This window comes from Patagioenas fasciata, chromosome 2 (genome assembly GCF_037038585.1).
Source record: "Patagioenas fasciata isolate bPatFas1 chromosome 2, bPatFas1.hap1, whole genome shotgun sequence".
In the NCBI taxonomy this organism is placed as follows: domain Eukaryota; kingdom Metazoa; phylum Chordata; class Aves; order Columbiformes; family Columbidae; genus Patagioenas; species Patagioenas fasciata.
In genome coordinates, this window is record NC_092521.1 from 23,542,267 (window position 1) to 23,788,114 (window position 245,848).

The window sequence follows — 245,848 nt, forward strand, 5'->3', positions numbered from 1 at the left end:
GCTGTTCTTCTCTGGCAGAGGCTGGGAGCACAGTGCCTCTGGCAGTAGGGCCTTGCCTTGCTCTCACTTGTCTGCTTTGCACAGCCTTCCTTTCACATACCATCTGATCAGCCCTGGCATTCACCCTTCTACACTTCCCGTGCTTGCCAGCGCAGGCAGGGAAGAGGGCTAACATCCCTCTGTCAAGTTGGCTTGACAGGGGGTTGCATGGATGGTTTTGGTATTTTTCATGTGGATTGAGGGACTGGCAGTGCCATGAAGGGTGTTGGTCTGAATCCCACACACCAGAAGTGTCCCAGCACCCCTGTGTTTTGACTGTAGCTGTCATCTAGTTCATAGTAAACGGCTGCCTCATAAATACAGCCACCACCAAGCCTTTGCATGAAATCTCAGAAGGAAACTAGCTGCCCCGTCCTCTACACATCCCGTGGCTGTTTCCAGAAGGGCATGTGGTACCCTGCCATTTTCAAACCAAATGATCATTCCTGCAGCTCATTTCTGGTGGAGGCTGTTATTCCTTCAACGTGCTGAGCTGCTGGTGAGACCACTCCCAAATGCCCTTCTGTTGAAATGAACTGGGTGAGACCAGGCAGTTTAAATAATCTGTCATCTTGAGAACTTGACTCCTTTTGACCCCAGAAGGTGAGGGCTAGCCCAGACAAATACCTGCCCTAGCAGTCTGCCAGTACGTGGGGGCTGAGCAGCTGGGTGCTCACTCACACTCTGAGCACCAGGCAGCGTGTCTGAGGGACTCTGCCTTCACAGTGACTCCAAAAGCTTCTTCTGGCCAGGTTCCTGCTGAATTTTCCATTCAGGTGACTGTTATTTGCAAGGTGTCATACTTCCACAGCATGGTCCAAGCAAGGACCTCAAAGGTCTTTATAGATGGATGTCATAGTCTAACCCTGGCCAGCATCTAAGTACCACACAGCCACTCATTCACTCCCCCCATCCTCCTTTCCCCGGTAGGGTGGGGGAGAGAATTGGAAGAGAAAAAGCAAGAAAACTTGTGGGTTGAGATAAAGACAGTTTAATAGGTAAAGCAAAAGCCATGCACACAACCAAAGCAAAACAAGGGATTCATTCACCACTTCCCAGAGGCAGCCAGGTGTTCAGCGATCTCCAGGAAAGCCAGGCTCCATCATACCTGACGGTTACTTGGGAAGACAAACACCATCACTCTGAATGTCCCAGCCTTCTTCTTCTTCCCCCAGCTTTATATACTGAGCAGATGTCATGTGGTGTGGAACATGCCTTTGGTCAGTCAGGGTCAGCTGTCCCAGCTGTGCCCCTCCCAACTTGCTGTGCACCCCCAGCCTCCTCGTTGGCAGACCAGCATGGGAAGCTGAAAGGCCCTTGACTGCTCAGCAGCAACTAAAACACAAGTGTGTTATTAATGTTATTCTCATCTTAAATCCAAAAAACAGCACTATAACAGCTTCTAGGAAGAAAATTAATTCTATCCCAGACAAAAACAGGACAGTGGAAATGAGTGCCATCTCAGCGGTGACCTGCCAAGCGGGGAAGCATCAAAAGCCTCAGCCTGGAGCCATAGTAATGGAGCAGTTTATCTTAGTCCAAGGATGCACCACTGTACCTCACATCAATGGCAGGACAACAGCCTCAGCTATGGCCAGTGACAGAAAGAGCTGAGGGTACTCAGCACACTGGCAGATTGGGTTCCCGGCCTGTCAGGGACAAAACAAATGGCACAAAACAGCCAACCTTTCAAAAGCGTCCCACAGGTTACGTTCCCACAAAGGTGTCCACAGGCAAACCTCAGGGCCTGCAGATACCTGTCCCTTCTCTGAAAGGGCATCTAGCAGGGCCTCAGGTGAGCAACAGAGCCTGTCTTCTGTCCCACTCCCCAGCTACTCCCGTACTCACCTCGCTGCCTGGCTTCATCATACTGAGTTTGTTGCTTTTGCTGCTCTTGCTGTTTGTCACAGGAAAAGTGCCAGAGTGACCATAAACTGTGCATTCCCCTGTGGGGCTCCTCCATGTTCAAAGGAACCAAGTCAGGCTAATGTTTACAAAAAATATTCTAATTCCAGTGTGTGAAACCATTGTCTTGACAACTTCTTTCTGTGGCTAAGCATTAAAGTGTTTATTCTGACTGTGCCGAGGTCTATTTCAAGTCAAAATCCCACAGTCAGACATTCCTGCATCCTCCACCAGCGTTCCCTCAAGGCAACTGTGACAGAGCAAAGCTGGCTGTAGCTTCCCCGAGGGACAAGAAGGTCCTCTCCTGCTCATGTGTCATCCCCTTGTTTCTGAGAAGTGATGCACAATGACAGTCAGGGGTGGCTCAGTACCGAAGAAGCATTGCTGCTCCACAAAAGATGTACATGGTAAAATATATACACCAACTGCCTCCCTCCAAACATTGGGTTTAGCTGTGTGTTCCCACCAATCTCCAACAGCAGAAAATATCTCCTGGAAGCTTTCTTCATTTCTAGTTTCTCTGTACCTTGATGTGAAAATCTAGTGTCTGATGAGATATGAGAGCTGTTTTCTTCAGTTCTTTTCGGCTTTTTTAAACCGCATTATTAGATGTCTCCCAGAAAGTTTTTCCTCATGATCTTATGGTATGAATACTCCTTGGGGTATTGTGGGGTGCATCTTCTCAGACTAGTCCAGGAAATGTAACCAAGTGAACAAACAGAAGTATAATTACATATTCCTTCACCTTCTCTATATATAAGGGTCCAATACCTATGTAAAAATACAAGGCTTGCATGTATAAACATGATAAACACAAAACCAAATTATATTCTCTGCAGAGAGACACTGCAGCAACAAATGAAGTGACATGTATGTATGCATGTGTATGTGTGTATATTATGCCTTCCTGTTCCGCAGTGTGGTATTACTAACTTAGAAAACTAAAAAATAAGGAGAAATTATCACGATTCCTTAAAAAAGGTGACATTTTGAAAAACAATATATAGTGAATTTCCTGTCTTCCACTTTTTCAGCCTTCAGGTTCTGCTCTGGGATATATTTTCAAGCTTAAAAAAATTTTAAAAAGCATTGTTGAGATTCCTATATAATCAAAAGAGAGCTTGAAAAGACACCATTTGTCATGAGCCACACACTGAAGCTGTGAGAGCTGGCAGCAATGACAGTATTACAATTAACATTTTTTCCAGATAGGATAAACACCATTTGTCACTTCATATGATTCAGGATTTGAAAATGGAACTACAACTATTTTTTTGTAGACGATGTTGCTTCATGCAAGTGTTAGTAGACATCATTAAATGAAACTAAAAGCCGCCTCTCTCTCAGCTCCCCTCCCTTATTCCCCACTTCTGACACTGTTTTCTTGAGCATTGATGTAGAAGCCATCCAAGTGCTTTACTACTGATTGGCTCTATTGCTTCGGACTCACAACACGCTATCATAGAAAAGAAAGATCCAGATAGGATGACAGAGAAGTGTATGGGAATACTTGAAGTTCTCAGGATCCATACTGTGAAAATCTGGTATTTATTATGGCAGTATGTTTCATAATTGCAGGTTTAAGGTCTGTATCTCAGAGGCAAATTTGCAGCCAAATTGGATGCCTGGGTATCTCTTTGTTATGACAGTTGCGCCCTGTATAGAAATGTCAACAAAGCTGTTAGCTATTCATTCCATATGTCCGCAAATGGGAGAGGGGATGTGGCCGTGTCCCGGGTGTGGCTGGGAACGCTTACTGCAGCACCGCGGCACAGGGGAGACCTAGAAACGATCCCAGCCAGCGCTCCTGGATATTCACAGTGCACATCAGGAAAGCTGTGGGAATGCTGGATGTATAATGGTTTTGAACCTTTGAAAATCCCTCAGCTAAAAGAAGCGTGCCACTAAATGAAACAGAACTGCAGGGTGCTGGATAAACCATTGTTTCTCTTAGCAAAGTTAACAAGGGATTTTTTTAATGACCACAGATAAACATGATCCAGGTAATGCCTTTTGCTGCTGAGATGGCACAACAGGGTGTTCCCTAAGGGACATGGAGGAGAATCAGCCAAATGAATGGCCAGAAGCACACCCTGTAGTTCTCGTGTCTTTCTGAAATCCCTCTCGTGCTCTCATGTGCCCACCTCCATGCCAGGGGACATCTCCAGGCTCCCCAGGCTGCAGGGCTTCTCATTTCACTGCCCTGAGTGACTGTCAGAGCTCTGCTTGCTGGCACGCTCTGCTCCTGCCTGGGCTTTGGGCACTGACAAGTCATAATCTTTCCAGCTCTTTTTCTTTTATTGATCTTGATATTACTTTCCCTGCAAAGAGATGAAAGGCAGGCTGGGTGCAGATGACCAGGCCAGAAGCCTCTCCCCCTTGCAAAGCTAAAGAAAACACACATTCCTTTGCAGAGTCATCACAAGAGACACACGAGTCCCTTCTGCCCACCCTCATGCTGGCAGAAGGTGGTGTCTGTGTTTGGTGAGAGAGAGCTGCTGGGCTGCTGCCCCTCTGCCCTCCACTGGGGACACAGTCCTGCCTGGGTCCTCAGCTGGTGCCTGTGTTAGCCTGCACTTCATACTCCAGCGAATAACAGAATAATGTGAGTACCAGTGACTCGTTACACCTAGAAAATGCTGCATTTAGTTATGACTCCTGAAAGAACAACATCCTGGAGCTACCACCGGGGACAAAAAGCAATGACTTAGTAGGAGACAGAAATCATACGTCATGTTCAAGACGATGAGAGGAAACTTTGTTAGAAACTGCAAAGTGACATAATCCAAAAAGCTAAAGTAAATGCTGAACCTCTTCATCTATATTTTGTGCATAGGAATAGTCTTTGCGCACATCACCACACGTGATGCCTTCACCAAGACACCAGCACACTGTGATGGGCCATGAGTGAGACAAGTGCTGTGCCCATGCTTTGCCCCACAGATCATGACCTCGCTCCCTGCCCCATGGGCAGCCCCAGCCTCGCTCTCTGCTCCCACCCCAGACGCAGCATCCCGAGGCAAGGACTCCTGCTTTGTTCCACATATGCCATCATAATCCTGCAGAGAACAGGTACTGTTCAGAAGGACGGGCCTTTCAGCCTCAACTGTTCCCCAAATACCTCATTTATAACCTTAAAACATTCTTTATAATCTTAAAATAGCCTGGGAACTCAGCATCCCCACTGTCTTTGGTCCTCTGACATTCACTCTGCCTGCCTGCAGTTTGCAGCCTGGCAAGGACGGCAGTTTCACACCAGTGCCCCCCTCCATTTAAGCACATGCCTGCCTTGGGATTGAGTCATCCCTGGCCAGATGATTTGCAAAGCAAAGCCTTCCTGACCCGAGCTCATTGTTTTTTGGCCTTGCTGCCTTACCACACTGCCTGCCCCCCAGGCTGTGAAAAGAACACTCAAATGCGTAAGTTGGTTCATGATGCACAAGCTCCCAAGCAGCAGAAAAAGCACTTGACATGCGTATGTCGAGTGTGCTAGAAACAGATCAGCATGCGGCAGCCAGAGGCACAGGTGCCTTTTGCGCAGGAGAAGAAAGGAGCACCACAAACCTTTTGATGTGTCTCAGCAAGCAAGCAGCGACATCAACAAAGACAGGAAAAGAGTTAGAAAAGCGTACTTGTAATAGCTGAACACAAAAGTGTCCAAAAGCGACAATTTTGATAGCTTCAGAGACAATTTGCTTTGTGTTGTGCTTGATTTGCCCATCATTTCACCTAATATGAAAACCTGAAATAAGGCACAGTCAAAGTGAAGAGGTAAACGTCTGCTTTGTTTCCCCAGTGCTAACATCCTGCCTCAGATGAACTTTCTTCTTTCTGCGGTCAAAGGAGGGAGGTATCCATAGGCCTCAAGATGGGGGTGGATTAGGTTGTATTATTCAGGGCACTTCTGAGTCATGGGAGAGATAAAGAGATGAGAACAATCCTCCCCTTTTACCTGAAACCTTTCTGCTTGTCCTCCTGCAGAGAAAAATCCCAACAGCCGTTATCACCCACCTCCCACTGGCTTTGCTATGACCCTGCCCAGGAAGCCCTCAGCTGTTTAACCAACAAAGTAGAGCAAAGCAGAAATTGCAGTGAAGGACTGTGACTAATTAAGATGTTATCTTGTGAGCACATTCAGATGAAAGTTTCTGGGAAGAGAATACAAAAATCCAAAGTAGCTCTAAAGTGGCTCTTTTCACCAACCTTAAAGAACAGCACCACATAATAACTCACAGCTGTGCATATTTGATCATCATCTAGCATCAGCTCATGCATTATTTACATCCTTATTACTGGCAGTGGAGTTGGGCAGAAATGACAGTAATATCTGTTACACCTGATGGGAGACAAGCATTTTGCATTGCTCACACTTGTTGCAGAGCGCAGCTCCTTTGCTGGGAGAGAAAGGCAGGGGAGAGGGAGGCGGGAAAGTAACTGAACCTGCAGAAACTGGAACCCTTTAGAAATCAGAAAAATGGGGAAGGGGAGCATGTTTTGGAGTATGAACAGGCACTCAATGGATGGGACAAAAGTATTTTTTCTCTTTGCCTCTACGCAGTGCTGCAGCAAAGAGCAGGTGAAGAGTGGAGAGAGGCACAGGTGGCAAGTCCTGCAGGATTAGCAACACATGGAGAAACTGTGTGCTCTCAAAGAGTGAGCTGAAGTCCTTTAAGTAGTGTCCTTTGATTGACAATTGATGGCCTGTGAGAAAGGTAAGGGATCAGGCAGTTTTCCAGGCAGGGAGCTGCTCCTTGGCTTGGAGACCTCTAACAAGCACAGAGGGCCCAGATATGCCCCTGAAAGGGGTGGTCAGTCCCACCCCACCTTGTGGTGCTTAGGCAGCCACCAGGAGTCCCAGAACTGCTGTCACATAGCCTGGTTCTGTAAGGGGCTTGTGGCGGCTTTTGCATGGATGAGGGTCCGTGAGGCAATGGATGGACACTGCCAGCTACACTCCTGCAGAGCACCAGGCTGGTGGCAGCTGAAAGCTCCCTCCTTCCTAGAGAGGTCAAGAACAAAACCATGAAAAGCTGCGTTTTCTATTCCTGGAACCCATTTTGGCTCCTGCAATGCTGTCCCACGGGCAGTCTGGAACAGATTATTTCTGCTGTATTTAAATAGCCACTCCAAAGTCCTTGCTGAACGGCAGGGACAACCTTCCCAGAGAGGCTGCCAGGCAGAATGGTTTGGTCTCTGCTGGTGCTGCCTCATGGTTATCACCAAAAGGATATTCCAGGACCACAGGGAGCTGCAGGCAGAAACAGCCAGGAAGCTGCACAACCTCCTATATACCATCTGCTCAAAAAACTGGAATCAAAACCCAAAGCAGCAGCCCTTCAGTCAGCAGTGTGATTAAACCTAGGTCAGCCGAAGCCAAATTCTCCCTTTAAATAAGCAGACCTCCTGCTTCTCTGACATATGCAGTAGCACCATGCTGGATTATTGCATGCAAGATGAAACCAGCCTTTCTCCTGCCCTGAATCCTAAGTCAGAGGCAACTTTTCAGTGAATCATGGGTCAGTCTGTCCAATTGTGTCTGATCCATGTGGGTCATGAAACAGGAGCGCCACGTTGCAAAAGCTCTGTGTGCTGGCCTGGCTGCAGAGGAGGAACATGAGGAAGGAGTCAGCAGTACAAGGCTCACATCAGGTCAAGTTCCTGTGTACATGGAAGGCTTAGACTCAAGTATGTCACCAGCTGCAGCCACCCAAGGTGACCAAGACTCCAGGAGAGCCTCTGTGGATGAAGGTCATGGGAAGAAAAAGGGTCCAGAGCTGTTTGGAGGACCTCTGACCAGTGGCCTCCAGGGGGGGCATAGCTGCCATAATTGCCAAGAGTTTAAGGGGAAAACCAACAGCACAGCATGACTCTTGATGTTACCCAGATCAAAGCAGCTTTGTGGTTTAGAAAATGTGTCATCACAACAAAGGAAAAAAAATTAATGGGAACTGCTTCCAGGACAGTCTAGCAGTAGGTAAGGGATAACCTGCTTGGCACAGACACCCCATGTGAGATTTGTATAACCCTCACTGACTGCCTGGCACATTGCCAATGGGCTTGAGAAAAGAGGGTACAGTGTGCCCCAAACCAAAACCAAGCTCGTGTGCATGGGCTGGGTTTGTAGGCCACAGCACATAGCAGCTAGTTCAGATGGCTTACCATTTCCAGGGCACCTGGACAATTTTGCTAGGTCTTCCATCTTCTCTCATGTCTTTTGGTGATTTGGGCAAACCTAAGGAGACATAACCTCAGCTTCCCAGGCACTTCCCTTACAAGGCTGACTTGCACAAGATGGCTTTAGAAAACCTCCTTATATTGCATCCTTCCCTATCCAAATTCTTCTGTGCAAGTGTGAAGTACAGATACACCTCAGCATTCACTGCTTGGAGATAATTCCACACGTGAGAACTTTATCTGACTCACCTTATTTGCCCTGGCTCCAGCATGTGACTGCTGTAAGTGGTACAACAAGCCTGGTGCGGGGGAGTATGTTAGCACATTCTATCTACCCAATTGTTTGCAGATGCTTAATGAGACCCATGACAGGGCAGCTCAGCCTCATCCGTAATTGTGTCCAGCTGCAATCATATGAGAGCCACAGACATTAAGACTATTGCTCTACCAGGAACACAAGCAGGAGGAAAGACCTCTCTGCCCCAATGTTAGTTCAAAGTGTCTCAAGATCCACATGTGCTATGACAATCACAGCTCATGGGCTATATTGTGAAGGCCTGGCTCAGTACTTTTTCTGAAATTGAAAAGCATTTGTGGAAGCCCTGCAGAAGCCTTACCTGGCTAAATGCTTTGAGACCAGGTATCCTGCCTTCCCTCAACAGGTATCTAGCACCACAAAAGCCTGCCATGCTTTACGAAGCACAGAAGAGAGAGGGATTCTCTGCCATGATGAATTCACAGTCTAGGAGGTGTCAATATGAGTATGGGCAGTTTCTTAGTCTTGCAGTGGACTTGTCTCTGTTAATCTTTAGGTCTGTCACATTTTGCCATTTTTTGAGACAAAAAACATTTCCAATGTAGTTGTGAATCCCTTTAGAAACCCAAGTTAGCAGACCACTCTTGCATGTTTACTGGTGAGACCTGACAGAAGCAACAGCAGGGCAGCTTCAGAGCAGCTCCTTCTCTGGAGTTCATAAAGTGATGGCAGGTGCTGACTGGGGGTACATTTCTTGACCCTACCAGCAGGATGGAGAGAGAGCTGGGAAAGAACAGGCATGTGATTCCTCGCATTAAAACAGATGATTAAATACTACGTGGTGCAGTAATGTGTGTGTTCTCGCAGTGCTGGCTGAACCCAGTGAAGGCAAGGGGTCCTGTGGCATTTGGTGCAGGCACTCAGCCTAATAATAGGCTCCCCCATCATTTCTTCCAGAAAATGGCAAGAGGTCACAAAGAAAGATGTCTCTCCTGATCAGTATTTATCACCAGGGCTGAGGCTTGTTCAAGGACTCCCCTGTCCTGCCCTCCCCGACAGGCTAAGGTCAAATGAGAACACAAATCTCACAGATAAGCTTGTCAAAACATGCCAATTGAATGTTAGATATGATTAATGAGGAAAATAATCATGATGTGATAGGTCATGGGGAGGGCACAGCTAAACCAGTTGTAAAAATGGAGAATACATTAAAGGAGGCAGCAGAGCCAAGCCAGAGTGAAGAGGTTTACATTGCAGAGCAAAAGTCAAATCTGGGTGCTGGTGCAGGAAACTTTGCCATGAGCTCACCAGTTACTACAGGAGGGCTTGGAACATCTTCAAGGAAAGTCACCCTCTTACAACATCTGAATGGTTTCAGAGTAACTTCCAGAGACACCTGTGATTTCCTTGCATTAATGTGTTGCATGGCATTCCCTGGTATACTGATTTTCAGACTGGACATCTGTCTAGCTAACTGTATCTGAGTAGTGGTGGAATGTGTCCTTAAAGAGTTTAGTTAACACTGTAGTTGTGCAGCAGACCAGGGATATAGCAGGGAGAGGTAATCCCCACACATACACCATTTGCAGGATTACAAGGACAACTACAAGGGCCACAGCTTCCCTGGTCCTTATTAGCACCAGCTACTGTGGCATACGTGCTCCAGGTCACCTGGGAATGGCCATACTGCTCCTGTCACTCAGATTACAGCTGTTTCCAACCCTACACATGTTTGCACAGGAAAAGGCTGGAGGCTGAGGTGGAGGAGGAAGGGAAAGGCTGGGCACAGGGTACTGCACTGCTTGATCAAAGAGAGCACACAAAGGGTAGGACAGGTTTTACAGTGCCCTTTCAACCATCCCAAAGCATCTCTCAGTAGAACCGAGAGGTGATGGAGGAGGGGTGAAGAGCACATTGCTAGTACCTCAGAAGAAAGCAAGGCACAGGGAAGAACTCTTGCTTTCCTGGCTCACAATGTCTTGCTTCCTCTGCTTCTGAGACAGTGGCCTGACACGATGCTTCAGGCACAGAACAGGCCCCTTTACCCTAGTTACAGCCTCAGTTATGGCCTTGGGTTCCAGTTCGTTATTGTGAAAGAGCTGGAGAGGTCAGATCCTGGCAGCTCAGTCTGGAACACCCTCGGGCCCTTTGGGTACATCCACAGGTACGCCCTGCCCCGGCTCGGAGTGCTCTGCCTTTCCCAGCCGCACCAGCACCCTCCTCTTCCCCGGCACGCCTGCGCCCACGACCTTGGGTTTCCACTGAGCCAGTACCACTGCTTTGGCTGTGCCGAGGAATAAGCTCTGGAGAAAGCAAGTGCTTTGCACACATGGCAGGGTGTTCTTGTGTAAACTGTGAGTATAGTGAGTTGTACTGGCACACAGCCCTGGCACAAATGCACACAGCTGTAACCTACACACAGCGTAACTCAACAAAAACATGAGGTGATGGTGGGAGCCAGGGTCATGGCAAGGAAGCAGGTTTCTGGCCACCAACAGCAGAATTTTGGGTTGATCATCAATTTTTAATGTAAAGCTCTCTCTCATATTTCTGCCTTCCTACTGTAAATCAAATGTGTTTTACCTACTGGAGACTTACTGCCAGTGAACCAGGTGAAAAAAAAACATTTTTCTTTTACTGACACAAAGATCTGTTCTGGGGCCACTGCATGTATGGAATTTTCCAGACAGTTGTGATAAGCAGCCGGTGTGTGCAGAAAAATAAACAGTACGGCTTTTAGATGGTACCAGAATTGCCCTGGATTATTTCCGCAACACCTGTACAGGCCCTTAACCAAAGCCTGTGGCTGCCTCCAAATGAAACAGGGCATTCAATGGTATCAAGACAACCAAATGCTGAGTAAAGTATTTAGAAAGTGTCAGCAAATAATACTGGAGTTGTTGGGATATTTAAATGTGTCTTGAACAGCTGTAGCCAGCTAAAATACACAAAAGGCAATAGTAATTAATTCACAGTGGTCCACACCACTGATACAATGCACACTGGAGAAGCAGGGGCCTGAATGTCATGCTCCTGCCTTGTTTCTGAAGCACAACTAACAGATTTCCTGTTCCTTAACAGACATAGTAGAAAAAAAAAGGTCAATGATTTACTGCGGTGGCTGTGGGGTCAGATAACTCCAGTATGAAGAGTTATTTTCTCTGATCCATACAAAAATGAAACAAAGTGCCCAGCTGCTATGCAACTATAGAAAAAAGTCAGTTGCTTCCCTTCCATTGTTTTCTTGAGTATATTTTAATTTTCAGGTTTAGTTGAATTATTTCTAATTGGTGGTAAATTACTTAAGTTCCTCTTACTGGAAATTAAAATTTCACAGATTCCTCAGTCCACTGCTGCTCTTCTTAAAAGAGCATTGATCACTAGCAGGAGAACTAGCCCTAGTGCAAACCCTGGTAATGAAATCCAGTGGACAGGCGTCAGGAAGGTGAAGATCAGCTGTATTCAGCATTAGTGCAGCCTCACCCTGAACACTGTGTGCAGTTCGGGGCCCCCCAATTTAAGAAGGATGCGAAGGTCCTCGAATGTGTCCAGAGGAGGGCAACAAAACTGGTGAAAGGGCTGGAAGGAATGTCCTGTGAGGGGCAGCTGAGGACTCTGTGTTGGTCTGTTCTGGAGAACAGGAGGCTGAGGAGCGACCTCATTGCTCTCTGCAGCTTCCTGAGGAGGGGACGTGGAGAGGGAGGTGCTGAGCTCTGACCCCTGGCATCCAGTGACAAGGACACGTGGGAATGGTTCAAAACTGCACCAGAGGAGGTTCAGACTGGGCATGAGGAATCATTTAGTTACCAAGAGGGTGACTGAACACTGGAACAGGCTTCCTGGAGAGATGGTTGATGCCCCAAGCCAGTCAGTGTTTAAGAGGCATTTGGACAATGCCCTTAACAACATGCTTTACCTTTCGGTCAGCCCTGAGGCGGTCAGGCAGTTGGACTAGATGATTGTCGTAGGTCCCTTCCAACAAAACTATTCTGTTCAGTTCACACAAGAAACTGTGTACCTCTCTCCAACACACCTCTGCTTTAGTAAAAGACGTAGAAAGGGCATATGTAGAGGTTAGTCCCGCTTCTGGACTCATCAGGGCTGCTGTTTGGTATATGAACCTAATGCATCCAGATGGGGCATCAGGCAGTGATACACATGCCTGAGCTAAAGAGAAAGGGCTAGAAGGTGCTCCTGGTATCACCAAGCTGCGCCCCTGACTGCCACAAGCACTGCAGGTTAACTCTAGCTACGAGTTTTCAGACGGGTCAAGGGGGCACATCACATGGTGGCCGAGCTGCTCAGCCCCTCCATGTCCATGGCGGCTGGACTCTCGCCATGCGTCCACTTGTCAGAGCACCTCTGAAATGTGCATGTGGTTTTTGTGTGTCCCTGAAGAGCCTTTTAATGTCCTGGTAGTCCTGTTCTCCAGCCCTAAGCATTAAGCTATGTAAGGGAAGAAGGTTGTATACATTGTTGCTCCTGCAGCCGGGCATGTCATACTGGTTTCCCCACTGACCCCTCCTGAAATCCTGTTGCCACTTTCCCACAGCAGAACCCTGATCACATCCTTCACAGCCTGCCCCACATTGAGGACTCTATCCTCCCCCACCTCCTCTCTGCCACACACCTGAGCCTCTCTGTCCCTACATCTCCAGCCACGCACACTCTCACCCTGCATGCTCATTTCCCAGCAATCTTCTGTGCTTTTGGACTTCTGCCTTCCCCATCACCTGGTGGGCATTTGGCTGTGGTGCCAGTTCCATGGCCCACATGGAGCCAAAAGAGAGCAAGGCCTGGAATGCTGGCACCTAGATCTCCCCCTATTTGCACGTACTGTCATAGGGGACTGCAGGGTAGCAGAAAGGTGCAGGCATGGGACACCATCCAGACGCAGCTCATGTCTCTTCTATGAAATACAAGGAAGAAAAACTTATTGTGTAATTGTAGGTAGTTTCCAAAAATCAGCCTCAGCGATCTTCTTCAGCTGGTGCTGCACCTCAGGTAGCCCTTCAAGGCTGGAGCCGAGGCAGCGCGCAGCAGCTTGGGGAGGGCTCTGTGCGTGGGCATGAATTCAAAGGTCACAAGAAACGCAGAGGCTCGTGCAGTCACGCACAAAGGCTGGCTGTGCCAGCGGAGCCGGGAACAGCTCGCAGAGAGCAGAGCCAAAGAGCTCGTGAAGAAAAACATTAGCCCAAAGGCTTGAAAGGAGGCAAATTCTTACTAACTACACTTCTTCTGCAATGCTAACAAATTGTGCTCCAGAAATTCACCTCTTCTTTTAGAAAAATTCACCTGACTTGCCCCTTCTCTTGAGAAATGTTTCTGAGCCCAAAGCAAGTGCAAGCAGATGTGTGTCAGAGGCTGTGAGAAGCTGGAGAACCTTTACAGGAAATGGCAGCCCCACGGAAATACACCCAAGATTGACTTTGAAACTTGATGATGATAAGTCTGACCTGAAAACCAGGAATGGTATCGGTGTCAAGGGGGATGACTTTCATGAAATATCCAGACAGCTCGCCCATTCCACAGTGCACAGTGCCCCTGCTACCTTCCCAAGGGCTGGCAGCTCCGATTCTCCCTGCCTGACTGCAAAAACCTCCGCCACCGCTCCAAGGATGTAGCCCGTCATTTTTGCTTTAGTATTCTATAGTGCAACGACAATTTAATATTTAAGAGGAGCATGAAATTAAATGTGATCTCAACTAGGTCTCCCCAGAAGTGCTACACAAGGTGCATTATTCATTTTCATATTTAATTCATTCCAAAATTTCATTTGCAGATCCTGTGACGTGTGCTGACCTGGAGCAGCACTGAATCAAAGTTTCTCACCATGGGATGTATGGGGACTCACACCACAGGAGGAAGAGAGCTCGGAGAGCCCTGTTCTACTTCTTGGGTGTCTTGAACATAACATAACCCACACCTGGGTTCCTATGGCTCAGTGGCTTGGGCCTGTGATCTGGGGTTTAAGGTCTGCCTTGGTGCTCCCTGAGCTCATTTATCAGAAGAGCTGAGCGCCAAACCAAAGTCTTCAGGAGCTGAGCTTCGAAATGATACGTATAATTTGGAGATGGATACTGTGAAAAATTAGATGTATCTCAAAGTGTGTCCCCCAAGCTTTTTAATTTTTCACCTTAATCTATCTCAGTTTTACCAAATCTACCTGACCATAATCTAGCTCAGTTTGCCATCTGCGATGGACATTGCTGCCACTGAAGAGAGGATGTTGTGTACAGAAACTCATGAGGCACTCCAAGGCAAGAGAGAAGAGCACCAATGATAAGAAACGAGGAAACTAATTTCTTCTTAGTAGCAGGGTTTAAACAGCATGCAGTAACTAGGATGTAAATTCACATGTGGAACAGGCAGGGGAAAAACAATCTTGCCTCGTTGCTCAGTAAGTTAGTACTGCACATTTCATACAGTGAATGAGGCAACGAAAAAGAGGAAAAGCAGAATATAGATTCAGGTAATTAGCAGTATGCAAATGAGACGGAACTGAAGTGGCACAGGACTCCATAATCTTGGTCTTTCCTATCTTTGGCTGTATGACTTTGCAGCCTTAGTGTTCTTTGAGCACAGATTTTGAGCTACAAATTAATATTTATATTACAGGAATACCCCCATTTTCCCCTTCAAGACAAGATGCACCAGTACAGGCACAGCATCTGATCCAGCAATCTTACGATCTAAGGAGTCTAGTGTAGAAAGAAGAGGATGATGGAGAAACAAAATAAGCTTATATATATATATGGTTGTGTGGGTACATATATATATGCACACAAACATACACAAAAAAGCATTTGTATATACATATATGTTACATATATACTGATTTAAATACCCAGCATTTTAAATATGTATGTATATGCATAGAATATCTCCAGAATTATATATGTATATGTCTAGAGTATTTAATGAAGCACTGCCTTTCCCCAGCTGCCTTGTAGCCTAGCTAACACACAGTGGCTGTTTTTCCTGCTGGTGTTGTAGCATCAGCGAGCTGAAACAGGCGTATCAAAGGCATGACCTTCCAGATTTATTCAGGGAGATGCTCCACACGTAAGGTGAAGTGCAGTGATGTTGCAAAAGTGTATGTGAAAGAAATGGGTAAATTTTCTGAAAGCTGCTAGGATATCACCCTTCTAATTAAGTTTGGCTGAAAATGCTTGGAAGAAGGACTTCATGGAAATTATTTTAAAATTTCTTCTATTTACTTGTCTTTTGTAGGAATTGTCTATTCTGCTTGCTTGGGTTTTAGTGAAGGAGAATAAAACCTGATTTCTTACTTTCCAAAACGGTTTGTGTGTGCATTTCATGAAAACTGAGACTTAGTGTATGAGTTTTAATATCAGGAAACACTTTTTCACTGTGAGGGTGACTGAGCACTGGAGCAGGTTGCCCAGAGAGGTTGTGGAATTTGCCTCCTTGGAGATATCCAAAAGCTGCTGGACACAGTCCTGGGCAACCGGCTCTGGGTGGCCCTGCTCCAGCTTGCACCAGATGACCTCCAGGGGTCCCTTCCAACATCAGCCATGCTGTGATTCTGTTTGCTTGGGCTAAATATCTAACTCTGATGATTTAGATTTCTCATTTATATAATGTCATTTATTCCCACCTGCAAATGGCAAAAGCAGTAGTTGGTAGTTTTCAGTTCTTTTTGAGTCATTAAATCCTAAATGTTTTCCAGTAGCAATACAGATTCACCTACAGTGAAACGAATCCTTATCTCGGGAAGTTTAATTTTCTTACCTGTGGTTTACTGAATCTGCTGGCCCTGGCTCAGAAGATACCAGCAGGGCTCCAAAGACCCCAGTAATGTAATTGTTATCATTAATAACTATTTATTTTCTTAGAAGGACTTTGAGCTCTATCAGGTGCATTCAAATGGTTGCCAGTGAGTAATATTTATCATATATTGAGACATATGGCATTACTCCCATCCTCCAGGTCCTAATAGAGATGCCCTGTAAACAGCTGTGGGCTATTCTTGGGATACATGCATTTCCTTGTCAGTCTTGTACACAGCAACCCTTGCTTCTAAACTCCCGTGTGGTTTGTTTCTGGAATCTCATTGATTCATTCTCAAAGTGGCCAATTACTTATTTTAACGAACCTTACCCAAACTAATATAAGGGTTTACAGAAGTGCTGGACGCCCCAGAAAACCCATACAAACGCTCTTTTGCTTTCTCAAAAGCCTGGTTGTGCTGTGTACGGACTAACAAATCAAAGTGCCTGCAGTGGTGACTAATGCCTCCCTTGAAGAAAAAGACTGGTTTCGTGTGACTTGCCGTACTTAGCAAACCTGCCTTTCTTCATACTCACCACAGTAAATAAAGACTAATTTAACTGAAATCAATGGTTATACCAGTGACAAACTGGGGTGTAGTAAGATCTGATTCAAGCCCACAGGGATGAATATACAGTTGTTGACAAATGTACATATCACAAGCCAGTGCCTCGGCTTTCAAAAAGACTGGGAAGCCTTGAAAATTGTGTATTGCATCTGTATCGGCTGAGTTTTGCTCTTCGAAATATCCCTTCTGATCCTGACCTGAAAGAAAAAGGGAGAGAAAAATTCCTGTTCTCTTTGTTGTTATTAGTGGGGACTTCTCTAGTTATTAATAACACTAAAAGTGCCCACCCTTCCTTCAGGAACTGCTGTGAAGGGGTGAGTGAAAGAGGAATGACTTTTCAGTGGAGGAGACTGATGGGCTCATGAATCCAGGAGCTGCCTCCTTCCAAAAGGTGTGGGGAACACAGGGAGGAGATGGCTGGGGGGTGGGCAATCGCTCAAATGCCACCTGCTTCCAAGATGCTTCACAAGTCACTTTTCTTCATTCAAACTTATCTCACAGCTGTGTTCAGTTGCTCCAGCCTTCACACAGAATTACATGAGCACAGCTGTCAATCAGCATTACAAATGGTCGGCTCTCAGTCTGCAGTTGTCGACTGTCACACAGATTTTGTATTAATCCTGGTGCCTGGAACATATGGCTCAGAGTCCCATCTTGAAGCACTTTGCATTAAGTTAGATGCAGGATTTTTTTTCCTCTTTCTGATGTAATCTACTTGAAATGTATGTATTTGACTCAGGAAAATTCTACTAATTTATATTCCTTGATAAAGGAACTTCCAAAAAAAGCACCTGTGTGTGTTGCAGTGTTTGCTAGCGGCACACTGGTAAATGGGTACACTGTGTCCTTTCAGCTGGCGTTAAGATTGTAATGAATCATTGATAAAGCTAATAATGTACTCAGTTTAATCTAATATTACAGCACAGTAGCTGCACCCAGTGCTTACAGCACAGGAATATACAAAACTAATTAATTTTACACTGCTGAAGCTAACTGCAGTTGAACCTCTCCAGGTTACGAAAGTTTGCCAAAGCAAGTGTTGAAAGTGATCAGCACAGACTATGCAGAGGCTGAGTTTTAAACAGCTGGGACAGACTCAGTGGCACTTTAACAAAAGAGGATATAATTTATGTCTGATGCATCCCAAGTAGCCCATAAAAGAGCTGTCGACACCTACATATGAAACTGAGCTACATGGGAGCACATTTCAGACAGGTGGTGTTGCTTCCCGAGTCTTCCATGGAGACTGCTGGATGTTTACTTTACGGGCAGACTCACTTCATTTGAAAAGTCAGGGTACATAATATGGGCCAAAAGTAATTATAGCCTTGAAGCCAGCCCCTTTGTTGGTGTGTACTATAACAGCTCTTTGATGGAGTCACACAGTCATGGGCCAGCTGAAGCTCTGATCCACTCACTCCCTGAAACATCAAACTGAGCATTGTCTTTTAAATTAACATGTTTTCCTTAAATCAGAATATTATACCCCATCTTACTACAGATCTAAGTAGTATCCATAGACAGATAATGCTAATCAGGTATCATGTCCTACCCAGGTGGAAAAATTTAGTTGAATTCATTTTTCTGATAGCAGAAACCAGAACCAAATTCAGCCCACATTCATGCTGATCTGTGAATCCTTACAGCCCAAGACATTCACAAGGGCATTTACTACTCCCTCACTAGCAACAATGCCGCATTTTCTGCCTCTTCAGAAACTAGTGTCAACTGCAACATAAGAGGTTGGGTAGGACAGGCAAGGAGAGGACAGGACAGGGATGCAGCACTGGCTTGAGATCGTGAGGCCAGCAAGCTCAGTGTCCTACCACGTATAATTCTTTCCATAAATGTTTCCAGCTTGGAGACTGGCATCACATTACCCATCTGGCAGGCTCTCTCAGGAGTGATCAGGGAAACATCAGCTTAAGCCCCCAGCTGGCCTCTGAGGAAAACCACCCATGGCCAGCATGTCATATCTCCAAAGGAAAATCAAACGGATGGACTTGACCAAACAGGAATTTATTGGGCGAGAGAGCTGAAGAGCAGAAAAAGCTCTCAGCCTGCAGCCCCAGATGAACACCAGCTTTCCTCCAGGTGGAGCCTGTTAGGCCAGGTGGCCATTAGTGCCCACTGAGCAGAGATGTCCCTGCAAACTGCTCTGCTTTGACTGCAGCCGTTCTGCAACAGTTCAGTGGTGTGCAGGGAGAGCAGTGAGTCCCCTGCCTGGGAGGAAGGCTTGCTAAATAGTTACTCCCTCTCACTCCTTATCCATAATTTCTTTACCTCAAGACGAGAAGCTACAACATCAGGTAGTGTTACTACTCACCTTACTCATGTGAGGTTGGTTTGCCCTTTGCTATTGTAACAAAAGGATGTATTTCACACTAGTTTATGACATGGCTACTCCTCTTCCTCAGGACTACGTCAAGCCAGACACGGTGGGACAGAGATGGGCATAAAGTCCTAGCAAAGTCAACAGCCCCCAACACCATCTACCAGGCTCCTGTGTCATGTTTAGTAGCAACACTAAAGGAAGCAGGAGAGCTCAGTGGAAAAAAAAACAGCCAAAAGACAGATATAAAACATTAACAGAGGTGGAATAACACCAGGAAACAAGAGTACTGTAGCCAACTGAAATAACATTGAACTTCGGAAAATTCATATTAATCTAGGAGATAGCCTGTCAGAGCTGAACCACAGGACTTCGGCACAGTCCCCTGGTTTTGCCACCTTGGTTAGAGCTTTAAAGCTAATCCGCTTTGTCGTATTTATTTTACGAACCTTGTCCAGCTGGGCCATAGATGAGTGTCACAGAGGAAGTTCACTGTGTTGATCAACAACAAGGGTGAGTTTTGCCAGAAACACAACTCTGCTGGCAGCATGTTGAGTTTTATAGTGATAATCACTTTGGACTGTAATTTTGAGTGTTCTGCTGGGAAGCCTTTATCACCAGGACCACTTGTTTAAACAGAGAAGGTTCTTACAACCACCCATTGTGGCTTTTTAACAGACAAAGTTTCTACAGAGTCACCATTCTGTCTCTAAAGTTGCCATGAATTCCCATCAGCTACTTTCCTCTCTCTTTAGAGATCTATAATGATAACAGCAATAATAATTATCATAGACAATTATGAGAGGTCCTAGCCAACTCATTTCTATGCAGAAAGACAGGAGCTGCATTGACTATTGTCCCTGCTGTCCACAGTTCCCTTCATCAGCTGACTGTTCTCGAAGTCGCTTCTGTTCCTGTGCTCATTTTCTTGCCATTTGGCCTGGCTTTCTTCAGCTTCTCTTTAGCTTCATATAGAGGAGATTAAAAGAGAAAAAAGAATAATGAAGAAAAAAGACCCAATTGCTTAAGATGACTTTTCTTGATGAGAACGTCTGTCTCTTCAGAGAGACCAATTAACATTCTCATCATCTCTCCGGACCTAATCTAAATATGAATAAAATATCAAACCCTTCCGAAAATTGTTCTTCTTTCTTCTTACTGCACTGAAATTAATTTTTTGACATGATGCCAGGCAGAACCTCAATACAAAATTCACAATTCATCCCTCTCTATATTTGCATACTGAAATGCCACTCCATATGTCACTGGGTGCTACTGTAACAACGGCCATCCAGTCTTCCCCAAAAAATCCCAGTGGTCATGTGTAACAGTTCAGAACTCTCCGCACAGTTTGAGGCTTTTTAGGTATCTGGATTATGATGTATCATTTTTGAATATACAACAGACTCTTTCTTTGATCTAAGCACACCTTTTATTGACTGTAGTAAGCACTGAACATCTCACAGGAAGATGAAGAAAATCTTGTCTATGGGAATATTTGAAAGGTTCTTGTTCATTTCTGGCTAATTATGGTCATTTCCGCATGTAATTACCCAAATTGCTCTCGCAATCACTGTAATTGTGCTAAGTTGTTTAAAAATCAGCCTCATTAGATTTTGCCTGGTAAAAAAGTACTGTTTTTCAAAACCTAAATTTTGATCTTATGTTAGCTGCCAATAGGCCTTTAAAAGTAAATAGGTTTTCTTTTGTCTTCCTCCTCTCTTTCTTGTATGCCGGTGTGTGTTCTTTTACATTCATTACAGCTTAACTGTAGTCAGAAAACGGTCTATATGCTCCTGAAAAAAGCTATTATGTGTGTCTGCAAGTTATTGTACAGTTCTCTTTCATTTTCAAAAGTGTAAAACCTCTAGTCTTTATGGTTGTGGAATTAAAAGAATATTTCAGAATGTGAATATTGAATGTTTAGGTAACTCTACCCTGCGTCTGCAGCGGGCGGAAATAACGAGCAGTCACACAGTAAGCAGAGCTGTTCACTGACTCCTGCTACAGCCACACAACCACGTTTTGGAGAACGAGAGCAATGCGCCAGAAGCGTGCTCCCTCCCAGCAGTTTCCATTGTGTTCTTTTGTTATAGAATATAATATGCTGCCTCCCCTATCTGACCCTAGCATCTCTGCCTGGCCATCCACCTTACTGCTTTAATTTCCTTTCCAAAAAGTTCTATCACTCTCTATGTAGTCATTTACAAGGAGAAGATATAACCGCAGTAGGGTGTCCTTGACTGCAGCTACCACCATTTCATGGGACCTGCCCACAGTGTTAGCAAGCATTTGGGCTGGGAATCCTAAGCACCTGGTGCCTGGAACTAGGGAGAAGTGAGGTTCATGCTCTGGGGACAGAACAGCACCGGGCTGAGAGGGAGGAGCGGTGCTGGGGAGCCCCCAGAGATGAGGTTCAGACTGGTCGTGGCTCTGCTCCGGCAGCGCATCAGAGTCATTGCCCCTTCAGCAGTACTTAACCTCACTGGCACCCTCCGCGGTGGGACAGCCAGCTCTGCATCAGCTCAGCAGCCCGGGGTTCGCTGGGAGGTGATAATTGTCGAAAGGGTAGCAGTAAGTGCCATGCTGAGTGTGAACATCCACTGGTATGTCTCCACAATCCTGTCTGGAGGATACTTTTTTGCATCATGTTCTCTTTTGGAATAAAAGCTATTTACTAATCAGTAGTAGGTACTTGGATCTCTCTTTTCTGTTTTATTTTAGCTAAAGTAAATCTCTTGTAGCCCTAAGGACACGCTGGGATCAGGATTTGTTCTAGAGGGGAAAGCACGAAACAGGAGAAAAAGACAGATATAGAGAGGATTTAATTAAATCAGACCCTGAATTTTCTGCAGGGCACTGGCTGAACCGCGTGAAAGGGGCTGCAGTGTCAAAGGGATCTCCCCAACTTCAGTGCTTGGAGGTGAGGGGGTGTCAAGAGGCTGAGCCCGGGCAGCCCCTCGTGGGTTGTGCGGGGAGCCAGGTTGAGCCCCTCGACTCTGCAGCCCACAGTGCAGCCCCATGGGTGCAAGGGCAGGATTTGACTCATGTTGCCTTCTGAAAAAAGCAAGTGACAAGCCTAAGCACAGCTACAACTGATTTTCCTCTTATCCGAAGATCTGTTAGTTTCCATGCCTCCCTTTGGTTGCAAAGGAGGTTATATTGGAGTCATTCGTAACAGCTGTGTTGTAAAATACCTCAGTCACGCGGTTTTAACCAACACAGACAAAAAACTGCAGTTCTTTAAATAAAGATACATGTATTCTTGTGACATTTCCATACAATTGCAATTTTCAAGGGAACCAAACACTCATTACTACACAGGCTGTTCGTTAGAGGCCAGACTTGACCTTTAGTCAGAGAAAATTCCCATTTGGCTAGGTTTATTCATACAGCCTGCAGTTTTGTTTGAATTCTGGGTTGACTGAGAAAAGTATAAACTAGACTGGAGAATTAATTAGATTAAGAGTAGGACCATTAAAAAGTCCTGTGTTGGCAGAGAAATGGCCCTGCCTCAGGAGCTAAGGATCTTATCCTACATGTAGTTTCCAGTGATCTAGATTTAGAGGAAAATTGCTTTATAACAGTGTCTTACAAGTGAAGGGAGGAAAATGGGGGTAAAGAATGGCCCTGAACTGGTCAATCAAACTGGGACTTGAAAGGCCACTCAAACATCCAGCTTCTTCATACAGTAGATCAACAGACAGTCTGTCTTGCAAACTCTGCCTCCCCTGCTTTCAGGGTTGTGGAGATTGTATTTTCTCCAGTACACATTCACATAATACCCCTGGGGCAACTGTAGTCATTATTTGTGTGGAACACCATTTTCCCCTTGCTTTTATTAGAAGCTAGCAGCTGGAAAAGATGAAGAGCCAGCAACATGTGATCAGATGAGTCTATGGGGACCACCAGGCAGCTCTCCACAGATCACAGTTGGAAATTTCGAGACAGATTGAAAAGAATTGATCTTGCATTTGCTCTGTGCACTATGTGCTCTGAGACACTATGGAAAGATATTTAGTAGAGTATCATACAGGTTAAGATATGGTTTGTTTTAATTTTTCTATTAATGGTCTAAAGTAAGGCACAAACAACAGGTAAATGAAAACTCACAGCACGTAGTATTTCCAAAGCTGTACTGAAGCCTTGGCCTTTTGGACAAGATGTTATTAAGCATGATTATTCATTTGAAAAACAAGAAGGGACAGGAAAAACCTGCAAAACAGCAAGGGAAGATAATCTCATTATGTTGGAAGGGACATAAGGATTGGCAAAGTCAGCAAGCTGCAGAGAACTGGGGGTGCATGGCAAGGCTGTGCTCTGGCGAACTCCAGCCAAGCCCATTGGAATAGCTCCTCGTATTTCCCAAAGGAAAGTAAATGCCACCACCACTCTCCTCCAAGCCTGTCTGTGCATATGGAAGAAGGAAAGGAGTCTTCTTTCCATACAGCTATTTTTAAACTGTCTTTCATTCACCTGCCTCTAGAGAATGGCACTAGGATTACATATATACCAAATGATCAGTTATGTTTACTGATGAAAAAATTGCCCATTCTAATGTGAAAAGATCCTTGGGCAATAGGGAAGAAGGAACTTTGAAATGGAAAATGCCCCTAAGGTACATCTTGCTGCTTTTCTTTAGCAACAGGAACACTAGTCAGTTTTGCCTAACACCTGTTAAAATGTTATATATGGTTTTGTTGTTGCCCTGCTACTTAATTCCATACATTAATTATTGTGAATATTTATTTGGCAGTTGGCGTAGAAGTACCTTATATTCCGTCAGTGTCCATTTCCATTTCAGGAAACATAATTATTAGATATTATGGATTATTCTTCTTGCAATTAAAGTAGCTCAACAAGTTTAATTGCTCAAATGGTTTAAGCTCAACTCCATTTGTGGCTTAGAACTTCCCTGTTTTCTCCAAAACAGGGCATACTTTAGTGAAGTTCTACTTGCCCTTAATTTCCCCTTTGCTATAGATAACAATCTATTTTCTCTAAGAATTTTGCTTAAATTGATTTCTCAACTGAATGCAGTGTTTTGTAACCTCCTTCAGAATTCTACAACACTACTGGGACAGTCAGAACTGACAGCCTCATTGCTCTTGTTCTGTATGTTATGATGAGAACACTAGATCTTGCAACAAAAATATATATTCAAATTACAGGTTTACTGGCATCATGTCTTCATACTGTGCTAAAATAATCTCCTGCAGTCCATATTCAGTGTTTCTATTTATGCATGCTGTGTTTTGCTTAGCAGTAAGACAAAAAGAAAGCAGGCCATCATGGGCATAGTGTTCTGAGGATGTTAACACCCTCCTCTCCTGGCTCTTCCTAACATATCAGTATTGAGGGTAATTCTTGGTTTTAGCAATATGTTTAGAGTTATTCTTTTCTGGTTTCTGCGCAGGGAACATGGGCTTGGACTCAGAGATGCAATGAAGCTCAAGAGCAGATGCTCCAGAATAGCGTTCCATCTCCTGTTTTTGTATAATTCACTCTCTCAATGCCTCAGCTTAACCGAAGGGGATAATGGAAAACCTCTTACTGTTGGTGTATTTGCTGCTGAATGGACCTAGCACTTTCTTGTAAGGTTGGCTTCAAGCCCCTCAACAGCTACACAGGCAGCTCCAAAGCCTATGAGCTGTTGGGTCTGGCTGCCTGTGCCAGCTCCATCCCACACACACTGGCCCTTCCCTCTCCCCAAGCAGGGGACAAAAATGATCTTTTAGGGAGCCCTACCTCCCTTGATAACCTTTATAGCTCAGCCTGGCTCCTTCAGGAAAAAGGGACTCTGAAAAGGGTAAAAATGACAGTTTCGTGTGGTGCGAAGACCTGCGACCTGTGCTTTCTTCCTCTACTTGTTCTAACTCTCCATTAGTCCTGACACACTTTAATCCCTCGTGGGGCACTCTTGATGCCTTTTACTTGGCTCTAGTGTCCCTTACACATCTCTGGTGCTGCACAAGCACCAAATCAAGTATTCATGTGCAATAAAGAGGAATAAAAGCTACCAAGCAGCTAGCTCACATCTTTGCACAGCAAAAAAATCCTTGCAAAGAGCACACAATGCTTCTTTCCAGTTGCCTGTTGTGTCTGGCTGACAAAATTGGTTTAAGGGTCTTAGAAATGGGGTAAGAGTTTATTTGCAAATTAAACTATGTAAGCTATCATCACTGACTAATTATAGCACTGTGTTTTTGAGCATTTACTAGACCAAATAATTCTGCAAGAATCACTATCTAGATTTTTAGTAATGCTGTGGAGGAAGGAAGAAAGGAATGTTTAATAAGTTTTCTGATACTTGACTAATCCGAGGGCAGAATTCATCTTACCCAACCTTAACTTGCTCAAATGGTAAGCACGAATCCAAGATCATAATCTGTGCTTTTTCTACACTGAGAGACGACAGACACAGCCAGAAGGTGATTCACGCAGCTTCTTCATAGCCAACAAGTGACATGAGGCTACAGTATGTCATGGGAAAATTGAATGCCTTGGATATATGATAAAATGTTTACATTAACCTATGGCTTCAGTGTCAGAATACAAACTGTTTAAGTATCTCCAGTCTTCAGAGTAGTATGGTACATCCTTAATATCCTAATTGTGAGTGCTCAGGGTCCAAGTGTTCTGTCTCACAACGGTAAGTAAAAAAAATAAAATAGAATCAGTTTTCTTGCATTCCTATATACCAGGAACTCAATAGGAACTCAAGCTGGGGATTTTTTCCTTTTTTGTCAACAAAACTAAAATAAACATCCATCCCTCCACACCTTTTACAACCTTTCACCTTAAACTCACTTTTTGGGTGGGCAGGCTTTTCACTGGTGTAAATTGCAACTCAGTAAAAGGCTAATGGTGACACTGGATCCTAACTTATACCATATAGAAAGAAATTGCAAACTGGAAAATGGTCACATCAGAGCAGCGGGAAGATGCAAGCAATGAAAAGATTCAGTCCCAATAAATGTAAAATCCTGCAAAAAGGAAAAAAAAAATGCAGGAAGAAAATAGGAGATGACAAAGAAGCCACTGAAATCATAAAAATAAGTTTATCATCATTTTGTTTTCCTTTTAGGCAGTGATGTTTTTTTCATGTAACCAAGCAATACAGTTGTCACGAGACAGGTGGAGAATCAGATGCAGGAGTGTGTCATGAGATCTTTGCTGTCAAGCTGTAATTCAGCACTGTGAAAAGGATTTAAATTGATGGCATTGGAGTATCTGTCATCACGACTAAGATAATTACTCTTCTGAGCCCTGTCTGTAGCAATGGGCACTACCAGAGGCTTCAGAAGAACCATTCTACTATGAAGATGGAATGCATGTGTGGAGGTGCAAAATCTTTCCTGGTCTGGGGTTAGTAGATTGCATAATTTGCTTATTGTCTTCTTCAGCTCTGTAGTTACATTAATTTCTTATTGATCATAAACTCATCCCGCCTTTTGTAAATGTCAGCTAAGGATCTGGGTGTAACAAAAGATTCCAGTCATTGGTAACATCAGATCCTATATTGCAGGGCCCAGACCTGACAGTTAAATAGGTGGTGAACTGGGGTGTCTAGAAGCTTAAAACACACACTTCTGGCATTGCAGGAATGTCTCCACATGAGAACAGCTACATGTTGCCAGTTACTGTTCCAGGGAATAATTTTGTACCCAATCTCATCATATTTGCTTTGTTCTAACACAGTATTCCCTACAGAAGTGAAGTACAGATAGAACAGCAAAGGCAAGACGAGGATCTCAAGATCACAACTGACTTGGTTCCTGTCAGCATTAACGCTGCAGCAGCATAGAGCACTTCTCAGCCTGGAAGGCTGGTGAGCTGCTGTTCTTCACTGTCTCTGTGCTCTGTGGTTGCACGGCCCGCTGAACCCATGTAGTGTCAGCCCAGGTGCATCTGCATCCCCTGCGTTATGGATAAACCCCATGACAACGACAGAGAGAGCCTGGCTGCTGAGTAGTATGATTGCCCTGTTGTTGCCTCAAATAGAAACCTGGGCTATCTCAGTGGTTAAACTTTACTGAAACTTGAAACAAAAAAACCCCACATCGAACAAGTGCAGAAACACCCTTCAGGAAGTGATGAGTAGCACTGCAATCTCCAATGGGGACTCCTGCAGGTCTTGTGGTAGACTGCATCTACAGTGAGTATAGGATTAGGAATGGCATCTGAAGGAGAAAACGATCTCCCAAAGGCAAGTGAAACCCTAACTCTTCCTTCTAATTGTCCAGACTTTGTGACTCATTACCCTTGGGTGAGAGGAAATCTCTGTCCATGATACCTTGCCGGATCTGAGTGCGGGGGGGGGCGGGGCAGGGTGGTCAGAGCAAGTGAAGTCTTAGGTGTCATGTGTTTAGTTGATCTAATGCAAAAATAGAAAGGAATCAAGGGGAAAGAAACCCTGTGAAGATAAGCCAAGGGAAAAAGAAAAAAAAAAAAGGAAGCAACACCAACACACAGTAACTTCTGCAGAACGTGAGGCAGACACAGTCCTCAGAGGAGCCAAATCCACCAATTCCTGCCTTGATTACTTTGGGACAGTAGGGAAATTCTAGTATGAAAGAAAGTAAGAGGTTAACTAAAGACACCTGATTCTAGGAATTCACAACTGTGGCCTAAAACATGTGTTAAACATATTTAAAATCAATACCATTTTCTTTTTGAGAAGGACAGGCAAAGTCAGCACACCACCCCAGGGCTGTATCCGCCCCTTTGCAGAATGACAGAGGTCAAGCTGGATGGAGGGCCACCTCCTGGGGATCTTGTTGGACAGTAGGGAGAAGAAAAGACATCACAGCATTTTACTCACTTTATTGTCAATGCCAGTGCACATAAAGTCTCCTGTGTACAAACTACATAGCATGTTTTGTAGTCCTGTGGTTTCAAGCATGACAAAGAGACTGAACTGGACAAGCCTCTGCAAGATGTGGTTCAGAGGATTATCCCACTGCTGATCCAGAAGGTTATTACCATGGAAGCTGTTATGGATAAAGACTCACTGTCCATTCTCTACCACACACAGCTGATGCTTTCCCAGATAGTGTGGTCTGTAGCCAATTCCCAGGAATGTTCTGCCAACTATGTAGTTAAATGGCTGATCGGTAGCAAAAACCCTAGACCTTCTCAGTTAACTTGGTGGGATTCACTTCTTGCCTTTCATGGATCCAGAACATGTGTGTTCTTTCACTGAGCAAAGGTAGCTGGTTCATCCCTGAGCAGACAAGAAACTGAGCAGTCACAGGCTTCAAGAATGCAGAGAGGAACTAGAAAGTAGACAGAAGTACTTCAAATTCCAAACAAAATATTAATAGGTTGAAAAAAGCTGCTTAAAATGCTCTTTTGCCCATGAAGTAACTTGGTCTTTAAGCAAATAAAAAGAAGAAAGGACTCCCACAATGCTCCTGTGGCCTTCTCACTCCTCACAAGTCTTCTCAGTATGCAGACTGATTGCTACGGACATAGAAGAAAGAAGCTTGTGGGACATGCTCCCTTCCTCTCTTCTCCTGTCCTGGAGCTCACAGGAGCTGCCCTTGAAGTCTCAGTCCAAACATTTCATGGGTCATCTGCCAATTCAGTTTCCTTCCTCACACATGTAGGAGAAAAGATTGCCATCGGGGTTAGATCTGCAGCTGATGGTAACACAGCTGGAGACAGCTCTGTTGCCACTTCTCTGCTGTGATTTCCTTCAGGTCCCCACGGGACCATGTCTCTTGCAGACACCTGTACTCTCAGGGCCAACACTGCAACCTTGTGTATGAGTACAGGAGCTTGGTTGAACTGTTTGCAGATTGCATCCTGGGAGCATCACTTGAAGCAGTTCTCCAAAGCTAACTGCCCGGCTATCTGGGAGAGGCATCAGGAACCAGGACTCAGCCCTAAGACAATGCACATTTCTGTGAGAACCATCTTAGACTGCAGGTGAAGAAGCTGGGTAGACAGAAGCTAATCTCTATCAAAAGTTTGGGTGTTACATCAATGCTCTTCATTGATATTTCTCCTTCTCTGTAGCCTGGTCTGTGTGGTGACTAGACTGAAAACCTTCAGCTGCTTCAGATACTTGCCTTGCATGTGGAAGGGACATTTGAGACAAGCAGTTATCTTCCAGTCATTTTGCATCATGGCCAAACTAGGCATATTCTGGTATGCTGTTTACCATGAATCAAAACTATTTAGAGCTCTCTGTCAAAGATTTAACTATGTGTGGTTCCTGAGCAGTCTTATGACACTGTAGTCACTGCCCTCTCTCTAAGCAATGATTGCCCCAAAAGGAGCTTGAAGTATTGGGAACTGTTGGAGAAATTATTGGAGTTGGATACTCCTGATCGCAGGAAATTGCTACTGCTAACTTGTGTCTGGATTCAGCTTCATGCAAAGAAACAAGAGGCTCCCACCTCACTCCAGAGGCCTGCTCCTGGCTAGCCTGAGGAAGAAGAGACAACAGAGGAGTCATCTGGGCAAGAGGTGAAGGCCACAATTGCTGTTTCATTAGGGTGACACTGAGAGCAATCACAGTAAACAGCAAACTTGCAAGAGTTGTTGGCAGGAAGGCGGGCACACTCACAAGCACAATGCTTGTGAAGAAACTGCAACCCTGGCATTGGCCTCAGCGTGGAGAAGACAGTGGCTGCACATGGCATCCAGAATTCACCCAGAGGAGGACCAGGGTTCCTTGGAGTTCCCTGCTCATGTCTCCCACGCTTGGGCAGCAGCTGAGGCTGCAGGATGTTTTATTGCAAGTGGGAATCACCACACAACCTGCTAGATCTGTGTTTGCAGGTCCCCAAGCACAGCTCTCACAGCTGAGTGATTTACAGTCTTGCTTGCCACAGAGCAACTCTCCCCCACTGATGGCCCATCTACACTGATGAGGCCAGGAAGGATGATGCAGTTCTGGAAAGCTCTCCCTGTACAGAGATCCTGTGTCCTACCACTGCTTGTCTGTTGGCTCTCACAGCCTTAGCCATCATATCAGAAACCATATGCCCTCTAAGTGGGGATTAAAGGCAACCAGTCCTCACAGCCCCCCGCCTCTGTCCTTTTCCACCAACAATGTGATTGCACTCACCAGTGCTCCCACCAGAGCTCTGCTTGTGTGAGCTCCTCTTGAAGTCAGGGATGGTCAAAGACCCTGACTATCCTTGCCCAGAGATGTTATAGCAGCCCCTGAGGCCATCAAGCTCTGCTTCAGCAATGCTGCAGCAGGGCCGGTCTCTAGCACCCACAGCCCTGCCCTCCTCGGCCATGGGTAGCCCCTGGCCTGTGCCGCTCACTGTCAAGATGTTTCTGTGGCCACAAGAGAGTCAGAGGTTGCATAGCACATTTCGGGCCAAGGAGGACACCTCCCTCACTGCTTTTTTTCCAACATGTGCTCATGCTGGACATGCAACACCTGGCATGACCACAGGTGGCAGCGTGTGGCAATGGATGTGTGGTGTCATGCCTGCCTAGAATCTACTCCACATGCTGTCCAGGCTGGCAGTTGTCATCTTGGGTGCAAAATATGCTGCCTCCAAGTCCACTGACCTCTTTGCAGTTGACCTGAGGCATCTCAACAGACATTGTGAGCTGCTCCTGTGGAGAAACACTCTGCTTCTGCATACCCCATGGACACAGTGACAAAGACACCATTTGGCCTCTTGCTGTCACACAGATGGCACATTTTTTTAAATGCCTGGGAGTGACTGATGATACTTAACTGTGGCATGAGGACATGCAGAAAGACAAGGCCACAGGGCCTGCTGTGACACTTATGGAGGTCCCATACCTTCAGCAGAAGGCTGTGGCCATAGCGCACACTGAACTGGGACCCCATGGGCACTGAATACTTCCTCCATCAGCCTTCCCCATGCAAGTTTATTCATAAGGGAACCTGTAGACACACTGCAGATGAGCCACCCCAGGAAGGATTACACAGGAATGGGCCAACCAGTGCACTAGGACTTTGGAGTGCACTCAGTGTGTCAGCATGAAAATACGGAGGCACTGTTTGTGACTCAAAGGACAGCTAAATCTGAGCAGATAGTAGTTTATCAGGGAAGGGCAAGTCTAAATGTTCTCTGGCTCTGCTGTTTCAAGGACTCTCTGACTGATTTGAGACCAGCTTTAGGAAAAATACAGGCCTTTCCTGAGAAGGGTTATTTCCACCATGACTTTTAACCTTTTCACATCTAGTGATATTGATTAAAAAGTTATTTAGAAAACCCTCAAGCACTTTAACATTTATGCAATTTTACCCCTACCCCACTGTTCTCACACTTAGAACAGCAAAAACATTCTTGCTCAGGCTTTTCAGAAACAATTTCACCTTTGGGCAGAGACTAAGCACATAACTTCTCAAAGCAGAAAAACAGAAGTTTCAGGCTGTTCTGGGTAACAGAGGAGGAAAGCCCAGGGGAGTAAGATGGCAACAGTGTTGTGCAACCAAAGATAGTCTGCTGTTTTTCACGGTATAGCTAAATCTTACTTGATTTTAATTATTTTTTTCTAACACATTGATGCTACCTAAGGATACAGATAGTGATAGCAACTGATCTTTAAAAAAAAGCTAGCTCCAAGAAAATACACAGGTATCGCATGTGCATCTTGCAACTCCTCACCTTTAGGAACCTGACTTCCAGAATAGTCTCCAGAGCTTAAATATTACATCCAGGAGTGGAGGTTTGTGTGTTCAATAAATTTTAAGCTCATGAAGAAGTCTTTTGCAGACTTTTGGGGACTTAAAAGTTGAGTGATGTTTAGGAGCAACATTTTAGGTTCAGGCACACGGATTTATTTAACTATTTCTACTCTCTCTTTTTGGGGCTGGAAATAAACCTACTTAATTCATTTAAATAGATATTCTTTCTTGCAGTAGACATGTTTTGGTGCATGTTAAAGATATTTTAAATTTTCTACTCTTTTTTCTCTGTTGACTACTACAGAAACTGATTAGATCAGATGATGTCACTAACATATCTGAGATGTTTGAAATGGCTATGGGAGCCTTCATCTTTAATGTTTCATGATATGCCAATAATTTGGGAAGTTCTCAGCCTGCACATTGTTTACTGGTATCTTGCCACTTTGTAACTTGGATCAGTGAGGTTGCATTTACATCAGATAGCTCTACTTGACACTAATCCATTATCCCAGGCTTGTCATCATGGTATTCTGTATTTAAATATTCTTTCACTTTATCTTCAGGTTAATGATGCCTTTTGAGAAAATCATAGTCTGGATTTCTTCCAGAGCACATATTTTTTTATCTACTGCGCTCAATACATTAACCGATGACAATCAGTGTATGGCAAATTATCTGTCACGAAGGGTAAGCAGAAGCCTGACAGAATTCAACACCTATTTCTGTCCCATGCAATTTGTCTTAGCTATACTAGTATATCATAAGGCATTTACCAGTTATATCCCGATATTCATTAGTATTGCCCATTTTTGCATGCCCAGTCTAAAGATATGATATGTTTCGTTATCAATGGATGTTGCAGATATTTTACTTCATCAAATGCTTTTATCCTTTCTTCTTTAGTTGCAAGTCAGAACACATTTCCATATTACATTTTCTCCAGTGGCAAAATTGATTTAGACAGCTCTCTTCCTTCTCTATGCCACTTGTTCCTCCTGCCACATCAATCTTTTGCTATGCTTTTTGTGCAAATACAGCCATCTGTGGGGCAACACTGTATGAGAGCTCAGTAAAATCAGGGGTGCTAAAAATAAACTCTCCAGGAAACAAGCAAACAACAACAACCACAACAAGGCCAAGCAGTGAAGCTGGAAAATGTAGGAGAACGGTGAAACCCCAAACAAAGGGTGTTCTTCAGAACAAGATGAAGGAAAAGTCTGAGGCACAAATGTGCATGCCAAAAGGGGAAAATTTGAGGATCTCTCTTTTCCCCCTAAAAATCGTGGACTGTAGACCAGATGATGACAGGGGCTGCAGAAAATATAAAATTATCTATAGAAAAAAATAGTTTGACTCTGCCGATTTTATGTTGAAGATGATGGTTTAATATTGAGATAAAAGTTTCTAAGAAGTACTCAGATGTGGGATCAGAGAGATGGAAACATTTACCCGTCATACTTGATATTCTTCCAATGTAAGTTTAAAGAAAAGACCACAAACACGTGCAATTCTGGCCCAAGACACTGGATTTTACAGTACCCTTTCATATGAGATAGCAGTGTTTTGTATATAAATACTGAAAATATACTGAGACCAGTAGTCCATGCAAGTATAGATTATGAGAAGAATATACAAAATTGAGAAAAGGTTGTCCATGTCATACCATTTCTTCATTCCTTGCCACTGAGAGAAAAAACATTTTTCTTTCTCAGTCCTGTCTGCTCACCTCTCTTCATGCCAATATAATTTTTGGCCTTCCACGTTTGACAGCGTGTTGTGTGTGCTTATTTCTCCATAGAACATATCAGCTGCTTTGCTTTGATGGCAGTATTTTTTTAATTCTAAAATAATACTTTGTACTTTTCTGCCAGCAGCTGAATGAAATATCCAGAATGTTTCAAATCTTAGAAATTCTCCAGAAGGTGTTTTGGAAAGACAGGCTTGTTTGTTTTGAGAAATCTTGTATGCTTCACAAAATGCAGTGTGCGTGAGGTATTTCCTCTTTGTTAAAGGCTTTGGGCAGCCCCTACTTTTCCTTAATGCCTCTTTGTCATCCTGTTCTGTAATAATAAGCAAGCGAACAAACAAACATATCTTCCCTACATATCATATAAACCACTGGGAGTTTTTGTGTGCAGCTTGTGAAGAAAAGATTCCCTTCTGTATTTTGTTAATTGACTATTTTGAGTGTTTCTGACGAAAAGCACCTAGTTGGCTGCAGGCTCTCTGCTGCAGAGCTCTCAGGGGGATGCTGGCTGGAGGTTTGCTTTCTCCCTCATCAGCTTCAAGGGGAAACTCTCTGACCATCACAGCAACCACTCGATCTCCCAGCACAGACTTTCAAAGCAACCGGACTCCCTTCTCCTCCTGTTCTCCAGCATTAGCTGAGAGACTTCAGAATATTTGTACTGATTTGCTGAATCCCTCTGGATTTAGAAAGTAATACATTATTGCATTGCTCTGCATTTCTGGTTGCTGTTTTATTGGTGCTTGCACATTTGAGTTGGTAAAATTGTTTGCTGTTCCTGTTCCAGTCAACATTTGTTCACCTAACCTGTCATGATATTCTATATGCTCATCTGTCCCCATCTTTGTTTTCTTTCTCTCATTCATTTCCACTCTTGCCTTTCCTATTTCTCCCCTCATTTTATGAACTTTAGTTCTCCAATACCATATTTCTGTACCAAATCTCATATATAAGAAAGTGGCCAAAACTTCACCCTGCAAACAGTTAGATGTAACATTTTTCTACATATCTTATCCAGCTGAATAAAATGGCACCACTTACATGCCTGAAGTGACATGTACGTGTTTGCAATTCTGGAGCCTAAGGAACTCACCTGGCTACCGGCTTTTAGAAGGAAAGAAGGAACTTCTGTGGTTTGTACACAACATATCAAAATTCCAGTGTAACCTCATTGCTGTTACCCTCATTTCCTCATGTTTGTTGTAATTGCCTAATCTGTCATTTCAGATCAAGTATCTCCCCATAGACTGACTTGTACTCACTCTTAATTTGATGTACTGGAAGTAGACCTTACTGGCTTAAATGGAACTATGCACATAAATAAAGGTAAATGTATGTGCAAGCCTTGAACAGACCGTACATTGCAAATCCTGCAGGAAAAGCATGGTACATTTAACTCATTTTACAATATTTGCACGCTAAATACAGGTTGGGTAATTAGTAACTTCTTCCAGAGTAAGCTTTTAGGCTTCGTATCAGCTTAACAGAAGCACCACTAGTCATCTGTAAGCACAGGATAAACTCCATTTCCAGAGAATTCAGAGATGACCCAGGACAGTATGAATTATTAACTAGAGAAAGAAAAACAAACAAAAACACACACACACACGATTTAAACCCGATGAAATATTAACGTCCACAAATAATTCTTAAAATATGGCAGCGGGATTCGGAGCTGGCCCAGAAGCAGAGGTCAGGGGCAGGCTGTGGGAGCGCGCAGGAGCTCAGGCAGGATTGCAGAGGGAATCCCATGAAGGTCGGCGGTACAAGCGGCCGGAGAGCCGGGGCAGCGGGGCCGGGTGCGCGGCACAGCCCGGCCGAGGCAGCCCGGGGGGGCTCAGCTGCCGAGCGCCCGCGCCCCAGGGGTGGCTGCAGTGACCCGCGGGGAGCAGGGTCATGCCGCAGAAGAAAGGCTGGCGACTTCTGGGCAAATTCTGCCTCCGGTTCTTTTTCAAACGGCAAGAAGAGGGGCGAGAAGAGTGCCTGTATTTTACAGCATGCAATCAGTGCTCTGCCATTTGGACGAGTGAATCAGCATGCAGCGATGTGACCCTACTGAAACGCCTCAACAGTTCATTACTCGCCCTGCACTTTTTGTATTTTAATGGGTGTGAAGTCCACTGAATGGTAAATAATTGCTCTGTGCTGCTGTCGCGGCTCTTGGCAGCGCTGCGGAGTCTCCGCACACCGGCCCACCCTGCTGACCGCCACCGGGGAGAGGACACCATCCTCGCCCGGCCGGCGCCGAGCTCCCCCGGGGCCGGACGGGGCCACCCCCCTACCCCGGCAGAGCCCCCAGCTCCCAGCGCCCCGCGGCCGGGGCAGCGCCTGGGGGCAGTGCCTGAGGGCAGCTCGAGCCCCGCCCCGCCCCAACGGCCGCGGGCGAGGAGGCGGCACCGCCGTGCGCGTGAGCTCAGCGCGTCGCGGAAACCAACGGCCCGGGCGCCGCCCTCTCTCCCTCCCTCCGCGGGCAGAGCCGGGCTGGGCCCCGCGCCGCCGGGCTCAGCCCGCCCCGCCCCGGCAGCGCCGCCCCCTCCGTTCCTCACACACACACACACACACAGACGCTTCCTGCGTGGGGCCGGGCCCGGGCCGGCGGAACGGTGGCGCTTTCTCTCGCCGACTCGCAGGTATCGGGGCTGGGCCCGCGGCGGGGCAGGGGGACGCGGAAGGGCCCGTCGGCGGTGGCGTCTCCGTCTCCCACCTGGGGTCTCGGCCGGCAGCCGCCGCCCTGAGAGTAGCGAAGGGTGGGGGGGTGGAGCGGTGCCTTCGAGCCGGAGCCGCCTCTGGGCGGGGGCCCGAGCCCGGGTGGGAGAGGGCCCGGGTGGGTTCCCGCTGCGGCCGGGGGAGCCGGGGCCCTGGGGGAAGTCGGCGGCGTCCGCCGGTGCTCCTCACATTGCTGGAGGGTGAAGTCATCGTGCCCATTGTCTCCCCTCGACTCCCCCCGGGCTGAGCGAGGGGCCCGTCCCGCCCCGAACCGTGGCGGAGGAGGGGAGCCCGGGCCCCCTCCCGCCCTGGGAGCTGGATGACGGGGGAGCTGCCGGGTGGGTTTCGCTTGGCCTCGGCGGGTGGGGCTGTGCGGGGAGGTGCTGCCGCCCTCCGCCCGCCCGGGTGGGCCGCGGCGCTGCGGGGGGCCCCTCGGCGGGCGCCTCACTCTCGCCGCCCAGGAGGGGCATAGGGCCGCCGGCTGGGCCCTGGAAACTTCTTGTGCTTGAACTTACGGGGCACGGGAGAAGCAGTGCACGCAACTCCCGGGCCTTCGGCGCAGTCCGGGGGGAAGGGTTCCCACGTCTGCCCATGGAGAGTTTCGCTTTTGCCTTTCTGTGCTCTGTTGCCCACCCTGGATCCGGTGAATCGTAGGAGCGAGAGTACTGGGGTGACCGACGATGTTACCGCTCGGCTGGAAAGGCGGTGAGGGAAACCAGCAGTGGTGATTGCCAGCATCCTTGCACAGGTCCTTCTGCAGAGCTGGGAGTTTTCCATCTGGCAGTGTACTCTACACACTGCAACTATTGCAGGCGCGTCTTGCAAAGACGGAAAAACAATTAACAATCTGAACGTCAATGTGCATCTAAGAGAGCTAAAGAGGTGCTGGTTGGCAAATGGGAGGTGTCCCTCTACCTCTTCCTCTCCTACTCCAGTGCTCTCTGAAAGAAATGCGGCTTTGCTAAAGGGGTAGTAGTGCAGTAGAGTTAGGGGTTATGCAAAAGGGACAGTAGTGGAATGCAGTTATTGCTGAGCAGAGAAACCAAAGTTTAAAGCCTTTATGCCCTTGTGGTCGCTTACTGGAAATGTGCTAGCATTTCCCCGTGAGCAGCACAACAAATCTTGTTTCTGTTAAAATACTGTCATTGGCATTGCTGCTGATCAGTGCTTTATCTCAAATTGGCATCAAGGACAACGTTATTTTTAAAAAGCAAGGGGCAGTTTGGGAAATGAGTCTTGCAGGATTTAATTCTATAGACAAAACTAATAATAAAATAATTTTTTAAATTCAATTTTTTTCTTCAAAGTTTTTTTGGTAGCCAAAAAACCCTAGTTCAGTATCTGAAGGAATGTTTTTCACTAAGTTCATTGGAAAATAAGGTTTTCAGTTTAATGTCTAGGTCAAACTCAAGTATAAATTCTCTTTTGCCCAGCTAACGTAATTGATTTGCATGCTTAGAAATGATGGCTGTGTAACATTACTTAACAGTTTCCAAAATCTTACCGTTGTTTAAGTGCAAACATAGTTTAAATGTTTGTACTTAAAGCTTTCAGAAAGCCAAGAAGGCACTTTTTTATTGCATGTGAACTAGGCCTGTTTGGTCCAGTAAATGGAAATGAAAGTTCCACTTTTGCATAATGGCAATAATGCAGCTCTTAGAAATTAGTTCAGTAAAAGGCTTACATATGCGTAACTCCTCTATGCATATTTTTTGAAGTATTGCAGAGTTTGTGCTTTACACAATTCAGCATTTCTGGAATGCTGAATTCTAGCTGTTATGTTTATGTTGTCAGCTGTTTTTGAGTTTGAGGACATCGGATCATTCATCATTTATAGAAGAGAGGGTTGAAATGTGTATGTGTGGTTTTCTTTTTATATCTACCAGACAAATGACACATTTCTTATAAAGAGCAATCATCAGATTTTGATTAATTATGCTAGCTGAGGCTCAGGAGCAAGTAAGATACTTGACAAATGTATTTGTTTACCTTTGTAGTGTTTACAAATCCTGGCCTCTCCATTAGTAAATGAGTCATTAAAACTCATTTAGCTATGGGATTCCCAGTTAGCATTAATATTAGGAAAACTTGTTTTATGTGAATATTTCCAACCTGTGAAAGAACACAAACCTTTGAATTCTTTTGGCAGTTGTGTAGAGCCTTTTGTGATGGAAAATGTGCATACTTTATTTTTCTATTAATAATTAACAACATTTAGCTACTGTTCCCTATGACAGAAAGTTCAGACTGCATTTGTTCAGTGGGTAGATGGTTCTTCCTAACCAGTCTTTTTTTTTTTTTCCTGTTTGCTTGGGCCTTTTTGATCCTTATGCTTATTAAAGTATTCTTCACAAAGATTCCTCCCCTGCCACTTGCCAGGCAAACGAAGTAGGATGCCTAAATCTTTCCGTAAGACTTCTGAATCCTGGTTTGGAAGTGCTAAGGAAGGTGTTTGAACTCTAAAGTACAAGACACTGTTCTGCACCACTGTCCTCTGAGGGCCTTTAGCCAAGCTTGTGGTCTCCATTATGGCCCATGGTCGGATATCCATAATTAGCTTTGATTTGTTCTCAGAATTGGATGTAAATGCCACATACCAGCCTAGTATAATAAATTTTAATACCTGACTAGAACGAGTTGATGAGTACATGTTTTAGGCTTTACTCTTAGTGTGATTTCTGTTTTGTAGCTGAGTTGTGAGTCAGTCTGATTCTTTCTTAGGGTCAGCGAATACTCTTTCAGGGACTACAAAATGCTAATTTTAATACTGGCTTATTCATAGAGAAGTTGATTTCAGATTTTTCTCTTTTTGCGTTTGCCTTAGCTCTAAGTTTCCATTCTCCCTTCTGTGTGAACTGATGGAAGATGCGTAGCTGGATAAATCGGTGTACGTAATGCAGCTTCAACATGCTGAGAATGGTGTTGGATCTTATATTGCTAAAAGCATCTGCATTGCACCTGGAGGTAGACTTCCACCAAGAAGGTAAAAAGTAGTATTGAGTCTTAGAGGACTGGTTGTTGATAGTGTTGCAGTATATTATTTTTGGTGCAGTGTGTTGTGTTGTTGGTTTTTTGGTTTGTTTTTTGTGTGTGGTGGTTTTTTTTTTTTTGTTGTTGTTGTTGTTTTTGTTTTCACATAGGAAGACTATGGAGGAGACTGTATCAGTACCTAGAAAACAGTTGGGTTTTTTTTATGTTCCTAGTTTCTCACAAGAGGATGCGTCCTTTTTTATTTTTTTCCCCGATTCTCTGAAATTGAAGTTTTAATTGTGATTTAGTCTAATGTTAGTTCATTTCTAGTAGTTTGTCTTATATGGTCAGTGAAATAACCTTTAAGGAAAAGTGAAACCTTTTCATGTTGTGTATATAGATTAGATTTCAGATAGTGTGTGTTCTGCTTTAGCTCAGAAAGAAGTAGAAGTCCAAATAAACAAATGAGTTTGAACTAATGAGTAGAATTCAGAGTGGAATTTCAGTCTTCCCTCTTGAGTATTTACTTGAAGGTTACTTCAGAAGGATATCTTCAAGCACTCTCTTTTACCAATTTTATTTCTTAGTGCTTTGTGATAAGTTTTATAAGTAGGTATTTGGCCTATTGTTGACATTTATGAATTGGCAAATTTCTACCAAACTTCTGTAAACTAATGTTCCCCCCATTATCCCAGATTTTCTAGCTGATGAGAAGGGACTTTGTATAAGAAACTTTGATCATCTGAGTCATAAGGCAGTTTAGTCTTCTTTCTTCATTTCTGTCAATTCTCAGCCACTGCATAAAAGTGCTTTACCTCGTGTTTGATTGCTGGCCTTTCTCTGGCATGGGTTACTTCTTGTTGTTAGTGTGTGTGTGTTTTTTGTTTGGTTTTTTTTTTTTTTTTTTTCTTCTCATAGTGCAGATACTGACTCAGGGTTCCAAAACAAAGCACTGTTCTTCAAAGGCAGTAAAATTCAGAGAAGAGAGAAAAGCCCCATAAAAGCTGAGTTGTCATTTGTGATACCACAACTTAGGTCTTTCCTCATTGAGGGCAGTGAGGAAGGCCTCTACTGTCGGTTTTGCTTCACTTCCATGGAAGTAGTGGCACACTTCTAACAGAATAAACCCTACCTTGAGCTGTGTCCATGTCCATGGAATGAGAAAAGGTGGGAATGCTTCTATTACTTTTTTGCAATGGGACGATTACTATAGACTTTAAAAACTGTGGATTGAAGTCAGTCATCTGCTCTGTGACTATTAGTATATTGTTGGACTGATAGCCAGAACACTGCAACTGTAGTTGCCGTTTACAGGATGAGAATAGCTGTAGATTTTTTTTTTTTTTTTTTAATTTTCTGAAGGGCAAGTTTCCAGCAGGTTCACTTCACATCTAGATATATTGCACCAATCTGGAAAGCTGATATAAGAGTTGATTTAACCTAAAGCAACTTAGCAAAGAGACCTAATGAAATGAGCTTAAATAAAAGTTATGTGTACACAGGTGTTTCCTCAGGCATTAAAACTTCCTCTCTGCAGAGGCCAGCATATCCCCTAATGATGTCTTCAGCAAGATGTTTGAAGGGCATCTTGCAGAAATAAGCGTTTGTACCAATTCAATTTGGTATAGTCACTTGCTTTTGCTTCTTAAGTAGAGCACAACTCTGTTAATGCAAGTATCCTGTGATTGTTCAGCACAAACTGTCATTGTGGGACTATGTCAGTTCTGTTCTGCTTCCATTTATAGTTGAGATAAATTACTGTTAAACAAACATTTTTCCATAGGTCCTTTAGCTGCTCCCATAAGGCAGATTAGAGCTTTTATTCTAAATTGGAGCCTCTAGCTGTCCCTTTCAGTTGTTGCATTTAGTGAATGAAGAATTGCTTCAGCGAGAGGGCTAACTCCAGAAAATCTGTCTGCAGTAAGAATCATGTTGCTTAGTTCTCATTGTGTTTCACTGATGCTGCGTATTCTCGATAAATAAAAGTATCAGGTTTAGTTTTCTCAGTTAATGATTAGATTTTTCACGTAAAACCAAATTCTGCCAGCTACATCAAGTTAATCAAGTTCTGTTTTTATTTGAAAATATTTAGTCTGTAAGACAATTCCAGCTGTAACGTTTGGTGTGCTGTGTATGACTTCTGTTGAGACAAGTTTACCGTGTGCATGTTTTCAAGAAATGGTTTGTAGGGAGTGTGAAGTGGTCCTGGACTTCAGCGCATGTACTGAACCATGGAGGTATAGGTGGGGCTAAAGATTTTAGTCGAGGCGTGGGGATTTTCCAGTGCTGTCTGGCTAGCATTTTGGATATGACCTCACAGCACTGATTGTTGCTGCACCTTTGTTTTTAAATAGCCTTGTTAACTGTCTGCTCTTAGTCAAGTGAGAGTCTCTCTTAGCACCATAATGGTTGCATTCCAGAGGAAAAGATTATTGATGGTGCCATGCCTAAATGCGTCATTCATCCATTTCTTTTGCTGAAAGTACGTGCTGCACAGAACTTACAGGATATTTCAGTGAAACGGGGCGAGGGGAGGGATGTTTTGGCAGATCTTCTGCAGTATCCTCATTTGGAACTCTATCTCTTGGGAAGAAACATTTATACCTTTTATAGGAAATAAAAGGCTGTTGTTCTGTCTAAATGAGATAGTTGATGAGTGCTTGGGTCTTTTTATGACCTGGAAATTGAGGGCCATGTGCTCAGCCCATATTCAGTGCTGCAGCTCTTCTTGTATCAAGATCTAATTGTATCTTGACACTAAATGTTTTAGTAAGTATTAATGTCTTTGTGGGGAGTGTATATAGTAAGTGAAGATACTGTCAGAGTGGTTGTTGCAGTATACTGTTTGGCTTTTCTCCTTCATATCAAAATGTTTTACGTAGGGAGCATCCAGTTGTCCTTCAGACATCTTATGGTAGAATAACATTTGTGTAGGAATAAAATAGTGGTTGTAGTGAAATCATCCAGCTGGCAAAGGTGAAGCCTGCTGAGAAACGTTTTCTTCTGGTCAGCCATTGGGTAGTGTCTTACGTTAGGTCTGTCTTTTGTGTTTCCATAATAAGCAATCTAATATGGTGATTAATAAAAAGAAATGTGACTGTAAGATGAAGTCTGTTCAAGGCTAAAGACTTTTAGAATGTGTATAGAAAAATATTTTTTACCAAAGACTTCTTCACTATGTGTCCTGATGGTGGTGCCTCTAACTTTGTGTTCGTCTCAAGTCAAATATAAACAGAATAAAGCCTTAGAATTTTTTTTTTTTTCTGAATTGGAGACCTTCAGTTTCCTGAGAAGAGCAGTTATCTTTCCAGTTTCATTTTACCTGTGAAGCTGTATCTGATACTTACTTTTTGTTTGACTTTGCATTTTCAAAAAAAGGAATCAAGCTTTCCTTTATATGGCACTGCTAAAAATACATCTTGGGAGACCAGGAGCCCTTTTACTCAGGGTCAGAGATGGAGGTATCAAACTTCTAGGTCCTTTTTAAGCAAAGGGATCTTTAGCACTTACAGCTTGTGAAGCCAGGCTGTTGCTTTCCTGCAGTCAGTGCAAGTTTCTTTGTGGTACGATGCAGAGAAGAAATCTGCAAAGGTGTTATGCTCACTGTTTCTTCTAATTTCACACCACTGTGGTTTTAAGCTGTCTCCATTTGGGCTGAGGGTTGGTGTTTTTTTGTATCTGGTGACCAGAAGTATTTTCCTTCTCAAGTTGCTACCTGACTAGTTACTTTTTTCCCCCCTTTCTTCCTCTTCCTGTTCCTATTTGCTGTTGCCTTCTTTTTCTCTTTTATGTGGCAGTATGCTTTTGTTTGAACTTTGTGGTAGTGGTGCCAAGCTGCAGAAAAGTAGACTTTGCCTTCGTGTGACCTGACACCAGGCAGAAATTCAGCCAGGGTAAGAATAGAACACTGTAAGCTCAGCACAGGAGTCCTGAGTCTTTCCATTATTAACAATTAAAGATGATTCCAAGATGAATTAGGTAGTAAATTAACTAACTCATGAAAAGAGAACAAAGATAAACAAAGAGAAAGACCATGCCTTGCAAGAATTAAGATTATTAGTATTACATGCTGCCTGCCTGCCTGTTTGGGAAAGGAAGAACAAGCTCCCCTGTTTTCAGTGTTAATTTAGTTAGTAGATAAGGTATGTGATGTGCCAGATGAACTTATCTTTTGCTGTTGAATTGAAGCTTTGAAAGGAGGTGTTGTTTGCTGGGGAGTGGGTTAAGAAGTAGAAGCATCCTGTTTAGTCCTGCCCGGCAGTGTTTCAGCTTTTTATCTAGAGCGTTAAGCAGTGAAAACGGTTTCTTCCCACCTCCTACACCCTGCACTACTCAACATAATATCGTGGCTGGATCTAGACCAAGAAATGTTGTTTGAGTAAAATATGAGACAGTGACACGGTTTTGTTTTCATTATTGCTTTTTTCTGTTTTGTTTCTGAGGTGTGAGGTACTGCTGTATTTTTTTTTTTTTTAGGGGGATATCCTTTTTCTTATCTCAGAGGTCATGCAATATTACCCTTTTGTTTTAAGCATAACAAATAATTTCGAAGTCACAGTTTCAACCTAAATTATATCCCACAGGCTGTGAGGATCTTTGCACTGTATGCCTTTTAAAGCCATTATACAGAAAGCGGCATATGCACAGTTAATGTGAAGCCACAGTATGCTGCATTTGTGGGACAGATTGTCTTAAACCTTCTGTAATTTGCCTTTGTTCATCTATGATGATTAAAAGTAAAAGTAATAATGAATAGATATTTTGATATGGTTGGTGTTCCTCCTGAGATGCGTACCAACACACCACTACGTAGGCAGAATAGTTCTGTTGTGCTAGAAGTCATTCAGAGAACAAATCAGAACTCTGAAAGGAGGGAGCTTCCAGTTGGCAGTATAGCGAACAAAAATACAATGCTATGGGAAGCCTCAGTAGGCTGATGCTTCTATCTGTAAAAAAAGCAGTGTAGGTACTGAAACTCTCTAAAATGTAGTCCTTCTGAAGTTAGAACTAATCACATTTAAAGTTCAGCTCTCTGAAATGTGTGCTTTGTTTGTACAGTATTATTGTAAACTAGTAACTGAATATGGGTGGGTTTGGAATATTTGGTGATGAAGATTAAATCCTTGCTTTCGTGATTTGATTTCCTTCAAAAAGGGGAGGTTATTAGATTTAACTTCATTATCACATGACTGTCAAGTCATCAGAGCAGTTGACTGAAGTATGGCTTTGGGTGCGTATGGTCTAACTCAATATGGAATTGCATTAACTTTAACTTCTCTAATGGGCGTTCTGCAAAACAGTGCATCTTGAAGAATGGCTCAGGTTTTAATAGTGTGTATAATGGAAAACTCTGTTGTAAAGTCAAGGGAAATGCCTTTAGGGTGCTGGAAGTTTAAATTTGTTTCTCAGAAACCATGATAATGCGTGCACTAGAAATACTACAGACAGGTAGGTGTGGCTTCTGCAGTAATTAGTTGACTTATTTGCCCTTGTTTTGTAATGTGAGGGGTTGCACATGTCAATAAAGTGAAATTGATTCTGCCATTGCATGCAGTTTATTGTCATTTTAAGGTTTCAGGTCAAATTCTCAATTGTTAAGAAATACCAGAATTAAGTTTGAAGAAGTAACTGTAGTTTGATCACCTTTTGTGCCTAGCTTTATTAAGTTATAGTTCTTAGTTATATTACACAGCTGTGGTTTTTTGTTTCTTCCCCAGAGAAGCATTCCTCAGAATGCATTTGCCCTGCCCACTAGGGACTCCATCTATGTTGGGTAGCAACAAACCTGGTCTCAAGGGTGATTGTTTCATTTGAATATAATGCAAATAAAACAGAAAACTGAAAATATTTTCTTCTTGCCTGTCGAAGGCATCAGAATCCTGGCTATGTAGTATCAGTGGTATTTCTTGGTTTAGGGTGGAGGAGTGTTGGTGTGTATGTACACAATACTGCAGGTATCTTTGAATATATAATTTTCTGTATAACATACCCCAAAATTTATTTTATTTCAGGCTATCTCAGATCAGGCACCTGAGTTTGGTGAATAAATTCATCCTTGATCATATGCCTTAATATTGAATCTGTTAAAAGGGACAGTAACATGCTACTTCAGTGGCATGAATATGGTATTTGACTATAACGTAGCATTATATACAGGGTTGGGGGTGTGCATTTGTCTGTTTTGTTGTTGTGGTGGTGTTTTTGTTTGGTTGGTTTTTAATGAGTGCACAGTGAGTAAGAACAAACAAAATACTTAGTGAACTGATAAAGTGTGAACCTGTCAAAGATTGTACAGGAGGGAAAGGGATAAAAGCCATGCAATTAAACCATCGTAGTGTACTTCAGCACTTATTTCCAAACTCCAGGGCTTAACTCTGTTTACTTAGTGACGTTATTTCTGATGTAGCTTGTGTGCTGTTTCCTAGCTGTTAAAAATAATAATTGCAATCATATCAGCAGATTTGGAAGCTACTCACTAGGCAGGCCGCTGCTATTTGAGCTAGTGGTATCTAATAATACTCTGCCATGCTTTATAGGGATCAACCCTAGACAGTATGATCTGTGTGCTTATGCAGAGTTTTATGGATGTCTTTGGACTTGGAGGATGAGCGCTAGAGTAAGGCATGCTTCGACAGTATAAGCTGCTTTTGCTGCCTTTTTTTTTTTCCTTATTTGTCACCACCGATGTACCTTTTACTTTCTGCATACCTAACACTGTTTTTTCTAAATCCTATTCATATTGAGTTATGATTTTTGTTAGGAAGATATCTTAACAAATCTAGATTCATATCCTTTTCCATACCTAATCTGATGTCTGTGTCTTTCTCTCCTGTCATTTGGAGATGCTTCCTCTCTTCTTCCCAGTTCAGCTACTCTTTGTAGGGTCTCTGGTATCTTCACCCTGTGCTTGTTAGCATGTTTTCTTTTCCTGTTTCTGATCAGCCAGTTCTCCTGTCTCTCTGGGTTTTTCATGAGATACATTGTCTCTATTACTTGTGCTAGAATTCCCAGATTATTTCCCTGAACAACTGTTGGTCTCCTCGCTCTGCAGTCCCTGTTTTTTCTTTTATTTTTCTTTCTTATGCTCTGTGAAGGAGTCTGTTTTGCCATCTTGTTCCTGTTTTGGTGCAGACTTCAGTTGCTCTTCTGGCAGGCACCACCTCAACTGTTGTTTGAATTCCAGCATGATTGGGATTGAAAGAGACTTTTGAAGGGCATGGAGTCCAGGTCCTGCTCAAAGCAGGACTGCTTTTAGGTCAGGTTGCTCAGAACCATGTCTCAGCAAGATTGGGCTATATGCATTCTTGTTTTCATCTGCTTGTCTCCTCCTAGCCCCCTTCTCTCCTGCTGCTTCCACATTTGGTTAGATTATCTTCTACATTACTGTTACATAGTAGTGAGATCCTGGAAAGGATAAGTCAGCTTCTTAGCTTTATTTTCACAGAATCACAGAATGTTAGGGATTGGAAGAGACCTCAAAAGATCATCCAGTCCAATCCTCCTGCCAGAGCAGGAACACTTAGATGAGGTTACACAGGAATGTGTCCAGGCAGGTTTTGAATGTCTCCAGAGAAGGAGACTCCACAATCCCCCTGGGCAGCCTGTTCCAGTGCTCTGTTACCCTCACTGAGAAGTTTCTTCTCAAATATAAGTGGAACCTCCTGTGTTCCAGTTTGTACCCATTACCCGTTGTCTTACCATTGGTTGTCACCGAGAAGAGCCTGGCTTCATCCTTGTGGCACTCACTCTTTATATATTTATTAATGAGGTCACCCCTCAGTCTCCTCCAAGCTGAAGAGACCCAGCTCCCTCAGCCTTTCCTCATAAGGGAGATGCTCCACTCCCTTAATCATATTTGTTGTCCTGTGCTGGACTCTCTCCAGCAGTTCCCTGTCCTTCTGGAACTGAGGGGCCCAGAACTGGACACAATATTCCAGATGTGGTCTCACCAGGGCAGAGTAGAGGGGAAGGAGAACCTCTCTCGACCTACTAACCACCCCCCTTCTAATACACCCCAGGATGCCATTGACCTTCCTGGCCATGAGGGCACAGTGCTGGCTCATGGTCCTCCTGCTGTCCACCAGGATCCCCAGGTCCCTTTCCCCTACGCTGCTCTCTAACAGGTCATTCTCCAACTTACACTGGAACCTGGGGTTGTTCCTGCCCAGGTGCAAGACTCTACACCTGCCCTTGTTATATTTCATTAAATTTTTCCCTGCCCAACTCTCCAGCCTGTCCAGGTCTCGCTGGACGGCAGCACAGCCTCCTGGTGTGTCAGCCACTCCTCCCAGCTTGGTGTCATCAGCAAACTTGCTGACAGTGCACTCTATTCCCTCATCCAAGTCATTGATGAATATATTGAATAATACTGGTCTGGTACTTTGATACAGCATATTGTGCACCTGGAAGTGCAAAGAAGATTATGTTTGGTTTGAGGCTGAATCAAGTTCAGGAGAGATTTTTGCAGATAAAATTTCTGCTTTTTGCTGAAAAGCATGTATCTTTCTTCTCCTGTTCCCCAGAACTTGCAAGCATGGCTATATTCACGTTGCTGGAAGGCTGATAAAATGTACATCCCAGATACATAGGCCAGAATTCAAATTCTGAGAAAATATTAAGTTTTTGATTTATTTTATTTTCTAAGATAATTTTCTTCATTGAAGTGTTATAATTTTTTGAGGTGTGGGTTTTTGTTGTTGGCTTAAGTAGTTTGATTAAAATAAGAGCACCGAAGATCTTTGTATATAACTTTAAGCCTAGTTTGCTTCAGAAGATTCTAAGCAGCTTTGGAAATAGGATGTTACAGTGGGAAGTGTCAGGCAGTCTTAATAATAGTGTTACCAGGCTTGCTTTTAACAAGAAATCCTTGTCTTTTGAAATAAGTTACTTACTAAGCTGTAAAAATCAAGTGAGTCACAATGCGTTTATTTTCTTATTACTTTAGTTTCTGTTTTCAATAGCATGTTATATTTTTCCAATTTGACTTAATCTGACTGTCTGCTTACATCCTCCTCCCCCATAACATCTGCTGTTTAACCATGAGGTGCTATATCCATCCTCACTTTAAGCCTGCTGCTGCCTTTTGTAGGAGTGCTGTGCTCTTTTATGTGCTAATGGTATCTGGTCTGTAGAGTAAGTTCTGGTAAATGTTTGCCTTTTGGGAGTTAGTCCCACAGAATAGTGTAGCAAGCTACTTTGGAAGCTCAGCTGCTGTTGTAAGGACATTGTTAATTTAGCAAATAGCCACAGTGGTTTAAAATGTTAAACCTGGTACGACCTCCTATTTAGTAAATTCCAAGAAAAGGACATTATTAACCTATAGACATCAGTATAATGACGTGAAAGCCCTTGCTTCCCTTCAGATCTGGTGATTTAGCTTAAACTTGTCTTATAGGCAGTTTAAATTGAACATCTGACCTTGCTCTGAAGCGTGCAAGATGCCCCTGTTCTGAATTTCTGCTGCAGGATAGGTTAACACATGACAGAGACAGCATGGATGACTACTCGTATTTATTGAAACTTTTTTCTAGTTCTGTAGGGACTTCATCTGTAGGACTCTCAAACTATGTAGTAAACTTTACTGAGCTTAGAGCCCCTCTATACCAGAGCTTCTTGCACTGGACATTGGAAAAGATGCATTCCCTTTAGTATCCATAATTTTAAAATACAGGCAAATAACTTCACATCTGTCTACATTCCTGTAGAACTTGTCTGCCATGTTTCTGTCCACTTCAAGTTGCTTTTTGTATTGTTCGAGGAAATTATATTAAAATACAAAAACCTGCAAGCTACCTAACTGCACATCAATAGAATTTTGTGAATGTATTTTTCCCTGCAGAAATACATTTCTTAAAGTTATATGTAGCTTAATTAGTCTTAAACAACTGCAGGTCTTACTGTAACTTAAGTGATAACTGGTTTATAAAATGAGAAGTAAATTTGAACTAAAACTGAAAGCACTTTGAAAACAAATGGCAAAGTATCTTGGAATGCTGCAGTCTAGCTTAAATTTTGTTTATTTATTTTTTTTTTAACATGTCATGTCCCTGGGTATTTTACCATTTCATTGTAGTGATGTTGAGAATTTTCTTCATATATTTACAACTTGAAGTGAATTGGTGTTTTCCTGGCACTGTGGTAATTTAATTTTGTGCTTAGGGACATAGAGCAATGCTTACTAGTACTGTGGAATAATACACTGTAGTTGCTTTCCTTTTGTAAAGTAGTAAGGTACCTACTAAAGTGTATGTTCTAGCAAGTAACTTAAGGAAACGTTTGAAAGATCTCCTGGCATAAAGTTCCTTTTAAAGAAACTTAAATAGCTTTTCAATGAAATTATAAACCTGCTTCCTCTAATGTATTTGTGTAACTATTTTCTTTGGAACTGTAGGAGGAAATAAACGGTTTCAAATAAACAGTGAAGCTCCTGACTTCAAAGAACTTCCCTCAAAAGTGAAATAGCTTCACTTTCCTTTCTCAAATGAATAAAACCCAAACATAACTTACCTTGTTACATTTTCTTATTCGTACGGATAAATCTACAGGGATTTTCCTCTTGGGTCTTCCATAGGAAAACAGTTATTAGTCTAGGGCACCTCAAATTGGGTTGCATTAGGAACATGGTTTAGTGTTGGACTTGGTAGTCTTAGGTTAATGGCTGGACTCGATGATCTTAAGGGTCTTTTCCAACCTCAGTGATTTTATGGTTCTGTAAATTAGTGTTGGAAAAGATTTACTAGATTTGTTATTATCTGTTGCATATCTTTATTATGGTGATGTAAAAAGAAAAGTTCTCCTTGGAGATGAGCTCCTTAGATGAGAAGAGGCAATACAGCTAAACTTTTCTGCAGTGATGCTGCAGGGCAATGTCTTTTCTTCTTCAATGGCTCCTTATCTAGAGTATCCCAAAAACTAGATAGCATCTGCTCTCATACTCTGCTTAACCAGGACATTACTTAAGTAATATAATTAAAACACAATAGTTTTTACTGGCAAAGACTGCTTAATTAGGATGCCTGCAAATATTTGATCTTCAAATAAGCTTATATATGCACACAGATCAAATACTCAGAAGTGTCGAGACACCCATTTGTTTTCGTTGTTCTTATTATAAATAAGAATGCTCCTGACACTGTCTTGTTTAGATTTCATTGGCAGTGAATTTCTTCTGCAAATCTGACCTGTAAGGACTGCTTTCCTCCAACCCCTTAGGATGTTGGGTGTGTGCACACTTCTGTTTGTAAGTGTATGTTGAGCATTTTTAAAAGCTTGATACTTTTTTTTTTTCCTTTGGTCTGTTATCAAAACTTTTTATTAAAGTGTGCTCCTTTAGTATTATGCTCTGTAGTATAGTGGTTTCAGCAATCTTCAAGAAATAACATCATTTATAAGTTTTTTATGATTTCAGCTCTGTGTAACACCAGTTTTTTGGTACATTCAGAGAAACATTTTCCAAGTATATGATTAGTGAAATATTTTGTACTTATTGACAAGCCAGACCAGGTGTGAATTACATATCAATACAAGGACTGTGTTTTATATACCAAATGTTCTTCCTAACTCAGTAATTGGTCTGACTTCCTCTTGCTTTTAATCAGGGCATGTTATTAAATGTTAATAGCATCAGAATTATTAAATTATTTTTAAAAAATCCCTGTCACAGCCAGATAAGAATGTACTTTGTCTCATTAGAATAAAATTACTTTCATTTTTTTTTAAGGAATCTTTTCTTCACAAGCTGCTTTTTTTTTTTTTTAATAGGTTAAATTAGGTTAGTATACTTATAATAATGAAGTACATTGCTTTCCATCTTGTTTTTGGTATTTTAGGAAAGATTTTTTTTTTTTCTTCTAAGAAAATATTTGTTAGAAAACTGAAATACTAATGTATATTTATATATAAAATCAAGATTTTATGTTTCGTTTAACACTGTTAATGAGCTTGTTTTAGATTTGAGTGACCTTGCATTCCTCACCAAAAATTGTGTACTAATACTCTTCTTAAAAGGCAGAACTTCTTGAATTACCAGAGCATCTGACATCCATGGTATCAGTTTTAAAATCTTGCCTCTTACCAGTTGTGATTGCAAACTAGTTTATAGTTAATTAGTGTATTTCTGAGGCATTCAAAATAATGGGGAAAAATACAATTAAGAGTAAAAATAATTATTTTTAATAATTTGGTTGCTATTAGAATATTAGATATTTTTCTTTAGTTCAGTGTTTTTGATAAAAAGTGTGGGCTATTTTATATGTTATATGTAATCAGAGAGAAATATGGAAACAGCAGGGAGTTATTTCAACCTATACTGTAAAAGAAAACAGAGAAAGGGAATTCACATTTGAGCCAAAGTGTGATACTTGGTTTAATTGTGTATACCTGGTCAGGTATGTAAGAGATGTTAGTAATATGCAGAGTATCAGAATCCAGGTCCCTTCCCCAGCCCAGACTGGGAAGGACAGGAGTTGTGCACTGGGCTGGGGAGCCACATTCCTTTCTGACCCCTGCAGGTGCTGATGAGAACCCTGCAGCCTGGGATTAAATCACTGAAACTGACCCCAGTGTCAGCTGCCACAACTTTGATAATGCTTTACATATGAGGAAAAAAGTGTGCTGTCAGTTTGCTGTAAAATTTATTATTAAGACAAAAACCATATAATACCCACACAGGATAAAGTTCTGTTTGTTTGTTGTTTTGTTGATTCCCCCCTCCCCATGTAGACTGTTTTGATTATGGGGGGGGAAATATTTTAGTCCAGACATGAAATTCAAGTGATTAGTGTGGTGTCTAGTAGGCGTTACAGCCTGGTTCTGTTCTTCTGTATATGCAAGTATACAGCTGTCTTTAAATGTCCTGTGGCATCCTGGGTTAAAATAGGCATTTGCCTGCCATTTAAATTTTTTTTGTGGAAATGCATTTTCTTCAATAGTTGGCTTCTCTAACTTTTTAAACTTTTTTTTTTTTAACTGCTTAAATAAGAGATGAGACAGTCCAAAAGAAATAGTGCTCAAGGATGACAGAATTTTGTACTTGCACGGGAAAGTGATTTCAGAACTTGAGGTTAATTTTTGTTGTTGTCATTGTATCTTATTTCTTAAAGTTCATTGAAGGAAGCTTTAGTGGAATTTAAATGCAGTATCACAGCATATCTGTAACACAGAGACCCAGACTTGTTCGAAATGCAGCCTGTCGTGTGGCAAAGCTGGAAAGAAAATGAGGGGTTCACTATAATTTGGCACTGATGTTTATTTGGCAGCCTTCCTGTCTTATCTTGGCTGGTGTTTCATCAGTCAGTGCACTTACATGCAGATTGCCTAAGTTCCATTTATTTAAGAGCCAACTGAAAATGTGATGCATCAGAAAGACTGTGGAAGAGACTTGCGATATGCCGTAATAAAGAAAAAGATCCAGATTTATTTTCTTTTTCTGAACAATCCATATTTACTCTACTATCTATTGAAGCTGTGGTTTTTAGATCAAATTGTGTACTGAAGTTCCTGTCACTTTAAAAAAGAATGAATCTTTTGTAAGACCAAAAAATTTCGTCGTGTTTCTTCTCAAGGTTTATTATTTCAGTCTGATTCATTTCCTGTTTTTCTGCTAATGCACTGACAAAAGCAGAAACATGTATCCTTCAACTGTTTGTTTGTAAATCTAGAAAATATGTAATTTACTGTATCACAAGTGGCTGTGTGTAGCTGTAAATGGTGCAAACATTTATACAGTACTTCCTTCTGTCTGTCTCTGGTCATGCACTTGATTCTCCAGCTAACCCCGTTCCTCAAAGGCTTTGCATCTCTCTAGTTGGCAATTATGTTCATATATGAGTAAGATGAGGATAAGTTAGAACTTCTTTTCTCCTATCATAATGTGGGGATGAGATGATATTCAGTAAGATTAGTAGCAGATTAAACACTGATTTTTTAAAGCAGTAATTGGTTTTGAGCTGTTTTCCATTAGGCTGTTGAGCTCATTAACATAGGACTGACTTCAGGATTCATAGCATTGAGAAGGGAGATTTGATACTTATGGACGGTGATTTAGAAAGTGCTAGAAGATATGGAAAGGGAGATAAACTTACTATCTGGATTTGAAAGCAGTCTGGCAAATGAAGAGTTCGTATTTAGGATATGGGCCCGGTGGAATATTTCTTTCACCCTTAATCTGCACCATGGAGTCTTACATGCTCTGGAGGCAGGATTCTGTACTCGTGAAATCCAGTGCAACCATTCTTATGTTCCAGTGAACTTTGGCAGTCAGGAATGTTAATGATTATTGAAATAACAGGGTGTTTTTTCCCATGTTTACTAATATCTTGACACGTATTAAAATGGTAACAACTTAATAGGTTCTTGTAAGATTTATCAGGTTTGAGTAAAATATAGATTGGCCTTTATATGTCATTTATTTGAGCTGTATCAAAAGAGTATGTCTTGCATAGCAGTTAAAGCCCCTCCCTTTCAAATAAATGCCTGGAAAAAGATAAGCACTTCTAATAGGGTATTTTTTCATGATGTTGTGGTTCATGCTGTAATTGACAAATTTATGAATTAGGACATGTTGGAAGTTTGCAGTTTCTTCTACAAAACATAATCAAATGAAGTAATTGCTTAAATGGCTTTTAAAAATTAAATTTGGAATTACAGTAGTATAGTATTTTAAATCCTTTTCAAACTTGTATTTCAGGATTAGTTTGATAGTGTAGCAGGCTTGGTCTTGTACGTATTTATTTCTCCATTAGGGAAGACTGCTTCACTTTGGAGAAATAAAAGCAAGGTCTTTAATTTTTTAAGTTCTTTTTATAGTGAGCTTTTGTATATGTAGATTAAGTTTTATTAGGTGCTTCGCTATAGAAAATTTTGTCTGAAAATATCAACCTTTTTCTGTTGCAGCTTATGAAGTTAGTACTGGAAATGTCATTAAGTTATTTAGGATTGTTTCTGTACTTCTTTTATCAAGTATTTGTCTTTCCTTCTAGATATGTGGGTCCTTCAAGGATGAGAAAGGCATACTTTTGAATGACATTAAATACCTCCAGGCTACTATTACAGACCATGTATCTTGCTGAGCAAAGAAAAATGTAAGGGCTCTTTCTTTGCTGATGTCAGTCATATGGAGGATATTGTACTGTAAAATGAGCTATGGATAAAAGGGCGAAACATAATCCTTTTGTGCTGCTATAGTCTATGGATATTTGAGAGACTGCGGAGATACGTATGAGGGAGGAAAAAGCATGCTTTATTTCTGCTCCAAATGGTGGTGGGATTTATAAATGTTTTTAAGGATAGCTGTGGTGATGAGAGACTGGACTGATGTGCTACATATATTAGAGTACAGGCAAGTGAGTGCAAGTTGTGAAGTTATCGTGGCTTAATGCTCAGCCATAGGAGGCTGTGACAATTCATGCGATCCCAGGACAACGACGAGATAAGACAGGTTCTCCTCTGTTCGTTGTCAGGCTGTTCTGTTCATTGTCTGTGTGAGAGTGTGGCAAGTCACATTATCACAGAATGATAGGTATTGGAAGGGACCTCGAAAGATCATCCTGTCCAGTCCCCCCATTGGAGCAGGAACACCTGAGGTTACACAGGAATGTGTCCAGGCAGGATTTGAATGTCTCCAGAGTAGGAGACTCCACAACCTCCCTGGGCAGCCTGTTCCAGTGCTCTATCACCCTCACTGTGACAAAGTTTCTTCTCAAATTTAAGTGAAACCTCCTGTGTTCCAGTTTATATCCATTGTCCTGTCATTGGTTGTCACCAAGAAGAGCCTGGCTCCATCCTCCTGACACTTACCGTTTATATATTTGTAAATATTAATGAGGTCACCCCTCACTCTCTTCTTCTCCAAGCTAAAGGGACCCAGTTCCCTCAGCCTTTCCTCATAATGGAGATGCTCCACTCCCTTCATCATCTTTGTTACCCTGTGCTGGACTCTCTCCAGCAGTTCCCTGTCCTTCTGGAACTGAGGGGCCCAGAACTGGACGCAATATTCCAGATGTGGTCTCACCAGGGCTGGAGTAGAGGGGAAGGAGAACCTCTCTCAACCTACTAAGCACCCCCCTTCTTATACACCCCAGGATGCCATTGGCTTTCCTGGCCATGAGGGCACAGTGCTGGCTCATGGTCATCCTGCTGTCCACCAGGACCCCCAGGTCGCTTTCCCCTACGCTGCTCTCTGACAGGCTGTTACCAGGCTTATACTGGAACTTGGGATTGTTCCTGCCCAGATGCAAGACTCTACACTTACCCTGGTTCTGTTTCATTAAATTTTCCCCCACCCAACTCTCCAGCCTGTCCAGGTCTCGCTGGATGGCAGCACAGCCTTCTGGCATGTCAGCCACTCCTCCCAGCTTGGTGTCATCAGCAAACTTGCTGACAGTGCACTCTATTCCCTCATCCAAGTCATTGATGAATGTATTGAATAGTACCAGGCCCAGTACGAACGTTGAGGCACTCCACTAGTTACAGGCCCCCAACTGGGCTCTGCCCCACTGACAGCAGCTCTCTGGTTTCTTTCCTTCAGCCAGTTCCCAGTCCACCTCACTACCTGATCATCCAGTCCACACTTCCTCAGTTAAGCAGCGAGGATGCTGTGGGAGACTGCATCAGATGTTTTACTGAAATCAAAATAGACCACATCCCCTGCTTTACCATCATCTATCCACCTGGTTATGTCCTCATAAAAGGCAATGAGGTTGGGTCAAGCATGACTTCCCCTTGGTGAAGCCATGTTGACTACCTTCTTATCCCTGATATGCCTTGAGATGTCATCAAGGATAAGCTGTTCATTCCTGGAAAAGGTGATGGGAGGTGAGGCTGACCAGGGACCCGTTACCCGGGTCCTCCTTCTTGCCCTTTTTGAAGGCTGGAGTGACATTTGCTTTCCTCCAGTCCTCAGGCACCTCTGCTGTTTCCCAAGATTTAGCAAAAATGAAGAAGAGTGGCCTAGCAATGACTTCAGCCAGCTCCCTCAGCACCCATGTGTGCATCCCATCTGGATCTATGGATTTATGGATATCCGGATTGCTTAATTGGTCCCTAACTCAGTTCTCGTCAACCAAGGCAAACTGCTCCATTGTCCTGTCCTTCGTCATCTGTCTGCCTCAACCTCCTATCTGTAAAATAAGAGTGATGCATCCTTTCTCTTCATGCTTTGTTTTTAGAATTTACACTATATTTGGAAAGACACTTCCACATATGGTAAGTGTATGATGTAGTGGAAATGGTCTTAGTAGATATTAATTTTGACTGGGCTGCTATCATCACATAAGCAACAAAGAATTCATCTTTCTAGGAGTGTATGACTATATGTCTATACAATACTTGAACTGACAGTGTCTGTTATAAATAAGATTAATATAATACTTTGCATTATGAAACCAGGCATTTAGGTTTTTTATTAGATTTCATTCCAAATGTAGTTGGTCTGGAACACATTTTGTGGCTCAACTTGGATATAAAAACAAACAAAAAAATCCCACTGAATATTGTTTCTGAGAATCCAGGGAAAAGGTTTCTTACTGTTTAAAAATATAGTCCTTCGCATCTGCTCTGAGAAAGTTATAAAGTCTGGTTTAGAGCAAACGTGGTTGGTTGTTGGGTTAGTGTGGTGTGGGGTTTTTTTGTTTCTTTTTGTTGTTGTTGCTGTTTGGGTGGTGGTTTGTTTTTTGGTTTTTGTTGTGTGGTTTTTTTTTTTTTTCCTTAGAGAAGCCTTAATCTGTTTTTATTCTTTCCCTGTGAAAACTTGCAAGGAACTGCAAATTTTTTCGAAAATGGCTTTGGGCATTTTCTTTAAAGACTGGTTGGTGTGGTGCCTAAATTCCTGAATATTTCACATACAACCAGACTTTTTCAGCCATTGTAGCAATTAGTGAGATACTTAAATTTTGTCTGCCAGCTGCCAGACATCAAGTCAATAATGAGAGACTCCAGTGAGGAGGAGGAATACTTCCTCTGCTCCTGGTTGTTTGCCAGATTGAGAGGTTTGAGACAAAGTGGGAGATGCCTACCTCTGGTTCAGAGGGGGTACAGGAAAAGGTGGTGGGTAGAGGCAACAGAGGAGGGAGAAAGGCATAAGTGAATGCCTGGCGGAAGAGTAGGAAGAAAAGATTGCATGCTGGGATAGAGGAAATTGAGGGTGATGAAAGCTGAAACTACTGAAACAACTTCTTTTAAACTTTTTTAGATCAAATCTGTTTTCTTTTTATTATAGCTTTCCTCATTTTCCATGTTGTTCCCTTCCTGCCCTACTTGTAGTTTTGTGGCTCTCAAGCTTCAGCATCAGCAAAAGAAAATGGCAGAGGAATGAAGGGACTGTTCACAGGTGTTATCCTTAACCTCTGCTGAGTATTGGCCAACATCTCGGCCACGACAGTGTCGAGTGGGTTTGGTTAGTGAGGAGTGAGGGATGGAAAGGTTAAATGAAGCTTAGCCGTGGACAGCCCTGTAGGCTACCACCCTGTGTCTACTGTTACAGGAGCATGGACTTATATCAGTTCCTTGTGTTCCTCCACAGAGATGCATTCCACAACCCCTAGTTTGAAAAGCACTGCAGCAGACCATAGTCTCCTTGAGGGAAGGCATTCTTTTAGGTTTGTTTTCATCTTTTGAAACCCATTGGCCAATATTAATACAATCTGTTACAGGGATAGTAGTTTCAAAGAGAAAAAACATCTAGCTAATGCTACCTAGGTCTCATTTGCTATCTGCACAGTACTAAATTTTATTCAAATTTGTGTAAGAGAACATTCTCATGCCCTAACAACAGACAAAATATTGTTAACATTTAAATCATTACAGAAAGTAGTGACATTTTTTTGAGCATGCTGGGGTTTAAACTTAGGATAGGAAGTGCTAGAATGAGGAGTCTCTGGTAGCTCCTTTTGTAGAGTGTTTATGTGGTGTTGAACAAGGCCCGTATAGAGTAGTTAGGTGTTTGTTTTCCTGTATGCCAATCTTTAGACACTGAGTTGTTGATCTGCAGGTAGCTACTGCTGTCAGTGCTCAGCATAAGTTTTGAACCTATACTAACATGAAACAGCTTTACAGCTTGGGCAGCCTACAGTATTTCAGGTGGCCTTGGTGTCTGTTTCCCACAAATTTGGAAAAATAGTATTCCATTTCAAAATTACTGTGAACATTTCACAGGAATACTCTGAAGACTGATTTGTTAATGTTTTTGAAGCCATTAGTCTGATAAAAATGTTTTATGGACTTCTGTGGTGTTTGTGAATTCAGGGTTGTAGAATGTTGTTATAAAGCAAAAAATGTACATTACGTAAGTCACAGGGCCTCATTTAATAGGGAAATAAGAAATAGCCATCCATGCAATGAGGCCAACTCCAGAAAAATCAGTATGTCTGTGAGATTCTACAGGGAGTTCAGAAGCCAGACCAAGCCTTTGGGATCACAGAATCATAGAATGGTTTGGGTTGGAATGGATCTTAAAGATCATCTAGTTCCAACTCCCCTGCCATGGGCAGGAGCACCATTTCACTAGACCAGGTTGTTCAGAGCCCTGTCCAACCTGACCTTGAGCACTTCGAGGGATGGAGCATCCACAGCTTCTCTGGGCAGCCTGTTCCAGTGTCTCACCACCCTCATGGTGAAGAATTTCTTCCTTATAGCTAATCTAGCCTTTTTCAGATCCGAAGAGTAGCAGTCTTCCATCTTCTCTCACTAGAGTTCACCTGCCTGGTGCTATATGTGCTATATGTGCAACTTGTACCTGGAGTAAGTAGCCAGCTGTTTGGGTGGGAAGCAACCAGCCCCACTTAGTCTACACATCTGCCTGTAGCACCCTGGTAGTTGGGTCTCTGTTGTGGACAGGGGAAGACATGTCTCGGTGTCCCTGAAAGTGGCAGTGAGGGTCAAGTACTCATACTCAGCCATCATGCGTGCTGGGACTGGACCAGCATTTGCTTTGCCTTCCAGTGCATCAACTACATAATCAAGTGTATGGACAGGGAATGCTGAATTTAGGTTTTATGGACAGCTTGCATTCTGGTATCCCTAACTTCCGAGCACTCATATGCACACTGTTAAATGACCAAGCAGTTCTTTATGTAGCATTGTATGTGTGCCTCTGTTATCCATGGAGTATTTGATAATGTCATACGTCAGAAGCAGATAATGTATTTATTGTGGCAAGGACTTTGGCAGGGGGGAAAGTTGCAGAACAAGGACGAGATTGTGTCTCCTATAACCACGTTAGCACTTGTGATTACGGCTTTGCTATGCAATTCCTGCCATGTATGACATGGCTGTGGTGGACTTTTACGTAGTATAGTTAAATATGCTATGGGAAATACATGATTCTACACTAAACATCTTCTAACTTAGTAGAAAAGTTATTGTTTTGATTCTTAGAAAAAGACTTGCTAGGTTTGCTTTCTTGGTGAAGTGAAATCAGTGAATAAACAATATTGCATCAATGTGTCAGTTGTAGAGACTTGTGACTTCTCTGGTAGCTTATCTTTCACTCCACCCATTTAATATTTCTTGTCTTTCTCCTTTTCCTCTCTTCCACCCTGTCTCAGCAGCACAGTCCTCTCTAGGATTGTGGTTCAAGAGCTTGCTCTCTGACTACATTTAGAGGACATTAAATAGAAAGGAGCGGGATTGTACTCAGGGAAAGCTGTTAAGTTTTAATAACTTGCTAGTTGTTCCTGAGAAACTCTTTCCTGTTGTGTTGAAAAGCAGCAAGTGTAGCTGAAGCTGCTGTAACTTCTCTCATGGGAAAGTGTGGGCTCTGGTTATATCAAAATTTAAAGTTGAACAAAATGGTATCTTTTTGAATGTAGTTGTTATCTCCCCAGTATGGAGGAATGTCAGCCTGACCAGCAGTTATTTAAGAAGGCTGCACTCAGCATAAATTTCAGTTTGAGTGAGGACTTGCTAGTGTAAGTAAATAACAAGTCTTTCAATGTGAGACAGAACAATTCCTTTTTAGACAGAGTGTTGCGACATGTGAGTTGACTTGGCAGATTGTTGTTCTAGTTTATTTGCATTTATTTTTCCTATTTTCTACCTGTTTTGATGTTAGAATCCTTTTGGATTTTCCTTGGCCTTTCTGCTTCCTTAAATTCTGTTGCACAACTCTCACAGTTATACAGCTGTGATAGCTACAAGGTCATGATTTTCTTTTGCTGGGTAACAACAGTTTTCTCTTTTAAGGAGGATCCTTTAATAATACTGGCTAGAAGTTTGCAGCAGAGTGCTTCTGTTGTTGCATGCAAATTTAAAAGAGTGAGGAATCATTTATGTTCCTTCAATCCAGTATTTGATAGATTTCAATTGGTAGAATGATTTGAGGATGCATGTTGAACAGTGGGATGCAAATCAAAAAGGTCAAAAATAAGTACAGAAGGGGAATTGCCATGAATACCTTTATTGATAATGATGATCTTAAAAATTAGGAGCAGGAAAAAGAGAGAAAAAAAAAAGGAAGGAAAGAGCAGTTTAAAGAACTGCAGAATTAATTTTGGAATGACTTCTCAGTTACAGTTTTTTGTTTTTAGCGCAGAGTTGAATAATTGTTTAGGGAATAGTCTAAACCCTCCTTACTGAAAACAGGCAATATACCAGAAATGTAACAACAGTTTACAAAGTAAATAAAATTTGTGGAAGTATCTACTGTTTTGAATCAAACTTGAAGCTTCTGAATAACTTATTAAATCATAAAAATTCCTATTTTCACAACTTAACAATATTAAAGTTATTTGATTAAAATGTCTCACTTCTAGACTACTGTAACTTTTTTTACATTTTATATGCCTTATTATTTCAGCTAAAGCTGTTAAATTTCAAGATCACTGAAAAAGCAAATCCTTTGTATGACAAACAGATGTGCAACAGAGGTTTTTATAGGGCACTTTCTTTCTTCAATAACAGCGATTGAACCTGCTTTTTTTCTCTGTTTTGGCACTGTTACAGCATATGATTCATTTTTGTCTCAGCTGTAGCAAGGAAACCACACGCATATTCCAGTGTAACAAGGTTAGAAAAGTACTTTTCAAGTCAGATGCAGAACAGTCGTCAAGAGTACTTTTTCTGTGGAAGTTTTTTCCTGCATTATAAGGTATATTTGAGGGAAAAAAATGAATCTCTTGCACAGATGGTTCACCTTCACTGTAGGTGGTACTGTGCTGCCTAAAGAATGGAGCTGGTGCTAACACTCCATTCTTGAATCTTGAAATAGTTCTGGAGTTTGTTTACCATGTTCCTTCCTCCCCACCCCGTCATGAAAACATACTGCATTATCTGAATTTGTGTTAATAGCCAGAGGAAAGGTCTGGGCTAAGACCAGAGCCTGGGACATATACCTGGGTAGTAAGCCTTACAGCTGAGGGGAAGCCAGCTGTGATAGTTGGACTTTCCAAAGAGCAGCTGGCACCATGTGCATTGGTCCAGTCTTGCTGGGAGATGGCAAAAACAAATACAGGTTTGTCCAGATCACAGTCCACTGAATTGGAACGGTATCTCTTAGTAAACTGCAGTTAACTCCAGGTAATGTTTGATAGTATCACCAGGTTATTTAGAGGCAAACGTTGTCTTTTGTGAATGTGAAACCTGGAGCTCTTTATGGTTAGTTTTTGTTCAAATGTCAGCATCTCTGGTTTGTCTGATTTCTGTGTCAGATGCTCATTTTTCTCCCAGGAGCTGAATTTCATTCAAGAACCAAGTCACGTCAGTGGCTGTGGAAGCTAAATGTCATTATCCTTGAATGTTCATGTGCATGTTTTTAAAATCCACATTTTAACTCTGTTTTCAGCTGCTGCTGTCTTCTGTGAGGGTTCTGCTGTTTCATGTAACACTCACTGTTTGTAGGTAGAAGATCTGATAGAAGTGAGGAGCCTTTTGCTGTAAATATGTGTGGGTAGCTGAGAAGAAAGAGTGAAGATGGTTCACAAGGTCCTTGTGCAGTGAGGTGACTGCCAATGTCCCTTTGTGTACAGACTCAAGTTTGAGGATCTGTGACTTGAGCCGTCACATTTGTGAACATGCCTTTATGTCTGTGTGTGGCTTACTGAGTGAATTCTACCTTTCTGAGTAAAAATTCAGAATGTTGTTGGTGTTGGGTTGGAGCAGAGCTGACCCCTGGTAGCTGTAAAAAGCTGAGTGAATAGAGGAGGCTTTTGAGTTAAGTTCTGAGATCTTTTCAGTATGATTGACTGTTCTCTAGAGAACCAACGTGAGGTATTCTGCCACCACTGTGGACACTGTGTCTGCAGGCAGTCTCAGGAATCCTTTAGTCTTAAGTGATCTGGAGAGTACACAAACTGTTAGCTTTGGTTACAGTTTCTGCTTTTAGAATAATTGAAATGACTGTTTCTTACTTGAGGCATCTGTGTTGTTTTTGAAGATGGAAAAGAAGACAAGTGCACTGCTGTCTGCCATTATGGTATCTGGGTCAGGCCGTGTGGTGCGCAGGGACAAGGTGTGCTGGCTGAGGGCTTCTGCTGTGCCCGGCCTGAAGGATGCGAGCAGGGCAGCTTAGCTGGCTGCTTTAACTGACCTCTTCAGCTCTTACCACCACTGTTGTGTTGTTTTTTCCCCTTCTGACTCTGGTTGGTACAGAGAATTTACCTGAAACCTGGAAAACGACCCAGTCATGTGGAGAGATTGTGCCCAATACAGCCATGGTCTCAGACTGAAAAACTGAATTTGTCCTCGCGCTCTTCTGCGTTTGTTTTGTGATTCAGGAATCCAACCTCTGAGTTACATTAGATCTCCATTGTGCTATGTAAGTACTTCCAAAGCATGTGTTGGCAAGAAGACTTTGACGTCAGCAAAGCTTGGGTGAGGTTTAGCATTGCGCAGATTCAGTTGCTCCAGTCGGTGTGGATAATGGCATGTGGGAATTGAAGCAGAGTTTGGAGCAGGGCGGGGAATCATTGTGAATGGTGTTTGTAGCCTGCTGCTCAGTGTATATCTTCTGTGGGTAGAAAATGTACTTGACGAACTATGTGTTGTCCCTGTTGTTTATTACAGACATTTCAGATGATTTTGTAAATATTTGTGTCTGACACTCCTGGTTTACAGAATATTGCTTTTAGTTCTTTAAACTGGGATTACAATAACAGTTATTTGCTGGTGTTGCAAGTGAAGATATTTTTCAGAGGCAAACTACATGTATTGCTCAAGGATTTTTTTGTTCCAGTGTTAACACTAAGTTTAGTTAAGCGAAAATAATTTGGTAATCATCTACTGCGATTTGAAATTCATAATGATTAACTTGAAAGTAGAAAGAAAGCAGGGATTTAAAGACACTGTGTGAATTCATGATCTGCCAGAGAAAGTGGTATTTTATTTTAAGATGAACAGAGGACTGACTTTTGTTATTGCTGATTAAACAAATCTTTGACTTGGAAATAAATACGAAATCCTGTTTGTTAGATTCAATTTAAGATATTTGTTTCAGCTAAGGTTTGCCTGGATGCAGACAGCTCAGGAGAGCTATATTTAAGGCCGTTAAGAGCAGAACTGTGGGTGTCACTGTGACAGGATTCAAAATCAAGCTGGAGGCTTGCAGTTGATTTTATAAGCAAACAAGAAGCTTTTGTTGTGCTTAGAAATTATTTACTCTGCTTTTTAAGGGAAAAAGTCATCTGGACATTTGATGACTGTATCTCAGGTTTAGGCTAACAAGTACTCTTGGCCTGAGGCAGCATCTTCTGTACTAATTCACTGTTTCTGTGGTCTAGGAAGCTTTTAAATCTGTGTTGGGGTTTCTTTAAAAGTTTTACTAGAAAGGATGTCGTTCGAGGCATATACCAGTGTTATGATGTAAAAACCACAAAGTATGGTTTTACCTCAGAACCCCAAATAACACAGGTGTATTTGTAGACTATAATTAGTATTTAGCCGTTCTAAACAACGGAGAAAATAAACACAGTAGCTTTTCTAGGAATTGCATTATGCTTGCTTCATTTTTTTCTTTTGTGCCTGTAATTATTTGAAATGAATGATGTGTCACAGCCTGTCGCACAAAGGGGCCTAACTAATGATGTTTCCGTAATTGTGTAGAAAGAGCTGATTAAGATGATGCTGTGTGGAAGAAAAAAAATTAACATTCAACAAAGTGTATTTAAAGATGTATTAGAAAGAACATGTGAGTTTGCATCTGTAAATGTGGAGGGGGAAGTGTCAGGGGAGAAAGGCTTTGTAATCCCTCCTCAAAACCAAGAGAGCAAGGGATTTGTATTTTAGAAATACTCTACGTGTTGTGGGGCCTGGCAGTGAAGGTGTAACTTGCTAATTTAAAGGTCGTGGAGTAAATGGAATAGTGCAAATACATCTTGACCCACGCTTATTTTTCTCCTTTCTGGAGTGTGCCACGAAGCACTGCTGCAGCACTCGTCAGCTGGCACAGAAATCGATCTAGGTTCCATGCTTTTTTTCCTGTTTGTATTCTGCTGTTAAATGTATGCAGCACAGTAGGAGTAGGGAACCTTTGACTATTTTTGTTGTGAACCATTCTGACAATCCATGATGTCACAGCTCTGCCAAGGTTCCATCAGCACTGTGTGACGTGGGGTGTCACCTGGCAGGCAGGACTGTAGGGCTTCTTGCTAATGCGCAGTGACTTGCAGGAGATTCACAAACTCCTCTGTGTTTGTTGCTTGGATGCCATCAATGAGACAATGAGGACTAAGAAAGTTTTGCAAGATTAAGTCTTTAAAGCCACAATTGGGAGTCTGTGCTGACTTTTCTAGCTATTTGAAATAGCTTTTTTTTTTTTTTTTTCTCATGGAAGAACTCTGCTTTATCCCCCATCTATGTTGCAGTTACGCTGTGGTGCTGTCAGTGAAAAAATGTTTGGAAAATCTCACATCAACCTGGCTAAATTCTGCTGTGTGCTGACACAGCATATTTTTGGTGTGATATATGATGTTGTTGTAAGAGGAGTAACTGTGCTGGCAGAATAACTCCTCCTGTTGGCCTATATTGTATTTCAAGTATCAGTTTTACTTTTAGTGATGAGTGTTCATCTTTTTCTTGTTTTGTGCTTTTAAACTGGTTTTTACACTATTTATAATGCTGGTGGAGTCTGTCTGTAAAGGCTGGTAGATCATTGTCCTTGTCTTGCTCTGTCTATGCTGGATGAGTTCTGTCTTTTCAGCCCGGTCTTTATTTATTTTTAGTGGGACTAGAAGAATCCTTTCCACTAATTCTTTCCCCCAAAGAAGCATCAGTGAGATTGAACTTTTCACTTCATGTATTCATAAGGGAAGATCTGTGTGTTTGATGGGTAGTTGGTCTGTCTTTACCTTCCTCTTCTAATGTTCTCCTTTCATTCTACATAAGGTTCAGATGTGAGATAAGCTTCATGGTACTTGTGCCATTTCCTGACGCCCATGGTTTTTCTGGAGGCAGTGAGTGTTTCCTGTCTGGAAGCCAGAGGCTGCGTTCCTGGCAGGATGGAGTATTTTTGTTTGCCTGGCTAGACCTTCCCCTGTCTTTGTTTCTCTCTCTCTCTCTTAGTTGTTCATTCTCTTTTTTTTTTTTTTTTTTTTTAATTATTATTATTTTTTAAACTTGGTCTGTGTTTGAAATTGCCCCAGTTTAGCTAGAGCTGTCATTAAACAAAAAATGGACTTGGTGATTTCACATGCATCCCTGCAGGATTTTTCAGTTAACATACTGGCAGAATAAATTAATAAGCCTGACAGCAGTAGAATTGGGTGTGTTACACTAGGTTTTGCACTAATCTTGCTTTTTGACTGAACGGGAGTGGTTAGTTATGCTGGTGTAACTTTGTACCTGACCTGTGGGCAGTTTCAGCAGTTCTGGCATTAGCTGTAACAGGTCAGAAAACCCTGCTGTAGTTCTTGTCTCTATCCTGCACTAGCTGCTGCTAAAATAGACTGGCTTGGATTATTCACTTAGGCACCCAAGGTTTTGTGAAAGTTTTATATTTAATTACATTTACCAAAATTATTAGTTCCTTTACAAAGAGACTTGTAAACAAGACCCATGCACAGTAGCTATTCTGTTCTCAAGGACTGAGATACTGTGAGGTTACAGCAGCTTAGGAAGTTTCTGTGGGTTGCCACAGTGGCATTTAGAAACTGTGACCAAGTTCTTAGCCTGTGCCATCTTGTGATAAAGTAGTACAGCCCACCAGGTGCTGGGAGGTGAGCCAGCCTGTGAGGCAGGAGAGTACTACCCATGCTCTGCCGCAGCAACAACGGTGGTAGCTCGTGCAGTGGGGTGCAGAGGTTCTGTTCCTCCTTGCTATTAGACCTCTCACCTGTTGCTGGTGACACAGACTGGGGTGTGGCAGTGCAGGTAGGCTGGACACAACCAGCTCTTTTAGGTGAGTTTGTTGGGGGTTTCGTTTCGTTTGGGTGGTCTTTTTTTTTTTTTTAACTAAAGGCAGTAATGGTTTCTAGAAAAAGGAAAGCTGTTGCTGCTGCTAATACAAAGAGTGTGTCTACACAGGAGGTGTCTACACAGACACTACCCTCCGAGAAGGATGCAGCCACCCAGGTTTCTGGCTGTGCAGAGTGTCTGTGCCTGGCATTGGTACCAGAGGATGGTGTGGGAGACACCTGTGTACAATGCAAGCAGGTCAATGACTTACTGTGCCTAGTGGCAGAGCTCAAGGAAGAGGTGGAGAGACTAAGCAGCATTAGGGAAAGTGAAGCGGAAATTGACTGGTGGAGTCAAACCCTCTTGGCTCCTAAGGGTGTGCAACCGGAGATGGTGAAGCCCCATCCTTCCTGCCATAAGCGGGAGGTTTTGAGGGCACAGGATCAGGCTATACCAGTGCGCCGAAAGGCTAGCCGGCAGGGAAGCAACCGGCTTGGCTAAACAGGGAGATTTTGAAGGAAATCAGAAATAAAAAGAGAGTTTACAGACTGTGGAAAAAAGGGCTGGCTACCTATGAAGAATTTAGGAAAATAGCTAGATCATGCAGGAAAAAAATCAGGGAAACAAAAGTGCAGTTTGAAGTTAATTTGGCCAATTCTGTTAGGGATAATAAAAAGTCCTTCTTTAAATACATTAATAACAAAAGGAGGGGCAAGGAAAACCTCCATTCTCTACTGGACTTTGAGGGAAATATTGTTAACAAAGATGAGGAGAAAGCTGAGGTACTTAATACCTACTTTGCCTCAGTATTTACCAGTCAAACAGATGGCCCTCAGGATAACTGGCCTCTGGAGATGGTTGACAGGGATAGGAAGCCAAATAGTCCCCTTGTATTCCAAGAGGAAATAGTTGGTGGCTTACTGAGCCATCTGGATCCTCATAAGTCTATGGGACCAGACGGGATCCATCCTAGGGTGATGAGTGAGCTAGCAGAAGAGCTCACCAAGCCGCTCTCCATCATCTTCCAACAGTCTTGGCTCACTGGGGAGGTCCCAAATGATTGGAAACTGGCAAATGTTACCCCAATCCACAAAAAGGGCTGCAAAGCTGACCCTGACAACTACAGGCCTGTCAGCCTGACCTCGGTGCCTGGCAGGGTGATGGAGCAGATCATCCTGAATGCAGTCACACAGCACCTCCAGGATGGACCAGGGATCAGACCCAGCCAGCATGGGTTTAGGAGGGGCAGGTCCTGTCTGACCAACCTGATCTCCTTTTATGATCAGGTGACCCACCTAGTGGATGAGGGGAAAGCTGTAGACGTGGTCTATCTAGACTTCAGCAAAGCCTTTGACACGGTCTCCCATAATATACTCCTTCAAAAGCTGATAGCCCGTGGCTTGGACAAGTGTACTCTCTGCTGGGTTAAGAACTGGCTGGAGGGCCGGGCCCAGAGAGTGCTGGTGAATGGGGCTGTATCTAGCTGGCGGCCAGTCACTAGTGGTGTCCCCCAGGGGTCAGTGTTGGGTCCACTCCTGTTTAACATCTTTATTGATGATTTAGATGAGGGGATTGAGACCATCATCAGCAAATTTGCTGATGACACCAAGTTGGGGGGCAGCGTCGACTTGCTGGAAGGCAGGAGGGCTCTGCAAAGAGATCTGGATAGACTGGAAAAATGGGCTGATTCCAATGGGATGAAGTTCAACAATGCCAAGTGCCGGGTCCTGCACTTTGGCCACAACAACCCCCTGCAGCGCTACAGGCTGGGCACAGAGTGGCTGGAGAGCAGCCAGGCAGAAAGGGACCTGGGGGTACTGATTGACAGGAAGCTCAACATGAGCCAACAGTGTGCCCAGGTGGCCAAGAAGGCCAATGGTGTGGTCAGCAGGACAAGGGAAGTGATCCTTCCCCTGTACTCTGCATTGGTGAGGCCACACCTGGAGTATTGTGTTCAGTTCTGGGCCCCTCAGTTCAGGAAAGATATTGAGGTGCTGGAGCGGGTCCAGAGAAGACCAACAAGACTGGTGAAGGGACTTGAGCACATGACCTATGGGGAGAGGCTGAGGGAGCTGGGGTTGTTCAGTCTGGAGAAGAGGAGGCTTAGAGGTGACCTCATCGCTCTCTATAACTACCTGAAGGGAAGTTATAGCCAGGTGGGAACTGGTCTCTTCTCCCAGGCAGTTAGCAATAGGACAAGGGGGCATGGGCTTAAACTCTGCCAGGGGAAGTTTAGGCTGGATATTAGGAAGAAGTTCTTTACAGAGAGAGTGATCAGGCATTGGAATGGCCTGCCCAGGGAGGTGGTGGACTCACCGTCCCTGGAGGTTTTTAAACTGAGATTGGACATGGCTCTTAGTGCCATGATCTAGTAAATGGGCTGAAGTTGGACCAAGGGTTGGACTTGATGATCTCTGAGGTCTTTTCCAACCTAACCAATTCTGTGATTCTGTGACTTGGTCTCATAGGAAGAATTCAAAACTCTTATTAACTTGTTCCCTTTTAGTTACTTCAGCTAGTTTACTTTAAGTTTTATTCAAGGTATATATGTATCTCCATTTTGTTAATAAAACTGGTGAATAGCACCAGAGGATTAAAAAGTAATTCCTTAATAGTTTCCAGCACTTATTTTGAAGCAAAGCTATTTCAAAATGTGTTGGGGTGTGGTGTTTGTGGTTTGGGTTTTTGTTTGTTTTGGTGTTTTTTTTACTTTTTTTTTTTCTGCCACCCTGAAAAAATAGAGGTTAGTTATACCACAGAAAAAACAGAGCTGGAAAATGCTGCCAGTCAGCTGGTCAGTAATCTCTGCAGTGCAAGACAAAAACCCCTGGCTCTTGCTGAATTTAAAAATCAATAGAAGCTGGTAACCGAGATCTGTTACCTCTTATGTATCCCCCCCCAGCTGCTGTCTCTATGATACGCCGTTCAAATTCTGTCTGTGTGCTCTCTCTGGAACTCCTGCTCTTGGTTTCAGATCCCTCTACTACAATATTTGTCCCACCTTATGTCTTGGTACATTTTATTTGGTTTATCTTTATAGTAGGGCAAACTTTAAAGCCTGCTTGAAAACCAAAGCTTGTTAGAATTCAGTATGTAGCCATTACTCTTTGATCATGCAAAATTACAGAGCTGAAGTTATGTCTGTTTATTCTGGAAATTTGTAAGTCTTGGTTATTTTCATTTTGAAGCAGTTGTTCTGTAGAAATGATCTCAGCATCCAGCAGTGTTGCAATGTTTTCCAGTTGCAGGATTGGTGACACTGCAGGAAACAAGACTTTCTGATACTGTTTCACTTGTGTATGTATTTACTCAGATTATTTTGCAATGTTTAGTTTAGAATTAAAAGCAGCTGCAGGAAAGTCCAGGGTATCAGTATTGATTTTAAAGAGTAAAACTGAAAGCAGGCAATACTTGATTTCAACTAAAATAAATACAGAGCAAAAAAACCTCTGAAAAATTGCTTTGGGGTAATTTTGCTATTGCCAGATAATTTACTTTGCTTTTCTTAAGACTGCATTGGTAAAGTATCTGGATCTGTTCATACCATATAAGCATTCTCTGAAGACAGAATTCAGAATTAAGTTTGTTTTTCTGTATTGACTGCTGTTACAGATGATTAGCATTTTAAAAGTTTACAGTTTATTTTTACTGTTGGGATGGGAAAGATTTTGGGCTTATGAAAATTTTTGTCTCAGGCAGGTCAAACAGTCACCTGTCAATCTCTTGAGTGATTCATTCATATGGTCTGATTTTCTTTTCAGCTGGTGGTCAGAAAGACTGCTTAGTTTAAATGAAGCTATTAATATGGTTAGGTTAAAACTTTTTTTGATGCATAGGCAGTTTGTGCAGTTTTTAATCTCTTCATGTTGTTTCTTCTTTCCAGACCACTAGCTAGTCCGATGGTTTGGAACATAACTTCAACATATATACGCAAATAAGTATCACCACTATATTCAGGAGTGAAAATACATGCCCATCATTGCACAAAGAGAACACATTCGCATCACTTATGCTAGAAAAAAATGTGCTGGTGTGAGAGGTTTAATGATTAAAGGATTAAAATAGTTAAAAGTTCTGGTGATGTTTTGTTTTCTTTCCTTTTTTTATTTTTCCCCCTCAGTATTTGGTTTCTATTGGCAGAGTTTGGTGTCCATTTGCTTACAGTAATGCACTGCAGTGCATAGGATAAGCTTTTGATGTGGCTGAGGCCGCTCTGCTCAATTAGATAAGGGAAAATTGATCCTGTTAGTCTTATTTCCAACAGATGTAGGCCTGGAGACTGACACATAAGAAAGCATCTCTCCATTGAGTTCTTAGCTTTGGTCAGCCGTTGCACTCAATATATCCAGATTTAATGCTGCTGGTTTGGAAAATTACATTTTTAGAATTTAAGGAATCCTTGCCTGTTTGTACTTTTGCTAACAAATGGCAATGTGGGCCCTTAAGAGGGGCTGCATCTTATGGCTGACCTTGCTTATGAAAGTGCTGGTGAAGTCTTTTACTGAACATTTGAAACAGAGGAAAAGATGCTGCTTTTCTAAGCAGTTTTGTTTGATTGTGGTGTCTTCCTTTGAGGTTTGAAAGGATGGTGATGGAAAAAAAACAAATAACAAACCCTCCCCACACACACAAAAAAGCCACCAGACTGAGGGGAGGCTCTTTAAGTTTGCTCTCTCCTTTACAAGCATTATCTGCAAGAGGAACAGTTTTGCTGGAGTTGGCAATCAGTCGTTCAGAGACTTTCAGAGTGAGTGGAGCAGCTTGCAAGATTTCCTTTCCTAATAGCAGCTGTCATGGACACATGATACAGGATGTATTGCACATAAATTTCAAAGGAAGAAGCACAGCTCCCTTTTTTTTTTTTTTTTTTTTTAAATAAACTGTTGAAGATTTTTCTATCTGTCAGGATTGGTTTGTCATGTCCTACGCAGCATTGTGAATTTTAAAATAGAACATTGTGTATCAGTTAACTTTTGGCAATTCTGCAGTGTGTACTCTGCAGGCTTCTGTGTATTTTAAATACTGTCAGTCTTTTGATTTTAGTGCTCGGTCAGTCTGACTGTCTCAGGCTTTGAGCCCAAGTGGGTTCATAGTGTCTGTTTGGTGTATTGTTTTGCAAACAATATTGCTTTGTTCTGTAAATGAAAATAGAATTTCCAGATAAGTGACATAGGCCTTCAAGGAAAAATGAAGTGCAATCAGAATAAACTGGGACATGGTAACAGGGCAGTATGTAGATTTTTAAGAGATTAGAATATTTCTGCCTCACAAGTGATTTTCTCTTAAATTCTTATGTAATAGTATATGTGAATATTAGGGTATTTTTAATAACATCATTTAGAATATGGAGTAATAATCTGGACATAAAGTTGATGGGAGAAACCATAATGTTTTACTTTAATATTTGTTGAAAGATGCTTTACAAATGAAGGATGCTTTACAAATGCTGAAAGGACTACTCAGCCAGCCATCCACAGTCCATTAGGTTCTTCCAGTGCACTGATAACTTGCAAATGCAAATGGTGGAGGAGCTGACTAAGAGAGGAGCACTGCTGGATCTCATCCTCACAAACAAGGAGGGGCCGGTTGAAGCAGTAAAGATTGAGGGCTGCCTTGGCTGCTGCAACCATGAGATGGTGGAGTTCAGGATTTCACGTGGCAGGAACAGAATACCTGGCAGAATTGCAACCCTGGACTTCAGTAGGGCCAACTTTGGCCTTTTCAAGCAATTGCTAGGGGAAATACCTTGGGAAAGGGTACTTGAAGGTAAAGGGGCTCAAGATAGTTGGTTAGTGTTCAGGGACTGCTTCTACCAAGCTCAAGATCGGAGCATCTTGACACATAGAAAGTCAAGGAAGAGGGGCAGGAGACCTGTGTGGTTAAACAGGGAACTGCTGGGTAAGCTCAAGTGGAAGAAAGAGTCTACAGATCATGGAAGGAGGGGCTGGCCACTTGGGGAGAATATAGGGCTGTTGTCAGAGGATGTAGGGAGGCAACTAGGAAAGCTAAGGCGTCCTTAGAAGTAAACCTGGTGAGAGAGGTCAAGGACAACAGAAAGAGTTTTTTCAAATACGTGGCAGATAGAACTAAAACTAGAGGGAATGTAAGCCCACTAATGAATGGGGTGGGTGCCCTGGTGACAAAAGATATAGAGAAGGCAGAGTTACTGAATGCCTTCTTTGTCTCTCTCTACTCTGCCGGAGGCTGTTCTGAGGAGCCTCCTCTGGGAGGCCCCAGGAAGAGGCCAGGACAATGGAAGAGTTTGCCTCAGTTTATGAGGACTGGGTTAGGAAGCAATTAAGCAATCTGGACATCTATAAATCCATGAATCCAGATGGGATGCACCCATGGGTACTGAGGGAGCTGGCTGAAGTTATTGCTAGACCACTCTCCATCATTTTTGCGAAGTCTTGGGAAACGGCAGAGGTGCCTGAGGACTGGAGGAAAGCAAATGTCACTCGAGTCTTCAAAAAGGGCAAGAAGGAGGACCTGGGTAACTGATCCTGGGTCAACCTCACCTCCATACCTGGAAAAGATGATGGAACAGCTTATCCTTGGTGCCATCTCAAGGCATATCAAAGATTAGAGGGTCATTAGAGGCAGTCAGCATGGCTTCACCAAGGGGAAGTCATGCTTGACCCAACCTCATAGCCTTTTATGAGGGATAACCAAGTGGATAGATGGCGATAAAGCAGTGGATGTGGTCTGTCTTTATTTCAGCAAAACATTTGATGCAGTCTCCCACAGCATCCTCGCTCCTTAAATGAAGAAGTGTGAACTGGATGATCAGGTAGTGAGGTGGACTGGGAACTGGCTGAAGGAAAGAAGCCAGAGAGTTGCAGTTAATGGGGCAGAGTCCATTTGGAGGCCTGTATCTAGTAGAGTGCCTCAACGTTCAGTACTGGGACCAGTACTATTCAATACATTCATCAATGACTTGGATGAGGGAATAGAGTGCACTGTCAGCAAGTTTGCTGATGACACCAAGCTGGGAGGAGTGGCTGACATGCCAGAAGGCTGTGCTGCCATCCAGTGACACCTGGACGGGCTGGAGAATTGGGCATGGAAAAATTTAATGAAATATAACAAGAGCAAGTGTAGAGTCTTGCATCTGGGCAGGAACAACCCCAGGTTCCAGTGTAAGCTGGAGAATGACCTGTTAGAGAGCAGCGTAGGGGAGAGCAACCTGGGGATCCTGGTGGACAGCAGGATGACCATGAGCCAGCACTGTGCCCTCGTGGCCAGGAAGGCCAATGGCATCCTGGGGTGTATTAGAAGGGGGTGGTTAGTAGGTTGAGAGAGGTTCTCCTTCCCCTCTACTCTGCCCTGGTGAGACCACATCTGGAATATTGTGTCCAGTTCTGGGCCCCTCAGTTCCAGAAGGACAGGGAACTGCTGGAGAGAGTCTAGCGCAGAGCCATGAAGATGATGGAGTGGAGCATCTCCCTTATGAGGAAAGGCTGAGGGAGCTGGATCTCTTTAGCTTGAGGGAGACTGAGGGGTTACCTCATTAATGTTTACAGATATATCAAGGGCTAATGTCATGAGGATGAAGCCAGGCTCTTCTTGGTGACAACCAATAATAGGACAAGGTGTAATTGGTACAAACTGGAACACAGGAGGCTTCACTTAAATTTGAAAAGAAATTTCTTCTCAGTGAGGGTAACAGAGCACTGGAACAGGCTGCCCAGGGTGTTGTGGAGTCTCCTACTCTGGAGACATTCAAAACCTGCCTGGACGCATTCCTGTGTAACCTCATCTAAGTGTTCCTGCTCTGGTGAGGGGATTGATAGACGATCTTTTGAGGTCCCTTCCAATCCCTAACATTCTGTGATTCCAGTGAATGGCAGTCTTGTTCTTGCTTTAATGAACATCCCAGTTCAAGTGCAGATTAACAGCTGAAAAGAAAGGCTTACATGTGCTGAGGGAATTGCTCTAACCTTTTGTCCGCCTTTGATATCTAATAATAGGCTTTTGTTTAATTTTAACAAGGCATTATGTAGTGCCTCTAAACTGATCCTAATTATTAGAAGACTTTCCTAAAGTAAATTGACTCTGCAATGTAGGAACTCCCTTATGTTAAAGCAAGTCCTTTTGCTCCTGGAAGATGCTTTGTTTCTGGTGACTTCCTGTGTCAAGCTGGCTCATCCCAGAGGGTTTAACTTCCTTTCAGTTTCAGGATAAGAGCCCTATTCTGTTCTGCTTATCAATTCTGTGCTGATGCCAGCACGTCCCAGATTTTGTCAGCACCTTCACTGAACCTGCTGCTAGCTCCAACATGGAATTAGCGAGTGGATGCTTGGTACAATACTTGCAGGCTACTCAACTCCCAGTCTTTTGAGTTTGCATAAATTTAAGAAGTGAAATTATTTCAGCAAAGGTGTTCTTCTGTTGTTCAAAGATGTGTCATGTTTGAGACTTGACGTGGCAGGTTTCTAAAGGTTTTGAAAAACTTGTATTTGACAGTTGTGGATTTGGAAGTCCTGTTTTTGAAATAATGGCCTCTGTGCAGCTATCAATAGTCCATCGTAAGCATAAAGCAATGAGAGCCTAATTAACTACACAATCAAGTAATTTTCGGTCTGAAATAGGGGAAGCAGCTCTGCTAACTTTTATAATTAATGGTCTTTGTGTTTCAAGAGAAACATTCATCTCTGTGGCTCCTGGAACAAAGCAGGACAGAGCAATAAAGATGTTTTCCTGCAACAGTGTCTGAAAGATAAGAATTAGTTTTAGCTTGGATAGATTTCATAAAATGTAACTACCATACCAGTGCCCTCTTTTTCAAAAGAGAAAAGTCATAATGACGTAAAATTTACATTAATATATTTTTAAAGTAGTTTTACATGGCTTAGTTTGAATTAAATAAATTATTTAACTCACTTCATATTTTTGCATCCTGGCATAGTTTAACAAATCACTGTAAATATTTTATAAGTTCATTCTGAAAGCTTGATATATCTTTTGATACATATTTAACTTCTATAGAACTCCTTTTTGGTTTAATCCAAAATGTATCAACTCTTTGGTTTCTAATAAAATGTGGAATTAAGGTTAGACATCTTAAAAACCCCACACAAATGAAATTTAAACATCTTTATTGTCTTCTAAGCATTAAATAGAGAATGTCACTGTTCTTAATTTTAGTTTTTGTGGGGAAATATATTGAAGGAGTAGTCATAAGTGCATTCTGCTAATTGTTGTAATTAAGCATTTCACCTATGCTGCATTATATTACCATTAAAGGATTTTATTTTTCAACTTAGTGCATATAAAGGTTCTGCCAGAACCTGTGTTGTTTTGACATAATTTCCATTCGTTTACTTCCAAGTTGCAAAGTGTTGGTTCTGTTTGTACTACATCATCTGTGATTAAACTAAATAAGAGTCCTGGCATGCTCTGACACCATGTGCATTGACGTGAGTATGGTGGGGTTTATTAATGGGACATAGTGCTACAAAAGCACATAGCTGTTGAAATTGTTAAGCTCTTTCAGACAGTTCCTCACTCTGTTTTAGCTCTTAGTGATGTCAGAGTTTTAGTTGAACCTGAGGAGGCATGTGTAAAGCGGGTAGGGTTATATTCTTTTTGGAAATACTCGGACAAAAGTGTAGGGATTTTTTTCCCCAATTTTAAAACTAGTGTGGAATAAATTGACATTGAAAGAAGAATGCCCATTGAAACAAGAAGCTTGATTGCTGTTTGAAAATCCTGTGCATTGGTATTTAATTTAGTAGCTTAAGCTTTTGCATATATTTGTTTTACATTTTATTCCACTATTTTACAATTCTTACACCATGGAGTAAACAAAAAGGAAAATCTGTTTTTGATGCCTCTTCTGGATGTTTAGAGATATCTCTGTTAAAATCATCATCGCTTAAGAATTCCAGGATACTATGGGATCAAAATAGGAGATGCTTATTGGATGCTTATTGGGAGCGTGAGGGAGTTAGTCTGTCCCAGCAGCTGGTTTACAGAAGTAGGGCTTTATCGCTCTTCTGCTTGCAAAATCTGTAGGGTTATGCTTAGCTGCCTTAGTGCATTTTGTAAAAGTTTTCAAACCAGTAAGATGAGGAAAGCAACAGTTCCGTTGTGGGGAGCCATACTAGGAGTTATTTTTCGCCCTAGTCATCTTGAGTTGAAAATTTTTCCCTTTGCAAGATTATTTGAATTTCCTTTCCCTCCCCCTCCTTCATATGGTCAGCAATAGTATTTCCTTAAAGCAGTGTGGTCAAAAAGAATGCAGAAGGAAATCGACTGGATGCTAGTTAGTTTTCCCCAGCAAACCGTTTAGGAGGGATTACCGAAGGAATAGCAGTTAAGAACTGAGCTTTATGTGAGTTACGTCTGGAAATGTCGCTTACTTTTGGAAATCCTCAAATGACAAGGTGTGTTTGTGCTGTGGTAACTGGTGGTTTGTGGTAGTCTGTGGCACGAGCAAAATGCGAAGTACGGCTGGAATTTGGATTTGTGGTAGAGCTTTGGGCATGGCAGGAAGCCAGAAACTTGCTTTTCTGTAGTCGGTAAGTGCTTTTGAGGAAGTGTTGAGGACAGTGGTGAAGTTACATTTTTAGGAGTTATACTCTCTGTGTGGATTTTCTATCCCTTTGCTGTTGCCCATATTAGTTTCTTCTATATGTTGATAGAGTTTATACTGGTCAGTGGGTCGTGCAGAACTTGCAGTGAATGTTGCCTCTCAAAATCAGATTGTTCATTATTATTACCATAATTGTGTGTCTCAGCTCGTTTCAAGTATCTTGATTTCAAAGCTTCATTTTTCACACAGTGTATCTCCTTCATGTGGATTCATTGTTACTGGAACAATAGAGGCATTGTGTTCTCTGGCTATACGAAATCAAATATTTTTTTCTTTTGCAGCAAAAACACGCAGTTGCTGTGTTGGGTTGGGCAATGTGAGAACTGGCCAGTGCTCCAGATTGTGCTAGTAAGGCGCTTATGATTTTATACAGCTCTGATCATTATTAGCGTAGTAACACTTGTCTTCATTTTTTCCTGTAATAAATCATCTGCTGAATCTTTTCACTTCAGCAAAGTCATCTTTGAACGTCACTAAAATGGCAATCCAAAATTACTGTATAAGGAAGAGTGTGGCTTTTAAAACTGGCTTTATGCATTTAAATCCAGAGAGCATAATTGATGATTGTCTGAAATAACTGACAACTTTTCTATTCAAAACTCTTGACAAAGTTTAACCATTTTCTTCAGAAAAGCAATCTGCTGCTTCTGAGAGACTGCTTATCATATGCAGTTACACAAAGAGAACTATAGGACATACTGGTCTCTTTCTTCAGGGCATGGGAGAATCTTTGTTTATTTAAAACAAAAAAGTAGAACTGGTTCATTACCAGAGCTGCTATTTCTTGATTTTGTACATCTGTTGTAACTGGCAGATATGTTGTAATGCGCATTCTTTCCTCTCCAGAGACAGGGAGGAGAGGAAGGCTTGTAGTCATAGACTTGGCTGGGTTACTGTATTTATTTCCTCTTAAAATAAAAATATATTTTCAAACAAACTAAACAACAACAACAAAATACCACCTCATTGCCTGAAATAAGTGTGTTAATTATTGTTCATGTTGTTCATTAGCTCTCCTGACTTAGGGGTCTGGCACTTTGCACTGTTCTGGTAGTATCTATTTGAACATACAAATGTCAGTAAGTATGTAGTTATAATAATGCTTTCAAGGTTATTCTTGCACTTCTAGACATGTAAAATTAATTTGTCAGCCATAGGCTGTACCATTCGTATACCTGTAGTATATTTCAGAGACTGTCTACCAACTGTGTGTATCTATGATACAACATCATGCCAGGATCCTAGAGAAAAGCATATTTCCTTCTGTCTTCATTGTCAAGTACTTTTTCAGTTTCACCTTTTTTTATTTAGAAAAGGGAATGGTTTAGTTCATCTAATGAGAAACAACTGCTCTGAAGCTATTAAATTTGTTTGGGGAACAGAAGCAGGTAAAGCATCCAAGATTCCTTTTGACTAGATTTTAGGCTGAACATGTTCCTTTAGGAGGGAAGGAAGAGTATGTTATGTTCTTGAAATAATGCTTTGTTTTAGACAGACCCTGGGAATAAAATACAAATTGTTTGATAGTGTTCCACAGAGTTAATAGCTTTTTCCTTTGGCGGGGGTGGGGGGTGTAGAGGGTGTGGAATTCAGCATTGGAACAAAAACCTTAATATAGTGGTGCTTTTTTTTTTTTTGAGGAAAATCTTAAAAATCTATTGGCCCAGAACTGTGACCTCTTTAGCAAAATTAGAAGATGTGAGGGATTTTTTGAGGTTTTCTTTGTTTCATTTGCTTGTTTAATTCTTGCACTTGAAGACAGTAGTATTCTTGTGAGGTACTACTGTACTGGACGATTGTATAAATTGGGTAGTGGTGACATGGGTACCTGCTAGTCCATGTATCACATCCAGCTCCAGCAGTGTGGAGAGGGCCCAGCAGTGGGTTTGCTGCTCGCATTGCTCCGGGGAGCGGCACAGCCCGGCGGCTATTTCTGTGTTTCCTCTTCAGAGAGGGATTCCTGTTTCCGCTGCTGGTTGGTCATCTCTGAAACTTCCCAGTCCTGACCCAGTCGTGGCAGTGATCCCATCCTGGGGACGTGCGGCACACGGCTGTGGTTTGGCTGGTCTCCAGCTGTGTGCAGGCTGCCTGGGATCTGGTAAAGAGGCTTTCACCTCAGTCAGTGTTGGGTTTTTGGCCCTCTTCATCTTCTCTGTACCAAGATCTGAAAGTTAGAAATTATATATATTTTTTAATCATTGTCAGTGGCCCTTCATGTTCTTTTTGTTTCTACCATTTGGCTTACTTTTTTAGTAACCAGATACCAAACACATCTCACGAGAAATACCTTTTCATTTTCTTATTACAGAAGCAGTTCACAGAGAGTTAGAAAAATTTTTGTTGCACAGGCAAGCTTCCAAGTGGGAATATTTGTGTGTTTGGGGGAAGTGAGCATTTTTGGTTGGAGGTGATCTGCCACTTCTTCCAGCTCTGTCAGAGGAAAATACCTTTATTTCTTTCTGCTTTTGGAGCCAGTCAGTTAAGAAACAGGGAACAGAAGGAAATCTTTGCCGTCATCTTGTACATAGGGAATGATTGAAGCTTGATATGTGATGAGAATCTGATTTGGGGGCTTATGTTTTTATAAAGAAAAATCAGTGTGGTGAAAAATTCAAATGTCTTCACCCTAACTCTAGTCTTCACTTGAATTGCAATATGGAGGTTGAAGGGCAGGACAGTGTTAGCTGTCACTGACTCTGCAGCTCTGCCTCCTGAAATATTCAGGTGCCTTACATTATAAATATGCATCTGCATACTTTTCTGAGAACCCTCAGGTTTTGAGAATATCTTGAGTTGTTTAGCCATAGTAATTTGATTTCTGCTGATAGTCTAAATGGGTTTAAAACATACATTTTCCACACATGCAATAAGTTCATGTACAAATCCAATAAGTTAATTTTAAAAAATTGACTATTTTTGTGTAAGGTAGAGAAAAGAGGAAGGTTTCCAATGCTGTAAGCCTGTTACTGTGCTTTATAGAATAACTTGTTATACATTTACTTAATTGTCACCTTGGGTTATGGTAAATTCTACATGTGTGCGTGCACACCCACACACACCACCCCAGTTGGGGAGCAGGAGACAGAAGATGCCGTTTGTAAAGGCTAGAAAAAGCTGACAGAAGGAAGTATTGGGTCAGATGGTGAGGAGAAAATGGGAGTAATATAAATGGCAGCTCATTAGAGTACTGTCATCTTTGAGAACCGAAAGTGATAAATGTGTTTCTAATCTATCTTTTCTTCATCTTTCCTCCTGATATAGGGAATTCCTGTGAAGAATTTGCTGGAACTGGATATGTATGAATATTCTGCATGACGACTCTCAAACTGGATTACATAATAATATACCTGTATCCTCTGAATCTACTATTTTGATCCTTAAAAATGACTAGGATTGTGTATGAAAGTTAACCCATTTCTGATGAGTGAGCTAGACATGAGTTTACATCGGCAAATGGGCTCTGATCGGGACCTCCAGTCATCTGCTTCCTCTGTGAGCTTGCCATCAGTTAAAAAGGCACCAAAGAAACGAAGAATATCACTGGGCTCTCTTTTTCGGAGAAAAAAGGACACGAAACGCAAGTCTAGGGATTTAAATGGAGGGGTTGATGGAATTGCAAGTATTGAAAGTATTCATTCAGAAATGTGTACAGACAAGAACTCTATTTTCTCCACATGTACCTCTTCCGATAATGGAACAACCTCTAGCAGCAAACCAAGTGGAGACTTCATGGAATGCCCCTTATGCCTTTTGCGGCACTCCAAGGACAGGTTCCCAGAGATAATGACTTGTCACCATAGATCTTGTGTGGATTGCTTGCGTCAGTACCTCCGGATAGAAATCTCCGAGAGCAGAGTTAATATTAGCTGTCCAGAATGCTCAGAACGGTTTAATCCTCATGATATTCGTTTGATACTAAATGACGACATCTTGATGGAAAAATACGAAGAGTTTATGCTTAGGCGATGGCTGGTTGCAGATCCTGATTGTAGGTGGTGCCCAGCTCCAGATTGTGGGTATGTGTGTTTTCCCAATATCTGCAAAACAGTGACAGCATAAATAGATAATGTTCATAGCGTTATGCTTTTTGAAAAGTTAATTGCTTTACTTTAGCATTCTGTTGTGTGTTGTGTACTAGTAGGTAGCAGGCAGAATTCTTAAAAAAAATAAAGAAAATTAAACGAACAAAAATCCAACCACCAAGCCCCAACGTGCCTTCCAAAATAAACCCCCAACTCAAGTAGTCTGTTTTTCTGCACAGAGAGAATTTCAGCAATGTCATGAAACTTATTTGTAGGTGGTTGCTATGTATCTACAGCAGGCAAAAAAAATTAGTTCTTGAACTGTCAAGGCAACAGTGCAAAGCTCAGACTAAAGAGAACTGAAAATTCAATGACTACTTTTAACTTAGTCCATTTGTTAGAGTGCAGTGGGTATTTTATTTTTTTAACTATGGAAAATGATTGAAAGTTTTCTTTCAATAAAAAGGCCTCTCCAGTTTCAGATATCTTCCATCTTGTGGCTGGTTGAGACACCACTTGTTGCCTGTCAACAGGATTCTGATGCAAGATAATAATCAGCTTGTTCCTGCTTATTATCTGAGGAACTTAATGTTTTAACATTGCTATAATACTCAAGCGGTTCTGAAACCATTCTGAATTCTGACATGAGTAGGCTGAATACTGCTGAGCAGCTCACAGGCTTTTCTGCTGTTAGCGTCTCATAATGCCATTTTTCAGCAAGTTGGTTTTTTAGAGATTCTTTTGTTTGCGTTATCATAATGTCTAAAGGTTATACCCTGTGATCTGGATGTGCAGCACACACTAAAAACTCACAGAAGATGACATCTCTCTCTCAAAGCCTCACGTATGAGCAATAATTAGAAAGAAGAAAAGGAAGAATGTTGGAAGAGAACAAGCTGAATTGGACTGACTATTAGGTGGATTAAATATGCCAATATTAATGTTTAGGAGGCTTTCAAATTTAAATTATATGTTAAGAAACATATTTGAAATACTGTTTTGCTTTCACACTTCAAATGAAATAGAATTTGCTAATGTGGGTCAAAAGCAGTGACTGGGAAAGTGATAGTTTCTTAGGTGCTCTGATCCAAAATGGGTGGCAGTGCGGTGCTGTCGTTTGAGCAGAGGAGAAATGACTTGAGAGGTAGGCTGGTTGCATGAGCTTGTAACAAGTTATGTGGACAAAACCACTGTAGCTTGCTCTTACAGTTTCGATAACTGCAAAAGAAAACAACCACTAGAAGGCCTTATTTGCTAGGCAGAAGTATGCCTGTCTCAGGTTTCTCTGAGTTCCTTTTTTCTGGACAAACTCTAGTTACTGAAGGTAAGGGGAAGCATATAAGAACTGTTAAACCATTTTCTGTTAAACCATATTTCAATTATTCAGATAATCTGCTTACTGCAATACTAAAAAAACTAAGGTGGATTTGTTTAATGGAGACTTTTTACCTTCTTAGTTGTGCCTCAGTTTTCTCATCTGTTTGAAAAAAAAATCCTAAGCATCTTTAAATGGTCAAACTGTAACAATAATTGCTGTAGTTAATACCATTATAAAATTAAAAATTGTGTCTTCAGATCAAAGATAAAGTTCTGTGCAATCATGTGGGACCACAGCAATGTATTAGTTAGTACATAGCAAATACTAAAATACTCTGAGGATGGAATCCTGAGGAAAACACAGAATATTGCCAGGCAGCTACACTCTGCCAGTGGTTTTGTGTGAAGGGAATGGAACAAACTACTTCTATAGGGTGACCTCAAATCTACTTTGATAACATGACTTTTTCCTAGTATGTTTCATGTGGTAGGGAACTACTTCACAGTGATAGATGGATTCTGTTTTTGATGCAGGGATAGTACGTCTGCACTGAATTCTCGTTACTAATTTAAAATAGGATGAAGTTGGTTACTTGGATACTTCTCAGCAGGATCATTCTTTATCACCATTTATTATGTCATCCTAAAGAAACAAGAGGTTGTGCCATCATGTTTTGTCAGCTCAGCAGACATTTGCCTTAACAATTACATGGTAGAACGGTTATCAGTATCCAATTACTTTGGCAACTGTAATCAATTTGTGCAATATCAACTAAAACTGATGCTGCCTTTTTTATTTTTTCTGATCAGGTGTTGATAGGTCATACCGGCTGAATGCAATAGGGGTGTGATGGGAGCTGACCCGATTTTAGCATGGGTCAAATACTTACTTAAGGAACTTGATGGCATGCATTTACTAAATTTGCCATTGATCCCAAAGTAGGAGAGGTACAGTAACTTCAGAAGGTAGCATTATTTCCTAAAGTTGTCTTTAACATTAGAAGTACTGTAATAAATAGGAAATAGGTGCAAAGTATACTGTAAAAGTCTTTGGAGCAGCTGCAGCCTACCTGCAGTGGCTTGGTAGGGGACACTGGCAAATAGGTGATCTTTCCCTGGGGCAAAGAGCACAGGTAAGGGAACCTCATGGACTTTATTCCAGACTAAATTTCTGAGATTTTTCCTATCAGTTTTCCGATGTCATTTTAATAAGCCTTAGTGAATCAGCATTACAGACGTGTTCTGTCTTTTCTTCTATCTGAATTATTTAATGGTTTTGCTCTGAGATTGTATTGCTGACATTATTAGAAGAGAGCAGCAATTCCTAGATTTTGTCTTTTTCAAGGAAAAAGCAGATCGGGCAAAAGAGTAAAAATTCTTCATTCCTATTTCTTCTGTACATTCTTCAAGTAATTTCTCTTTGCCTCTGTTTTTTTTATTTACTCATTACTTTTTAAATTTGGTTGTTTGTCCCTTCTCTCAGCGTGATAAGAATTTCTGGCTTTCGCATCACCTCTAAAATGAATGCAAAATGTAGAAATTAAACCTGTAGTCTTGTACAGTTTGAACTGGGATCTACTCTCGTCTAAAAAGCTACTTTCTAAAGGTGTGCCCATACATCTGTCCCAAATGGGGAGTCCTTTCCTGGATGCACCCATTCTTTATTAGCAATGGGAGGCAGGATATAAATTGATACTTCGTTCTGTGGCCTATATTTGAGATTCTTTGCTATAACATTTGTGAGTCTTGGATGTATCCCTATATGTTGAAGAAACATTTGGATCAAAGTTTCTTTGTGTACATACAAAGCAATTATGTCTTTAGTCGCAGTAAGTGGGAAGAGAGCTGATTGAGTTGGCAACAATACAGAAGAGTCTCACAATTATTGAAACAATTTTTTATTTGGAAAGTAAGAAATATTTGAGAACAGATGAGTATTATATCTCATTTTTATTTGAAACTGCATCATCTGTAAATTTAAGATTGAAAACTCCAATTTGTTTGCAAAACTTTTTGAGAAAGTGTTGTAGTTTAACCCAAACTGGCAATATAACCATGGTATCTTCTCAGTGACTCCTTCCTCCCCAGCCCCAAGTAGGGGAGAGAATTGAAAGGAAAGGCAGAAGCTCGTGCTTTGAGATAAACACAGTTTAATAAAATAACAAAATAACACTAATATATTATACTACTACTAATATATATTACATTGAAATAGAATATAAAATTAAAGATACTCAGTGCAATTCCTCACGAACTCCACCCACACCAAGCAGCTGGTCCCAGGTAGCAGCACCTGGTCCCAACAGCTGATCCGAGAGAGAGAAGAGAGAAAAAGGCAGAAAGGCCCAGCGGACACTGCAAAACAGCAGGATGGCAAAAAGCCAAAATAAAGAAACTCCCAAACAGAACTCCATCAAAACAGAGCAGAACCAGAACAGATCTCCATCCCTGTCTGTCCTGACTCTGTCCCTAGCCAGAAGATCCTGACTCATATATGGAGCATGATGCTAATGGCATGGAATACTCTCATTGCTCAGTCTGGCTGTCAGTCAAGCTCTGCCCCATCCATGCCCTCTTCCTTGCTGCCTCATGCCTGTGGGCAGAGCGCTCAGAATGTCCTTGGCCTTCAGACCAGAGCAATTCGTCTTGTTCTCAAACTAAATCCAAGCAATGACCGTGCTGGCTATGAAAAGGAAAGGAAAAAACTGCATGGAAAAATCTCATTTTCTGTCAAACCAGCACAGGAGGAAACTTCAAACATACTGTTTTAAAACGCTAATGAAAGGGATAGGATTAACTTTCAGTGCCTCAGATCTAGCTCTTCTAAAATGTAAACAGCTAAATTTTCAGATAAATATGTGAGTGGGAATTATTTTTTTAGTATTATTAGCAATAAATAATATTTTGAGTTAATTTATGCAACTACTATAAATTGGGCAGGGGGTAAAAATAAACAATTTAGTCTTTTAAAATAAAATTACCTTGATTTGAACAGCCACAAATTAAAGCCTTCCTGCATTTAGAAATCTGTTGAAGTCTATTCAGGGGGACTGTTCATGTGACTTGGAACTATAAATCTGTTTTGAGTGTTCATGCCCATGGACATAGCATCGTTTTCTATTTAAAAGAAAGCTATTGAAAAGCTTACAATGGATAGGAATTGAGGCACATGTGTGTATATGTGTATACATATTTAGTATTAATATGAACTGTAATATACATTTTTTGTATTTTTATCATGTGATCTTTAAAATGTAAACCTGATGGAGGACTGGATTTGTGGCAAAAACTGTCATTGTATAGAGTTGTTCATGTAGTGTCTGATAACAAAATAGTGTAACACAGTTTTGCAAGTCTTAAGGTTTTTGGAGCTTTTTTACCCTATAGTATTGTCAGAGTAAAGGTGACAGTAAAGCCCTGAACTCTCACCGATTTCTGTTTTTACAGTTTCAAATGTATTTTTTTAGAAATGTCCAAAAAAAGTCTTAATAATTGAGAAACACAAATATTTATAAAATACTTGCTTTGTTGTTTTGACATTTTAAAATACAAAGAGTAAACAATCATCTATTTAAAGTAGAAGTGGTTATTCATGACACAAGGCAACCAGTAAAACACTGAAATGTCATGCAGTACCACATCAGATGCCTTTACAGTAGCAGATTACACTACAGCTCACTTAGCAAGGATCCTCCCAGATTACAGAAGGGGTCAAGCCTAGACATGCCCATAGTAACTGGGACACTTTTAAAACTGTAACCTTTTTTTTTTTTAAATACCTTTTTTGGTTTTATTGTTTCGCTCTTCTAAACTGTGGTTGCTTTGTGACCATAAACCTAGAGTACTGCATTTAGCCTTAAATGCAGTATACAGTATACTTTAGTACTGCACAAAGTTACCAAGGTGGGGTAGAGCAAAGTGTTACACTGGCTGTAGTATTTCTGTACAGTCTTAGTCCAGTGCAATAGTGATGGAGTTGAAGGAGGAGGTGGTGAGGAACCTGTTCTGGCCACCTAATGTCACCTCTCGATGCCCACTGCCTTTGTGCCTCTTTCAGCTGCTCTGGCAGCTGTCTTGTCTGCTCCAGTCTATAGATAGGACTGTTTTTGTTAACAAAATTCTCTCTTGCCCCTCTTGATCATTCAAGATATGCTGTGATCGCTTTTGGATGTGCCAGCTGTCCCAAACTGACGTGTGGACGAGAAGGCTGTGGAACTGAGTTTTGCTACCACTGTAAGCAGATTTGGCATCCAAACCAGACCTGTGATGCTGCTCGCCAGGAGAGAGCTCAAAGTCTGCGCCTGAGAACAATTCGTTCTTCATCTATTAGCTACAGCCAGGAGTCTGGAGCAGCAGGTATTTATGATTATGATACTGTGTCTGTAAAACCTTCTTAGTATTTTCCTGTAAAACATTAGCACAACTAACTCTAAAAAGGAAAGAACTGAAGAGTAGTATGGTAGATACTAGCTGCTTTGTCTTTCAGAAATATAAAATATACAGTTTTAAGTTTGAATTCAAATTGTAAATGTTATAATTTGAAGTATTCTGTGACCATAGCACTTTACTTCAATCTTACAGGCTTGTCAGCATTTTAAATTCTTCCTTTGTAGCTGAAAAAATGTCAAGTCAAAGAAACTTGCTGCAAAGCGGTCTTTGTGTTTGGCAGACTGACTTCATTACTTGTATCACTTACACACTGGGAAAACTTTTTCTTCATTGTAGGTGAAATTTCACAGCGCTGCTGATAATAAAACTTTAAAACACTGATTTTCTGCTTTCAGAAGAGACTATTAGTCTGCCAGCTCTGACATGTGACATTTTTGTTAGTGCTAATTAATGTTTTTTCAATAAAATACTTAATAATATCTGTCTTGGCTACCAGAAAGCAAACAATTCTGTCTTCTTTAAAATGAACTTGTTTGTAAGCCTTCCAAAAAAGATAATAACTCTTTGGAGTAGTACTTTGCAAAGCAAGAGTCTGGTTTGCTATTGATAAGAATTGGCTCAAGAGTTTCACCGAACTCTGATCTATTTGACCGGTTTTGTGTCTACCTGACCGAACAAGGTAGATATTTGGGGAAATGACTCTTGCACTTCGTATGTAGTTAGAGCTGTTGTTCTCCAATCCAGCCTAGACTTGGGAGTCTCTAATATGTTGTTCATTCTGGCTCATTTTAACAAGGCACCTCATCTTGTCTTAAAAATTGGCGTACTTCTTTAGCTTTGAAATATATATATATTTTTAAAACCTTTAAATAAAATGGCACACCAGTTCCTTTCCTTGCCCTTTCAGTCAGTCCCAGCAGGAATAGCAGTAGCTCTGCCATATCTGTGCTGTAAGAGCTTGCTCAGTTTAGTTACTGCCCTGTAGGTTGTGCATCTGTTGCCATCTGGGAACAGCTGGTGCCTCCTTTCAGCTGCTCGCTGTCCTTTTGCACTGGGGTTGGTAGAGGTACTCTTCCTGCTCGTTCTGCACCTCTGGATATTCATCATTCCAAGTATAACCCCTCTTTTCTGTTTGTCCTGGCATGTAGTGTAGAGGCAATAAACTTGGGCTTCTGCACTAGGAGCTGCAAGTTATTCCTGCTGCTGTGAGCAAATAGCTTGTCCCAAAGTGCAGATGCTAACCAGTAATGTGAAAGAGTGAAGACCACAACTGTGGCTGTCAGTGTACAAGTATTTCGCTGTTGCTCAATGACACCTTGTTTGTTAATGACAGAGCTGGTCACTTAACTGCATTTTTCAGTATTAGACTTGAAATCGAGGAGACCCTCCAGAATGTTAATTTTGCCAGGGAGTAAGAAAGTATTAAGTAGGGCTGTGAAAAGGACTCAAGGGGAGGTTGGTGATACCAAAGAAATGCACTTCATGTAGAAAGGGAGATAGATTTAAGAAGTAGTAACAGAGTGGAGACTGAATATTCAAGTAAAAGATTCATAACAGCATGAAATGTAAGAGAGGGTTATATTTAAAGAGACCATATTATCAGACCTGTGGTAACATACATATTTAATGTTTGACTAATATATATTGCATTAAGCTTAGAAAATCCTTGAACAGAGTGTATGCATTAATTATTAAATTACTTGAATGTGATCTAATACGCCTTGTTTTCATTAGTTTTACTTGGTTCAAGGTTTACAAATACCAATAACTATCAAGTTATTGCCAAATCAAGGTTTGTAAAGCAAGCTTACAATAAACTTCTTTTCCCAAATGTATGTCTATATTTTGATTAAATCTGCTTGTCTAGAGAACTGATGTTATCTTTATATTCATTTTTAACAGCTGATGACATAAAGCCATGCCCACGCTGTGCTGCTTATATCATAAAAATGAATGATGGAAGCTGCAATCATATGACTTGTGCTGTGTGTGGCTGTGAATTCTGTTGGCTATGTATGAAAGAGATCTCAGATTTACATTATTTAAGGTACATTTAAAAAAAAATAATCTATGTTGTTGGCAATTTGTTTTCTAAAGTGTATAGAAGTAGATTCCTGGATGCTGTGCTGCAGGTTTGGCTTGCTTCCTGTTGGAGTAGAGAATCACACTGGAAGTATTTATATCTGAGAACTGAGTTAGTTTTCAATGCATGTATTTAAATTAGTGTTTTGTTATTTTTTTTATTTTAAAATACTTTTCTAAGCTTCATGTGTGCAATGTGTACTTATTACAACAAATGAAGTGTTTTAGATGAACATACCCCTGTTTTTACTGAAACCTTGATACTGCTATGTTGTCTTTGTAGTAAGGAACTCTGATTATGTAAGTTACCTGTGAACCACAGATTGGCATGTGGTAATATGCAATATGATTCTCATTATGTTACAAAACATGTTGTAAAGGTGGGAAAAAAAAATTATAACTGATTGCTTGATATCCATAACATTTGTAATTTGAACCTAAGAACAATAATTTTTAAACTAGAGAACAGTTTAGTACTGTATAGTTATGTTGATTTATTTACAATTTCTTTACAATTTTATTCTTTATATTAGCCCATCAGGTTGCACATTCTGGGGAAAGAAACCATGGAGCCGTAAAAAGAAAATACTGTGGCAACTAGGGACGCTTGTTGGAGCTCCTGTAGGAATTGCTTTAATAGCTGGCATTGCTATTCCTGCTATGATTATTGGAATCCCTGTGTATGTGGGACGAAAGGTAAAATGTGCTGCAACTCCTAACATGCTTCAGGTGTTATCTTCTGAATTGTATGAATTGGGTAATACTATGTTCAGTTGGCTATCTTCACCAGCCTTGAAAATAAAATAAATAAACCCAAACAAAAAACAAACAAGAAAAAAAACCACACAAATATTGTTTAAGGATATTTGTTTCAGTTGTACAGGAAGGAAAAGCAGTGTTTGTAAGAATGTAGTTCCTTTTAAAACAGGTAGAGCGAAATACTGATTACGTGTCTTGAATGACAGAATCAAAAGATTTGCTTTTCTGCTTTTATCAGCATGGATTCTGATAGTGACTGGCACAGACATGCAATTCTACATTTGCTGGGGGGAAGCGTTTCTCACTTGAGATGTTGCTGCTAGACAAAAGTCCAGGGATGCAGCTTTTCTACCATGTTCTTTTTCATATTTTTCTTTCAAGCAAGTAGTCCTACCTTCTACTGCAGTTGTTTTTTGATGCTTCTGTTCTGTTTTGTCTTAGTCTCATGAAGTAATTGGAACCTTATAAATGATAAGAGGAAGAAGGCAGCAGTTACCTGTTTCAAATTAGTAGTGCATGTTCTGCTTTTCCATTAGATTTTTGGGATAGATTCCCATCACTGAGCACCCTTCATGTATTAATGGCAAAGTCTCAAAGTTAGTCTGAGGGCAGCCTCATGAGAATTTCTGTTGTACCCCACTGCTTAATGGTCATCTTTCTGTGACTCCTGTCACATGTTGGCACTTTTCTTTCAAACATCTGATGATGGAAATTCCACAGGCTCTCTGAGCCTGATTTTCTTAGTAAAACTGATTTTTCTAACATTAATGTAAATTGTCTTCCTGCATTGAGTTCTTACTGCCCTATCTTCAGCTGACATAAGGAATCCTTTTGTTTTGCCATGTCCCATTACATATTTGATTTGTAAGTTTACTTCCATTCTTATATCTCAACAAACCTAGGACTTCCAGTTTTTCTTGACAGATTGTCAAGAAAGTGCACTGTTATAGACCTCTGATTCTTCTCTTCCCTTCTGAATCTCCTTCAAGTTGTTCAAACCACCTTTGGTTTTGTCCGTTTTGAATACAGCAGTCAAAATGAAGCATTACTACTGCTGAGCTAAATGAAAGGGTGATCCTGTGCATATAACTGCATATGTCTTTCTCAATAACATGCTATTTTCATTTTGTGTACTCTAAAACACATACCCATCCCCACCATACTGGTAATTTAGGCAACTGATCTCTTCCTAAGGCTAGTCTTGACCTCATTGCTGTGCTGCATTTTAGTAATTTCAGGGCATTGTTTGAACTTAAGACTAGTATGAGTTCTGGCATTCTTGCAACCTTGCTAATCATATTGACCTGAAATTCAACACACATGTTCCTCTCCTTCCATCTTCTATGTTACTGAAAATCTTGACTACTCTTGGATCCAGGGCATATCTCTTGAAAAAGTATTGGGTGAAGAGTTCCAATTTGGGGAGTAAAAAGGTCTAACGACAACTTGGGATGTTTTCTACGAGTTTCACATGAAGCTAGTAGTAGTTTTCTCTAGTCCATGTTTCAGTCTGGACCATGACAACCTGTTTGAGTGTCCTACCAGAAAATGTCAAAATTTTGTTCAAGTCAGTATGTGACATCTGCCTCTCCCCATCCTCAAGGCTGGTTATCTCGTCACAAGAGAAAATGGATGTGATCTCTACTTGAGAAAAATCAGTGTGGCCTGTTCACTTCGTGCATTTGCTTTGGTGTCTACAAGTTTCCGGTTGTCAGGAAACCAGAGTTCAGTTCACTGGTCTTTAATTCCACAGCTTCTTGTTTTATACCTTTTTAAAAATTATCATTGCAGTTCAGCTTTTTCCAGTTTTCTTGATTAATTTTTTTCAGACATCCTCTATGAATAATAATTTTCAAAAATTATTATTAGTGCCTCTGAAATTGGGCCTGCTGAGATGCTTTCCAGATCACCTCATGTAAGTACACTCTAACCTGTTGTTTTCCTATGGATATTCTTCCTTTGTCACCAGTTACCTGGCTCACAGTTCATCTTCAGTGACAACTGAAGGGAAAAAAAATTGAAGAGGCCTCCAGTTTCATCCTCTGGCTGTCTTTCCTTTTTGTTAAATAGCAAATTGATCCATTTTGGTCTTCCTCTTACTAGCTGTGTACTTTTAGAATGATTTCTTATAGACTTTGATGTCCCTTGCTTTTTTCCTCCTCTATTTTAACCTTTTTGATTTTTGTCCTGACACCCTCATGCTGTTCCTTTATACCTATTCATAGTAATCTGACCTACTTTTTATTTTCTTAATGCTGCTGTTGCTTCGGTAAAGGAAGCTTTGTTATTCTTTTACAATACTCTTCCAATGCAGAAGACAGACAGAGTATTTCCATTCCTTCCATTCCTTTTTGTTGCTTTATGCTTAAGGAGTCCAGTAGCCTTTATAGATATGTTTGTTGTGTGCCTTTTGTTTCAGTAGCTAAAATCACCCGTAACAGTAAAATTCAGTGCCTGAGGTGATCCTGCTAATTGTTCACAGAGCCCCATGAAACCTGATTTTCCTGGGTCTGTAACTCTTAAACGCTCGTCCTGTCAGAGCGTTCACGTTCCCTTTTTCCTTTTCAGTCCATAGGTGTATTCCGCATTCAAGTGTTCCCTCACTCTGTGTTGCTCTCTGTATAATGTACCTCAGCGCAAGTAAATACACTCTCATTATACAAAGTGCAGTGTCTTTTCTGCCCTTTCTTTGCCTGCTTTGCCTGAAAAAATACAAATACTTCAAGTTTATTCCAAAATGAGAACTACTCTACCAAATCTCTAATTGAAATTATAATTTAGAAAGCACAACATTTGATGACACTTTTGCTTGTTTTTTGTCATTCTTTTTGCAGTAACATATTGGTACAAAAATACTGTGATAATCCTCTGTGTTCTTCCTTAGATGTAGTGAGGATTAATGTAGCCTCATGACAACCAATAAGATAGTGACCTGTTGTTCCTTTGTAATTGCGTCTTAACTGAGAATGATGACAGATGAAGCGCATATCCTTGAAAAGGCACATTCCTAGAGAGAGTAAATACACAAGAAGCTTGTTACTGGATGGTGCCAGGGCAAGGGAGTTCTTGCTGAACCCACTTAACAATCAAAAAAAGCTCTTCAATGATTTAGCTCTTTTAACTTGAGGCTGAAAGTAAATGCTTAGTTGCTGGATGAGAGGGCTTCTAACTTTTAAGAAGTTGCATAAAATTAAGAAATGTGTACATTTTCTTTACTTTGAGAGGAGTTACAGAATAAATTGTGACATAGTATGTTGTCTCTCTGGAAGAGAGGAGGATACAGATTCCAAACTATTATATGTCAGTTCTTCCATCCTTGAAGCAACGTATTATGACAATAAATCTAAAAATCTTTCTTCTTTTCTTCTCCCAAGATTCACAATCGATATGAAGGCAAAGATATTTCGAAGCACAAGCGAAACTTGGCTATAGCAGGTGGTGTAACCTTATCTGTAATTGTTTCTCCAGTTGTAGCTGCAGTAACTGTAGGTAAGCAAATGCTGCTATTTTGTGTATTGGTAACACCTTGCAAACAGAACTCTGTAAGAATTATTTAATAAAACAGCTAAGTCCTGTATTTTCATTTTATAGGTGTAGGAACTGAGACAATGATGAGTCTGAGGTTAGATATTTATTGGGGCAGAACAGAGAATGCACTACTTCAGGAAATGCTATATTAAAATGAAGAATTAAAAATTTTTATTTTGCAAATATAAGTTTCCGTGTTATCATATCTAGCTTTTAAAACTTCAAGCTTTTTAAAATGACTGACCAAGAAAAAACTGCTGCCACAGTCTCTATTCACGTTTGAATAACTTCTTGTGAAACTTTTCTCAACACGAAAGAATAGTGTCTTACACTTAATGTTACCATAGTTGACAAACTGTTATGCTCAGGGAGTCAGTTTAAATTCTATCGTTCTTTCTCATAGAGATTGTTGAAGGTGATATTTGAGGAAAATCTGGATGTACGTTACAAAATATTTGTTGTCTTATGTAATTTGAAGATCACTGTAAATAAACCCTGATTTTTCAAAAGGAGTGGATTTGCCCAGCGCTGCCTTGCTTCTGCTTTGTTGCAGCACAAGCATCTTTACAGTTGCTCAGTAAGCTACCATGGATAACTGATTCACATTAGACCCACCATTTAGTTTTAAGCTGGATCAGTCCACTGATCCGATTCATCACACAGCTGTGTATGCCATGTTCCCCTCGTGCCAGAAGTGATGCTCAGAGGGATGAGCACCCTCGGGAAGACAGGGCCACTTTTAGGCAGTGATGGTTTACATTGTCGCTGAAGCTGTGGCTCTAAACTGCTTGGTAACAGTGGCTGACTGCTGTGCAAATGCAGATATGCCAGTCATAAAACTGTTTCTGGTGTCTGTCTGCCTTGAGTTGCTCTCATAGCAGTGGTGTCAGATCCCTGCTAAACTGGTAGTGGGACACAAAATCTCATAGATGTAACATTTTTAGTTGAATAACATTTGAAATAGATTTCTGCTTCTCAGATGGAACATTATTACAGTCTCCAATGGACCTTATCTGAACCTTTAAAGTATTTTAATTTGTTTTAAAAGATGTTATGGACACACTGGAAGTATTAATTCATCAAGCATTAAGCTTCTCTGCCTACCAGTGCTGACAGAGGACATTCTGCTTGCTTAAAGTACTTTCCTGTCATTTCGCCTTAGTGATTGACCAATATTTATTAATTTTTCTCCCTCCTGATTTCTTTCAAGTGTGAAATATTAAGTAATCATGGAAAATTAAATTGCTTTTATGAAAGGATCCAAAATGCAAGTCACACTTAATGAAAGACTGTACTTTGCTCTGTAGGTATCGGTGTTCCTATTATGCTGGCTTATGTGTATGGAGTCGTTCCAATTTCCCTCTGCCGAAGTGGAGGCTGTGGTGTATCAGCAGGCAACGGAAAAGGTGTCAGGATAGAATTTGATGATGAAAATGATATAAATGTTGGTGGAACAAATGCAGCTGTAGGTAAGAAAAATCTGATTAATTTTCTATAAATTTGGGCTTTGTAACTGACATTTTATGCCCTTAGATACTAGAGTACTAACTTGCAGAAGAGGTACAGTATAGTTAGGACTGCCTCCACTCATTGCTGAAAGACAAGCTCTCATCTGAGATTAGCTTCTCTGTGTACCTGCTGTGCAGTAATACAACCATAAAACTTTTCTTACCCCTTTTAATCAATACCAGACTCAAGTCTTTTCCGTAGGTAAAAGTTTTGAGATAAAATTAGTGCAGCTCTTTCCTAACACTTGTTTGTGGAAGATTGCTGGCTTTCATCTTTTTATCTGTAGTAGGGGGGGGAATTAAATGCTGATCTGGGGCTTTTAAAATTTTTAATTATATGGCAATATTCTTCGGGATAGGATCCATCTGTGTTCTTTGACTGTGTGTTACCGTTCTATCCATGGTTAGCTTTTTTGCTATCTTAATTATGTGATGTCAGGCATAACCATTATAGCAAGTACAATAAAGGTGGGGGTTTCAAGTTATATTTTTGTCACAATTATGTTTTGTAAATCCTTTTTCTCAGCATAATTTCAGGAGCAGTTTCCACAGTCACATCCTAGAAACTACTAAATTCTGCTTCCATAAGTGACAAGCCATCTTATTTCTGTGTAGATACCACTTCGGTAGCAGAGGCACGTCACAACCCCAGCATTGGCGAAGGAAGCGTTGGAGGACTGACGGGCAGTTTGAGTGCGAGCGGTAGCCACATGGATAGAATAGGAGCCATTCGCGACAACCTCAGTGAAACTGCCAGTACCATGGCCCTGGCTGGAGCCAGCATAACAGGGAGTCTCTCAGGAAGCGCAATGGTTAACTGCTTTAACAGGTAAGAGATGTGCTTTCTGCCATGATGTATCTCGTTCCATGTGTAAGCAGAGGAAGTGGTATTACTGGGGTTTTTTGACGTTTTGTTTTTTTTAAATTGGTTCCCATTGGAAGGAGCGGTCTATAGGAGATAGTGACAGTTCATCTCTGACAAGCTTGCTGATTTTGAAGAGATCTTACCAGACCACAGTCCTCAAAGAAGAGTTTGAATACTTTCAGGGTGAAATACTGAGCTCCGGCTTCCCAGGAGAGCAGTCTTCACCCAGCAGAGGGAGGCCCCTCATGTCTAACACAGGCGTGTTCTGTGCATCTCACCCCAAAGTCAGAACTGCTGACTTGATCAGTAGTGCCCACGTCCTGGGCTGCGCCTGCAGAATGCCTGGATTTGGAATGGACTTGGGCAGGAAAGGAGGCAGCCAGGCGCCTGGCCCCGCCGAGGTAGCGGCTGCTTGTCACTCACGTGCTCTGTGCCTCCTGTGAATTGGGGCCTTGCTGTTTCTTGGCTGTCCTGCACCCTGAAGAGAGTGTGTGTCTGGAGAGGATTGTTAACATTTAAGGTTCAGGGTGGAATTTGCCTTTTAAATCAGGTGCTAACAGCTAATTTTCTTGAGTAATTCAGAAGTCCAGGCTATCTAGAATAAGGAGAGCAGGATGGCATCAAAAGTTTCCTTATGCTGGGACAGGATTTTCAAGCTGTGACTGCTGAATGAGGTATACCTATCCCCTTCTTTAAAGAGCTGAGAGCAGAAAACAAAAAAAAACTTTTACAATTCACTGTGAGGACACAGATGAACAAGGCATTTGGGAAAAAGCCTATGATTTCTGGTGTATCTGCTCAGCCCAACTTAAGATTGCTCAGGTTTCTATTATTTCTGTTGCAGTTGCTAACAGTACAATATAAACCAGAGTATAGGACAGTTCTCTGCCTGTTATTTGATTAGGAATAACTTTACAGCTGGAGAAATAGAACTATAGTTTCTTGAACTTATATACCCTTCTGATTTGTTTTTTTCCATTTTTAGTGAGCAGTACACTATCTGCAAAAGAATTGTAGCTAAGCCTGGAAATTGTTCTTGTAAATCTCAGGGAGGAAAAAATCCAGAACCTCTGGTTAACACACAACATACTGCTTTGTTGGGAAATCGATCTGGTTTTGTTAAGGGGCGGTTTTGGTTTGTTGTTGGGTTTTTTAATTGCAAAATAGTCATTTTTGACAGGGCAAAGAGCAAACCTGTTTCAGCAGGGTAAATATGCACATCTGTACTGGAGTCACTAATAAACTTTACTTACTACTGAATGGTGGAGAATCTGTACAAAGTGACACTAATTTTGAACTAGTGCGCTTTAACTAGTAGCAGCAGTATATGCAACTCTTTTTCTTTCTCTCCAAGACTGGAAGTACAAGCAGATGTGCAGAAGGAACGATACAGTCTGAGCGGAGAATCTGGCACAGTTAGCTTGGGAACAGTTAGTGACAACGCCAGCACCAAAGCAATGGCGGGATCCATTCTGAACTCCTACATCCCTTTGGACAGGTAAGAGAAATGTGCTGAACACAGAAGATGAGGAAGCCTTGCTTATTGAAGGATACTCTAAGCATGCCTCAGCTGTTATACTTTTATGATTACCCTTTCAGACTGCAAATTTTATTACTAATTGAATTATATACAACTGCTTATATTTGCCAAGGTTATTTCCAAAGAGGAACACCATACTATAGCTCAGTAAAATGTTTGATTTTTCAGACTTCGTGTTTTCCTTTGGGCTGTTAATTTGTTTAAATGTTTAGCTTTTCTAGAATAACTGACATCTCCCTGACTTTCTTTTGCTATGTATCTTGGAAAGCAACTCATGAATTCTTTCTTGTTATAGGGAAGGCAACAGCATGGAAGTGCAAGTGGATATTGAATCCAAGCCAGCCAAGTTCAGACATAACAGCGGAAGCAGCAGTGTGGATGATGGCAGCGCTGCCGGCCGGAGCAATGCTGGGTGTTCATCGGCCTGCTTGCCAGAAAGTAAGTCTGGTGCCACCAAGTGGTCCAAAGAAACAACAGCAGGAAAAAAATGTAAAGGTAAGCTGAGAAAGAAGAGTAGCATGAAGATAAATGAGACGAGAGAGGACATGGATGCTCAGCTGTTGGAGCAGCAAAGCACAAACTCCAGTGAATTTGACTCTCCCTCTCTTAGCGATAGTATTCCATCTGTAGCAGATTCTCACTCGAGTCATTTTTCTGAGTTTAGTTGCTCAGATATGGAAAGTATGAAAACCTCCTGTAGCCATGGTTCCAACGACTATCACACTCGCTTCGCCACAGTCAGTGTTCTCCCAGAGGTGGAAAACGATCGCTTGGAAAACTCTCCACAGCCAAGTGGAATCTCTGCGTCTGTTCCAACAGCCCCAAGCACTGACGTTCCACAGCTGAGTTACATTGCTGAGGAAAGCGTTAATAATGGATCTTCGGCAGATGTAGATTTAGGTGTTGGTGAAGCACTGAAAGAAGCAAACAACAACCATTCACAACATGCTGGGGAATTAAGCGCTGCTATTCAGACTGAAATCTAAGCCTATAAGTGCTGCAAAAATATATTTACCACTAAAGAACCCTGTCTGAAAGCTGGTTGAATTACACACAATTTCTGTAGGTTTCAGGTGACCAGCAGAAGCAAGGTTTTGATACAACTGCATTTTATATGTTCTTGTCTGATAAGGCAAAATACTTCGTATGGATCTTAGACCTGTGTGAAGAGACATGAAGGCTTTAACCAAGTGCATTACAGCAGTACAAATATGTCCATGTTTTGTATTTTTGCCACAACTTTGCTTGAAAGCATATGCTTGGTGTATTTAGATAAAAATTGGTAAATTCTTAATATGTTAAATGCTGAAATGAATAATATGTCCTGCACTGTTCACTTGGAAAATATGGGGTTTGGGATAAATGGGTGTTAGTTGAGCATTAGTGACTTAAAACCATTCTTGTGTGAACTCTAAGGGAAGCAAAAGTTTTGTGGAGACCTATACAAACATATTTCAGCAGTGAATATTCATAATGATAATTTTGTTTCATAACTGGACACACTGTATTTAGAATGCATGTAGAATGGACTGCATACTTTCAGATGGATGTAGCCTGTGTCAGAAGCATTTGTGTGTACATTTTGAGCAAGGTTATGGCATTCTACTTAATTTCAAAACAGAAGAAATAGGTACTTAATGTGTGGTAGAATGAAGATGTCACCTGTGAAGAACAGTGGGGTTACTTATTTATTCATGCAACCAACCATGCAGCAGATAAGGCTACTATATAGAGTAGAAGAACTGTAAAATAATCCGGTCATTTATAAGCATTGTAGAAAAGCAGATGTAGTCACCTTTCATTAGGGGGAAAAACGATGCCCCATCAATTCTTGGTGCCTTTGGAAAAGACTGGGTTTGAAGTGCCTGGTCGCTTGAGGATTTTACTGTAATGTTTTCCAGAATGTCCTCTTTGGCCACCTTGGATCACAAAAGAAGGTTCTAGTGAATAAAATGACTGTGGTAGATAATTGTATAAAAATAATGAAGTATTTGCCTACCAAAGACTCACTCAGGCTTTAGTGGACGTGACATCTCTTTGCAAGACATGCATATCTTCGGTCCCAGAATCAAAGTGCAGTGCAACGACTGCCAAAGTGCAAAGATGGGTTCCAAATATGCTGGCTTTTTTCTTTTGCATATGGAAGATGTACAGCTGAACACACGCTGAAGTTGGCCAAAGCGCCTGCACTGTTTAACATTTTTTTGCTATGTAATTCACTTAAACTAAAAAAAAAAAAAAAAAAAGAATTGTGAATATCAGAATAACAGTTAACAATGTTCTGTCTTGTGTTTCATGTGTTGCCATTATGGTGCTACTGGAAGTTTGATGGGATAAAAAGAAAATGCCATGAGCTGCAGTCCTCTTCCATGACTTATCCTCACAAGTTTTGGTAATATGCTTATAACACTAGTGCCAGTTACGTTATTTGATAATGCTTGTTACAGTATTTGTATATTTGCAATTCAGTTTTGCTCAATAATATGCGTGTAAACTGCATATCTGAAATAAATGTCTAAATACTGACTTCTAGTGGTCCTTCACTGAGTGTGCTGGTTGGCCTTGTAAAAATGTGTTACGTTCCCAGAAGGAGCTGCTTGTCTGTAAGGTGCCAACTGCTGTTGTCTCTTGTTGCCTTTAAACGTTTTCATTTTGTTAGGCGTGCTTTGGAAGTTGAATGTTTAACACTTTGAAATATAAGATGTTTGTACAAGATTTCAACCTGATTTCTTTTTGTTGTACAGGACCAGCGATCTGAGCTGGCTCTACAGCAGGCAGGACAGTGAACGGTTCTCTGAGAGGATGCAGCTCTGGCATAAGCTTATTACTCTAAACAAAGCTGCACCATCTTGGTACAAGGGGACAGGCTACGGTCAGATTGTGGACCTAAACTTGGGCTCTTTCTCCATCTAAAGTGATGCTTTTCCCAGTTCACACAGTCTGTAAGAATTTCATTGTGAAACACTGCAGATTGGCTGGAGTTTCTGGTAACAACTGGTGTTTTTTGCTTGGCTGAAGTGCCTGTTCATTAGGCTAATTTGGGATGCATTACAGGAGATACATCTTGCTCTGCCTCATCCCTGACCCATATGTAAGCTATATTTATATCAGAGTGCATACCAAGAGGATAACTGTTACACTCGGTCAATTCTCTACAGTTAGAGCATTTTTATATACCATTTCCAATGGCAGATGCTCAAAGCGAGGATAAGAAATAGCATGAGTGAATGTTAGTGTACCCTAGGAATGGTAGCAAGGCGTACAGGCAATTTTTGCCATGTCATCAGGCTCTCTCAGTTGGAAGTGAATGCAGATTTTATATTTTGTAGAGAGGTTGGTGTTAACAGTTTATTTCTGTGCTTTGCTCCCTGTTGGTTTTTTTTCCCCCCAGTCTGAGCACATTTTAAAAATGCACCATTACTGAAGAGTATGCAGATTGAATTAGTGTCAGCATTAACTAAATGAAGCACTTGCTGTTCCATCATCTTACTGCACCAGTTTGAATTCTGATGTAATTTTTAGGCCTATGTAGAAATGTATCTGTTACAGCCACGAGCTGGAGCATTAACCCATTCCTTAGGCAGAGGCTGGAGAAAGGAGCAGAGCGTGAGGCAGTCGTGCTGCTGTCCCTGTGCTGCTGTCCCTGCGCCACCGTCATCTGCTGAACGGGCTTCAGGGCCTTGATCTCCAAACCTCCGAGGGAGATAAACTTCTGTGCAGCGTCACACAAACGCCATCAAGTAGTCATAGCAAGGCAGAAGCTGTTTGCTCCATGCCCTGCAGCAGTCGGGGAACCTCCCCTTGGGCTTTTATTTTCAGTTTAGTTTTGAATCTGATGTCTCAAGCTTTGAAAATGTGTGACCTGGCTTTATCCAGTACCTCTGTGAAATGGCTAAAGCACATCAGTTTGTGGCAATTAATGCTCACAGCAGAGAGCTGGGAGGTGGAAACCAACTTCTGTGAGTTTAAGCCTAACTCTGAATTTCTCAGGGCCTCATTTTGGCTGTGGAGGAAATGGGAAATACGGTTTATATAGTAAGTAAACTTTATAAAAGGACAGTGCTATCTTCTGTCACTCTAAAAACATCTTTGATTATTTTATATGCCACATTAAGAAGTAACATGCTGAAATATAGGTGAGTTCTTCTGTTTACTTTTAAGTTCTTAGCAGAAAACTTTTTCTGTTTCATTTTGTAACTTTTTATTCAGAGGTAATACCATTTCATATGTGAGGCAGTCTAAACAGCACCAAGTTCAATGCAGCACTGAATTTTTTGAGTCTATTAAAAAGTAGAAGGTACAACACTTCCATTAATACAGTAATACAGAAGATACTTCTCTTGTTTATAGATCTACCAGTGTAAGAATTCAATAAAGCACGTAAACCACAGGGAAGAGCAAGTTTACATCTGCTCTCCCAACATGGTGGTGGTGCTTTGGAAATTGTCTTCGTGTTTCCTGGCCAATTCAACCAATTTATGCCAGATTGTGAATCTCAAGAGGAAATTATTTTGAACATCTGCTATATCAGAGAATACTTGAGATAGTTACAACTTCGAATAGATTAAAAACAGTCAGGAAAGCCTTTCCTCCCCATCTTTGCATATGCGGGTTTTTTTCTGTAGTAAAGCATCTGGACTTGTACATCCCTTCTTTCATTGGATCAATGTCTCAAACTTTTGCATGTATAAACTGATGACTTTTTACTGATGTGTAAACATTTTTTTACTGACTATCAAAACAACTGAAAGAGACATAAATCCAAATTTTTTAAATAGTTGCTTCCTTAGTGATGCCATCACTCTCATGGGTAGTAATGCTAGAGTTAATTAACTTAAAAATAATTTCCCAATAAAAACTCTCTTGGTTTAGGTGTTTAGGAGAGAGATTTTAGTTGCCTTACTGAAAAACAAAAGAAACCTCAAACCCAAAATATCAGCTCATATGCTATGAAATTGTCGAGTTAAAATGTATTCAATTATATTTAAGCCAAATCGTACCAGGAAGGTGGGGGGAAAGGGTGCTGCGCAGAAAATAAGGTAAAATATCCTGGGAAAGAAAGTTTGGATTTTTGGTCCCTGTTGCACAGCAACACTCTGGTGGTACCTCAGTGGCGTTAGAAGCTGGAAACTGCCTGTGCCACGTCCTGTGGACTGCGCGATGCCCCCAGCCACGGGCAGCGTGCTGCAGGAGGGGGGAAGGTGCCTGAGAGCACTGCAGGGTAAGAGCTTCCCCCTACCCGCCTCTGAGCTGATGCCTAAAACACGATCAAATGGCTACGCTGGGCTTCTCCTGAAATGTCTTAGTTTTGGATCAGGCAGCAGAGGGAACAGGGATGCACCTGGCACAGAATCCGGCCTCCTCATAGCAGCTGGAAGCTCAACCACAAAGACAAATGTCCTGCCGCACCTCACTCACGCCAGGCTGGTAACGGGATCTTTGAGATGTGATGGCCTCAGCCCCTGCCTGTGCACCAGGTACTGGCAGAAATCATTCTGGGGGGCAAGGCCAGCAAGCTGACAGGTTGTATCTTCTTTCATTGGGTCCAGGTGAGCCAGCTTGACTAAAGGACTGTTGTTGCTTCCCATCTCAACAATAAGGACAAAATTCACAACAGCCTCAATTAGAGTGGTTGGGTTTAGGTACCAGACCCATGGATGGGATTTCTGTGTCCTGAGCTCCCCTTTCCTCACAGACTGCACTCAAGATGTTTCTGAGCATACCGTTCTGTGCGCTGGGCGCTTTATCCCTTTATAATCCCTCTTGCTTACTAGCAGGATTTATTTATGAGGGTGGCATTTAACAAGCAGCAACTGAGAAATAGCACGGGCCTGCAAGGAAGTGATACTGGTGCAGGGCACAGCTGCAGCTGGAGGTTGTGCCGCATGTTGAGATGTTACAGCCCAGGGGCAGGTACGTGCTGCACAGAGATCCTGTGAAGCAGAGAATGTTTATGGATACGTGATATTCAATAGTCCTTGAGCCAGCCGTTGGGGTTTGATACCCTGTGCTGAGCTTTTGTCCCACTGGTACCTGCCCTTTGCTCCTTTGGTGGCTGCAGCTCCTGGGCAGTGAGCACAGTTACACTAATTCAAGTCACGAGTCTTCAGTTGCAAGGGAGGAAAGAGTCTTGTACCCTGCTGTTAAAAATATACATATATGTATATATTTTGTTTATTGTAGTGAACAAGTCTCAGTATTTGTTTGCATGATTCTGAAAGGCCTGGCAGCCACAAAAGAGTAGCCCTTTATTTGTGTGACTGGAGTACAAAAAGCAGAGCAGCTTCTGAGGGGTGGAAATAACTGCCCACATGAGAGCAAAGAGCGTGGTGCGCCAGCAGCTGGGCTCTCGGCAGCTCCTCCTGCCTCTGTACCACTGTGTGAGAAAAGCAAAACTGGCGGTGGTGGGTGAAGGCTCAGCACTAAATCAGCCTTTTGGCCGGAGAAGCAACTGTGCTGTGATGACGCTCATCCCCAGTAGCACCTCCGACTGTTGCCCTTTGGGTGACAGCACCTGTTCTACCTGGAGTTGGCTTCTCTTAAATATCAAAAATATTTTGAAGGGAGCAAAGCAACAACAGTGCAGACCCCTGTTCCTGGCATGCCCTATGCCCCAGCCACCTTTTCAGTGATTACATATACTTGCTTTCTCTCCACTCGTGCTAAAAACCAGAGATTTGTATCCATGAGCAAACTGCAGCCCTGGTCAGCTCACCTGTACAGGGCATTTTTACTCCGCCCTTTGCTGTATCGGGGTTGTCCAGCTTATTGCTGTATTGAGACCACGTTTCACTCGCCTGTTCCATCACCTGAATAACCGATGTTCTCCTCCGGAACAGGTTTTTGTATTGTCGGTTTTGGTTTATGTTGCCTTGTCGGTTGTGATCTATTTATTTATTTATTTAATTTTTGGTAATGGTGGATGTTAATGCTGAGGGGGTGAGTGACAGGGTAACACTGAGCTGCGATTGGGTCTCCCTGCCATGAAGCCAGGTACCCCCTTTGAGATTCTCTTGCCAATCTCAATGAAATCTGATCGAAGCAGGAAGATCACCAAACAACTGTAAGTCCTGCTGGCCTGGCGGTGCTGTTACAGGTGAAAGGCTCACCTCTCAAACTTCTTTCATTTGTTTGCTTAGCTTCATGAACCATTTTTCTTACATTTAAAAGTTGTTAACTTTTTTTGTAAGAAATATATATTTGATTCAGCTCTGAAAATGAAAATAGTAAGTGTTTCAGTTTGTTATTTCCTTGTTCTTTAAAAAAAATAAAAAAAAATATTTATTTAACTTTGGCAACTGCAGCCAAAAGTCCCCAGTTGAGACAGGTGTGAGGACCATCAGCCAGAAAAGACTTGCAGATACTACAGGTGACCTTCTGCTTAAAGAACAGATGTAGTGAAGTTTTTGTCCCCACAAATTGAGGGGCCTGCTACCTGCAGTGCAGCACGAGCAGAGTTACTACAATTCCTGTTCGATGGCTTCTGCTTCGGAGGTTCCCTCGGGAGGCGCTGGAGGAAGCTGGGCAGTCTCAGGAGTGCTGGTGGCTCCTCCGGCCAGCCGGGTGCCGGGTTCCCTCGCACACGCTGCCGCAGTTCTCCATTTAGAGCTTCTTAACAAGCGGTAATTTTAGCTTCCTGATCTGTTGATCGCTGTCATTTTTACCTCAAACTGAATTAACCTCTGTTTCGGCTGCCATTCAAACTGGAGGTATTACAAGGAAAGGTATCTTCCTGGACTACGGGGCTGCTTTTCTCTGGACTACTTTTAAGCTTCCAGTTTAATTGCCAGGGATTGATTAAAGCTGTCTCAAAATTAACTGTGATACTGTGCACTATGTATGAAAAGCCATTTGGCTATTATTTCCTCATGGGTAAATGATTTGTCAAGAACGTGCCATTTAAAAAAAATCTCTTGTCTTTTAAAGACTTTTTGTCTTTTTAGTAATGTCTGATCATCTCCTAAACTTATTAATTACTTACTGCTGCAAAGATTCTGATTTTTGTCTTCAGTGTCAAAATAAACTATACACATGAGACACCAGCTCTAGCTGCTTACAAGATATCAATAGAGCTTTTAATACGTGGGGGGTTTGGTGGCACAGAGAAAGATTTAACTTCATGAGGAGCTTCTGTGATGTGGTGGTAGCTTTTGACATTGGCTCTTATTCAACTACTGTTTTTCAGGCAACTAAGACTATTTTTAAATGACATAGCTGGTTTTTATGCTTGCTTTTAGCAAAAGAACTTTTCCCCAATGCATGTATTATTAATACAATCTTCCAGCTTACTGTTATAAAAAACACTCAGAACTCTATTAAATGAAAATCAATTAAGTTTTCTAAACCTTGTCAGTAAGTTGCACACATACAATGAACCTTCTCTAAACTACAGTGGAAAAACAGACTGAAATCACTAACACAGCAATCAGCACTTGTGAATACTTTGCCACCATGAGTGGAGAGTGAAACTGGCACTTTGGTTGAGTACAATAGGTTAGATGAGCTATAGATCTCGAACACATTATAATATCAAAAAAAGAGGAAATTTAAAACCAAACGACATCAGCTGTACTGACAGTGTTCTAGGAATTAAAGGCCTTATGCTTGGCACTCTAATTCAAGACAAAACTCCTAATCACATGTCAGAACTAAAGCCTGAAGGGTGTAGAACAAGGCAGAGAATTCATAATTGTACTTTTGGGAAAAAAAAAAATTATTTTTTTAATTAATATACACCTGAGAACATTTTCATTAGAACAACATCCTTAATGGTATTTCTGCAGTGTTAGTGAGTGTGATACACATTTATACCATATGTTCAAACAAGGTATTGGGGTATTAAAAAAAATTAAAAGCTTCATCTTGAAAAAAGGAGCGTTGTCAGAATCAAATATAAAACATAAGTACTGCCCAAAATTAGGAGAAAAAAAAAAGCCATACTGGTCCACAAAATGGTTTTACTTTTAGCTTTATGAATATGTCTGTAAACCTAAATGGCTGGTGTTCTAATTAATCTGATTACAAAACTTAGAGTTGAAAATTTTGGTTGCTAAGTGCAGCCACTCATTCTCCTGTTTCCCACTGTCCCTTTGAAAGTTGCAAACCAGCATCGCACACACACAGAAACAAAGAATTCTCTGTGCACTGAAACTTACTTGCTAATATTTTTAAAAACATACCCATTTAATTAATAATTAATCATTTTGATTCAAAGCGTTCTGTGACAAACTAATACATAGCTCTTTCACCTTTGCTGCTAAATTGTATTGCACCAAAAATATTTCAATCTGTTTTGTACAGAGCAGGGGTAGTGAGGAAGCAGATGGCCTGTAGTAGTTTAGCTGAAAAATATTAATACTTTCTGTAAACTCATTTTAGCAAAGCTATTGCTAACTGCCCCGTTTATCTTCTTTATCACAAGAACATACAACTCACAAAATAATAAAACAAATGATGACTGAAAGTGTATTATCGTACCATCAAGACATTTCACACACTAGATATAATGCAAAATATATTTTTATATATATATAATTAACACAACTATATAAAATCAGTATGCTAAATAACATGAACTCTTGTTACTGAACACAAAGATATGCATTAAATTCTAGAGATTAAAAATGTATACAACTACAAGAAAAAAAGCAGCAAGTTTTAAATGTGCATATGCTGTCAAACCAAAATAGAATTCAGACAGTGTGGGTGAAGACCCACTTCAACCCATGCAAGTCTGCAGAGGTCAGACATTCATCATCTCAGAAACATCAACTATATGCGTGCAACTAATAATTTTAACTTCTTAAAGTTCATAAACCTTTTTAAGGCTCTCAAGATCTTCCCAGGAGTACTGATGATTCTGGTTTTCTGAAAGTGCGTCGAACAGCTGGTGAACCTGCTCTTTTTCATTTTTGCTAAGTAGGGCCAGCACCACCTGAAAAAACAGATTATTTTACAATTAGTATGGGCTGACTGAAAATCACAGTATTTGATGGAGATACATATTAGTGCATCATTTCCTTTTATGATATGAAAATTTCCTTTAGGTTTCAGTTCAACTGAAGTATCTATTCCATCTAGGTTCTTACCTTAAATCTTTCTGCTTTGCTCAAGTAGAAAAGGTGCTGATATACAAGACCAGGATCTTTTCCAACTACATAATATTTCAATGACTGGATAAAAAGCAAAAATATTTCTCCTTCAAGTTTGTTACTTAGCAGCACTGGCAACTTTCTTGGATCGGTAACTGTTAAGAGCTCCGCACAAGCAGCTTTATCCTTACTGGTATTTACTGCATTTATAATCTGACCAAAGTCATAAGCATTAGCTGGTTCAGAAATATGCAGTTTCTCAGAGGTCTGCGGCGGCACATTCATTTGAACTGTTTCCTTGGAGGCAACATCACCAGTCACATCTTCTGATGTAGCAAACCGTCTCTCTTCCTGTTCATCAGAGTCAGTCACCTTTGCAAAGAAAAGGGCAAAAAATCATTTTAATGTGGGTAGTTTGAAGCTTCTTAAACTGTATGCATAATGCTGCTGCTAAATTAAAGTTACTGTTTTAGAAAAGAAAAGAAAAGAAAAGGCATTTGTGTTCCTTTATGTCCTACTTCTCCCAAGAACAGCACCTCTCTAATTCACCTTGAAAGGTTTGTAGTCAAAGTGCCTATTTTACATTTCCTTTCATTGTTTGGCACCAACCAGAGACCACTGTGAGAAAGCTAAGGAGGAGTGTATACGTACATAAATGTGAAGCTGCAGAAGACAAGCGGAACTGAAGCTTTGTCACCAGATACCCGTGTTCCGTACCACTGCTGTGCACACGGCTGCTCTGCCAGGTTGTGTTTGCAGTCTCGCTGCAGGATAAAGCTCAGCATGGTCTGACTGCCTCAACATCCATTTCACTTCTCCAGAAGCCCGTACCAAGTTTTATTAATCAGTCACTAGAAAATCAACCATGGGTTCAACTACATTTGCTAAAACCCATTTCAAGCTATCAATCAAGAGTTCTGGAATTAGCATAAACTGACTAAATTCTCATTGAATGCGTTCTCTTCAACTGATGCCAAGGTTTTGGGAAAGTCTGAAGCTACTGTACTGCATAGTACAGTGTTGTGCTGTGAGCTAGCTTAGTCATTTTTTGAAAATACTACATTGGGCTTACAGACATCTTGGTTTATTTTTTCAACAAACCTTGCTACCAGGAGAGAAATCTCAACTGCCTTATTTATAATTATAGCTTGATTAAAATGGAATAATAATGATAAATCCCAGTTTCTAATCAAATTTTCCTTTTCCTTGAAGTCTGTTTTAATAGAACTACCTTGTTCTACAGCAGATAAGAGGGGGAAGGCTCTCTAAGGTGGCTTCCTGTCCCAGCCCTGCAAAAATTACCACTGCCAGTAACACAGCTGGCTGGTGCCTGAACAATGCAGTCACTTCCCAAACCTCCTCTAAACACTCTCCGGGTCCCTTTGTTTGTCACAACTCAGGGCTTAACTAATGCTACAGCCGGCTTACACTCATTACATAAAATCCCACAAACGCGTGACAGTGTGAAATGTTTCAATCAAACAAGTTGTTTCTATACTAATAACTGCAGTTTCAATTATACCACCATCTGGAAATTACATTATCAAATTACAGTATCACTGTACCAGACTGTAACTGTGAATTTTAACCATATATTTCAAAATGAAGAGGGAAAAAACCCCCCTCCTTAAAGGACCAGCAAAGCTACAATTCCAAAATCTCAGATGACTGAGAAAATCCTTTCATTGCCTAATTCTCTGCAGAACGCTGCAAGGCTAACATTTTGAGCCAGTACATAACATTGCAGCACTTACTTCTTTTATAGGACCCTCCAGATATTTTACCCATACTCTTGCTCTTCAAGGCAGCATTTCACTCTCCAGACCAGTGGCTTTACTACGTGCACCCGAGCGGCGCCTGCTGACACTGAGCCTTGGCCAGCACAGCCCCGGGACTGCCCCGCTAGCACAGACTTTAAAAGCAAAGCTGCTATTTGACAGCCATATTCTGTACAGCACAAATTTCAAAGTCTGAGCCGTTTTTTTTTTGTTTTTTTTTTTCTTACAAGGAGCATATCCTCTAGTCTAGTGCCATCTAAATGTACCTTTTTCAATTTCTGCTGTGGTTCTGAATACAAAGCAGTCCAAGCTTTACTATAGAATGCAATGGACACCAAACACATCATACGCAAAAATCCTCCAATATGCCCTTAAAATAACATGAAAAATACAAACCCACTTCCAAAAACAGCAGAGCTAAGAAGTGCAAAATAAAAGCTTTAATATTATCTCTTCGAATGTGTAGCTTCTGTACACTCTTCTAAAAATGAGCTGGTATACCTCTTGTATGGTTATTTTCTTCCTTTGCTTTTGTTGACCGCCAGCTACAGCACTGTTGTCAAAGTTAAGCAGCTGCGTCACCTCCTCTAGTCCCCTTTTTGCTTCAAGAACATCTGGATCTATCAGAAGTACTCTCTTGAAGTCATCAACACTGGCTTGATAATTCTGTAAGTAGAAGGCAATTTTTTTTCACAAGCACATCACTAGAAAAATAAATTTGAACTACCATACTGTCCTGTACAATCAGGAAAAATAAAAATGCTAAAATCTTGACATTAGGTAGACAAAAATAATCTAAACAGAGACAGTGTAATTTCATTAGAGAGAAAAAAAAGGAAGTGAGGTTGAGTTTGAATGAGCATTTTGCAACTAAATACTTCTGTATTAAATATGCAATATGAAATCATTTAATTCAAGAAACATATTGCCTGTATCAGAGAATAGATTACTGAAGACTTATAATTGGTTACAGTGTAACACTTCCTGAAGATTAATATGAGTCTACCAACAGTTTGCATATTCGCCTTGCTAAAAAAATATTTAAATCAATCTTAGATGAAGAAGATACCTAATCTTCCTGGGCTTCAATCCGACAGACCATCTCTTACAGTTTGAGAAGGGAAATTTTTGGTAAAACTTGAGAAGACTGGGATTATGTTATGAACTCTGGGATAAACAGGGTTATAAGGACAAACATGGAGAGGCATCAGGACACAGCTCCTCAATAATCAGTCTTGTCATTTGTTTAATGTTTCATTACAAATTTTGACACTAAGAATTATGAATTTTTAGAATAAATTTTCTGGAGAGACAAAGAGCATCAATTCTGAGGAAGACTGGAGTATCACGTAAAAAAAAAAAACAACAAAGCACCTTGAGGGCTGGAGTATCAAAAATAAGCATGAAATGTAAAAGTAAACAGCAAAAGACCATGCAGACAGTAAAAAATCAACATAATTTCTGTGTGTGAGGGACCCAGTATTTCTTCTGTTCCCAAGCAGCATCATAATGTTACTATAAGTCATTCATACTGTTATGAAAAAACCCTCATGTGCCAGCTGAGGTATTTCCTCAGCATCTCAACTGCAATAAAAGCACTGGTGTGCAAGTCACTCATTTTCTCTTGCCTACATGGAATAATTTGTTCAATACTGATGACCAGTATTCAAGGTGCAGAGACACCACAGTAAACCTGTAAGTGAACTGAAGTCTCCTGTATCATGAAAGAAGAGTAAGGGAACTAGAGTTATTTAGCCTTAGCAAATGAATGCAGAAAGGGGGCAGATTGCTTTCATCAGGAAACAACTACTAATTAAGCTAAACCATTTGAATTACAGATGTGAAGATTCACAACTACAGAGAAACGAGATTCTGGAACAGATTTCTGAAAAACTATCACAAGGGTCAGCAAACAACCAACTCTCCTGGGTTTCAAACTGCAGTCTACCAGACTTCTCAACAAAAATCGCACAGGACGGTGGTACCCAAAGCAAGAGATTGGACTATCATCTGTAGGAGATGCAGCCCAAGGTCCTGTGTCCTACCTTATAGGCCTAACTCATCACAGGAGCATGACTTTTTTCCTTATCTTCCCTTAGCTACATCTCAGTAAATCTATTAAAAAAACCCTCATTTACTACATTAAATTGCACTGCAGCTTTTGTGGTTAAAAATATGGATATTTATACACGAGTAACACTTCCCAGCTTAGTTAGGTCTTTGCCAAACTACATGCTTTTAGCTCTTAAAATTTTTCATTACAGAGTCATTTATCAACCTCAAACCACTTTTGTTGCTTTCTCTGGTTTTACGAATCACTCACATCCCAGGAATTAGCAATAATGAAGGCATTAAATTCAACCATGACAAAACATTTTGGGAATCCCCAGTTCATACTGTTCTGACCGCATCTACGAACAGCGTGTTTCAGGTTATGTATTCAATAATACAAAAATAACTTTTTTTCCTAGGATATTCAAAAAAGCAAAGTTATTTCTTCAAGTCGTGACATTTTTCCCTAGTGTGTCATTCCCTTTTTTTGAGTGGTAGAATCACCATTTACCTTTGCTCATATTTCTACTTTTTTTCATCAACTTCAACAACATATGGTTACAGATGATTAATACTAGGTAGCTTCATACAGTTACAGCAAAGATTTTACACTACACTAAGTCTTTTTACCTTCTTTGAAAATTAATTGGAACAATTTTTTAAAGTTTCATAGCTACTGTAACAGAAGAATAAATTTATCACAAACAAAAGATCCCATGGTTGCTATGACTTGCATTGGAATCACAACACAGGATGAGAATACGCTACTATACTGCTAAGCACAAACAGTTGTCATCAGGTAATTATTCTAAATGGAGAGACAATCTGTTAATTTTTTGTTAAGGCATCAAACATAATGGAGGTTTGAAGTAAGTATTCATTTGATGGACACTGCTGGAACTTGGTGGACAGTTGGAGTGACCACCTCCAGATTAGAAGGAGGAACATGGCAGAAAGCACTTAAGGGGCTTGTTTAAAGACGTGCAAAATTTAATACAAAGTAGATGCTGTTGGCTGTCATCCTGAGACAACAGAACTGAGAAGCTGCTCATCTAGTATGGGGTGAGAGCTGACAGGCAGGGTAAGGATTGCTACGAAAAACTTATGAAGTGTATAGGTTAATTAACATCACTGAAGAAGGGGAATCATCAGACAGACTGACAAAAGGAACAATATCGTTCAAGTGTTGGAACATGAGACTTACAGTCACATTCAGGGTGGATATGAGCAATATAAGTCTGCACTTAGGAAGATCAGGTAAAAGGATACTCAAAAACCTGCATGTGAGATGAGCACAGTACAAACATCACCACCGTGTAGATGGAAAGGAAAAGGTTGAGTCCTCACACTGTCCACAGACTGAGGAAACAGGTTACTGACAAAGGATCACCAAGTGTTTGCAGAACGAAGAGAGTGAGAACGAAGATAACTGAAACCCTGGTTTAATACGACAAACACTCAAGTCTGAGCAGATGCCAAGAGACAGCTTGTGATTTTAGTTTGGACAGCTGAAGAGAGACTAGGAGAGAAACCATTTGTCATCAGCAAAGATACAATAAACACCTTGACAGAAAACAACAGACTGGGATACCCAGAAGATTAAAACATTACAAAAGAGCTGAAATTTGCTTCACCAATCTCCAAACCTCATTTATTCCAATATTCTTGTATTTTCTCAAATTACTACAAGTCAACATGAACATTTTTATGTTGCAAAAAAAATTATACGATATTTTGTGCATACCTAATGCTCTACAAAAGCAACAAATCATCAGCACTGCATACTTTGTATTCACCCAGACTGCAACTACCTGATTGCCTTTGAACAGGATAAGCAAGTTTAGAAGTGCTTAAGAATACCTGCCATGTTGTTTTTCCTCACCTGTAATCCTTTGTATGCTAGGGCTCTTCTATAGAAAGCTTTAATGTTAGAATCTTCTATTTGAAGAACATGATCACAATCCTGCTTAGCCTCTTCATATTTACACAGTTTCAAGTAACAGAGAGCTCTAACACAGAAAAACAGAATACACTGCAATATAAATAAATTCTACAGCGTTGTAGTGCCAACAGTATCTGACTCTTACATGTTAATTACAATACTTCACACAATTCAGTCTCAATGTGGTATTTTTTAAAGTACATTAAAACCAGTAAGTTATTAATAACATCACCAGATGGATCTAGAGAGATGGCAAATTCCTGCAATAAAAATCAAAGTTCAAGTATGACTAATGCTTAATGTTATGCAGATATGCAAGTATTTTAAAAGTAGAGCCTATGTTAGTATGATAGTACAGAGGTGGATATAGCACGGATTTTATACAAACATTCTGAGTAAAAAAGTGCTCCAGATTAAATAAGCAACACTGATTTCTGCATCTAATTATTACCTGGAAGTCTCCTGTTCAATTACTGGCCTAATCAAATCCTTCTTAGTTTGTGAAAGCTGATAAGATTACAGCATAAAGAATCATGCTGCAGAATTAGATCAACCTTTAAAATAATGCTGTTGTATGACCAGGTTCCTGCTTTTATTTGCTCAAAACGTACATTTTCTCTGAAGTATTACTCTTTGCATTGAAGATACTGCTACTGCATGTCGGCTTTTAACTAAAATGATACTAGTACTCTCAAAAAATGCTGCAAAATCCTATGTTAATTGTAACTTTTACTATTGCTTACTCTATTTATATATATATATATATATCTCAATGACATTAATCCTTGCTCCCCTGAGAAAATAATGCAGTTTTACAAAAAATCCATTTTCTTATTAAAAACACTCATCAAGTTTGAAAAAATCCTTTTTTTTACAACATTAACTGAAGTGATGAAAAATCTCTATTTGCAGTGATTAACAGAACTATTGTTATCCCACAAAGTAAGGTTAGATTTTGGATCTTTACCTGTTAGTGTAGACTGTACATTCCTTGGTGTTTAACTTCATGCATTCGCTGTATTTATTTGCAGCTTCTTCATATCTACCCTTTTTTATAAAATCATTCCCTTCATTTTTTAATGTCTTGAACTTCTCCTCAGCTTTCTCACCTACATTACAAAAGGACCACAGTGTTAGGTAAGAAGATCAGCTCATCAAGGGTAGCTGAATAATCTACCCAGCCTAAGAATAAATGCCTGTCATCTGCAGTCTCTCGATCGGTCAGTACATTGCAGTTTCTGCCCCAGATCTCCCTGCTGCTCTAAGAAAGGCATGAACTTCCACCGATACATTTGACACAACACATACTTCCCCATGTGCCAGGCTAACTATTTTACTGAAAATAACATGAATGCAACAGACAGCTTTGCACTTTCACCTCCTTCTGTCTGCCCCTCCTCTGTGGTAGAAGGGACTATACATCTCCACGGAGTTTTATTTAAAATGGAGGAGATTTCAACAGCAGGATTAAAGGTCTTCTAGATCTCCATCATCACACCAAGGTGACCATAATTTGATCTAATATTTTTTATGCAAGCAACCATCTGTCACAATTACTAAGATAAACTGACAACGACAAACGAATCAGTAGGGCATGAAGGAATCTCTCTGATCCAGTTTTTATTGACATTAAACATTCTTTTTGCAAAGGCCTTATAGTTAGGTGTTTCCATGTTCCTTGAAGCATCTTTTATAAATAGTTATTAAAAGAATATTACTGATGTATCACTATCCCCTACTGATTTCTGCCGTATTTTCTTTTATTTTATAGAACTTCAGAAGTAACATGTTTGCAAACTACATCATTTGGCTTTAAAAAAATTATCATAACTGTGGTTCCATAAAACACATTAAACCAAATCATCTAAATGTCCACTACCTAACTTGGCTTTTCACAAAGATCTGATAAATATTCTGTAAAGCAGCTACTTTGACATTATGAAATTAAACTGTATTCAGTTTTTCAAATAATATCATTTTCTATTTTGTGTACATATTTGCATTAGCTATACATACAATTCATTTGCAACTGTTCTTCTCTGTTGATATCTGTAGTACTTCTTGGATTATTCTCTGAAGTGAAGCCTCCTCCATCCCACCTGTGTAGCTGAGCAGCAACTGGGACAACTGGAATTGGTGGCAGTTTCTCCCTCCAACTGGGACCATCCTGATCTATTAAAGTCTTTGTTATTCTGAAAGAGAAAAGCGCCACCAACATGACTTTTCACACATTTAACTCACACTTTAATAACTTACACCCAAATTATATAATGTGATGTTCCAATTTTTCAAAAAACTGAGCAGTTGTCCTTAAGACTAATTTAAAAAAAGATCATCACAGCAATCAATGGTATTGCACTCATTTAAGATTTAGATTTTTCCCCCTTTTTAGAGAATGTATGCTAGCATTTAGAAGACAAGAAGCCGACATCAGCATGATCTGTAAATATTTTAGCAAATGACTGATTCTGCAACTAAGTTCTAAATGCTGCCTACCACATGCAATAAAGAAATAGAAAAAAAAAATGTATTTACTTTGGTTTTCTCAGTTGTTCATAGATGTTATTTGTAACAAGTGTAGATTACAATATCCTAAGACAAAGTGTGGTCCCTAAATTTGCCAATGTCAAATGAAACCTCTTACACAATAGTTCTCTAAATAACCAATACAGGTCACAAAATAGGTATTAAGCTGCATTTTATAGAACAGTCAGAAATTAGTCAATCATTCTTTGTCCCCACTTTAAATTTGAAGAAAATACATTAAAAACTGTTTACAACATACGCATTTATTAACTATCTCCATACATGACAGGTTCAATCCAAAATCCATGCAAGTGGGAGTTTACAAGACTTCATGGGTCCACTGTAATTTTTGCAGTGTTTTTAAAAAACAAACATTAATCAATTATGAGAATGAGAATGACAGTGGGATAAATGTCTTCTGATCTCAAAATGAGCTCAAGAGTCAAGTTCAACTGGTGGTAAATCTAATATCTACTTTAACAAAGCAAAATTCTAAATAGAGTAGTAAAGCATGTCACATTGATATGAAAACCAATAAACCCTAAATTTGCATATTAGGTGCATTTCCATCTAATACAGGTGTAAAAAACATAGTACACAAATACACATCTAAAAAAACCTATGAAGAACCTTGAATCTGACATGAAGAATGAAATAGAATGAGCAAAACCCCATCAAGTTTGCTTGCCCAGTTTTGTTCTTTTTTAAATATTTAGGTAACAGCTATAAAACAAAATAAAAGCCTCAGTATAATATCACGGCAACATAGTCAGAGCACTGGGGACCAAATTCTTTTGCCATGAAGGTCTGTCAGAAAAAAACAATACAAGAAGCAGCACCTATTCTAACCTTCTTTATTGTAAACCAGAAATTACCAAACTATTTTAAAGAATGATGTACACTAAAAAGGCAGCTTGTAGAGCTATATAACGTGTGATTTTTTTTAATTAAGTAACGCTGCATAAACATGCTATTTCTTATATTTTTGAATTGAAAGTCTGTTTCTTCATACACAGAATATCACATTTTGTAGTATTATCTAGATGCTTTATTTGTTTCCTAAGAGAACAAGAACAACACTTTCCTGTGTGTTAACCTCATGCCCTTCCAGGGGTTCTCCTTTACCTGAATCATTACTAAGCAGTATTTTATACAATGTACCAACAAAGCAGCTTGTCCAAGTTTTGTTTTGCTCTAATTTTACTAAAACTATAGGGTTTTTTTAATGATGGTCTGAATTAAATTCTTACAAAATTGTGGCACACCACCCTAAGATTTACTCAGGTTATTTCATTAGAAAACAAAACTGTACAATTCATATTAAAATAGTCCATTTCTTGTGTTTAGGTGTTACCCATAGAAAGTAACAGAATAATTCTACAGTAAACCACGGTCCCATTGACCTCCTGTTTAATTTTTCTCCATCTACCATAATGGGCTTAGAAAGTTGGACAACAAATCTGATCTAATTCATCAAAATCAACAAAAAGCATCCTGATGATCAACTGACTTCTTGTAATATAATAATCTAAGAATAGTCTTTTGCAAAAATGCATATATGTTTTCCATGGTTAGTTTAAAAAGCACAGGTATCTCATGAAAAAGTTTGTACAGTACAATACTTATCTGGGACTTTGCAATGAAAGCTGCCGAACTATCTAATGCAATTTGCTAGCTGGTATTAAAGGAGTTGAGACAACTGGAATAAAACTTCAATTTAGTAAATGGAAATGCACAAACATATTGGCCCACATATTTGTAACAGCAAAAAGCAAAGAATAACACACTCATGAGGAAATTCAAATATGCAAAGTAAGAAATCCATGGATGTTCAAAAAGCTAGGAAAATGTCACTAATTAAAAGCATGCTTGAAATGCATTTTCCTGTGACTTGGCACACACCATTAAAAGAAACAGACCTTCCAATTTATCTAAAAATCACCTCATGATAACCAATAAAACATACAATTCAACATCATCTAATCAACACGATAAACTCTCAAATAACTGTTTATACTTGTTTTCAGCTGATTTTTCATGAAAATATCTACTTACGTTCTTAATTATTTTCTTTTGATTGCAAAATGATCAGGTAAAGGCTTTGTATTAAAAATTCTACTTGTCTTTTATGTGAGATTTATTAGAAATATGATTGAACATCCATTCAATTCTAAGATTTCTTGAAAGCCTGCTTATTCAGGGAAGCACTAAAAGACAAGCCTTAACATCATTTTTCAAACCCACCCTCAGACACAAGTAGGATTATGAGTTTCTCCTATCAGCTTCCTAAAGCATCACCATGCAATTTCCCACAGGACCTTAAAAACAAAGAAATCCTGCAATAAAAGCAGGTTGTTAAGACCTGACATTCCTAATAGAAAAAGAAGCTAAATTACATTTTGGGGTTGTCCCTTTAAGTTAAAAGGAAGCAGAGTAACAAACATTTGCTGTTAAAATTGATTTTATAAAAAGTCCACTACTTTAGAAATGAAAATTAATACTTTTAAAAACAATTTCAGTTTAATTCATAAATGATAAAATACTAAAAAAATAAATTATAGTAAACATTCAATTATGCAGGAGGTCTATGCTTTAGAAACTAAGAATTTGCAAGCAAAAATGAATTACCAGAAGAGAAGAAGGAAGAAGCAGCTGAAATAAGGTGATGGGTTGCCAGGGAGGAAAGAATAATGAGCAGTGAAGCTAAAAACATAAGGAAGGCCTAGAGAGGAGAAAAGGAAGAGTGTTAAGGGAAAAAAAGGAAATAAGCTTATTACTAAGCAAGTTACAAGTCAAGGAGAAATACGAAAAGTTTCTGCAGATAAAATAAGATAGGAAGATTTAAAAAAAAAAAAAGTATAATAATCACACAGATACCAGGATGAGCAGCTATCTCACCAATCCAAGTGCTCTATTATCAGTTTAGATACAGGAGATCAGTAAGAGTTTTTTGTGTTATCAAAAATGAGACTTCTAAGAGGAGATGATGAAGTGTCATGATTGCCTTTGGCCACCTCTGGTCAAATAAAAAGATATTTAAAGATACTATGGACTTTTTATATGAAGTAATAATGTAAATGCTGATGGCCTTGCCTTAAAAAGAAAAAAAAAAGGTAATCGATTCCATTGTTAAAAGTTGCATACATGTGGGTTCCTGCTCAACGATTAATGACTGTTCTGCTTTCATAAATACTTTTTCTTCTGTTAAAAGACAAAAGAAAAGGGAATGGAAAATCCTATCATTCATTCACTAACGCATCTACTATATGTTAATGAGAACATAATTAAAATAGAGTTGTCTACACTAAGTTTACACCATTAAAATACTATAGAAATTGAGATGTCTCTCTTGGCAGCAAGAATCAGTGTTGGAAGTATTAACACTTAAGTTGAAAATCATATTAAATTACATTTTTTACATCTCTAAGCTTTGTAGCCAACCACTGTTTCAAGTTACTTCACTGTTTACACAACTACAGCATACTGAAGGATTCACACAATATAAATCTCCAACTGGGAGAGTGCTAATATGAAAAGGAAACAAATGTCAGAGAAAAGGTACAGACCTTAAAGTATTACTTTCAATGTTATCAAATACAAGTTAGGAAAGAAAACAAGTTGAAGCAACAGTGGAAAACACCTTTAAAATATTTCATTTTTAAACCAGAAAGTGACCTACTGCTGGCAGAGGAAAACCGAAGCTATGGGAAAACAACTAAATGAAACAGTCAGTCCTCTAGTTATAACGCACTCGCTGTGATGACCCTGCCTCTGACGGATACAGAACAGAGGAAGTATGGAAAACAAAACCGAATTCTGTTTTTTTTATTTGTACTGATATGAGAAGAAAATTTCTAAGTGCAGTTACCTATTAGCACTATCATTTGCTGCTTGGATGCTGCTGTCTATTTGTAAGACTGTTTTATAATCAATGTATGCCTGTCGATACCGCTCCATAGACTCGTGTGCCATTGCTCGTCGCAGAAGTGGCTTAAGGGAAAATGGCTGAAGCTCCAGAGCCCTGGGAAAACAAAAGCAAAATGCAGGAATGAAACAGAATAACTGAAATAATATTAATAAAAGTACTTTATTATATACACAACTATACATAACAACTTTGTGATTTCAGATGGGTCCTACGGTAACATAACCAAAGAAAATGGGACTAAGTGGTTTATATTACCACCCTAAATGACATGCAGTTATGAAATTGTTAGTACTTTAACTACAACTTACTCCACTCAAATCCGTCTTCCACCTGGAAAACTACTTTCATCACCAAGAAAAGATTAACGTAATGGCAGCTGTTCAAGAGCAAAAGCTATGTTTCTTAAGCCATGCCTGGATCTATGGGGACTTCAGGTATATGGGGCTTTTGCCTACATGATTTTCTGTTCTTCCTTACATGCAAGTATGTACATTAAAAATACATGTGCTAAGACAGAAATAAACACCTGTCTTTTTTTTGGCTTTTAGGTTTTTGCCTGTATTTTGTCTGTTTACTCTTCTGATTGTCTATCTGGTTAACACTGAGATCAGCCCCTGACACCGTGCAATCAGAACTCCTTCCAAACACCATGTGCTTTTCCAGCAATATGAAAAAGTAGTCCACAAAGGCTTTATTTATTAAAGACTATCCTGCATAAATCAATTATTCTTGGTAAAAAGAGATAAACTTTGAAATACTGAAATCAAGATGAGTCTAGCCAACTACATTTCATAGAATCATAAAGTAATTCAGGTTGAAAGGTCCCTAATCCAACCATTACGGAATGTTAATCATTTTTGCAGGGGTTTTGTAGGGGCTATGATATTGTGCACTGTTGTGTTTTTCAAACGCATTCAGCAACATGAAGAGAAACTGAATGCTGGAAATACTTATGAAATGGAAATTGGAGATGTTTATTGTAGAAATCATCATTTCTCTAGCTTTAGGAGGAGTAATGGTGCAAAGTCAAGTCACAGCAAAGAAGACCAACAGCCTCTTGGACTTATAAAAGGAGCACAGCCAGTGGATCGAAGGAAGTGATTATCCCCTTGTACTCAGCACTCCAAACCAGAGTCTTGAGACAGAGATCCAACAGAGGGCTTTTGGTACACTTCTAAGCCCTAAATAGCTAGAATTCACTAAAAGATAAATGTTCAATTCTTATTTTTCTATCACTAATATAAGCAAAACACCATTTTTTTACTCTGAAGTCAAGTAACCTATTTGTGATCATCCTTTATGTCATGTTGCCTTGCGAATATGTAATTGACACTGCCCAAAACATGTGTGCTTGCAGTTTTGCAGTTCTGCTTCCCAGTCTCTAAATTATTTCTACCTCTGTTGCGTTCACTGAGCATCACGGGTCCGTGTGTATCCAGAAAATATGCACAACAACAAGGACATTATTGTTAAGTACTAAGAAAATGAGCTTCCAACTGGTAAGAATACAAAATGCAAAACTTTTTAATTACTGGTTTCAGTCTTACATATTTCAGACCTCCTGAAAAAAAAAAAAGTGATGGTTGCTTAACTTGCCATCTTGTTCTACCAGCCAGCATGGTCCTGCATCTGTTTTAACAAAATATTGTTAACGAGTCAATTTTTTCAAATGACGTTTTCAGAAAACATTTCTCTCAGGTAGAATATATACTGTAAGTCAAATATTTAGTTAATACAAAATTACACGCATATTCTATTTTTATGATATGGTTTTGTTTTAAACAGTTGGGTTGTGCTGTAAAAAATTTGACTGATTACTTAATACAATTTCTAACTGTCTTGGGATCCTTTTTTGCATTTTAAGTCCCACTCTTACCGACCCTACCTATGAAAATATTTAAAAAAACATATAGAAATACAGTAATAATTCAGTGGAAGGCAGTGTTTAGAAGTTGTTGAAGGTGTCTGACCCTCCCTAACTCCTGTATCCTTAATAGCCACGATAAGCAGAGAGGATTTTAGCTCAGCGCCTGAACAGCTGTAATTACTGTTTATAACTATGCCAAGTATATATTTAAAATAAAACAAAGCAAAACAAAAACAAACAAAAAAAAAGGCAAGCAAACCAAATACTGAAGAACACACACATATACAGTATACATATGCTTGAAAGCGATTTCCAACCTTGTGATAAGCATCCGGCTTAACAAACCTTCTACATATAAATTACTACAGAGTATCACTGAAGTAAGTCTGCTTTTATATTTAAATTTTTGACCCTGCTATGCATTTCTGTGTACACAAGAAGCCTAACAACTGTTATCACACAGTAAGACAGCAACTTGAAAATTACTGCTTCCCTAGATTCCATGTGATTGTTTACATAAATGACAAATACATCTGTCATTTAGACAAGGAATCAGACTGAATATTGTTCTAAGTCAAACTGCAACAACAATATATCAGTTTAAATGTTTAATCATCATCAGGAATGTTGTTGTTCTACATGGGAGGCTGCAATTTACCTGTTACAATCCTGAATGCAGTCACTGCAGTTGCCTTCTTTGAGGTAACATGCTGCTCTGTTAGAGTACAAGATACTTAAATCATCTGGACTTTGTTCTCCTAAAAGAAGTTACAATTAAAATCAAAGACCATTACTAAAACGACATTCAAGAATTAAAGATTTGCATACTGTAAGTTGCACTGCAGTGATGCAGTCTGCTGACAATGCAAAGCTGTAAGGAGCTTTATCATGTCACCAAGAATACGTAATTATTCAAACACATAAATAAAAGCGAACAGCTTCGCACCAAGGAAGTTAAAAGATTATTTCACTCACCCTCCTAATATTTTGTATTACATGAACTATCCTCTACGGACAATCACAAAGAATTTACTGCACAGTAACTCCTGCCAAAACTCCAGGGATAAGCTAGGTTAGTTAATTTGTAATTCTTTTAAATAATCGAAGCAATAATCCTAGATTTAAGTGTAAGGTATTGCACTCACCTAGACCAATGACATATTCAATTGCTTCTGAGTATTTGAGCACAGCATCTCCAAACTGTCCACTCTTAAATAACTCATTTCCTTCACTTTTTAGTTTTGCAGCAATAGGAGGAAGTGAAGTAGAACTGGTATCACCAACTGGCTGAGACCCTGCTCCACGCGATCTGGAGATCTTCTCATCTTTAGGGGTTTCACTCCTTTGATAACTGTGTAAATAGCCATTAACTTCACCTTCATGGTCTGACAAATGCTTTTGTGGGTTCTCCTCTGATGTGCCTTTTTTCAATCCACTCTGCTTCTTCGTCTCTCTGTCCTCCGCCTTACTGCCATCTCCTTTGGTATGAAACTTTCGGTGCGTGTTCCCCATCGCCGCCGCCCCAGCAGCCGCCTCTCCTCTTACTGGCACGCCAGATTCTGCAGGGAAGTTAATGAGCTCAGTTAGAGCTTGCATCATCAGAAGAAACTATCGTCCTGGCAAGAGGGGTGTACAGCCAAAGAACACAGTATCAAATCCCTCACGCACCCTCATGTCACGAAGATTTATTTGCCTCAGAAAACACCCATAAGAACAGAGAAGAATTCCTACTTCCAGCTAACTTGCAATTATCACTGAAAAGGTATTACTATGAAATCTCATTTCTCCTTCCTGGGCACATGGGGAACCCCTGTTCCGTAGTGTCCGAATGGTACAGAGTGCACCTTGAAATTAACTCCTTAAATACCAGCCATTGCAACAATACTGATACTTGGCTTTTCCGTGACCAAATGGATGTGCTTGCATGTTAAACTTAGAAGACACAACTAACAAACCAGTGATATTGCACACTCCAAAACTCTCCTCAAATACAACATAGAATAGAAGGAAAAAAGTTTATAAATCATTCTCAAAAAGGTTTAATTTAAACATAATGCTAAAACGCCTTTTCTAGAGTTCTGATCATTCCGTTTTCGCTACTATTTAATTAGGAAAAATAATATGATAAGGGTATCAGATATTAACATATATAAATTCCTTATTCTTGATACACTCTTGATACTCCTGGTCATGAAAGGCAACTCTGTATTTTGGTGCTGGGTTTTCACCTTCCCCTAACTTCATGTGCTCATCTGTGCAACAGCATTTTTTCAACCTTTCATATATTGGAACAATACTTCCAACTGACTCACACTAAACCTCTGAGGTTGACTGAACATGGATGAACACTACAGGTTGTTCCAAATTACAGAAATATTTTTTTAATGCACAAAATGTTACTGAAATCAAACTGAACAGGATGGCAGAGCATAAGGTTTTTAAAAACAATAAATTCTCTGATGCCTAATAGACAAAAGCTCTAACTGCAGCCTTCCTAGCTGTGGTCTCTGTTTCGAAATACCGTGTTTAATAATGAGTTCATATTCCATAGTGGGAACAATGATAGGATAAATCTATTCTACCCACACAGACATTCTTATAAAACTTCGAGTAAATAATTTAGATTTGAAACTTCTATCCATCCATCCACCCACCCATCAAATTTTGCAGTGCTAAATATGCCAAAAAGATTTAAAGCCTATTTGGTAGGGAGGATGAGGGTAAAAGACTAGCGAGGCAGATCAATTAAGACAGTAGTACTATAATAATTTCCTTAGGATACATGCTAAAATACTTTTTATTTTACAACCACCAAAACAGAGAACACTCCGTACACCTTCTATAAATAAATACATACATTCATTCATACATACATACATACATAAATAAATGTCACAGACAAACAGGTGATAGGATGTGTGTTTAGCAAAAATTCTACAGCAAGACACTCTTGAGGATCTTCCCAACTGCCAGAGACAAAGAAAAAGCAAGGAAGGCAGATAATGTGTGATGTGAATATCATTAATGCAAACGTCATTTCCTGAATACAGAAGAAAATTTCCTGAAGATGAAGTGCACAGAACCAGTCCTGGACTACACAGGAAACATTTAACACATTTGGAGTCTCCCTGAAAATAAGCATACTCATAATTAACTTGTTTAGCTGTGAGGTTATGCCAATTGCCTGAATACTTCTAGACTGAGTAAACACCATGAACAGAATTGTACAGATACATTTCTCAGATCTAATTCTCACTGTCTTTCAGTTTACGTGTTGTCCTGGTTTTGTTAAAAAACAAGTGTCTCTTTTAGTGAATTTTGCTGTCAGCTACAGCTTTCATATTAGCTGCATTTTCCTGGAGAACCAGACACATGTTTTGGTAAACCTAGCAATGGAATGCAAACTTATTGGTAAGCACGGATGGACATCTCGCGAGAGGGGCAACGAGAAACTGGTGACCAAGAAACTGACCAACTGTGTGTAACATTCCATTCATGTGAATACTTCATATAAAAGTGGAAGATCACGAGGATCTCGTCCCTTTTCTCTTTTTCTTTTCCCTTCTGCTTATGGCTGACTTTAGGAGAGGACCTTGCTGGTTGTCCCTGCGAACTGAGGCCTAGTGAGAGACTGAATCCAGCTCCGGTTGGCTACAGAGTCTAATCCAGGACTTTGGGTGCTGGCTCTGCAGTTGCTGAGACTTTCAAGATTGGTTTTGTATATTTTGTATTATTTTCTCTATTCTTATTAGTAGCATTAGTAAAACATCTTTAATTTTTCCAACTCTCTTCTCTCTGTCCTTCTTTCCCTCCCGATCGCCTGTCCTGAGTGGGAAGGGGGGAGAGGGAGGGGCAAAAGGGGGAAGTGGGGGGGAGAGGAGGTTAACAATACATCTGCTAGGGTTTGATTGTCACCCCGCAATCAAATCCTCAACACGTGTTCATATCATAAACAATATTCCCGTATTGGAGTCTACAGAGAAATATACTCATGAAAGCAGAATATTTTAAGTTTTTTGTTTTGTTTTTTTGTAATTTATTACATCATCTCTCACTTAAAATTAACTTCCAGCTACACAAAGTAATTATCCTCCAGAAGCGTGGCATAAAAATAGTGTTGGCAAAATGGAAAGCAACATACCTAATTTTAGTTCACAATAAATTAACCTATTACAAAGCCAGGAAACATTTTCAATTCTTATCCACTCTGGACCAGCTACATATGAAGGCAACTGGAATGGTCCAAATCTCCACTATAATAAATGTGACTACACAACAGGACTACATGGACTATTGGACTGACTGTGACTACATGATTAGATGTATAGAGAAGACGTGTAAGATGCTTAGTCTACTTATAGCTATTAGAGCCACAGAACATATTAGATTTATTAAATAAATGAACTTTGTATTTGTTTCCAGTTGTACTTTAAAACACAGAGTAATCTATGAAGATACTTGCCTCCTAAATCTCAAAAATACTTACGTTTATCACATGAACATGTTTGTCACTGACGTCAATTGACAATCTTCCCTATGTTTAAAAGTCTAACCATTCATCAACAGAATGGGAGTCTTCCTATGGATCTAGAAGGCACTTAGTCATCTAAATGTTCCCCATAGAAAGCAACCCCAAACTAAGTAATATTTAAGGCTAGCGACCTGAACCCTTTCTTCCAGGGTTCTAGCTGAGGAGACTCAGTAGATACCTACTGATTTTGAAAAATGTTTTTACATAAATTTGTGTGAAAATAATGCATTATAGAATCACACATATACAGTCTAATATTCACAATTAACTTGGAAAACCCATCAACTGGCTTAATTTCAAGATAAAGAACCACACAGGCCACAGAAAATACAAAATCCATAGCTGTCATGCCAAATTATCTTCAAGAACCAACAGAAAGGAGAAAGCGTGGAAATCAGCCCATGGATGCTCTTCTGTTGCAGGCTGGAGCACACACATGCAGCTGACTCTAAAAGCAACCTGTCAGTGCAAAGCTCAATAGCATCAGCTGCTTCACATGCTCCTACAAGTCAGATATTTTGATTGGGCCAATAGCTTCATTTCAGTAGTCTTGCAGTTAGTCACACACTAATCCCAGAATGGGAGCTGCACTTCAACTGCTTGCAAACTACATACAGCACAAGAGTTACATGTTGTTTACCTCTAATATACTAATATTACTTTCAGAGCACACAGATGATCTCTTACATTAAAAACCAAAAAAAAAAGACAAACCAAATTACATGCCACTTGATCATTTTTACACCCTTTGAGCCAATCAAAGGAGGAAAAATGCAGAAAAATGTGATGGTGGGAAGGCAAGAGATCTGTGCAAGAGAAAGAGCACAAAATGTTCTCTAACACTGGAAGACATTCCCGACATTAAATATTGGTGTAAAATTACACACAACACAGGGAAGCACATGGTTTATAGCAACATTTTCCATCTGTTTCTGTTATATCCTTTCTAGAAATAATTCCAAAGATATGTAACACAACTGGATCCTAGATTTCACACTCAGATCTACTTTAAGTAGTAAATGCAATTTTAGCCTTCAAACAGGCAAAATTCTTTGCAAGCAAATATAGATGAATTGTGTGAATAAACACTGCAATACCAAAAGGCATTTTTTCATCATGTTAAAATTAAATAGGAAATGATATTACATTACTTTTATCTCCACTGCTTCTTTCACTTTCTTCTGTATTTTCCCCTCTTTCATCATCACCTTCTGAATCCTCTATGTCTTGAATAAGTATTCTTTTTCCTTTGCCTTGAGTCTCGGATACAGGCTTTAAACTTTTAAGTTTCTTTTCAATCTCTAGCAGATTTTTCTGCAATATAGAAAAAAACAGTAGGTATATAAATTCTAATTTATATAGAGAAAATACATTCTGTTGAATAATCCACATAGGATCCTGAAGGACTATAAAATATTACAAATATAAAAACAGAAAAGATAAACGAATGGGACTTTTCCGAGAGTCAGTATCAAAACGAAGATTAACAATGGATCTTTTTGAGAGAAATTTCCAAATAACTTTGATCAGCTAAGACACTATTACTGTTACTATCTTCAGCAACAAAATTTTAGGCACCTAAATTACATAGAGAGGACTCGAGTGCCTACAGTGTCTCACAATTAAGTAGCAAACAGAAGATCTGATCAAATCCAAGTACCTCCTTTTCACCACAGGCACCTATGTAGTCCTGGGAAACTGATCATTGGCACAGTACATTGAGTGTGTTCTCAAACTCATACTCAAATCAAACAATAAAACAATATAAACTGTATTCGCTTTATGCTACAAGTGCACACAACCTCTTTCTAGTCACATGCAACTCATTTATCTTTACCTTAGCTATAGCATTTCCTGGTTCGATACATAATACTTTGTTCAGATCCTCTATAGCTGTTTGGTAATTCTGCAGCTGATTGTGTACAGTGGCACGGCGCATCAGAGCTACAAAGCAACAAAGTGTATTATTTATGTATTTAAAGCATAAAGCATATAATAATGCACTCTTTTTCTATACATATTAAGTTTAAAAGTTTTTTAAATTCTGCATTTACTTCATAATGACTCTGTATTAGTAATAACTGTTCTCTTGATCATTTTTAACAATGCAATTTTGCATAGCACCTTTTGAGATAGCAAACATGAACTGTGAAGCATCTTTTAATATTTTTCCAATTTTTCCCCTCCTCCCATGCAAATATAATTAGCTACATTCAAGCCCGTACCTTCAGAAGGGAATCAATCAGCAACTTTCATTGTTTAGATGTCACTTTTAGGGTAATTAATACTTCAGTGTGGAAACAATGCACTGCATGACTACAAGAGCGCTTATAGTAATCATTTACAAACGAGTTAGCTCCATGCTACTGCGTAAGAAAACCCATTACAGATCAACAGGACAGACTGCATAAAACTTCTCTGACCCTGAAAATACTCTTACAATACCCCTGGGGAGCTACTCTGTTTCCTTATTTATTTTTGGACTTGATCTGAAGCTCAGTGAAGTCAACTAACAACGTGGATGGATATGTAGCATTTTATTTGCTAGAAATAAAATAATACATAGAAGGGCAAGTTTATGTTCTACTTTACCTTTTACATTGCCAGGTTCCATATCTAGTACCTTCTCACAATCCTGCAAAGCACTGTCCCAGTTCTGAAGTTTGATTTCTGCTTGAGCTTTGTTATTATATGCAGCTGCAGTGGGTATTACTGATATACTCCTGAAAAAGGGAGTATTGATCATGGTAGGCTCATAGTTAGATAACCTGAATGTAGAAACACTTGAGTATTGGAAGCTGAAAACAGTATCATAACAATACTAACACCGATATCCTAACCACAATAGTGGTTAGAAAATCCTTCCTGTGAGACCAGAGGCAACCATCCACCAACTAGACGTACCATCTTCAGAGCTCTGTTGCTTGTCAGGGCTTAGATCTTAGATGTTGCCAAAAAGATGTCATGGCTCATCTGTCCCTTCAGCTATCGCCTTGTGCTTCAATTCATGGAGACTTGAATGAAACTGCCAAATTAAACCTTTGAATGTATCAAGAGTAACGACAGAGCTCTGCAGGCTATGACGAAGAGCGTGGGGGGCCACATGGGCTTCTTGATCTTGCTTATAGAAGGAAAAGACTCAGCAGTGGATGAATCATCCAGGTCTTGCTGCATGGCTGGTATTGTAGACAGGGCTTTCACTTTTACAACAACAAGATCATCTCTGAGGAATAAGGAAAACTGGGATCCATACAACAAAGTGATACGAAACAATCCTTGCCAACACCCTTGCTAACCTATCAAGGACGCTAACCTACATTCACTGGGAAGAGGGGCAATAGGGAAGTGTCAGAAGGACAGCGTATTGAAGATACTCTCATACTTTCTTTGTTAAAAAAGCTCGACCGGAGGACAATCTCAACAAAAACTAAAAGAACACAAAATTTAGATACACAGCAGATGGCAGTGGTGATGGGCTACCCAGGAGGAATATAGAGACACTATTTAAGTGCAAGTGATGGAATTAAGAAAGCAAAAGCTTAGTTGAAGTTGAAACTAGTAAAGGGATGTGTGGAGCAACAAGAAAAGTTTGTTGGGTTTTATTGTGTTTTTGGTTTTGTTCGTTTTAAGGTCTATCAGCAACAAAACAAAGATTAAGGAAACTGTGGGCCAGCTGGTCAATGCAGCAGAGGACCTAGTGACAAAGAACATGGAAAAGTTTGAGGTACTCAGTGGCTACTTTGCTTCAGTCTTCATTGGTAAGGTTTGCTCTCAGGCTTTCCAAGTCCCTGAGTCTACAAGCAGATTCTGTAGGAGTGAAGCAGTACCCACAACAGAGGAAGACAAAGTTAGAAAACACTTAAGAAAATAGGATATACATGAGTTCCAGATGGGGTGTTCAGGAAGCTGGCCAATGTTACTACAAGACTGGTCTATACCATCTCTGAAAAATCATGATGACTGGGAGAGGTTCCTGGTGACTGGTAAAGGCAAACATCACATATCTTCCAGAATGGCAAGGTGGAGGGCCTGAGAAACTACAGGCCAGTCAGTTTAACCTCATTTCTCAGAAAGATGATGGAGCAAGTCTTCCGGATTCCTGTCCAGGCACATGAAGGTTAAGAAGGTGACTAGCAACAGCTCGTATGGATTTGCCAAAGGCAAATCATGCCAAGACCAGCCTGATAGGTGGCTCGGTGAAGGAAGGAAGAAGAGAACATGTTGCTTACCTTGACTGTAGCAAAGCCTTTGACATGATCTCCCACAGTATTCTTATAGCCAAATAGGTAAAACATGGTCTAGATAAGTGTACAATAAGGCTGAGAGAAAACTGACTGAACTCCTGGCCTCAAAGAACTGAGTCATGCAAAGTCCAACTGGTGGCCAGCTACTCATGGCCTCCCTTTGGGATCAATAGTTTATAACATCTTTATCAGAGGGCTGTAAAATGGAACAGAAGGCACATCCAGAAACTTTGTCAATGACACAAACCTGGGGCAGAACAATCAGTGACACACTGGACAGCAGAACTCCAGTCAAAGAGACTTTAACCAGCCAGAGGAATGGGCTGGCAGACTTCTCAGGAAGCTCAAAAAACTTAAGTGCAAAATCCTGCATCTGAAACAGAGTAACTCCAGCAACAGTTCAGGCTGGATGCCAACTAGCTAGAAAGCAAGAAGGATACGGGGGCTCTGGTGGACAACAAATGGAACAGGAGTTAACAGTGTGCTCTCATACCGTGCATTGGGCCATATTTGCAAGACTAGAGCCAGGAGGTCGACAGAAGTGACTTTTCCCCTCTCTTTACCACCTATGAGACTACAGGTGGAATATCTGTGTTCTGTCTGGGGCTCTACTGTACCAACAGACTGCAGTGAGTCCAGCACGTCACACCAGGATGGTTAAGGGGCAGGAGTACATGCAATACTCCTGAGGAGAGTTTGCAGTAACTAGGTTTGTTCAGTCAGAAGCGAAGGCTCAGGTGAGGTCATGCAGCTGTTTTCTTAATGGGAACTTAATGGGAAGATATGGAGAAAACAGAGCCACATCCTTCTCAGCACTGCACACTGACAGGGCAAAAGGCAACAGACACAATCTGCAAAAAGGGAATTTCTGATGACATTATAGGGAAAAAAATACTGTAAGGGTAGTTAAACACTGCAAGAGGCTGTGAAATCTTCGTCCCTTGGAGATATAAAAAACTTAACTGAACGCCCTGAGTAACCTGATCTAACTTGGCCCTCCTTTGAGGGGTGATTTGCCCAAAAGATCATTCAGAAGTCATTTCCAACCTAAATTATTCTGTGATTCTGCAGTATAAATGAAATTACTAAGCAGAGTGATTTCACCAGAGGTATGCAGAAAAATAGACAAGATCCATTTATCTTAAAATCACATCAGCATAACAGAATTGTGTCACAGCGTGTCCTCTGCAAAAGTTTTGTATTTCTTTAGAAATGAAAGAGGTTTGTTTATTGTAAAATAAAAAGTACTCTCTACGTTCAGCTTAAAATAGTAGGCATTATTACAGGACAAACAGAATGAATAACTGTATGCTGATTATTTTTATATAGAACTCTACTCCTCTTCCACTTAGTCATACACAAAAAACCCCTTCAGACTATTATCAATCCACTCCAAAATATGTTTTATTTAAGTATTTCTAAATATAGGAAAATAGGAATTTTTGGATAGTATTAGAAAAATGTCCAGTTAGAAGAGTACACAGTGCCAATATCATATATTTCAGAAAGCGTACAATGACTCATGGGGTCAAATATATAAAGACTTGCCACTAGGAAGAATTCTGCCTATCCTTACTAATTAATACCTTATTTATTAATATGCCCCAAGAGTAGAGATTTTAACTTATTTTTATATTACAGACTTGTATTTTATTTATTTCATATAAAATACAACTATGGAAATTTTTTTATACCCATGTTCATGTAGTAAAAATGAATAAACAAACAAGAAAGATGTTACGTCTGCAAGTCAATAACAAAAAAATACACATCAAATGCCTCAGTTCAAACAGGCTGTACACTGTGAATATCAATACCTTTGTACACATATATACATCAACAATATCCAGCTAACCCTGCCTCCTTCAGTGACAGTATGAATGCTGCTTCCTAAACATAAATCTGTCCAATATTTATTTTATTGCTGTTGCACTTAACTTATTCCTATTCATTATTTTCTCCATACTTGTCTGCACTGACCACAGACACATAAACTTCCTCATAAATTTTTTGAGGGTATCCCACTACAATATCATAGCCCATGAATTATCTTAATACTTCAGTTCACAGTAGTGCCATATCATTACCCTCAGTTTACAGTGGTAATTAATACCCCAAGATTCCCATACGTTTTCAGTTTCTATGTGACAACTTGGATTCTTGTAGAACTTGTGTTTTTTTTAATTCCTTATCATTTCAAAGCATTGATTTAAACACAAAATTGAGTTTCCTTTAACATTACTGCATGAGCAGTGAGCACTTTTGCAAGTCAGACCTACAGTGTCTCAAGATGGGTAATCTGCAAATGAAAAACAAATGTTGGTCTCATGTCAAAATCCTGTTTTTTATAAATGGCATCATGTTCAAACACTGTGGAAAAGGTAGAAGAAAAAAATCTAGTTCTCCAAAAGTAGCGTTCAAATACATTAACTGAAACACTATCCTTCTCTTCCTATTATGGTCAATTCTGTCACCTTGAACTTTTCTACTTTTGAAACAAATACAACAGAGGTCCTGTAGCAACAACTGCTATTTACATAATTAAAGCCAAAGTCTGAATGTAGTCCACTGTGCACTAAATAAGGCAAGCAATATACAAAAGTATCTTTTTTTTCATCCTGTGTTTATATACCTTTTGCTGGACCGCTACTAATTACAGGCAGTGTTATAATGAAGCAGCACATAATTTTTCTTTCTCCTAAGGAGAGTTTATTAAATCAATTTTACTTATTAACAACTGAGACACTCCTATGGACATGATTAATTAGAATTAATTTGTAGTGAATTTAGTTTCTTATGCTTTTATTTTTGTAAACTTGCCCTTGTATATCAACAGTTTTGAAAAACCTGAAGAAATTTGTGACACCTGCAGATTGCATTCCCTCACTATTTATCCACTTTTCTTCCTGATAAATAAAAATTAATATCAGGATGCAATAGTGCTTTAAGTATTCTCCTATCAAATCTTTTTGCCCTTTCGAAAATAATCTAATTGTCACTAGCTGCTTCAGCAAGAAGTTGTTTTAATTACATTGCTCTAAAAATAACATTTACAAGTAAGTCATTAAAATAAAAGAACACGATAGTATTTACTCACCGAGTGTAATACGTCACTGCTTCCACATAATCACCACTGGCAAAGGCTTCATTGCCCTTTTCTTTTTCACGATTAGCAATAAAAATCTTCTCTTTCTTTGTCATGCCTAGAAAAATATATTTATACAAAACAACTAACAACTGCACAGATGCAATCAAAATACTGTCAGCTAAAATACTTTCAATGTTGTAATCTGTATATTATTGTTTAAAGGAACATGGCTTACTAAAAGACAAATTTGTATTTTATTTGCTATAATAACTTACATTCTTCTGATAGGCATACAATTCAGAATGCAAGATGAAAGCAGCTGGCTTTTATAATAGCAGAAGTATGCTTTACTTCTTTACCTAACACTCTCAACTTAAACACAACATAAAAATTTTAACTGATTATTAACACAAAGACTGGATTTTTTTCAAATATGGTTTCAAGCTCAGTTGACCCCCTAGCAACTTTTGGTATCTCTAGGGGCTGAAAAATAGATAAATGTAATATGCTTCATCAATTTGTATTCACACTCTATAAACACAGTATAACAATTAAAGAAAAGTTATGTTTCTAAGACATTACCAGTTGTGTCTATTTTCTTTTCAATTACAGGTAGACTTGGCCTATTAAAGAATCTTGCTTTTGAGTTCTTTTCTTCACAGCCTTCATCTATTTTAGAACATTCCTTTTCCACATCAAACCTTAAATTAATAAAAAGAACAAATTAAATAATGCTGCATTGCAAGACTCCTTTACTAATAAAAATGAATACTATATTTCCATTATAAACCAAAGGAAAAGAGAGATAAAGGCTGTGTCCAATAATCCATAACTAGTTAGGAAAAATATGTTTAGTCTTATCTCCTTTCCTTGTGTGGTTCTCTTTTTTTGTGTGTTCTTCTCCTGCTTATACGTTACCTCCCCTCTTTCTCCGTCTGGTTAAAACCAAACAAACCAAATCAAGAAAGATGTCTGTCTCACCTCCTCGCCATGCCTACCGCCCCAAAGACAGGTAAAATTTAAGAAACAGTTCATCAGGCTCAATCCCAGCCCTATCAAACATCTATATTAACCTTTGCCAAAACACCATGGAAGCAGCTTCAAAGTAATTAATACCGTAAACATTAGAGAGATTTCAAAATACTCTCAGACGCTTCCAAGTTTAATCTGAAGCAGCTTTTGAAAACAGTGTTTAGGAATTTCTATTAAAAAAATATTGCTATGGTCCTATAAAACAAATACAGTAATAACCAATTCCTACACTATCTAGAAACATTACACTCACTGCTTTTCTCTTTAGGACTTAATGAAAAATAGTCTTTGCTTTCCACTTTTGATAATATGAATAATTTCTATCTGAAATAGAGACACAATTTTGGAAATTTATCCAATTCAAAACCTTTTCAGGTAAGACTAATTGTTCTCCATTTTAATTCTGATCTTTTACTAGTTTACTTTTACCATTTTGTTATAAATTAACCACATTTCAAAGTAAGTGTTTTTTAAATATGTTAAACATTTTGTTCAGAAATTGCTGAAACAATTATTTGAAGGTTTTGAAATTATGCTCAGAATCTTCTGAAAACATGATATGCTTCAAACCGGAAAACTTACTTCAAACAACTTCTGTTTCATTATACTCTCATAATCCGAAATACATTATGTGGGAAAATTCACAAACTGTAGTATTATAAGCATGCTAAAGCACTTAAAGATTGTGTACATAAAACTGTAAACGAAATTCCCAAATTATTACTTTAAAGGATACAGTGGAAAGAGGGATGAAAGGATAAATTGTTGCCCCAGTTATTCTGATACCCTGTTTTGTTTGTTCACATTTGAACAGGAAGGCCCCAATTTCTGAAACCTACATGCATATGAAAATAACTGATTTTCACAACTGTTTCCAAGAACAGTATCTTATGCAGACAGCGGTTTTGTAGGGGGTTTTAGTATAGAGTGAAACATTAAGGTTTAATAACCCAAACTCCACAGATTTAGTTCCCCATCTACTGCACTGGAAATTCGTGCCTCCTCACTCTGATCCTACCGCATCACATTCCAGATTTCAGGAGCTAGAGAGAAGCTGCTACCATGCAAAAGAGAGAAGTATCACAGTATCACATGTGCATTTCTCCCTCTGCGTTCAACAATTTGGGGACATCAACCTGTTACATAACTTGGGAGGATAACATGCCACCATTACATAATGCAGACAGCGTTTTTGTATCAAGGCTCCATCCACTCTAGAAATAGTCAGTTACTGTCTAAACCTCTGATGATGTGTGACTGCATTTGAGCAAACTAAAGCACCTGCCTCACGCTCATTCTTTGAGGTCAGTGGGGCTCAGTACAGGAATAACGATTCATTAGTTTTGTTTTTAATTTAGAACTGTGACTTTATATACACAGAAGATGAAATTTATAACTTACCTGAGAAGTGCTTTCAAAACCCCATAAATTAAGCTAATTTTCATTCCTTGGTTTTATGTCCATAGATTTCATAGCTTAGATATTGAAAGGAAAAATGAAATCCGAAACAAAATCACTTCTTATTTATATTTTCTGCTGACTTGCTATATTTCACACACAAAAGTATAAACTAACTTGTTCTCAGATGTTAGTACAATGCATCATCTGCATTTTAACAGAAAACCTAAGTTTCACCGAAGTGGTGTAATTCCCTCAAATGTTGACCTTAATAATATGTTTCTGGATTAAAAAAAAAAATAAAAAATTATCACCATATTCGATTATTAAACAAGTAAATAACATTTAACAAAGACTGAAATATAAACGATTTAACATACTTGTCCCATTCACTGTAATCCCGTGGTATGTTTTTCTTGTTTCTTTGCTTGTCTTGCGATTTTTCATTCTGAAAGAGATACAACCAGCCATTTTTTAAAGTGGAAATTGACAACTTTCTGTTTTGTTTCTGCAATACATATTCCTAGTAACTAACAGTATTCATGACTAACCTCAGCATAGTCTTGAACATTTAATTCATAATTTTTAAATAAAATCTTCATGTATTTCACATATCATCGTGGTTTGAGAACCTCTTCAACCTCACACATGCTCTGCACTGCCCTGTTATATGTCACAGAGGTACTGAATAAAACTTTCAGATAGAAGACTTATCTTCCTAATTAGTACCTTGTGCTGCCATTTCCAAACCATCCTTTCAACACAGCAAGGGAGAACTCAGTCTTGGGAAACCCCAGCCTTGTGATGAGGTGGTTGACACTGAGACTGAATCTGTAACCTCATCTAGGCTTGCCATTCCCAAGAGAAGGCAATGCACAGATTTTCATAGTCCCTGGAACCCTCACAAGAAACTTACAAATGTTTGCCTTCAAAATAGCATATTGGCTTCTTTGGAGTATTTCACACTCCACTCAAGCTAATTCTCAAGATGACTTACACTCATTCCGACTTTTAGACAAGCTCCATCATTGAGATTTGCCTTACGTCCAATTTATCCTTAGGACCTTCCTGCAACAATCAGATTCGACTGACTTGTATTTCAACCATTCTCCTACACTAAAGGAACCTATTTCCATAGCTGGCACATTTGGCATCTCTTCTACCTCTGTCATGAAACTATATTTCTGATCTGTCCGCCCTGCTTGTTGACTTCAACCATAGTTAATAGCAAGGTGTGGCTCCAAACAGGTATTCCATGGTGGAACAGCCAGTTCAAAAGATTCCCACCTACTCTGTCCTGGCCATTCAGCCCTCCTCTGACCTTGCAATCCACCATTCACTGAGTTAAACCAATGTAATTGTTCGTAGAGTTGCAGATTTACAATTATGTGGGTTCAAACAATCAATTTTATATTGATTATGGTGCAATCCCTAAATATCTGTACCAGTTCAACTGAGCATGTGATAAACTAGACCAAAGAAATAAGCACCAACCTCTTAAACTAGCTTTACCAGTGGTGACACTGTAACAAGGAAATACTTCTGCAGTTGGATGTAAACGCCTCAATTTACATAATGCAAATGTGACTCTTCCTGTAAACACTTCTGACTAAATATAATGTTAGGTTACATAAATTTTTATACTGTATAACTTCAGAATTAATGTTCTCAGTCTTTCAAGAAGCTAGACAAAATGACATTTAGTGATCAACATATTTCAAGGAGGTAACTCTTAAATATGGCTTCCTGAAACACAAGTTACCATTATGTATGAATCCTTGTGTATATTACAAACTTACTAATTTAATAAATACCAAATCTTTTTTTTCAAACCAGACATCCTTAACTTAAATGAGCGCATAAATAGCAAAACCCTCAGAAGAAAACGCATAAGGTATTTACACTAATCCAACTTTAATGTAGGGAGAGAACTACAGCATGTCCCTTTAAGGAATATGGCAGAAATGGTGACTCAAAAACTCACATTTTAAAAAATTCTAGGTCCCATATTCTTGGGGTAATTGTAACCAAGTTGCAGTGCCAGCACAGTCAGGAATTTCTTAATCCAAGAGGCTTTGATTAAAAATGTACATTTGCATGTTATAGAACTAAAAATAACCCAAAACTAAACAACTCCGCTCTTGTAATGTTTCTCACTAGAACTCACAATGAACAGATCCCACAGAGTTTGAAACTCAGTGAACATTTTCTGGACCAAAGATCAAAGCATGCACTGGCTTCAGTTCAGGTGACACAGAATTTGGCCTTGGCTATCCTCTGGGCCCCATGGGATGCCCTAAGACATTGCTACTCTGTGCCAGCTACCTAATATTCTTTTTTAGTTCAGAGTATCCTATATAATATGGAGGCTATATGGGTAGCATCACAGTGGACTTCTGTAACATAAAACTTGGAATGTATGTTGCATGCCCTGGACTGTAGCATGAGGAGGTATCTCAGGACAGAAATATTTCTGGAAAAAACATGAAGAAACTGTGTTTGGCAAAGGAACTTACGTCTGCTGAAATCAAATCCATACAGTTTTTTGGAAATGAGTATCTCTAAACCTATGCTTTAGTTCTGTCCTGGAAAAACTTAGGCAGCAAAAACAATAATTAAGCACTGTGGACAGTTAGGAACAGAAAAACTCAAGCAGCCTCTCCTGTCCTCTTTTATTTTCCAGTATAGATGTACCCTTGAAGTCTAGGGCTGTGTGAAAAACAGGGGTGTAAGACAGAAACTTATATTGTGTTAAAGAGGGAAATACTGCATGAAGTTCACTCTTTATCTCATTTTTGTAAAATCCTGCACATGATTTCACATCAACAAGAAAACACCATACAGAGTTACAAGCTATTAGCAGTGAATTAAATGTATACCTACATTTAGTATCAGCAAGAAAATCAGGTTACAGACACAACAAGATGCTTCCATTTAACCAACTCGTACTCATTGGTGCAATCCACTGGTTTAGCGTCAATAAGGATTTCCAGAATTGGCTTAATTGAAGATACTAAACTTTTTATGCATTGCATCACATGAACAGTCTCCAATCAAATAACAACATAAAATCATGGAAGGGTTGGTGAATTCCTTTCTAGCAGAGAGGAGAAATTTATCATGCCAACTTTATTCTTGATACTACATCACAAAATTATGTGATGCCAGTGTAAAAATAATTAGTCCTAATTTATTAGCAAAACATGTTTAAAAATTTACATAAGATTACACATAGCTTTACCAGTAAGAAAGAAAATAAATAAAAACTGATTAAACCCTATTTTGTTGACATTTCATGTAACAGGTGTAGGTTTAGTGTATACAGTAGAAACAGCTTCTTTTTACTCAGCAGTGATCTAGTAGTGGTGTAACCACACTGCTACTTAGAAAAATTGAATTCTAAAACTCAGTCTCAGGCTTCCCTTCTCTCTTCCAGGACATGTTACAATTACTTCAGAGTCTGTCTGATTGGACAAAAGGAATGGAAATCATTTACCACAGATAATGCATAAAGCTGTCTCTAGGTTTCTTGGGTAATAATCCTAACACCTAAACCTTGTATGGAGAAGAAAAATTTGACCTGAAGACTGTTGCACGGTTTAAATCAGGAGAAGAAAAATCTGAACAAGTATTTTATCTGTGAATAGAGAACACAGGCTCTTCAGTAAAACTGCATATCCTAGATTTCAAACCACTTCCACCATTTTATGACTATATTTGAATTTGGATTCACTGAGTTCACATGGTATTTTATTTACTATTTTCTCTTCTAGAAAACATTTATACAAGACATAAATCAAGAGTAAAGCTACAGTAGCACATTACAAAATGTGAAAGAGGACAGATTAACGACAACCAAACAAACCAACCCCAAAACAAACACAAAAGCACACCTTAGTCTCAATATTAACCACTTATAAAGCATGAGACTGGAATTCCCAGTCTCTTTGTATAAGACATAATGGAGAGTGCCTAGTTATCCCAAGTGTCTTGGTCTGATGTCTAAGTACCAGCTGACAAAAAGTAGTTTCTGACAACACAGGAACATAAATCAGGCATTTACTAATACATAATTATCCCAACAAAACTTGTCAAATTAACAATTAATAAGAAATATCACATGACCTGTAAGGAACCTTTCATAACATTTCTCACTTCCCAAAAGAAAAATCTTTCAGTGAATTTGTTGCAAGAGCGTCCCAGAATTCAAAAGAAAAGAGTGGGAATCAGCCTGAAGCCATCCATGGTAACATCTGACAATTCAAAAAAAACCCCATCCCACACCTACTTTTCTGCCAATAGCACTGAATTTAGTAAGAAAAGCTGATCACAAACAAAACAGATTTCAGAAAGATAAATACATGGCAAAAGAAACATCAGGAAACTAGTACCGGGGCGGGGGGGGGAGAGGGGGGGGGCGGGGAGGGAAGGAAATGTTTCTTCTGTAGTTCTGAAAATTTCTAAGTATGCTTTACAGCTAAAGTTGAAATACCAACTCAAGGTATGTAAAAAGGGGAATCAAAGGCTACATGTACACCAGTGCAACCCAATATAGAGGTGGCTGTACAGTGAAGCAGTTGGTGCAAAGGGCCCAACATCCACTTTGTTTGTGTTTCAGGGTATTTATTTTGGACTAGCTCCTGTCTGGTCTCGTGGAACAAAAGCCTCCTGGCAGCTGGAGAAAATCTCCTGGCAGTTTCATCCAACAGGAACCTAATTCGTATACTTAAACACCACTTTGAAATGTGAATCAAAGAACATAAAAGGGTGTTTAAGGAGATTTGTTCCAAAACTGAATTCTTGATCAGAATTAAAACATTTTTACAAGACACATGCTGCTATTAGGTTGGTGCAAAAGTCACTACAGTTTTGGACCACGAATTTTAAGTCATTATAACTAGGCTCAAACACATTTTTATTAATCAAAATAGGAACCACTACAATCAACACATTTTTGCCAACGAGAAATAAGTTGGTTTATTCCTGTAGCGTAAAAATCTGTGCTTCGGGATTCGACGAACTCCTGGAAAGCATTTTCTGCATCCTGCTGGTTGTGGAAGCGTTTTCCTTGCAAAAAGTTGTCGAGATGCTTGAAGAAGTGGTAGTTGGTTGGCAAAAGGTCTGGTGAATACAGTGGATGAGGCAAAACCTCGTAGCCCAATTCGTACAACTTTTGAAGCGTTGGTTGTGCAACATGTGGTCGGGTGTTGTCATGGAGAAGAATTGGGCCCTTTCTGTTGACCAGCTCTGGCTGCAGGCGCTGCAGGTTTTGGTGCATCTCATCGATTTGCTGAGCATACTTCTCAGAAGTAATGGTTTCGCTGGGATTCAGAAATCTGTGGTGGATCAGACCAGCAGCAGACCACCAAACAGTGACCATGACCTTTTTTTGGTGCAAGCTTGGCTTTGGGAAGTGCTTTGGAGGTTCTTCTCTGTCCAACCACTGAGCTGGTCGTCGACGGTTGTCATATAAAATCCACTTTTCATCGCAAGTCACAATCCGTTCGAGAAATGGTTCATTGTTGTTACGTAGAATAAGGGAAGAGGACACTTCAAAACGATGATTTTTTTGATTTTCGGTCAGCTTATGAGGCACCCACTTAGGGAGCTTTTTCACCTTTCCAATTTGCTTCAAATGCCGAACAACCGTAGAATGGTTGACGTTGAGTTCTTCAGCAACTTCTCGTGTAGTTGTAAGAGGATCAGCTTCGATGATTGCTCTCAATTGGTCATTGTCAACTTCAGATGGCCGGCCACTACGCTCCTCATCTTCAAGGCTCTCGTCTCCTTTGCGGAACTTCTTGAACCACCACTGCACTGTACGTTCATTAGCAGTTCCTGGGCCAAAAACACTGTTGATCTTGCGAGTTGTCTCCGCTGCTTTACGACCCATTTTGAACTCGAATAAGAAAATGGCTCGAATTTGCTTTTTGTCTAACATCATTTCCATAGTCTAAAATAAATATAAACGGCAAGTAATAATTCAGTAGCAAAAAAACATAAAGTGAGAAAAGCACATTAAAATGAGGTATAACATAACCGCATTTATTTAAAAATTTATTCCGGTATCAACTGGCAAATTTCAACAACGCAAAAAACGCAATTCCTTTTGCACCAACCTAATACTAAGAAGGCACTTTTGTTTAAGCATTGGTCTCTTGCAATGGAACTTAAAGGTTAACAAAATTTATCTGGTTAACAAAATAAATCTAGTAAGAAAGGCTTAATGACTAGACGTTTGTACACATAAAATGTCCTGGTTTTAGAAAGAAATACAATTAACATACATTAGAAAACTGGAGATACCTGATTAGCTGAAAGACAGCTGCTGGAACAACGAATAGGAGGCAAGTTATCTTGTCGTTCATGCAGTGTTCCTGGGAACTGTGGTTTCTTATCATCTTCATTCATTTCTGTCACCCAGCTCTGAAAATAAACAAACAACATATCTGCACCTTAAAGCAGTACGGAAGATATACTTCATAGTCTATAATGACCCTAACAACTATCCTTATGATGCACTGTTGTTAATGGGGAGAAGCAATTAAGACAAAAAGCAATTGTGCTTTTTTGAATAAGAAATAATCTACAAAAAAAATCTGTAGAGTTAAAATGTGCATTAAAGATTCAGTGACATTAATGCAATAAACTAATAATTAAAAACCCCCAACATAATTATTTGATCATTTCCTCATTTAATCAAATAATTACATCCTACTTATGCACAAGAGGAAGACTGATATCTCAAAGTGATTACATTACTGACCGTTATAAATTGCAGTTATACTTTACCATCAGTTCACCATTAATTGTTTCCCATTCTTCAGCTGTGAAATCAGAAGCTGTGGCTGGAGGCTTGTCTTTTCTCAGAGCTCTGCTCCTTGGATCTAAATGCTCAATACGCTTTTCACAAAACAATGTAAGTTCAGGATAACATCCCTCTTCACCAGACCTTTAAAATGCAAAGAGATAAAAGTTACAAAAAACGAACTACACTGCACTGTGTCCTCCATATTTATCTGCATATGTAGTCACCAGAGTCACTGCACGGGACTATTTTCCTGTTACAACTGAATTCTACTATCACCTAATAAGGTTTTGATCAGAAAATTCCAGTAACTCAACCTTCGACCACTTTCTAGTATACACACACAGAGAGTTCAAAACTAAAATCACTGTTCTAATTAAAAAATGCTCATCATTTTCAGCAAAAGTTAAACAAGCATGGCATCTGAAATGGCCACAGTCAGACAAGTTGGCTTCATGACAAAACCAAAAAGTCCAGTGGCAGCATTTGAGAAAAACTGGCACTGAGTTACTCAAACCTTTTGGATGGTTAAAACAGGACTTGGATTTCTAGCATTATCATTTGGACACTTTTGACATGACTTTGACTTAAACTTTGTATATTAGTTTTTAAATTAGAAAGTCATAAAGAGGTTCAAAACAAATGGAGTAGTTAGCTTGGATTCCTTTGACTTGCACAGAACAAGAATATAATTAGTAATGAAGTTAAGAAAATATAATGCATACCTTAATACCCTGAGAATCTTTTCCAAGTGTTTAACATCTGTGCATTTTTCAATGAATTTGTAGTCCAGGTGAGCAATAGGTATTTGGTATGTTTTAGTGGTTCCTTGGTCCAGCAAAAATGGTACTGACTCATCACCCATGACTAAATACTAAAAGGAAAAAATGTAGTGATTCTGTAGGTATTCAGTTATATTTTGAAGTAATGCTAATTTAAGGACTAACCCTGCTCATGCTCTGAAGTACTAACACTGTTATGCAAGTGGATCTACTGCCACAAAAGAAAAATGTCAAATTTGAAGACCTGATCAAACAAAGTGTTCTTGACAGTAGTTTAATGACAGAAGTACAGTTATATATGAGATGTTTTGGAAAAATTATTGGAAAAATTATATGTACAATTCTAGTGCTTCTGCAAGGCAGAACAAGTCAGAAAGACTGTTTAAAAAAAAAACCTACCTTTTTTGCCTACCACATTCTCTGTTTTTCTTTAAACACAATACAGTATTACCTATTTTAAGCAAGCATGGTGGGGATGATGAAGATGGCACAGGGCCCTCAGATACATTCAAAGGGATGATGATAACCAATTCAGTGTATCTAATGAAATTATAATCTTTGCCTTCTCTGTAAGCAAAATAAACCCAAATGTTTGTCTTTCCTTACTAATTGCATTTTCTGGGCCTCTGATTATATTACTGTATTAATTTGGATGTTTTCCAGTAAGGCTGTAACTGATGAAGTGAGGTGTTCAAACTGAACACTTCCTGTCTTCCTGTACCTTTCATCTACTTATCTGCATCTTTTTCTGTTTTGATTCCAAGCTTTATGGAGCAGAAATTCCTCACGTTATATAGTGTTTAAAGCAATCAGTTATGAACATAAATCCAATTATAATGTCTAGTATAATTACACTATTAATTTGTAGTTGCACAAAAGTATTTACAATACAGTACCAGTTAAATAATAACTGGTCATAATTAGGTACTGCATAAAGACAGGATTCTGCCCCAAGAATTTACAGCTTCAGTACAGGAAAAAAGAAACAACATGCATGGGAGAGACAGACGAATACATGAAATAATTAGACAGGAGCAGAACTGCACCATTTTCTCCCGTTTCGGTATTTCAATAAACGTTAGGGATAGGGAGTTCCCGCGGGTGCCCGCGCAGCTCCGGGCGGTAACGGACACCCCTGTTTCCAGCCCCGCGCTCCTCTCCTCCGGGCTGCTCCCACAGCCCCTGCCCAGCGGCCGCTGACAGCACAACCTTCACCCCCCGGACTCAGGAATTTACCTCAAATCCCACACCAAAGGCTCCCCTCACACGACGGCCGGAGCCCGGGCAGCGCGGCCAACCCGTCCCTAGCAACCATTGCTATGTACAACATGGCGGCTCGCAGGGACGCGCCCCAGCCACCGGCAGGGAAGCAGGAACGACGGTGCGGAGACGGTGCTGCCCCCGCAGTGATGTCCTTGCGAGGCTCCCACAGAGCTCCGCCAAGCTTCAGCAGCGGCACTAACGCTGTGAGACGGACTGCAGCACCCACCTGCCCGCTACCGCGTTGCCTCCGAGAGACCGACACGACCTGGCCCTCGCCCCAGCCGGTGACGCCCGCCTCTCTCTCGCCGCCACGCATGCGCAGACGCACGGTGGCGGGGGTTGCGCTGTGCGCCCCTTCCTCCGCCGGGCGGGAGCGGGGCCGAGGCGAGCGGCGGGAGAGGTGAGCGCGGCGCTCCTCGCCTCGGGCTTAGGGGCAGGAATACAGCACTTGTGGCTTCAGCTTTAGTAAAATAGCACCTGTTTGATTTCAATGTGGTATTTTATTTAGCTTAGAACAGCCAGTCCCCCTCAAAACACCGGTCTCCCCAGGTGCCTCCACCACTATTGCCTGTTAGCCATACAGTCCCTGGCACAGTCTTCACAGCAGGACTGCATCCCTTTGTGATGGCAGCATAGGCTCTTCACAACCCGTGCACAGTCCAGCCAAACCCGTCCCTCACCCCCCAGCTCTCTCGTACTGCCCTTGTGAGGGGCAGCTCCTGCGCTCACCCTCTGAGCAGCCACTTCAACAGCTGTGCACGCATAAGGTGCATCCTACCCAGGCCAATCTGTGAACAAACTGATGGAAACGGTGTAGAAAAACGTCATCATTTATACCCGAGGGTATATGGGTCCAAGGAAAAAATCTAGATAAGAAATGTCTTTACAGCCAAGATCAGATACATAAGACAGCTCCAAAACAAAACCTGAAGAATGCTTTTTTTATCCCCTAAAACAAGCCACTGAAGCGTGTTTGTAAGCCAGTAGATGGTCATGCAGTCTCTAACAAAGATGCCTTACTGTAGTGGTACATTATTAATCACATAATGAGCACCATCAAAACTGAGATTTGGAAGCTCTAAAGTAGACTAAACAGCATCAGGCACATTTTGTAGTACACTTCATTGATAAGGCTATTTTAGCATTACTCAACACACATTTCAAAAGGGCAGATAGAAAAAGATTTGGCTCATCAATACAAAACAACCACTTTGATCTTATTACAGACCCCTCACAAATCATCTGAAAAGCAAAACAAGATGTTATTTTTAATATTGGGACACTACCCAAATCTTTACAGTACAGACCTAATTATTTCCTTGAGTATAACCAAGCCAAGAAGCACTTTGGGAATATCTGTTCACACATGGTTTCTTAATTTTTACCTTGCCTCCCTCCCCTCTTTTTTTTTTTTTCCAAGATTATGATGATTTTTTGACACCTCTTCCACAACTGGGTGTCTGAATTGGGTGCTCTCAAGTCCTTTGAAAATTGCTCTTTTGAAATCCAGATCTGTGTTTCAGGACCTAGCTTTGTGTAGTCTTCTATTTAATTTCAGTGGAATTTATTCAAATCACAGTTGTTTTATGCAGTCCAAAGAACACTTAAAGTTAAAATGCAAATAAAGTTTATATGAGAGTAGCGAAAACAATATTAACTCAAAAAGAATACAATACCACTGAGCTTAAAAAAAACCCACTACATAATTTGACTACAATTTAAATGACAGCTTTAGAAATCTATTGCTGAAAGACAGTAAAAACAAAACTTAGTATCACAGTAAACTTTAATTTTTCCATAGCTTAAAACACAAAAGTACATTTGTACACCAATGGATCTACATAGCAAAGTTATCAGAAAGATGAAACTGCAGCATAAAGTCACTCTATCTTCAGCAGAAATCACCGAGCATCAAAAACCACCACTGGAATAGTGCAGTTAAAGAAAAATATCTGTTGTGGCTGAAAAAAGATTAGGGAGAAGAAACATGATGGATAGGAGGAGAATAAAAGAGTGTCTAAATCTGAAGTCACAACTAACTACATAAAACCATTTCTAAACTCCTCTTTAATCAACCCCATAACACCTTCCTTTTATTAAAATGCTGACTAATATCAACCATTCACAGTATGTTACCCAGCAGACACTATTACAGCTTATTATATTTTACATAGAAAATGGATAACCATTTACACTGCAGAGATTTCCCTATAGCACTATGCTCTATTGTACTGATTTCTGGCCTTCAAGGACTTTTACATAATTACACAAATCCTCCATTCTGCTTCCCTTATAGACCTCATTTCCACCTGCAGCTTCCCAAAGGCATCCAAGTGCACATGTAAAAGGATACATCTCTTTGTCCTTTTCTTGTACATTATTCTGTAGCCACATTCTCTGCATCTGATAGGATCTCTTGCCTTTATTTCATTTTCTGTATGACATTCTGATGTGATGAAGGAAGAGAAAGGGAGTGGGTAAACAAAACCAGCATTGTTAATGCATAGAGAACGTTCAAAAGTTATAATAGTCACATACCTATTTGTGGCAAATAAAGCATGATAAAAAAATAATTGTAATGAATTTGTATCAAGAGCTGAATGATTATCAAGATACTGTGCAAAAAAAAAAAAAAAAGGAAACTTCATTTATATTAAAATCAAATATGATCTTGCTAAAAATCACCAAATTATGACTGCACAGAATACATTCCACTCTTGATAAAACCAGTTTGTCTGCTAATGAAAATTTCAGCTCAGCTCCCCAAAGCCCCAAGTTTATTTTCTCAAAGGTCAAAATATCTCAGATATTCCTGAAGCAACTGCTCAAAACCACCAACTTTCAAGTTGTTGACTTATTTATAGGTAAGAGAGAACCTGACTGCTGCACTTTAATAAAAGTTGAGTGACCACACAGCATTTATGAAAAAAGCCTCTCCGAGGTGCACGAAATAGAAGGTCTAGTATCTGCATCATGAGCAAACACTTAGAGAAATTGCCCTCTGGAGATGCAGGACCTCCACACAGCAATACAAGCTCTAGTGAATTACTTCGAACGTTGTTATCCATATATACCCATATATGTGTTACTATCAGCATGTAAAGCTTCAAGGAACACACTGCAAATATTTGTACTTATGTACGCTTCAGTATAAAGATTATGCATTCTTCATTATTAAAATACCAATCTCCAGGAATAAGTAAAAAAATTCACTGATGATTTTTCTTTACCTCCACAAATGTAAATCATTGGCTGCTGCTTTGGAGGCTGAACATCCTTCTGTGAATCCATGTTCTAAATAAAAACCACACAACATAACAGTTTGGTTTTTTACTTCTTTTTTCTTTTTTTTTTCCCCAAGGCATGCACAGTCACTTCAATATCTCAATCTACAGCTAACAGAAGATGAAAACTTCCTTAAGAGTAAAACCAAACAAATTCCATCTGTCCCTTACATTCTGTGATTCTGTGAATAATTCAGGTTGGAAGAGACTTCAGAAAGTCATCTAGTTCAACTTCTCAAAGCAGAGTAACATCAAGCTTCTCAGAGCCTTACCAATCTGGTACTGAAAACCTCCAAAGATGGAGAGGGCACAATGTTTTCTAGAAAACAGGGTTTTAAACATTAAAGTTCAATGAAAAATATTTTCTTTTGTCCCTTCTGCCAGAGGTAAGAATTTCCTTGCTGGCAACAACAGTGTTATCACAAATAAGACAAACCTTGTTATATTTTTTCCTTTTCAACACTAGCTAACCTAATCTACCTTTTCATTGATCTAATGGATTAGAAATCTTGGGAACAGACTATAGGTAGAACAGTAAAACAAATTAACAACAACAAAGCCCAAACAAACCGAACAAAAAAAAAAAAAACGCAAACAAAATGAGAGGCCAGAAAGAAGAAATTCCACCCTTAAAATCCTAACATGGGTGTACATTATTACCAAAATGATTAAGACTTCAACAACTCACTGTTACTCTTCAAATACCTCTTAATGCCCTATAAATGGTTTTGAATTTTCTGAGTTACTTGGAGACAAGTATTCATTCATAGTATCAGGCAAAGTAGTTACATATACTCCTCAAACATTCCACCAACCTTTAAGTAATCCTATCCTAGCATATAAATACAGTTGCAACCATAAACTTTAAGGTTGTTGCTGTAACCACCAGAGAGACAGTAAACACTTTTCCCCCCACTCAGTGCAAGTCTAGACTAGAAGATGATTTTTTAGGTGGTTGTTTTCTGTGTCACTGTTCTTCCTGACACAGAAGACAAGAATTCCTAACTCTTCTGCCAGTGAGTAGCTTTCATGATGCTTCTTTATGAGCCTGACTCCCATATGCTCTTGCTTAATATTACAGTAAATTTTGTTTAATGGAGTCTGATTAGCACTTGACAAACCACCTTATTAAAACCCCCATTATGCTACTCCATTTGAGAGAACTGGAGACCATTAAACTCCATAATTTTCAAGTAAGGTTTTGCTCTACCATCACCATAGTGGTACCTTAATCCATGTGTGTTATAGTCTTTTTGTGCCAGTACATTATAGTAAGATATAAGCAGTCATCCCTTAGCACTTGAAAGCAGTAGCATCTTCTAAAACACAGTGCTGAACTAAGGAGGACAACAGTTACAATAACTTGAGTTGGTGCTGCTCATGCAGCAAAATAATACTGCTGCCAAGTATTCTGCATGGAGGTACCATGGCTTAGCCAGGCTTTGTGTGCCCTGCAGCTGTTAAGCGCTGCCAGGCTGACATGGCCACAAGGTGCACAGATGCACCCATGGGCACCAGGGTGCAATTGTCACCTACTGCGAAGACCACACAGCGGCCACACTACCGGTGCCAAGAGGATGCCACAAGTACTTGTAAGAAAGACACCCCCATTTCATCACACTCCCCCTAAGAGCTTGTAAAGGAGGAGGACAGGCAGCCTTCCTCACAGTTCTCCAGCCTTGCAGCCTCAGACACCTCAACCCACCCCAGTTCTGCACGGAGGCCTCTCCCAACATCCCGCAGGGCTTTTACACAGAATGTTAGGGACTGGAAAGGACCTTGAAAGATCATGCAGTCCAATCCCCCTGCCAGAGCAGGAACACTTAGATGAGGTTACACAGGAGTGTGTCCAGGCAGGTTTTAAATGTCTCCAGAGGAGACTCCACAACCTTCCTGGGCAGCCTGTTCCAGTGCTCTGTCACCCTCACTGAGACAAAGTTTCTTCTCAAAATTAAGTGGAACCTCCTGTATTCCAGTTTATACCCATTGCCCCTTGTCCTATCATTGGTTGTCACCGAGAAGAGCCTGGCTCCAACCTCCTGACACTCACCCTTTATATATTTCTAAACATTAAGGAGGTCAGCCCTCAGTCTCCTCCAAGTTAAAGAGACCCAGCTCCCCCAGCCTTTCCTCATAAGGGAGATGCTCCACTCCTTTAATCATCTTTGTTGCCCTGCACTGGACTCTCTCCAGCAGTTCCCTGTCCTTCTTGAACTGAGGGGCCCAGAACTGGACACAATATTCCAGATGGGGTCTCACCAGGGCAGAGTAGAGGGGAAGGAGAACCTCTCTGGACCTACTAACCACCCACCTCCTAATACACCCCAGAATGCCATCGGCCTTCCTGGCCACAAGGGCAGGAGGGAAGGAAGTCCGCGAGGCTGGGCTGGGCCGGGCCTTTCCCTACTCGCCACCGCCACCTCCCCCCGCGAAGAGGAGCACTGGTTCCCAACGGAGGAGCCCAAACACCCCAGAGAAACCCCGACCCCCGCTCGCCTGCACAAACAACTCCGTCAGCCTCGCGGTCTCCTCAGCGCCGGCTGATGACGACACTGCGGGCGCCGGCGGAGGCGGAGCCTGTGCCACGAGCCGAGTCACGCCCCACGCTCCCCGGTGCCGCCCGAGCCGTGCACACCAGCGAGTGCCGTTATGTCACCGGCCGCGCGAGCCGGCCACCCGCGCCGCGCGCCCGGGGGACCTGCCCGCGAGCCGCGGCAGCCCCGGCTGCTCCCCGGCAGCGAGCCGCCGTCAGCCCCGGCCTCCTTCCCGCTGAGTAATTAAGCTGAGAAAGTACTAAGTACTCTCTGTGTTCGGTACTTTAGGGAAAAGCGTGGGCTATTTGGTGGCATTTCTTCATATATGAGCTTTCCTATGAACAGCAGCGTCGGTTTCCTAAAAAGAAAGCAAAGAGCTGCATGGCGGGATGAAATAAGAACCAACGTACTCGGTGTTTTCATTTGTCGGTATCGGGAAAAATAATCCCTATGCCGGGTCTGATTAAATGGCTGCGGGGTTTCAAACCGCCGAGCCGTTTTACCTCGAAGTCCTTTCCCTTTTCAGAAGCATTTCACCTGAGATCCGTGGATAAAAACTACAGCTTGATATTTTAATATTGTGGGTGGGGTCATATGTGCCCATATTAAGCCAAACGTACAAGCTGCCATGCTGCATATTTTAACTGTAAAGACGTATTATGAAAAGTTCAACTGCCAGCAATTCCTGTATGTACTGAACTAAAATAGCGCGGACGAGATTGGAAACGATACTGGTTGCTCTCTCAGTCATGGCGGTGTGAATTTGGCATCTTCGATAGACAGTTTGTAGAATTAGCCAGGGTGGTGTTTGTTTGTTTGTTTGTTTTTTAATTCCTGGAGATATATTTAACAAATACCGTGTTTTGTGAATGTGCCAATTTAAATGACTTCATCACTCGAGAGGTCTCCCAGTTTAAGGAAAAGTCTTTTCTGCTTCTGAATGCTGAATAAAAATTGTTTTCTAAGCACCCGAATGCATTTATATGTGTGAGGCACTATCAGTTGTAATTTATTGATGTTGTTCTTATAGTAGCAAATCACCTTCATACATGACCTATAGCTTATCTGAAGTAAACTTGAATAATAAATAGTTGCTGTTTTCCTAAAGAAAATACTGTAATGATTTTACACAGCTCAGCTGCTTGTCCATACTGCCGAGGATGAATAAAGATAAATCTAACTTTGTGAGTGCCAGAATAAAGGACAAGCAAGAAAAATGATATGTGAAAGGCGAACCTGTTCACTCTGATGTCCCGGTGCCGTTACTACCGGCGTCCTCTCCTCTCCTCTCCCACGGTCTTTGTAGGTGTGGGGTGTACCCAGAGTTTGGAGCAGAGCGGGGGTGGAAGCCCGAACCCCGGTAAATGCACGCTAACTTATTACCGTCTCACAAATCAAGAAATAAAATCACAACTGACATTATTTCTCCAGACTCGTTTCATATATTCTCGTGTATTCTCTGGAAATATTTAAGATCCGCCTGGACGCATTGCTGTGCGATCTGCTCTAGTGAACCTGCTTTAGCAGGTGGACTAGGTGATCTCCAGAGGTCCCTTCCAATCCCCATCATTCTGTGATTCTGTTTGGCAAACCGATAATTTTAAAAGGACTTGCTAATACAACGGTCATGAAAAAGTCAATTAAAGTTAAGTCTGTGATAATAAGGTCTCCGTTATTATGAAAGAAATCATATAATTGCTTGATTACTGACATCCTTTAACTGTTTTCTTGGGAAAATTTGATGTTTTACCAGGTATTAAAGCTTCAGTTACTGGAGCCGGTTTTGATAAAGCCCGCCTCCTTCGAGGGGTGTGCTGAAACAGTGCAGCCCCGTTGTGACGGGCTGAGGAACACCACCCCGAAAGATGCTCCTCGGGTTTAGGCTGGCAGAAAAGGTTGTGGTTATGTGGGGGATCCCCACTGTCCAGCGAAGTGAAACAGCTCTCGGGGAATTGGTAGGAAAACGTGAGGAAGGGCTTTGTGGGCGAGGTGGAGGGGTGCGGGGCTATTTGTTAGGGGGAAGGAAATGCGGTCGTAGCCGAGTGCAACGTGAATATGTTCCAGAACTGTCGTACCTCATTTTGTTTAGAAACAATATTCTCAGGTTTTGGTTGGGGTTTTGTTTGGTTGATTTTAGTTTTGTTTGGGTGGGGTTTTTTGTTTGTTTTGGGTTTTTGTGTTCGTTGCTTTTTTGTGACTTTTTTGTTAAATCACAGTTTTTGTTTTGATGCTGCTGTGAATTGCATTACAAGTCACAACTACAACTTGTTACATTTCTTGGATATTTTTCATCCAAGTCACATAAGTCCACCCGGGTGACATAGACAAACTTGCCAAACCTCACACACAGGATATTAAGCTACTAGATTTCGACGTTTCTTTCAAAAGCCTCTATTTTGCTTCTTTAAATGCAGATGCTGCTTTTGGAGTCACACGCGACGATTTTACATCTGACGTTCTGGTGGAGGGAGGAAAGTGGAAGTGTAAACAGGGAATAAAACAGAAAATTTAGAGATAATCCAGCCTAAATATTATATCACGAGGTGAAGGAGAGTAAGACCCACCAGAAGCAGAACACGACGCCGCTTGATGTGGCCATTTCTCCGTCTCTGTGTGGCAAGCGCCCGCTTCCCCGCCGGGGCGGCTGCTGTGGGGCCTGCCGGTTGCCCCCGCCGGTTCCCCGCCGCCCGCAGCTCCCCCGCGGCTCGGAACCAGCACGTCCGTGAGGTGTGTGGCCCCTCATTAGCCGTCCCGAGCTCCAGAGAAACAGGAACCCAAGCATTCAGTTTTTTTTTTTTTTTTCAATATACAGATTAACTAAAACCACGGCAAAACATCACCAGGCATTTCCCACCTGAAAAGGAGATGCGACTAGACAAACGCTCTGTGACTGTTTTGTTCCTGGGCCGTCAGGTACGAGTGTGCTAATTAACTCGAATTAATTAGCACCCTCGTAACTCGAGCTCAAATGTTGTGGTGTAGATAAGGTTCATCACCTATGGAAGCCTTTAGCTGGCCGTGATCGACCAGCGCCTCTGAAGCCGCCGCTCAAGCCTGGCGCCCCCCGGCAGGGAGCTGAGGGGGCTCTCGGAGAGGCGGGAAAGCCACACCCTCACCAGGCACCTGAGAAGAGGCAGAGCAGGGGGAAGGACGGGGCAGGGGCCTTTTTCATGGTGGGCTGGGTGCGGTGGGGGCTCCCCCCGCGCAGGGACGGAGTATAAAGTGTGAGGAGAAAGGCAAGCCTCGTCAGTGCCTTCCCGTATTCCTGAGGAGTGGGCTCTCCCGTTTGGCGGAGCTGTTCTCAGGGTCCCGTCCCGCCGACGCCCTGCCCTCGCCCCAGGGCGGCGCCGCTCTCCCGAGGGCCGCAGGGCGGAGGGGGCGGGGGAGCCTTTGCAGCATCGGTTGGTAAGGGCGGGTAGTTCAAACCCAAGCGAGGGAAAGCAGCGGCAGCCGCACGCGAGGAGCCGGTGTGGGTGGAGAGAAGCGAAGCGGTTCCTCACTAAGAGCAACGGGCCCTGGAGCTGGGCGGCGAGCTGCTGAGGCGGCAGGATCCCCGTTCTCTCTAGCCAGCCGGGGCGGGGGTGCCTCTCCCTCAGCCCTCCTCAGGGAGCCCTGCCGGCCGCTTCGGCTGTACTCGGTGGAAAGGGGACTCTGATTTCCGTGCCCAGCGATTTGCCAGATGAGGGGGTGAAGCTGTTGCTTTGCTCTTCTCCGGCATCCCAGGTGACTGAGAGACCCTCGGGTGCTGGTCCCTTGGTAGCCGTCTATAATCTTCATCGCTGGGTAATTAGACGTTGCAGTGAACGCATATATAGACCAACTGAAAACCGTGTCTCAGCTGGGTAACATTTCTTTTGCATCTCTTTCTTTTATCTCCACATCCTTTCCCACTGTAGGTTGTCAGTAGGGGTAAGCAATTCTTTGAATACAGCACCTTTGCTTTGGAAGATCTCGAGTTACTTCACAAATTAGGGTAAGTGACCCACACCTTACAGATAGGATTTAGCTACACTCTCTTCAATATTAGTAACTTTGAAGGTATTAATGACTTCTCTACTTTTAGATCTGGGTACTCAAAGAGCAGAGTCTTCCAATAAAGTCAGTTTTACTGCAAATATAATACCTGTTTAAATAACAGAGCAAATACTCTTGTGTCACCAAAACTTTGCCTTTATCTGTTTCATTAACAGGGGTGACTGGTGACAAGCAAGGACAGAAAATGTCTCGTTTGAGGCATAAATGTTCAGTGTGTGTTACTGGGGAATGTAAATTAGTATCAGGAACAGGCATGACTCCATTCTAGAACTCATGTCTAAGTTACAGGCACCATGTACCTTGCCTTCTAGTAATCAGCATTTTTACCCATTTAGGACACTTTGTAAGATTAAGCTTGTCAGAAATTATTCCTTGTCTAAATGTGTGAATCCTCTTCTTAATTTAGTTTTGGTCTCTGGATAGATAGTATTTTGTTCTGTAAATTTCTAGAAAGATTGCAGTTGAAGTGTAGATCAATTTGGGATCTATGAGATTAATAATAGATATGAGAAATGTATAGAGCACAAGAATCTACACTTAGCAGATATGGATTTTATTCCTTCCCCTGTAACTGACTTGCTGTGTGACCAGTTGTTGCTTCCCTGCACATTTGTTTTATGATATCTGAAACAAACTTAACAACAGTTGCAGAAATTACTTCAAGATCCCCAAATGAAAAGGGCTTGATGTTATGTGTCAAATCTAGTGGATGAAACTTCTCCCCTGATAAAAAAAGGAAGTGCTTATAAAACTCTAGACAAGCCATCAGAGGTTTTATTAGGGACCTCTTATGAATATAAGTAGCATCTCATTCTGAGAGATGTTCTGCAACTCTGAAAAGTTTCCCTTCTGTACTGTATTTGTAAAATGAGACCTTGTGTTAAATTAAGTCCTAATTTGTACAAGTAATACGTTTTGAACAAAAATAATGTGTATACAAAACTGAAGCATACAGTAGGATTTGCTGTAAAGCCGTATAATGGACACTGTTCACTCAGTGTCTGTATTGCAATGACTCCCCTACAATTGTTTGTAAATTGCACTCTCAGTATCACTAGCGTAAGCTCACAGGCTCCTCCTGCTGGACGTTGGCGTATTTACAGCATATTTTTGGCTTTTAGTCGGGTTTGGAAACTATTCTCATCTCCCCTACAACTGCAAAAACTTGTTTTTCTGTGATTTTGTTACTTCACAATTTTTCTTTAATTATTTTATACTGTAATATTTGAAATTTCCTCTACTGTCCATTGTTCATAATATTAGATAATTTATCCCATGGAATGTCTGAGAATGAAACTGCAAATACGAGCTTTCCTTTTGTTGTTTCTTCAGCAAGCTGACTGAACATTAAGGTTCTAAACGTGTAAGCTTGTGCACTTTTGTTTAACGTGTGATTAGTTTGACTCTGTTTAGCAAAAACACTAATATTTTTAAAGGTGTGGGCATGGTTGTTTTGTTTTTTTGTGGGCTTTTTTTGTTTGTGGGGGGTTTTTTGTTGCCCTTTTTTTTTTTCTGGTGTGATTGCGATTTTGAGTATTTGTCTCTAAACAGCAATCATAATTCAAGTCTCCTGGCAACGTTCATTAACTAGCTGCAGTTTACCAAAATTCAGCATTGAAAAGTAAATCCCTATTCTTTTTGTTGATTACACAAAGATAATGCTCTGTTGCTGCTACAGGTCTCTTACAGGTCTTCCTCCTTTTACAAAAAGAAGAGCTATGCTGATGTGGTCCTCTGCTTATAGCATGAGCAATCAACTTAGGAGCAGCAATGTACTACACAAAGACTCTTCACATCTTTCTCCTGTCTTCTGAAAGTTATTTTCTAGTTCATGACACAGCATTTTCAGCTTATTGCCTAAAATGCTGAAAAGTGATGCATATGAAACACTAGATGCTGCTTGGAGTCAGTCCTGCACTGTCAAGGAAGCTATCCGTAATTCATGTAATAATGAGTTTAAAAATATGCCCTCGTGTTTCTTATTTGTGTTGTCATTAATTTCACCAAGTAAAAACAGGGAATGGGGAAAAAGCAGTGAGGGGAAAAAGAATGTGAAAGCAAGAGAGAAAGGAACCAGGTCAAACTTCAGAGTTTGTAGTCCTATTGGAAGTATTTTCACATACTTCTATTTCCTGGAATAATTTTTCTAAATTATGTGGATGGATTTGTTTATTTTATATCTGATTGATTTTATACTGATATTAACATGATTCTGTAGGCCTTTATGCCCAATTCTCACAGTTTGCTCTTTTGAACTTTTATATGCTTCTGTCTCCTCACAGCAGAAATCAAAAAGAGGTACTTTCTATACTGCAATGATCTTATAAAGTGCCTTCAGTATGGGTCAAAAAACTCTAATTAAATGGCACAACACCACCAAAGAAGAGTTCTGTCACCCAGGCAATTTGGATTCCCACTGCTTGCATTTGGTGGCTTGGGGCTTGACTAAGTCAGGATTGTTGGGATATTAGCAATGTCTTAATATTTGGTGTTCAAGTTGCCTTTAAAGATTGTGTTCTGAAAATTCAATAACTACTTCCAGGCTTATGTTCCAAAATACCAGCTCTAGAGGCCAGTAACATACCTCAGTAAAAGGTGCTGATACAGACTTTGAAGTTCTTACAAAGCTGATGTGAACTACCATGGTTTCTGTGACATCAGCCCTCATATGGGCATTATTTGTAACATCTTTTATACTATTACTATGTCTTGTGTGTAGAAAGCAGTGACCTATTGCCAATCTAGCAATAGAGTGGAGAATGGAGAAACTCTGCCATATATGAATAGCAAAAAAGGAAGTCTATGTTCTTAAATGTCTTACTTCAATGGGTGCATCAGCCACTTGTAACTTTTCTAGGAAAATATATAGTCACTCTTAAAAGCTTTTATACTTACTAAGTTTAAAAGAACCTTTCTATCTACATGTATGGTAAGTCCATCTGTTTCTTTAAAGCTTCAGAACACACAGTTTACCCACCAAGCTGAGTAAAAGCAGAGCGCGTTTTTACAAAATAACATTGAATATTGCGGCAGATAAGAATGTACTGTTCACTTTGTCACTAGAGGTCCAACTTTATTCCTTCCAGGGACTGTAGGGATGTAAATTATAGGGAGACCTGTGGACTTGTGGCTTTATGATTAATCCTCTCACTTTTTTAATGAGAAAATGCCTTTTGTCTAAACTCATCTATTACCAGAGCTTCTGCTACTTATTGAGGACTGAGCTGTTAGTGGTTGGATGAACCAATAACATAGTGCAAATAAAAATCTTGGTCCTATTGAAATGAGAGGGAGTTTTGTCACTGATTTCAGCACAGATAAGACTCTAGTTGCTGTGTTGCTTATTTGAAGTGTTTTTCCTTGGATGAGGATTGGCAGATCAGTTGGCTAACTGGATGTATGTTTTAATTTGCCTCACAGTATACTATGCATTTTAATCTTTCATTCTAACCATCTGCTTGATGGCAATTTATCTTTGTGTTCATGTATAAGGACTGTTTCTACTAAGACTAATTAAAATACTTTTGTCATGGCTGCTAGCTTGACAATGTACACAAGCCTTTTCTCACTAATCTGAGAGTGTTTTGGTGACTACTTTTATCATTTGTTTCAGAAATAACACTGGTATCTTAATTTACAGAGTCAAAGTACCAAGCAGAAGATGTCAGACAGTGGCCCAATAATGTTCAAAGTGCTTAAAAGAAATAGATTAACACCTCCTGCCAGCAATTTTAAATACTCCAATTTTAAAGACACATGTTGTACTTCAGCATTTCTGGGCAGCCAATGCAATGAGTCAGTAAAAGATCCTGATGTAGAACACAAAGAAGCACTGACTTTATCATTGCTACAAGAGCATTCTGAGCATATTCATCCAAATGTCTTCTTTCCTATGTCATCATCTATTGAAAATGAAATGAGTTCTATCTCATTATCAGAAAGAAGAGAAACAAGTAGAAGTGCAGATTTTTTTGAAACCCCTAAAGTGAGTAGAAAAGGGTCCTCACTACGCAGGAGACTGCTTTTATCTAAAACTGTTCCAGCTGGCACAACTGTAGGATGCTGTGAAAGACAAGACAGTTCTTCAGGAAGCATCAGGAAAAAAATATTCTCTTGTGTTTTAAGCTCTGAAGAAGAACTTTCACAAACTGCTTTGGATTCTCCAAAAGAGAAAAGTGACAAACCTCTGACAACTAGCATTTCAAAAATTGAGGACTCTAATCCTGATTGCCCAAAACGGAGACTTTCCTTTTCACAACAAAGGTCTTCTACACTAGATGAGTCCAAATGTAAGGACCCCTTATTACTAGAACCAGAATGTTTATCTCCAATTCAGTGTAAGGATGTTACTGTTAGTAACACTAATGAATTCAATGGAGGTGTCCTTATGAGTGTTAGTGATGGGTTGCTTAGGACCCCTACTTGCAGTGTGTCACCTGAGGCCAATGAGGGTAAGTTCTTGACTTCTATCAACAGTCTTGTAGAGAACTTTAACTTTGAAATACATGATACAGACTCTCCCCCTGCTAAGCTGGCAAGTTACCCAGCTCTTTCAACACCTGAGGATAGTGGATATAATTCACTTCATTTGGACAAATCAGGAGACTCACTGTCTGATCATGAGGGATCTTTCCCAGAGGTCTTCCAAAAACATAAAGAAGATTCCAAAATTCTGGATAGTAAAAGAAAGGCAAGAAAACTCGAACGAGTTAGAAGATTATCTACTCTTCGGGAACAAGGCTCACAGTCAGAGACAGAAGATCATTATGGCAGACCTTCTACTTCAGCATGTTTGTTAAAAAAAGAAGGAAACCTTGTCAGTGAAGACCATGCATTAGTTTTAGAAGAACAGTCTAGTGGGGACCTAGTTGTAAGTCACAAAGATCTCTCAAGAACTCCAGCTCTGAAAGTAGTTCATGAAATTTGCTTGCAAAGACAAAGATCAGAGCAAAACCAAATTCCAGAGAATACTGATGGAACAGAAATATTTGCATTGGAACAAGTTCTTGCTGGACTTATTGGCAAGAAAATGGGCCTTGAAAAATTAGATATTTTAACAGAATTAAAATACAGAAATTTGAAACATGTTCTTGCTATAGTTTTAGATGCTTTGACAGTGGAAAGTCTATGCAGGTAAGTACTACTGCTTTATTTTGCTTCTCCCTGCTCCGCTGCCCCCCCCTCCCTGCCAAGGTGAAAATGTGTTTCTGCAAATAAATTAAAATAACTTCTGGAATAGCAGGTGTTGTCAACAGAATTAATTTGTTTCTGGGGAAATTAAAAAAAATTGTCACCATTAACCAAGTGGCTCTTCTTGTGTAGTTCTACAAATATATTGTGTGGAAGAATTTAAAACCAAAAGAATTAAAAGCTGAACATAGGAATTAGTAAACTTAAAACTAAATCACAGTACTTAAAAAAAAAAAAAAAGCTTATGAAGTAACTTCTTCTCATAAGTTCCCCAATAATGCACAGTACTCAAAACACATTTTTCTAGATTTTTTAAAACTTGTGTATATAATTACCTCAGTTATTTCTAAGCACAAAGATGCTCAAAGAATTTTGCTTCATGAGTAATGTTCTAGATTAGTCTTTAATCAATGGAAACTGTCACTCATTTTAAAAAAATCAAGAGTGCCATGTGTGTTATTAGTTACAAAGGGAACAGGAGAATAGAGGGAAGTATAAGGGCATGGATATTTTTAGAGCACTTAACACACATATACATGACTTTAGAAACAAACTTGGTTAGTGGCTTATGTGGAAGGAAGCAACTTATTTGATTTTTGTAAGTCAAAGATGTGCTGTATTTATATTGCAATTGTTCTCTAGGTTCTTCTGTTATTTTATACAGTGATGCATAAGAGTAAATGAGATGTCTTTCATGACAATATGGTTAACTCCTGAAGTATATAGCAGTAGTCTGTAAAATGACCAATAGCATATGAAATAATGCAAAAAATCTTTAAAAGGTAGTCTTACTATCATGACTTCTGTACTACTTGGCAATATGTGAAAGTGGATAATTTTTTTCATTCCTTCCAGCATTTGGAAAGTAAGCAAAAACTGGCGTGAAATCATTGTACAAGATAAAAATGCAGATAAGAGGAGAAAGCTGTACATAAAACACCTGAAAGAAGGAGCTGAGGTAAGGTTCATCTCAAAAGGTAATATTTTTTTCAAGTGTGAAAGAAGATCGGTTAGAGGAAAGAGGAAACATCTTGTAAAACTACAGAAAGTTAATTGATAGAGACAGTTCCAACATGAATATGTGAAGGATTATAACAGGAGAATGTAATAGCTTTTATTGCTTTTTCAACTATCCACAGTTTGAGTACTAGTCTTTCCACTATGTGGTACTCTTTCTGTCTGTCTGTTTGTCTTTCTTTATTCTACAACTCCCTTCTTGAGAATCCTGCAGGATCTCTTCCTCAACTGATTCTGGCTTTGGACCTTAAACCCTCTTCATATCTTTGTGCCATGCTGCTCCTAATTTTCAATTTCACTCTAGTCTGCAGTGCAGCAGGACCCTCTCTAGACTACTTCCTAATTATTTTCAGGACTGCTTGTGGCTCAGCTTCTTCATGGGGGACTTACAAACAACTGAAGGACATACAGAACTTTTTAAAGGGCTATTGAGAAAAACAGGCATATTTATAGCAGTATAACTTTTTTAGATCTTCTATGTGTGTATACACACACATTTCAGTGTAACCTTGCTTTAGCTGTGACAAAATTTATGTTTGCTATTTCCAGGCTTGCTTGCATTGAGATGTGTCCTAATTCAGAAACATGAGGACCAGTAGAGAGTGCTAAAAGACTTTTTAGTCTGCTCATGGGACTCTGTTTTTAATGCTCCTGTTTCTTGTTTCCTTACTAAAAATAAATATTTAATGGGAAATACCCACACTATATGTAATTTGTTTTTCTAACTTGTTTTTGCAGAGGGAAAGAACCAGCTACAAATCGCAAATGAAATAAACCCGGTTTGTTTCTTTTTTCCTCTTCCATTTTTTTTAATAATTATAACCTATAACAGGAACATTTATTGAAAGCTGAAGATGCTGCCACAAGACTTAATGTTCTCAATAGATCTGCCCTAAGGCCTGTTCAAGCTCAAGCCAGAACTCCTGTAGTACAAACATCAACTTCATATGCTGAACTTACACCCAGGAGATGCAGTTCTGTTCCTCATTCAACTAGTAGACAGGATGAATACATAAAAGTAGGTAGCTAAGAAGCTCTTTGCTTTCAATTTTTAGAAAATTTTAATTTACAAGAACTAAGTAGCTCTCTTCTCCCTCTTCTTGCTACAGGTTGCTAAAACTCTGTTCACTGATGAAGCTCTAAAACCCTGCCCAAGATGTCAGTATCCTGCTAAATATCAATTGGTAAAGAAACGGGGACTATGTAGCAGAGAGGCATGTGGGTTTGAGTTCTGTATATTATGTTTACATGCTTTCCATGGGTCAAAAGAATGTACTAGTTTATCTGCAAAACAGAATAACAAAAAAGATGCTCTTCCAGGAAGTGCCCAAAGCAAAAGAAATTTAAAGAGACTCTAAATTTGTCAGGTATTTAAGTCCTTACATTAAATTCCTTTTCTCCTTCTCCTAAATTCTTGATCTTGTTCATATTCTTCCTAAATATATGCATTTTGAAAGTCTCATTCAATATGTTTTTGCTGACTTATCAAGATAACTTCTCATGTACATATCTTAATCAATGTAGTATATTTTTGTTTTTTAAAAAAGTGAACATTTTAAAACATTGTCTTGTTTTACCTGTTGTGTAGTCGCTAGGCACTTACTAACATCTTAAATCTTTTAATAAAGTATCTTAAATGTAGTCTTCAATATCTAGCTTAGAGCACCTCATAGATGTTTAAAAATGTGATTCTTGTCTTAGTGACAAATTAAAGAAAATTATTTTAAAAAAATCTTTTAAATGGGATTTATTTAATATTCACTTTAAGTTTCAGTAAATGTTTAAAAAACACCTTTAACTGGGGCACATGCAAAAAATACTTCTACCCATATAAATGATGATACCTCAAAAGCAATGTATTAGTCGTCTGAATTTTATTACAGAAAAATGATTTTGTTGATCACTTAGCCTCTGTAATGCAAGCCAATAGAACAGTAACTTCTAAATCAAGCTGATGCTGTGTGGATATTCTGTTGCACTGTTTTTACAGAGTTTTTGTCTTTACCTGAAAACTTCAGGTGATGTATATATTCACATATCTAAACAAGCTTTTGCATTACCCTTGTTGTTGTGAGCTTCCTTTTATACGTAGTCTGACTTTACTTCACCTCCCAGATACTAGATCATCTTCTGCTTGAATTTAAGGATTATCTACTGCTAGAAATCATCCCTTCTCTATCTGTAGGTTCAATTAAGGGAATTAATTGAACTAAATATGCTGATCCTTTACAGAATAGAAATTAATCTGCCTTTCAGACCTTAAATGATGTTTGTGGTTTGTTTCTTGTGTTCGGGTTTTTACAAAAAAAACCCCGCAAAACAACAAAACCAAACCCTCAAGCTCCTAGCAATTGTAAGCAGCTTGAAATACAGGTGACAGAAGTAGACACAGTATTTGTACTATAAAGATATAATATCAATTTACTTCTCCAATTGATATTTTCCTACTTGTCCTTTCAAAGACTTAATTTGTCCCAAGCATCCTGTAGAACGTTTGTAGTCAGGTGGTGTTTCTTCCCCACTCACCCTCTGTTTTTGTCCTGTGTGTTTTATTGGTGATGTTGTAATTCTACTGTGTGTATGTGTAGGTAAGTCTTATCACTGAGCTATTTTAAAAGTAGCCTGATTTTTTAAAAAGCGATAAATAATTTTTTAAACTAAACTATAAGCTCTGTATTTGCCTCTATTAATATTTATTACCATATCTCTTTATTTTTACTGTCTGAAAATTACAAATAACAACTGAGTTGTGGTTCCCTTCTCTCCCTCCACACCCTGCCCCGTAATCTGTGGATGTTTAAGACAAATGGATCACAATAATTCACTTCAGGGTGTTCAAGAAACATCACTTCCTATTTCTCACCTCTAACTGGTTTGGTTAATATTTTTAGCGTACTTGTTCCATGTAGCATTTGGAAAGAGAAGGAACAACATGCTTAGTAAAATGCCATAGAAGGTTTAGTGCTAACTTTACTAACCAAACATGGTATCATTAAAGAAGGGATAAAACTGATATATAATCCAGAAAAAATAATGTTTATTGCACGAATAAAATTATCAACACTTTAATTACACAGTTATTTGTGTTTGCCAAGCCATTGCATTATTCTTGCCTGGGGTTTGGCTGGTAGAACTTAACTGGAAGACTGACTTTATACAGAATCTGTTTTGAGGGAAGAATTGAGGGGAAGGATTTTAGGACAAGCTAGGAAATATAAAGGTATGTGAGTATATAGTTTTGGTTTAGGAAGAATGGCAGATCATTGCAGAGGAGGAAACTGCAAGTAGGAAAATTGCTAAAGGATTTGATATGTTTAATATTTGCATTTCCCTAATTGTTTAGAACTTTCTCTAAGGTCTACTTAAAATTTAACTTAGTTCAGAGAACTATCTGATTGGTTCTTCTATTCTTAGGTATAAAATAACTATACATTTTTAGAGATGTTTAATAGTTTCTGTTAAAGGTTAAACTCACATGATTAAGAATTTTCTAGGAAGGAAGTTATATTACACAAGAATCTGAATGCACCTAGTTCATAATTTTATAATTCATTTGGATTAGTTTTGTTTCTTATAATTGAACTATCAAATAGGGGATATTAGTAACTGCAATATAGAATAAGTACAGCATGTCATAGCATGTCAGACTGCCATTGGCATCACTGCATTTTACCTCTGCTGAATACCAATGTACTTCACATCTCATATATATATATATATATGAATATATATATAAAAAACTTTAATTGCATTCTTGAGATTGATGGGAGAATTATGACAATCAGAGGATTTAGCTCGCTTTCTGATGTGTGGTATTGCAGTCCAATCCAGAAATACATGAGGCGTAAGCCTTTTTTTTTGAAAACTTTATCAATAGTTCCGAAAGTATTTCTGAAACAGGTGCACTTTTGGATGGAAAACCGTATAGGAACACAGTTTAAGAATCAGTTGTTAAGTATCCTTTCCATTTGAGGAAAAAATTCTGGTAAGACATGTGTGACCTTATCCAAAGATTTGTGCTTGCTAGTATCTGAATAATTCAGAGAGAATAAATTTAGTAGATTTGTTCTGATACAGGCATTATTTGTTTTTAAAGGTCATATCTTTGACATCTACAGCATCCATCCAATAAAGAGTAGCTTGAGAGGAGGAAAATACTTGAAACCTACTTCACAGTTTTAAACATTCCCCCCTGTTTTGACATGTTTAAAACTTTTTTTTTCCTTCTAAATCTGCCTCACAAAAATATCTTATTGAATCAAATGTCTCTTGTTCAGTTCTGTCTATCACAAATGTAACTATGCTCTGGTGTTCAGGTGAAATGAGTTCTCTGCTGTTGCCCACTGCTACACCAGAGTTGAGGTGATGTAAGAAGGCCAGACTTCTCATCCATGGGTAATGCTTCTGACAGTGATATTTTTATTTTTATAAAACCAGTTTTATTCCTTGACATAAGGGAGAAATAAAACAGTGATATACTTAATATATGGGGAAAGGATAACTACAACATACTCTTTGTTCTATTAGATGTTATCTAATAGCTTCTAATAGTTTGGGTAAAAGGAATAAATTATTTCATGATATTTGATTGCATTATTAACAGAAATGAAGTCTTTGGTTTAGGAGAGTGGAAGTAACTTTTTTTTTGAGTCCCTGTTAATATGTCCTTTTCTGTATACTGCATCCCTCAATTAGTGTCCATCAGATACCACTAAGCTACATGAGTCTGGACTTGAATGAAACAGCAAAGGAGAACATAGGTTCCTACTTTGTAAAAGCAAAGACAAAATCCAACCCAAACCCAAACAAGGAAACCCCACAACCCAAACTAAAACAAAAACCCAAACAAAAATTAGTCTGAGTGTCAGGGAGTGTAGGTGTTAATGTCTAGCATCTTTCTTTTTCAACTAGGCTGAATTAATTCTCAGAAATCTAAGGGCAGGTACTAACACTTGTAGCTAGCAAAAAGATGACAGATGGAAAAGTGGTCCTGGGGTAGAAATTACAATGGTCAAGACTCTTCTAGAATATTCTGACCATGATTACTCTCCAGCTCAAGAGTGTTTCTTACCATTTACAGCAGATTGTTGGAAAGGAAGGAGTGAATTGTCTTTCACTCTGGAAGATGGAAATAATGAAATTAATTTTAATGTTCAGGATAATATTTGGCTTATTTGTTGCTGAAAACCTTATCTTTGCAATCCTTATTTCCCTTTAGACAGGCGTGATCTATAGTGGGAGGAGTAATATTGCCTACAAAGCATACTCAGGGAATGAATTTAGATTCCTGAAGGTGATGTTTTGAGCCAGAGCTGTGGGTTTAAATTCTAAAAAAGAGTTCTTAAATGTAACCTTTTGCTGCCTACAGATGTTACTGCAAGGATTGTACTTCATAAATCTTTTATTTGGAGCAGCAACCATAAACTTCAAGTGGTCTGTGAGAAGGAAATTTAAATTACTTAAGTCTCTGGTTGTTCTTTCCTTGGTGACAAGTATGAAAGAGCTTAGGCAAAAAATCATTATAAATCTTTTGAATTGTTTATAGGGTAGAGAATGTTAGTATGTTTGGTTGCTAACTAGATAAAATGATTCAAAAATTTTTTGTCATATTACAGAGCTCATCAATATCTGTCAGATTATTTTCCTATTCCATATCCTGGTTATTCATTAGTATTCTTTAAGCAATTTAGGTTAATTTTAATAGAAAAAGTAATGCCTTTTCTTTCTGTTTTCATAGGCACGTGAAGAAATACAGGAGTCACATATTAGAAAGGGACTCCTGGAGTCTAGTGCCAGCTCTTATGCCAACTCATCAAGTTCTGTCTTAAAACTGGATAGAATATTGTATTATGATCTTTGACCTATTCCAGATTGCTCTACTATTCAGTTAACCAGTTGCCTTTCCCCCCCCCCCCCCCAAAGCATTGCTATTAAAATAGCTGTTCTATGCATCTGTTCTTCCCCTTAGAGTTTTTTCCCCAACATTATGATTGCATAGCATTAATACCCACTCACTCTTTATTTAATTGAGTAAAAAAACTCAGTCTCATCTCTCAGGTACAACCTCTGTTTCATGGATTGTCTTAATGACTCTTCACTGCTTCTACTGGCATCTGTTCTTTGAATCTATGCAACCAGTATTACAGATTAAACCTCCAAGACCTTGAATAGTAACAGGGCTTTACTTTCTCTAGGAGAAATACTTTGACCCATGCATACTAAGATTAGCATTTCTTTTGTCTCCTGCATACTCACTGTTTTGTCACTAGGTGTAGTACTGCCATGTTTTCCTCTCACAAATTTTGAAAATATCCCAGATTTTTCACCTGAATTCTTAAAGAACCATAAGTAAATAACCTCATACTTTGTACTACTAAGCTTCAGGCATTTTTTCTTCTCTACTTCAGTCTCATGGTGATTTAATATTTGGTGTGATAATATTTTTGTAAGTGCATATTTGTTGTCTGTAGTGAATCTTATAGGATTTTTTTGATGTAAAACTTCTAGCAGATTCTGTTATCACTTGTCAGATGCCCCAACAAAACCTGACTGCTTCTTGGGAATGCTGTGTTTATTTTTAGTTAAGCAAAAACAAAACCTGCTTTTACTTTCTGACTTTGTGAGCTCTGATTAGTTTAAATTCTCATTACAAAAAGACTTAACCTTTTTTATTTTCTTCTTCACTTTGCCAAGCCTTTGTACGGTGTTAGAACGTGCCCAAACTTGTCAAAAGCCTAAATGCTAGTAAGGCCTTATTGAGCTGAGTGCTAATGGTTGAGTAGTAATGAAAATGCCTCTTCAGCTAAAAATATGATGTCATTGTGTTCTAAATGAACTCACAAAAACTGATGTTGAATACTAGGAGCTTCATAAAAATAGATCTCTGACTTGGAGACTGGAGTTCATGCGTTAAAAACCCCTCTAATTTTTCTCCTTTGCATTCTAGAACCCATTCTGAAAACAGTTCTGCAAGGGTTGTTCTACTTAATTCTGTAGGTCCCTTCAATCTCTGGCAAATGGGATGTGGAAACTGTGCCTGTACTTCAGCTGCTTCTTCTCAGTCCTGAATCCTAGTGAAAAACATATTTCTGTAAGCAGATTAAACTTAGACATTGTGTCATGACTAGAACCAGCTGAAGTAGTAGGAGGACAGTAACTTCTGGCAGAAGAGGGGCAGCTATCTGGGAAGCATGGTACCCTAGATAAATAAAGTAACACTTGTTAAAGTCATCATTTGGAGCTCCAGGGTTATTGCAGAATTAGTCAGCAGTTGTGCAGTGGTCTTCTACTTCAGCAAAAATGTTAATTATCATCCTAAACTGCTGTTGCCTAAATGGAGGACTTCTACCTCATGCTTAACAAGTGGACACTGAAGTTCCCTAAGTACTGAATTTTGTGTAATACATTATTTGAAGCCTGAAGTACACATCTCCTGGAAATGCCTTTTTCTGCCTGGACTCCTTAGCTCAGTATCTAGCCTACACAGACCATTGGGATGCAAAATGAAGTTTTCTTCTGGTGTGAATCACATTTTCCTGGTCCACATTTTGATAGATAAGATGTTACACAGATTGTGGCGATAGAAACACCGTTGGATTTTAAACATAAGTTTTCATTGTGTTGACAACATTCTCCTGTCTTTGGAGAGATTTTCTACTGAAGAACTTCCACAAAACACTGGAATTTCAGGTTCAATTTTCCTTTGTTTCCCATTAGGTACTCTGTTGGGGTGTACAAAACCTATTACTGGGACACAGTTATTCTCCAGCCTTGCTGTTGGAAGTATTTCTGTCAATAAATGGGTCCTTTTTTCTGCTTCAAATAGAAACACTCACTGGTGTACTAAGTTCCCATTCTGGACTTTTTCCTTGGTTTAAATAATTGTCATGGAGTAGTCCAGGGAGAATATTATACAATACAGAATGGAGGACAAGAAAACAAACTAATTCTTGAAATGCTTTGGTCAATTAGCTCACTTAAATGTGAAACTATCTTAATAGTTGAACTGCTTTTCTCACTGAAAACAGTTCTCAATTACAAATGCATACGTTCTGTTGCTAAAAATAGTTTATCACAAGGGGGCACCAAAGATTCTTCTTACAGAACTGTAGCTATTTTTCTCCTTGCTTTAACCCTTACGTGCTAACTCAACATCACAAGTGCAAAATGTTTTGAATAGCTTAAAGCAAGTGTGGCTGTAATTCCTATCCCCAGGAGCTGCATACCAAAATCTTCAAGAGAAGAGTGGCATCCTGGGAAGCAATTCAGATGGTATTACTTCTCCTGAGCCTCCTTTATGGGGTGAAGCTGTGCTGGGCGCACAGCCAGGTCCTACTGCAACCAGGCAAGATCATAGAATCATAGACTGGCCTAAACACTGCCTGCTGGCCCAGTTCCTCTCTCAGCTATGGGCCTGAATCATCTGGCAGTCTCCATGCCAGCCTGGTGTTGGCTACAAAATGCAGGTTTCTCATGGAATAGTTGAAGTATTTGAGAATTGATAGTTTCAGGAGCCGCATGCTCTGAACTTAATTTCCCAATGACAGGAAATGTATTTGATAATAAAAACCAATCTAGTTTTATGAAGTATGGATAATCTATAAGTGCCTCCTCTATCAGGTTTTAAACGATCGCAGAAAAAAAAAAATCTTATCGTATGCATTCTCTTCATACTTAATTGATGTTCTGATTGCTTTTGTGAACAACAAAGGGAAAATACTAACTTTTTAAACTCAAAATTGGGAAGGGGATAAGTACTTCCACATAAGATATTTTAAACAGTATCAGAATAGCAGCATTTTTTTAGTTTTAGTCTGTTAAATGAAAACTGTGTGAGAATGTGGGAACTTAATGTTTTTTATTCTTTAACTAGGTAGTTCTGGAGCCCAGGAGTGAAACAAGTAGGAGATTAGAATACAAAATCTGTAATTTGGTATGCTTTTCTAAAGCATTACTGAGATCTTAGGAAGCATCTATTAGTTAAGAATGATATAAAAATTTATAACACTTCCTGAGTTTGGTTTGTTTGTGCTCTTCTCCCTCCCCTCCCCTCCTTTTTTTTTTTTTTTTTTTTTTTAAAAGATGGATCAGTCTCTCAGTCTGCTTCACTATACAGCTACACAAGCAGCCATGGCAGTATAACACAAAAAGGTGGAAACTGATGGTCAGTGGGATGTACTGTCTCAAACATCATTACTGCTATTCCTAGGCTTGATGCATCAATAATATCCTGCATCGATATCTTAGTTCTTGGCTGGGGAATCCTGGGTTTGGGGACTGTTTTTGACATCTGTTCCATTGTAAGAGCAGGACTGGAAAGATGTGCATGCATTTCATGTTTCTTGTTGGGTATATGCCACCTACTTCCAGGAGATGAACTTGTCAAAGGACATTGTTGGTACTGTTGGTGTATGTTATTCCTATCTACTGAACCTTCTTCATATGCCTCTATGTTGGCCCCTCGCTTGGCTAGAACACATGTTAAGCCAAGATCAAGTAACTGACCTGACTCAAATCAAGCTACAAGTAGACCCTGCCTCCCACCCCACCAAAAAAAAAAAAAAAAAGCAATTGTAATAAAGTTTGCTTGCACAACTAAAAGAAAGAAGTGGTGGTAAATTTGCAAAGCTTAAAGTAGCACAGCCAAAATGTATTACAAAATATGACTCCAGTTTATCTACATGAAAACCAGAGAATAGACAGTGACAATGTCTTTTGTACATAATGCCAATATTTCTGACACACCCCTGATAGCGAAATCTTCGTGAGAAAAAACTGTCGCAGTTTTTTCTGATATGTACCTTATGGTTCAGCTGAAAGCTATGCTATGTTAACCGTAGTAGGGCTGCTAGCAACAAACTCTACCTTGCTGTAAACGTATGTACCATGCCATTTAAAAAAAAAGTCTTGCATTGTGGTTTGATTCTTGATTTTCATATTGTCTTCTCAGAATGACTTTATTTCTAATACACTTCTTTGAACTACCACAATCCTGCTAAATACTTTTTTCAATTAAGTCTTAATGCTCCTTTCCAAAATTAGAAAATTAGGAAAGATAGCATCCTAAGGTTCTAGCAGTTGCTTCTTAAGACATTAATACAAATTTCTGAAGGGATCAGATGACTGCAGGTATGAAGTAGGTAACCAACATGTATGAGATAGCATACTAATGTGTATCACAAATTGCTTATTGGTCCTTCCAAATTCTGATTCACTTTCCGGGTATGCCTCTGTATTCCCTTTATCTTCTCCAAGACCCATACTAAGCAAAGGGAAATTAAACTTTAAATAAAGCCTTAAAACTTGATAAAACACTTCTAAGTTTTCCTGGTTAGAATAAGATTGTTACAGGAATCCTCGGTCCATTGGTGATGTGGACAAGTTAAGGAGTATTCTCCAGTGACAATCCAAATAGAGACTTCTGTAAAGGACAAGCTCTTCGGTCTTGCCCTTCCCTCTAACAGTTCCCTTCACTAGTAAAAGGTTTCTAATGTTGATAGACCAAAGCTACGTTGTATCTCTTCCCTTAGTATTTAGCCCTTCCTATTTTCTTTCTAAGCACTTTCTTGTTTTCCTCTTCAGGATTTTTTTTTTCCTTTCAGAATTCTTGTGTGTCTTCATACTTGTAATAACTGTTTTCCTGAGTGTCTGCATTAACTTTTTCTGACAGCCACAGAACTAACATGTTCAACACACAGAGGCTGTACCACTACAACAGGCAGATTGTTATTTTGCTAACAGAATAATTCAGGGCATTTAAGGGCCAGCTGTCTGACGATCAGTTTGTGATTTCCTCTCAGGATCTGACTCCCATTTTGGCAGTTCTGCAGTCAATATTTAAGCAGGTTTCCTAGCACCTGTTTCCAGGTTATGAGATTGCTGCTTTCAGATGTAAAAGCTAAAATGTATGTGGCAGTCATCCAAAGAAGGAGGAGTATTTACGTTTAACCACAGTTGGATTTCTGTGAAGATATTCAGGTATTAAAGATATCCCATGATGAAATGCCCACCTATATGTGAGAGGGGGAGTTTCTATTGAAAATTGGTGGGAAACAGTTCCATAGCTGTCCTTGGAGATCCCTCTAGATGCCTATCTGAACTTTTTTTTAGTAGCATTTGTTACTTTTTGAACAAGTAAGTAATTATGGGAATATTAATGACTTTACTGTGACCACTGCCAGGAATCAAACTCAGGTTAGCACCTAAAAACACAAGTGTGCATTTGGATTTAATAAAGCAATCCAATTTATGTCTTTTCTTTATTTGAGCAAGTTGCAAGGAGGACATTTGTTCACCCAGCAAGCTGGCATAGCTTACATGCTTGTTTCTGTGAATGCGAAGTTGTCTCAGCAGTTTTGATCTGATTTGCCTGGGTGACGCTTTGAAACACTTTCCCTGGTAAATGTTTGAAAGCATACATTTCTGAGAAGTGTGGAGGAAGGTACAATGACAGATTGAAGTCTTGACTGAAAGTTCACCTCTCCAAATGGCTCTTCAGTACTAAGCAGAGGAGGGAGATGCCAACAAAGATGGAGAGGACCAATTCACATTTTCCTCCTGTTTGTCTTCCTTTGCAGATCTCTGCTAGATCACCACTTTTTCAAAATGCTAATAGTTTGAAACCTACTTGTAGTCTTTTTACTTTTTTTTTTTTTTTTGGGTCTAGAATTTTGCTGGCATCACCTTTTCCAGAACTTACATCCGGTCCAGCCATTCATCTTTTTTTACAAAATCAGGTGCTTCTTGGGATAGATCATGATTTTGACTATATTTATGAAACATTCTATAGGTCTGCAGTTCTGCTGAGCTACATAATTATCACAATGAAAATACTAGAAGAGCATGGAATGAGAAAAATGTGGAAAAGGAGGAAAATGAGCTTAATTTTATATGTCAGCTTCCCCAGCTGGTGAACATTTAACTGGCAATATAAAATCAGGGCTGAAATGCACACACACAAAATATTTGACCTAAATGTATTGTTAACTAAGATAATGAGAATGTGATAAGGACTGCTAATAGATTCTCCATAAGACCTGATAACCTTATTCCAAAACACAAACTTTGAAGCACACTACAAAGAGGAAAAAAGACCTAAGAGTTTTATACCAAAATACACCAGATGAAGAAGGAAAAAGGACTTTTTAAAAAATTGACTTGCTTCCAAACTTCAATTCTATCTAAGCTGACTTGTGACTTCCATTTCTAACATTTAAAAAAGGCACATTTGTCATGTTTCTGTTATTTTCTAGACTAGTCTGTTTCACTTGGAAGGGTCCCTACAATAACCATCTGGTCCAACTGCCTGACCACTTCAGAGGTGACCAAAAGTTAAAGCATGGTATTAAGAATATTGTCCAAATGCCTCTAAAACTCTGATAGGCTTGGGGCATCGATCACCTCTCCAGGAAGCCTGTTCCAGTGTTCGACCACCCTCTCAGTAAAGAAATGCTTCCTCATGCCCAGTCTGAACCTCCCGTGGTGCAGCTTTGAACCATTCCCACGTGTCCTGTCACTGGATCCCGAGGAGTACTCAGCACCTTTCTCTCCACGTCCCCTCCTCAGGAAGCTGCAGAGAGTAAAGAGGTTGCCCCTCAGCCTCCTGTTCTCCAGAACAGACCAACACAGAGTCCTCAGCTGCCCCTCACCAGACGTTCTTCCTAGCCCTTCATCAGTTTTGTTGCCCTCCTCTGGACACATTCAAGGACCTTCACAATCTTCTTAAATTGTGGGGCTCAGAACCGCACACAGTGTTCAGGGTGAGGCTGCACCAATGCTGAATACAGCAGGATAATAATCTCTTTTGACCGCACAGGTGTGCTGTGTTTTCTTCAAAAATTACAAGCAACTAGTGAAGTTTAGGAGAATGTTACACACCAAAGACAATGTCTAAACCTACATCAGAAAGAAAAAGGGGCAGAGGGAAAAGGAACGGAATGATCATTAGCTTAAACATTTGAAATCAGATTAAGTAGCTTGGTTATGAGATGATGCACTACATACAAAATGCAAGTGCAATTTGTCTACCTGTTAGAAAGGTTTCATATTATATTTCATAGGCTATCTTTTATGCTTATTTCTCTTACATACATGCTAGGTATACTTATTTGAAATATTTAATAATCACAATAGAATGTGTTCTGATACACAGCACTAAGAAATCCTGTGTTTAAATATATGTCACTCGGTGTCACGTTACTCTTTGTCATGTCTTATTGAATAGAATTTGCATAGATAATTTAGGACTAGTTAATACTTCATCAGAATATTGATCATACTATTTAAATTGTCCATAGCTCACTGAACTTTGAATCTTTATTTTTTACTATTTGCTTCTGTTGAATATGCTTTTAATACATATCAAACTTTTGGCTGAAACGTGTATCTTTGCTAGATATTATTTCGCTTATCTCTTACGTCTTCAGAAATATTTTTCTTCTGCCAAGTGGGAAAAACAAATCACAAAATCCACTCATAAAACCTAATCAGACAGCTAACAATATTTCACCACAACAATGTCAAGTGGCATTATTCTGGCATTTAGTAAATAGAGCAGTGATTGTTGTATTCAGGCAGGCACTCTCAGGTATGAGAATGTACATCTGGAGTAGAGGGTGCAAAATGCTTTGTGTTTCTAGGACATGAAGCCATTTTCCCTGCCTCTATGATATTTGATTTACTGCTTATTCATTTTTGAGAGTCATCAATTCCTGGACTGAAGCTGTAGTCTTTGAGCATATGCATTTGTTCTGTTTTCACTTGATTGTGGATTCCACCAAAGTAATGTATAAATTAAAATAATCCTTTTTTTCACAGCTGAAGGGTATGGCTGGACATACTATACTGTTTGTCAAAGGGGGCACAAATGACAGAGTCTGCTGGGAATGGGAAGCTCTTGGTGCATTTTGGTCATCTTCTAAGAGCAGCTGATGGATTAGGCTTCTCAAAGGAGCCCCTCACAGAACTTGCATATGTGACATCTTGTACAATTCATCCCAATGGGATTTATGCCAAGCTACCAAAAACAGTGCTATTCTCGAAATAAGCAGCAGCAGAACCTTTGAAGGAACTTTCAAGCCAAAAACCTGAAGGTGCCTGAAGAATTTATGCAGTTCTAGGATCAGGTACTCACTAGGTAGGATGTCTTCAGATCCCAGTTGTGGAACACCTGAAGTTTTCTGAAATCCTCAAACAGGAGCCTGAATTCCTTTTTTGTACACAGCTTTCACTGACCCTACCAGAAATGTGACTTTTTCTTATATCTTGGAATACCTCCTCAAACCAAGGAAGAAACTAAGATGCTGGGAGTAGGCTCTGTTCTGTCTCTTAATGTGTTTTCTCCTTTTACCTATACTATTTTTAAACTTTTCCCCAGCTGGGGGAAAATGCAGCTGCCTTTGGATTTCAGCTAGGTCTGGGCCTTGGCAGCAGGAGGACGCAGGGAAGGCTGTTGCCAAGGCTGCAGGTTGTATTTCTGGCACATCACAATGGAGCTGTTTGTATCTCTCAGGAAACGGCCGAGCTTTCATCTCAGCCTTAGCAATATGAAGTTCCTCACCTTTTCTTACTTGACTACAGTGGAAGTTCTCTAGCATAGATAGGACTGACTTTGTTACTGGGGATCAAGCTTTACAGCCTGCTTACAGATGCAGAATTATGTGATACATGATTTAAATCTGTTGGTTATTAGTCATATGGCGTGAGATCTTTTTAAGCCAAAAATCCCACATGGCTGAAGGGTTTTGCTAATGTAAGACAAGGTAGAATCCAATTTTGCACTAAGAACTACCTAGGTCAGTTGAGAAAAGAGCACTTAATTTCTTGCTGCAAATATCCTGAAGTTCCTAGTTCACAGGCATCTCTTTGGGGGCCATATCAGCAGTGTGCCTGTGTCACAGAGATACCCCTAAAGTCCACTGAGGCGCAGGCAATAGGCTCCTGACAGACTTTATCGTAACCAGAGCTGCTTAGCAGAAAACCAATTACAAACAGGGTTTAACCAAAGTTATTCAGCACTCAGATAATATTATAAAACACAAGTTTGATACCAGTTCGGAGTTCAATTACTACAGAAACTACTCAAACTCAAGGGGATCAGATCCCAAAACAATAAAGTGATGATGCAAAATGTGTATCTTCCCGCTCTGTGTCAAAATGGAGACTCTCAATGGTTCCCAGATCGCTTCCCAGGTCAGTAAGGTGTCTCAGTCCCTGGGGAAGGTTCTTTAGATGGCAAGTCTAAGTAGTCAAACCTTTCACCACACACTCCCTCCTCTGACAAAGCCCAACTCAACAGAGGTCACCAGTGGGCTCCATTTATACAGTAGTTGAATTTGAGCTGTGGTCATTTATGGTAGTGATCCAGAAACTTCTCTCAACCAAGACATTTCATTGGCTAAGCTCTGTGTCTGTTGACCAAGGGGTGTGTGCATGACCGCAGTGATCCGTCAGCCGGTTTCATGGGGGAAACAGGGCAGGGGAAGAGTGCATCTGGCCCAGCCTAACCTGTGAGTGTGTGTCAGGGAGCTTTGCCTCAGCACTGGAAGGATTTGCTTCCCGCTGACCTCACGCTGTGCATTGTTTGCAGTGCCATAGCAACCCTCCGTGCTGCGAGCCACGCTGCAGAGCCAGCCTGCCCTGCCGCACACCCGCTGTCCCCAGCCAGGCCCAGGACCTCCGCAGCTTCTATTCTGATCTGCAGTCAAGGATTTCACCTTAGCAAATGAGGCCGTAAGCATGCGGGTGTGGGTGCTGGCCCTTGCGTGTGTAGATCCAGGATGCAGTCGAAGCGGCTCACCACTGGTATGTAGCGCTTTCCACACAGGGTGACAGACTGACTGTGTCACACCAAGGTCTGACCCCAGGGGGATTGGCTCAGGGAGAGCGATGGCGATGCAAAACAGGGAGGTTTTGAACTGCTAGGTTTAAACTTGCCCAGCAATATTCAGCAGTCTGAAAAGAGAACTTCACTCCTTCCAAATGGCGTCACAAAAAATGGAGTATTATCCTAGAATGAGTGAGATTTGATTATTTTGGAACACCCATAACTACTTTTTTTTTGGAATTTTATCATATGATTTGTAATGTTTGCTGTTCAAGTCTTCTAGAGTCTCATACAAACCTCTACTTTGATTAAAACCAGTAAGTTTCTAGTAATCAATTTTACAGAGGAAAGCTGACAAAAAGTTCACTGTTGTGTGAGAAATAATCTAGTTAAATAATACTTTAATTATATTTAAATAATTCTTGTGATACTAAACCTTTTTATGCACGGGTCAGCATTGCTTCATGTTCTTGGAGTTTATTTTGTTTCCTCAGGCTGAGTTATTTTATTTCAGAATATCCAAGAAGGTTGTCATGCCTCAGTACTTTTTGTTTCTGTTCAGTAATCGTAGTTAAGCAAGCTTGATTGTATTGCTTGGATAATGTATGATATTTCTCTTTTGTGTTTCAGAGCCTCCATGTATAACAGAAGAAGTGTTCGTAAGTATGCTTTTTAAGGCTTGATCATTTGTTTTGTCATGCAACTGTAGAGCTAAAAAGGCAAAAAAAAAAGTTCTTGGAAAGTCTGGTTTCTCATTTCTTTCCTCTAAGTATGGAGTACTGAGTAATTTCTTACTGTTTTATCACACACAAAAAAAACTTAGTTTGAAAATAATTAGGAAAAACAAAGTAACAGGAAACCGTGGAGAACAAGGATGAAAACAGAAAGAAAGGCAGGCAACAATCAACTGGAAGGGTCAACTTGACGGGTTTAAAAATCTTCTGCTTTACCTTTTTTACCTTTTGCTCAGAGCTCCTTGTAGTATTTTCCTAATGCTTTTCTTCTCATTTGAAAGGTAGATATTAACCTCATATGAAACGACACCTGAAATCTTGCAGCTTAGGTAACATTTACCTCTTCCCCAGTTTAGATATCTTTGTAACTGTGTATTTTAAGGTATAAATTTATTGCTGTCTCTTTTGGGAGCCTGCAGGCTACTTTGTGTGACTAGAAATGTCTGACTCCAGGTAAACCTCACACAAGGACATGGAGCTGTCAGAGCTCTAGGCAGGATCAAGGTTTTATACTAACTTTAACTTTTGACATTTAAGGATGCCATTTATTATATATGTTTCAAGAGTGGAGAGGTGTTTATCATTTTAGTGGGTGCTGCAATGTGAAATGCAAGCCTTTCAAGATGGTGCCTCTTTTACTCATGTTCAGCATTTCTTTTAGCATCTAATAGTATTTCTGTGTTGCTGTAGTTTTTCGTGATGGCAGTAATAGAGAAAGCTCTCAAATACTACAGATTAATTAAGTTTGGTTCCACAAAGTATCTAAGAAATGGTTGTATACCATTGCCAAAATGATTTTTAAATTCCTTCCCATGTTAAAAGAGTGTCAGAAATCAGGCTCAGGATATTCCTATTTGAACACAAATTACACGAAAGCAAAACTGCAGTTTTGGACCAATTTTTAGCACACCTTGACCTCCAGTTGCAATAGTAAGGCAGCTTTTCTAGTCATAATTTGGACTGTGCAGCAGGAAAGATGGCATGGGAAGAAATGAAGCAAAATGCTTCCTGACACAAAAATCTAAGCTATAACATTGTATTTGCAACTCCATAACCTATAATGTGCAAATATGAAAGTGCAATTATACTTTCAAATGAAAAGCCTGACCGCAAGAAAACCTTCAAAAACCAGAGGAAAGTATATTGTATATAGATGCAGTAAGATCAGTAAGTAGTAAAGCTTGCATTAATAAGATCATAAACATTTTATTGTTTAATCAACCACTGTGTTTACATTTCTTGCTGTTATATGGGACTACAGAGAATTATATCCTTGGCAAATTAAAAACACATGTTACCTGTATATTCTTAAAGATCTTATATTTCAATCAGTAATAAGTGAAATTATTTTGAATGAGTCCTTTGAATCAACAAAATGTTTACATGGGGTATTATCACACCTAGCTGTCTTCAGATTCACCCTTATCAGTGTCAAATCTAATTGTGCATTACCCAAACCAAATGTGGGGCAGACTGCAGCTTGTTTCTAATAATTTTTTGTTGTCGTTAGTTGTGCTAATACTTGCTGAGTTGAGATTTCTGAATCTGATTGATTGCCTAGTGGCATTAGCATTTTCTGTTGACTTCAGAATGCTTTGGGTTAGACACTTGGGTAAATTCTCCTAGGGCAACAAAGCTGGTGCATGGTCTGGAGCACAGATCTTCTGAGGAGCAGCTGAGGGAACTGGGGCTGCTTAGTCTGGAGAAAAGGAGGTTGAGGGGGGACCTTATTGCTACCTGAAAGGAGGTTGTAGCATGGAGGGTGTTGGTCTCTTCTCCCAAGTAGCAAGTAATAGGAAGAGAGGAAATGGCCTCAAGTTGCACCAGGGGAGACTTAGATTGGATATTAGGAAAAAATTTTTCATGGAAAGGGTTGTCAGGCATTGGAACAGGCTGCCCAGGGAAGTGATGGAGTCACCGTCCCTGGAGGTATTTAAAAGGTGTATAGATGAGGCTCTTGGGGACAAGGTTTGCTGCTAGTTATGGTTGGACTCAATGATCTTAAGCGTCTCTTCCAACCAAAATGATTCTACGATTCTATGATTCCTGCCTAATCAGTGCCCTAGCATCTCTAGGTACATGATACCGCAACTGCATTGGACTGTGGTTCTGTGATCCAAATAAAGCACAATCTCTGCAGTGCAAAAAGCCTTGCTTTCAGTGTTGTCAGCATTTTCCAGGAATGAGCATGGACTTATTTGCCTGTCCTGTATCAGTCATAGCAGCAACCACAAGTACTAAGGAATAAATATTGGCAGACTGAGGCTGGGCAAAAACCATTAGGTCTGATTCCAGCTTGTCATGCAGCACACAGGGGCTTTACTGGGTTCATAGGAAAGTAGATTAGCCCAAGATTTCTTCCTTACCTAGGTACAAGCTGTGTCTAATTAGGTTAGACACTGTGGAGTTTCGATCAAGATACTGCCTGCCTACAAATGCCACGATGTACACTGTACACAACCTTCCTCAGTAGTGTATTACAGTGCTATGAGCTTAACAAAGAGAAAAAAGATTGTGTCACAGGACCTTTGCTGATAGCAGCATTTGATTTAGGTGCATTTTTGTTGTGTTGCAAGGCAGAAATAATAGAATATTCAAGAAACCGAAATGATTAAAAATAGTTCAGAAGTCTTCATGATACTGAAGACAGATTTCTGAAGTCCAGTGGAATAATGTTCTACCTTCTGTTGAATTGAAATGGCGGGTGAGGGTGGTGGGGATGGTATTTAGTGCAGTAGAAGTAAGATTGGGATCCGTATTTATTGATTTGTCAATAGCAAAAAAAAAAAATCTATTCTACATTTTTTGAGTCTTGTTAACAGGATTTAAAATGCAGGGGTCAGAAAGAATCCAAAAACACCTGCAGGTGCAGTCTTCACTTGTGATGAAATCAACAGAAAGCCTCCCAGTGCTGCCAGATTCCAAGTACGGCATATACTGCTTGCTTAGTGAGCCAAACTATAGATCTGTGAATTCCCCCAAATCATCCCCAAACATCAGTGTGGGTACAGAAACAGAGTTTGGTGAAATTTTATACTCCCCTCCTTCCCAGAAGTGAAAAAGGAAGGTATAATCTGAGGAACTTCTAGACTGTTGGATTGTGCACATTTTTTCAACAGTAAACATGCAAATTTCCAGCTTTTACAAGTTGTTTGGTTTATGAAGACTTTATCTGTACATTTTTGGCAAAGGATTTACCTTCACATGTGTTTTTTAAATTGCTAAGGACCTCAGTGATATGCAATGCCTAGAATATAACAGAGATGCAATCATTATATCAGAAGTGGGAAATAACATTTTGCAAAAGTTTGCATGTCATATGTCATGGAAAAGTAATTGTTTGAGGCAACAGTGCATTCAAACCATGTTAGCACAGGTTAGTACAAACCTTGCTTTGTGGCTTTGTCTCTTTGTAGGAAGAATTCTTAGCCACAGATGATATGCTTGTGGACTACTTTAATGAATTTTTGAGCCTTCCGGTAAGTACCTTACAGAAATTCATTGCAAAATACAAGAAACACCTCACTAAGATTAGTAGTAAAGTAATCCATCTTAGAACATTTTGCATTTTGCCACTGGGAAATTAAATAGCTTTTACAATATGTCTGTATTTTAGTGGTAGCAACTCTTACAGTTCAATGTTATTATCTGTCAGGAAAAAAAACGCAATACCTGGACTTGTGAAGACAGATTTTTCTCTTGCAAATTTATGTATTTAAATCACAGTGCACCAAAATACTATTAATAGGAAATGAAAAAGAGATGTAAAAAGCATAAAAAGTCCACTTTTATTCCAGTATCATGACATGCTGACATAATAAATATTTGTCCTTTTACATTCTTCTGAGCATACACTCAGTGATTAATAACAAGTTTGCCTGAGGAAGCAACTCTCTCTTCATGGCTGTTAAGACCTCAAAACTGATGCTCCTTTCTTCTTCCTCTCCCATCTTCAGCTAGGATGCAGTCTTTCACTGTTTTCTTTGTGCTGATCCAGTTGCAGTTAAACCAGCATACCCAGTAATCTATATTGAACCAGTTGCCCTATATTTTGTTCCATTTCCCCATCAATGACCCTGCCTCCCCACCCTCTCATGACAGGTACATGTACTGTCCTGCTCTCTCAATGCGGCAACTCTCCCAACTTCATCTTAGTAGTCTCGGTCCTGACTATCCCCATTGTCTCCACCCAACAGGCTGCACTATGAGAATATATGCCCATTTCTGCAACTTACTTGTTAGGGACCACCACCAGCATTAGGAAAGGGCAGAATATTTCTTGATGATCCTTGGATGTAAGAGTATGGTACAGCCACTATTGAAATACATAGGTGTGCTCTCTTAAGCCACATCACAGATTTGTATAAAAGTACACATAATCCATAATGGCAGTTGCAGAACTAAGGATGGTAGAACGGGCTCCTCGTGTCAATTTTTTATCATAAAATAGGATCTGGAGGTATTACCTCTGTATCAGTGTGGGGTTTGTGCACAGCAGTGATACTGACTTCTCTCAGAAACTCAACCTTTACATGCTTTCATTGCACTGCAAGATTCCTAAGAAGAATTTTTGCAAAGCTAGGGAGATGCAGATGGAAGAAAATGTGTAGTAAGCGGGCTGGATTTTTTCTTTTTCTCTACCCCCAACCCCCAGCCTTGTAGCTGCTTTAGGATATATACCTAAATCCAAGCTGAACTATGCAGCTTTTAAACCCAGGCCTCCTTCCATGTGCCAGATTGTTCTTAGCACAGGAATACCATCCTCAACACCTCTGCTGCTTATTTGGAAACTATGCTTCAAGTTTTCCCCAAATCACAGAGGATGAAATGGGTAATAAGTTCAGCCTGCTTAGTCTCTGGGTCTCCTTGGACATGCACAGATTTCAGGACATCTATTAGGAGCCAAAATTCTCCTTGGCCTCAGAGGACTCCTCAGCCGGCAGTCCTGGCGCAGCTCAGCAGCTCTGAACCGCAGCGATTGTTCCAGGCGCTCCTGACTGCTCTGGAAGCCCAGAGAAAAGAGTTCACAGACATTCCTGAGTAAACACTTTTATGCTGGTAATCTTGGTGATTTTCTAAGATGACATGTGGTCTGTCATACATATTTACATATCTTCATGAAAACAGATGTTCTGTTAGCTATTTTTATCTTTAATATTATCATAATTTGTTTTATTTTCTCTTTGATCTTTTCCTGAGGATCTACCCTCTTCGGGATTAAGTTCTATTAATGCCTTGAGTTCTGTGGTTTGAATACCTTGTATTCTCAATTTCCCTCCTCTTCTCAGAAGGCTTCTACTAAAACACCACATTGAGATTTCCATTGCTTTATTCTTGTTGTGCTTATACATGGTTGCCTGGGAACATTATTACCCAGGTGTGTTAGTAGTTAGGCAACAAGTTAAACTGAAAATATTGTGTGACTTGATACAAGAAATCAGAGGTAGCATATGCTTATTTTAAAAGACTGCCTCTGCGTTGATTTATAATGCACCACTAGTGTGTGGAGAATAATATCACTGGGGACTTTCTATAGCAGCAACAGATTTTTTTTCTTTGATTTACAGTATGTCCTTTAAATGATCCTGTTATAATAATGTTCAATACAATCTGACATTAATATCTAGGTACTCCAAATATCTATGTACTATAATGAAGGATAGTTCATACAGCAAATGTTTCTGAAATACAAAATAACACAAAAACCCTCATGAGGGCACTTGTTGCCAGTAGTACAGTGATTTCACAGTAGCAGAAACAAATTACATGACATACAAATGAGTTACACCTTCCTTAGAAACTAATCTAAAATGAAAGATTTAGGAGAAACATTGGCCTGGATATGTTTCCATTTCTAGCTAGTCAGGCATGCCTAGAATTTGAATCTTTCATCCATGTATTTAAAACATCCAAAAATATGTAATATTCCAAGCACAAATACAGGCTGGGCAGAAAATGGTTTGAGAGCAGCCCTGAGATGGACTTGGGGATGTTGGTTGATGAGAAGCTCAACGTGATCTGGCAATGTGTGCTTGCAGCCCAGAAAGCCAACCATATCCTTTCCAACTCAAACCAATCTATGATTCCATGTTTAGCCAGGAATGGAAATTCAGAAGTCAGAAATTGCCATCTAGCCCAGTGTTGGAGATCACAGTAAGAAAGCTCAGTAATGGCAGATCATTTCTCCTGCATTCTACAAGCTGCCTGTTATTTGTTCTACCCCAAGTCCATGCTGGGGCCTTACCCCTCACTTTCCAGTTACCAGTGATCCTGATGGACACACAGTCCTCTTTGTGACCTCAAAGAGTTGCACTAGAGACAAAAGAGCTCACTGCACCTCAGTTGATGCCTGGTCAGGAGATACCGCTCTTCATTGCAAGACCCTGACTGTGAGTTTCCCTTGCAGCAGAAAGATACCAAGTGATGACAGTTTTATTGACTTCAGATTTGAAGACGACTACTTTTGAAAGTTGTTCTCACTACAAAAGCTCTCTGCTCATAACAGAAAAAAGGAAAATGAAGGAATTACAGTGCCTCAATTCAAGGCATCAATACATGCTCATTAGTTTCTTCTTGTCTTTTCCAGGTGTGTGAAGGGAGGCTGCAGGTGCCAACACAACCTTTTTTAAAAAGGGTTTTGCATTAGCAAGGCCTGAGTCTTACCCAGGACTAAAACTTGTTTGCTATCTTTGACATTCAAAGGAAGCGAATTAAGCTCTCCCAACTTGTTTCTTATTGATAACAGGTTTACTAAAAACGCTTTTCTCTTATCTCTTAATTAGATTGTGGTATGTCATTGTGACTTGTGTCTTTTACTCATCAATGGAAGGGAAATCCTGAACTCATTAAAGTCAATGGGAAAGTTGCTGTTGACTCTGTGCATTTTCCAGGCGCTTCTTAGAGCTGCTCAAATTCTCTTCTGGTTTGTACTCTTGCTGACATTTATTTATGATACACACATACCTGTGTTAAGGAAGGTTTGGCAAAACTCCTGGATGAGGTCCCTATTCATTCCCACTCTTTCAGGGCCTTAGCCCAAGAGGTGGCCAAGCTGTGGTCATTCTGTTTCTTTTGGGATCAAACTTCATTGCTCAGAGAGGGATGCAGTGAGCATATTTACACATTTGTTAAGTGTATCTGAAGTATATCTGAAAACTGTTAAGGCAGAGAACAGTGAGATTTATGTGTCTGATATCCTGGAAACATGGTGATGGATGCTGTTTTGGTTTCTGTTTTGGGAGGAGTGAGAGAAATTTGCCTTCCCTTCAGTTAAGTGCATAACTTTAAGTTTCAGAATTATGGATTCTATTTATTCTTCAGCTGAAACCATATTCAATGTGCATTTGACAGCTAAGAAATGTCTTTGCTATCAAAAATGTACATGCAATCGTTTATTTATTTAATAGTATTGCTTTACCACAATCTGAAAACAGCTTTTTGTTGTTTGCTTGGAGATTTTTTTCTGAAGCTGAGACAACTACACTGAGTTACACTGGTCACACTGGGCTCAAAGGGAGAATTGCCTGTGATTGAAACAGTTTGCAAAGTCTGTGGATTTCTTACTTGTTGATATTCTCAGCTCCTTGTTTATCCTGTTTATTGTGCTGAATTGATAATGTATGAATCCCAAGCTTCAAGTCTTCTGCCAAACCTGACTTATTTTTTCTTGTTATCTTGAGGTATAATTTGGATCTTGAGTTTTCCCTCTCTGTCTTCAAAGCATGAAAAATTGGCCCAAACTGGAGAGAGAATACAGGGAAGAATGCACGGATACTCAGTCTTTCGTTAGTATATTTTACTTGTCTGTAAAAAGCCAGCACTTGCCAAATGTGGGGTAAGAAAGACATTTTTTAGGATATTAAATTGGCATGGATATTTTTTTCCCCTTCCTTTATGGCATAGGCTATCATCCACTCCTTAACACAGGCATCTTCACTGAAGAGATTCCTTGTTATTTCAATGACCTAGAATATTGGTGGTGCCACAAACCTCTCTGATTATTGTCCTGTTAAACACTGTAGGATTTTACAGCACTTGGCTTTTGTGGGAAAGATTTTAAGTTCTCTACAGGGTATGAAGCTGGGCTTTTTTTCTGTGGCTTGTAATGTGTGCAAATGGTTAGATTGTGTGTTTGCTCCAATGTTTTTCACATACTTGAGAGGAAAAGAGATTGACTGAGCCTCTGTCCTGGACTGTAACTGGGAAAATGTTTTCTACAGGAAATCAGGTTTGATTTTGGTGGGGTTGTTTGTTTGTTTGGTTTGTGTTCCCATTTGGTTTTTGTCATAACATTATTACTTCTGTTTTTGTGGTGGGCGTGAGTTAAGAAGGTCAGGATTTATCTTTTCTTTTAATATGGTTCTAAACCCATTCTCATTTATTATTCTAGTTTTCTTAAGTAAGCAAGTGAAACACACTTCCCCCAGAAAGGCTTAAAATCTTCTAAAATGCTTTTACACAATACTTTGATGAGAGTTTGGTATTTGTACAAAATCATAGATCACTCGTGCTGGAGGGAACTTCAGGCAGGTCTGTAGTACAGCCTTACAACCAAAGCAGGGCCAGTGCTTAGTTTTGACACCAGCTTGCTTGGTACATTCTCCAGTTTGTCTTGAAAATCTTCAACAACTGATTCCACTGTTGCTCTGGGCATTCTGTTCCAATGCTAATCATTCCACAATTACCTTTTTTTTTACACACAGTTGAAAACTCTACTGTTTCACCATATGATCATGGTCTCTTGTCCTCCTTTGAGGCACCTCTGTGAAAAGCCTGGCTTTATCTTCTCAGTAACCTCCTTGTAAGTACTGTAAGACTGCTGCTAGGTCCCCCCAGAGCTGACTCTTCTTCAGGCTAAACAAGCCCTCAGCCTCTCCTCACAGGACAAGTGCTCTAGCCACCTTGGTGGTTGTCTGCTCGACTTACTCAAATATATGAACATCCTTCTTGTACTAGGGACCCAAAACTGAATGCAGTTACCCAGATGTAGTCTTGCTGGTGTCAAGTAAAGGGGCTCTACTGGCTACTCTGTGCCTGATATAAGAATTATGCATGTCTTGATATTCCTGGGGACAGGTAGCTACACCTTGGTCCAAACCCCAAAAGTCTGGACTAGAACCATCTTTTTCAGTCAGGTATCATGTATGAAGTCTTAATCTTCTTGTCTGATGAGTGTGTGTTCTTTGTTCCATTAGTATATTTGTCTTACAAATGATTTGTAGCCAGACTCACAAAATAGCAATGTAATTTACATTTTAAAAATTAATACTAGCATCTGGTTCACTACATTAAAGTTGTCATGTGTTTTCTATGCAGTTAATTAGAATGCGTATTGAAAATATGAGATTTAGAGTGAGTTACAAAGGATTAAATAAAAGTAGATGTGTGTGATAAGCTAATGTTGTCTTTGCTTAGTTTTCAAACTGCATAACATGGAACTAGAATAATCTGGTCATGTCCAGTCACATAGCCCTGGATTATGGAATTTGCACTTTGTTTGCTTTTTTCCACAAGCAAGAGCGTTTCAAATCCTGAGAAACTGAAGCACCTTGTTTCTTAGTGTATTTTCTTCCATTTCCCCTTTAAAAGCATGAAAAAATAAATAAGAAAGAATACATTTGGAAGTTATTAAGGTTGCACAGTTAGTCACTTACAAGCTGGTGGCAGCCCAAATTAGGTTTGAAAGTACATGGAGTGTACATATAGCAAACTGGGAGGAGTTCTGAAAGAAGTATAGAGAAATCGACTACACATAAAAGCCTCTTTAAAATGCTGTTCTGTACATCTGGAGAAAAACCACTAAAACCTGCAGAGCACCCTGGAGAAATTTGTTGCCAAAAGAAGCACAAGGTGTCAGAGAACAAAAACCAAGCTGTGATTTCAGCTGAAGTTAGGTAACTAAGCAGACTAATGCAATTCAGTGCGTGGCTGTGAGCAGTGGCAGTCTGATGTCACAGGCACCAGTCGCACACTCACACCTCTCACACGCTACATGCTTTGCCAGGCTGAGCCTCCACAGTGAGACATTATGGGGTAAGTAGAGGATGTTGTAACCACATCTTGCAGCCACATGGCTTGATCCTGGGCATTGCTCTACAAGATGTTGATCAACAAGGTGGCTTCAAACAGAAGCAACAAAATTGCTTATACTGACATGGTTACTTTGGATTTATATAGGTGTGAAGAAGAATAAAATTGGTCTGTAATATATTTCTATACTATATGTAGCATGTATTCAGCATACATGAATTATGTCTATGTGTATATATGTAATATATGAAAAAGTTAAAGGAAATTAAAAATACAGTCCTTGAAAAAATAAAATAATCTTATTAAGCACAGGGGTATGACAACTGTGCAAACACCAGGTGGGATCCTGCCTGGAATGAAGCCAAAAAGAATTTTGGCACTGGGTCTGGATATGGCCAGGCTTTTCTTCAGTTCTTAAATACAACATGCCTTCTTGTCCTCCAGCTCAGTGCAGAGATGGTTATATGCTCTGGTTGTATATAATCTCGTATTCACAACTGCCTTGGGTATCCCCTATTACTTCTGTAAAATCCATTCACATTTTTCCTCTTCATTTCAAGTAAAAGAATTTGAAAGACATGCTTTTAAGGAAATACCTAGTACCAGAACTCAAAGGAAGGAAGATGGGTCTGTTTTAATGTGTACACGTGCAGTGGGTGTTTTGGAATGGACAAAAGTTACAATTACTTAGCTGACATTGTAGTTTGGTCTATCTCATGTATTACACAGTACCTGGCTAAACCAGTGATGTATAATAAAACATACTGCAGGCCATAGATTCTGGTAGATGCCTGACCTACAAGTAACGATATGGTGAGAAGCCTTTCCTACATATAGAAACCTTCAGATTCATCTTTCTCAGATACATCTCACACTTAAAAGGTCAGCTTCATTGCTAATCTTTTCAGTCCTTGATCGTTTGTGGTAATGAACAGGAGAATAACACTGGAGGTCTGATCCTATTGGTAAGTAGTCTCCTGCAGAACAGTTCCTAACGTCACTGTGAATTGTATATTCTAGACATCTGTGTACTGGATCTATTATTTGCATGTGAAAAAGAATGGTCTATGATCTTGAATGGGTTAAGTTATTGACAATTAAGCATAGCCAAGATAAAAAGTAGGAATGCTTTGAAAAGCTATGCAGCAAAGAGACTAAAGAACAAGAATGCAGAAAAATTACTATTCCGGGCCCTAGACATAAACTACAGCAGGCAACAGAAAGAAGCCTCATAGTACCAGCTTGCATTCTGTAGGATGCTTCTATACTGTAAAAAGTAACTTTCTTAAATGAAAAAGCTACCTTATTACAATGTTATAAGCTATCCAAACTTCTTTTGCAGACTTTTGCCCAGCCAGTTAAATTTAACTCTGACTTTGGGGTTTTTGAAGTAGTTAATGATGCCACACAACGCCTGGAGAGCCAGCTGAAAAATATTCTACGTGATCAGAAACCTCCAAAACCCATTTATGATGTTCTAAGGAAAGCAGAGAATGATGGGCAGCTCTCCAAAATGTGCAGTGCTTCTCCAGCCTTCAATATGGATCCAAATTACAACACTATGGTAAGCATCTTGTAGCCCCTGAGTTTATATTTAGATCTTACTGTAGAGATACTGGCAGTAGTTATTGTTGTGTTTGGCTTGGTAGCTTGGGAAAAATGTTAATTTATGTTAGGAAAACATAATGATGGGCCAAATTATGCCCTGCAACGCACATGTGTCTACCAGACAAGTGAATGGAATTACACATGTACATCCTGTAGCACAGAATTTTGAAGACTCTGTAGGGCAGGATTCAGTTGTGTGGTCCAAATACTTTTTAATATTAAAAGAAAAAATATTATGACAACAGTTACTTTACTAGTGATCCCTGGAATGTGCAAATTGACTGAAACTAATGCATCTCAGTCTTTCCTTATTAATTAATTTCCTTGTGTGGCTATGAGCTCATCTGTGGTCTGGCAACACGTAAGTCTCTCTTCCATTAATTCCCAAAGGATTTACATGGCTAGCATCAATTGAAACGGCCAGAGAATATAATCTCTGGCAACAAGAAAGCTAAATTAATGGAAAGATAGGTTGGATTTTAGAAAAAAAAATCTTGTTTCAAGCTTGCTCAGACACTATCAGTTTTTGTATTCTTACCTGTTTACTTTCAGGGCTTTCTTCAGTACCAAATTAGGCAGCTTAAAATAAGGAGTTGAAGCACCTGAGAGACTACAAGACGGTATAATTAGTTGTGGGAGTGTACATTTAAGCAATAGCTTTGGAAGAGAAAAAATATTTCACCAGGATACTTGTTTTATTCCTTTCTTGCTTACTTTGCATTGGTGTGACTGACATGAATTCGGTTCATTTCATTCAAGGCCAGTCTAAGGGTTTGCTACATTTTTAGAGGCGGCTGCTCTAAATTATGTCATACCTGGAAAGCTGAGAGAAAATCAGGGAGTTGTAACAGACTGCTGGTTTGCCTAGCATAAGCTTAATGATTTTCAGAAAAGAAAACAGTGTTGAGAGAGGCCAAAAGGATGGTAATGTGAGATTGTAATTATCTGCATCTAAATGGACAAATGGTACAATAGGACAAGGCTCACAGACATCCCTACCATGTTAAGTAATTATTTTCACAAATACTTGAGAGCACAAAGGCCGAAGAGTTATTCTCGATTTCTTATTTGCTCTCAGGATTCAACTGGGAAATGTTGTGCGAGTGTGGCTAACGTTGCTCTCTGAGTTGACCCCACATTGCAACTATGGATGGCCTTTCTCGACAAAATCAAAGCCATTTCTCTGTTCCTTACATCCTTCATGTGGTTTGCAGCAACAGGGCTTCTGTATTTTTAAAGAATATATTTCTTTATCTGGGCCATTTTCCAAAGGGAAGCATCATGGCCTTTTGAGGAGCATTATGCCTCAGCACGTTTATTCTTTTTAGGTGAAAGGGTGATGTTTCTTCTTATTTTTGACTCCTCATTTACTGGATAGGTAACGTAGATGCCTCATCCAGGTCAGCTTGACATCTCCAAGGCTGAGCTGGAACAAAATGGCCTACAAATCAATATGTCAAAAACTGTTACTGGAACTACACAAGGTGAAAGAAGTCAGCTTCATTCTTTGTACTACGCTATGACTGAACCAGAAGTCATCCAGTCCAACTGCATCAAGTAGTTCTGTTCAAATCAAATAGGATTTGATCTTTCAGGCATCAGGTGCTGCTGTCTTCTTTGCTTTGGCTGCTTTCTTCACACTGACTGAAGAGATTGACAGTTGCTTTGAATGTTACATTGCTACAAAAAGTCACCTTGAGTGGCCATCACTGGCACACAACTAATGAAAATGAACTAGTAGGCCTAAGAAATACACCCAGTGCTATTTTTATCTGTATTTTACTTCCCTCTCAGACTGTTACAAATTTACAGATAAGCTAAAGTTCTCTGCATGTGTGTATGCACACTTGCAAATTATTGATGTGGAGGTATCTTCTTATCAACAGTCAAAAACAACTTGACATGAAATATATTATGAAAAAAATCCCACAAAGTTGGCTAGAATTGATCACAACTATGGAAAGAAACAGGCTGGCATCCCACATACCTTACTTCAGAGAAACCCCAGTTCAACAGAGCACCTAAGTACGTGTTTAACTTTAATCACACAGAATCACAGAATGTTAGGGATTGGGAGGGACCTTCAAAGATCATCTAGTCCGATCCTCCCGCCAGAGCAGGAACACTTAGATGAGGTTATACAGGAAGGTGTCCAGGCGGGTTTTGAATGTCTCCAGAGAAGGAGACTCCACAACCTCCCTGGGCAGCCTGTTCCAGTGCTCTGTCACCCTCACTGTGAAGAAGTTTCTCCTTATATTTAAGTGGAACCTCTTGAGTTCCAGTTTGCACCCATTGCCCATTGTCCTACCATTGGTTGCCACCGAGAAGAGCCTGGCTCCATCCTTGTGACACAGGGAAGTTAAACACGTGCTAAAAGCTTTGCTGGATTGGGTCCCAGCAAGGCCTGAGGCTGACTGGGTAAGGAAGCTAACCAAGGTAACAAAACCCATCAGATTAAATGTAGCATCTTTCTCTGGGGAAGAGGAAAGAGTGGAGGTTCTTTCCTTCTGATAGTGTATTAGATTTTGTGTACCAGCCATGTACAGACACGAACATATTGTGAATCACTCAGATAAAGAACTGGGCTGTGGGTCAGTAAATACATAAATTCTAAATGCCAAAATAAAGAGACAATTTTCTGTATTCCAAAAAAGCTTGTCGGTTACCAGAATGAGGCATACACTGTGTAGTTGGGAATAATTAGTCTCCATCTCCACAAATTACATTGTATGAGCCGCTGCCAACATAAGCTTTCCATATTTTGAAATGTTTTTTTCTCTCTAAATGAAACCCCACCCACTTTCTGAGTAATTCAGGATTTTTAATCCCCTACAGATATATATGAGGCAGAAATAACCCTTGTCCCTAATGGAATATTAGCTCATGGAAAGAAAATTCAAAAGGTAATTGCATGAACTGATTATTTGATATAGCAAGTAGCATCCATCCTTGCCCAAACTTCACCTGTTTTTATGGACAAGTGGAGTTACTACATTATTCCAAAACATCAGTCTTGCCTTCACTAAAAGGAAAAATGCACCTCAGATAAATAAACCAGGTCATTCCCTAAGAGTGGAAAATGTAGTCTCTTAAAAAAAAAAAAAAAAAAAGGGAAAAAAGTGTGCTGTGTGTCATTTCTAAGGGAAACAGCTGTGGATCAGTGTTGCCAGTAGTCAGCTTGGTCCCTGTCTGAGACCCTAGGCATATTTTTTTGGTGAGCTGGCTCTGTGCAGCTCGCTACCCAACACTCCCTTTCACCCCCCAAACCCCTCTTCGGGGCCACCTTGCTTCTGCTTTGATGAGGCATTGAGGCTTAGACCACCTGAGCAAAAATCTGTTATGGGCCCAATTCATAACACACTTAGGTTTCCACTGTGAGAGTTACTGTGTGCAATGCAGTTGTGGAATGCTCCAGTGTAAAAGCAGGAAAGGTGATGACTGATTGGCTTTTTATGTGTTTGATTTTGTTCTTAATATCCACAGCTCTTCCATTCTGGGAGTATAATTTAAGGGTTCCTTATTCTTCAAATTCTTGAGGAAAAATGAAATAGTGATTCCTTATAAAATCTGATAAAGTCAGAAAAACTAGCATTTTCCTATTGCAGAAAATTTAGGAGCATGTAATTTGCATTTGGAATTGCACAGTAAAAGCATGATTCATACACACATTATTTCTGAAGAAAAGGCACCCGTGATTTGTTTAAAAAGTACTCTTATAGATGAAATCAGATTTAGACCTTTTTAGCTCTTAACAGGAAAGTAAATTAACTCAATTATCCCAGCACAATTAAGGCTAAACTGGATAACAAAGGAGGTGTTCACTGTGTATTTGTCTTCCTGAGACAATGCTTCTGTAGAAGGAGATGGAGTCAGTTACATGGCAAACAAAATGAGAAAGTCAATCATACTGCAGATCTTTGGCATTTCTTTTTAATAGTGTCTTGATCGAGAACAAGCAATTCAGTGGATTAAGAGAGAAAGGCTTCCAGCATTTCTAGAAAGCGACTGTTACTTTGAATACAGGTATTGCAATCTTTTATGCTGTATCTCAATTTTAAATGTGTACAGTATTCTTAATCTGTTTTCTGCTGCTTCTAGTCCTGTTTGTTTAATTTTAGTATTTTAGAGACATGCATAAAGTAAAATCAGTGACTTTTTTCACTCATCATGCTGTAATATTCCTTGACTATGAATTACATACTATATTACACTATTACAAAGAGAGTAAAACTGGGGTTTACTGATTTCTGAATCTCTGGTAGCAATGCATATTTCTCTAATCAATAGGTAAGTTGTGTCAGTGGAAGTTAGGAATATGTGAAATCTATTTGGAAAAAACAGCTGGTCCTTTTTTATTTCAATTATTAGTTTTGTGCCTTTGGGCCCACTGTTGGACATTTGCAAGGTTCTCTGTGGGATGCCGTGGCATAGTTGGATGATTTACTGTTATACACTTGCTGTATTTTTCCAGATGTCCTTTCAGCAGATGTTCAGGAGGTTTAATATGCTTTTTGGGAGAATCTGCCTCTACATCCCTTAAGGTTGTATCTAGATGCTGACTGTAGTGTGTTTCAGGGGTCCAGAAGGGAGAGGCAACCTAGCAGAGTGGTTCACAGAACTCGTGTTTGATCATTGTAAGGACAGACTAATTACTGGGGTATAGACTTCTGCATTAAAGATTTCAAAATATTTTTAACTTTCAGTATCCCGAAGATTACATTCAAATGGAAAACTTTGTAAAGAACAAGAAAACCATCACAGAGTGTTCCATTTTAACTTTAGTAGCAAGCTGCTTTACACGTATCTGGGCCTCATGAAACCACTAATTTTGATCTTCTACTATAGCAAAGTATTTCTTTGATCGAGGAGTTTTACTTAAGAGAATTACATAAAACAAACTGTAACCATGTACCTAATTTCCATTTACATCAGCAGGTTGTCTTCCTGAATCAGGATCCAGATAGGCTGAGATGCTAAAAGAGAAACTTGTGTTTAAAGATGAAGATACCCCAACCCTAGAATGAAATCCTGTTTCCCCTTAAGTACTGGGGACAAACAAAACTGGGAATTCACTCATGGTCATAGGCTCAGGCATAGGCTTCATCTTCCCTTCTCATGCACCTTGGTTGGTTTTGTCCTGCTTTGTAACTTAACTAAGTTCTGCCCCAGTTCCTGAACCCAGAGCATCCTCGTTATTCTCATGTGGTTCTAAGGCTGCCTTTTACTGAACATCACAAGGTTGACACTAACACAAGGTAGCACTGGAGTGCTGTTCAGTGCTACGAAGTCCTCATACAGCAGCCAGGTGAACATGGTAGCATCAGCTGTCTCTTTATCAGCAGAAACTTCAACTAGTATGATCACTGCTGTGGCATTGCTGCTGGAAAATTGCTGACATGACCACGAAACGTAGCGCCTGGTGGTGATACAGGTCTTCCACAATCCAGGAGAATAATTCTGGTTTAGTGATCAAAATTTCAAGGGCTTCGTGGCAGGGCTTGGAACTGTGTAGAAACATGCACAATCATCCTGATAAAATCAGTTTTACTAGTAAAGCAAAGTAGGCCACCCTCTGTTAAGCTGGTGGACTATGGAATGACAATACTGACATTTACATATACGACAGCAGGTGAAGGATGAAATAATAAAGCAGATCATGAAGTTCTCTATAGCAATTTATTTTTATATGAATCACGTTCTTTATTGCCTATTGTGGGGAAAAATCAACTGTTTCTCTGATCAAAAGCTAAAATTAACTCTTTTCTTGTCCCAACATTTAATTTCAGGCTTGCTAAACTGATATCACAGGTAGAATGGAGCAAGACTGGCATTAATTTCATTATAGATAGTGACTACTATCCCTGGACAAGGAAGCAAAAGACAAGTTCTCCCCCTCCTGAGGAGGATGACACTGGTTTGACTATGAAGAAGCTGCACGTGTCTCTTGGACAGGTAAAATAAAAATGTTTCCTGGGTGTAACATCAAGTTAGATTGAATGCATAGAGTTAAATTATTCTAGCGAGGTCGCAACCTAATTGGACAACTGATTCTCTGAATATCCCTTATTTTCAAAGCTCTTTGTAGCATAGAAGAAAGTTGATGGGTTGTAATACAGGTTAAACAGAAGCTGTGTTACAAGTATGTTCAGCTACTCTATTCACTGGGAACTATCATTACAGAAATCTATATGAACAGACTGCAAAAATGGCTTCAGACAGTAAGCCCTCTGTTCTTAGAAATGTAGCAATAGAGAAATTTGAAATATTCCGTGACATTTCTTTTCCTAGGCTACAGTTTCTCAGACAAAGGATTGGTTTACATTAGCAAAACGAAGTGAATCTGTGAAAACTACAGATTCATTTGTGCATCCTGTAGCTTCCAGTGAAATTCAAGATACGCAGTATTTGCCTGGGCAGCATGAAAGAGACGATTCATTAAGTGAGAAATACAGCCTTCTGGGTAAGTAACAGGGGCTCAGCCATAGTATTTATAACACAAGTCTAACTAGGTGGAAAGAAAAGGCATTCCAAGGAATTGCTGCTAACTTCACTTACTGCCTTCTGAGTATCACATGGTATGTTAGGCTTCAGACAGGGATTTGTTTCTTTCCATAGCCACAACATTAAATGAAAATTCGAGCTAGTAGCCGAGTAATTTTGTGATAGCAGAACCCTTTTTCCTTACATATTTCTGTGTCATAGATATCTGTAAGTTTCAGGTGATAGGTGGTGGGTGATTTGTTTGTTTGTTTGTTTTTTCTCCATTTGATATGTTTTTAAAGACTTTCCTGTCTGGATTCTTTGGATATTTGATAATGTATGATTTGTGTTGCAGCCGTCTTCTCAGGGTATTTATGTTGGGCACTTAGAGGCATTTTGGCTGCCAATTTTTACGAATCTTGTAGAACGTGATCATTTGTGACACTCCTGTCTATCTGTCAAATTTAACTGAAATTGTTCAGCAGGTTTCAAAGGTACTGAGAACATATAGATGCACATATGGACATACCTGATTGCATAGCCTTGCTTCTGCTCTGTTGGCAGTAGCAAGAAGAACAGAGAAGTCTCAGCTCATACGTGAGAAGTTCTCTCTCCCCTGTTTTCAGAGGAAAAAGCAGCCATTCCACTTTGAGACTTGTACTGCTGAGACCTTGGAGTCCAATGGCTGAATAGAAAATTGGAAGGCATGGTAACTCCAGAAGTTTGTCTTCTTTCCCAGACCAATGGGGATCACCCCAGGAAATACATTGCTGATGTACAGATTAATAATGTAGCTGTTTAAATCGCACTTGTCTGCAGCTCATGACTCTACCACTAATTTTTGAAGTGCTTTGAGCAGAGGTCAGAAATGCACCATTCTTGTAGAGGGTTGTAATGTAACGTAGCCCTGTACTGCAGCAGGCTGGGCACAGGCCTATGGGAAACCTCTCTGTCATCCTCTGCTGCAGTTGTCCTGCTGTCAACAGTGTTTTGCCTCAATGGATATTCTACATCTTCTCACTGAAAAGTTTATTTCATAACATAGACCTTCATTTTACATGTGATTATTACTTTTCTTTATGCTTAGTTCATGGGAAATCCAGCATTCTTTCAGTTGGAAAGCTTTTTTTAGGCACAGTATTCACCTGTTGTAGGGGTCAGGCACTAGAAGCAATAAAGTGCATCAACTAAATTTCTCAGAGCCAGCCTGCCACTAGAAAGGGTTCAATAACTGAACGTATTTGCTTGGACAATCCAGTTTGAATTCCTTGCTTACTGCTTCAGTTGGACCAGGGTTATCAATGTTATAAGCAAAACCCTGATCCACTTGGCTTTTGATTACTCAGGATGTGTACCACTCTTCCTAATTTGCTCAGGTCCTATTAAATCATTCTTCATGTTTAAATATCACCAAACTGTATTAGGAAGCTATAATTTTTTAAGTGAAAACATTTGAAATAGTTTAGAAATAAGAAAAGATATTTTAAATCACTATGATTTTTACATTATTGTCAACATTTTGTCCCACAGGTACTGACACAAAATGATCTAAGTATAGAGCAGGGAATCTCTGTGCCATATTCCTAATCCACGTGTCTGTGACAGTGGCCAGCACTGGTTAGACGTGGCTTATTTTGGGGGGAAAATGGAAGGAATGTCTAACTGCCATTGCCATTTATTGACTAGGTCACCATAAGGGGGTACATATGCTGATAACATTACAAAAATTAATTTAGTGGATCTGAGAGATTTAGCCCTTTTCTATCAGTGTCTGATGTACTGCATGAGCTCACAGGTTGTAGCAGTCTCCTCACTGAAAATGTTTTTGCCTTAGTGATATGACAGGGCATGAAAGCCTACAACTTAGCTTTAGGAAAATGCAGAAGTTTCAGTTTATTCTGTAGTTTAGACACTGGACTGATATGAAGAGCTCACAATATCTGTAGTTGTTCTGCTCAGTTTTATGGGGCTGATTTGTACAGCATCAACCTAGCTAAGAAAAGATATCTGATCAAGCTAAACCAGAAAGTTTCTTTCTCAGCAGAGCAGGATGGCAGGGAGTGTTTAATAACATGGGGAAGATGGGGAATCTGGTAAAAGGAATTAAGCAGACAAGTGTAGATTAAAAAAAAATCTCAAAAAGCAGGGCTGGTCACTGTTCTGAACTTGTTAGTTATGAAACATCTCTAAATGGAAAGGAGCCATTTCTGGGTGGCAAACTGGACTACAGGTTGTTAAATGTTTCCAGAACCCTTAACATAATCATAATTTGTTTTGTCATACTTCTGTGTATGTGGAGATTTTACTTAACTGACAGAGACCTGTTCGATGTTTTAGTCTTTCACAATAACCAGTGTAAGTAGACAAAGAGTTATCACTTACCTACCTTCCTCATGCCTAGACAGAAGCCAGTCCTGCTACATACTGTGACTTTGATCAAACTATCACCAAATGCTCAGGAAGAAACCAAGGCCTTGCAGCACAAGGTGGTTTAACAAGTGCTAAGGAGCTGGGATGCTCAAATGAATAAACAAGTCAATTGGCTCCAGAGGGAGTTGTTCCTGAACTCTGCTACTCTGCTGGAATTCAATAGGGAATGAGTTTCTAGCCAGAATGAGTCATGGGGCTGAGTTTCTAGCCAGATAGCAACAGCAGAAGCACCTTTGCTATTCCCTGCTCTGCAGCGTGACGTGGTGTGGTTGTTCTGCAGCAGCACAATATAAATATGTTGCGTTTTTTGACTTGGATACGTGGATATGCAAGAGAAGAGTCCTGAATCAAAACAGTGTTCAATGATCTTTTCTGATATAATGCAGAAGCAGGTTCCATGTCTAAGGAATGCCACCAACAGAGTTTCCTTTCCTCTTCAAGGACAGCATCAGCAAAAGCCGACATTATCAGGGAGAGATCCAGAGAGGCTGAGGAGGGGTCTTCTGTGTCCATTGCTGAAACTCCTTCCCACACTCAGTTAAGAGTTTATCTAGACCCCAAATGGGACAGTGCAGTACAAGAAGAAAATGAACAGGAAAGTGCAACTTTTCAGACACCAGAAGAATTAATACCGATTTATACTCCATTTGTAATAAAGGAACCCATTTCAGAACTGATCCGCCAGGCAGCTGCTGACACTAAGAGTGAGGTGGATTTCCAAAAACAGCCTGAAGAGTGTATACATGAGTTAGCAAATAATGAGTTTGCTCATGGTACTGCAAAGTCACTCTTTTCTCAAAGTTCTTCTCCATTGACTGCCTTGGATTCTGAGGGACATGTAAGAGAACGAGATACTGAAGAAGTAAGCTTAAGATCAAGCTCTGAAAGTGATGGGGCAGACAGTAGGGCTGCCTGGTGTATTAGTCACAGGACTTATGACACTGGCAACAGACATGAGTTTGAAAGATTCAAGAAGTTCATTAAAGGAACACTTGGGGAGAGATACTGGTGGCTCTGGATGGATATTGAAAGACTCAAAGCTCTCAAGAACACTACAAGGCAGCAAAGGTACTTCCCATTATTTAACACTTATTCCCATTGTTATAACACTTGTAACCCAGCTAGATCAATGCAGGTTTTGGGATTTCTGAATAAATTCTAATGTTTGAAGAGAAAAGGCAAAATTACTGTAATCATGAGTGTCCTGACAAGGTATGTCAGGAATGACTGCTGAAGCTGATGAAACTCTTTTTGCAGTCATGTTTGCGAAGCTTACATGAAGTCAGACTTGCTGTAGTACTAAGGCTTTGTTAGAAAGAGATTTGGAAAACAGATGGCAACAAAAAGAAAAGAGAATAAAAGAACTTAAATTTACAAGTAGGGCATTCAGCATGACAAACTGCTTTAGTGAAAGGCTCTGCTGGATTCAGATTGCCTGTTCTAAGGCACAGTACATTTTGTCTTATACACAACCTGTCTCTAATTTGCAGAAGAATTGTTTTGGCTTCTGCCACTTGCAATTAAAAACATGTTGTATGACAGCAATTTAACCAGTAGGATGACCTGTACTTGGTTCTGTATAGCATCTGGTACATGCTTATGTGACTATTTTTGTTGACTCAAGGCAACTCAGTAAGATGAAAAAACTCTATCTGCTGAGCAGTGGAGACTATTTCCTCAGTTCAGAAGTGTTACTCAGACTTGATCTGCTGCATGGTGATCAGTGGAATATAAGGCATTTAAGACGGATTCAGCCTGAAGTAGTGAAACCTCTACTTCTTTACTGGTATGAAAAAATGAACTAAGACTCTGTTGGTTAACAAAGTTCCATTTTTTTTGTTAAGCCCATTAGATTTACTTCACTTTACTTATCCCATTGCAATTGTGGGAAGAAAGGTCATCACAAATACTAGCAGATATTGCATCTGAATTTTCAGTTCAGTCTAAACTACACTGCAATCTGCTGAGAAGCCAGGTAGACCTGCCTTACTGAGCCCTTGTTATTTTACTGCCAGAGCGTCTGAGCTATTTTGTGTAAGGTTCCCTTGGATACCATTCAACTAAACTTTAGGCTGCAGGGGAGAGAAATCCCTCCAGGCCTAGAAGGTTAATTCTGTTCTAACCTATTACCCATATTGCCCTTCTCAAGTTTCTGAGGATGCTCTGTGTATACATCTATGTGGAATCTGACCCTGAGACTTTACTGTTCAATGTCTGTCAAACAAAACGCCTTTTACATATTGACAACTTAAGTGAGGATACAAATTCTAACCTGTTTCCAGAACACAAGCTAAATTTTTGAAGGTCTCTCCTTCCCAAGGGGAATTAACAAATTGCAGGCATAAACAGATACCTGCAATTGCAAACTTTGCTTTGGAGCCACATGAAATTTATGGTCTGTGTCCTGTGACCTACAATCCTTTCCCATTCTTTGCTGTAGTATGGATGGGGCATATCCCACTGCATATTCATACAAAGGCAACTATGTAATGGTGCAGAATTTGCGACCCAAGTTTATTTATGTGTAGCTTAGTTTTAGATTTAGAAGAGTGCTGATTTGGAATTCTAGGCGTATATAGCACCATATCTTGATAAAGTAAACATCATGGGGTAAAATAAAAAAAAAAACGAAGCCAAATAGCCCAGTATTTCATGTTTTGGGAAAGTTTTACTTATCAGCTTTTTTCTTCCTAGGGGTCCCAGATTTTGTGTCACTCATTCAACAGCAATAGAAACTGCGAGTGCAAAACTGAAGCTCTGGCACAAATGCCACGAGAGACCAAGGGTCGATATTGATCCTTTTCCACAAATGGTATCATTGCTACCATTGACACCTAAGTCTTGCATACCTAGGATACCACCTTCCTTTTCTCAGGTAGGTAGGATCACAATATTGAAAAACAAAGCCTTGTCTCATCAAAAACAATTATAAAACTCTAATTCAATGGGACAGGAATATGGTACTTGGTTGTTTGGAAGTCAAGCTTTAGCAAGATTGTCTGTTGCAGATGGTTATATATAAAAAAGCAACAAAATTTTACTATACTTTATGTAAGAAGTTGATACAAGTTGAGTCACATTATTTTCTCAGTTAACATCCTTGCTATTTCGTAGGTCTTCTGGATTGATATTTTAGCTCACAAGTCTCAGAACTGCAAGATTAAGGCTCTAGCAGCACAGATTCTGCCCTTCAACCAGCCGTATCTTAATCTAGAGTAATTCTTACAATTTCACTGCAGTTACTCTGAACCTACCCTCATGTTTGCAAGAAGGGCAGAATCCTGCTCATTTTCTATCACCACAGTCCTTTAATCAGCTACACATGATTTTTCTTTCTCCTGAGGGCCGTGAGCCACACAACACAGATGTGTCCTTTTCACAGCGTGTAGCTTGCAGGTGGCCAGCTCAGTTTTGACTCTTCTTCCTTGAAAGCCTGAATTTGAGAGGTGACTGCAATGAAAGCTGCAGGTTTTCAACAATATGGTGTTAAGCCTCAGGACAGAAAGTACTTGGAGAATGTGAATTGAAACTGGTTCCAGTATTAAGAACTGTATGGGCTATGCCGCAGATCTGTTCACACACATCTCTCTTACTTTGAGTTGGATAGTTTTAGACTACAATTATATTTTTTAAAAAGCTAATTCATGGAGATAATGAAGGAAAAACAGTGGGACAGGTTCCCTGTTCAGAAGAAGCTGGGTTCAGCAGCCAGATTCCTGCTGGCCACAGCGGGAATGGGAGCCAGAAGCAGCTGCCTCTTACAGAGACCAGTTCTGGCTTCACAAGGTGTGCTAGTGACCACTAACTAGCTGTAGGTCAGGCTGACAGGATCCTAACTCTGCAGGTTTTCCAGCCCCTGTTGAGTTCAGTACTTGAAGAAAACTATGACCTGGCACCCATGAACCTCACAGAATCATCTGACAGACCATTTCTTGCTGCCTTTTTCTTTCTTCTTCTTCTTCTTTTTTTTTTCTGTGAAAAGTCTGAACTTCCGAAACTTCCAGCTCCACTGTGCTTGCAAGAGCTTAGAAAGAGCAGCAATCTGGGTGAATTTCTGAGGACACACTGAATGCAACTGGCATCTCCAAAAAGTCATAGCATGATTTTGTTCAAAATAAGTTAGTGACGGTGTGTCACAATGCCCCTTTTCTGTCTTGGTCTGAGTGGCTGTATCTGCGTTACTTTTCTGGTTTGTAGTAAGCTAGTTAAGTAATCTTAGTAAAGATTCACAAAACATGTTCACGTGCTCTTCACCTGACATCCTTTGTAATCCTATACAAAGTGCATGTACTGTATTTCTACTTGTAAAAAATGTCATTTTTTTAGGTATAGTGGTTATTACAGTGTGCTGAAAAATCTTGCAAGATACTCAGAAAAGCCTTTTGCAATTTGCACTTTTACCTATTGTGACTGACAAGGCAAAATGGCCCTGAAAACCCTTGAATGTATTTAAGCAGTTAATAAGAACATGTTAAGACAACACAAAGGTGGAAATGTAATCAGAATTGCCTTATTTTTGTTACGTCTTTTAGAGAAGTAGAACAAGCTCACCAACAACTTTATCAAAACCAGCTACACCAGATTTCTTTTTGAAGAAATCATTATCACCTACCCTGCCATCAAGTCGGAGCCCCCTTCCTAGCAGTAGGAAGTGGTAAGTACGGAAATCCCTTGTACATCTTTCTGCACACCAATATCCCTTCAATATTTATGAGAGGGTTTTAGAGTCTACTGTTTTCATGAATACTTTAATATAATATTCTGCTTAGTGAAGCACAGTTATGGGACTGTGCGCATGGAGAATTCCTCCCTGGCTGATTAGTTTCTCATTTGTTTGTGCCACAACACAAAAGGATTTATTTCTCCAAATACAGGTGGTTTACCCTCTCTTGTATAATCTTTGATATTCTCTACATACATTTCTATTCTTTTAACCTGTCTCAACCATTTGCCCTCAAAGATACGCTGTATCAGTGATTTCGATGGGGCCACATGAAAAAGTATTCCTCTACATTTTTTACATTATAGATTTGAACTCCATGTACTTTTCCCTCTACTGTTCACTATGTCATTCTCACTTCTCTCATGCCCCTTCTTTGTTTCTTTTAGAAGCAGTCCTAGTTTTTCCTTAAATAGGTATTGAAAATTTTGTTTGTTTGTGGATCCAGGCCAAAGTCAGCGAGCAGAGACACGATTCATTGCTTAGCTTTGGATGACAGTGAAGACTCAAGATACCAGGTTTATAGAAAGTATACCTATGCTGAGCTGCTCCCGGTAAGCAGTGCTTGAAGGTTTTAGTCATCTTGAATCATGGGTTAAACCACTTTTTATTTAATAGTATTAAAGGGAAAGTAGTCAATGATGGGGAGAAATTGGTTTGATTATGTGAATGTCAATGCTGCATGCAGAGGTGTAATTAGAATGTCAGCATTTTCTGTGTGGTATCTGTCACCTATTTGATAGGAAATCATGTCACATGCAGAGGTTTATTTTCACTAGAAAGTGTTGATCTTCTCCATGGTGACCATGTGTTCAGTAGGCTATTATGGAAACTCGCTGGATAAACGCTTTGGTGGAATTGTTGCCTAGGAAAGTATACCAGACTTACAGCAAAAACTGAATCTGCCCTAGAAAGTCATTACAATAGTGAAATTCATAAAAGGAAAATGCTTCACTTGTACAATTCCTCTTTATTTCTTGTGCACTTCATTCTTTTCTTTGATGAATTATTGCCTGTTAAGCAGGGCCTCAGTCCAGCAAACCTCAGGAGGGACGGGCTGCACAGATGAGCCGTTTCTCAATAACTGTTAAAATGCTGACAAATCAAACATATGAGATGTCAAGATTTGGCAATTTAAAATATATCAGAAACTTTTCACGTTTGTGGAATGGTCTCGAAACAGCCTGCTGTTTCATGGAGGTGTTGATACCACTGGCCTTGCAACTGAAAAAGCCCCCAACATATTATGAAATGTGGGCCTATTTCCATATGCATGGAGTTTTCTGATTGCTTGAGCACGTGATTGATTGTTTTTCACATCAAAATCATACTTTATTTATCACTTCACTACAACAATTTTAATTATTTTTTTAATTCTGACAGACGTAAAGGCTAATCTTTGCAATTAGGGAATATTTGCAGTTAGAAACTTATATTAAAGAAATATTCACACCATTAATTACTAGTGTTTATATACCTTCATCATGCAGAGTTTCCCTCTGTGACAGGGAGGAAAATACTACCCTTTTACAATTACAGGGCTAGAGTGGAACCTACAGTCAGGACTCCACAACTTGCGATCATAAATACGAAGCAAAGGGGAATGCAGGGATCCATAGTTTAACTTCATATCGAGGAGCAGGATCTTCCTGCTCTGCTTCCAAAGTCTGGCTTCCTCCTGCCCTTCTCCATCCCTGTTACTGGTTGGAAAGAAGCTGGTGTCAACTACCACACTCATCTGCTCCCACTTCTGCTATCAGAGACATCAAGTCAGTCAGAGTTTCTCCTTGTGATCACCAGAAGCTAATCTGCTAGTTTGTACTCTCTGGTCTCTCTGTGAGCATTGTCAAAATGGAAGTATTCTTCCTCGAATGCGCCAGGAGATAGCCACAGTAAAGAGTATGGATTTCATCTCCCCTAAAATGCTCATGATTTTGATGCTGATGCCAGTGATGTAACCCCAGAAGACACATCTTTTGTTCTGTGATAGTTAATAATTTTGAGGTTTGACCACTTGTTAACTTCTGTTGGTTCAAAACACAGTAGCCGAAGCTGAGACAACTTTTGACAGCTAAGTGATACAGTTTAGTATCATTAGAATTCCCCAGATTCACAGCTAAAGAATTAATGACAGAATTAGGGCCAGGCTTGTTTTCCTGTTCTGAGCATTGAGGAACCACCTAAGGGATGCTATGGTCATTTTGCTACCTGTATGCCTTCAGTATTGAGACTTAGTCCATTGGATGTGAATATTTAGTGAGAAAACGGTATGGGGAGCTATGATCAATTGCATATGTAGTAGAAAATGGAGTCTGGTTTCTTGGGATGAAAATACTAATTGAACACATTGCATGGCCCTCCATTGCAATGTACTGACATTTGAAAATAATGAAAACCTGTTACTTCTTGCTGTATAATTATATTTTATGTATCTAGGGGAAAAGAGCTGCTGGCAGTGTCGTCTTAGGGGGTTCAAGAATGGAAAGCATGCTGCAGTCTCTTTATTTGGAGAACAGAGCAGGCTACTACTTCACACGTTTCTGTGAGAAGTCGGGGAATAAGGTATGAACATTTTCCTACCCTGTGATAATTTTGTCCACAGTTGACTGAATTCCAAGTTATAGAGGGCAGCCAGACTGAAAAAAAAAATGGAGAAAGAAAGATTGATGACTGGATGAATTATTACTTGTGAGACTCCAATCCCTCAACAACAATAAACTGTTCATGTGTATATTCAAACTAATGACAGGTCTTAACCAAGCTGTCAGATCCTAACTCTCCCAAACCTATTGAAAATCTGATTGTACCATCAGGGATAAAAAAAAAAAAAAACAAAAACTAATCATTTTTAAAAACTAGCCTTTAACTTGGCAGAAAAAATGAGGTCTTAACCCACAAAAACATTTTTTAAAAAGACAGAAAATCTGCTACGTTATTACTCATGATAATCTGCCTCCTTCTTACTTGTTAGGTTAGTGATGTCCAAAATCTCCAATGTTTTAAAAATGTTCTTCTGCTTCCATGAAGCTTCTTGGATTTCTGAGAAACATAACACTATTTCTTCTTTGCAGTCAGCAGATCCATCATTCATTACTGGGTGTAAATTGAGAATTGGTTGGAACAGGTTATGAATCTGAGTCACTGTTTAGTGGCTTTGCAGAAAAATTGAGTCTTTAGGGGAGATTTGAATGCAATCAAGATGGACATCTGTTTCACCGCTGGCACAACCCAGAATCCAGCAGCAGTAGCTAAAAATGCCTTTGGCTACCAGAAGGCAGGAGCCAATGTTTCCAAAGCTGAATACCTTCAGCTAAAAATGTTCAATGTGTATAGATAGAAATATAAATAAAAGTAACTTAGTTTTTCCTGGGAGATAGGCACCCATCCACATGTCTTCTAGTCTTTGCAGGTGCCAGATTCCTTTGAAAATTATTTCCTTAAGGTTTTGTCTGTGGAGCCTATTTCACTATATGCCAGGTCTGGCAGACTACAGTTTGTGGAGCAAAGTTCCCTGCCCCTATCTTTTTGGAACAGTTTCTTTATTGTCCAGTGATGGGGGTTTCAGGGTATTTTTGAGACCCATATCCCATAAGCACATGACTAAAACAGAGAACTTGAGGAAAGACGTAGACTCCTTCTTCTGAAAGACCTTTTGATGTTTGTTTGAATTTATGAAATGAAGCCAAGACTTGGTGCCTCAGAAATGCATGTAATAAAAATGTAATGGTAGTCCTGGTAACATATGTCAAGTACACAATATTTAACTGTTTTCGTTATTGCTGCAAAATGCTATTTCATGATGGCACAAATTCTGCATGACCATTATCAACATTTCTTCTTTAGTGCTGGCTTCATGCCACTGAAATGTGGTTACTCTTCAAATGTTAGCTACAGTGTTAACAATTTTAATTGCCAATTATGCATAAAGGATACAATAAAAAATATAGTATCACAGTGACGATGCCATTAAATATGTTGTCCTTCTGCCAGTACGCAACAGAAAATTAAATCCATCTTAAATTGAGCTTGATTTAGGATGACCTCAAGGAGCTAAATAATTGCTTGCTTTGGAAACTCAACCTTTTATAAAACTGTGATATTTGGGTAGCAACAACTTAAAATATTTTTTATTTCTAGTTGTGGAAGAACAGCGCGTACTTTTGGTTTGACCTACAGGCTTATCATCAGCTTTTCTACCAAGAAACTCTTCATCCTTTTAAAATACGTGAGCAAGCTCAAGTAAGTTGTAAATAATGTATTTTCCCTTCACAAATACATCTGTTCATTCCCTTCAAAAGTACATTTGTGCAGTGTAAAGACTGTGAAAAGAAGATAGAAAAGTTTCCAAATCTTGACAAATCACACCAAAGTAAATATGGGTTGTGGACAACAAAAGATGCTCCTTGCATTGTTTCCATGGGATTTCTTGATTTAAATGTTAAACATGCATAATTTGATTTCTAGGCTCTGCTGCCTGTTCCCAGTTTTATCTACTGTACTCGGTTTACCTAATCTCCCCTTTGCTCTTCTGTGTCGTATTTGGAAACTATCTGCTTAGTGTTAACACCAGAGATATTTTTTCTAAACCATCCAGTTGTGCTGTACCTTTTCTTCCATCTCATATGTGTGTTAGAATTGCAGATCTCACAGTCCAAACCTCAGATTATGACCTTAGTCATGAAAATGGGTCTAGCAGTTGTCAGTCCTTTTTTTCTTTTTCTGCTTGTCAGGGCATCATTACACTTTTTTTCGCAGTCATCATCCCCCGCATTTGATCTTTAGACCCTCATTTACTGTCAAGCAGAACTGATATTTCCTATAAACAAGCATTCTTAATTGAGCATGCACTTTAATTCAGGGAATAAAACAGAAGTGAACTGGTTCACCACATGGGTGCTGATAGCTGTCACTGACTGTGGAAGAGTCCTTTACTGCCAGGGAAGGAGGCTGCAGCAGCATGATATGATTAGAAGAACTCCAGGCAACTTTTAAAAACACTTTGTGAAACCTTGGTCTGTTTTTCCTCTGTAAACCTTGTGTAGGAGTATATGCTATCTGCATATTTCAACATATGCTGTAATAGAGCAAAGCTACTTCACATGTCATTGGAACAAATATCTGTAGAGAGCAGTGGATAATAATCTCTTTGTCTGGCTTATGTTACTGAGCATCTGGACTTCCTTGAATCTGTCTTCTTTTCCTACTTGGAGGTTTTATTGGGGCAAATGACAGAATTTTGCATATTTGCCCACAATTCTCACCTGAATCAGTGTTATTTGTACAGAAACTCCAAGCAGAGACTGAGTCATGGATTCCTCCCTCTCTCCTGTCACACACTGGCTAACGTTAACTGCTACCCTAGTTAGTCATTTGCTGCCTCAGCTCTACTTATGGCCTGAGGCCAAGGCACTGTACTCTTAAGACCCACTGTCTGCCATGTCTGCCCAGGCCTGTGTGGGGCGAGAGACCCCGTTCACAACAGGTATGCAAGTTAACCATGTCTTTACTCTGTCTTCATTTTCCTGTATGTTTTGTTGCAAGCCAAATCTTAGGTTATGGTGAACGACAGTTTTCAATTCGGTTTCATTTCACACCAGCTTACATTCTTTCTGCGGTGGTTGCGTGGCTGAAAATTAAGGGCTTGGTCTTTTTAACTTATTTCCAGTGCTCGCCTGGTGGTGACAGCAGAACATCGCACAATCAGTGTTACCAGGCAATTGCAGAGAGCTACATACACATAGCCATTAAAGTAAATACATCAAAACGAAATATGTGAAACTGTTCCATTAGCATAACTAACAGCTGAAACGTAACATAACAAATCAACACATGTGCTGCAACATTTGGTATCATTCTCAAGCTTGCCTTTTAAGGCTGCACAAAAATTATTCTTGTTTTCATTGGAACACGGTAGAGTCAAGCTGCATCCAGTCTACAGGATCTGCTTATGGAAGAGATGCCTTCCCAGATTCTGCGCTCGCCTTTGGCACAATAAGATAGTAATTCCAAATATTCCTAAGAGGATGTGGATCAGATTTGAATAACACATCGTCATATATATTTTACTATTGAGACATCCAGAGTATTCTGTATGTGTTCTGCCTGCATCCTATTAGAAACAAGAGCAAACCTGGATTGCTATGTATCTGCTACTCCTTGTTTCATTTGTTAGGCATTTTTATCTCAGCTTTATGACAGAGGAAGGAAATGCATTCCAAGGTGTATATTCATTCATCCAGGGAAAGAAACTACAGTGAGAATGAAATCTGATGGATAAGAAAAATGATGAGTACTGGTAATCATCTAGGAACATGTATGGTTATTCACTACAAACATATGCACAGGAGTGTAAAATAAATCAGGAAAGAAAAGCAACAAAGAAACACATACTGTAGGTTTTTATTAAAAAACAGTTATTTAGAGTTCGAAAATTTTATACAGTCAATATTTTAACACTAGAATCAATTTAGATAAAGGGAGTTATCACTACTGCAAACTTTCAGGGTCAGGCACAAGATTTATGTTTGTGGAAAGTGATGATGGGGGTTAAGGCAGTTTAGCCTTTCCATTTAAGACTGGCCAGTGCATTGTGTTCTTCTGTCATATGATTCTGTTAAGCAGCTGCACAAGCCCCTCATTTAGATCAGAGTTTTTGGGCAGCGATACAAACCACTTGGACTTAAACCTTTTTAGTGTTTCTTGCTTCACTCTAGTCATTTTGAGGTTGCTTACCAAAGACTTCTTATCTGGGGATGAACTCACACCAAAACCCAAGACCTGAACAATCCATGATTTGGAAAATCATAAATGTGGCCAAAGTCTAAAACTGAATTTCCTAAGCATTTCATAGCATCAGACTTGTGCCATTATAAGTTATTTCAAGATGCAAACTCTGACCAAATTTCCAGATAGTGTTTTGGGTTCAATCCATCACTTGTTCTGATACATGTATAGGAAAACATATAGCTGGCAGGTAGGAAAATTCTTTGTGTTTTACAAAAGGAACAAACCATTGAATAAATGAAGTATGATGCACACTTGATGCCACATGCTTAAGATTTTTGTATTAATTTTATAATCTTCAAGTTCATTTAATGTAAGTTTTTCCTGTCGATCCTTTAGGAGATTGGCCAATACAACAATTTCATTATTCCACTGAGAATCAGAATACCACAAGACTTCCATGCCGTGGGAGTCAAAAAAGGCTATGAATTTTCCTTTTTAAAGGACACAATGTATTTCTTCCTATATCTTTCTGAATTCATTGCTCAGTGTTGAAGGCTGTGAACACAGAAACTTTTCATCTTCTTTGGCATGCCTAGAACTATTTGTAGTTGGTTTTCTTGCAGTCCTTGCATTCAACTCAGTGCAGATCTTCAGATCAGCCTGAACCCTCATCAAGGGACACTGGGATGAAAGCTCTTCCTTATTTGTCAGTTTGTGATGCTGTCTTTTCAGTTGGTGGGTCAAATCCCACAGCAATGGATTCTTAAAAGTACTTAAGCAAAAAAAAGGCATCATGCCCAATCCTCAGACACTGTAGATCTGCACCCTTCAAAAAGAGGCCATCCTGATTACAGCACTGAGGGGCTGGTCCTTTGAGTTTGGAAAAGTGCACTCCTATAGCTAGCTTAACCACCTTTAAATTTCTGCTTCATGTGTATTACTAGGCCTAAATACTATTTCTGAAAAAAAAAAAATAGTGTGTCTTCATAATATTCTAGTTTCGCACGTGAAATTATACAGGACTGGGTGCAGTTGTACAGGTAGAGCAGCCTGCAAAGGCCATCGCTGATTTGGCAATATATTATGACAGTGTTTATGTGTGCAGATTGTCAACAGTTTTTGGCCAAAGCTTCCTTAGTCTGGGCAGCTGATGATTCTGTAGGCTGATACTTTTTGTCAGCTCTAAAGAAGAGCTGCATATATCCTCTGGTTAACACATTTCCTACAAAATCATGGGAGAAAGAATAGTTCCACCCAAGAAAGTTGTGGAGTATTTGTTTTGATTTTATTCTCAAGACTCTACTAGAAATGACCAGTCCCTTAAGGAACTGGGCTAAATGTGTGTTAAAATATTGAGGACTTATTTTGGACCCTTTTCACCAATTTACAGATCCTTTGTGTGTGGTTTTATGAGTCATAACGAGTAGAGCAATGTAGCCCTAATGATGAATAAAATGGTTAATCCCTCTTTAAAAAGTCTATTTTTAAAGATACCACATCTTTATATCATTGGACTGGTCCCTTCTAATTTGGCTGTTTTATATATTAAATGTTTTGGATCGGATTAGAACATGATGTAACGGAAACTTTATTAGTGTTAGGGTTCTTCAAAATAACTTCCAAATTCTGAAATCACCATGAATTTAATTAATGCTGTCTCTGCTAAATTTAAATATATTTGGGGATTTGCTGATAAGGGAATAATTTAGGAAAAATGTAGTCTTGTTCTTCACCTAGGGCTCTTCCTGTGGACGTCCTCATTCTTTGACCTTACCCTTGTACCTGGGGGTCTTTATTGCACTCATAATATGGGACACAATAGCCACAAACCATCTGTGTTTTCAGTGATTAAATCTATGTAGAAAGGGGGTGGAATCCTGCATAGAGAGTAGATACAGTAATTGTAACAAATTCTAACTGGGGGGTGGATGTCAGCCATTGCAGTCCTGTATTGCTCAGTGACTTGAGATCAGGAGAGTCTCAAGGGTCTGTTTCAGATTGCTAAGGTCGAAAATAAAGGGGATGTAGTCTGGTACTGTTGCTGTTTGAAAGAAAGAGTCTAATAAATCAGAATTTCATTTTAAACAAACAGAAACATAATTATTTAATGTACTCAAACATTCTCCCACTGTGCCTGTAATCTAAACATGAGTGTTTTATTACTCCTTGAACAAAGAGTAAATACATTATTCTCTTCTTTTCTACTGCTTTTTATATCCACTAGTTACAGCTGGATTTTAGCAACATAAGCTAAACGAGAATTATCAGAAACCTGCCTTCTTCATTGTCAAAACTGTGTCATAATAAATAGTGAATACGGGCTCCTCAGTGCCATCCTAGAGAGAAATTCTGATTTATACTACTAATAGGATCACCTGACCTTATGTTTGGAAATTAGGTAGACTTTGACAATATGAAGAAGAGAAACGTGTATAAGTATATGAAATATATTGCAACAGCACCTTTTTCTCTTGAGTTCCTAGCTGCAGTTGGAATCATGATGTATTAGAAATATATTCTGGAATATCTTCTTCCATGCTATTCTGGGAAGAAAGTATTTTTCTCTGAGTTTTCAATGTTCTTTTTCATAGCAATTTATGAAACATTTAAAAACCAAGAATTTGACTTAGGGGACTATTTGGAAAAAAAAATCATTTGAAATAAATAAAAAACTTACTCTGTTCTTCAAGAATGAGCTGCTAGTGAGAAGGAAACATTCTCCAGGTTCAGCTTTCTTCCATTTGTACATGTTGGACGGCAATCTGTGCTTTATAAAAAAGTGTATTCTAAATCCTTGCTTCGATAAGGATTTAGACCTTGGTCATGCAGTGATATCTCCTGTTACAGGTCCTGTACCATGATGGATTCTCACCAGTGTCAAAAGAACTGTGCAAGAGAATTTCCACACAGAATGAAATCTTATAATTTTTCATTAATTTTAACCTTAAATGTACAGATTCTATTCAGAAGAATTAACATTCCTTCACAAGTTGGCCCAGCACATACTCTGCAAAAGAGTGCAACTTCATGAAGAGTGCAGCTGCTGTAATGATTGTGGTTATCTGAATCTAAGAATGAGCCAAATATCTCCAAACAAAAATTACATTAAATATTATTTTATGATCTAACCATTTTAACAAGCAGGAGCAAAAAATGATAGGGAGGTCAGTTATGGCAATAACTGAATTTTGGACAAAATAGTCATATTTGTAAAAACAAGGCATGTCATTAGGTACATGTTCAGAATAAAAAGCAGGACAGTGGAGGAGAAATATGCATTAATTCTCTCCTTCAGTGGACTCTGACCATTGGAATGAGTAATGGCTAAGAAAACAGTTTTCTTTTGTTTTATTGTAGTTTCTTTATGCAGCTTACATTGCCCCATCTGCCAGTATGGACATTGGACTTCATCAGAGCAAGAAAAACATGATTTATCAGAAAATTGACCCAGCTTTTGAGGATCTATTTGACCCAGCAGAAGAATATATCCTCACTGTTCTGCTAGAACCGTGGATGAAGATGGTGGAAGCAGACAAATGCACTTATGGAAAGGTAACTGATCTGGATGATATAGTGAAAAATTCCTATATTGGGGAAGAAAATCACAAGAATCTTCATATGCGACCCTGTCACATTTATAGTCAGGAAGGGAGAAGTATTATGGGATGTCTTGCTCACCCAGTCCTTTCTATGCTGATGTGTGGAGTAGTGGACTCCTGTGGAGAGTGGATTGTGAATTCTGGAGGAATGTATCTTGCTATGGCAAAATTTCTCTTTGCACTCAGGAAGTGTCATGTTTCTGCAATCTTGCCATTGATCAAAAGTAATTTGCTTATGATGGATTGCCCTCAAGCCTTCTATGTTTCTAAAGACAAGCACAAAAAGCCATTTAGAGTGTCACTACAGTGATGCTAGGTCCAGATTAATTGTATCAAGTATTTCTCAGTGTTCAGAATTAAAGTGCAGCTACTGCTTGGCATAATAGGAAATGTGATATGGTGATCCAGCTGCATTTGCCCCAAACACTTTTAAAATCCTGCTCTGCTGTGTAAGGGCTGACTGTACCCTGCAGGCTTCCTGAAGTAGGTGGCTCAGTGGTGTACTTAGTTCTAACCTCAGAAAGCTTCTGAAGGCTTGCATGGAGCAGGCTTATGCAGGTCAGAGGAGAGGGCTGCAATCCTGACTGCTTTAGACAAGTAAGAACAAGAAATGGTGGAGGCAATGATGGATGCTGCAGCTCTCTGTTCTTTGTAAACTTACCTACAAGTTATCAGCTGTAGGTCAGGCATCTAATTCCAAGTCTCTCTCTTGGATATGGAAGGAGGAACTACCAATGGAGAATCAGGAGTTGGAGGGCAGGAAGTTAGTCTTCGTGTTTTACTCCTCTATGACCTTAGATGAAGCATCTTCATTTTTATGGGAAACACCATCACTTACTGCTGACACTTCTGTCAGCATGTAATGAGACCATGCTTGCATTTCCCCCTGTAAAACATTTTGAAATCCTTTTGTAGAAGTTTTGTAGTACAAAATACAGTATTTTTGTTACTATATCACACCTGCAATTGTTAACTACTAGAACAGACACCTAAAACCAAAGTTGAGAATGGTCTTCTAAGCCTATTAGGTGGTGGCCAGTATTAAACATTTAAGAATGGAGTATAACGACAGAGAAAAAAGACCAACATACAGCAGTATTGCCAGCTTCAACACTTTGCAACTGAAGGGGTTAATGAAGCAGCGGTCTCATCCATATTTTTGTGTTTAATAGTATTTGATGAGTTTTTTTGTTACCCATGAGTTTATGTAAATGTGTCTTGAGTCATTTTATATCTTCAGCCTCACTGTAGCAGTGGGTTCTATAGTTTAATCGTGCAATAGGATAAAAAAATGCTAATCTTGGTTTGTTTGCAAACCCCTCCCTGATCATTCCACCCGGTGCCCTAGGTTTATATGTCATGAGGAACAGTGAACAATTGTTACCTTGTCATATTCTCAATGCTTTCATGCTTTTGCATGCCTCTGTTGTGTCCCACTTCAGTTACATCCCTTTGAAACTCAGGAATCCTAGACTATCTGAACTTCCCTCTTACTGAAGGTGTTCCATACCTTTGTCACACTTGTCACCCCCATCTGTTTCTGTTATTTTATGTTCTTTTGATGATATGCAAGCAGTACTCAGGATCTGGAGGCACTAAGGATTATCCAGTGGCATGATCGTGTTTTCTCTTTTCCTCTTTGCTCCTTCTTTAATTGTTCCTATGATTCTAATTGCCTTTTGACTCTTGGTGAACTTTGAGTGGATGCGCAAAATGTAAGCCAATAGCCATCTGTTATGATTCCAAGATCTCTTTACTAAGTAATAACAGCTAATGGAAAGTCCAAATTTGGAGCTCACTGAAATGACTTAATGTTTATTGTCATTGAATTCAGCTGCCCTTTTATCACGCAGGCACAGTGTCCCGAAATCCCGCAGCTCTTCACAGTCAATTTCATTTTTTTTTCTCTGTGGAATCATTTTGCAAACTTTGTTGTCTCCTCACTCACCTCCTTTTCCAGATAATTTCTGAATGTTTAAAAAAACAACCTCAGCACAGATTCCTGTGAGGCTCCAGTAGAGCCCCACCCCATGATAAAAGTTATTTATTTTTTTATTTTTTATTTTCTACCTTCTAATTAATTCTCAAGGGGACCTTACCTCTCATCCTCTGATAAATTAATTTCCTTGACAAACTTTGAAAGTTTGAACTTCGAAAAAATCTTACCAAAATGAAATATACTAATCCAAACACATCTGCAAAATATTCTCATTGCTTTTCAGCATCTTTTCTAAGCTTTCAGATAAATTATTTTTTCTAAGCTATTTCAGCTGTAATTGTTTATGATCTGCAGAACACCATGTACTTGATCAATCCTTTCATTAACATGATATTTTGTTTACTATCAGCCTAGTCTTACAGTCTGTTGTAAATGTAGCTTTCCATGTGTATTATCAATACTAGTTGTTTAATATCTATTGCCTGTCCTCACTGAGTCAAATCATCAACTCAGACGAGTGTTATTATACAACATTTTTGTATAAAAAGGACTTTGCTTTTGCGCAGTCACTGAATACAATGTTTTCACTGCTTCTAGCAATGGAAGAATTTCTCCAAAGAAAGAACTGAAAATATAAACTTTTGCTTTAAGTTAAGTTAATGCATGTGTCAGGTTATACCTCCTGGAGTTGATCGAGGGACAATCTATTGCCCTTTCAGTTTAGCTGATGGTTTGCTTGCAAGTGTAGTTACGTGCAGACTTCTCAGTACCCTAATAACACAAACATCTTAATCAGAGCACGAAAAAACAGAACTAAATCCTTTTGAGTGCACAATACGTGCGTTTGTGAAGAGTTATAATACACAGACATAAAATGACCTGTTCTAGGAGGCACTAGAGTCTCTTTGTAGTAGGCGCAGGCTGATGCTCAGGCACACTCCTTCCCAGCACAAAGACAAGGTCTGCTTTGTATTTTGTTCAGTTCCTGGCTCTACTCTTCCCTTTTGTTCTACCATACAGCAGGATATATTTGGCCCATAATGAAACAAGATATTTTATCAACAATTAGGTGAGTCCAAAATTGTTTATTTGGGACATGGTCAGTATGTATCTACATTTTTATCTTTAAACGAAACATGAAAACATGAGAGTTCCTTTTTGTTGTTGACTCTCATCCTGTCTCTATCTGCGTTCTGTTTAAACTTTATGAAAAATGTTCTGAATTATTTTCCTATTTACTTTTAAACTACATTTTCTTTTAAAGGAAAGAACACCCAAAAGCATGTTATAGCAGTGGAATAGAGTTACACTGAGCCTGAAGGCATTCAGATAACACGGTGATTAGCGTGGTATTCACATTTAGACAAAAGCGTAATGAATATTAATCTAAAAACTCTGTTTTCTCTCTTGCACATAAACTCTTGTATAAGAAGACCAGAGCTTTTTAATATTTGTAATGCGCGTGCTAATTAGTGTAACGCCTTGGCTGTTTTTTGCTGAATATCCTAAAAACTGCATTTGAATGCTTTAGTCAGCTGAGAGGGTCACCAAACAGTTCCTTATGCAGTTTCCGATTGTTTGCACATAACATGGAGAGCTGCTCTAGTTGTACACATAAGTTAAAAAATGCTGACGCTTCATGAGTTCTAATCACGCACAATTTATTATTTTAATACATTACCTGGTACAAAGCTAAGGAAGGGGACAACCTGAAAGTCTGAAAGCTTTCGCCTTCATTGTTTAGGTTATCATTGCATCTTTCTTGTCTTAGATTCTGTTTCTGGAATTCTGTGGCACTTTATCTTTTGGCGTTTCACACTGAGAGTTGCAGTCTTACGACTTGTTTTTCTGTGTCTCAGTGGCACTTTGACATACAATATGCTGGTATAGGCAATCAGGTAAGTCTGACACAATATACACAATATAACATACACAACATAATTTAGCAATTTCTTTAAACACAAGGTCCTTTTCTTAAAGATACAGTTGGGTTATTTAGTGGTGGTCTGTGGAAATCTAAATGTGATCCTCACAAATCTGAAAATTTGTTCTACCAGAGGTTTTAACTGAATTGTTTGTCACAAGGATGTGATTTCTAGTGTCTTCTAAACATCAGTCTCATTACTGGCAAACATATTCTTTTCTATCCACTGTCACTGGCAAGGTGCCCATCCAGTTCTCCATCTTCCTATAATGTGTACTATAGGGATGACATAAGATATTATTTTTATTAGGTGGAGTTGGTGGACGAAACTCAACAGCTGGATTCCGTGTACTTTAGAGAGGTCCAGGCTTTGCATCACGAGAGTGGTTCCAAGAAGGATGAGGTAAGACAAGTACCCACTAACAAAAACAAACTCTTTTTCTATCAGAGAGGGTTAACACTTTGAGTATCAGCAATGAAAGACTAACTACATGCCAGTTTGGAGAAGCAAGTAGTCTGATTCCTACTAATTCATTTGGGAGAATGATTGCCAGCCATTGTGTCAATTACAAATACAGGTCTTCAGTCAGTTACATCAACATCAGACCGCTGCGTGATTGGAGTCAAAGAGACAGTTTCCACTAAAGTCTGTGGAATGTATTTTGGGCCCTTAATCTTGAGTAAATATCTCAATTTCAAGTAAATTACAGGTATATATTGGTTTATTTGATTATGGAACCTGCACACACTGGTATGTTGAAAGCAAACATAAAGGTAAAGCTGATTAAGAGCCAGAGCCTTAACTCAATTTATTTTCTCAGCAATCAAAAAGCTATTCTACAGAGGCAGAAGTTGTCTAATACAAGGATTATTAGACTGAACAAAATATAGAGATGAAAAAAGCAGTTAAGCAAGTGAAATAATTTCTTCCCTCAGAATATTGTTGCTGACACTGTTCTGCCATCCTGCTCTGATGCTCTCAAAGAAGATCAGCCATTGCGTCAAGTTCCCAAAGAATCCACAGGTCCTAATCTATCTGACTTGATCCGTGACAAAGAGAAGTTAGAACAGTTCTGGGCTTTTCTTAATGAGCGTTCTGCTGGGTATGTTTCTTTGTTATTATTGTTTTACCCATTTCTAAGTTCAGAAGAAATCTTTGCTAGGGATCTTGGCTATCTAAATGTTCACAGGTTTTAGTATTTTTAAAAAATGTGTTCATATATATATGAAATGTTCATGCACGTTGTTCAGACAACTGAATTGTCTTAACATTTTGGGGGTAAAAATTCCCCTGTCATAACATGTTTGTATTACAGTTCTGCTTTCAGTTTCTGCTTTGATTAGTGGCAAACCCCTGAGTAGAGCAATTAGTCTACAATGAGTAAAAATTTCTCTTTTTTTAGTACAGATTCAGTTTAGTACATTGTAAAAATTAAAGCTGGATGTTATAAAAGTGTACAAATAGAAGACAGCCACGTTATTCTCACAGTGTGAGAGCAACCGCAGTTTTGTGTTTGGAGTGATTTGAACAGAACTAAGTACCAGCTTGTAGCAGAGTCAGTTAAGGCAGGGTTTTTGAAAAAGTGAACCCACTTGTTTAAAAATGAAGACCTAAACCAGAAGTTCTAGCAGAAATAAACGTGAATTAGCCACCTTTGTTTTTTTTTTTTTTTTTCCTCAAGCCTCACATGAATCTCTGACCTGTTTGAGGAAAAGGCGAATATACTTTCTGAGTAACTGCAAGTCCTTAAATTTTCACTTCCCTCCTTTAACCTGGGTTCCCATGAACTGATGATTTGCAAATTGCCTATTGCTTCAAGTCAAGCACTACTATAACTTGAGATTGGATATTGGTCATCTTTTTCAAAAGTGTCCAGAGATGGACATCTAGCACAGGATTCCTCTGGCCAAGACTCAATGTCATCACTTCTGCTTATCACCATGGGTTCCCTTTGTAGCCAGAGAGAGAAATACACACTTCTGCACACAACTCTTCTAATTCTGAAGGTAACATCTAAAAATGATTTGGATGGATCATTCTCAAAGATGGCTATCTCTGCTCACTGACTACAAAAAGACTGTAGGTAATGAGTTCAGATGGAGATTCTTATGCTCGGGGTGCCTGTGGTTAAGTGACTTCTGAGTTAGCTGTCTAGACCAGTAGTCTCTTTATAAATTGTACATATGCGCTACTGAAGTTCTGTTATTTTCTTCTGGCCACCCAATGAATTGTCTCTCACACCCTGCTTTCGAGACCGCTGGTTGAGGTCCTCTCTAACTAAGGAGATGGTAGGAATCACCAGAAAACTGATCACGGGTTAGGATGGGGTCTAGATCATAAGAGCTCAGTTGCCTCTGGGACTTCCTGCCTCTCTGTTAATCACAGACAAGTCTCATCTTAAGTGACAGAGCCAGACAGAGAAATGTTTAATTTATGGACAAATTTTCTTTGGTAAAAGTTCATAATGAAGAAAAACATATGAAAAAGGCTCACAAAACAGCATTTTAGAGCTGAGTCCAGACCCAGTAACTCTGAAGTCCAGCTGGCATGTTATAGTAAAGATGCTTAATGGTGCTATAAGCTGAAGGGATCCTATAACTAATGGAGTCTGGAAAATTTCAGCAAAAAACAACAGATGTGTCATTTGCCTCTTCATCAAAATTTATGACTCTGTTATTGCCCAGTTTTAAGTGATCCACATTTCAGGAAGGACAGGCTGCTGAGTACCTGGGCACAAATTCTGGTAAGAAACTAAACAAAGTTCCATTAATTAATATTTTGTTAAAAATACGGGTTATATTCACACAATTGCAGGACAATTTGTGTTACTTTGGGTTAGTGGGTTACCACTTGTTTGTCTTGCCAGACTAACTGACTATGCATGTGCCTCCTGATCAGGTGAAAGGAAAAAGAAGATTATGTTAGGATAAGCCACCATTGTGAACAGTTTAACATAGTACACTTTAAGATTATATGTTTTGCCTTTTAAATAAGATGGACATATTTGATCAGTTGTTATAGGTAGATGCCAAGGAGTAACTTGGATTGCTTGAATTTGAGTGAATTTATCCACATTGTGATGAACTACCAAATGAAAGAATTTCAGTCTCAATAGAACTTAAGTCTGTAAGGGTCTCAAAAGATTTCTGAAAGGGTGACATCTGTTCTTAAATCAGTCAGATGCTTTTGAAAGTTTTACTCATAGACTAATGCCCTGAAAAAGCAAGTAATTAACCAAATGAAAAAGTGAAACAAATTTGTCTGAATTTAATGTTTTATATTTCCTGCTGCAAATACAATGAGTGTCCTCACAAAACTTCACCTAATAAGATACTATCAGAAGAGAGTAATATAAATTAAAGTGGAATTGTAGGTATATCTCTTATTCTGTCCTCTGGTTTTATTCTATAAATCAATATGTATATTCCATTAAAACAAACTTAAATTGATAGTGTACACTCAAATGATTATGAACAATATATAGATGAAGAATTGCATATGAAGATTATTTATCACTTATTATGAATAAAGAAATAAGTAGTGGGATCAGTAATTTCCAAAAAGAGACAGCCCACAAAAAGCCCTAGAAACAAAATTTACTATGAATTGGTTTTGTCTGCTTGACTGCAGACTGCCTTAAGCTTCGCACAGGATAGGTAGGGGGTGATTTCTGGGGCTGATGTTCCCAACTGTCATTCCTGCTCCTTTCTCAGGCAATACAACGAGGAGGCAGAACAGGGGGTGTCGAGTCGTCTCTCGGTGGCTCAGAGCCTGCAGTGCTGCTTCAAATACTCATCTGTTTCATTTTTCATTCTCTCTGTGAGCTCTGTGCTGTGGCTCCAGTTCACAGTCCCTGCTGGATGGAGCAGCAGCACATTGAGGAGGTTATTCCTTTCAGGATACTCCAGAAGGGACCCTAAATGAGATCCTTAAGATGTGCGTCTGATCTGCCTGCTCAGCAAGTGCCATGGTCTCACCAGATGGTATTAGCAAAGAAAAAATGACATAAAATTTCAGTCCAATCTGACCTGGTATTTAGGACTTGAACACTTTGGTGGCTTGTGGTTAAACTAATAACTCCCTAGAATGTTGATGAAATTAACTCAATATTGAAATAACATTCTGTTTAAATTTATTTGTAGCATGGATCTCATGTGCTGGCTAGATATTGAACAGTTCAGAAAGATGCTTCACAAGGATAAAGAGAAAAGGGAGGAAAAATCTAAGGACATTAAAAACAAGTACTTAAACAAAAAATACTTCTTTGGACCCAACAGCCCAGCTACTAGAGAACAACAAGAACAGGTACCAGTTACAATAAATAAAGAACAATCACACTAAATATGACTGAGATAAAAGTCCATAAGCAACTTTATTCCAGCTTTTCCCCAAGCTATTTCCTCAAGTTTTACCTATATTTTTAGCCAGAAATCTGGTTCTATTCTGGTTGTGGGGGTCCCCTCCTTCCTGTTCAGGTTCTTCTTCCCTGTCCTTATAGAACATCTCTCTTAAACCCTTATCTTAGGCCACAGCCAGAGCGTGCACAACACAGCTGAGAAAATGTGTAAAAATGGCTTTCAGGCAGAGTGACTAGTTCCAGCTTTCTATTTTAGTATGTCAGTAAAACCACAGACAGCAAGTCTGAGCTGTGGTACTCTGATATATCTTGATACTTAGGAAATTTACTTGGTCAAGCTGGGGTATTATTTGCTGGAGTCTGTATTCTATTATAGGTAGGGACAAATGTAATCTGTTCCCTTTTATGAAAAGTACATGTGAGCCTTGGGTAAGCATGCATTAAATGCTTTGCTTACAGTTAAGCTCATGCTTTGCTAAATCAAGGATGTAGAGAGATAAAGGACTTTTGGTATACACAAAAGTTTATGTCATGTGTTATTGTATTTGGATTGCTTAGCTAATACGTTCAGGTGGAGGATGGGGACAAATCCTTCACGATCGACTTTCGGCAGCAGTTCTGCTAGAAATTCAGCAATGCGTCCAGAAGAGATTAGAAAAACAATGGCTGCCATTGTTCCTGGCAGATGAGCACCATGCGGTGGAGGAACAAGCAAAGGTAATTTTTTTAACAACAGCAACACATCCAGGCATTGTTTTTTGTTTGGCTCATAGTTTACCACTGAGATAAAATAGTTCAGAGTAAAAGCAGCCCACAACTCACATTCGGTTTACATTGAAAGAGACACTCTAGCATGTACAGGTTGAAGCATTTAACTTGATAATTGTGAAGGCAATTCCTCTGAAGGCGTAGCCTGGCTAACATTTTATTGTTAGATCCTAAATCTGAAGGCGCTGATGTTAGCTCTGCTGCCAGCCAGGATGCCAGGAGAGTAAACTAATCTTTGCTCTAGTGCCGCGCTCCCCATGTGCCATTCAGCCCTAGCAATACACTTGCACACAGAAGAAATGCTGCTTTGTGTGAAGAATTTGCCCAAGGGGACAAAAACACAAGCAAATGAGTGGGCTTCTCATGCTGTGTTCTCCCTCTCTCTGATGCTGTCCGTATTCTCCCATCTGGAGTTGCAGTGCCTGTGGAAATGATTCTAGGGCTTGTGAAATTCTGCTGAGTGGGGAGGTTAACAGCTATAAGCCTGGTTTCCAATTGGTTACTTCAGGAAGTTGCCAGAAAACCAGGAATAAGAAGCCTTTCACTCCTGCTGGCTCATTAGAAAGACCCAGGAATGGGCAGAGCTAACATCTGCCTTTTATGAGAGTGCCTCCGTGACTGGGATCTGTGCAGGGAGATCATCCTGCTAGTGACAGAAGCAAAAAGACTTGGCTTTTTGTACTTTCACAAAAGCTCTGAAATACGAATGTCATAGCAGAAAGAAACTTCACAGCTCCACCAAGCAGAGACATAGGCAGACTACTTTGATTAACAAAACTTATTTTCAATGATCTTTTCAACCTCAGGAAGGTTGGCAGATGTGCATTTGAACTGGATCCTTTTCATTGATTCAGAGCATGGAGCAATCTGAAAATTGTAGGTTCTGATAAGGCAAACTGTAATTTTCATAATGGTTGTGGTAAAGCAGAATTTCCTAGCCTTCTGCCCTTTTTTAGCCGAACTTTGCTTCCTTTACAAGTGGTGGCAGAAGAGCATGAGATGAGGCTGAGCTCCTTCCAGGTCTGGGAGCTCATGCCTCCGCCTGCACCTGCTGCACGACGCTGGCAGGGAGAGTAGCCCGTGCAGTTTGGAAACTGCTGTGTTCAACTCTAAAAGCAGTCTACAGGAAATACATGCTTCTAATGAGCTTTTAGTCTTTTCATAACTCCATTTTTGTCTGACTGCTCTTTTTCTTACTGCAAATTCAGAGGATGAAAAGGTCCTTTGAAGAATGTATTTTAGAAGAAATGAAACCAGATGACATTCTCCGCTTAGCTTCATATTTCACAGTGACCAAACACTGTGGGCATGCTATGTAGTCTTTATTCAGAAAATCTGCCCTTGATTTGAGGTGTATTTTTGCTACAAAGAAGCTCCAGGATCAAGCCTGTATTTCTGATACCGCTGTCCAAAGGAACTAAAAACATTTAAAACAAACAAAGTTATAACCCAAAATCTGTTCCCAACATAACTGGTCACTTGGAACATTATGGGTAAGGAAAAGCAGTGGAAAAGCGCAGTTTGACTGCCATTGCCTCTTGGCTTCTCTCAGTCCCCAGTCTTAATGATCATGTGCTGATTTATAGCTGAACAAGGAATAGTGGGTCCACAACAAGCTTCAGATACAAAGATCCAAATGAAGACATATCAACTATTCTGCCAGTGTGGTCTCAACCATTAGTGGGCTGAACATGAAACCAGAAGAATTAAAAAAACAATTATAATCTTTTGTTCAACTGTAGATAAGGGACACAACTGAGGATCTTCCACGCCAAAAACAGGAGAAGACAACTAGGATGTGGAAGGCAAGTGAAGGTTACTGTGTTTCTTGTGTCTTTTCTGTTTGGACCTTGCACATCCTTTACAATTTCCCTGCTGACAGTGTGAAGCCCAAATGTAATGCTGTCAAAAACATGCATGATTGTATTTGCTACAGTGGACTGATTACTCCCATTGCTGGTGAATTTAGTTCTCTGCTGGATGTTCACAGTAAATTTGTCTCCCTTCCTGGCTGGAGAGGTCATACATGAAAAAATATGTCTCTTGTCCTGAGCTTTAGAGCAGTCTTAACCCTCCTCATACTGGTATTGTAGCTTTAATTCACTTTTATCTGTATTTTGCATGCAGTGGACTTATTGGGACAAGCTGTTCATTCCAGCATCTGGTAGTTTATTTATTATTGCGAGTGGATTACGTGCAGACACAAACGGGAATGTGAAGTATGCAGTAGAGTGGGCAGGTTTAATCATATCTCACAGTATCTGTTTCATTTAGAATTGTATTTTAATCTTACAATACTGAGATAATATCAATTTTAAACATCTTAAACCTTTGTAATAACACATTTCATCAGATGTTTGCCAGTTTTTTCCTCTTGAAGAGCAGTGAACTCTTTGTGATTGCCAGCATACAAGTTGTGGACATTTATTCCGTTGAACATTTATTGTCTGTTGAAATCAAACTAGAGACCCGGTCACCAATTATCCATGCAAACCATTAGCTCTAAAGGGATCCACAGTGCATGTGGGTTCTGTTAACTGAGTTTTCCCCTTGCCTGTTTGTCAGGAAGATGGTTATTTTCCATGTTCTGCTCAAGGTTGTTGACCCATAAAATAAGAAGTGTTCATATATTAGTACAGGGGTGGGAGCAACATTTTGTTGTCCTCTTCATGAATATGCCCCAGAAGTAATTTTTCCCAGAAGTTGCCTAAACCCCGGTCACAGGGGATAGAACACATTTGGAGAATTGGAGGAGGGATGAGAAGATGCCACCTTACTATCTAAGTTGAAATGACTTTATTTTAAGCGAAGGAACCTTTGGACAACCACCCTTGCCCTTCTGCAGTGGTGGATTCTCATCCCTGGCAGGCTCTGTGGCAGGACAGTAAGTGTAACCCCTGTTTTTAAGAGAAGATACAAAAAGACTTTCAGCTTAGAATCAGGTTAGATTTCCAGGACTGTCTGCAGCAACTAAAGAAGTTTCTGTCCCATGCTGGCCATTGAACAGCACTCCATCCCTCCAGGACTTCAGGAGTTTTACAGCACTGTTAGAAGATAGTTTTCATTCATCTATCTGCTAACAGAGGGGGGTTGTTAGGCGTGCTCCTCGGTGACAGCACAAGAACTGTTTGTTCAGGAAGGCAGGCCAGCCTGAACTTCATTTCAAACAAACTGTCCCTGCATAAGCCATCTTTCTTTCTCCACCCTTTCAGGGCTGCCTGCTGCTTTGTGCTTTGCAGCATGAGCATTTCCAAAATGTCTTGATGACTTTAAATTTTATATTACTATTGGTAGCTTTATTCCACAGAGACCAAACTCTCCAGCTTCTGTTTGTGATCATGGCAACACATTTCAAAGCTCATTTTGCTGGTGAGATCCCCGTCAGAAGCGTTTTACAACTTTAAGCTATGTGGTTTGTCTGTTCCTTTTTCTTTGTTGTTTGTTTTCACAAAACTCAAACTGTTCTCTAGAAAAGTAGCCTGTTGCCATAATCAATAACAATAGCTGTTTCCATACTTTATAGTATGTAGTCATATGGTCTAAATCATTGTCAGTCATTTCCTCTCCCATCACATCTTCCAAAACATGTTGCCCAAACCAAACTGAAAAAAAAAAAAGAGAAAAGAAGGAAAGAAATGAAACCATGCCACATTCTATTGTATCCATGTCATAAACTCGTAAACTACTGAAAGTTAGGGTCAGTGCAAAGATAAAAATCAGACAGTTTATGCTAACTAATGCTTTTGTTATTGCTTTTTGAAACAAAGTTTATTTGGTGCATTTATTTCTTCTTTTGACAGCATGTGGACAATAAGTGGGTTTCTTCATCTAGTGAAATAATTGCTTTCCGCAAAGCGTTGTTGAATCCAGTGACAGCGAATGAGTTTCAACGCTTTGTGTCACTGAAAGGAGACCTACTGGAGAACGGAGTGCTCTTTTGGCAAGAGGTACAGAAGTATAAGGTACGGTGGCAAAATGGATCAAGGGAGATATCATTCCGTTTGTAAGCAAATGCATCTATTACTGCATATTAGGAGAATTTTAACAAGAACATCTCTAGGCATTTTCTGGTTCATAGTAAAACCTCTTTCATTGCTTGAATTGGTTTTTTTTGATGAAAATATGCACTTGTTAAGGGTAGCTACTTTTAATGACTTGAATATATTATCCCTGTATGTCTTTATTGTTCTTCAAACTGTAATAATCTCTTAAGTCTCTAAAGGGACACCACAACCTAGCTAGTGCCTGGATTTTGGTATACATTTATTGAGCAGTAGAAAATATGCAAGTGCTAAAATGTTCATTCTGTCTTTAGAGTTACATACTGCTAAATAATGGGATTATTGCTGAATTTGGTAATCTCTCAAAAATCAGAGAAAACTTTAAAATTTATTCAAATGTACAGATGTAAAGAGAGTATCTACCTAAAAATCTTACATGTACAATGCACACCCCATCTCCCTTGTGCTCTGTACAGTCACTTTTGACGGCAGCTGAGGATGTGGCCAAGGTGAAACATGATGGGGAAGGTCAGCAGGGATTGCCTCTCTCTCACATACATGCCCCTTTGTGAAATTGCTGCTGTGTGGGGTGAAACACAATGGGAAACCTCAAGAGTGAGCCTTTAAATCACACTGCACCCTCCTAATAGCACCCTAGAGTGAATGCAGGGCACCACGCATCTTTCACTTGTTCCTTATTCTTTTTGCCTCTGGGATATGGCAGATGCAAAAGTGCTGCTGGGGTGCAGAGCCTCTCCTGGGCTCCTGGACACAGCCTGGGTGCACGGGGCAGGCAGCATGAGGTTAGCTGACCTGCTCAGAAATCAGGAGGTAAGCACAGTTGATGCTACATTAGCACTTGGAGATCCTGCTGCAGGCGTATGGGTGTGTTTTCACTGTTTAATTTTACACATTTGAATTTGGGGTGTGCTTTAGAAGATGAAGCTCCTCTGTTTCCAGGTGGAAATCTCCCCTCCTCACAGAGGCTCATATCCCCAAGTGAAGAATCATCGACTGAAATGCTCTCTGGGGTGTTGCTGCCTCTCTCTTGGTTACAGAGCGACTAGCTTAGACTAGAAACTTCACATGAAGGCACCTGAAGTTCTGTAACATAAATCCTTCCCAAAATGTTTGATGTTTTTTTTTTCAGATTTGTGACTCTTCATTGCTACATTGTGGAGGACATGGAAACTTTCTGCAAATTAATGTGGAGTGTAGTTTAGACTGTTTGCTTTGTGGATCTGCTCTCTGAAGAAAGCATTCATTGTTTTGTGTTCCACTCCCTCTCCTTCATTTATGTTAATTTTATTTGTCTTCTTATCAAGAAAAAGTACAGTCTGACCATATTTCTCCATGCACATGATTCGTCATGGTTGGCAGCTGATGCTCTTTATAGAAGCAAAGGGCTGGAATAGTAGGAGTGTTGTGGGTCAGGCTGAACTGGAGGAATATTGTCAAAGACGTGGGCAGCACTTTGCACGGTGCATACTTGTATTGTCTGGGCCCTATCATGCCATCAGTTTAGACAGATCCCCATTTAGGAGTCAACGGTTGCATTGCTCCTTGTAATGCATCAGGCTGGCAGCACATCTTGGGACAATCAAAAAACAAAAATATTTTTAAAAACATATGAAGAAATAAAATGCTGTGGATCATTTCCATCTGTTTCTCTATGCTCATGTCTCGTCCCTTTTCATATCATACGGCTTGTTTGCTTTCCCTCTTACTACAGCTCTCTGCCTTTTCTTCTATGCTAGATGAGCAAAGGAAACCATAATATATTCTTAGGATATATTGAATATGTCTTTGTAGTGCCTTACTTTCTTCATTGTAGCTGTTATTTTTTCTTTTTTTTCCTTCACAAACCTAAAAAGTATTCATAATAAAACAAGCCAGTGCTTTCACATTCCACATTTCTGGTTTAAATCCCTGTTTCTAATTTCTTTGCAAAGTAAATATCCAGCCTCCTATACCAAAACTAAGTGTGTATTCTCTATTTAGAGAGCTCTCTTCCTGAAAATTCTCAAGAGTGCTCCTCGTGTCTCCAATAGATATATGTGATAATCTCCTAGTGTTATAGAAATTTCTTGATGATTCTGGATAGATGGAAACCTCATGTTTCAGAGTGTTTGAAGGAAGTTCTTTGAATTATTTTTCCTTCCTGTCAAAGTCCAATGGTAGTACTGTCAGAATGTGAAAACACAGTAATAACAACAGGTTTTACAGTAACAATAGGGTCACATTAAAAAAAAGTAGAAAACCCTCAGTGTTCCTTTGAGTCTCACCTTTGTAAATTCAGGTTTGTTTTGTATTCTGTTCTGCACAGAGTTACTTCTAACACTGGGGTTTTGTGAAACTAGAAAATCTTAATGAATAGCAGAACTAGAAGATTGTACTGGTAGCTGAAATTGTCCCCTCTCATGCCAGCGTCCCTGGTTATAATACCTTGTACCTTCTAGATAATCCCTCTCTTTTCTTGGAGTATTTTTTTGTCTTTTCGTTACCATGGCTATGCTGGTCATAGCAGGCTCATTGTGAAAATCAGTGCCTCTCACACCTGTAGGTGCATTTCTCTTCTCAGAAACACCTCCTATTTGCCAGTAATGTAATTAGATGGAATGCAGGTTAAAAACTATCCTGTTACATCAGAATATGCAGGCAGAAATTACCCCTAAAAGCAATGATTGCTATATATCTGTATTTGTAAACCAGAAGTCCCACTCATGTCTTAACTATGTCTTCCATCATGCATATTTGCTATAATAATTTTGTCCTACATACTAAAGGAATCTACTGTGTAATTATTTTTGCATGACTCTTTGATCACTGGGCCCCTGTAAAGGGTCTTGTGTCTCCCTCTACATTGACTGAAAATCCTGTTTTTCATCTTTCAGGACTTGTGCCATTCTCATTGTGATGATGCCACAGTCCAGAAAAAGATCACAGCTATTATCGACTGCTTTATTAATTCTGCCATACCCCCAGCTTTGCAGATTGACATCCCAACTGAACAAGCAAAGAAGATTTTGGAGCACAGGAAAGAACTAGGACCTTACATTTTTAGGGAGGCACAGGTAAGAAGCTAAGAGAATCTCTGTAACAGATCTGGCTAGAGTCTGTGTGCTTGGTTGTAAGGATGTTTTTTGTTGTTTATGTGACAATTTGGACTCTGTGCATGAGCCTGGGCATGTAGAAGAACACTGTAGTCATGAATTTCAATGAAGGCTGGATGGTGGATATGACAGAGAGGCTTCAGATATTTACTGCTTAATAAACCAGACAATCTCTGACAGCTAGCTGATCCTCCAAAGGTGCTATCTGGGTCTGTGTTGGGAATTCGGGCAGTAGAAATTATTTCTGTCTGGTTTTAACTGCTTGTTCTTTACCACTTGGTTAGTGTCAGAGAAGTAATTTGTAGTTAGAAAGTTTGTAGTTTTTGTAGTTTATGAAAAGAAATGCAGATGTGAGTAAAGCACAAATCTAAACTTACAGAATGCCTTTCCCTTCTTTATTATAGAAAGTCTTTATTAAATGGCGGTAGACAATATTCTCTCTGATCTTTGTACTAATCAGACTGAACAGCAATTTGTGAGACTTTACTATGGACCTACTATTTTCTTATTCCTTGTTACTGTCTTCTGTGACTTATCTACCTGAGAGACCTAGTTCCTCTTTTTTTCCTATAAAATTGCCACCAACACCTTTGAACATCAACTGTGAGTCCATAAAGTATTTGGATCACAAAAGATGGATGATTTGTCAGAGAAAAGTGTTCATAGAGGTCCTAAGAGAAACAAGAAGTCTCATTTCAGCCCACGTAAAACCCAGTGAACTCCAGAAATGTGGCACAAAACCAAGGGAAGAACTTGGCCAAAAAGCTGTGACTGGAACATGGCAGTGACTCACATGCCACTGTCAACTCTGTTGAGCCGGAAACAGTGAGGTGCTGGGCTCCTTTGAAGCCATGTTTCTCAATGAGAATTAAACATCGACATAAATTTAAAAATGTGAGCCTTAGTACGTGCAGCACCACAATTCACTCAGCCCCTCTGTTTGCTTTTCTAAAATTGTTTTCCTTATTCTAGTTCAAAAAAGACCCTGTGAGAGATTATATCATTTAAAAATTATCCAAGATTTGCTCATAGATCTGTAATGTGGTTTAAGAGCCTTTCCAGAGGCAAAAAAGTATTTCCTTTCTCTTAGGGAGGGAAAAAAAACCCTCTCCCTAATGAACTGAATATTTGGAATGCTTGAGCAGAACAGTGGTGCAAAACCAATCCTACTGGTGTATATTTTATCAGGAATACTTGTAAAAAATGATGGATGTTTTCATTAATGCAAACAATTGTTTAGGGAAATATAAAAAAAGAAAGTGCCTTTTAACTGTGTTTTAGGAAGATTTCTCACCAGTAATAAACACACTGATGAAAAGCATGTGCCTAGCAAAGCTGGGCTGAAATGTCAGGACACAGTACGTGGGAGGAATAAGGCTGTGTATTCAAAAAGAAATAGTTATTTCATTCTCATGGTAAACTGCATTTTATTTTGCAGTAAACTCTGTTTTCTTAATATGGCCAAGACTGACTTTCTTTTCTTTCTATGCAGATGACTATTTTTGCTCTTCTGTTTAAATTTTGGCCAAAATTTTGTAAGTTTCGGAGCAGTTTGGCTGGTGACAACATTCTACTTGCCTTGGAGAGAAAAAAGGGAAAAAAGATGCAAAAGAAGGCAGGCAAAACAGAAGAGGAACGGCTCACAAAGTTTCAGGTGACAGCTGATGAAATGCATAAAAACTCCTTCAGGAGCAAACACACGTGAATTCAAATATCCCTTTCTCAGCCTGATCCAAAGCTACCGAAATCTTCTTGTTAGAGTTCAAGCTTTACATGCAACTCAGTCCTAGGACGATTACTTCCCAATCCTGCCAATGCATATACATATGTTTAACTTGAAGCAGATGAGTCAATGGAATACTCCTTTCATTAAGCAAAGGGGAAAATGTATTTTAGTAATCTGTTGTGTCAAGAGAAGAGAGAAAAACAGGGCTGAATTTTAACAAAACCTCTGTCTACGGTCCATGTATACAATGGGTAGCTGCAGACCTGTGCACTTCTTTTTTGTACTATTTTAGAGTATATGATCCTGGGTCACTATTGAAAGCAAAACAAAACCAGATTTTATCTCTGTTTCTCAGAAGCAGCATTTGAAAAGTCTGCACATTATTTAAAATGTTTATGTGCTAGTTGCTTTGTATAGTCTTTGTCTTTTCTTGAATATTTCTCAGCTTTGACAGTGTTAAACTGTTCACAATGAATTTCCAGACAGTTTCAGTGCATTAACAGAACTGTGACCTCTACAGAGGAATGCTTACTTGTAAAATTGTTTTTCTTGGAATTTTGTTATTAAAATATAATGGATTCTTTTTCTATTGATTATAGGCTTTGCAAAAGTTTATTTTTTACAAAATGTAGTTGTTTGGCCAGCTTTGAGGAGAGAACATTCCTTTATGGGCAGAGAAATTATTGGACTTGAAAACTATCATAAGTAGCATTAAAAGACCTTTACATATTTTAAATACCATGTACACATGTGTTGAGATATTTCTCATTATGAGAACCACATGAGTACCTGGACAGATACAGACATATATGCCCCTAAGAACATGTATACATTGTTACACTCTTTCAGACACATGAAAACTGAGGACCAGTGAAGCGTTACTCAAGGCCACACACCCATGTCAGGTGAAATCTAAAATCCAAGAACTCACGTTCCTTTCTCCAAAGCACGTTGCCTCCATACAGAGATGTCTGGCAAGGCCATTGGCAATACTTACAGTGCAAAAATGCAATATTTCAAAGTAATGCACTTTTGCATTTTCATGGACTTATTTTTTCCATCTGTTTGTTGCCTGTCTATAAGATTTCTGATTAAGATCAAGGAAATAAAGAACAAATCTTGGCCAGGAGGGCAAAAGCCTAGCTTTTAATGGGGAACAAATGGGAAAGGTGAATTACCCTTCTAAACTGGGAAATAGGGTAAGAAATTTTAGAAAGTGACAGCGAATGTAGTTGAGTAAACAGTTTGCAGATTATTCTCACAAAAAATTGTCAGTAAACCAGTTACCTTTTAAAAATTTCTTGAAAGAACCGGTGGAACAGATAAGTTTCTCAAACCCTTTTGCCCCTCTATTATTGTTTAAAGAATTTGCCATTCCTTGTTCTCTTGCTTGGCATTTCTGTCCCCTCAGTGATAATGTAACTATTCCAATAGTCCAGTATCCCTGAAGGATACTGATCAGGATCACCCAGCACAAGCAATAGCAGGTTCACTTGGCAGCTCGTAGAAGGTGATTTCTTGGCATTTAAAATAATCTCTATGCTCCTCTGTCCCAGCAGCCTCACACTGATGGAAAGATCCAGCAAGGTTAGAAACGACTTTTTTTCTGAGATTTTTTTTTTCTTTTATATATATGTATATATACACATATACACACGTGTATATATATATACACGTGTGTATATGTGTATATATATATATATGTGTATTTTCTTTTTCTCTACACATCAGTTGCCATTTTGGATTTATGTCAAACAGAACAAGAGTCCTATGGAGGAATTTTACTTTCTCCCTTCTCGCAAATTTGTCCCTGGGATGCCCAGACTACCTGTGCTCACCTCACTTTATGAACCAACTGTATGAGTCAGACTTTTATGTAGTATACTGTAAAAAGTGGGCAGACAAGGAGGTTTTCACTGCACAATGATGCATGCCTTGGTATTATTTGACTACTTCAATATTTTCTGTGTAAGCCTATGGAGCAAATCCTATTGGAGGCTTCCTGGCAATGGACTTGGTGCAGGGAGGAGTATCTGACAGTGATGGTTGCCATGCGAGCACTGTACAATGCAGAGACCTCTTTTAAGCTTAGCATCTGGAAGGCAGGGATGTGTTGGTACAGGGTGAAAGAAGCTTAGACATTCAGCATAATGTGATTGCTTCAGTGTTGACCTGAAATAGTTGTTTTAAAAGCTGTTGCCTTGGGAGAGCATGGTTTGCTTCTCATTTTTCACATATTTGCCCTTAGTGCGGCACAGCTACATGGGCCCACCTTTGGCCCGTCTGTAGATCTGTTCCTTTGTTAGCTGCCAGATGCACATGCCGCCTACTTTAAAAAATATCATTAGTCACCTTTTACAGACTGCCTTGATGCCAGTATTTGTAATTTGTTGTATACACAATTACGTTTTGCCTCCAAAATAGATGTTGGATTTTTTGCTTTCAAGTGTACAAAATAGTTTAAACCTACACTGTAAATCTGTACTTGTTCTTTCCATGTGCTTAACAGAGAAAGGTAAACCCATAAGCGTTAGTTTTCCCTTTCCATGTTTCCCTTATCTCTCTTAAAACTTCTTAGCAGTAAGCTTATTTGTTAGAAAGTAGTGTAATGCCATGGGAAATGACATTGCCATAACATTGGTCAATTTATTATGGTAAAACATTATTAAAGACCTCATTTAATTCACCATTCTCCTTGAGAAGGGTAACAAACACAAACCGTAGTATATTAGTATACACACTATTTCTGTAGCTGATTCGGCATCTGTGTTATTAAGCCTTCTGGAGCAAAGATAAATGCCAGACTGGCTGGGCAGTTCTATATACCCAGAAGTCACCTGTATAGATTATGGGCCCATAGGACACTGGGGGTGATGAGGAAGGAAAAAGGCACCTTGGGAGCAAGGAAACAGAGTATTCTGATCCTTTTTTGTATCTCCCAGGGGCTTTCTGAATGACTTTTGGAAACCATTTGTCTTCTCTTTTTTTTTTTACAATTTCTCATTTGCAACATGGGAGGGTTATATTACTTGCCTAATGGGGATGTTGTGGGGTTAATTACGTGAAGTTAAATATAAGCATTGGCTGATGTTCATAAAGAGTTTTGGGATCATCAGACGGAATGTGCAGAGGTGCAGCCTTAGTAGAACACTAAAACAACATGAAAATGACCAGAGCAGTTTACCAGGTGTTACAATGCCTTGTCCTTCATTGTAGATGTTTTAAATGAGATTGACTGTTTTCCTAACGTGTATACTGTAGTCCATTCACAGCTACTGGACTAAGCTGGAACTAATAATGATAAATCCTATGGTCTACGTTTATACCTGAGGCCAAATTAGAGGATCACAATGGCCTCTCTGTCCTTAAAATATACTCTTTTGCAGATCTTCCCTCTCACTCAACTATATTTTGGAGCAGGGATTGAATCTGAAAGGAATATAGTCAGAGGAGTATAGAGGTCAGGAAACTTCGATTAGGACAAAGAAATACTTTTAAAAAGTAGTATCTTCTGCTATATCTTATTATGCCCAATGTGATGAATTATGAAACTGGGCATTACAAAACACTACTGTATGTGGCACCATCTCATTTCCAATGACAATTTTTGCTTCCTCAGACTTTGCTTTTTACTTCAACTTAGTAACTCTTGCGTACATCTAATTATGAGTTCTTATTACTTGCAGGGTAAAGAAGTGGGGACAAAACTCACCGGTGCTTTGGTAGATGAGTTTGGTGTGGAGAGAGGAACAGCATCATTTTCAGATGGATATGGGCAGCAGGTGAATAATTAACATGTTGCTACAGATATCATCACTCAAGAGAGATAAAATTATCGTGGGAGAATGGAAGGTGGAGTTTGGTTTTGAATGCGACTGTTATGTGGTTCTTCAATAACTATTCATTCTTCTACAAGTAAATTCACTGTTACAAGTTTATCTGCCTTACTGGTGAATGTTTTTTCTTTATTTTTTATTTTAAGATGTAGGTTCTGAGTATTATTAATATCTAACAACATATTAGGCTCTTTAGGTCTGTAGATTCCAAGAGAGTCTTTATTGAAGATAAATTGAAGAAAAGGCAGTTCAATTCTGGAATGAGAAGCTTTTCATTACTTGTGAAATTAATATCCCAAAATAATTTGGTTTAGGCTTGAGTCATCTTCTGCTCATATGTCAAAAACTGAAGCTGAACTCTGAGGAGATCTAGGTATTTGGACAGAAAATCTGCCAGAAAATAGCTCCATAGTACTTCTTCCAGAACAACTCTCATAGTGCATCAAATCTGTAGTGAAAAGGTAACAGTCATTTTATTGCAGAAACTGGAAGTAGAGACTTGCCACCTCAAGCATCCTAAGGGATCGTTCACAGTTGAGTTGACACTGCCAAAACATAATAGGGCATCTGTGCAACCACGTAATCACAGCTATGTCATGTGATGAAGGGGTAACTCACAGTCTGGCCACTGCTTACATTCCATGGAGCTCTTCCTGTGGCATTACATTAGTGATGAGCAGAATGTAGGAACAGGCAGTGTGAAATAGCCTCAAAATATGAAACCACAGTGCAAACTGCACAGTTAAGCTCACACTCTTATCCCTTAAAGGGACCTTTTAACCTTTGCTCGGACCTATTAAAAAAAATAATTGGGTGAGTCTGTGCATCAGTATCATAAGCCTAAGCCCTCAAGAGGCAGGTAATTGCAGAAAGAGCAATATTATTTTATAGAGCAGTTTCTTCTCCAAGCCTCTTTCTGCTCAAGGGAGATGCCAGAAGTGCTTCTTACTGAGTCATGAAATGACAAATTGGCCTCAAACTTTTCAGGTTGTAAGAAAAAAAGAAAAAAGACCAAATAAAAGTACAGTTCTGATACTGATTTGGGAGAGTGACCTAAAAATTACCTGGAACCTGAACTGTGGTTGTTGCAATGTCAAGAGCAACATTTGTTCCTTAGAAAAGGAAAGGATGACATCTCAAGCTGATCTGCCTTTAGTGGTAGCAGCACTCTGCTGGAAAGGCAGAATGAACTCTGAGGCTAATGAAACCTTCAATGATTTGAAAAAGGACACACCAGAAGGATGTGGCAGGGAGATAAAATTAAGTCCTCGATAACACAAAAGGCTGAAATTTTAGAAGCAGTAAAGTCTCCTGTATTTACATTGTGAAGACAAAAGTAGAGAGAATAGGACTCAGAACCGGGATGGAAAATAAATGAATGTAAACATGTTATCTGTCAAACTTCTTTAAATTGCATTTAATGGTGCTTTGAGATTTTTTTTTTTTCAGCAATACTATTTTTCCCATTATTGTCATGACAAAGCTTCTTAATAATTACAATTATTCAATAACGGGGATATAACCTAAACAAGTTTTTTGTGTCACTGTTGAAATGGACCAGGTGCTACCAGTGACATCGTCAGGAGGCTGATGGTTTTTAATGGTTCTTGCAGGATTCCTGGTCCTATTCCAAATACTTAGAAGCCTTGGCGCAGGAGAGAGTACTCCTTAAAATGCAAGAAGATCTGGAGGAAACCTCATCATCATTCCTTACAGGTTGTTAACTAAGCTCTGTAATTTCGGAGGACAAGCTTATAGCTTAGGGGAAATTCTCACAGTACAAGGACTCTGCTCTCCCTTGGAGCTGTGTACATAAACTACTGCCTCCCTTACCCTGTCTGCAGAGGAGTTGCTCTCTGCACTACACTTGTGGTGGATAAATTTTCTAAGAAAGGGAAAGCAAAAGTTGCAGGGTATCAGCATTGTCCTTACTGCACAGGTCCTGCTGCAGAGAAAAATACAGCCATTTATTCATTCTGCACAGTGACATGGCAATCCTGTTTGCTTTGCATATATATTTCACCTCCCTGGCTTCTTGTGGTTCATCAACTTACATACAGGCAGAGAGATGAAATTCTTTTCTCAGCAGTTTGTCAGTATGCTTTTGGGGGACCTAAGAGGCATTGCCTCATCCTTGTGTCACCTGCGTACACTCTCTTACATCTTCCCTAAGGCTATTATGACCTTTTTGTTCACTAAATAACTCCATTTAGCAGTGGGGCTAGCAATAGTTCTATGTGATGTTAAAACCATTCAGTCTAAGTTTTCTTTCCATATACAGGTTCTTCATCTTTCTCCTTTGGAAAATCCAAAAAATCCATCATTTCTCCCAAGAGCAGTGTGATTTTGGAGAAACGCTAAAATCTTCCCAAGAAACAGAAAGTAAGTACCAGACTGCCAACGTGTGCTTTGAAATTTTGATTCTTAAAAGCTTGTTTTCCTGCTGTCAGTGCTGATGCTCATTAGTAGCAAGTTATCCCACTCCAAATCACATTTCACTGAAACTGTACAGCCTCAACATGAAGGCAAGATTCTTTTTCACTCCAACCATGGTTAGTGGACCTAATGTTGACCAGATGGAGTTTTGTTGCAAAACGATAGTCTCTGAAATGCGGTTCCAGGCTTTCCAGGTTAAAATATTTCAAATAGGAGCATAGGATGACTGGAGGAAGCTCAGACCCCATGGAGTTACTGGCAAGGGCCTGACAGAACTAGCAATAGCTCATCTCTGCCTAAGCCAATTAAACATTAGAATGGGAGAAAGAAGTGGGACAGCAAAGAGATCTGCTGAATACAGAAAAGCAGATTTTGTTTCAGAGCTGGAATCCCTAGATGGAAGAATCCCCTGCAGGTCTTTTTTTTTTTTTTTTTTTGTTTGGTTTGTTTTGGTTTGTTTTGGGTTTCTTATAAGCCTTTGCTGAAATTAAATGGACTTAAAATTTATAGAACATGGACTATTGCTTCCCTTCCTTCTCTGTTCCTCCTTCCTCTTCTAATTCTGTACTTCAACACTGCTATATAGGCAAGTTGGTGTCCTGCCCTGAACATATGGCAGCATTTTCTGTATGTGGCTTCAGAGAAAATGGCCGCATTTCTTGGTCTTCCCTCCTGTTCTCTTTCTGACCTCTTATCACCTCCTCTAGTTACAGTTAAAGTATTCCAGTCACCAGGGACCTTACGCACCTCTGCAGATGTCATTGTATTTCAGACACTTGTACCTTTTTGAGCTACAGTTCTGCATCACAGGCAGCTATATCAGTGTAAGGAGTCCTTGCATGGGGACTTCGGTCCTGCTCTGCAGCTGAGAAACCTCCAGCTGGGCCCAGTGCTCAGAGGGCTACAAGGCAGCTGCAGTACATGCTGCAGACCAGCCCAGCAGTCTCTGGCCCACCATGTTATTCAAAATCCACAAGTTGCATTCCTGCCAGGCATCAGGCTGTGATATGGGCTAATGCAATGAGAAAGTAGAGGTCTTGAGCGGTTTCAGAGGCCTCTCCCACCAGTGTCAGTAGCAGCCCGCTCTCCAACACCACTGAAAATTTGCCTGCCCTGCCCCTTCTCAAAAGTTTAAGTGCTTCCACCACCTTTGAGTTCTTTTCTCTTCCTCTATCAATGACCCTCTGGTGGTTCTCCTCACCCCTGCACTCTGTGGTGATCTGATCACCCTGCTGATAGGGTAAGACATCTACAAAAGACGATGATCGCTGTCGATGGGACAGCATCTCTCCACTTTGTTACAGAGGAGATACCTTGTGTATTTGGTGTAAATGGCAAGGTGCTGGCAGCAGGGGGGGTGTAGGGGTGGCCTCTGTGAGGAGAGGCTGGGGCTGCCCTGTGCCAGACATGGCCTTTTCTGGCTGACTCCAAGCAACCCATCACAGGACATAGCTGGACCCATCACCCAAAACAGTGGCACCTTGGGGAAACACATTTCAGAAAAAGCAAAGAAAACCAGAGAGGGAAGGGACTAAAATGAAAGAAAAACAACAGAGGGAACACCAAGGCCAGAGGAGAAGGAGAAGGTAAAGGAGACTGAGGAGGAGGAGGTGCTCCATGGTAGAGCAGATATTCCCAGCAGCCCATGGAGAACCACAACTGCAGCAGAGGAAAAGAGTGAGAAGGAAGAAGAAGCTGCCCATTGCCTTGCTGAAGCGACTGAGTGTAACCTGTGGCGATAACAAGGGGAGGAGAGGTGCTTGGAGTGAACTTGAACCTGGGAAAGGTGTAGGAAAAGTGTTTTCTCTAAATGTGTAAATGTTCATTTCTTGTTTTTTCCACTACCCGAATCAGCAATGGTCTCTTCTAATTGGCAATAAATTAATTCCCCCAATTTGAGTCTGTTTTGCCTGCAACAGTAATTGGTAATCAATCTCCCTGTCTTTTCTTGACCCACAAGGTTTCTCTTTCTTGTTTTTCCTCTTTCTTCCCTTGTCCTGCTGAGGGCAGGGGAGTGAGTGAGCGAGCAGCTGGCTGGAAGACTGGCTGCTAGTAAGGGCCAACCCAGCCACAACTTGTTTCTCTCTTTTTGATGCTTTTACTGAAGAACTATTCTGACTATTGCAACTGGCTGCAACACAGCACTGACATTCTGTTACCTTTTGCAGGCAGATTAAAATCTCTCTGAGGAAGGGAATGCAGAGACATATAATGGAAGTGGGCAGGAGACACAGAGATAATGTGCATGCAAGGTTTGTCCTTACGTTTTCAGAGCAAAGATGCTGACTTGGAATATTATTAAGAACCGTGGGATATTATTCAAAGGTAGAAAATAAATATCTTCCAATGTGTTCCGTATCAACATGATTGTGATACTGATTCTTGTATTGCTGATCTGTTTAATAGTACACCTTGAGGCTCAAATCAGAGTGTGATTCCACTGAAGTATGCATGGTACAAACTACTAGGTGGTCATGGTCCTAAAGATCTTATAGTCAAACCCAGTTCTTCAGTGCCTGATCTAATGAATAAGTAAAACACTACGTTGAACCGACAGCCATAAAGCAGTGTCTTGGCACCCTATGCTCTAGTACTGCAATTCACACAACTTGTATTTGTCAAGGATAACTCATGAGGTGTCTGAGCTATCATGAAATCAAACCAAATTCAGTCTGATTCCTGGTACAAAGTACACCTTCTGCCTCATTTCTGAGTTTTGATCCATGAGAAAGGCTTAAAGTACATCAGGACGCAGATGTGATTGAGAACTTTTGTAAAACATTATTCCTCCCACAGCACTACTCACCAGAAAGTTGCAGGAGCTCGTAGCTCTTCTGTGGCTCTCCCTACTTTCTTGCTTCTTTTTACAATTTTAAGAGTTTTTAAAAGAATTGGGGCACAGTTGATGTTGGGCTTAGGGCCAAAGGATTAGTTGGGGGGGTTAGGAGGGGCCAGGGGCAGGATTAACTGCTAGGCAGGGGACAGGATGATGATAGAACTCTTCACATTTTTCAGATCACTCTGAACACCAGTCCCCAGCCACAAAATTGTCGGCTCCATTCTTCTCTACATGTGTGTAACGCATGCAAGAGAAGGCAGATCAGTGAGCTTCAGCTTGCTGAGTTCCTGAGGACTACCCCTGAGTTAGGGATGAGATTGTCTTCCGCTGCCCATCCCAACCTCTTGAACAAGGAGATTGAGCCATTCAGCTCAGCTGTCAGTAGTAAAGGTTCTTCATTTTGCCCTCTTACATCATACTGCTAAGGACCCTTTACGAGTGCTTTCCTCCTCAGTGTGGAGTGGCAGCTAAGGACAACTAAGAGCCTTTTTCAATCTTGACACAATAACCAGGAATTGTATGTGACTTCCATGGGAAGTTGCTTCAGACAGTCTGGCAAGGAAGAAAGACGCTCTCTTTTATGGAAATAGCTGCCCTGCTCATATATCCTTCCAAAACAAGCAAGGGAGATCACTGATTCAATTCTTACTTTCCTCAGTGTTCAGGGACAGAGTTTGCTTCATGCTCATCTCTGTTCCTTCTGTGTTTGTGTTGCTTTGCTAGTGTGATGTTATCCGAGAAGGACATCTTGGGTGGAAGCCACAAAGGAGTAAAACATAAAATTCTCTTCCCTGTTTTTCATGTTTTCCCAAATGTCACAGACGCAGTGAACTTTAATGCTCAGTACATCCGAGGAGGGGGGAATGTAGCATCTTTTAGTGAGCAGAGCACATGTGGTACTGTGTGGCCTACCACTCATTAATGTGAAAGGCAAAGAAGAATCACGAAATGCCATAAATGCAGTGATGTATGTCAGTCTAAAAACACACGCGAAAGGCCACCTTCTACTGCTGTGGTCAGTACAGTGCACGCAACCAAATGCTGGAGCGTGGCAGCCAGTTTCTGTTTTGTTATGTTCCTGCCTCCCTGGCATTTTGAGACAGTTAAATAACATGTAGACAATGCTTATCTTATGCTGGTAGCTTTGACTTGAATCATACTTGGATTACTTCTAAAATGAAAAATATTATCCAGATATTTGTCACAGATGATAAAACTCCTAGTGAATATGTTCCCCTCTTGCCAAGTTGTTAATGAAAATTTACCAGCCCCCATGCGAAAACTACTGTCCCAGACAGTTACTATGATTAATACCACACATCTCTATCAAACTTAGAAACAAACAAAAAAAAAGTACTTAATGTCCTTCAGTGAGCGAGTAGAACTTTACAAACTGGCTCTATCCGGTAAAAGTTGTGCAAGCTGATTATAACCCTCAATCCAGTTTGCAATTTTGTCTCCATGTTAACTGAAATATATATATATACGTGTATATACGTGTATATGTACACACAGGCACAGTCATTTATAAGCCATGTTTTAGTATGCAACTGAGGATCGCATACTTCAGTAACGATAGAAATACATGTCATATCAGCTCATTATGCCCAATCTTATGTGTCAGTCTTAAAGAAATATCGAGCAATTGGACAGGGAATATATTAAGAGACAGGAACCCTTAATTTCTGGGTAACTAATGCAATGGCTGACACCCCATAACTGCTATTTGGTGACACATCTGAAACAGAATAGTGGTTTTAGTCTCATACCGAGGGACCAAGAAATAACTGTTGCCAGTTTCAGCAGAAAGCCTGAGAAATGAACAGGTATAGAGACTAACTACATATTATTGTTCTAAATTATGACTCTATGTCACTTCAGAAAGCTTGCACTGCTATCATCTTTTGGCTTGTTCTTGACATCTATTCTCTCTCAGGCTGCTGATCCACCACCTATGTGGGCCCAGCAGTTTTAAAGGGCTAGAAAAGTTTTATTCAACACTCCTAGCACCTCTCCTTTTAGATAACTAAAACTTTATTCCTTGTTTATTTTAACTATGTATACATTGGAACTTTCAGAAGTCTGCAGCAGATCAACAGTTCTCTGTGGAATTGCTGCTACAGATGATAAAAACAATTCTCTTTTCAGAAACCTGCAAGCCTAGAAACTCCTCTGGACGGATTTATGCTTTAGTGGTGTTCAAAATACACAATCTAATCATATTCATTCAGACTTACTTTTGTTGTTTACTCCCAAGTAATGCAACATATTGGAACTATTTTGGAATTTTTTTAACTCATCATTTGGATTCATAAATATTTACACTTAGATGCTATTAGTGTGTATTTCACTTTTCTTTCATCAGACCTGGCATGTTTAGTAAAACATTTTATAATCTTTGAGGGTGCAGTCCTGGAATTTGTCGTTCAAATACATAAGCTGTGACTCTGCACTTCAGGAAAGGGCTTTATACATTTTGCTTTTACTTCTCTCCTGCTACTGCATGACACAAAGTATCAGACTATGAGGTTAATTCCTGAAAATATGTAGTGCCAGATTATGTTATTAAAGTGCACACTTAGAATAGTTCACAAGAGCGGTACTGGTGGTCACCAGGCCATTTAAAAAGGGGCAAAATGCTTTCTCATTTGTGTCTGTACAATGCTGCCCCGACACTGCCTCTGTACTCCTCATGATCTCTTTTTAGTGGCTGTTTCTTAAAGCACTATTAATGGGGAACAGTCTTAGATCCTGAGCTGCGGGTTCCTTTGTCCCCTTCAAGGTGTGGAAATCTCATATTTAATCATCAGGCACTGAGATCAGCGATGAAGGAAGGTGCTTTGCAGACACAGTGGTAGACCAGATTCAGCAGACCCAGTTTCTACTGGTGCTCTGATCATACAGTACTGGGTGGCCAGGGCCAGGCTTGTGCCACACCTTCTGCATCTTTTACACACGAATCATTGTCACTCACTTTGCAAATATGTTTGACTTAAGAAAAGAGAAACCTGCATTAATTAACTCTACAGATAAAAGTATCAATGAACTAGGTATTTTCCTAAGTGCAGGACCCTCAGCTTCCTGCTGTTGAAAGCACTGAAAAATGGCAGGTGTCCCTTCACTGCTCCTTCTGTGCCTTCAGCACTACACAGGATTTACAGACTTGGGGACATTTTCTATCCCCTACCACTCATACATTTGTGAAATGGCCAGTTTCAGTCCCACCCAATGCTATCGTTCTAGTCAAAGCTATTGACTTTAGCTTCTGTGTGTATTAAAATGATTGAAAAGAGATCAGGTGTTTCTAAGTTCTGTCCCAAACTGGGGGAAGAAAATACTTAAATTACTATGTTTCTAATGTTAAATACTGGTTCAAACTGATCACTATGTAGCTGTATGTGGCCAATGGACCTGCAGTAATCCAACTTGAATTTGACCTGTTTAAACTGTCCCATCACATTCAACTGATGATTTTTTTCACTGCCTCTTTATAGAAATGCTTTTAGTCAGTCATTGTGAATCATGTCTGAACACAGCTAAGACAGGGTTAACTGTTTTGGTGTTTTTTTTAAGCTTATGGAACATTTCTGGATTTAATACTTTCAGTAGTTGCTGTTAAAATTTTAGGGAAAGACAAGTCTGAACAAAAATTTTAGATCTGGATCTGTACTCACAGTTCAAACCTACATCTAATGGCCTGATTTGGAGCATTCCCAGGATTTCAGAGAGTTATAATTCACATCTGTGTTTCTAACTCCTTCATGCATGATTGTTTGAATGTGCACTTTTGGAACAGGTCCATGTCTAATAGGCTAAATTGTAGTTCCCAAATCAGAAGCCACATGGTATTGCTATATAGTTTTTTTTAGTTTTTCTTTTATTACGTAGTCTTCAAATAAGGTTCTGTCAGTCCAGCACATTGGATTAATACAAAACACCAAAGTCTACACTTTCTACCTTCCTGGTAATGAACTCACACATTATGATTTCTACAAGTGATTTAGTAAAGCATTTGCTCAATGGCCATGACGGATAATTGTCTGTCAAGTAATAATTTATCAGAGTGCTGGAGCAGACTGGAGTTATGCAGGACCCAGTAAGCTGTCCTAGTATGATAAGGGTAGCCAAGGTATAGATGAGATTCTCTTATTTTTAATATTAATTGAACCAAGCTAATTTGTATGTCAAGCATAGGCTGCATTTACTTGGATTTTCCTCTATTTGTCTACTAATTAAAATATTTTAGTTTCTTGGTAACATATGTGAAAGTGTTGACAACAGCATTGCTTATTCCACATGTTAATTATGTATTTGTTCAGAGTATGCTGATGAACTGTGTGCATTTCTCATGTTAAGTTTTCATTTCATGTCAAAGTGGAAATGCAGTAAGTGGCTTTGTGCTTTTAATTTTAGATACTTCTTTTTCCTCTAGAAGAATTTTGTACATGATTCCTCTGTACCATATGCCTTTGAAAATCTTTTGTTGGCAATAAGTTTAAAAAGAAAGTAATACTCGCTTCTCAGAAAAGGATTTCTGAACAAAGCAAAGCAATTGTACCATTAATGAGAAAGTTAAATGAAACAAATGACAAGGCAAGCAAGAAAAAAACACAACATCACACTGAAGGAATGCACAGGCACACAATAGCTTATGCAATATTCCTCGTCCATCAAAGTCAGTAAATACAGATTTCATTGGAAATATTAATTGTAATAGGCCACAGTGACTATGGCTTGGTAAACGCAATCAACAAGCTTTCAGCATTCTTACTAGTTTTCACCTGTAGGCAACTAAATGAATTTCATCCCAGCTGTGAGACGCAACTGATCAGTGCTGGTTTTATAAACCCCAGTCCCTGATTGGCCAGCCACTCATTCCTAATGGGAATTGAATCTGCCATGTCTCTAGAGTAATTTACACCTTTACAATTTTGTATGTGTGTATACATGTATACACATCCATAAAAATATTTACTTCACAGATTCCTGTGTGCTTGTGTGCATACACATACACATTATATACATATACACATAAAATTATCTTGCTTGGTAAACTATTTTACTGTCACAATCACATAGGGCTTGATTTTGGTGTATACCATATTTTTCCTAGTACGCTTTTCCAACCATTTTCTCCCGTGTATTTTTTTTAAAACGAAGGTCATTACATTTCATTAAACTGTTTGCGTTTGTACTCACTTGTATTTCAGAGGATAGAGCCATTAAGCCTGCTATATTGAGGGACATGGCTCTTCCCATAGGTCTGCGTGGCCGCTGGAAAGGAAAATAAATGCACTTTTGGGAAGTTCTTTTCCTCTAGAAAGCATCTGCAAGAAAAAAATGAACATTCCCTCTATTTTTTCTCCCAAATGAGAAAGTAATTAACAGCATGTGTTGGGCCACTCACTAAAGACTACGATAAATGTCTTGCTATTTTCAGGCTAATCAACTGGATGCTTGACCTACAACAAGAGAGTAGGTATGATTGTGTTCATCTTCCAGCTATGACCTTCCAGTTCAAAGATCATCTTAACTCCTGCCTGCCTGATCCTGAAATTTGCTGAATGTGTTGAAACTTGTTCATTCACATCTCCAGAGGTGCTCAGCACCTGGCAGTAGCAGGCCTTCAGAAAGCTGTGCAAAGGACAAAAACAGTGTTTTGTTTGGGTTTTTTTGAGTGAAACACCAGCACAGCACGGCTTTGTCACTGCAGCTGCACATGAAAGTATTTCAAAAAAACCCAAAGCAAAACAAAATCAAAACACAGAAATACATAGGCTTAGTTGGGCTTGCCAAGGTAATGCAGTACTAATCACAGATTGCATTCTGAGACAATAGTTAAGCATTGGAAATAACCTGCCCAGAGAGCTTTTGGTATCCTTATTGTCATCAGAGGGGTTCTAAAAACAGATAAGATACACACATCTGCCAGGAATCACTACGTATTTTCAGACTCATACTGGGGCAGGGAATGCGTAGATGAACTCTGGAGGGACTTATTTTCTCTGAATCCATATTGAGGTTGCTCTGAATGCAAAAGCTCAGCCTCCGCTAAAGAATCTTACGACAGTCGAGGGCCGTGACACTTCATTTGCTCTGCACCCGAAACTCCCACTGAAGCCAATTATTCAATCTAATTTAACAAAGACCACAGCTTCTCTGGCTGTGCAATTGTTGGTAACCATCAACAAACTGATTCATCTACAGTTGGGCCAAATGTTACAAAATCTGTTTCTGAGTTCTTGTTTGTACCTCCATCATAAGATTACACCAAAATTAAAGCATGCAGTACTTGAACTAACTTCAAAGGCTGAGCTTG

General features: G+C 39.8%; 5 protein-coding genes and 1 long non-coding RNA gene across 16 annotated transcripts; 4 read left to right on the plus strand and 2 right to left on the minus strand.

Annotated features, from left to right (window-relative positions):
* Nucleotides 1-3,119: 3,119 nt before the first annotated feature.
* On the plus strand, nt 3,120-15,631 carry LOC139827346 (uncharacterized). The gene is made up of 3 exons (XR_011737864.1): nt 3,120-5,016; nt 6,503-6,656; nt 14,157-15,631. It is a non-coding gene; the product is annotated as an uncharacterized lncRNA (long non-coding RNA).
* A 20,279-nt stretch (nt 15,632-35,910) lies between these two features.
* On the plus strand, nt 35,911-99,576 carry RNF19A (ring finger protein 19A, RBR E3 ubiquitin protein ligase). 3 transcript variants are annotated; one of them, XM_065831033.2, is made up of 11 exons: nt 35,911-36,079; nt 38,980-39,138; nt 80,302-81,056; nt 86,527-86,735; nt 88,671-88,815; nt 89,384-89,546; nt 92,984-93,098; nt 94,445-94,606; nt 95,261-95,474; nt 96,865-97,008; nt 97,346-99,576. In XM_065831033.2, the coding sequence occupies exons 3-11, from the start codon at nt 80,440-80,442 to the stop codon at nt 98,034-98,036; spliced, it is 2,460 nt and encodes an 819-aa protein (XP_065687105.1). In that variant the 5' UTR covers nt 35,911-36,079; nt 38,980-39,138; nt 80,302-80,439; the 3' UTR covers nt 98,037-99,576. The 3 variants fall into 3 exon arrangements, with proteins under 3 accessions (XP_065687105.1, XP_065687104.1, XP_071660005.1); XM_071803904.1 differs by lacking the exon at nt 35,911-36,079 and adding an exon at nt 36,633-36,860; XM_065831032.2 differs by lacking the exon at nt 38,980-39,138.
* A 5,535-nt stretch (nt 99,577-105,111) lies between these two features.
* On the minus strand, nt 105,112-144,716 carry SPAG1 (sperm associated antigen 1). 3 transcript variants are annotated; one of them, XM_065832744.2, is made up of 19 exons: nt 144,607-144,716; nt 143,061-143,209; nt 142,320-142,479; nt 141,834-141,953; nt 135,908-135,975; nt 133,680-133,798; nt 133,107-133,212; nt 128,358-128,488; nt 127,603-127,709; nt 126,917-127,079; nt 122,380-122,793; nt 121,893-121,992; nt 119,308-119,460; nt 114,930-115,105; nt 113,881-114,022; nt 112,854-112,980; nt 109,421-109,585; nt 107,139-107,513; nt 105,112-106,984 (listed from the first exon to the last, which is right to left on the minus strand). In XM_065832744.2, the coding sequence occupies exons 1-19, from the start codon at nt 144,694-144,696 to the stop codon at nt 106,853-106,855; spliced, it is 2,997 nt and encodes a 998-aa protein (XP_065688816.2). In that variant the 5' UTR covers nt 144,697-144,716; the 3' UTR covers nt 105,112-106,852. The 3 variants fall into 3 exon arrangements, with proteins under 3 accessions (XP_065688816.2, XP_065688817.1, XP_065688818.1); XM_065832745.2 differs by lacking the exon at nt 144,607-144,716 and adding an exon at nt 144,354-144,596; XM_065832746.2 differs by lacking the exons at nt 143,061-143,209; nt 144,607-144,716 and adding an exon at nt 144,354-144,596.
* A 1,432-nt stretch (nt 144,717-146,148) lies between these two features.
* On the minus strand, nt 146,149-150,252 carry POLR2K (RNA polymerase II, I and III subunit K). Of its 3 annotated transcripts, none has more exons than XM_065831522.2 (4): nt 150,161-150,252; nt 147,611-147,674; nt 146,734-146,826; nt 146,149-146,304 (listed from the first exon to the last, which is right to left on the minus strand). In XM_065831522.2, exons 2-4 carry the CDS (start codon nt 147,669-147,671, stop codon nt 146,282-146,284), a joined length of 177 nt encoding a protein of 58 aa, XP_065687594.1. In that variant the 5' UTR covers nt 147,672-147,674; nt 150,161-150,252; the 3' UTR covers nt 146,149-146,281. The 3 variants fall into 3 exon arrangements, with proteins under 3 accessions (XP_065687594.1, XP_071660006.1, XP_065687596.1); XM_071803905.1 differs by lacking the exon at nt 150,161-150,252 and adding an exon at nt 149,976-150,109; XM_065831524.2 differs by lacking the exon at nt 150,161-150,252 and adding an exon at nt 147,836-148,175.
* A 2,937-nt stretch (nt 150,253-153,189) lies between these two features.
* FBXO43 (F-box protein 43) lies at nt 153,190-162,029 on the plus strand. The gene is made up of 6 exons (XM_065832240.2): nt 153,190-153,981; nt 154,095-154,171; nt 157,874-159,366; nt 160,279-160,381; nt 161,273-161,458; nt 161,550-162,029. The coding sequence occupies exons 3-6, from the start codon at nt 157,895-157,897 to the stop codon at nt 161,796-161,798; spliced, it is 2,010 nt and encodes a 669-aa protein (XP_065688312.1). The 5' UTR covers nt 153,190-153,981; nt 154,095-154,171; nt 157,874-157,894; the 3' UTR covers nt 161,799-162,029.
* A 13,951-nt stretch (nt 162,030-175,980) lies between these two features.
* RGS22 (regulator of G protein signaling 22) lies at nt 175,981-239,580 on the plus strand. 5 transcript variants are annotated; one of them, XM_071803907.1, is made up of 27 exons: nt 175,981-176,241; nt 176,894-176,922; nt 180,414-180,476; nt 188,369-188,590; nt 192,572-192,657; nt 194,421-194,586; nt 194,923-195,094; nt 197,991-198,612; nt 199,169-199,330; nt 200,239-200,419; nt 202,077-202,198; nt 202,713-202,818; nt 204,701-204,826; nt 206,402-206,503; nt 212,348-212,542; nt 216,763-216,855; nt 217,389-217,555; nt 220,596-220,758; nt 221,369-221,527; nt 223,321-223,383; nt 225,379-225,540; nt 228,474-228,653; nt 230,185-230,346; nt 234,105-234,200; nt 235,868-235,970; nt 236,536-236,636; nt 238,136-238,841. In XM_071803907.1, the coding sequence occupies exons 1-26, from the start codon at nt 176,217-176,219 to the stop codon at nt 236,613-236,615; spliced, it is 3,807 nt and encodes a 1,268-aa protein (XP_071660008.1). In that variant the 5' UTR covers nt 175,981-176,216; the 3' UTR covers nt 236,616-236,636; nt 238,136-238,841. The 5 variants fall into 5 exon arrangements, with proteins under 5 accessions (XP_071660008.1, XP_071660007.1, XP_071660009.1 ...); XM_071803906.1 differs by lacking the exon at nt 238,136-238,841 and adding an exon at nt 238,859-239,580 and having other exon boundaries at nt 175,982-176,241; XM_071803908.1 differs by lacking the exons at nt 199,169-199,330; nt 238,136-238,841 and adding an exon at nt 238,859-239,580 and having other exon boundaries at nt 175,983-176,241.
* The last annotated feature ends 6,268 nt before the right edge of the window (nt 239,581-245,848 follow it).

What these genes read in the sequence shown, in the direction of transcription:
- RNF19A (XM_065831033.2), top strand. Translation starts at nt 80,440, where the DNA reads ATGAAAGTTAACCCATTTCTGATGAGTGAGCTAGACATGAGTTTACAT. An exon ending in TGGAACAAATGCAGCTGTAG is followed by an intron (nt 94,607 to 95,260) that starts GTAAGAAAAATC and finishes ATTTCTGTGTAG; the next exon opens with ATACCACTTCGGTAGCAGAG. An exon ending in ATGGTTAACTGCTTTAACAG is followed by an intron (nt 95,475 to 96,864) that starts GTAAGAGATGTG and finishes TTTCTCTCCAAG; the next exon opens with ACTGGAAGTACAAGCAGATG.
- SPAG1 (XM_065832744.2), bottom strand. Translation starts at nt 144,696, where the DNA reads ATGCGTGGCGGCGAGAGAGAGGCGGGCGTCACCGGCTGGGGCGAGGGC. An exon ending in TAGCATACAAAGGATTACAG is followed by an intron (nt 109,586 to 112,853) that starts GTGAGGAAAAAC and finishes TTCTACTTACAG; the next exon opens with AATTATCAAGCCAGTGTTGA. An exon ending in GCAAAGCAGAAAGATTTAAG is followed by an intron (nt 106,985 to 107,138) that starts GTAAGAACCTAG and finishes CTGTTTTTTCAG; the next exon opens with GTGGTGCTGGCCCTACTTAG.
- POLR2K (XM_065831522.2), bottom strand. Translation starts at nt 147,671, where the DNA reads ATGGATTCACAGAAGGATGTTCAGCCTCCAAAGCAGCAGCCAATGATT. An exon ending in AATGATTTACATTTGTGGAG is followed by an intron (nt 146,827 to 147,610) that starts GTAAAGAAAAAT and finishes TCATCACATCAG; the next exon opens with AATGTCATACAGAAAATGAA. An exon ending in CAAGAAAAGGACAAAGAGAT is followed by an intron (nt 146,305 to 146,733) that starts GTATCCTTTTAC and finishes GCACTATTCCAG; the next exon opens with TGGTGGTTTTTGATGCTCGG.
- FBXO43 (XM_065832240.2), top strand. Translation starts at nt 157,895, where the DNA reads ATGTCAGACAGTGGCCCAATAATGTTCAAAGTGCTTAAAAGAAATAGA. An exon ending in ACAGTGGAAAGTCTATGCAG is followed by an intron (nt 159,367 to 160,278) that starts GTAAGTACTACT and finishes CATTCCTTCCAG; the next exon opens with CATTTGGAAAGTAAGCAAAA. An exon ending in ACCTGAAAGAAGGAGCTGAG is followed by an intron (nt 160,382 to 161,272) that starts GTAAGGTTCATC and finishes AACCTATAACAG; the next exon opens with GAACATTTATTGAAAGCTGA.
- RGS22 (XM_071803907.1), top strand. Translation starts at nt 176,217, where the DNA reads ATGCAGTCGAAGCGGCTCACCACTG. An exon ending in ATGAATTTTTGAGCCTTCCG is followed by an intron (nt 180,477 to 188,368) that starts GTAAGTACCTTA and finishes CTTCTTTTGCAG; the next exon opens with ACTTTTGCCCAGCCAGTTAA. An exon ending in AACACTACAAGGCAGCAAAG is followed by an intron (nt 198,613 to 199,168) that starts GTACTTCCCATT and finishes TGTTGACTCAAG; the next exon opens with GCAACTCAGTAAGATGAAAA.